The sequence below is a fragment of the Eubalaena glacialis genome, chromosome 18, assembly GCF_028564815.1.
Source record: "Eubalaena glacialis isolate mEubGla1 chromosome 18, mEubGla1.1.hap2.+ XY, whole genome shotgun sequence".
NCBI classification, from domain to species: domain Eukaryota; kingdom Metazoa; phylum Chordata; class Mammalia; order Artiodactyla; family Balaenidae; genus Eubalaena; species Eubalaena glacialis.
Window position 1 is genome coordinate 59,654,192 of NC_083733.1, and position 262,414 is coordinate 59,916,605.

At 54.5% G+C, this 262,414-nt stretch overlaps 14 protein-coding genes and 1 non-coding gene across 24 annotated transcripts; 11 read left to right on the plus strand and 4 right to left on the minus strand.

The window, feature by feature from the left end:
- The first annotated feature begins 350 nt into the window (after positions 1-350).
- Positions 351-28,275, plus strand: NECTIN2 (nectin cell adhesion molecule 2). Of its 2 annotated transcripts, XM_061172609.1 has the most exons (9): positions 351-656; positions 11,877-12,272; positions 15,386-15,682; positions 16,948-17,065; positions 17,702-17,850; positions 24,255-24,408; positions 26,299-26,362; positions 26,509-26,595; positions 27,257-28,275. In XM_061172609.1, the coding sequence occupies exons 1-9, from the start codon at positions 566-568 to the stop codon at positions 27,518-27,520; spliced, it is 1,620 nt and encodes a 539-aa protein (XP_061028592.1). In that variant the 5' UTR covers positions 351-565; the 3' UTR covers positions 27,521-28,275. The 2 variants fall into 2 exon arrangements, with proteins under 2 accessions (XP_061028592.1, XP_061028593.1); XM_061172610.1 differs by lacking the exons at positions 24,255-24,408; positions 26,299-26,362; positions 26,509-26,595; positions 27,257-28,275 and adding an exon at positions 21,526-22,207.
- A 1,868-nt stretch (positions 28,276-30,143) lies between these two features.
- TOMM40 (translocase of outer mitochondrial membrane 40) lies at positions 30,144-41,911 on the plus strand. Its single transcript, XM_061172583.1, has 9 exons — positions 30,144-30,591; positions 31,310-31,377; positions 31,848-31,940; positions 32,815-32,916; positions 33,539-33,644; positions 39,051-39,173; positions 39,324-39,400; positions 39,522-39,624; positions 41,244-41,911. Exons 1-9 carry the CDS (start codon positions 30,318-30,320, stop codon positions 41,381-41,383), a joined length of 1,086 nt encoding a protein of 361 aa, XP_061028566.1. The 5' UTR covers positions 30,144-30,317; the 3' UTR covers positions 41,384-41,911.
- A 1,893-nt stretch (positions 41,912-43,804) lies between these two features.
- On the plus strand, positions 43,805-46,598 carry APOE (apolipoprotein E). Its single transcript, XM_061172875.1, has 4 exons — positions 43,805-43,911; positions 44,713-44,778; positions 45,260-45,449; positions 45,744-46,598. The coding sequence occupies exons 2-4, from the start codon at positions 44,736-44,738 to the stop codon at positions 46,459-46,461; spliced, it is 951 nt and encodes a 316-aa protein (XP_061028858.1). The 5' UTR covers positions 43,805-43,911; positions 44,713-44,735; the 3' UTR covers positions 46,462-46,598.
- An 11,928-nt stretch (positions 46,599-58,526) lies between these two features.
- Positions 58,527-60,377, plus strand: APOC4 (apolipoprotein C4). Its single transcript, XM_061172479.1, has 3 exons — positions 58,527-58,764; positions 59,838-59,979; positions 60,212-60,377. Exons 1-3 carry the CDS (start codon positions 58,527-58,529, stop codon positions 60,375-60,377), a joined length of 546 nt encoding a protein of 181 aa, XP_061028462.1.
- A 1,085-nt stretch (positions 60,378-61,462) lies between these two features.
- On the plus strand, positions 61,463-62,380 carry APOC2 (apolipoprotein C2). Its single transcript, XM_061173727.1, has 3 exons — positions 61,463-61,525; positions 61,698-61,857; positions 62,176-62,380. Exons 1-3 carry the CDS (start codon positions 61,471-61,473, stop codon positions 62,264-62,266), a joined length of 306 nt encoding a protein of 101 aa, XP_061029710.1. The 5' UTR covers positions 61,463-61,470; the 3' UTR covers positions 62,267-62,380.
- Positions 62,381-66,786: 4,406 nt separating this feature from the next.
- CLPTM1 (CLPTM1 regulator of GABA type A receptor forward trafficking) lies at positions 66,787-95,309 on the plus strand. Its single transcript, XM_061173246.1, has 14 exons — positions 66,787-66,877; positions 72,348-72,460; positions 79,436-79,559; positions 80,435-80,593; positions 82,980-83,097; positions 87,392-87,477; positions 88,295-88,415; positions 89,006-89,250; positions 90,369-90,462; positions 92,629-92,819; positions 93,087-93,182; positions 93,489-93,624; positions 94,289-94,456; positions 94,663-95,309. The coding sequence occupies exons 1-14, from the start codon at positions 66,806-66,808 to the stop codon at positions 94,920-94,922; spliced, it is 1,983 nt and encodes a 660-aa protein (XP_061029229.1). The 5' UTR covers positions 66,787-66,805; the 3' UTR covers positions 94,923-95,309.
- Positions 95,310-100,034: 4,725 nt separating this feature from the next.
- Positions 100,035-128,937, plus strand: RELB (RELB proto-oncogene, NF-kB subunit). The gene is made up of 11 exons (XM_061172480.1): positions 100,035-100,341; positions 101,345-101,392; positions 106,327-106,673; positions 114,966-115,123; positions 116,469-116,560; positions 116,742-116,873; positions 118,429-118,533; positions 123,690-123,905; positions 124,722-124,790; positions 124,929-125,006; positions 128,123-128,937. The coding sequence occupies exons 1-11, from the start codon at positions 100,035-100,037 to the stop codon at positions 128,506-128,508; spliced, it is 1,938 nt and encodes a 645-aa protein (XP_061028463.1). The 3' UTR covers positions 128,509-128,937.
- A 199-nt stretch (positions 128,938-129,136) lies between these two features.
- CLASRP (CLK4 associating serine/arginine rich protein) lies at positions 129,137-151,783 on the plus strand. Of its 4 annotated transcripts, none has more exons than XM_061172603.1 (21): positions 129,137-129,409; positions 130,202-130,329; positions 137,396-137,493; positions 138,064-138,165; positions 138,394-138,473; positions 140,651-140,735; positions 141,909-142,057; positions 142,859-142,955; positions 143,956-144,034; positions 144,119-144,192; positions 145,773-145,814; positions 146,728-146,943; positions 147,059-147,346; positions 148,766-149,029; positions 149,350-149,509; positions 149,688-149,748; positions 149,992-150,050; positions 150,151-150,197; positions 150,847-150,929; positions 151,300-151,324; positions 151,629-151,783. In XM_061172603.1, exons 2-21 carry the CDS (start codon positions 130,231-130,233, stop codon positions 151,669-151,671), a joined length of 2,151 nt encoding a protein of 716 aa, XP_061028586.1. In that variant the 5' UTR covers positions 129,137-129,409; positions 130,202-130,230; the 3' UTR covers positions 151,672-151,783. The 4 variants fall into 4 exon arrangements, with proteins under 4 accessions (XP_061028586.1, XP_061028588.1, XP_061028587.1 ...); XM_061172605.1 differs by having other exon boundaries at positions 149,350-149,389; XM_061172604.1 differs by lacking the exon at positions 145,773-145,814.
- A 516-nt stretch (positions 151,784-152,299) lies between these two features.
- On the minus strand, positions 152,300-156,106 carry ZNF296 (zinc finger protein 296). The gene is made up of 3 exons (XM_061173175.1): positions 155,752-156,106; positions 155,357-155,506; positions 152,300-153,363 (listed from the first exon to the last, which is right to left on the minus strand). The coding sequence occupies exons 1-3, from the start codon at positions 156,047-156,049 to the stop codon at positions 152,387-152,389; spliced, it is 1,425 nt and encodes a 474-aa protein (XP_061029158.1). The 5' UTR covers positions 156,050-156,106; the 3' UTR covers positions 152,300-152,386.
- Positions 156,048-166,707, plus strand: GEMIN7 (gem nuclear organelle associated protein 7). Of its 3 annotated transcripts, none has more exons than XM_061173177.1 (2): positions 156,048-156,118; positions 165,955-166,707. In XM_061173177.1, the coding sequence occupies exon 2, from the start codon at positions 165,963-165,965 to the stop codon at positions 166,347-166,349; it is 387 nt and encodes a 128-aa protein (XP_061029160.1). In that variant the 5' UTR covers positions 156,048-156,118; positions 165,955-165,962; the 3' UTR covers positions 166,350-166,707. The 3 variants fall into 3 exon arrangements, with proteins under 3 accessions (XP_061029160.1, XP_061029161.1, XP_061029159.1); XM_061173178.1 differs by lacking the exon at positions 156,048-156,118 and adding an exon at positions 158,331-158,361; XM_061173176.1 differs by lacking the exon at positions 156,048-156,118 and adding an exon at positions 163,060-163,345.
- Positions 166,708-168,560: 1,853 nt separating this feature from the next.
- Positions 168,561-207,171, plus strand: PPP1R37 (protein phosphatase 1 regulatory subunit 37). Of its 3 annotated transcripts, none has more exons than XM_061173253.1 (13): positions 168,561-168,958; positions 199,829-199,926; positions 200,740-200,785; positions 201,027-201,127; positions 201,811-201,930; positions 202,395-202,545; positions 202,637-202,792; positions 203,976-204,088; positions 204,751-204,892; positions 204,991-205,157; positions 205,276-206,011; positions 206,348-206,438; positions 206,532-207,171. In XM_061173253.1, the coding sequence occupies exons 1-12, from the start codon at positions 168,757-168,759 to the stop codon at positions 206,428-206,430; spliced, it is 2,115 nt and encodes a 704-aa protein (XP_061029236.1). In that variant the 5' UTR covers positions 168,561-168,756; the 3' UTR covers positions 206,431-206,438; positions 206,532-207,171. The 3 variants fall into 3 exon arrangements, with proteins under 3 accessions (XP_061029236.1, XP_061029235.1, XP_061029234.1); XM_061173252.1 differs by having other exon boundaries at positions 206,348-206,434; XM_061173251.1 differs by having other exon boundaries at positions 206,348-207,171.
- Positions 207,172-210,934: 3,763 nt separating this feature from the next.
- NKPD1 (NTPase KAP family P-loop domain containing 1) lies at positions 210,935-217,244 on the minus strand. Its single transcript, XM_061172391.1, is given in 5 exon segments — positions 210,935-211,278; positions 211,280-211,374; positions 211,377-213,056; positions 214,318-214,449; positions 217,110-217,244. Coding segments are annotated over 5 exon segments (2,043 nt in total). The 5' UTR covers positions 217,210-217,244; the 3' UTR covers positions 210,935-211,242.
- Positions 217,245-220,170: 2,926 nt separating this feature from the next.
- On the minus strand, positions 220,171-230,222 carry TRAPPC6A (trafficking protein particle complex subunit 6A). Its single transcript, XM_061173603.1, has 6 exons — positions 230,089-230,222; positions 222,872-222,939; positions 222,573-222,690; positions 221,886-221,969; positions 221,642-221,735; positions 220,171-220,844 (listed from the first exon to the last, which is right to left on the minus strand). The coding sequence occupies exons 1-6, from the start codon at positions 230,218-230,220 to the stop codon at positions 220,813-220,815; spliced, it is 528 nt and encodes a 175-aa protein (XP_061029586.1). The 5' UTR covers positions 230,221-230,222; the 3' UTR covers positions 220,171-220,812.
- A 394-nt stretch (positions 230,223-230,616) lies between these two features.
- Positions 230,617-233,398, plus strand: BLOC1S3 (biogenesis of lysosomal organelles complex 1 subunit 3). 2 transcript variants are annotated; one of them, XM_061173056.1, is made up of 2 exons: positions 230,617-230,777; positions 231,255-233,398. In XM_061173056.1, exon 2 carries the CDS (start codon positions 231,263-231,265, stop codon positions 231,863-231,865), a length of 603 nt encoding a protein of 200 aa, XP_061029039.1. In that variant the 5' UTR covers positions 230,617-230,777; positions 231,255-231,262; the 3' UTR covers positions 231,866-233,398. The 2 variants fall into 2 exon arrangements, with proteins under 2 accessions (XP_061029039.1, XP_061029040.1); XM_061173057.1 differs by having other exon boundaries at positions 230,617-230,716.
- Positions 233,399-255,432: 22,034 nt separating this feature from the next.
- Positions 255,433-255,534, minus strand: LOC133079253 (U6 spliceosomal RNA). The gene has a single exon (XR_009698132.1). It is a non-coding gene; the product is annotated as a U6 spliceosomal RNA (small nuclear RNA).
- Between the last annotated feature and the right edge of the window lie 6,880 nt (positions 255,535-262,414).

Here is a 262,414-nt window from a genome sequence, read left to right on the forward strand (position 1 = left end):
TTCGGAAGCCCCTAAGCGTGCCCCGTTAGACAGGGGGCGGGGCGCGAGGGCAACCTCTGGTGTAAAGCGGCTCGGCTAGAACACTAAGGGGCGGGGTTTGAACGCTAAGAGAAGGCAAAGATAGAATTCTGGGACAGGGGGGCGGTGATCAAAGAATCCTGGGAGGGGCGGACAGAGAATCCTGGGGAGTAGCGGGTGTAGGTAGAATCCTAGGACAGGGAGGGAGAGGAATGCTGGGGGGCGGGGCGGGCGTGGAATCCCAGGAGGGGGCGGGGTCAGACCAGCATGAGGGGGCGTGGCCCGAGCCTAAGAGCCGCTCGGTGCCCGGGGGAAGAAGGGGGTGGGTCCTGTGACGTCAGCGAGTCCGAAGCCAGAAAGAAGCTGGGGGCCGGGGGGCGCTGAGCCGGGAGAACCGGACCGCGAGAGCAGAGCCGGGAGAGCAGAGCGCGGCGGGAACCAGCCGGGAGCCGAAGCCACTCAGGCACCTGCGCGTCTGCCCAGCCGATTGGCGCACGCAGAGTGGCCCGCAGGCCCCCACCCGGGCCCAGTCCCTCCCGGGCCCCCCATGGCCCGGGACGCAGCCCTCCCGCCGTCGAAATTGTCGCCGCCGAAGCTGCCGCTACTGCCATTGCTGCTGCTACTGCTCCGGGAAACCGGTGAGAGACCGCAGGCGCCTCCCCGCCGCGCGCGAACCCATCCCCTTCCCTACCCCCAGCAGGAGGGTCGCGATGATGAGGCGAGACCACCCCCCTTTCCTTCTCCCAGAGTTGGGAGTCTGAGGCCCGGGGAGAATTGAGGGCAGGGAGCCAGATGCCGAGGTCCTCGAGAGGGGCGGGGAGCTCGGACTTTGGGTCCCTTAGAGGGCCAAGAGTGATAATTCGGGCGACCTGGGGAAGGGCCTGCGAGCTCCAACCCCGAGCCCGAGAGGGCTAAAGGCTCTGACTCCCGGGCCCCAGAAAAATTAGGGGCTCTATCTCTTGGGTCCCAGGAAGAATGAAGGCTAAGGGCTCTGTCTACCGGGGTCCTGGTAGAATTGGGGGCAGGAAGGGCTCAAACTTGTGGGTTCCAGATTGTGAGCAGGGGGCTCTGTCTCCTGGGTCCCAGACAGAATTGGGGGGAGGGGAGGGCAAAAGGCCCTGTCTCCTGGGCTCCAGATTTAATTGTGGGCATTGGAATGTCTCCTGAGAGTCAGACATAAATGTGGGCAGAAACCCTGACTCTTGGGTTATAGATATTATTAAGGGCCGGAGGCCCTGTCTGGAAGCTGGAGGCTCGGTCGGCTGTGTCCCAGGTAGACTAAGGAGGCCGAGTCCCGCCGGCTGGGACACTTCCCTTTCCTTGCGAGCCGTCGGCGGGGCATCCCTGGGGAAGTTTTCCGGGTTTCACTTTCGCCGAGCCAGGGCAAGGCGGGGGCGGGCGCTCTCCTGGCTCCCAGTCCCGGACTCCCGGTTTCGGGACCTTATCTTTCCTCTAGTCGCGCCTTTGTCCTAGGAGCCGCAGCGGGAGGTGGACGCGAAGAGACGCCGCCCTAATCCGCTGTCTCTCCCTCTGCTCGGCCCACTCCCCACCTCCCGTTCCCCCCACCTCCCCTAGGGGAGGGGTGCAGCCCCGGGAGAGGGAGGAGATGGGAGGAAACAGGTGAAGGAGGCTCTGGCCCCGCCCCTTTGCAGGTGACCCGGCTGTTTATTCTCAGCTAGAAACTCAGGATACTGGAGTTTCCCAAAGGTTTGCCAGAAACTACGGAGGGAGCTTGCGGGACCCCTGGTCTTTTTTTCCCAGCATGTGTCTGAATTGTCTCCCAGCTTTGACCCAGAACTGTGTACTGACTCTTCCATCGCCTGCCTCTCCCTCTGTGTCAGAGATAGGGAGATAAAGTCAGAACCTGCCACCTCTGTGAGAATGCTCAGAATCCACCCGACCTTGTGCCAGACATTGACTTGATGCATGATCTCATGGAAGGCTCTTGATCACCCTGGGAGACAGGTCCAGTTCCTGTTCCCATTTTGCAGATGAGGAAACAGAGGCTTAGAAAGGGCAAGCCACTTTCCCAGGGTCCACAGCCAGTCTGCAGACTTCAGAGCCTTTCTTGGCTCTGCCCCACCTGGTGGGCTCCAGGAAGTGCCTCTGAGCCTCCATTTCCTCCTTTGGAAAACTGAGATAATTCCTTCCCTGCGGGGCCATTGGAGGGATTTAGAGGTCCCACTGGTCCCCGGGGGGAAGCTCTTAGCACCTGAGGAGGAGGTCTTCCCCTTTCCTGACCCTCCATCCTTGTGCCTTTGCTCTCTGCTCTCCTCTCTGCATCTCTCCTTCCCACCCTCCCTCCCTTTCTCCCTCCCTCTCTTTCTCTCTCTCCCTCCCCTCCTTCCCTCACTTTCTCTCCCCGCTTCCTCTCTGCATTTCTCACCCTCTCCCTCTGCTCCTCTGGCTCTCTAATCTCTCTCCAAGCTCTTTCTCTCCTCCTTTCTTGCCCTCTCTCTCTCCTTTCCATCCATCTCTGTTTCCCTGTCCCTGGCTCCTCCGCCTTACCCCTCCTTGGCCTCCACGGAATGAGGGTGCACCACCTGGGCTTCCTGCTGTGGCTCCCCTCCCCAGTCCTCCCAGCTTTCACTGCTCATCCATGTCAGCCAGGCAGCCCCACGGTATAGCAGAGGGGGATGGGAGGAGAGGGGCCTGCCGGCCTGCTGTCTCTTCTTGTTAGGGAAGGGGGACTGGACAGGGGAGAAGTAAGGGTGGGTCTGCTCACATCCTAGGGGGAGGAGAGGGGAGAGAGGGATACAAGGAGAGGCTGGAGATACAGGGATGGGGACAGAAGCCAATAGAGGCAGGGCATCAGAAACAAATTTAGGGATGGGGTCAGAGACACATACAGGAATGGAACCGAGAGATGGGGGAATGAAATACAGCCACAGGGATGGGGCAGTGTGGGAGGGGGAGCGGGGGGGAAGGAGCTGGAAGGACATCTGGATAAAGGCAGGAACAGCATAAAGAGAGAGACAGAGGTTTGGTGACAGGCAGGGGGCCCAAAAGACCCCAGCCAGTCAGTGACGGCGATGCCATGACCCAGGGAGGTCGGGGCACAGGCGAGCCTCAAGGCCAGCAGTGTGTGGGGGCCACGGGGAGTGGTGGACACGGGAGGGACAGGGAGTTGGGCACTCTGGCCAGCTCCCCCGCTTCTGCCAGGGATGCTGTTACATTTTTAATGTCCCGTTGATGCTGAGAAATGGAGCAGGAGGGGGAGGAGAAGAGGGGACCCAGTAAGATGGCCCAGCAAAGAGAAAGTATGTCAGAGGTGTGGAGAGACATGCAGAGATGGGGAGACCCAGGAGGCAGAGAGAGCTGAGGGTCAGAGACACCGAGAAATGGCGGCCCTGAGAGATGGAGACCAGAAACCTGGAGAGATTAGGGACCCCAGGAATCGGTGCAGGGAGCCAGATTCCAGAGACTAGGAGACCCAGACCCAGAAAGACCCAGACCTCAGATGTTGGAGATACAGAAGAAAAAGAATATGAGAACAGCTAGGATTTTTTTGGCCTGGTGAAAATGATCTGAAATTGATTGTGGTAATGGAGGCACAAATCTATGAATTTACTAAAAGCCATTGAGCTGGACACTTTATTTTTATTTATTTATTTATTCATTTTTGGCTGCGTTGGGTCTTCGTTGCTGCATGCGGGCTTTCTCTAGTTGTGGTGAGCAGGGGCTACTCTTTGTTGAGGTGCACAGGCTTCTCATTGCGGTGGCTTCTCTTGTTGCAGAGCACGGGCTCTAGGCATGCGGGCTTCGGTAGTTGTGGCACTCGGGCTCAGTAGTTGTGGCTTGCAAGCTCTAGAGCGCAGCCTCAGTAGTTGTGGTGCCCGGGTTTAGTTGCTCCGCGGCACGTGGGATCTTCCCGGACCAGGGCTCGAACCCGTGTCCCCAGCATTGGCAGGCGGATTCTTAACCACTGCGCCACCAGGGAAGTCCCAAGCTGGTCACTTTAAATGGGGGAATCGTATGGTATGGGAATTGTATCCCAATAAAGCAGTTAGAGAGAAAGACAGACAGACAGACACAGAGAGCAGAGACCAGGGACTCCTGGGAGACACAGGGGGGGCAGACTCGGAACCCTAAGAATCAGAGACAGAGACACAAGAGATCAAAGGGACAGGACCTGCAGGAGGAGGAGGCCAGAGTCTCAGAGACAGAAATGTTTTGGTGTAAACTCTACACTGGGCAGATCGGTGGGAGTGGGGTTCTGTCTGAGGGGCTTGACCAGGAAGAGATTCACCCCCAGAAGTATCAGACCCCACAGGGGAAACCTTCAGGGGGGTCAAGCCCCTGCAGAAAGGCAGGGAAATCTCAGACCAGGGAGGGAAGGGGTCCCCCGAGCTGAGTGATGACCACGATCAGAGAGGTGGGCTGGGGGAGGGAGGTGCCGACATGCGGGCCCAGGCAGACAGTCCCATATCCTGGCTACCGCAGCTGCTCACCCCCTCCTCAGACCGGCTCCTGGATGTCGGCTGTGAGGGTGGGCACTGTGATTAATGCAGTTAATTAATTGACAAGGTAGCTGAGGCAGCAGCTGAGGCCAGCGCTCCAAGCACGCTGGCCTTCAAGGGCCTGCTGGAGTCTGCTGCACCCCGTGGTGAGAGGGCAGGTCATGATGCGTTATTGGTCTGGAGGGCGTGAGCCAAGCCTGGAGGAGCCAGCCAGGCAGGGACCCAGGAGTCCGGGCCCCCAGCCCCTTCCTCTCTGCCTTGATTACCCTTCCCCAGATCTCAGGGTCTCAGGCTATAAGTCTCTGCACCCCCCCCCCAGATGTTTCCCCTGGGCTCACACAATGCCCTGGGCAGCCCCGACTGCCACCACAGGAAGCCTGCATCCCAGGGCCCAGGCAGAGGAAGCGTGTCTGGGGACCCAGCTGACACCTCATGAAGCTGTCACCAGCCTGGCTGGCCAAGGGAAGCTGAGGGAGGGCAGTGTTCCCATGGCCACACTCTCCCTCGCTGTGGTGCTGGTCACGTCCTGGCCAAGGTCAAGGCACAATCACCTGCCCAGCAGCGTGCTGGACACTAGGGTCCGAACTCCAGGCCAGCCTTCCTCCTGGCATCATTTCTTCTGCCTCTGCCTGAAACGCAAAACATCTGGGCATTAGCCCACACTAACCCCGTCCCCCTCACCCCCACAGCCAGTCAGCCTCCGTGTCCCAACCGTTCCAACTTCTGAATGTGCTTCCAATCTGGTTCATCCTCCATCCCCACGACCCTGACCCCTGAAGCCCGACCCACTCCATTCTGAGGGATTTTTCTAAAGCACAAACCTAACCCTGTCCCTCCCCTTCCTATAGCTCTCTGTGGCTCCCCAGTGCCCCCAAGAAAAAGCCCAAACTCTAACTCAGCCTCAGCCTGTATGATCTAGTGCACTGCTGATTCCCCGTCTTCACCTTTATCGAGCTCTTACAGTGTGCCAGGCACTGTTCTAGGCTCTGGGGATACAGCAGTGACCAAGACAGACGAAGATCCCTGCCCCCGGCACTGATGTTCTAGTGGGGAAGAGACATCAGCTGCTATGAGGAAATCGAAGCAGGGTCAATGGAGTTTCTGTTCTCATCATTAAGGTGGTCAGGGAACGCCCCAGAGCAAAGATCCGAAGGGAGGGAGGGAAGGGGAAGTGTTCCAGGATGAGAGAATAGCAAGTGCAAAGGCCCGGAGGTGGGACTTGCCTGGCATGTCTGAGGAACAGTGAGGAGGATGGTGTGGCTGGAGCAGGGTGAGCCAAGGGGAGAGGGTGAGAGATGAGGTCAGAAAGAGGATGGGCACAGGTCACGCAGGGCCTTGTGGGCCGCTGTAAAGACTTGAGCTTTTTTCTGAGTGAGGAGAGAGCCACAGCAGGGACCTGATCTGCTGTAGCTTCTCTGGCTGCGTGTGGGAACAGACTTCAGGGGCAACGGCAACCCTCCCTGGGGGGATGACCCAGGGGAGAGATGCCACTGGCTTAGACCAGGATACAGGCAATGCAGGGATCAGACCTGGTCCGCTTTGAAGATATATTTTGAAGATGGAGTTGACAGGATTTCCTGATGGATTGCATGGGTGGCGTGGAGGGGGGCGGTGGTGAGAGAAAGAGAGGAGTCAGGGATGACTCCAAAGCTTCCATCCTGAACCTTTTACTGAGGTGGAAATACCTAATAAATGGGGGCCATTAACCCCACAAGGGCTGAACCATCCTATTCATTCATTCAGAATGAGACACTTAGAATGGGGATTGTAGAGCCATGGGATTTTTTTTTTTTTTTTTTTTTTTTTGGCTGCGCTGGGTCTTTGTTGCAGCATGCAGGATCTTAGTCTTGGGGCATGCATGCAGGATCTAGTTCCCCAACCAGGGATCGAACCCCAGCCCCCTGCATTGGCGCTGAGTCTTACCCACTGGACCACCAGGGAAGTCCAAGCCATGGGATTTTAGAACCTCATTCATTCTGCAAATATTGAGCATCTACTAGGAGCCGGTCTCTGTTGCAGATGCTGAGGGTGAGCAAAACCAGGCAAAGAATTCCTGCTCCCAGAGAGCCAAGAAGGTCATGAAAATCTGCTGTGTGAGATGGGGAGAAAGTGAGGTGCAGGGTGAGGGAATGAGGGCCAGCTAGTTGGAGAGAGGAGGGCTGTGTGGCCATCGGGGACAGAGTATTGGTGATGAAAGAACTTGCTGAGAACTTTGCCCCACAAGAAGCTAAAAGTGGGTTTTTTAAATTTAATTTTTATTTATTTATTTATTTTTGGCTGCGCCACGTGGCTTGCCAACCAGGGACTGAACCTGCGCCCTCCGCAGTGAAAGCACAGAGTCCTAGCCACTGGACCGCCAGGGAATTCCTAAAAGTGGGGGTTTTTTTTAATCCTCTGAAGCAGCCAGGGCCACTCTAGATGCAGGAGGGCAGCCTCCCTCAGAAGAGAGGATTGAACCCAGATCACAGCAGTAAAAGCGCCGAGTCCTAACCACTGGACTGCCAGAGAACTCCCCAGAAGAGGAGAGGTATCTTGCAGCCACAATGACTTCCTTAGGACAGGAAATCTGAGTCCCAGAAGGGACCCAGCGACCCAAAGAGGGATGTGGGGCTCTGTGGGCTGTAGCTTGGCTTCCCTTGGAAAGGGTCTCCTCCTCCAGGAAGCTCTCCTGCCCCTCCCCTCGGCTGGGTCAGGCCCCTGCTCTAGGTCCAGCCCCACCCCTTCAGTCTTTCCAATGAAGTGCTTGGTGATCACTATCTGTACAATATCTGTCTCGCCTCCTGAATGTCAGCTCCTAGAGGACAAGCACGTGATTTGTCCCGACACATCTGTGGTACCTGCCCCCAGAACAGAGCTTGATATTTATTCAACAGGTTTTTTTTTTTTTAACAGTATTGATTGAGCACCTACTATAACCAGGCCCTGGTGTAGGCTCGGGGGATACAGTAGGAAACAAGACAGGCAAATCCCTGTCCTCAGGGGCTGACCCTCTAGCACCCAGGGCCTGCGGGTTGAGTCACTGTTTTTTGCCCACTGGTTGGCATAGTCTGGGAAAGAATAACTGGCGGGAAGGTTCCTACCATTCATGCCCTTGAAGTTCTAAATCTTCGCTTTAGCCAAGTCCTTCTCCAAGTGAAGAACCCTCAATGGCTCCCACTTACCTCAAGAAGAAAACTTAAGCCCTTGGCCCTGCCCTACTTTGCTTCTGCAGCTCACACTGGCCTGGGTTTTTCCCTGACGGAGTGCCCTTCCCTCCTCACCCAGCTAGAAAGGGGCATAGCCTTTGGGGACCCTTGTCCCATACTCAGTGCCTTTGGGGGCCATGTGGGTAATGGTTCCTGGCACCTTGAGGGAAGGGGGCGGCCCTTCCTCAGCTCCACCTAACTGTTGCCCCCAGAGCCTCATATCCTGATTTTTGTCTGGATTCGACCTTTAATCTCCAGACCCTTCTGTGCTGCTTGTTCGCTTCTGGAACGATGTTATGTGGGCCAAAAGTAACTATGTGGGAGAGCTGGATTTGGCCTGCAGCGGATGGCTGGCTGCCTCTGCTTGACTCCCCTGCCCTGCCGGCCCTGTGAGGAGCTTACAGGAGAAAATCATTTTAATGGAATTGTCACAAGGGACCCCGCAGGGCTGCTTAAACATCCCCATTTCACAGATGGAGGAAATTAGGCTCGAAACAAGGTCCCCACCTGGAAAGGGACAGAGTCAGCAGGAAGCCCCCAGCCGGCTGCTCCGGGGGCCCACACATGACACTCTGCAATTCGGTCCCGCCGCAGAGGAGGAGCCCATCTTCCAAGGTGGCACCCTTGGGTTTGAGTTGCAAGATATATGTGGGGCTTCCACGAGATGATGTCTGCGTACCACAATGGCCTTCACTGGTGACTTGTTTTGAGAAGTGCCTGGGACGGGTCCTGCCCAAGGGGCTGCCTTCTGCTGGGGACCCTCTCACTAGGGTCCCCTGTTAATTTTCCCTGGATTCCTGTGTGAGGCCAGCGGCGGCACATGCTCCTTCCCTCACATCTCGGTCGGAGACAGCTGGGCATGGGCCTTGCCTTGAGGCTGGGTGTCGAGGGCTACTTGTAATTACACTTACCTGGCTATGTTTATTTACCAAGCACTGATCTTGTGTTTCCGGGGGCCCTGTGTGCCAAGTACTCTACAAACCTCCTTTAATCCTTAAACGGCAATCCCTAGGAGATGGACACCATTATTACCCCCCTTTTACAGCCGAGGAAACTGAGGCACAGAGAGGTTAAATGACTTGCCCAACGTCACACAGCCAGTAAGTTACCGAGCCAGGATTCAAACCCAGGCACTCAGTCACCATGCTGTACTGCCTTACACAGCAGAGAAACATTCATCTTTATTCTGGTTTTTATTTTTTTAATTTTTTTATTATTATTTTAAAATTTTATTTATTTTTGGCTGCGTTGGGTCTTCGTTGCTGCGCCGGGCTTTCTCTAGTTGCGGTGAGCGGGGGCTACTCTTCGTGTGGTGCGCAGGCTTCTCATTGCGTCGGCTTGTCTTGTTGCGGAGCACGGGCTCCAGGTGCACGGGCTTCAGTAGTTGTGGCTCGCGGGCTCCAGAGCGCAGGCTCAGCAGTTGTGGCTCACGGGCTTAGTTGCTCCGCGGCACGTGGGATCTTCCCGGACCAGGGCTCGAACCCGTGTCTCCTGCATTGGCAGGCGGATTCCCAACCACTGCGCCACGAAGGAAGCCCCCGATTTTTAAAATTTATTTATTTATTTATTTATTTTGGTCACACCGCGCGGCATGCGGGATCTTAGTTCCCTGACCAGGAATCGAACCCGTACCCCCTGCAGTGGAGGCACAGAGTCTTAACCTCTGGACTACCAGGGAAGTCCCCTTTATTCCAGTTTTTATTAACAATCAGAAAACAAAAGATAAGCTGAGAAATAAAAGCCATACGTTCAGACAAAAACTGGTACGCAAATGCTCACAGCAGCTTTATTCATAATTGCCAAAAGGTGAAAAAACTCAAATGTCCATCAACTGATGAACGGATAAACACAATGTGGTCAATCCATACAATGGAATATTACTGAGCCATAAAAAGGAACAAGGCACTGACCCATGTTACAGCGTGGGTACACCTTGAAGACATTATGCCAAGTGAAAGAAACCAGACACAAAAAGCCACATGTTGTATGATTTGATTTATGCGAAATGTCCAGAAGAGGAGAATCTATAGAGACAGAAAATAGGCTAGTGATTGCTAGGGGGTGGGAGGAGGGGAAATGGGAGTGACTGTTTAATGGGTACAGGGATTTCTTCGGGGGATTATAAAAATGTCCTAAAGTGGATTATGGCGATGGTTGCACAACTCTTGTGAATATATGAAAAGCCATTGAATCGTACTTTATTTATTTATTAGTCTAACTTTTTAAAAAATATACAGAAGATATAGACATTTATTTATTTACATACTTACTTATTTTGGTTGCGCCAGGTCTTAGCTGCGGCATGCGGACTTCTTAGTTGCAGCATGCGAACTCTTAGTTGCGGCATGCATGCGGGATCTAGTTCCCTGACCAGGGATCAAACCCAGGCCCCCTGCATTAGGAGCACGGAGTCTTACCCACTGGACCACCAGGGAAGTCCCTGAATTGTACATTTTTAATGGGTGAGTGGGAATTATATTTCAGCAAGGCTATTTTAAAAAAAATAGGCACAGCAACTACTGAGCCCGCGTGCTGCAACTACTGAAGCCTGCGCGCCTAGAGCCCGTGCTCTGCAACAAGAGAAGCCACAGCAATGAGAAGCCCGCGCACAGCAGTGAAGACCCAATGCAGCCAAAAAATAAATAAAAATTTTTAAAAAAAAAGGCACAGAGGGCTGTAGGTTTTATAGAAAGGTGAGAGAAAGTATTATTACTGTGTAGGAAAAAAAATGAAAACTATCCTCACACTTTGAATTTTTTTACAATTTCTTTTGGGATAGATTTAGGTTTTTGTTATTTTTGGAGGATTCTTTTTTCCCTCCAAACATTTGATAATGAAAAATTTCAAACATACACGTGTAAGCTGGAAGAATGGCCCAGCAGCCTCCCTCATCCTCTGCCCCTAGACTTGACAAAGGGTCACATTTTGCCACGTTTGCTTCGTCACTTTATCGTTTTTGTTGTTGTTGTTTTTGATGAACCATTTGAGAGTACATCGCAGATATGACATTTCCACCCCTTATCATCTCCTTCTTCTTCCTCTTCTTCTTCTCCTTCTCCTTCTCCTCCTTCTTCTCCGCGCAGCTTGTGGGATCTTAGTTCCCCGACTAGGGACTGAACCCAGGCCCTCGGCAGTGAGATCGCAGAGTCCTAACCACTAGACCGCCAGGGAAGTCCCATCCGCCATTTATCTTCTTTTTTTTTTTTTTAAATAAATTTATTTATTATTTTTGGCTGCATTGGGTCTTCATTGCTGCACGCAGGCTTTCGTTGAGTCAAGTGGGGGATACTCTTCGTTGTGGTGCGTGGCCTTCTCATTGCGGTGGCTTCTCTTGTTGTGGAGCATGGGCTCTAGGCACGCGGGTTTCAGTAGTTGTGGCACGCGGGCTCAGTAGTTGTGGCACACGGGCTCTAGAACGCAGGCTCAGTAGTTGTGGCTCACAGGCTTAGTTGCTCCGCGGCACGTGGGATCTTCCCAGACCAGGGCTCGAACCCATGTCGCCTGCATTGGCAGGCGGATTCTTAACCACTGTGCCACCAGGGAAGCCCCGCCATTTATCTTCTAAGAAAAAGGAATACTACATAAAATAGAAAACCAGGAAAGACCTATTGTATAGCACAGGGAACTATACTCAATATTTTGTAAAACCTATAAAGGAAAAGAATCTGAAAAAGAATATACAATACACATATATGTATTGAGATATATATATAAACTGAATCACTGTGCTGTACACCTGAAACTAACACATTGTAAATCAACTATACTTCAATAAAATAAAAATAAAATAGGGAATTCCCTGGCGGTCCAGTGGTTAGGACTCCAGGCTTTCACTGCCATGGCCTGGGTTCAATCCCTGGTGGGGGAAATAAGATCCCGCAAGCTATGCGGCATGGCATAAAATAAAATAAAATTTTTTAAAAATGTTTTTAATTTTAAAGGAATACTGCATAACCACAATTTAATCATCACACCTAAGATCATGAATGGTAATTCCATAATCATATGTCATCTAGCCTGGACACAAATGTCCCTAGTTTTCCTCAAACTGTCTTTCTGGCTGGCCTTTTGGGAATTGGGATTTCATAAAGATTCCTGCATTGCATTGCGGGTCTGCATTTCAGGGGGGGCTGCCTCTCAGTGATGGCCCGGCCTGGCCCGGAGGTGTCTGGGTCCTTCACTGACCCGACCTCTCCCTCTCCTCTCTCCGCAGGAGCCCAGGATGTGCGAGTTCGGGCCGCAGCCGAGGTGTGGGGCCACCTGGGGGCCACCGTAGAGTTGCCGTGCCACCTGCTGCCCCCAGCGCCTGAAATCCGAGTGTCACAGGTGACGTGGCTGCGCCTGGACGCGCCTGAGGGTAATCAGAACGTGGCCATCTTCCACCCCCTGTATGGTCCCAGCTTCCCCAGCCCGAAGCCTGGCAAGGAGCGGCTGTCCTTCGTCAATGCCGGGCAGAGCACCGGGGCCGGGCAAGGCACAGAGCTGGAGGTGCGGGACGCCACGCTGGCCCTCCGGGGGCTGACGGTGGAGGACGAGGGCAACTACACCTGCGAGTTTGCCACCTTCCCCCGGGGCACCAGTCGGGGAGTGACCTGGCTCAGAGTCATAGGTGAGCAGGGGTGGGGGCAGGGCTGCAACGAAGTGGGAGGGTGGGGGGTGCAATGCGCGAGAGCCCCTCACCGGCCTGTTTCTCCTCTTTAGCTGTGATATCGACCTTGTCCGTGATCTTCAGCCAACGGGCAGCTATTCATTAAGCACCTACTGTTTGCCACACGCTGTTCTGCAAGTTGGAGAGACAGCCGGCAACAAGCATTCAGCAAATTGAGTACCTACTCTGTGCCAGGCACTATGCTAGGCTCTAGGGATAAAGCAGTGAGGAAGACAGCACTCCCTGCCCTCCTGGAGCTTAGACTCCAAACAAAGGAGTAGGTAACATAAATAAGGAAAATAAGAGTGAGTCAGGTGGTTATAGGTGCTTCAGAAGTTGGAGGGGAGCAGGTTACAATTGTAAGCGAGGGTGGTCTGGTGCTAACCCAAACTAGGAGGTGAGGGAGCCCTGCAGGTCTAGGGAAGAGAGTTTCAGGCAGTGGGAATAGCAAGTGCAAAGACCCTGAGGCAGGGCACACCTGGAATGTCTGAGGAAGAGCAAGGAAGTCAGTGTGGCTGGAGATGCATGAATGGAGGAAAGTAGAAGGAGGCGAGGTCGAGGAGGTGATGGGGGAGCACAGATCACAGCCTCATGGACCACGTGAAGATTTTGGCTTTCGCCTTGAGAGAACAAGAGCTACAGGAAGTTCTGAACAGAAGAGGGATGTGATCTGGCTTGGGTTTTCACAGGCTCCTTCTGGCTATGTGGTGGGTGAGGGTGGAGGCTGGGAGACCACAAAGGAGGTGACGGCATAAGTCCAGGTGGGAGGTGATGGCAACTAGACCAAGATGGAGGCAGTGGGGGTGATGGGAAGAGATTGGATTCTGGAAATATTTTAGAGGTAAAGCCAGAGAATAATCAATTTGGCAAACAAAGGAAACACCAGGATGTTGCAATACTCAGAGTGAGGGCCCCAGTGGACTCATTTAGATAGAATGGTCAGCAAAATCCTCTTCGTCGAGTCCCAAAGTGTAAGCAGGAGCCACCCTCGGGGACACGTCCACGGGCAGAGGAATGAATGCCCAAGCAGAGGGAACAGCCTATGCATACGCTGGGACATGAGAGCCAGCTTGGCATGTTCTAGAAAGGAGGCTGGTGGGGCTGGTGGCAAGGGCTTGAGTGACCCTCAACAAAGCAAGAAAACCGACAGGGTCATGACGATTGCATGGGCCTCATAGACAGAGGCCAGGTGGCTCGACTTCATCTGAATTTTTTTTTTTTTTTTTTGCTACGCCGCTCAGCTTCCAGGATCTTAGTTCCCCGACCAGGGATTGAACCCATACCTTCGGCAGTGAAAGCTTGGAGTCCTAACCACTGGACCACCAGGGAATCCCCTTTATCTGAAATATTATTTGGAGCCATCAGAGGGTTTCAAACCATAAGAGACCCTGACCAGGCTCTTGAAATTGCTTAAAAAAGATGACTGGCTGCTGTGTGTGGGCCCATCAGAGGGGTAGACAAAGGTAGAGGGAAGCAAGGAGACCAGGTGAGAGGAGGCACTGGCTTGGAAGGAGGAAGAAGCAGGAGGGGAGGGGAGTGGAATAAAGAGAGAAGTGGAATAAAGTGAAATAATCACACTTTTAAGAGATAGAAGGTGCTTGTCTGTGAATTAAGGGAGGAGGAGGATCAAGAACTCTCAGCCTTCTGGTCCATCAGGAAGGTGACCCACACAACCACTTGGCGAAATGGGGAAGACTTAGGGAAGGCGTCTTTTTGAAGATGCTATTTCTTGCTAAATCTTGGCAATCCCCTGGGATCCCATCTTCCCCCGGCAACTCCACAGAAGCCACGTCACTCTGGACACTTTATCTTCCCCACTCTCAGCCCCAGAGAGTTGGGGAAGTGTACCCTGTACTGTCCCTCAGAACACACTTCCCTTCCCAAGGAGCCCCAAAACCACAGTTGTTTTGCATAAAGCACAGCTGTTCTCCCCACTCATCCTTCACAAAGGTCTCTCTTCTGCAATCATTTGTTCTATTCAAGAGATGCGTAGAGAGCACCTACCGTGCACCAGGTGCCCACAAAAGTGCAGAACAGAACAGTGAAGCCTCCGCTTTCTTGGGGAGTCAGATGTCAGGGAAGTTTCCTTGAGGAAGTGAGGCTGGGATCTGGAGGAGGAGGAAGGTAAGACAAGGAGAAGGGATGCCAGAGCACTCCAGGCAGTGCAAGTCGCTAAGACCCTGCAGTGGGTGGGAGTGGGGATGGGGTGGGTGTGCCTGGAGCTGTCATAGGACTGATGGGAGGATGATCAGGGAGGATGTGGGGAGGCCCGTCAGAGACTTTGGTGGTCAGGAGAGAATGCAGGAAGGATAGGAAAGGAGAGGAAGGCAGTGCCACATTGAGAAGCTCAGGAGATATCCAGGTGGAGAGATCCAGGAGGCAGCTAGAGACGCCTCCTGGATCTCTCCACCTGGTGGAGAACTCAGGTGTGAGAACTCAGGTGTCTGGTTATGGGCACACATTAGTAACTGTGGGTTGTCATTATTATTCCTCGTGGAGGTTTACCCTGCCTAATATTTTTCCATGTTTTCCAGGAGGATGAGTGAAAAGGGCAAAAAATTTCCAGCTTTGGGAAGCTCCATTGCCTTTATCCCACTTCTGGCACCACAATCTAATGGTGATTAAAGGGAAAGAAGTTGGAGGGCTTTTCAGCTGGACCTTTGAACCTCATTATTCTGCTTTGGCTTTTCTTTTAAAATCTCGGCCTCTTCCAGACTTGTGGACATTGTCTGTTTTTCTAGCAGAGCAGAACAGAAAATATAATGGCTAATATTTAGATAGCACAGTGAGTGTCAAGTACCGTCCAAAGTGCTTTACATATCAATTTTTTTAATCTGTACAACAATCCTATGTGGTGGGTACTATGATTATCCCCACTTTACAAAAGAGGAAACTGAGGTACAGAGTTGGGAAATGACTTGCCCAAAGCCATGCAGCTGCAAAGCAGCAAAGCAGCAAAGCTGAGAATTGAACCCAGGCAGTTGGGGCTTAACTGCTCAGCTCCACTGCTGAGGTGTTTGTTGAATGACTCTAGGTGTGGAGTGACCCACACTGCCCTCTGTTCCTTTCCCCAGCCCAGCCCCAGAACCATGCCGAAACACAAGAAGTCACACTCAGTCTGGATCCTGTACCCATGGCCCGCTGTGTCTCCACGGGTGGCCGGCCACCTGCCCGAGTCTCCTGGCTCTCACCCTTGGTTGGGGAGGCCAGAGAGAGCCAGGAGTCAGGACCCCTGCCTGGTACAGTCACCGTCACCAGCCGCTTCACCTTGGTACCCTTGGGCCAAGCAGATGGTGTCAAGGTCACCTGCAAAGTGGAGCACGAGAGCTTTGAGGAGCCAGTTCTGCTGCCTGTGACCCTCTCTGTGCGCTGTGAGTGCATCAGGATGTGACCACACCCCCAATACTGTCTACACCGGCTTCTCTAGGGCACCGTATACACTATCCCTGAGTGTTGTCTACATTGGCATTCTGGGTCAAATTCTGCACTGCCTTCCTGCCCATTGTCTACACTGGCTCCCCGGGACAACATCTGCACACTGCCCCCTCATTGTCTATACTGGCTTCCCTAGGCTCTCACCTTGCTGCCACAATCAATGGTAAATCAGAATGGGTTTGCAAGGGTCGGTATTATACATTTCTTCCCAATTCCACATCCAGTGAAGTCTTACCGGTAGCTTCAATCAGCCATATGGAGTATTTACACCAAGGAAATTGGCAAACACCTCAAATCAGGGCTATTCTATTTTTTTTTCCCCTCCCTTTTCAGAGAGCCAGTTTACCAGCACACAACTGCACCCAGCAATCTTTTCTGGCTCTCGTGGACCCCAGTTGACACTGCTCCCTCACTGTCTATATCCACTACTCTGTCTACACTACCCAACCCAATATTGTCTACATACACACCCCCATTCACACTGTCTAAATTGGCTCCCTGGACACTGTCTATACTGACTCTCCTGGGGCCTCTACACCTACTTCTGCCCCCCAGTGTAATCACATTGGCCCCTCTGGACCCTATCAACATAATATGTGTTTTGTTGTTGTTGTTGTTTTTTGGCCACTCTGTGGATTAAACCCGGGGCCACGGCAGTGAAAGAGCCGAGTCCTAACCACTGGACCGCCAAGGAATTCCCCGCTGTACGCTGTCAGTATCAACCCCTTCTGATATGTTCTGTGCTAGCTCTTCCCCAAACTGCTTACACCAACACTGCCTAATATTACCCAGAGAGGCTCCCGCTGGCACTCTTCCCACCTGCCAAACAGTTACTTTAGCAGCTTTTCCAGCCACTGTCCGATCATACCCCATACCCCAACTCAGCATTTTCTATACTAGTTCCCCAGACAATGCCTTCAGTTAAACTAACTCCCTTATCTACTCTGGGCATGTCAGAAATGACACACATTATCTCGAGTGGCTCCCTCGGGCGCTGCCGCAACGAACAGTAACTTCCGCAGAATGACCCTCAGCCGCGTCCCTGGACAGTGTCTGTACAGCCCGGATTGATTTGCCCCACGCATTTGCCATGGGTCCGCCTCCTGCCAGCCCATTTTTTTAGGATTCTTATCTATCTGCTCACCTATCACCCCTTTTGGGATTCTCCCTGTCACTGAGCCAGTCCCCCCATTTCCTCCAGACCCCCCTGAGGTCTCCATATCCGGCTATGATGACAACTGGTATGTCGGCCGTAGTGAGGCCTCCCTGAACTGTGACGTCCGCAGCAAACCAGAGCCCACAGGCTACGACTGGAGCACGTGAGTCCTGTTTGGACCCAGACTCCTGGGTCTGAGGGAGGAGGGGCCGGGGACCTGGATCCTGGGTCTGAGGGGGGAGGGGCCGGGGACCTGGATCCTGGGTCTGAGGGGGGAGGGGCGGGGGCCTGGATCCTGGGTCTGAGGTGGGAGGGGCTGGGGGCCTGGATCCTGGGTCTGAGGGGGGAGGGGCCGGGGGTCTGGATCCTGGGTCTGAGGGGGGAAGGGCCGGGTGTCTGGATCCTGGGGCTGAGGGAGGAGGGGCCGGGGGTCTGGATCCTGGGTCTGAGGTGGGAGGGGCCGGGGGTCTGGATCCTGGGTCTGAAGGGGGAAGGGCCGGGTGTCTGGATCCTGGGTCTGAGGGGGGAGGGGCCAGGTGTCTGGATCCTGGGTCTGAGGGAGGAGGGGCCGGGGGCCTGGATCCTGGGGCTGAGGGAGGAGGGGCAGGGGCCCGACTACTGTGTCGTGAGAGGAGCACCAGCGGCCCGAAACCGTGAGTCCTCCAGAAGGAGGGAGCTCGCAGTTTGGGGTGTTAAGGAGTAAGTTTCAGGTCCGTAGAGCCTGGCTCCTGAGTGCTGTCAGACCTGTACTCCCCATGGACCATGCTGTCCTTCTCATGTGACCCCCCAAACACCCCAGGACTTCAGGCGTCTTCCCAGCCTCAGCAGTAGCCCAGGGCCCCAAGCTGATCGTCCACTCGGTGGACCGGCTCTTCAACACCACCTTCATCTGCACCGTCACCAACGCCGTGGGCACGGGCCACGCCGAGCAGGTGGTCCTAGTTCGAGGTAAGCGGGTCTTGGGGATGGTGTGTACGACTGGGTCTGCTCCCCAAGTGTTCCTCCCTTCTGGGTTCTGGGGCTGCACTGGAGGAGGCTGCGCCGCCGACCTGGGGAGAATTCAGACCCGCCTCAATGATGGGAGGGGGCCGGTGTGGCTTGCCCCCAGGTGGGATCTGATTGGGGTGACAGGGTAGGTGCTGACAGAGGAGGTAGGACGTTGAGACCTGTGCTGGGGTCTTCCTAGAAAGCAGAGGCCTGGGAAGGGTCTTCAGGGAGAGATCCAGGGACATTGGCCTGGCCTCCAGCCAGTGGGACACGCCCACAGAATTGCACAACAAACAGTCACGTGAGGGCAGCTAGACAAACACTTTGAAACAATGGACTTCTTACAGTGAGGGCTGGTCAGTATGAGCCAGAAACCAGTTTGAGTGTGTTGGGATGTTTGTGTTTCTAGAGGTGGTATTTTGGGTTTGTTTTGCTTTGCTTTGTTTTTTGGTTTTTTATGGCCTACCACTCGGCTTGCGGGATCTTAGTTCCCCGACCAGGGATCGAACCCATGGCAATGAAAGTGTGGAGTCCTAACCACTGGACTGCCAGGGAATTCCCTGGAGGTGGTATTTTGGAAATGGTGGCTGATGTGTCTGTGGGTCAAAAGTTCTCTGAGTCTCCACAATGGGAACTCAAAAACACAGATAGGACCCAAGACACGTAGCTGGAGAGGAAAAAAATAAAGCCAAGAATAAAGCCCAGGTTCGGGCTGATGGAAGTGGGGTCGCAATCACAACTGTAGCCCGGGAGGCTTAGAGGGAGGCAGGGGGCCTCAGAGGGTGGGAGGAGAGCCCCCTCAGAAACACAACCAAAGACAAACTCATAGGCATCGGTGTGAAGACAGACACACCCACACCTGGAGACAGACGGAAGCAGGCCCCCTTACTGAGATGATCATAACACACACACACACCTGGAAAGACACCCAAATGAAAACGGATCCCTCTTGAGGAATTCAGACACTCACCGGGGAGATATGATGTAGCTACTCAGAAACAGTGTCACAGACCACACACCCAGAGAGACTGTTGGCCCGCCTTCAGCGCACCTGACACGCTCAGGTGCACAAACACACACACCTGGAAGCAGACACCATCACGCAGACATGCTAGAAGCAAGAAGAACCGCGGGCAGCAACAATTCCACGCGCGGAAATATCCTCGCTCACACACAGATGCTGAGAAGGTAACTCGAAGACGTTCTCAAGTGCACACCCTCGGAAACTCCAAGAACCCCATTGTGGAGATTCTCTTTCAACAAACCGTCATCTGACAAGTATTTGCTGAGGTTTCCTCTTGGCCAGGCATTCTCCTCAATGTGGGGAATACAATGGTGACCCAGTCTCAGTCCCTGCCCTCAAAGGAACAGCCGGAGGAGGGTCAGCTCCACCCACCCAGCGAGGTGCCCAACTGGAAATACACCCCCTGAACCTCTATCCCAGATACTCACCGGAGAAACTGGTCTCCCCACCCGCACTGGGTCAGTAGGCACCTCTGTGGGGTGGAGCCTGCAGAACACAGGCGGGATCACACTTGAGGGCCATCAGAGGAAGACAGAGCCACGAAAGCATGGACACCCCCCCGAAACACCCAGAAACCGCAGGGATATCCACCACTGGAAACCCCAAAGCGAATACACTGGGTTCAGAGTTCAGCCTTGGGTGATATTCACCAAGTGAAACACACATACTCAGAGCCCCATCAGGAACCTGGGCGGTTGGGGGCTGCGGGTAATGCACACAGAATCACACCCCCAGAGACTCTCCCAGCGGTAACTACAGACCCGCAGACAGTCAAAAGCTTCATTGCAAAGACATGCACCTACAGATGGACGCCAACAAACTTGGGGACACCCTTTGAGCACCCTAGAAATCATCATGGGCAGTGAGTGTGCCAACAGGTGGCCTTGCCCAGAGAGGAGATTCACTCACAGCTCTTGGCAGGGTCACGTCAGAGGGTCTCAGAGACACCTCACGTCCCCATGCACACACAGACCCGCACACACTCTCAACGCTCGGTTTGGGGTTTACGCCAGCAAAAACATAAGAACACAGGCAAGGCCACAGGCTAGACATTGCTTCAGAGAATTTCTAACCCACAGACAGGAACACGTTCACCCACCATCTCCAAATTATCATCTCCAGTAACACAGACACACGTTCCGACACGCGCGAAAACTGGTCTCCAGACTTCACTGAAAGAAATCTTTCCCATCTCCAGGGTACAGGTATAGGAATATATTCCCCCTAAAAAGTGTCACAAAATACTACTTACCCTTCATACTTGAGGTAAACTTTTTCTGTTCTATTTTGTTTTACTGCTGCTTGTGAGTCACCAGACTGATCTGACAGCCCGCTAGGTCGTGACCCCCCGTTTTTGGAAAACATCCAGAAACAGATGCTTGGGTCCCAGCCCCTCTGGTGTGCAGAGGCGCAGGGAGGGGAGGGTCAGGAGTAAGTGGACCCTCCCCATCCCCCCCCCCGCCCCAGTCTCTCCCAGTCACACCCTGCATGCAGGGGTGGGGGAAGTGGGGGGGGTCTGATAAGATGCCAGTTGCATCCATGTCTATCCCTGTTGTGGGGCCCGGACGCCCCCTCCCTCATCCTCACTCCTCCCCGCTTAGTGCTCCCTGGCTTCCTTCTCCGCCCAACCCCACCCCCCATCCTCCCCCAGACCCCTCCCCTCCCGCAAGCTCAGCCCCTGCTGGGAGAGGAAACCGGGACTGTGGGCTTCAGGAGCCCCATTTGCCACAATGGGGACACGTGCTCCCAGCCGCTCCCACTCCCGGGGGAGGAATTACCAGGAGGCCCCTCGCCCTTCTCAATCCCCTTTCTCTCAAGTGCAAAGAGCTTTGGAATCAGACAGTCTCATGCTCAAATCTAGGCTGCCTCTTCCTGGCTGGATCAGCCCCAAGATTCTGTGACGCTGACCTCAGAGCTTCTGGGAGGGGGTCTCAAACTCAGATGCCTACAGGGTCCTGGCGAGTGACCGGGGTGGCCAGGTGTGGAACTCTGTCCCCTTCGGAGTCACCAGACTGACTCACCCACAGCCCATCACCAGGTGGAGGAGATGAAAGTTTAGTGTTGCCAGATCTGTTTTTGTTTTTTTTTTTTAATTTTTTGGCCGCGCCTTATGGCATGCAGGATCTTAGTTCCCCCACCAGGGATTGAAGCCATGCCCCCTACAGTGGAAGCGCGGTGTCTTAACCACTGGACCGCCAGGGAAGTCCCTGGGATCTGATTTTTTTTTCCCCCTAAAAGAAATCTGGAATTTGTAGTGAAGTGGCCTAGTGCTATAAATGTTAGCTAGCAAGTTTAATTTTGGTTTTTTGTTGGTTGGTTGGTTGGTTTTCTATTTTGTTAGCAAGTTTAATCTGGGGGAAACGCTGTGCAGGTGTAAGGAGATCCATCTGGGGGCCACCCATTGGCAACCCCTCCACATACAAAGCGCCCAGCCTGTAGCGAAGAGGGAATGGGCTCTCCCTTCCCTCCGCCTTCTTCTGCCCAAGTTGAGTCACCTCCCTAGTTCCCGTCACTGCCCTGCTGTGTCCTAGGTCCCCCCCTCCCCACTCCCAGATGTATCCTCTTGACCTCGTGTCTCCCTTTCTCTCTCACCCCTTCTTCTCTCTCCTCAGACACCCCCCGGGCCTCGCCCCGAGACGTGGGTCCAGTGGTATGGGGGGCTGGTGGGGGGATACTGCTGGTGCTGCTGCTTCTGGCTGGGGGGTCCTTGGCCTTCATCCTGCTGAGGGTGAGGAGAAGGAGGAAGAGTCCAGGAGGAGGAGGAGACGGCAGCGGAGGAGGGTCCTACGATCCGAAAACTCAGGTGTTTGGGAATGGGGGTCCCGTCTTCTGGACTCCAACTGCCCCTGGTCCCCTGCGGCCAGAGGGCAAAGACGAGGAGGACGAGGAGGAAGAGGAGGACAAGGCAGAGAAAGGCCTCATGTTGCCTCCGCCCCCGGCACTCGAGGACGACATGGAGTCCCAGCTGGACGGCTCCCTCATCTCCCGGCGGGCAGTTTATGTGTGACCCCAAGACAGGCAGACAGCCAAGGGTCCCAGACTGGTTGAACTTGTTTGTCCTGACGACACTGGAGTTCAAAGCTACCTCCCACTTCCTTTCCTGGGATGTGGAGGGAGGTGGAATGTCACACACTGGACTTCTGTCTCCATGGCTGCATAGGGCAGGGGAGCCCCCCGCCCCGGGGAGCTCGGGAGTGGGGACCCACAGCACCCTCCCTCCCAGAGACTCGATTTGGGCTCCAGCCTGCTCTGGCCCCATGACACTCAGGAGTTAATAAACACCTTGGAGGAAAACATTGGGGGTGTCTTGTAATACGTCGGACCCCCTCCTTGGGGGGTGGGACAGGGACTGCCTGGTCCCAGGGGGGTGGGCCCTGGAGACTGGGAGCCTGGTGGAGGCTAGACTTGGTGAGGCTGGGGTTGGGGGCCGGCGGGGGTGGGCTCTGGTCACTTGGGTCCTTGAAGGACACATTGGATGCCCGAAACACCTAAGGCCAGTGGGACTAGGAACTGGACTTAGAGGCTGGTGCTTGGACTCGGGAGTTCCAGGACAGAGGCTGCCTTCCTGGGTGGAGTGGCCAGACTGGCGGGAGAACCGAGTTCCCGGGGAGAGCGGGGCTGGGATCCTGGACTTGTGGGCCCTTGAAGGTGGGGAGGTGCTGTGATCTGATCCTCTGAGGGCAGCTCAGACCCGACCTCCCAGAGCTGGCTGAGGATACTGGGAGGGAGGACTGCCCCTTCATTCTCGGGGCCCTAAGGGGATGGGGCAGGTGGGGTTGCTGAGAAACCAGGAAAGTCCCACCTCTGGAAGACACGGCCGTGGCCTTTCGTACCTCCTTTGTGTTCCCTTGTCCCCAGGCTGTGCCCAAGGGGATTTTCAGTGATTCAGAGGGAGGGGCTGCAGCTCTGTATCCTTCTCACCCCCCCCCACCATTAGAAAATCTCCCAAACCCGGGCTGGGGACTGCAGTGGAGGCATGGAGGGGGGCTTGGTGAGCCCGTTTCTTCCACCTGCATTGCCTTCTACTCACGGTGTGGGGACACCGCGGTGACTCGGGCAGAGCTTGCCCTGCCCTCCCGGATGTGCAGTCAACAACGGGAATAGCAGCAATTTTAGGGTGAGCGTGTGTAGACCGAGCAGCAGTTACTCTGATGTTCCCCCACGCTCTGAAGCCCTCCAGAGGATGCCAGGCTGTGTAACAGGAAGTTGTGGAAATCGGATAGTCCAGGGATCCAGGCAGCATTCCCACCGGCAGCTTTCTCTCTGCATCTGTGTAGTGGGGTTGATGGAAGGGGGAAGCCTGTGGATGGGGCTTTGGCACACATGTTATTTCCCCTAGTTGTTTATTGTCTGTACCACCCTGTCGAGGGCCCCCCCGCCCCCGCCTCCTCACACAATGGGAGGGTAGTGCCAGGAGGGCAGGGGCGGGAAATTGGCTGATCTGGCAGACAGTAGGTCCCTGAGTGTCCCTGCTGGGCCCCTCCTTACATGTCTAGAAAAACGCCAACTGTGTGCCAGACCCCACCCCTTGGAGCGTGCAGTGTGGAAATTGGCAAGTAAACAGGTAATTGCTCCAAAAATGATTCAGGAAGTGGGAAGTGTTACAAAGGAGAGGCCCAGGGGGTCATGGGCTTCTCTCCACCCCTTTTCCTGTTAGGTTAGAGGAGCTATGATCCTCTGCCTAGGATGACTGCATTCTATGTAATGAATGAGGGGGTCTGATCCCAAATCCAGAATCACACCCCGCCCCCCAATTTTTTGCCTTACCACTCCATTCCTCATCACCTCTCTTCCCTTAGCCCCACACTCGCATCATCATTCTGCTCTGGCCACATGGCCTCCTTGCTGTCTTTAAAAACAACTTGAGGCTTCCTCCCCAGGACCTTTGCGCTGGCTGTTCGCTCTGCCTGGAGTGCTCTCATATTCTCATGGTTCACCCCCTACGGCTCCTTCAGGTCTTTGCTCAAATGTCACCTCACAGTAAGGCTCTCTCTGACTGCCCTTGAGGGCCCCTGCTCTGTCACTTATCACTTACCCTACTATACACTATTATCCTCTATCACTTACTATCACCTGGCATATTAGCTATTGTGTATATTTCTCTACTGGTGTCCTCCCTGCCCAACAAAACATTAGTCCAATGTGACTGGGACTTTTGTATGTTTTGTTCACCACTCTATCACACAACAAATGATCGGTAAGGATTAAGTGAATAAAAAGAATGTCCTCTGCCCTTGGGAAAAGAGGTAGGCAGGTGGGTGGTGACTTGGGAGGTGGGGCTGGGAATAAGGCACTGTAGCTTCCTCCTGGAGACTCCCTCACGCTGTCCCTCTTCTTGCAGAGACACCCAACACAGCAGGCGCAGGGGCCACAGGTGGCATCATTGGGGGCATCATCGCTGCCATCATTGCGACTGCTGTGGCCGCCACAGGCATCCTCATCTGCCGACAGCAGCGGAAGGAGCAGAGGCTGCAGGGGGCAGAGGAGGAGGAGGAGTGAGTGATGGACCCTAAGAAGTGGATGAGGGAGGGGTCCCAGAACTGGGCACACAGAGTTGGGGAGGAGGCTGGGAGAAAGTCATCAGCAATGGCTGAGTGACCCAAAATGACCATGACTTAAATGGGGTGGAGAGGAGAGTTTATTTCTGTCTCCTAGAAATCATGGCTATGACAGTTCTGCTCTGTGACGTCATCAGAGCCCAGGCTCCTGCTATCTTTTTGCTCCACCTTCCCTAGCGTGTGACCTTCATTCACATTCCAAGATGGCTCCCCCCTCTTTTATTGTTGTCTATGTACATGACAACCAGACATGGCCATCCTGGCCTCAATGACCCCATTCCTGTCAGTGCGAAAGGGAAATGGAAATAGAGGGCAGTCGGCAGCCCTGTAAGGGAACCCATCACTTCCTCTCATTTCCCATTTCCCAGTGGCCTAGTCACATGGCTGCCTCAGCTGCAAAGGAAGCTGGGAAACATAGTCTTTATTCTGGTGGCCACGTACCCAGCCAAAATCTCTATTACTATGAGAAAAGAGGAGCCTAGATATTGGGGGAAACTAGCCCCACTTCTCTGTGTAGAACACTTATGTGCCAGGCTTGACAAGATGTATGTTACAAGTGTGATCTCAATGAAGCCTCATATCCATCCATTCATTCATTCGTTCAATAGGTATTCAGAAAGTACCCACTTGGGGCAAGACCCTGAAAGCTAGGAACACATGATGAGACAAACACTTAAAAGATGTCCAAAGAAATAAAATAAATTTAAAAAATAAATAAAAGACGTCCACACACATAAACATATCATATCATGGAAACCTAAATTTTCAGATGGAGCTAAGGGTACCCATTTTCTCGAAGAGGAAACAGGTTCAGAGAGCTGAAATCACTTGCTGAAATTCATCCAGCAAGAAAGCATTTTGGGGGCAAAATGGTTCTGAAATAATATGACCCAGTGTGTGTGAGAGGGAACACTTGTTAAAAATGCACCTTCCTGGGCTTACACCAAACCTATTGAATCAGAACTTTTACAAGAAGGGCTTGACATCTGTATTTATAACAAACTCCCTAAGATGCACAAGAAAGTTTGTGAACCACTGTCTTAATCACCTAGTCAATGCAAACCAACAACTTGCTGTTGATCTCTTCTAAGCCCATGAGACCCAGTGGTGTCTGAGATGGCCCTGGCCCTGGCCTCCCAGGGTTCACAGTCTCAAGGAGACAGACCTGTTCCCAGACAGTGACAGTCCAGCATGGCCAGGGATGGGCTAGGGAAGCTGAGGGAGCTGGGAGAGGTTAGAGGGGGCACCTGACTCAGCCTGAAAGATCAGGGAGGGCTTCCTGGAGGCAGGGACATCTGAGCTGGGGATTGAAGGCATAGTAAGCCTCCATCATTATTATATATATAGGATGCTCTGGTCTGAGGGTGTGTAGAATGAGGGAATTTAACATAGTTTGGGGGGCAGGAAAGCATTTCATTCATTTTTTTCATTCCCTCTTCTAACAAATATTTCCTGATATTCCTTATAGTGTGTTCTGGGAACACCATGTTGACAACACAGATCTCATTTTTTTTCCCTCACATTGCTCACAGTGGGGTACAGTCATTGAATGAGATCAGAAATAATATTGCAAATACAAACTCAGTAAGTGCCCTGTGAGGGATGTATAGGTAGATATGATCATATAACAGGAGTTCCGGATCCTCCTGGAGAGTCAGGAGGGCTTCCTGGAAGAAGAGAAATTCATGGGATGAGTAGGAGTCAGCTGGGTAAGGGGAGGTGGGTGATGGAAAGAGAGATCAGACAGAGAAAAGAACTGTGCAGTGGCCCTGGGGTAGAGGGCTTCTCAGGGCTTAGCCTTCACCTGACCTACCTCCTACCCCACAGCCTAGAGGGGCCTCCCTCATACAAGCCGCCGACTCCAAAGGCAAAGCTGGAGGAGCCGGAGATGGTGAGCACTTCCCCTGGAGCCCAGGCTGCCCCCACATCCCCACACCACTTTTGCCACTGAGGCCGGGGCTGGGAGGGGGGACTGGTGGGGAGAGGCTGTCTGGGAGGGGGGGTGGTCCTGACCTGTCCCTCTCTGTCGCATCGCAGCCCTCCCAGCTCTTCACCCTGGGGGCCTCGGAGCACAGCCCACTCAAGACCCCCTACTTTGATGCTAGTGTCTCGTGCGCCGAGCAGGTAGGAGCTCGGGAGAGGACAAGGGTGGGTTTGGGATCTGAGTTTAAGGGCCTCCTTACATAAGAGGTCAAGGACTAAAGGTTACAACTCAAGTTCAGAGCTGTATCTCTGGTCAGACCTTAGAGCTCTGAGATACATTTAGGATTCAGTGGGGGAGGTCATGGTTGTAAAAGTCCAAGGACATGGGGTGAGAGTTTAAAGTCACCCCATCAAAGAAGACAGTTGAGTATCTCCATTTGCCAGACACTGTACCTGGAGCTGGGACAAGACAGACAGTCACTCCCCTCAGTGGCCTCCTGGAGATCAGAGGTTGGATGTTGAGTTTGAGACAAGTCAGTTTTCAAGGGGCTATTTAGAGCTTAAGCTTAGGTCAAGATTGAAGTCAAAGGCTCATGGGGAAAGACTTGGGGTCAGTGATCAAAAGAAAAGGAGAGGCTCAGGATTAACAGGGTAGAGTCCATGCTCTGGGCTTTGAGTTAGGGACCAGCTGTATGATTGTCCCAGTTCAATATCAACCCAGGTGACAAGGGGTGACATAGGGTGAGGTCAGGTCTGGTTGGCATGGGGAGATGGTGGTCAGGATTTGAGGGTCAAGGAGCAGAGTGGGATTCTGTGTCATGTTCAAGAGGTGACCTTGGGTTCATTCCCTCCCCATCCCCAGGAAATGCCTCGATACCATGAGCTTCCCACCTTGGAAGAACGGTCAGGGCCCCTGCTCCTGGGGGCCACGAACCTGGGGTCCCCCATGCTGGTGCCTCCAGGGCCGCCTGCTCTGGAGAGGGTTTCCCTGGATCTAGAGGACGATGAGGAGGAGGAAGACTATCTGGACAAGATCAACCCCATCTACGATTCCCTGTCCTACTCCAGCCCCTCTGAGTCCTACCAGGGCAAAGGCTTTGTCATGTCCCGGGCCATGTATGTGTAAGCCGCCATGGTCCTGGCCTCTCACCTCTCATTTTTTGATCCCTCAACTTTCTGCCAGGGATCTAGGGCCCCCTGATCTCTCGCTTGGCCACTGTCAGTTAACACACATGCATCTCATCTGTGACTTCTATCTTGGTGGCTCCACTGTGACGTCTTATCCATGATCTCTGACTCAGAGAAATGGGCCATGACAATGGAAAACTGATAATCTTATCTTAGGAGGGGCTGGAGAAGGTAGGTTTCTGCACAACCTCTTACCCAAGGGGTCCTCAGACTGTGACCTTAGATTATACCTCTCATGTCCCACCATCTCCAGACTCCCCCCAAATCCCAAAGAAGACCCCAGACCTCTGATTGGACCTCAGGCCGTCACTCCTAACAGCTCTGCTTGGGTGGGTGTTGGGGGCATCCTGTTGCTCAGACCTGAGCCCTCCAGGTGGCAGAGCCCCACTCGCCCAGTCCCCACCCTGTCCCCCAGTGGTGGGAGGGAGGGGATTCCCCAGCCCAAAGCAGAACTTCCCCATCTCCTCCCTCCTGCAGGCAGGAGTCTCAGGGTACAGACCCTTCCCTGAGCTCCCACTACCCCAATTCCTGTGTACAGAGAATTATGCCCCAGCTCAGGGCTACATGGGGTGAGCTTCATGCAGAGTGGGCCTTGCTGACCCCAGCCTTCGGAGAATTTGCTGTTACTTTGAAGACTACTGAGTCCTTTTACTCCTGCCCAGTGGGGTTGGACCCACCTGCCTGGGTGGGGGGTGGGGAGTAGATCACCTGGGTCAGGGGTAGGGGATGTGATATTGTTTTGTAATACAGCATTTCCTACAAAATGAGTTTGTAGTTTGACCAGGTCTCAACTCGTGTTTACTGTGGGCTGTGAAGGGGATAGGGGTGGAACATAATGGGTAATGAATAGGGGGGTCCAGGGCTTGAGGGAATCAGTAGACTAGAAGTCAAGATGGGTTACAGACATTAAGAAAAGGGCCAAAGATGCGAAAAAGATAATTGAGGGGATAATGAGCAAAAATGCATAGCCAAAAACATAGTGATGGGTAATGGAAGGAGTGGGGAGGAGTCCAGGGCATTGTGATTAACGAAAAGGAATCTGCAAAAGCAGTCTAATGGGTAATGGACCGAAATAAACGGAACAAAGTAGAAATAGCAGTAATTAAGTGTGAGGGGGTCGGGCGTAATGAATAAATGGCAATAAGAATAGGCCAAAGGCAAAATTATGAATAATGCTGTAATAGGAGCTCAGGGCGTGATGGGTAATAGGTCTGAAAGAATGAGCCAGGGGCAGAGGGATGAATAATGGAGAAATAGGGGCCGCAGGCATGATGGGCAATGGACCCAAAACCTTATGGTCAATTAAGAATTAGCTAAAAGGGCTTCCCTGGTGGCGCAGTGGTTGAGAATCTGCCTGCCAATGCAGGGGACACGGGTTCGAACCCTGGTCTGGGAAGATCCCACATGCCGCGGAGCAACTAAGCCCGTGAGCCACAATTACTGAGCCTGCGTGTCTGGAGCCTGTGCTCCGCAACAAGAGAGGCCGCGACAGTGAGAGGCCCGCGCACCGCGATGAAGAGTGGCCCCTGCTCGCCGCAACTGGAGAAAGCCCTCGCACAGAAACGAAGACCCAACACAGCCATAAATAAATAAATAAATAAATAAAATTTAAAAAGAAATTGGAAATTGTATTTAAAAAAAAGAATTAGCTAAAAGAATTAGGGAAATGAACGGGCATAAATGGGCTAAAGGTAGTACAGGCAACCAAGGTGTAATGAATGGAGCAGAAGGCATGCTGGGTAATGGGACAGGAATGAATGGGCCAAAGATGGAAGACACAGTGACTGGGGCAAGGGTTGGGGGGAGAGATCCAGAAGGCATGATGGGTAACGAAAGGGGTGGGTCTACGGCAACCGTCCAGTTAAATGGGTAAGGGGCATTGTGGGTAACAAGAAGCAGGACAGCGTTCCCATAACGGGTTAGAATTCTCCCGTGGCACTGTGGGAAGGGCTAGCACTTCCGGCTTTCGGTGTGCGACTCCGGACTAGGGGGCCGCCCCTTTGCCGCGGTGCCTGGTGGGACACGAGGCCTGACCTTGCTGCCTAGCAGCCTCTGCCGCGCAACCCACCTTTATCCGTGTCCCTTGACCCTGGCACATTAGCCAATGAACACACAACGTTGATTACGTCACCAGGGTCCGACCCCTGTACATGCTGGAGCCAATCAGGATGCTTCAAGGGCAAAGGCCGACCAATTATCATGGCAACTTCGCCGCGGGGCGGAGTCGAAAGAGGGGCGCCTTCTGGAATGGGGCGGAGGCGATACGCCAATGGGCGTTGCAAAGTGCGCAGCACAGACCAATGGCGGGCGAGCACCGGAACCCGCGGCATCTAGAGCCAATCGGTGTGGGCTCCCCAAGCCAATGGGAAGGGCGGGGAGGTATGCTTTGACCTGTCTGCGAGTGGGAACCAACAGAAAAGGACGTTCCAAAGAGGTGGGTGGGACTTTCATCCATGACTCCAATAGTAAGGCCAGACCCTGAAGCTGGTGGGCGGACCCCAGGGCCCGGTAAACCAATGGGCTAGGCGGGGCGGGGCGATGGTGGTGGCGGCGGCGGCGGCGGCGGCAGCGGGTTCGGTTGCGCGTGGCGCACGGGGTGGGAGCGGAGCACACCGGGAGGAGGCGCTGCCGCGCGTGAAAACGGGGCTCCGAGCAGAGGGGTGTTCGCTGGCGACTGGGCCTGGAGCCTGCGGGCCTTGACCTCTGCCCTCTGACCTTTCCCTTTGCAGGCGACCATGGGGAACGTGTTGGCCGCTAGCTCGCCGCCTGCAGGGCCGCCGCCGCCGCCTGCGCCTCCCCTCGTGGGACTGCCACCGCCTCCGCCTTCTCCTCCGGGCTTCACGCTGCCGCCGATCGGGGGCGGCCTGGGTGCTGGAGCTGGCGTAGGTCGAGGTTCCGAACGGACCCCGGGGACTGCGGCCGCCAGCGCTGGAGGGACCGGGGATGATAGGGCCTGCGGCTGCCTGCCCAACCCGGGCACGTTCGAGGAGTGCCACCGGAAGTGCAAGGGTGAGGGGCTAGGGGCCCGGCGGGCTTGTGATGGCCCGGATATCGGGGGAAGGAGGAGCACACTGAGGACCTTGGGAATTGGCACGGACCGTTGGAATCATTTAACAGAGCGTTAGGAGTTGACGTTGGGATCGAATGGTGGCACATTGAACTTGGGGCTTAGAACGATGGGATCAAATGGTGGAACCTCAGGATAGAATGCCAGAGCAGTGGAGAAAGCCTTAGGGACCTCAGGAGCCCCAGGAATCAGCCAAGCCAGCCTCTTGTGATTGGGAGGGAAACTGAGGCCCAAGGTCACAGTGTCAGCAAAGGGCCAGTGGAGGTGGAACCCAAAGCTTCTGGATCCTGGCTTGGAGTAATTGTGATAGCAAAAGTGGTGTCAGCAGCTTATTGAGGACCGTCCTGGCATTCAGTATGTGTTAACTCATTAGATCCTTGCAATATTTCTACGTGGTGAGCATCTTCAACTTACAGATGATAAGTTTGACATAGATAAGGTGACTTGCCTAAGGTCACACAGGTAGTAGGTGGTGGCCCTGGAATTTGGATGCAGGCAAAGGCCTTGGTCCTGGGCCCATCCACTAGGCTATTTACTGGTTGGGATCCCTGGAGAAGGGAGAGCGGGGACGGTACGAAAGGAAGGGATGAGAAATGGATGTGTGTGTGTGTGTGTGTGTGTGTGTGTGTTGGAGTGTGACAGCACTTCTCTCTCATTTAGAGCTGTTTCCTATTCAGATGGAAGGTGTCAAGCTCACAGTCAACAAAGGGTTGAGTAATCATTTCCAGGTGAGCCTTCCTGGTCCCATTATCCTCCAGAGGTCATCCCAGCCATCCCCCTGCATCTGCACGTACAACCCTTTTACTCCTCCCTAAAGGTCTGGGCTCCTTGGTACTTGGAAAGACTCAGAGACACAGTGCCTGGCTGATCACACAATGGCGGCCAGTGGTAGGGTTTAGGGACCCAGAATCCAGAGATACACCATCCCCCCTCAGCCAGCATCCAGGCAGGAATGAAGTACCAGGTTTGTAGCCCCAGCCCCAGCCCCAGCACATCCCTTCTCTGAGTCTCTAATCCAGTCAGGCCACACCTCCCAGTCTTTATCCCCTGCCCAGCCTAGAGATGCCCTGATGGGGAAGCCAGATGGGCAAGTGTCTCCCATCCCAGGTAGGATAGGAGCTGCCCTGGGAGGGGCTCGGCTGGGTTCCTTAGGGGGTGGCCCACAGACTCGTCACCACAGCCCTCCCTCTTCTCCCAGGTGAACCACACAGTAGCCCTCAGCACAATCGGGGAGTCCAACTACCACTTCGGGGTCACGTACGTGGGGACAAAGCAGCTGAGTCCAACAGAGGTGAGGTTCCTTTTGCCATTCATTTACTGTATCTTCTAACAGTGTAACCAGTCAGGCGAAGAAGGCCTTGTCAGTAGGAGGCCAGGACTGCTGAGAGTGTTGGGAGGTGGAGACTGTGTCTCCAAGGTGCATCGGAACCTGGGTCATTCCTTCATCCTGACGCCCACGTCTCTGCCCAGCCCTGTGCTGGTTGAGTCTGGGTACACCAAGGTCACCAGACAGTGATGACCCAGAGTGGGCAGGGCTGAGCTGTAGATCTTGCAGGGCTTTGAAGGCCAAGCTAGGCATTTGAACTTTCGCTAGGGGGCGCAGGAGAGCCACAGAAAGATTTAAGTGAGGGAAAGACGTGGTCAGATGAATGCTTTGGAGATAGATAGCATTTCTCAGGCTGTCTGCCAAGGCTAGGTTAGGGGAGTGAAGGCAAAACTGGAGACCCGGAAGGAGGCTTGGGCAGGACACAGAGTTGCGGGACTAAATTAGGTCTTTGATTATATTAATGATTTCCATGCAATAAATTCATTTATTCAACAAATCTTCATTGTAACCCCCATTCTGTGCCCAGCCCTGTGCTGGGTGGTGCTGGGGACATAGCAGTGACTGAAACAGCCATGGTGCTCACAGCCTACTGGAGAAAGGGAACAGCCTGTCCCCAGAGAGTAACAGTCCAGGGAGAGTAGGGCTGAAATGGGGGAACCCAAAGGTTGTGTGAGCCCAGAGGGGAGCCTAACTCAGCCAAGGTGGTCTTGGAGGGCTTCCTGGAGGAGAGAACCTCATTCTGAGGCTTTCTAATCCTAGGCTTCTCACTGAGGCCCATCACGCATATACTTCTATGATGCTAGACCTCTAATCTCTAACCCTGCCCTCTGCCCCACAGGCCTTCCCCGTGCTGGTGGGTGACATGGACAATAGTGGCAGCCTCAATGCTCAGGTCATTCACCAGCTGGGCCCCGGCCTCAGGTCCAAGATGGCCATCCAGGTGAGTGGGGGTCGAGTCGGCTGCTCCCCCAGCCACCTTGAGCACCAGGCTGCCCTTGGCATTGAATCCAAGAACCCAACGCACAGTGAGGCCAAACAGACCAAAGCATCAGAGTTTGCAGCAGAGAAAGGTTTATTGTAAGGACCAAGCAAGGGATACAGGTGGCTTGTGCTCTGAAGACCCAAACTCCCCCATAGTTTTCACGGAAGAGTTTCTAAAGACAAATTTGGGGGGAGGGCTGCAGGACGTGTGACTTTGTTCCGGTTGGTTGATGGTGAGGTAACAGGGTGGAGTGCCAGGAATCTTTTGCTCAGCCTGAAGTTACCATCCTCCACCTGGGTGGGGGGCCTTTTATATCCTTGAGAAAGAGCTAGGATTCCGCCTTATCATGGCACTATTGTTTGACTATTATTTGACTGCTTTTTCTTTGTTTCTGCTTTCCCTCACTTCCCTGATTAGAAAAGCTTTGGATTTGCCCTAGGGGAAGGTCTAGGAGGCTGAAGCCTTTTCCCTACAAACAAGAAAGGGGGTTGGGTATGGGGACTAAAAGGCTTTTTGTACCTGGGAAGGCCCCATGGGGTCCTCCTCGGTTTCACCCTCACGCTTGCCCCTCCCCCCACAGACCCAGCAGTCAAAGTTCGTGAACTGGCAGGTGGACGGGGAGTACCGGGGCTCCGACTTCACCGCGGCCGTCACCCTGGGGAACCCAGACGTCCTGGTGGGTTCAGGTAAGAGGCACGGGGCTTGGAGGGGGGTCAGACCCCAGCCCCAGCTTTGCCAGCAAATCCATTTCTTTCGCTGGCCCTCTTCTACCATCCAAGGAACGGTCACGGGCGGGTGTGACTTCAGAACACAGAGCATCAAGCCCGTAGCATTGTGAGGGAGAAAGCAGGTTCAAGCCCCAGCTCTGCCACTGGCTTAACTGCGATTGTGGGAGCTTCCATCACCCTCGTGGGCTTCAGTTTCCTCATCTGTAAAATTGGGTTGCCTCACAGGGTTGCGGAGTGGGTCATGTGTGGAGAGCTTCGAATGGGGTCAGGCATGTGATGGGTCCCAAGGAAATGAGCTGTTTTTCTTACTACTCGTGGGGCTCTGGGGTTGCTCGGGGGCACAGTGCAGATCCCAAGGCAGGCAGAGTCCGCGTGCAGCTGAGGGGAGGCAAGTAAGTCTGAGATGGAGGTGGAGGAGGAACATTCCTGTTTAGGTTGGCTGGGGGCAGGGACCAGCTGACTAATGTCTGTACTTCTGATCTCCAGTTTGCTTCCCCCTTTTTTATTTTTGTCTCTGAGTGTCTGCTTTTGATTTCTCTATATTCATTTAGTGAGTTTATCTATCACGTACTCTATGTCTTCCGCGTCCAGAGGATACGGTGGTGAACAAAGGAAAATTAGGTCTGTCCTCTGGGAGCTTCCATTCTAGTGACCTAAGTAAAGCAGATGGGTGATGGAGCTGTGTGGGAAAATTACGGCCTCGGGAGGGGTGGGCGGCATCTTGAGAGAAGGCCTCGTTACATAGGTGATAACTGAAAATGAAGACTGAAGGATGTGAGGGAAGGTGCCAAGCAAATATATGGGAAAAGAGCTTTTCAGCCGGAAGGAACAGCAAGTGCAAAGGCCCTGAGGTAGGACCCTTCACTGGAACATCAAGGAGGATTGGGGCTATAATGAATGAGGAAGGAGGGCAAATGGTAGAAGAAATCAGAGGATAACAGGGCCAAATCACTTAAGGCTTTGTAGAACTTTGGCCTTTACTCAGATTGAGTCTGGGGCCACTGGAGAGGGATAGGATCTGACTTAGCTTCTAACAGGACCACTTGTGCTGACATGTGGAGAACAGACTACGAGGGGTTCCAGCCTGGTGGCAGCAGAGGGGGTGAGAAGTAGTCGGGGATCTGGATGTACTTTGAAGGTGGAGCGATGGGATTTGCTGCTGGGCTGGGTGTGGGAGATAAGAGGGAGGTCAGAGATGAGAGGTCAGCCTTTTTTGTCTTGAACAACTAAAAGGGTGGAGGTGGTGAGTCCGGATTCTTGTGTCTGCTGTTGGCTCTGTCAGGAAGAGCAGGCTCTCGGGCAGTGAGTGCTGAGCAAAGGCATGTGAAGGTGGGAAGCCAGGATACCTGTACGCCCAGCACCTGGAACCATGCTGGGAACAGAGTAGGCGCTCAGAAAATACTGAGCAAAGGAGTGAGCGGTGGTCACAGCAGGTCCCGTTTTTCACCTCCTGCCTTTTGTCAGGTCCTAAGCATACTGTGTGTACCCGGTCCTTCATTCAGTCCCTCGAGGCACTAGGGATGGAGCAGTGAGCAAACGGTTCGTGGAATCCTCTCAACAGCCTTGTGGGGTAGCGCTGCCGTCATCCCCGTCTGATTGAGGCCCAGAGAGGGCAAGTACCTTCCCAAGGAGACACAGCAAGGCCGTCTCCAGAGTCCATGCTCCTCTCTAGGGCACAGGGCCCCCTGCCCCCTCAAACACTCACCGGCATCGGCCTTTCGTGTTCCTCAACACTGGCCTCTAGGTCCCTCCTCCCTGGAGCCCAAGGCCATCAGTGACACTCTCGTCTCTTAGTTCCTACAGGTGTCCCTTCCTCCCTTCAGGGACTGATCAAAACTTCTGGTCCCAGGTCAGTGCTGAGCACATGAGTAACTGACCACTGACAGCTGGGCGCTCCACCCCCTCTGAGCCTCAGTTTCCTCATCCGTCTCATGGGCACAATTGCAGGGAGCTCACCTTGCTGAAGGAGTCAGTGGGAGAAGCTGTCAGCCCCAGGTGCGGGGCCAGACATGCCTAGTTAGGGTTCGCTCTGGGTTGGGTCTCCATGCCGCCCCACATGGGCAGGGGGATCAGGGTTCTCACAGATGAGGAAAGCAAGGCCCAGGGTGGAATCAGTCCCCCAGGATCACAGCTAGGAAGCAGAGGAGCTGGAGTTTGAATCACGGCCTAGGCCTCACCGAGGAGCCACTGGTCTTACGTGGTCCCCTCCCGTGGCCTCGTCTCCTTGTCTGGAGCCTCTGCTTCATTCTGAGCACCTAGCATGTGCCCACCTTGGGCGGGGTGTTGCTGGGACACACACACACACACACACACACACACACAGCCCTTCCCTGCCCTCACAGGGCTCTTAGGCCGGCGGGGGAGACGTTTGCCTCTAAACAAATAATCACACAGTGACTGCATTACTGTTGGGGGAAATCCTACACTGGGAAGGTCCAGATTGCCGTGAGAGCTTGTAACAGAGGTCCCATCTCTCCTGGAGTGACAGGGGCAGTGTCTAGACCGAGGCAGGTGAGGAGGAGGGCACCGCTCCCAGAAAAGGGCTCTGCATGGACAAAGCCCCAAGGAGCGCGGTGTGGGGAGGGTGGAAAGCCGTTCTTTTGGGCCGGGGCCAAGAACCACCTTCCCTTCGGTGCTTGCCTCCCCCCCCCCCCCAGCATCTGCCCTGGGTACCTGCCCTTCCTGCCCGAGGTGACTTTCCCCAGGGATCCAGATGTGGCCCCAGCCCTGCAGGTTTCGGGAAACCATGCTCCTTTCCCAGGTCTGCGCTCTGCCCCTTGCCCAAGGCCTCTTCTTTGCTCACAGACCTCTGATTCACTTTCTTTCCTTCTCATGGGGTTTTGAACTCAACAGGTTCTTCATGGCCACTCCAGACATTGCAGAATGGCCCCTGGTTGAGAGCCACTGGCTTTCACAAAGCCCCTGCCTTGGGGAGCTCCCGGGGGAGCTGGGTGTGGACACAAGTGGGAGGAAAAAACAGAGCAGCTTAAGGAGAGAGATGCAGGAAGGGCTGGGATGTTCAAGAAAAAGGCCTGTGTGGAGATAAGCGCTGGGCAGTGAGTTGTGAAGTTCTCGAAGGAAGCCTGTTTCGAAGCTGGGGACGAGCCACATGGGGCCTTGCACCTGTGCCCTGAGGAGCTGGGGTCTCCTTGGCACTGGGGAGCCATAGCGGGTTCTGGAGCGGGGAAGGGGGGAGCAGGGTCAGGTGTGTGCTTTAACAAGATCCCTCTGTCTGCTGCATGCAAAGTTGCTTGGAGAGGGTGAGACTGGGGCAAGAGACCAGGGAGAAGGGCGGGGCTTGGGGAGCAGAGGGCAAGGCAGGCCCGGGAGATGGGGCGTGGGAGAGAAGTTCAGGGGCCTCGAGGCCCTCAGTTCCAATCATGGCCAGAGACTCTTGAGTTGAAGTCCCTGTGTGACCTCTGGATGGTCACTTTTCCCTCTGTGGGCCTGAGGTTCCCCTTTTACTGAAGGAGTGGCTGCTTCTGGCCAGAGGCGTGCTGGTAATGGCTTAACAGCCGGCTCGAGGGGTAGGGGCCAGGAGGTGGATCTGTGTCATCTACTCATGGGGAGAAGCCAGCTCCAGCCCGCCCAGACCACAGCCTCCCCCAAGGCACCTCCAGAGCCCTGGCCAGCAGCCCTCGGCCTCGCTCAGCCCCCCTGGTGGCAACCCTCACCCAGGTGTGCCTGAAGATATGAGCAGCCCGATCCTGTCGTCCCGTCCTGCCCTGCTCCCTCAAGCCGGTCCCCAGTCTGTGCCTCTGCTCTCTGTCTGGGAAGCGTCTTCACGTCTCCGGTTTACACCTCGTGCTCCTGTCACCGAGGCTTCGTCCCACTCCCACCCCCGGCTCTGGGCTTTCCCTGTCCCTACCTCCCCTTCTGCTCTGGTCTCCCTCGTTCTGGCGGGGGGTCCATCTCTAAGCTCATGTCGCCTGTCCTCACCTGCTCTGTCTCGTCAGGTTGGGAATCTTCAGTTCCTCCACCCCTCTCCGTTTCTTCTCTTTTCTTTCTTTCTTTCTTTTTTTTTTTAGTATTTATTTATTTATTTGGCTGCTTTGGGTCTTAGTGGCGGTGCACGGGATCTTTCGTTGCGGCACGCAGGCTTCTCTCTAGTTGCGGCTTGTGGCGCGTGGGCTCCAAAGTGCACGGGCTTAGTTGCCCCGCAGCATGTGGGATGTTAGTTCCCTGACCAAGGATCGAACTGGCGTCCTTTGCATTGGAAGGCGGATTCTTAAGCACTGGACCACCAGGGAAGTCCCCATCTGTCTGTTTCTGATTGTTTCCCTGTCTCTACAGAGGTGTCTCTTGTTTTCTTTTTCTCTGTCACCACTCCCTCTGCATCCCCCACTCACTCTCTCTTCCTCCCTGGCTTTTCCTCTCCACAGAGATCACATCTGTGGCGTCTTCTCTCCTGGGCTTTCAAAGACAGACACGAATGAGTCCTTGGGCTCAAGGAATTCAGCCCAGTGGTGGAGTCATGGGTTAGCAAACACTCAGGCGGCCTCAGTCAGAGCCATCCCTCCTGCCAAGGGGCAGAGGTAGCAGGGCCTGTCCTCCTGATTGCCGGGCGCTGGCTGTGTGCCAGGCACGCCCCATGCACCGCACCTGCGTCCAGCCCTCTACTCCTCCTCACAGCCTCACGGGGTGTCCCGTTCACAGCAAAGCGAGGCCAGTGGCCCACGGTTACTCTACCAGCAAGTGGTAAGGCTGGGATTTGAACCCAGGCTGTCTGGCCCCCCGAGGTGTGCTCTTACCAGCCCTATCCTCCTATTGCTCATGGCGGCATAGTGTCTCAGAGCCTGGGCTCAGGGCCTGGGGAGGCCTGGATTCTGCCCCTGATGCATCTTGTGACCATGCGGAAGTGACTTACCCCCTCAGCCTCTGTGGCTTCCTCTGTAAATGGAGACAAATCAGTGCAGAGTAGATGAGGTCCAAGGGGGCCTGGGAGGCTGACCTCAGAGCCCTGCGAACTGCTTGAGCAAGGAGCCCAAGTTGGGGCCTCCCCACTGGCGCAGTGGTTAAGAATCCGCCTGCCAATGCAGGGGACACGGGTTCGATCCCTGGTCCGGGAAGATCCCACATGCCGCGGAGCAACTAAGCCCGTGTGCCACAACTACTGAGCCTGCACTCTAGAGCCCGTGCATGGAAGCCCATGCACTGCAACGAAGAGTAGCCCCCGCTTGCTGCAACTAGAGAAAGCCCGCGTGCAGCAACAAAGACCCAATGCAGCCAAAAATAAATAAATTAGTTAATTAATTAATTAATTTTTAAAAAGAGCCTGAGTGGGAGGCCCGAGGGAGCGGGAGTCCAGCTGGGTGGAAACTAACCACCGAGCCCAGAAGTAATACCTTCCCATCTCACCTGCAGGAATCCTCGTGGCCCACTACCTCCAGAGCATCACGCCGTGTCTGGCCCTGGGCGGAGAGCTGGTCTACCACCGGCGGCCTGGGGAAGAGGGCACTGTTATGTCACTAGCTGGGAAATACACATGTGAGCCTGGGGACCCTGGACTCCTGGGTCTGAGGGAGGAGGAGCCTGGGGCCCTGGACTCCTGGCTCTGAGGGAGATGGGGGAAAACCTGGGTTCCCAGATGCCGAGCCCTCTTGGTAACCTGCCCCGCCCCACCCTGCTCTCTTACAGTGAACAACTGGTTGGCGACAGTCACGTTGGGTCAGGCGGGCATGCATGCAACATACTACCACAAAGCCAGTGACCAGGTGAGCTGGTCCAGGGACTGGCCGTGCAGGCACACGTGCTGGGTGTGGGGTGCCCGGGGCTGGCATGCCTGAGAGTTGAGCCTGGGAGGCTGACCCGCGTGTGTCGCCCTGGCCCCTCCAGCTGCAGGTGGGTGTGGAGTTCGAGGCCAGCACAAGGATGCAGGACACAAGTGTCTCCTTCGGGTACCAGCTGGATCTGCCCAAGGCCAACCTCCTCTTCAAAGGTACAGGCCTCCATTTCCCTGCGTGGGAAACAGGCAAGAGGTGACTCTGAGTGGGTATACCGGCCAGGGGAGATGGTAGAGGGCAGCGTGCCGGGCCCCCAGATTGCCCAGGAACGCTAGTTGAGAGGGTGGATGGGCGCCTGGGCCCTGAGCTTTGCACCTACCACCCCCCGCCCCACCCCGCCAGTGGCCCTCTCCCAGTCTGCGCACACGGCCCTTGCTTTTTTTCATGAGTGGAAGGCAACTTGGAGCACAGCCGGCCAACCCCACAGTCTCATGTTAGGGAGGCTGCCCAGTCACAGCCAGATCCGGAACCTTCCCCGAGGCCGACCGACTCTAGTCTTAAGTTTCTTCTTGGGCCTCAGTGGCTCTCAGGTTTGGGGTGTGTGGAGACCGCCCTGGAAAGGCCGCTTCAGTGGGCCTGGGTCAGGGGGGCTTCTGAAGGCAGCCAGGAGGGCCAGGGACTGGTTTCGGGGGGGTTTTATTGTTGTTTTTTTTTTTGCTTCTGAAGCCTGCCTTCCCTGCCCACCTCTTGAGCCCTTGCTCTGCAGGCAGCCGGGGTCAGAGGCTGGGTTTGGGCTGCAGCGCTTCAGCTTCTCTGCTCCTGTTCAGTGAGTTCTCAGGCTCCACCATGTGGGCACCGCACCGGGTACTTGCACACCTGTCAGGTCCTGGGGCACAGGCCCTGGAGGAGATTTCAGTCTTTCTTACTTTTTTTTTTTTTAAATATACATACTTTGTGGGGTTTTTTTGTTTTTTTTTTTAAAGTGTAGGCTTATTTATTTATTTATTTTTGGTTGTGTTGGGTCTTCGTTTCTGTGCGAGGGCTTTCTCTAGTTGTGGCAAGCGGGGGCCACTCTTCATCGCGGTGCGCGGGCCTCTCACTACCGCGGCCTCTCTTGTTGCGGAGCACACGCTCCAGACGCGCAGGCTCAGTAGTTGTGGCTCACGGGCCTAGTTGCTCCGCGGCATGTGGGATCTTCCCAGACCAGGGCTTGAACCCATGTCCCCTGCATTGGCAGGCAGATTCCCAACCACTGCGCCACCAGGGAAGCCCTTTCTTACTTTTTTTAAAAAAACTTTTATTGGAGTATAGTTGATTTACAATGTTGTTTCTGCTGTACAGCAAAGTCAATCAGCCATATGTATATACATCTCCACTTTTTTTTCTTTAGATTTTTTTCCCATATAGGCCATTACCGAGTACTGAGTAGAGTTAGAGATTTCAGTCTTTCATTCAGCAGATGCTCAGCACCTGCTCTGTGCCCGGCCTTGTGCTGAGGATGCTGGGGACACAGCAGTGACCAGGCCCCTTCTCCCGCCTCCACCCCGCACCCCCCGGGGCTCACAGTGGGAGGGACAGACCCATCCCCAGAGAGCGGCGACCTGGTGTGGACAGGACTGGGATGAGGGGCCCATGGGGTGGCGGAGGGCTTCCCAGAGGGGAGGGGTCACCGAGCTCAGAGCTGAAGTACTTGGAGGGCGTGAAGAGGTTTCGGGTGGCGGGAACAGCACGGTCAGTGGTCTGGCCGGTGGCGTCTGAGGTGGGCCGGAGGGCAGCTCGCGGGGATGGGGCAAGAAGCCAGCACGAGGCTCTCAGCACGGTTGTTCACCCATAGGTTCCGTGGATAGCAACTGGATCGTGGGCGCCACGCTGGAGAAGAAGCTCCCACCCCTGCCCCTGACGCTGGCCCTCGGGGCCTTCCTGAATCACCGAAAGAACAAGTTCCAGTGCGGCTTTGGCCTCACCATTGGCTGAGCCCCTCCTGGCCCCTGCCTTCCATGCCCTTTCTCCTTCAGATCCCACCTCCCCCTCCCCCTGCCACGGAGGGGAGACCTGAGCCCCCCTCCCCCTCCCTTCCCTCCTCCTCGGGGGTCAGGGGGGCAGCGGAAAGGAGGGGACCCATCACCCCAGCAGCTGGCGGGGGGGGATCCTGGAACCACAGGCGCGTCAGGATTCGGAGTACCAGGGGCGGCGTGCCCGGTGGGCCTGGGGTCCAGGAAGGGATTCTGGAATCTAGGGGCGCACGGGATTCTGAGCATCAGGGGCAGAGGCGGCCAGACAACCTCAGGGAGGTGTTGGGGTGTCCCGGTGCCCCAGAGGGCCCTGGGCCCAGCCCCGAGGGGGCAGCAAGAAGAGGAGCTTCCCCGTCCCCAGTCACTCCACCCCTGCCCGCTTTCCCATCCACCCTTCGGTATAAATCATGTTTATAAGTTATGGAAGAACTGGGACATTTTACAAAAAAAAAAAAAAACCTACAAAAAATATACATGGAAAAAAAAGAAATGGGAGGCGTCCGTTTTCCTCCACGTGTCTGTGGTCCATTTGGCCTGTTCCATTTGGTCTGACCTCCCACAGTGACTCGCAGGGGGCAAGGGAATCAAGCCGAGTCCCTGGCCAGAGCCCAGACCAGAGAGTGGAGGGGCCTGGCCAGGGATCACACAGCCTCCCTGTGACCTTCCCTACAGGGACATCACAGGCCTTCCCTCCCCAGGAGGGCATGGTCTTGTAGTCACTCAGCTTGGCCTGGCCAGCATGGCTGCAGAGGACTTTGTCCCTGTGAACTGAAGCAACGGGTGAGGCTGTCTCTGGGTGCAGGGGTGGGGGCAGCGAGCTGGGACTCGGGGTCTTTCCAGGTTCCAAAAGGGGCAGGAGACGAAGGGGTGTGAGGACTTTCTGATAGGAAGGTCAGGGCTTCCAAGAAGCTTCAGGAAGCATTCAAGCACCTGGATGGAGAGAGTTCAGAATCGGTCACTCCGGCTCCAGGCCCTTGGTTGGGGGCGGTGAGGCGGCTGGAGTCTGACTCAGGGGCGGCGATAGTGGGGTGTGGGCTCGTCACCTGTGTCTCAGGCATCTGAAGCAGGGGAGGTGGTGTCCTGCCCACCTAGGGCTCAGGCAGACCAACACCCCTGACCCCTCGCCAGAAGAGGAGCTGAAACCCCATCTCACACACAGTGGGGAGGGAGGCTGCTGACCTGACCAACGATGACCCGTCGGCTCAGAGACCATCCCACCCGCTCCCTGCCAGTGCCTGCTGAGGCCAAAGCAAACAGGCCGGGGCCTGGCTGGCACTGGGGCTCCCTGGAACCAGGCATCCAGCCTCCCGTGACCCCATGGCGTCCAATGTTCCCACCCCCTCAAAGGACCAGGAGTGAATCCAGCTCCTCCGGTTCGTCCATCCACCTCAATTCTGAATCTCGTCTCAATTCTGCTTCCCATCTGTGTAACAGCTGGGGTTCGTGTAACAGAGGTGCTAAGGAGGGAGGGGACAGTAAGTGCCCACTGTGGCCCATCACAGAAGTTAACTCCAACTCAGGGCCTGCTGTTTGCCAGGAACTGCTCTCAGTACTTCCTACATATAGTAGCCTGTTGCTTCGCCGAACAATGGTGTTGGGTGCAACTGTTTTCCCAGTTTTGTGGACCAAGAAACTGGATGTTCAGAGAGGCTAGGTCATTTGCTCAAGGTCACACAGATGGCAACCGGCAGAGCCTGGATTCAGGCCCAGACAGTTTGGTTCCGGAGTCCACAGTCCTAACCAGGCAACACGAATGCTTCAAGCCCTGCGGAAGGTACAACATGCAAGCGATTCCTGGAATCCACGATGCTTGAGTTGGGGAGAAATGCTGGATTTTCAAGTCACAAATGAGGAAGGGGACTCAGAGAGGCATTCACCTGTGCCCAAGGTCACAGCCCAAGAGGGAACTAGGGTTAAAACCCAGGTTTCACTCTCAAAGCCTGGGCTTTTAGCAGATGCCTTACACTGTCCCCAGAACTCCCATCCCATTTCTGTCTGGGCCTCCAGCTCTGTTCTCCCCCAACCCAGAAATCCCAGACCTCAGCCCCGCTCCTTCCTCTGACCCAGGATTTTGGGCCCCCAGCGCTTTCCTCAAATTCTATTCACCCATCCGCTGGAAAAGAGAGGGACACGGAATGGGCGTCCTGGGCAGCTGCCTGCGCCTTCCCCTTCCATGCCCAGCACCCCGCCCCCAACTCACCCACCCACCAGAATGGAGGAAGGCACCTGAGTTACTGGGTGAGATGTCATCTCTTTTCACGGAGGCTGGGAGTGGGAGCTGCTAGCCTCCAAGCCCCACCTCCCTCCGCCTCCCTGCTGCGTGGGAAGGGGGAGGACAGCCCACCTCGTGACCTGACAGGGGCTGGCCCAGCTTGCCCCAGATCTGGAGGAGTGGGCGGAGCAGGGGGAGCCCTATAACTGGACGAACCTGGGATCCCTGACTCCTACTCAGCCCCGGAGGAAGCGAAGGACCCCGTTCCCCAGGAGCGGGTAAGAAGCAGAGTTGGGGACACAAAGTCCAGCTCAGGGCTTCTGTGGGGGACGGGCTGGGGGTGCAGGGCGGGGAGGAGGAGGTGGCGGTCCTACGCCTGGGCCAGGACAGAAGCAGGAGCAGGGGATGAGGCCAGAGGCAGGGGACTGGACCTAGAAGAAGGGTGGGCAGCAGGGGCATCCCGTCTGGGCTGGAAGGTGGGGTCAGGGGAGCAGCTGGACCTGTAGGAAAACCAGACGAGCCATAGCAAGAGCCCGCCAATTGTCACTGTCGTTTATTGAGCACCTACTGGGTGCCCCCATCATCCTAAGATCTCCGTTAATGGGAGGCGCAGGGGTGGTGGCGACCAGGGGTGGCGGCAGGGTAGCTAGAGCGTCGGTTGAAGGACTTTTAAATGAGGATTAAATTAGCGAATATGTGGAAGATACCGTTTAGATGTGAAGTTGGAGCTTAGAATGTGAAGGTACAATGAGGAATGCGAGGTTGGAACTTAGAAAGTCCAGTTGGGGCTCACAGGGAACTCCGGGGTGGAGGGGAGGGTGGGGTGAGTGGAATTTGAACCCTGGGAGAGAGGGATAGAATTTTTGGCGGAGACCGACCTGAGGATGGGGAGATAGGAGAAGACAATGAGGGAATTAAATAGACAATGAAGGGGCCGGGCCGCTTGGTAACTATTTGTGATTGGATTAGGCTGATGCAGATATGGGGTGCAAGGCTTTGAAGGCCGAGACCTGATGGGGCGGGGCTCTGAGTGGGAGGAGTCCCCACTGCTGTTGAGTGACCATGTCTCCCTCCCCCAGGTTGGCCAATCGCAAGCCAGAAAATGAAGGTTCTGTGGGTCGCCTTGGTGACCACGCTCCTGGCAGGTATGGGGGCGGGGTTTGCTTAGGTTCCTTGCCCCTCCCCCTCCCATCCTCAGCTGTACCCCTTGCCCTCTTCCCGTCCCTGGGTCCCCTCTTTTGCTGGTCTATCTCCCCAGGTCTGAGGTCTCTCTGACATTCATTCGTTCTGAGCAGCTGTTTTATTCGCTCTGAGCCTCAGTTTCCCCATCCTTAAAAATGAGAGTTGTAACAGTTTCTAATCCATTGCTGTCAGGCAGGTAGTGAGCAGTAGTTAAGTGTCAACTGTGATTAGTTTTATTCTCCATCACCCCAGCATGGCGGTGCATGGAACACACAATCAATGCTTGCCAAGTGATTAAAACAAGCTGGGCGTCCCTCCACCCCCTCCCTGCCCACCAGTGCTCTGATGAAGCCAGCCTTTGTGGAGCACCTACTCTGTACCAGGTACTGTGTGCCTGGAGGGGACAGAGGAGGACCCTGACTGCTGTGAACTTGCTCCGTGCAGGATGCCAGGCAGAAGTGGAGCCAGAGCCGGAGCCCGAGGTGCAGCTGGGACAGGAGTGGCCCGGGTGGCAGGGCAGCCAGCCCTGGGAGCAGGCGTTGGGCCGCTTCTGGGATTACCTGCGCTGGGTGCAGACATTGTCTGACCAGGTGCAGGAGGAACTGCTCAGCACCCAGGTCATTCAGGAACTGACGTGAGTGCCCCTGCCCTGGCCCCTGACCCTCGTGGTGGGCAGTGCGTTCTGGACCCTCAGCCTCCAGTGGTCTGGGTTTCTTTCTGTCCCCATCACCAACTCTTGGGGGTCTGGATCTCTCTTCACTTCTTGCTTTCTTTCCCTTTTTAGCTCCTGGCTTTACCTCTCTCTGATTCTGTTTTTCGACCCTTCCTGTCTCTGGCATGTTCCTCTCCATCTCTCGCTCCATCACTCTAGCTCAGGATCCCTATTTCTCTCTCTTCACGCCCATGCTCCCTCCTTCTCGCCCCGCAGGGTGCTGATGGATGAGACCATGAAGGAGGTGAAGGCCTATAGGGAGGAGCTGGAGGAGCAGCTGGGCCCCATCGCCCAGGAGACGCAGGCCCGTGTGTCCAAGGAGCTGCAGGCAGCGCAGGCCCGGCTGGCCTCTGACATGGAGGACGTGCGCAGCCGCCTGGCGCAGTACCGCAGCGAGGTGCAGGCCATGATGGGCCAGACCACTGACGAGCTGCGTGGCCGCCTGGCCTCTCACCTGCGCAAGCTGCGCAAACGGCTGCTCCGCGACGCCGAGGACCTGCAGAAGCGCCTGGCCGTGTACCGCGCAGGGGCGCTCGAGGGCTCAGAGCGCAGCGTGAGCGCCATCCGCGAACGCCTCGGGCCCCTGATGGAGCAGGGCCGAACGCGGGCCGCCACCGTGGGAACCCTGGCCAGCCAGACGCTGAGGGAGCGCGCCGAGGCCTGGCACCAGAAAATGCGCGGGCGGGTGGAGGAGGTGGGCACCCAGGCCCGGGACCACCTGGAGGAGATGCGCGAGCAGCTGGAGGAGGTGCGCGCTAAGGTGGAGGAGCAGGGCAGCCAGATACGCCTGCAGGCGGAGGCCTTCCAGGCCCGCCTCAAGAGCTGGTTCGAGCCCCTGGTGGAAGATATGCAGCGCCAGTGGGCTGGGCTGGTGGAGAAGGTGCAGTTGGCTATGGCCACCAGCTCCACCTCTGCGCCCAGCGAGAATCACTGAGTGCCCGCGCATCCCCCTGGGAGGCCCCACTCCTGCGCCGGCCCCACGTCCCCCCAGCCTACAGGAGGCCCTGTCCCTGCCCCAGCTGTCCTCCTGGTGGGCCCTAGCTTAATAAAGTTTCATCAAGCTTCACGGCAGCTGCTGGGCGTCCGTGTGTGATTTCTCACAGATCAAGCCTCAGTTTCTCGTTCCTTCCCCACGCCGGCCACGCAGCGCTCCGTCCTGCCCCCTCTGCCTGTGTGTGTCTGTTTCTTTGTCTCTTCGAAGTCTGTCTTTGCTTCCTTCTGCCCCTTTCTGAGTCTCCCTTTTTCTTCCATCTCTGCTCACAACTGCTCACTCCCTTCCCTGCCTCTCTTACCATTCTGTCTCTGAGACGTGGTTCTGGAACCAATCCACCGGTGGGTTAAACCCTACGGTTGCCCCTGACTACTGTGGGCAAAAAAGCAACGTCTCTGAGGGATTTCCCTGGCGGTCCGGTGGTTAAGGGGATGCGGGTTCGACCCCTGGTCGGGGAAAAAAGATCCCACATGCCCGCGGGGCAACTGAGCCCCGCGCTCCACAGTGGGGTCTCCCACATGCGGCAACGAAGACCCGCCAAAAATAAAATAAATTAATTAATTAATATTTTAAAAATAAAAAAGCAACCTCTCTGAGCCTCCAGTGGCCCAGCTTCACAATACCTGCTTCATAGCCTTGTGACTCAAAAGACCTAAGATCGCTGTCATTAATTGTGAGCCATTTTCACTTTTTTTTTTTCCACTCTCATTCTCCCTCCTGTCTAATCTAATTCGGCTTTCTTCCCTCTCCTGGGCTTTGTCTCCGTCCTGCTGTCCCTGAGAGGCTTCGTTTTTCTGGCTTCCTTTTTTCCTCCACCTCTATCTTTTATCTCTCCCTCCTCCAGTTTCTCTTGCCCCTGGCCCTGCTTATTTCTTTCTTCCCTTCTTCATCCGGGTTTGTCCTCGCCACCATTTTGTTGCATGTGGACCCTCTGTCTTTCTCCCCTCATTCTTGTTCCTTCTCTCCTCCAGCTGGTTGGTTAGCCTCTGGTCTACCCTGACAAGCCTACTGGGTGCTGGGTTCAGGCTGCCGAGAGAGGCACACTCTGCGAGGGTCTGCAGCAGGCCCCTTGGCGTTTAGGGCTGGACAATCCGGTTGGAAACTGACACACACAGAAGCGTGGCTGGAGCCTGGAGATGCCGGGCGCTCGCCCCTCTCACGTCCTCAGTTCTCCGAGGAGCAGAACAAGGTTCCCATCACAGGGACGGGCCAGGACTTGTATCTCCCAGGCCAACCTCTGCCTGCTCTGGCTCCAACAAACTCTGCACTCCGAGCTTCGCCCAAGCTGCCTCGCTTGCCCTTGTGGAATCAGGCTCCTCCCCGCCACCAGATGATTCACCCTTAGGGCCGAGTAAGGAGGGGAGGTTATCTGTGGGCTCAGAGGCAGGGGGCCTAGTCCCACCCAAGTTTCTGCTGACTCACTGTGTGCCCAGGACCTGGGGCCAAGTCCCCTGAACCTGTTTCCCAGATGTCAGTGAAGGCGGGGGCGTCAGCCATATCGCCCACTTGAAGACCTGAATCTTGAATTCGGTATGAAGCCAGCTAAGCGGAGAGGGTGTCCCGCCTCACTGCAGCAGCCCCTCACCCCGGTTAGTTTTGTGAAAGGAGGCTGGAACGGGGTGCTGTGGGGTGGAGGCTGACCCCAGCAGGGATCCAGAGAGACAGCCTGAAGTCCAGGAAGGGGAGGGAGAAGATGACGGACAAAGAAGGGGAGGACCCTTAGAGCCTCTCACTGAGCCGTTGAATGTTCTTGGCTACCCCTCAGTTGCCCCATCTGTAAACAGAAAATCCTATAGCTGACATGAGGATGAGACTGACAAACTGAAGTTGGCGTTCTGTTCTCGTGGGGTGGGGTGAGGAGGAGAGGGGATGTGTGGGGAGCACTGGGGGCTCACAGAGGAAGCAGATGTCTGGGAAGGCTGCTGAGGGGCCAACAGGGATTGGCAGCATGGAGCTGGCCGGAGGGCTGTTGCAATCCCGCCAGGGTGGTGTCTGTGCTTCCCTTTCACAACCATCCCCCTCACCCCAAGGCTGATACGTGGGTGTGGGGACACGAGGCCAGCCAACCTGGAGTCTGGGGCCAGGCTCACCCTCCCCCAGCGGCTAGGGTTCATTAGCAGTCAAAGGCAGCTGGGATGGGACTTCCCTGGTGGCACAGTGGTTAAGTAATCCGCCTGCCAATGCAGGGAACACGGGTTCGAGCCCTGGTTCGGGAAGATCCCACATGCTGCCGAGCAACTAAGCCCGTGAGCCACAACTACTGAGCCCGCGTGCCACAGCTACTGAAGCCCGCGCGCCTAGAGCCCGTGCTCCACAACAAGAGAAGCCACCGCAATGAGAAGCCCGTGCACCGCAACAAAGAGTAGCCCCCACTCGCCACAGCTAGAGAAAGCCTGTGTGCAGCAACGAAGACCCGATGCAGAAAAAAAAAAAAAGGCAGCTGGGAGGAAGGGGGACGGCAGCCCTGAGGGATTGATGTGGTGGAAGGAAAGGGCGGTGGTGCTTGGTGTGCGGAGTGGCCAGAGAGGGTGCACAAGAGCAGACGGAGCGTTTACAGGGGCCCTGGAGGCTTGGACAGTGGGGAAGCAGAGAGAAGGGAGTTTCTGGTGGAGTGGTTGGAGGGGCGCACATCGGGAGCCTGGCAGCTGAGGTTTTGCACTTTTGACAGGTTGAAAAGACCTCTCAGGCTTCCCTCGTGGCTCAGTGGTTAAGAATCCGCCTGCCAGTGCAGGGGCCACAGGTTCGAGCCCTGGTCCGGGAAGATCCCACATGCTGTGGAGCAACTAAGCCCGTGAGCCACAGCTACTGAGCCTGCGCTCTAGGCCCGCGAGCCACAACTACTGAGCCCACGAGCCACAACTACTGAGCCCGCAGCCACAACTACTGAAGTCCATGAGCCTAGAGCCCATGCTCCACAACAAGAGAAGCCACCGCAGTGAGAAGCCCGCGCACCGCAACGAAGAGTAGACCCCACTCGCTGCAACTAGAGAAAGCCTGCTCACAGCAACGAAGACCCAAGGCGGCCAAAAATAAATAAATAAAATAAATTTTAAAAAAAAGAAGACCTCTGTCCAAAAGGGAGGTTGGGGGCTGTGAAATTAAGACCCCAGAGAGCATCCAGGGAGGTTTGGGAGTCTCCCAGAGGCAGAAAGGTGGGGGAATAGAAGAGCTAGTCTGAGAGTGATGTTGGAGGTGGCATGGGGTGGGCAGGAGTGGGGAGGCAGACTGTGTGACCCCAGATTCCTCTGAGCTGAAGAGGCCTGCTAAGAAGGGGGAGGGGACGGTAGAGGTGGCCTGGGGACACAGTGTGAATTGAGTTAGTGAGTTATTGAGAGTTACCGAGAGACACCCCCTGAGGCTGGGAGAAAGGTATGAAGCAGGCAAGACCCGTAAGGGAAGAGGGCCACAGGGAGAGGGGGAAGGCTTTCCCAACAGTCAGGGAAAGTTGGAGGTGCAGGTGCTGAAGAGCAAGACGCTTTGGGCCTAAGGCTTCAGCCCTGTGTCCCACCTGGTCCCCACCACCACGAGGGAGGGGTGAAGGAGGAGGGGTGGGTGGGCACAGGGAGGCAGGTGGCCAGGTGAGGCTTAGGGTGAGGGAGATTAACTTGACCACCCCCCCTACACCCACCCCCTTGCCCTGCCTCAAAAAGGTCCCGGGCCAGGCCACCCAAGACGGCCTCAGTGCCCAGGAAGGAACATTCGGAGTGCCTCTCTGGCCCCACCCCACCACAAGGCTCATTCTGTCCCTCCTGGTCCTGATGGTGGCTCTCTTTGTGGTTTTGGGAGGTGAAAGAGGGATGGGACACTGAGAGTTTGAGATTTGGAAGAGTGAAGCTATCATGGGCTTGGGGCACAGGCTTAGAGGACCCTTGAGAACTCTGGGGCCCCTTCTGTGCCCTGGTTCCCATATCATCCCCCAATTGCCCCCATCTCTACCCGCCCAGGCGGGTCTCAGCGTTCTCTGAAGGCTAGTCCAGTGTGTGGCAATCTGCCCAGGGGAGCCTTAGCAACCGATGACGTCTTCAGTCTTGCTCCTCCGGGATTGGCTGTCTTGCTTTTACAGCCCTGAAAGGGCGGGGGACCAGTCCAGGGCTGAGAGCAAGGCAATTCTCAGCATCTTGAGCCTGATCTGGTGGTTCTGGTACCCCCCGCCGCATTCTAACACCATGATGCCCAGAAACACATTCAAAGATCTCCTTTCCCATCCCTGGAATCTCATCCTAAAGGGCTTCCATTATGGAAATTTTTGCACTTGCCCCTCTTCTGGGCACTCCCAGCCCCAGCCCAGGCAGCCCCAGGCCTCATCAGATTCCTTTCCATCATCAGAGGAGTAACGTGGTTGAGTCAAGTCGTGAAGACAACGCAGCGAGTTGCGTTGAGATATTCAACGCAACGAAATTGAGATATTCAAAAAAGAAAACAAAAAACAGCAACAACAAATTGAGATTCACATACCATAATTGTCACCCTTTGAAGGTGTACAATTCAATGATTGTTGGTATACTTGCAAAGTTTGCAACCATCACCACTATCTAATTCCAGAACATTTCATCACCCCAAGAGGAAACCCCACACCCTTTAACCCTCACTCCCACCCCCTTCTCCCCAAGGCGGGGCAACCACTAATCTGCCTTCTGTCTCTATAGATTTCCCAATTCTGGACATTACATATGAATGGAATCATATAACATGTGGTCTTGGGGCTTCCCTGGTGGCGCAGTGGTTAAGAATCTGCCTGCCAGTGCAGGGGACACAGGTTCGATCCCTGGTCCGGGAAGATCCCACATGCCGCGGAGCAACTAAGCACGTGTGCCACAACTACTGAAGCCCACACACCTAGAACCCGTGCTCCACAACAAGAGAAGCCACAGCAATGAGAAGCCCACGCACTGCAACGAAGAGTAGCCCCCGCTCACCGCAACTAGAGAAAGCCTGCGTGCAGCAACGAAGACCCAACACAGCAAAAAATTAATTAATTAATTAATTAATTTTTAAAAAATTAGGTGAAACAAGTATGCTAATCAGAAAAAAAACAAAACAAAACAAAACCTAAACTAAATATGGCATTTTCACAAAACCCCACTGAGACAGATACTGTCACTGCTCCTATTTTACAGAGGAAGAAACTGAGGCACAGAAGGCTAAAGTCACTTGTGAGACATCACAAAGCCCAAAGTGATTAGAGACAGGATGTGAACCCAGGTGGGGATCCTGGGGCCACATCCTGACTGATTTCCTCCCCTGCCTAATCACCCTGCCCATCATATGGGCTACAGCTGTGCACACACACCGGGCCCCAGGCCTCACTGGCATTACATCCAGCATATTAAAATGCACCCATGTCCCTTATTATATATAATTCCTATGAGGAGTCACACTGCTGTTGGCTAGTTAGTATGTGGGTATGTTCTGTAGCAATTTCATTTAAAAAATACTAACTTTTGGACTTCCCTGAAGGTTCAGTGGTTAAGGCTGGACCTTCCACCTCAGGGTGCGCAGGTTCCATCCCTGGTCGGGGAACTGTAAGATCCCGCATATCAAGCGGTGCAGCCAAAAAAAAAGTTCAAAATTACTAACTTTTAACTTGGTCATTTTTTTTTTTTCACTTTGGAAGCATTTTTCACTTTCCCAAGCATTTTCCTAAATCCCAAAAAATCCCTCAGGTTAAAGACTCAAAAGACACACAGGGACGGAGAAGATGGACAGGCAGCTCTTGGAGTATGCACTCCACTTTTGAAGAGAAGCTCAAACTCAGGAGCAATGAGATGAAAACAACCAAAAGACCCCAGGCAGCTCCCAGTCACATGGTGGAAGCAGAGGAGCAGACAACACCAGGTGTGTCTGAGGATGTGGACACCTGGGGAGCTGCACACATCCCACAGGAGTGGGGACTGGGTCACTGTTACAGATGCAACCTGGCAGTTTCTGTTGACATTAAGTATTTGTGTGCCCTGTGTCCCAGCGGTCCTGAATCTACTAGGTGCAGGGGCCAGAGAAATATACAGAAAGATGGAGGAACATGTTCATTGCAGTGTTACTTACCCCACCCCCCAATTATGCTCCCCCCATATCCATCTTCTATCTTTCTCCTAGTTCCTTATTCGCCTTTATGTTCAGCATTAATTACCCCCGATATATCGTATGTCTATTCGCTTACTTGTTTACTGTCTGTTTCCCACTGTTAGGAAGTTCCCAGAGGCTGTCTTGGTCCCTGCAGTGCCCCCCCCAAGCACCCAGGACAGTGTCAAGCATACAGTGGGAGCTCAATCGATCCTTCCTGAATCAATGAGTGAACATTTCCGTTCCATGAAACAGCTGACATATAGGGGCTTGATTACCATTCTTTTTTTTTTTTTTTTGTCATGCTGAGACATGCAGGATCTTAGTTCCCTGACTAAGGATCAAACCTGTGCCCCCTGCAGTGGGAGCACAGAGTCTTAACCACTGGACTGCCAGGGAAGTCCCTTGATTACCATTCTTAACCATTCATGAATTCATCCCTTCTGATTTTGCAATTTTCCTTTTCACACTTTATATTTTAGAGCCCATATATTTGTTCTTCTCAGGTTTACAAACATAGCTTCAAGCCACCAGAGAGCAAATAGCCCCGGTCACACCAAGAGAGATCACCCCTGGAGAGTCCCAGACAGGTATATAGAAATGTTCACCCCTGAGGGTGAAGGCAGCATGTATAGACAACTCCCACCCATGGCCATACCATACAGAGCGCAGGGCAGGGGTAGGGACCCCAGCGGGTACCTGGCTCAGCCTAAGGCATCATGGAAGAGGAGACTTGGAGGAGGAGACATTGCACTTGAAACCTGAAAGACAATTCAGAATTCATCCAAGAGAACTGGGGGAAGAGTGTAATAAACAATATTGCTCTTTTTCCGCACGAATGTTCATCATACAAACACATGAATTAAAAACCAAGTACCTAACTGAATCACTTTGCTGTATACCTGAAACTAACAAAACATTGTAAATCAACTATACTTCAATTAAAAAAAATTTTTTTTTAAAAACTGAGTATGAAAATAGACAAATGGAGCCACTTTGAAAAACAGTTTAGCAGTTCCTCAAAAAGTTAAACGGCTATTGTATATCAAGTATACTTCAATTAAAAAAAAAAGAGGGACTTCCCTGGTGGCGCAGTGGTTAAGAATCCGCCTGCCAATGCAGGGCACATGGGTTCGATCCCTGGTCCGGGAAGATCCCACATGCCGCGGAGCAACTAGGCCCGTGCGCCATAACTACTGAGCCTGCGCTCTAGAGCCCGTGCTCTGCAACAAGAGAAGCCACTGCAGTGAGAAGCCCACACACCACAATGAAGAGTAGCCCCCGCTCGCCGCAACTAGAGAAAGCCGGCGTGCAGCAACCGAGACCCAACGCAGCCAAAAATAAATAAATTAATTAATTAATATTAAAAAAAAAAAGAATCACCTTGGGAGTTTTTAAAATTTAAAAAAAAACTGCTGTGTGTTATATGAAAGTTATTATGAGAGTAAATCCTAAGGGTTCTCATCACAAAAAATTTTTTTGTATTTCTTTAATTTTGTATCTATATGAAATGATGGATGTTTAATAAACTTGTGATAATCATTTCATGATGTATGTAAGTCAAATCCTTATGCTGTACACCTAAAACTTATACAGTGCTGTATATCAATTTTAACTCAATAAAATCGGAAGAGAAAAAAAGTTAAACAGAGTTACCACATGACCCAGCAATTGCATTCCTAGGTCTCTATCCAAAAGAACTGCAAACACGTTCACAAAACTTGTACACAACTCTTCATAGCACTATTATTCATAATAGGCAAAAAGTGGAAAATAGCCAAAAAATACCCATCAACTGATGAATGAATAAATAAATCTATACACTGTTTGTATATCCACTGTATATCTGTATAGGTACAGATACAGTGTATACAGTGGAATATTATTCAGCCATAAAAAGGAACAAAACACTGGGAATTCCCTGGTGGTCCAGTGGTTAGGACTCCGAGCTCTCACTGCAGTGGGCCCAGGTTTGATCCCTGGTCTGGGAACTAAAATCCCATAAGCCTCGTGGCGAGGCCAAAAAAAAAAAAAAAAAGAGAGAGAGAAAAAAAAGAAAGGGGGATCAGAGCACTGACACACGCTACAACATGGATGAACCATGAAAACTTAATGCTAAGTGAAAGAAGCCAGTCACAAAAGACCACTTTTTTTTTTAATTTTTATTTATTTTTAATTTTTATTTTTGGCTACATTGGGTCTTCGTTGCTGTGTGCGGGCTTTCTCTGGTTGTGTTGAGCGGGGGCTACTCTTCATTGCGGTGCACGGGCTTCTCATTGCAGTGGCTTCTCTTGTTGTGGGGCACGGGCTCTAAGAGCACGAGCTTCAGTAGTTGTGGCACACGGGCTCAGTAGTTGTGGCGCATGGGCTTAGTTGCTCCGCGGCATGTGGGATCTTCCCGGGCCAGGGCTCAAACTCGTGTCCCCTGCATTGGCAGGTAGATTCTTTTTTTTTTTTTTTTAATAAATTTATTTATTTATTTATTTATTTTTGGCTGTGTTGGGTCTTCGTTTCTGTGCGAGGGCTTTCCCTAGTCGCAGCGAGCGGGGCCCACTCTTCATCGCGGTGCGCGGGCCTCTCACTATTGCGGCCTCTCTTGTTGCGGAGCACAGGCTCCAGACGCGCAGGCTCAGCAGCTGTGGCTCACGGGCCCAGCCGCTCTGCGGCATGTGGGAACCTCCCAGACCAGGGCTCGAACCCGTGTTCCCTGCATTGGCAAGCGGATTCTCAACCACTGCACCACCAGGGAAGCCCCAAGACCACATGTTATATGATTCTATTCATATGTAACGTCCAGAATTGGGTAATCTATAGAGGCAGAAAGCAGATTAGTGGTTGCCCTGCCTTGGGGAGAAGGGGGTGGGAGTGAGGGTTAAAGGGTGTGGGATTTCCTTTCCGGGTGATGAAATGTTCTGGAATTAGATAGTGGTGATGGTTGCAAACTTTGCAAATATACCAACAATCATTGAATTGTACACCTTCAAAGGGTAACAATTATGGTATGTGAACATCTCAATTTGTTGTTGTTCTTTTTTGTTTTCTTTTTTGAATATCTCAATTTAAAAAAAATGAATGGAGATCTTCCAGACAAAGGCAGAAAGAAGAGATAAAGGAGGGGACATAGCAACCTCTCTTCCACCCCCCGACTTCCCTGCCACAACCCAGAGCAGCCAGGGAGGTGAGTGGTGAGGCATGCTGGAAGGGAGGTGGCTGCAGGGATTCAGAGGAGAGGGGATGGGGTCCAGACTGAGGCACGGACCCTGGCGTGGAGAGAGTGATTCGGGAGTCTGGTGGTGGGACTGATGATCTTGTGGACACAGAGGTGCAGGCTCAGAGATGCTACCTGTCCCCAGACACACATGCTGGGGTCTCAGGGCCCACCGCTCCCAACCCCCAGTCCCTCCTTGTGACCTCTCTGCCCCCACCTCCCAACTGCTGTTGTTTTTGAGCTGCCTCTGAGGTCCACCCTGAACGACCTTCAGCCCATTCCTGCCCTGGATAACAGATGGGCAAACACTGCAAGCAGCAAACAGCTCATTGACCTTGGAGCCAGGGCAGAGTCAGAGACCTTTTCCCCCCTCCCCCGGGCCCACCCAACCCTGGCCCTGCTTCAACCTCTTTCTTGCCCTCTAGAATTGGGGTGGGGAGGTGAGGGCAGAGGTCGTTTCTGGCTTAGCTAGTCAGAAACGGCTAGCTAAGTATGAAAGGGCTGGGTTCAGATTCACCACTTGGTGGCTGGGGAGCCCCACCCCCACAGCCTCAGTTTCCTTATCTGTAAAATGGGAATGAAAAAGATGCCCACTTCATAAGGTCTGACGTTAATGCAGTGAGTTAATGCGCTGAAGCCTTGCGGTGGCACCTGATGCGTAGTGAGCGCTCAGGAAGCACAAGCTTAATAAATAGCAGCTGGCGTTGACAGCACGGCTTTGCTGCGGGTCTCTTGTTGCTTGAGGCACTTTAGGTAAACGACTTGCTTTACTCTCCTGTGTAGGAACGTAGTCCATGACTCTGGTTCCTGGACGGAGAAACAGGCCCAGAGACATTAAGCAACATACACCGGGTCACACAGCAGGAAGGAGGGGGAGCCAGACTGTGAACCCAACACCATGCTGCTTCTCCTAACACCATGCAAGGTGGGTGTTTCCTTTTTCTTTTGTTATTATGGTAAAATACATAACATCAAGTTTACCATTTTAACCATTTTTAGGTGTACGGTTCAGCGGCATTGAGTACATTCACAATCTTGTGCAACCATTACCACTGTCCATTTCCAGAATGTTTTCATCATCCCAAACAGAAACTCCAGGAGATTTTATTTTGCTGATTAGTGTCAGTGAGGAACTCCAGGGAACATTCGTTGAGCAACTACTGTGTGCTAGAGCCCACGCTGGGGCCATTGGAACGGACAGCATTCTTCTGGAAGCCTCTGGATTTGTCCTGTACAGTCATCCAGGTTGTGGCCAAAGTGGGGTTGTCAGATTCACCACATAAAAATACGGGACGTGGGACTTCCCTGGTAGTCTAGTGGTTAAGAATCTGCCTTCCAATGCAGAGGATACGGGTTCGATCCCTGGTCGGGGAACTAAGATCCCACATGCTGCAGGGCAACTAAGCCCGCGCGCCGCCATGAAAGATCCCGTGTGCCGCAACTAAGACCCAAGGCAGCCAAAAATAAATAAATAAATATTGAAAAAAATATATAGGATGCCTAGTTAGATTTGAATTTCAGATACACAACAAATAAATAATAGTATAATTCCCAAATATTGCATGGGACATACTTACACTAAAAAAAGATTCATGGGACTTCCCTGGCGGTCCAATGGTTAGGACTCTGTGCTTCCACTGCAGGGGGCACGGGTTCAATCCCTGGTTGGGGAACTAAGATGCCGCATGCCGTGCATGGCGCACCCCCCAATTTTTTAAAATAAATCAATTAATTTAAAAAGATTCATTATTTATCTGAAATTCAAATGTCACAGGGCGTCCTGTATTTTATCTGGCAACCTTAGAGCAAGGAATCCAGCCCATGGTTCCCTGGCTAAACTGTGCACCCTGGCTCATGGCTGGGTCCTCCGGGAGAAAAAGGCTCATTTTCTTCTGTCTGGTGTTTGGCCCAAGCCTGATGTTGACAACCTCTCACTAAGCTCTCCCTCACAGGGCCTCACCCAGCCTTCATGTGGACTCTGTGAGGCAGGCACTTACTACCATCCCCATTTTACAGATGAAAACACTGAGCTCAGAGAAGGGAATGTATTTGCCCTGGTCACGCAGTGAAGGTGTGTCTGGCCCCGTAGTCCAGTGGCCAACGGATCTCAGAGACAAAAGAAATAATAATAAACAGGTCTGATCTGTGAGCACCTATGTTGCCAGACTCCACGTTAAGAATTTCCCTTGGGGACTTCCCTGGTGGCGCAGTGGTTAAGAATCCGCCTGCCAATGCAGGGGACACGGGTTCGATCCCTGGTCCGGGAAGATCCCACATGCTGCGGAGCAACTAAGCCCGTGTGCCGCAACTACTGAGCCTGTGCTCTAGAGCCCACGAGTCACAACTACTGAGCCCGCGTGCTACAACTACTGAAGCCTGTGCACCTAGAGCCCGTGCTCTGCAACAAGAGAAGTGACCACAATGAGAAGCCCGTGCACCACAACGAAGAGTAGCCCCCACTTGCCGCAACTAGAGAAAGCCTGCGCCAGCAACGAAGACCCAACACAGGCAAAAAAAAAAAAAAAAAAAGAAAAGAATTTCCCTTGTTATCACATCATTTAATTAATGTCCTAAAGTATGGATTGTGGGCCCATTTTACGGAGGAGAAAACTGAGGCCCAAAAGAGGGGCTGTCACACGAGGTGGAGCCAGAATTTGAACCCAGTTCAGCACAGGAGGCTAATCTTCCCCTGTCAGTTTAGGGTGGTGGGAGGGTAGGAAGGAGGCCAGCAGGGGCGGGCATGGCCTTGGATCATCACTGTCACCTGGGTCCCTCTCTCTCTGAAGTCCCTGCCAAGGGGCGTGGGGAGGCGGCCAGGGGAGGGCTCTGCTCAGCGCAGCCTCCCCCTCCCCCAGCTCAGAGAGCTGAGCACAGAGGGACAGAGGGACAGAGGCCCCCAGAAATGTTGTTCCCTGGATGCAGGTTCCGGGCCCTGTCCTCCCTCTGCTTCTGCGTCCTGGTCCTGGCCTGCGTCGTAGGTGAGGAGGAGTGGGTGGGCGGGTGTGGGGACCCCGATGCAGCATGGGGTGTGAGTGTGACCGGCTGTGAGGCGTGCAGATATGCATGCATGTCTGGGAGTATGTGTCAGGGGCGGCCGTGTGTGAACAGTGTACACGGGGTTGGTACAGATGACAGTGATCATGAATATGCATTTGTGCGTGTGTCAGCAGACGAGTATGCAGTCATGGTAAACGTGTAAGTCTGTGAACATGCATTTGTATGCTTGTGCGCATATGTGTGTCTTTAGGGGGTATTTATGCAAAAGATTTGACAGTCTGGGCATGTGGAAGGGTGTCTGTGTGTACTGGTGTGTGAGTATGTCTAGGTTCTGCACATGTATTTAAATTGTATATATATATGCAGTGCATCCGATGTGCAGGAAACCGGTCCAAGTGCCTTCTACATGTTAACCTCTAATTCTCACAATAACCCTATAAGCTGGGACCTGTCATTATCCCATTCTACAGAAGGGGAAACTGAGTCTTGAAGAGGTTAACTCATCAACCAAGGGCACACCACAGGTCACATGGGTGCCTCTGTACACGCGTGTACACGTGTACCCGTGTGATGGCTGGTCTCTGTAGGTGAGGCTTTGCCCAGGTGCATGGGTGCTGGACAGACAGGTGTGTGTTATTCCTGGCAGAACCCCTGGCCCACCAGCCCGACACATGGCCTTGCCAACCTCCATCCCCGGGGGCATCCTTCACTGCCTGCGGAGGTTGTTCAGACCGTTTGGGAGTCACAGGAGAACGGAGTGGGTGGCAAGATCAGGTAGTGAGGGAGGCATCAGGAGAGGGGCAGGGGGCAGAGAGGCGGCGTTACAGACTGAAGGAGGAAACCCCAGGCAGACGCAGGGGTGACGGGGCTCCCGGGCACAGAAGGTGAAAGGAGATGACCGCTGGCTGACGTGGGGCGAGGGGTCAGAGGGACATAGAAGGCGATGAGAGGCAAGGGGCCACCAGGAGCCACGATGACGGTGAGCATGGAGGGAAAGGGAGATGGAGTGTTCTGGGGTCCCAGCCGTCCCAAGTTGCCCTTTGATCCCATCTAGCATGTCAGCAAGAAGGGCCTGGGGGAACCTCGAGCCCCCCGCCAGAGTCAGCCAGTAGTTCCTGGAGCCTGGTTCCGGGCAAGGTGAAGGAGTCGATGGAGTCGCTGGTGACCAGGACGAGAGAGAGTTGGCAGTGGTTCTGGTGCGCGTGCGCAGAACGGGGCTGCGGGCCTGAGTCTGAGGGAGGAGGGGCAGGGCCGGAACTCGTGGGTTCCCAGGGAGCAGGACAGGGCGGGGGCAGGGCTGTGACCCCTGGGTCCCAGAGGGGTAGAGGGTAAGAGGTGAGAGCAGGGACTCCTGGGTCAGAGGGAGGACGGGGTCAACGGGGCAGAAGTCTCGGGGGGTAGCTGGGGTCTCCACTGTGATGTCCACAGGGGCCCCAGGGCCTTCCAGGGCTTTGTGAAGACCTACTATGATGACCACCTGAGGGACCTGGGTTCCCACACCCAGGCCTGGCTCCAAAGCTCCAAGGACAGCCTCCTGAACAAGGCCTACAACCTGTGTCCCCAGCTGCTCTGCGGGGACAGCTACTGGCATTAAAGTGTTCACAGCCTCCGCAATAAAGGAGTTCTCCTCTGTGGCCCCGTCCCAGTCCCTCCCGGATGATGCCAGGGATAACCCCCCCCATCCGCCCCCCGGAGGTTAAGGAGTAGAGGAAGTGACAACACCAAGTGACACGTGGCAGGGGAGCGACAGTGGGGGTGGGGGCGGGGGGGGGATATGACCCTGCTCCCCCAGTGCTGAGACCCACCACTGCAGGCTTGTGGGCGGCGCGGAAGACTTCAGGCTTCTCAGTTTGGGGTGGAGGGTGAAGGCTGGAGACCAGGCAGGGTTAACAAGACCCCCCCCAGCGGCCCCTCCTTCAGCCCTCTGCGTTCACCTCCCACGGGATGGAGACCCCAGGCCTCATGCCTGGCGGGCACCCAGAGCCCCCATCACCTCCACAGCTCCCCACCCAGCCTGTCTCTCTCAGCGGTGAATCTTCAGAGTGGAGGCTCCCTGTGGCTTGACCTCAGGGATGTCACTGCCCTCTCTGCCCACACCCCCCACCCCCCACCCCGAGCAGTTCTGTTGGCCAGGACTTTGGCCTAGGCGTTGAGGTCAGGGTGTTGGCTGTGAAGGGGTGGATCGCAAGACCTATAAAGCCTTTCTCTGCCTGTTTGGAGCTGGTGAGGACAGCCTGCCAGAGTCCGGTAAGAGAGGGACATGGCGGGTGGGGGACAGCAGGAGGTGGCCAAGATCGTTAAAGCAGAAACTGCAAGAGTCAAGATATTAGATTCCGGTGATAGAATCATGGAATTTAGAGTATTCCCTGCCAGTCCAGTGGTTAGGACTCGGCGCTTTCACTTCTGCAGCGGGTTTCAATTCCTGGTCGGGGAACTAAGATCCTGCAAGAGCACAGGGCTGCCAAAAAAAAAAAAAAAAATTACGATGTTACAATCAGCAATCGGGAGTAGCATCATAGGATGTTAGGAAGTGAGGCCCAAGTCAAGCCATTAGGGGTTTGACTCAGGTGGGGGGGAGGGGGAGGGGGGTCCCAGGCTGGTATCCCTGAGCGCAGGGGACCCTAGGATTAGACACCTCCCGTGGCCCTGTCCCACACCCTCCTCAGCGTTCCAGGTCTCCTGACACCATGGGCACCCGATACTTCCTGGCTCTGTTTCTCATCTTCCTGGTGTTGGGATTCGGTGAGTGTGGTCAGTAGGAGAGGAGGGGCTATGAGGAGGGGGATGAGCCCCAAGCATCTTCCCAGCCCAATTCTTGTCTGGCCCTGCCCCTGCCCACTCCTCTCCTTCCCCGCCTCATTCCCCCCCCCTGCTGCAGGCCCCTCAGCTCCCCTAACTCACTCTCCTCCTGCAGAGGTCCAGGGCGTCCATGTGCCCCAGGAAGAAGAGACTGCCAGGCCTGCCCTGCTCACCAAGGTGCGGGAATCACTCTTAGGTTATTGGGATATAGCCAAGGAAGCTGCCCAGAAGCTGTACAAGAAGACATACTTGCCCGCCGTGGATGAGAAAATCAGGTATCACCCGCCTCCCACCCCCACCCCAGGAACAGGGACTCCCAGCCCCAAGCCTCTTCTCCCTCAGACTCAGGAGTCCAGGTTCAAACCTGGACCTGGTATCTCAAGGCCCAGGTATCTCAGCTCCCAGCCCCCAGTCCCAGTAGAACCCGGGATTCTGAGATGCCAGTCCTGTCCTACTTAGGGATCCAGGAGTTTGGGTTCTAGCCACGTTTTCCCAGGGGACACATGATTCTGGGCCCCAGCCCCTCCTCCCTCAGACCCAGGAGTCCCAGCCCCCAGCCCCTCCTCCTCAGCCCTTCTGTCCTTTCTCCCCAGGGACATATACAGCAAAAGCACGGCAGCTATGACCACCTATGCAGGGATTGTTACTGACCAGGTCATTTCTCTGCTGAAGGGAGACCATTAACAGCTGGGCCCCCAATCTCGGGGGGAGTCCAGACCCCAGCAACCCCTTGGGTCCCCTGATCTATACCCCACCCCCACTTCCTAGCACCTCTCAGAATCCTGCTCCCAACTCTAGCCTGACTTCTTATCAATAAAAAAAAAAAAAAGCCAAGTTTATTCTTTTGGATGTGGTTGCTTTTCTGAGACCTCAAGGGCCAAGATGGAGGAGCTGATGCTGTCCAGCCAACATTTATTGAGCGTTTATTCTATGTATATCGCCCTCACCTGGTCAATGGGAATAAAGAGGTGAATAATAATAATGAATAATCATAACAACAATAATTGGTGACTGACCTTCACCAAGGTCTGGCTTTCCCTTCTTTTTTTTTTTTGGCCACACTATGTGGCATGCGTGCAGGATCTTAGTTCCCTGACCAGGGATCGAACCCGTGCCCCCTGCAGTGGAAGCACAGAGTCTTAACCACTGGACCAGCAGGGAACTCCCGGCTTTCTCATTTGTAAAATGATAAATGGACATAGCTAATCTGCAGTGGACTCTGGCCATGTCCGGGTCCTGGGCTGACACTTTGAATATGCCATCGCAGTGAGGTGTCCAGTGGCCCTGGGGTAGAGGGGAGAGCGGTGCCCATGAGTCATTGCTGAGTGTGACAAGGCAGTGCCCAGGTTGGCTGGGACCCGAGAGGACAGAACTGTAAACGCTGTGCCAGTTCCTATACGTTTGTCGCACATGTATTTATTGAGACACAACCAGGTGCTGGAGACACAGCAGGGAAAAGACAGACAGTCCTGCCCTCACGTGGCCCCTGCAAAAATGTACTGATTGGGTCCTGACCCAGTTTCACACGTTTTTTGTTTGTTTGTTTGTTTTAATTAATTTACTTTTGCCTGCGTTGGGTCTTCGTTGTGCGCGGGCTTTCTCTAGTTGTGGTGAGCGGGGGCTACTCTTCACTGCGGAGCACAGGCTCTAGGTGTGCAGGCTTCAGTAGTTGTGGCATGCAGGCTCAGTAGTTGTGGCTTGTGGGCTCTAGAGCGCAGGGTCAGCAGCTGTGGCGCACGAGCTTAGCTGCTCCGCAGCATGTGGGATCTTCCTGGACCAGGGCTTGAATCCATGTCCCCTGCATTGGCAGGCGGATTCCCAACCACTGCGCCACCAGGGAAGTCCGTCACATGGTTTTATTGATTACCGTTTTGTGGTATGCTTTTTGGCTGTTCTCTTCTTATTAGCAATAGTAATAACACTTCCTGAGCTCCTACTCAGGGCCAGGAGCTCTGGTCTATCCTGAGCCACAAATAGAGAGGCTGAGGGGGTGGAAGGCAGAGGATGAACAAAAGGACCCATGGAGAAGATAACTTCAGACAGCAACACGGGCAATGAAGAAAAGGAGAGGAAGTGAGGAGTTCAAGGTCTGGGGGCGGCCACCTTGGGTTGGGGCGCGGGGAGAGCCCTCTAGAGGACCCAGTTGGGCTGGTCACAGGGCATGCGTCACAATTCAGTGTGGTAAGGACTACTGTTGATGGAAAGTAGGGGGAGGGGAGTACTCTCTTGGCTCCCAGGTCTGAGCGGATGGAAGAGGGTATCTGGGCAGTGGGGGATTACAGGCCAAAAGCACAGGGTGTAAAATAAGAGCAGAGGCCCTGCAGTCTGAGAGAGGACAGTGCTGGGGCACATGGGTAGAGGGGCTAAGGGCCTGGACTTCTGCATCTGGAGGGAGTAGAGAGTGGTTCTGGGCTGCCAAGTCCTATGGGTGGGGCTATTGGCCTCTGAGGATGCAGGGCCTGTATTCTCCTAATAGACTTGGCATTAACTTCCAGCCAGCCTTTTCAGCACTCTTGGGGCAGTTTTCCCAGGTCCTGGGGCTGGGCAGCTGTGAGTCTAGCAGAAAACAGGGGCCTTGGGGAAGGGTTGTGGGAAATGCCCCCAAGTCCCCAGGGCCTGGGAAGAGCTGAGGCTGCCAAGCCCAATGGGTGATGGGGAGGGGGGAACCCTGGAGGAACAATCCCTGCTCTGTCCACTTGTTTCCCACAGACTCAAGCCAAACCAAACCACTGCCCAGGCCAGTTCTGCTTCCAACCAATCCTGGTGTACCTCCCAGACTCCGCCTTCCTTTCTCAGGCTCCCACCCCAGTCCCACTCCCTTCAGGACCCCAGGAGTCCAGGCCCCCAGACTTCTCCTCCCCCAGAACTCAGGACCCCCAATCCATTCTCCTCAGGACCCAGAAGTTCAGGTCCCCAGCCCCCTTAGAACCTGAAATCCCAGCCTCTGGTTGGTGTTGGGCGTCCCCTAGTGGAGCGCAGTGTGGGTCTGGCCTGTGATTCACTTAACAGTTAGTAGGAATGGAAGAATTTACTTGGTCACTCAGCAGACATGGGGGAGGGCTTTACAAGGGCCCCGTCTGAGGTCACAGTCTAGCTAAGAGCCTCTTGTGTTCCAACAGATCAGGACTCTGCGGTATATGAGAGAGGACATTGGGGGACCTAGAGCTGAGAGCAGAGATGGGGTAACAATGAAACCGGAGATGAGGCTTCAAAGCCCCTCACCTGCCTGGGCTTTCTGTGGTTCTCTATTTATATGTGTACATGTAATTTTGTACTTTTAAAAAAGAAGCCCACAAAAATCTCAATCTGCCCATCTTCTGGGGAACTTCATCAGTATGTTCATTTCATCCCTAGACTTGAAGACTGGGTGTACAATTTCACAGAATCGTTATTACTATCATTGTTGTCTGTAAGAGAAGGGGACCGGGCAAGAAGTTTTTTGTTTTTTTTTTTTTAAATTAATTAATTAATTAATTTGGCTGCGTTGGGTTGCTGTGCGCGGGCTTCTCACTGCGGTGGCTTCTCTTGCTGCAGAGCGCCGGCTCTAGGTGCGCGGGCTTCAGTAGTTGTAGTTTGCGGGTTCTAGAGCACAGGCTCAGTAGTTGCAGCACGCGGGCTTAGTTGCTCTGCAGCACTTGGGATCTTCCTGGACCAGGGCTCGAACCTGTGTCCCCTGCACTGGCAGGCAGATTCTTAACCACTGCGCCACCAGGGAACTCCCAAGAAGTTTTCCAAGGTTTCTTCTTGTCCTTGTGTTGGTTCACAGAGGTAATTCATTCACCTTCCCCACTCAAAAGTTTCATCCTTTCACTCGGCAATCGTGCCCTGGGACAGTGCTGGAGACACACCTATCTCTGTCAGTGATGACAAAAAGTGGGCAGGGAGGGGGTGGGGAGTCCAGGGATCTAGGAGGACTGGGAGGCGGTGCCCCGCCCAGTTTGGGGGCCAGGGAGGAGGGATAATACTATTGAGCTGAGACCGCGAGGAAAGTGGAGGATTATCAATAGACAATAAGATGATAAATAAATAATTAAAATATCTCTATGCAAAGCCTGCTCTCCTTTTCAGATAATATGTAAAGTTCATAATAACAATGCGTGATACTGATCACTTACTAAGCCCCACACTGAGGACCCGGGCCAGGTGCTTTATATTCCTGATTTCACTGGGTCTTCCCAATAACCCGGCGGGGCAAAGGCGGAGAGGAATAGCGGGTACCATAATAATGCCTAGTTTATAAAAGAGGAAGGAAATGAAGCCCAAAAAGATAGGTCACTTGTCCGGGATCATTTAGTCGGTCAGTAGCACAACCAGGGTCTGAACCCAGGTCAGACTTCCATCCAATTCATTGGTGAAGGTTTAAAAGCCGCTGAGTCTTCTGTCCTCTCTGGGCCTCTATAATTCCTTCTCCGGGCCAAGGGTCTCTCAACACGTGTCCAAGCCCGGAGCTGTAGGAAGATAGCTAATGAAAAAGTACGGAGTTCTTAGAGTCCTTGAAGCCGAGTCCATAGCTGCGAGGTTTATTAGAAAGCGGACCGCTAAGGGGACGCGCATGCGCATTAAACTAGGCGGCGCGAAAGCTCACGGAGGGGCTGACAAGGTCCGATTTGGAAGTGTGGTGGTGTAAGAACACTGAAATAGTAACTAAATGCACAGAACTATAACCTAGGGAGACTTGTCGGAGGAAAGGGCTGCGTTAGGAAGAGGGGTCTGAAAGCGAGGCCACCGACCAAAGATCCTGCCCTCCGAGTCTTGGGTTCGGAGGCCAGGAAGGTTCCTTTAACGCAGGAGGGGCGTGGTTCAAGTGGAGCGTCTCGAAGCGTTACGGTGCCCGGGAAAGCTCAAGAAACTTGGAACTTAAAGAATAGGCGGGGCAAAGTGGACAGGATGACCCAGGAGGCTCATATAACTGGAAGAAGCGGGTTATTCGTGGGGAAAAAAAGAACGGAGGCTGTGGGAAGCGTACATGTTGGCCAAGAAAGCCCTGGGAGTTCGGGGCATGCAGTGTGTCTACTAGGTGAAAACAAACGGGCTGACGGAGAGTACGGTGGCCTGCTTGGTCCTTTCTTAGACTGAAGAGGCTCCTGAGAGGCGTGGCTGAGGCGCTCTTGCGGGTTACGGTGGCCGGCAGGTCGGGCAAAGCGTGAAATCTCGCGCGATCGCGCTGGAGCCGTCGGGGACGGGGCGGGGCTGGCGGCGGGGGCGGGGACCCGGAGCGGGAAGATGGCGGCCGCGCAGGAGGCGGACGGGGCCGGCAGCGCCGTAGTGGCGGCCGGGGGAGGCAGCTCCGGTCAGGTACGGAGGCCGAGAGGGGCCTGAGGGGCTCTTCCCCACCCGGGGGGCCTCCCACGGGGCGTGTCCTGCCTCTTTTCACGGAATCCTGTGCATTGGGGGCTCCTTGCCCATAGGGACCTTGAATACCGGGCCCAGGTGGGGCCGGGCAGCCCGGGAGGCTGGACAGTGCGGGGAGCGGGGCCCTGTTGCGCGCCGGGTCCCCTGCATGCTCGCGCCGGGCGGCCACCAGGCTCGTTGCTCGAGCTGAGGACACAGTGGCGCGGAGGGGCGCAGACTTGTACCCAGGCGCCCTGGGTTCTCGACTCCGCGATTCCAGCCTCCAGGACAGTTCCTAGAATGGGCTGACGTTCACGGGGTGCTCTAGGTGTGGGCAATGATTGATTAATTGGGAGTTTTCTAACTCTGGGGAAGTCAGGTAATCATCGTGGATAAGGGCACGCGCTGTGGAGGCTGACAGACCCATTTTATAGTCAGGAATCCAAGGAACAGACAAAGGCGCTTACAGAAGGTCACGCAGGTTAGATCTGGGATCCATTCCCTGTAGAACTTACCAGCCATTGCTGAAGCAAGGTGGTCGGGACTGAGGTGGGTTTATTTTCAGCAGAAACTAGTCCTATGCGGGAATTCGTCCTGGTACTGATGACTTCTGACCCATTGCCACTTGAACTAAACTGAGGCTGCGGAACATACTAGTTCAGGCAGCCACCCTTCAGACGTTTAGGGAGTCTATGGAGTGACAGCGAGGTGCTGTCGACCCACCCACTGGGATGTCACTGACACGTGGGAGGCAGCACAGGGGAGAAGAGTGCAGGTTGGGAGGGGAAAACGAAGCTGAAGCTGACTCTCTGTGACCTTGGAAAGTTCCTTTCCCCCTTCATTTCTCCAGTGGTAAATGGAGGGATTGGACAGGAGGGCCAGCCCTGTGATGGGCCATGAAGATGGCTCCAGCCATGTCCCTTCATCAGTGGAGTGAGAGAGAAGACTGGTGTGTAAACAAAGAATTATAATCCTGGATGACAAGGATGGTGACAAAAAGTCCGTGTCAGAAACTGAGGGAGCCCAGAGGAGGAGCAAATAATATCACCTGGGGAGGACACTAGGGTGAGATTTGTGTGACAGAGCCAGCATCCCTGGTCTGGATCTTTTCAGCGTCTTCAACCAGGGCCTGGCCCCGGGGGCAGCCCTAGGAAATGTTTGTCTCTATCTTTAGGGGCTTCCCAGTCTCGCTGAAAGAAGGTCTTTCCCCCTCTGCGTTTCTGTTGATTATTGGGTGGGGAGTGATCAGGGAGACTAGGGCTCAGGGTGCCCTGATTGCCCTGAGCTTACAGAGGACCCCTCCCCGCCAAGATCTCCTCTTGTCCCACTTCTGCTTAAAATCTTTCAAGACTTATTCCTTTGCTTTCAGGATTAAGTACAAATTCTTTGGTAGATCAAGGCTTTGCATGATCTGCCCTTTTTCCTCAGACTAGGCTAGGATTTCTCAATCTCAGCACTATTGACATTTGGGGTTGGATAATTCTTCATGGTAGGGGGCCGTCCTGTGCATTGTAGGATGTTTAACAGCATCCCTGGCCATGCTAGATATCAGTAGCACACACATCCTTCCCCAGTTGTGACAACTAAAAGTGTCTCCGGATGTTGCTAAATGTCCCCTGGGGGGCAGAATTGTCCCTGCTTGGGTCACTGGACAAGACGAGCATCAGCCACTGTGAAGCTCTTGTATTTCCAGGAGTGCGCCTCGTGCGCTCTCGCCACCTCGTAGCCTTTGCACATGTTTCTCTTTACCTGCCTGATCCTTATTAGTCCTGTACATCTCAGGTGTTCTCTCCCCTAGGAAGCCTCTCGGACCCTCTCAGACTGGGTCAGGGCTCCAACAGTCCCTGGGCTCCTCTGTCCCAGCCCTGCCCACTCTGGGTTGTCACTGTCTGTCTCCTCCAGTGGACTGGGCGCCCCTGGAGGGCAGAGCAGGAACTGTCTTGGTCACCACTGTGTGCCCAGCGCTTCCCAGCTCAGGACCAGGCACAGAGCAAGCCCTCAGCGTTTGTGGAATGAATGGGTCTTGAGGCAGAGGCTGGGCTGAGGTGGAATTCCCATGGTGGATCCAGGCAGTCAGGGAGGATGCCCTGACTTCCTCCCGGCCCCGGCCCAGTCTCGTGGCCTCAGCTGCTTCCTGGGCCCCTTAGTGGGTGTTCCGGGGATTGTGTGTGAGAGTGGGCTCATGGGTGCAAGAGCAGAACTACTTCTTAGTCACTGCTGTGTCCACAGCCACCGCGGCCCTCTCCTGGCTCATGCGCAGACCCTTAGCAGTCTCCTGCTCCAGCCAGCCTGCTCCTCCTTCAGGCAGGGACTCAGACAGCAGGCCCGCAGCTCTGGTAATCACTGCTTCAGCTAACGTGGGCTGAGTCCCCACTACGTGCTAGTGCCCATGCTGATGCTGGGACACGGCTATGAACAAAACAGAGGCCCTGCCCTCTTGGAGCCCATGTATTTGTTGAGGGCTGGGAGTGGGCTGTGCGGTGGGGTTGGGGACAGGGGCAGTGAACAAGATAAATAAGAAAAATATACAGTGACTCGGATGGTGCTAAGTGCCATGGGCAGAGCTAAAGCTGGGGAGGAGCATAGGAAGTGAGGGATGGGTAGGAGGTTGCCATTTAAATACAGTGGTCTGGGAAGGGCTTTCTGAGGAGGTGACATTTGAACAAAGACCTAAAGGAGATGAGGGAGGGAGTCACCCATATGGCGGGGGAAAGCGTTTCAGGTAAAGAGAACAGCCAGTGCAAAGGCCCTGAGGTGGAACAGGTGTGATGAGGGAGCGGCAGGGAGGCTGATGTGGCTGGAACTGGTGACTGAGGGGAGAGGGGTGAGAGCAGATGGGCAGAGAGGATCATGCCAGGCCTCAGAGGCCATGGTGACAACTTTGCCTGTACTCTGAGGGAAGTGGAGCCACAGGAGAGTTACCTTTTTATTGAAGTGTAATTTAGATACCATAACATTCGCCTGTTGTCAGTGTAGAGTTCAGTGGCTTTCAGTACATTTATGCAGTTGTGCAGTACGGTCACCACCCCAGTGTGGTCTGAGAACACTCCTATCCCTGCAAAACGCTCCCTTGTTCCTTTTTGCACTTTCTCTGCCCCCAGCAGTGTCCCTTTTTATTGCTCAGTAGTATTCCATTGTGCAGAACCATCACCGGTCCTTCATCGAAAGACTTTTGGGTTGTTTCTGGCTTTACAAGTAACACTGCTATGAACATTTGCGTATAAGCTTTTGTGTGGACACAGAGTTCTCGTTTCTCGGAGGCAGAGACCTCGGAGAGGGATTGCTGGTTCGGATGGCAGGGGTACTTTTAGCTTTTTAAGAATCTGCGTATTTTTCAAAGCAGCAGCTCCATTTCTCCCACCAGCAGTGTACAGCTCTTTCAGTTTCTCCACATCCTCGCCAGCACTTGTGATTGTCCATCGTTTTGATTACGGGCATCCTGGTGAAGTGGCACCTTTGCATTTGGCTTTCCTTTGCATTTCCCTGGGAGGGTTTCCAGCCAGCTTGTCCACCGTCGCAGGTAAGAGAACAGACCTGGGAGCCAGCCAGACATGGGTTCAAATCCTCGCCCGGCCTCAAGCTTCCTTTTCTTGATCCAGAATCAGCTCAGACCTGCTGCAGACCCTTGCTTGGCCCCCCCAGTGCTCCCAGGAGCGAGGCCAGCCCTGAACAAGGGGGCCCTGTGCCTATTCGACCTCGCCCGCCCCTCGGCCAAACCTTTGCCCACACCTTTTCTCTCCCTTAGACACCCTTCACCCAAATGTCAAAGACAGCTCCTTGGGAGGCCTCCCTAACCACCCCCTCTGCTTGTTTCCCCTGGAACACTTTCCTGTTTACCTTTGTTAATTATCCTGTTTACTGTTCTGCCGGTGCCTTTCCCTCTAGACCCTGAGCTCTGGGAGGGCAGACCCCAGAGCTGTGTGCCCACCACCGATCCTGCTGCCCAGCACTGGGCCTGGCGCACAGTCACCAGGTACTCGGGAATTACTTTTATCGACACACAAAGGAAATCTTCTCTGCCCTAAACGTACTGGTATGATCACACCCTGGCCCTTGGGTCAGAGAGGTGAAGAGCCAGAGAGGGAAGTGACACACCCAAGATCTCACAGCCAGGAACCACGGGACCGGTCCGCAGCCCAGGTCTGTCGGACCCCAGAGCCCCACCTTTTACCACAGTGCTCTTCTGCACTTGGGAGATGAAAGGGAAGAGCTCTTGCTGGTGAAGGGGACAGGAAGTGACAAGTGACGCCTTTAACAAATGCTGGCCTCAGCTTCGTGGCAGCCTCATCTGGCTTTGGGAGCCTCTGTCCCTACTCTCGGGGGCATTTGAAGCCGACAGAAGACGTTGCAGAGGAGCGGGCTTGGGGCAGGAGTCGGGGGACTGGGGAGGCCCAGGAATGGGTAGATTGGTGGCCTGAGTGTTCGGGGCAAGCCCTTCAGGGAGCATTTGTTGATTCCCCGGGTGTTTATTGAGCCCCTGCTCTCTGCCAGCCCTGGGCTGGGCAATGCTCCCACCTAACAGCCATCATGACAGTCCTGGTCCTGTCTCTTAAAAGCTGGAGGGTGAGGGGACAGCTGGCGGGAGGGAAGAGGGCAGGACAGGGGAGCCAGCAGGTGCAAAGAGAGGGGCAGGAAGAATTTCCCCATCTCGGGCACTTCCAACCTGACATCCTGAAATTCTCTGCTTCTGAGCTTCTGTTTCTGAATGAAGATTGTTTCTTTGGGAAGCCCTGCCTGACTCCCTGGCCTGCCCACACTCCTGTCATCGTGCTGCCATCATCCTTCCTGAGTGACCCAGACAAGTGGCTTAGGCTCCCTGAGCCCCCGTTTGCTTGGCTGCCAAATGGCGGTGTTCCTAGTTCTGGCCTCACGGGGTGGTCTGAGCTGTGTGCATCTCACACGCCTCTGTGTGGCTCCTGGTAGTGTGGCTCATGCTCTGAGGGTGTTTTTCTGTGTCTGTCTCACCTGCTAGATCCAGAGTCCCTGGAGGGATGGGCCCTCCACAGGGCTGGCCACAGAGGAGGCGTCAAGAATTGTTTGCCCACGGAAGGACCTTTCAGATAAACCCAAGCCTTGGCAGAATCTGACACCTGCCGCCTAACCCCTTCTACATTGTCCCCAGTAGCCACCTCCTTGCATCCTGGGCTCCAGCCCCAGGGAGCATTGGCCCATCCTCGGAGTCAGACTGTCTCTCTCACCTTCTTGTCTGCACCTGCTGCTTCCCTCATTGCGTCCTCTGCGCCAGCCGACTGGTTATGATCTAGGGCTCAGCTCTGACGTCTCCTCCTCCAGGACCCCTCCCTGACCCCCAGGATGGGCCAGGCGCCCTCTCTGTGCTCAGCCCTTACTGGGCCTTGGCACATGGTGGTGCCTACGACAGCCTTGGCGCCTCAGGATGCATCCTCCCTCCTCACCCTGGCCTCTGTCCCTGCAGGTGACTAGCAATGGCAGCATCGGGAGGGACCCGCCGGCGGAGACCCAGCCCCAGAACCCACCACCCCAGCCAGCACCCAACGCCTGGCAGGTCATCAAAGGCGTGCTGTTCAGGTGAGCAGATGTAGCTTTTTTTTTTTTTTTTTAATTTAGTTTTGGCTGCGTTGGGTCTTCATTGCTGCGCGTGGGCTTTCTCTGGTTGCGGCGAGCGGGGGCTGCCCTTCCTTGCGGTGCGTGGGCTTCTCATTGCGGTGGCTTCTCTTGTTGCGGAGCACGGGCTCTAGGGCGCAGGCTCAGTAGTTGTGGCGCACGGGCTTAGTTGCTCCGCGGCATGTGGGATCTTCCCGGACCAGGGCTCGAACCTGTATCCCCTGCATTGGCAGGCGGATTCTTAAGCACTGAGCCACCAGGGAAGTCCCCAGATGTAGCTTTGGTTTTGTTCATTGAAAAAAGTTCAAGTAAGAACAACATAAAGAGGAAGGGAGGGAATTCTCTGGCAGTCCAGTGGTTAGGACTCCGTGCTTCAACTGCAGGGGGCATGGGTTCGATCCCTAGTCGGGGAACTAAGATGCCGCAAGCCATGTGGCGCAGCCAAACAAACAAATTTTTTAAAAAAAGAGGAAAGGAAAGAATCACTGAGGATTACCATCATTACTGTACTGCTGGAGATCCTTTTTACTTTCTCATAATTCTGGGGGCTGGAAGTCTGAGATTAAGGTGTCAGGATGTCTGGTTTCCTCTGAGGCCTCTCTCCTTGGCTTGTAGCTGGCCGTCTTCCTGTCTTCACATGGTCTTCTGTGTTGTCTGTGTCCTAATCGCCCCTTCCTATATGGGCAGCAGTCAGACTGGATTAGGGCCCACCCTAAATAATGACCTCACTTAGCCTTAGTCACCTCTTTAAAGGCCCTATCTGCACATGCAGTCACTGAGATACTGAGGGTTAGAACTGCAACACATGAATTTGGAGGGGGGCGGGACACAATTCAGCCACAACATCTGCATTACATAAAATTTAGCATTTTAACTATCTTTAAGTGCACCACGCAGTGGCATTAAGTATATTGACATTGTTGTGCAACCATCAGACCATCTATCTCCAGAACTTTTTCATCTTCCCCAAACTGAAACTCTGTACCCATTAAACACTAACTCCTCGATTCTCCCTCCTCCCCCCAGCCCCTGGCCACCACCATTCTGCCTTCCGTTTCTGTGAATTTGACTGCTCTGGGTACCTCCTGTAAGTGAAGTCATACAGGCTGTGCCTTTGAGACTGGCTGGTGGTGATCCTTTTACGCGTGGATGCATATGACCGTTTCCAGGCACCGGGAGCACAGGGCCTGCCTTCTGGAAGCCTGGCCTCTGAGTGAGGCCCTGGGGAGCTGCTGGGAGGGCGCAGGGGGATCTCTCTGGGACTGGGTTTCTTCATCCGTGGAGCCCCTCCTTTCTCTTCACCATGCCACTCCCTCCCCTCCCCCTGCCTCCGTGTCCAATAAGGACTTAGAATTTTCTTATGTATCAGTTTCTTCTTTTCATGCTTAAAGCAGCTAGGAATAAAGATTATTTTTATCTTTCCCTTCATTTTTACATAAGAGGTAGCCTATTTTACACAGTTCTACACCTTGATTTTTTTTCATTAACACTATATGTTAGAAATCTTTCCACATCAGTACATAAGGGAGCTTTCTTCAGATAGACGTTTTTAATACAACCACAGTGCAGGCTAATTTCCGTCCTTAGGACCAGGCGCCACCAAGAATCAGTCCCAGTGCGTGCTGGAAGACCGTCTCCATCTGGAGTTCTTAGATGGGATTCAGGGTTTGTTTTCAGGGGCCTGTGAACTCTCTGAAGCATCAAGCAGATTGTGTGAGAATGGCCTTTTTTGAGAGTAGAGGGTAGAGCCCATGGTTTTCAGCACATCCTCCAGCTGTACCAGTGGTTACCTGGAGTGGGGGCGGGGTGGGAGGGAGAGTTGTCGTATGTCTTTTCATACACTTAAATTTTCCCCGTGAATGTAGAATGCCTACTTGGGGTGGGAGGGAGGATACGAAGTTGAAAAGCATTAGGTGAGGGCCAGCCCTGGTGTCCTAGGGCAGGGCTTCCTGGTCTGGGATGCGGGGGTGGAGGGCCCACGGTGAGCAGATGTTCTTCAGGGAACTGGGGGTCTGGAATCCTACAGAAAGTCCGGTCCAGTTGGCCTCGTCTCCTCTACACACGGAGACCCAGGAGCCCGCAGTGCGTGGGCCCCCTGCAGGCCACACGCTAAGCCGGGGCAGAGCTGCCTGTGGGTGTCCTTGCTCGCACACTCTCCCTTGGCATATTTACTAAAATGGGAGCCTCCCTTGGAAATGGAGGCGTCCCCAGGAATCGCCAGTTCCAGACCTTCCCCAGCCGTGTGCATCAGGAACCTCCTGGGGCGGTGGGAGGCAGCAGATAGCTCAGCTGGGCCATGGCCCCTGAGACCCCGGACCCCAGGGCTCCATGGCTTGTACAGGCAGAGGCAAGTCCCTGTGCCTGATGCTGCCCTTTGGCGTGGTTTGGGGCTCAGCAGGGAGGCACCCACTCACGCTAGAATTCTCTTGTAGTGTTTTTCCATTCTGAAGTTTTTTGTATGCCTTTTTCCTATGAGGAAAATAACAATAATAGCTAACACTTCTAAAACGCTTACTGTATGTACCAGGCTCCATTCTAGATGATGTATTATATCATGTGTGTGTGTGTGTATATCAATGCATTTAATGCTTGTAGACAACCCTACGAGGTAAGAAGTGTTATTATCCCTATTTTTTTTCTTTCATTTATTTATTTTTGGCTGCTTTGGTTCTTTGTTGCTGTGTGTGGCTTTCTCTAGTTGCAGCGAGCGGGAACTACTCTTCGTTGCGGTGCGCGGGCTTCTCATGGCGGTGGTTTCTCTTGTGGAGTGCAGGCTCCAGACGCGCGGGCTTCAGTAGTTGTGACACATGGGCTCAGTAGTTGTAGCTCACGGGCTCTAGAGCGCGGGCTCAGTAGTTATGGCACACGGGATTAGTTGCTCCGCAGCCTGTGGGATCTTCCCAGACTAGGGCTCGAACCCGTGTCCCCTGCATTGGCAGGCGGATCCTTAGCCACTGCGCCACCAGGGAAGCCCTGTTATCCCTATTTTAACTGTTGAGGAAATGGAGGCCTAGAGAGGTTAAGAGTCTTGCCTGAGGTCACCCAGTCGGGAAGTAGGAGAGCTGGGCCTTGGATCCAGATATTGCAACTTAGAGGCTGAGAACTTAACCTCTCTGCCATACAGTTGATCCTTGAACAACATGGGGATGGGGGGGGCCGACCCTGTGTATCCACGTATCACTTAACAGTTGGCCCTCTGTACTAGCGATTCCTCCATATCTGTGGTTCCACATCCACGGATTCAACCATCCATGGATCGTGTAGTACTGTAGTATTTACTGTTGAAGAAGATTCGTATAAGTGGACCCACGCACTTCAAACCTTTGTTGTTCAGGGGTCAACTGTATTGCTTTTCACACCTGCAATCAATAAGTACTTGTCTCATTTAATAATTACAGAGCTGCATGTATCTGAGAGACCCAAATTAACACAAGAGAAGTTTCCCTCTCTCTCATGTACTATTCTGGACCTAGGCAGACCAGGATTCTGCGGTCTTCTGCATCCCAGATTCCTTCCTGCTCTTTGTTCCACCATTGCTAGGTTTTGCCCTTTATCCTCATGGCCTAATATAGGTGCTGAGGATGAGACCATCACGTCCACATTCCAGGAGGAAAGAAGAAATAAAGAAGGGATGCTCTTTCTCTTTAAGACACTTCCCCAAAGTCCAGTAAAGACACTGCTTTTATATTTTATTGACCAGAACTTCACCATGTGTCCACACCTGGCTGTAAGGCTGGATTTTGTAGTCTTTATTCCAGGTAGCCAAGGGGTCCAGTTAAAATTTAGGAGTCTTCTTTCTGAGGGAAAAGGGAAAGATGACTATTGGGAAACAACTAGCAGTCTGCTACAGTTTTATTGTGGGGCTTTTATTTTGTTCATTAAAAAATATTCAAAAAGAAAAGCATAAAGAAGAAAATAAAAAATCACCTGAAGGTAACCATCATTCATCATTACTGTATTGGTGGTGATCCTTTCCCATGTTGATTCATGTGCATGCTGTTTTTATTGTGCAGAATTTTTTTTAAGACGGTATTGTGTTTTGAGGCATTTTGGGTTTTTTTGCTTACCCCTAGGCCTTCCCTATTCCCCCAAACCAAGGGAATCCATTTTAAAGTCTGATGTGTATTTTATACCTTTCTCTACATTTATGTTGACGTAAAGGTGCATTACAAATTGTTGGGGTTTTTTTTTTATTGTGGCAAAATATGTATAACAAAATCTACCATTTTAACCATTTTTAAGTGTATAATTCTGTGGCATTAAGTACATCCACATTAGTGTGCAGCCATCACTGCCATCCATCTCCAGAACTTTTTCATCTTCCTCAACTGAAACTGTCCCCATTCAACAGTAACTCCCACTTCTCTTTCCCCCAGCCGAGGTTTTTGTTTTTGTTTTTGTTTTAACATAGTATATTACACAAAAATGTAATACAGTGTATCCTGTAAATATCTCCACTTCATTTACAACTCAAAGACTGTGTATTATGTCTATTCAATTTTGTAAATTGAGAAAATGACTCTTAATATATTTGTTTTAACTAAGTGTCATTTTGTTTCTATTTTGATTTTTTTCTATCATGTTATTCAGAGTGGATACTTCTGATGCTCTCTCTCAATATACATTTTGAGGGTTTTGTAACATTCTGAAACCTCCAGTCCTTCTGAGCATCTCAAATTTTGGTTTCTTTTTTTTTCTTTTTTTTTTAATTTTTATTGGAAAATGGTTGCTTTACAATGTTGTGTTAGCTTCCACTGCACAACAGAATGAATCAGCTACACACATACAGATATCCCCTCCCTTTTGGACTTCCCTCCCGTTTAGGTTACCACAGTGCCATTGGGTAGATTGGTTTTTGTTTCTGCTGGTTCTCACTCATAGAGTCTTGTTTCCTTGTGCGCCTGGCTTATCTTTGGCTGTGTGTTGATCATCATACTTGGAAAATTGTTTATAGGAATCATTTCAGGCCTAGGATGAACCTGTTTTCCTACAGAGAGGACTTGCTTTGCCTCTGCTGGCTGCCTGGGGCATTGTCATTCGGGGTCTCCTTGTACCAGGTTCAAGGCTCTGGCTGTGCCCACCTGGTGTGCGACTCTGAGGAGGGCTAGGCCACACCTGCTTCCCCTTGTCCTTGGCGGGGAGCCCTGTGGAGTCTTAGCTTCTCATAGAGTAGGTCTCTGGTTACTTTGTGTGGGCCCTGGGCTGGCGTTTTTGTTCACCCATCAAAACACCTAGCAGATGTCCTCAAACACAAAAAAGAAGCTTCCAAAAAAAAAGGAAAAACAACAAGGACTTACTGTATAGCACAGGGAACTATATTCAGTATCTCGTAATAACATATAATGGAAAAGAATCCTAAAAAAAATATATATACACATTATATCATATATTATCAATAATGTATATATATATAAATATGTCTGTATATAACTGAATCACATTGTTGTATACCTGAAACTGAATCTAACACAACATTGTAAATCAACCATACTTCAGTTAAAAAAAGAAGAAGCTTCCAGGGTTCCTTTACTTTTTTTTTTTTTTTTTAATTAATTAATTAATTAATTAATTTTTGGGGCTGCGTTGGGTCTTTGTTGCTGCGTGCGGGCTTTCTCTAGTTGCGGCGGGCAGGGGCTACTCTTCGTTGCGGTGTGCAGGCTTCTCATTGCGGTGGCTTCTCTTGTTGCAGAGCATGGGCTCTAGGCACGCGGGCTTCAGTAGTTGTGGCACGAGGGCTTAGTACTTGTGGCTCGCGGGCTGTAGAGTGCAGGCTCAGTAGTTGTGGCGCACGGGCTTAGTTGCTCCGCGGCATGTGGGATCTTCCCGGACCAGGGCTCGAACCCGTGTCCCCTGCATTAGCAGGTGGATTCTTAACCACTGCGCCACCAGGGAAGCCCTGTAAACATATATGCTTAAAAGCAGTGAAGAATGGACAAGACTGCAGACTTACCTGGCAAAAACTGAAAGGAAGATGGGAACCAAAGAAGTAAAGAAGGACTTCCCTGGTGGCGCAGTGGTTAAGAATCCGCCTGCCAATGCAGGGGACACGGGTTCGAGCCCTGGTCTGGGAAGATCCCACATGCCGCAGGGCAGCTAAGCCCGTGTGCCACAACTACTGAAGCCCGGGTACCTAGAGCCTGTGCTCGGCAACAAGAGAAGCCACTGCAATGAGAAACGTGCGCACCGCAGCGAGGAGTAGCCCCTGCTTGCTGCAACTAGAGAAAGCCCACGCGCAGCAACGAAGACACAACGCAGCCAAAAATAACTAAATTAAATAATTAATTAATTACAAAAAAAATATATGTTTACATATATATATAAACTTGATTAAAAATATATAAGAAAATAGAAGAACATATAGAATATGTTGCTATATCAAGATATATAATTGTAAGTGTAAAACTGGTGTTAGTATATTCTTACTATATTAATTTTTATCAAGCCTTTTCAAGTTGTTTCCAACAGGAAAGTTGGTCTGAATAACCTAGCCCAGTGTTACTAAAAATAGGGACTCACCCATTACTTACTGTTTGCTTCTGCAGTTTTCAGTTGATTTGAAGTTCTGAAATGTTGCTCTCCCTAATGTCTGTGTCTCTAAAATGCTGGGATTCCAGATTCTAGGGTTCTCACACTTTGGGATTCCAGGGGACTGGGACGTTAGGTTTCCTAGTTCTGAGGTTTCGAGGGTCGAAGCCCCTGCAGCCCTGTGACCACCAGACTCCAGGGAGTCAGTGCCAGGCATCTGGGGTCTGTCCCCGGACATGGCCTTTGGGGGCATCTTGTCTTCTCAGCAGCCCTGCACCTGCCTTCTCAGGGACCCTCCCTACTTGATCAGCCCCCGGGTCAGGCCCCAGCAGGTGCTGAGTCAGAAGGTCAAGCAGATCCACGTTGGAAAGAAAAGGCATGGGGACTCACCGCCTGCCCTGCTTGCCTCCTCAGGATCTTCATCATCTGGGCCATCAGCAGCTGGTTCCGCCGAGGGCCGGCCCCTCAGGACCAGGCAGGCCCCGGAGGAGCCCCACGTGTCGCCAGCCGCAACCTGTTCCCCAAAGACACTTTAATGGTAACCACCGGCTGGGAGGCCAGACCCGGGAGAGGAGCGGGTGGGGGAAGGTGTGGGGGAGTGACATGGGCTGTCGGGACAGACACGGTCCCTGGTCACTGTCAGGTCTGTGAACAGGTCCAGGGTTGAGAGACTCCAGGTGCATCTTCAGCCCATGAAATCTGAGTCACTCAAGTGACACTTATAAGGAACAAGTAATTCTTTTGGGTTTGTGGTGGTGTTCTTTCTGGGTAGAAGGACTTTGTTCAGGAGCATCTGCAACAGGTGTTCTAACCTCAGTAATCTCGACCTCTCCCACCTTTGCAGTTCTCTGCAGCTCTGGGATTCCTGATTTCATGGAATTCTGGCCAGCAGGGTGACCACCACTCAGCTATTCTTTATCAGTGGGCCTTCTGGGCTCTGGACAAAGATGGCCACGGGGACTTGGGAAAGGAGGGAGTTCTGAGGCCAGCTCCCCAGTTCCCCCTCGGTTCTCAGTAGCCGGCTGACACTCCTGCACATCTTGACTGTGCTTTATCCATAAGCCTGCGGAGCTCTGACCAAGAAGCCCATGAGAGGCTGAGAGGGAAGATGATTCAGGGAGGTCCGGATCCTTTCTAACCCCAAATTCTAATTGGCAGGCTGGCCATTGTTTAATTGTTTTTTGCTCTTAGACGTCACAGACTCAGACCAGGACAGACGTGGTGGGGGTGTGAGGAAAGAGAAAGGTTATTCTACTAGCTGCTGCTCTTCTCTCCACTAACCACCCCCCCCTGCAAATTGTTCATGTTAGTGTGCTGTTAGTGCCACAGCTCTTCCTCGCTCTTTATCTGTCAGCCTTCAGAGGGTCCTATAAGCAGCCCTGACTAAGCTCCCCCCACTTCCCCTCCCAACAGAACCTGCACGTGTACATCTCAGAGCACGAGCACTTTACAGACTTTAATGCCACATCAGCGCTCTTCTGGGAGCAGCATGACCTTGTGTATGGCGACTGGACTAGTGGCGAGAACTCAGACGGCTGCTACGAGCACTTTGCTGAGCTCGACATTCCACAGGTGGGGACAGCTTCTGGTTTCTGGCCCCAGGGCTGCTCGGCTAGCACTAAGGGCATTTCCTTGAACCAACTCCCCGTTCTGCAATCGGGAGTCCAGGTTCCAAGCCTGGCTCTCCTCTCAGTTCACATGCTTTGTGACCACAGGCAGGTCCCTGAGGTCTCTGGGCCTTGTCTTCCCCACCTCTCCATGTGGATGGAGTTGGAATTGGCCTAGGATCCTCCCAGCTACTTTCAGGGTTGTGTAGATCTGTGGTATAAACCAGTGAAAGATTAGTAATCATCCCTGGGGGTGGCCAGTCAGCCAGCCTGGTTTGAAAATAATAGTTAATGTTGATTAAGTGCTTACTACGTACAGGGCACCAGCCTAGGCTGACTGGTGGAAACCTCCCAGCAACCCTAGGAAGTGGGAACTATTATTTCCATTTGACTGATGAGGAAACTGAGGTACAGAGAGGCCCCGCCTGAGGTCACACAGCCGGTGTGAACTGAACTGAACTCAGGCTGTCTGGCTCCGGACTCTGACAGCCCCAGTTCAAATCCTGCCTCCTCCAGGGAGCTCTCCCTGACACTCAGGCTCAGCCAGCACCCTCTCCGGGCTCCCCAACCCAAGCCGTGCCAGCTCTGGGGGGTTGTCACTACCTGAATATGGATCTGTTTTCCCCACGGGACCACCTTGGTCACGGCTCTGTCCGCAGCTCTGCCCAGCAGAGGACTGGGTGCAGAATCAGTGGCTGTTGAACAATCAGTGAATTTGATGAATCTGTGAATGTTGACATCTCTTTGGGGCTGCTCTCTCCTTCCTTTCTCCCCATCAAGTCTTCTCCTCAGCCTCCTGGGGAGGAAGGAGCATCTCTGCTCTGTCCGGCTCTGTCTGGGTCTGTTTGGGTAGCTGGAAGCAGTGGTGGATGCGTTCTTTCTGAGGCAGACAGGACAGCCCGTGCTGAGAGGTGACTCCCGCTGAGCTTCACGTCCGGCCCCCAGACCCCAACCCCAGATCCGAGGAGGACTGAGGGGCACTAAGCCAGGCAGTGAGAGCTGCTTACAGGGACTTGGTGCTCACCCTCCTTCCCAGCTCTGTGACGGGAGAGTGTCTAAGTTGTACTTGATTTTAATTTGTGGAGGTGACTGAGCCGCGACACAGGCCAATGCCATTGGAAGAAGAATTTACTACTTACATTTCCCGAGAGGAGGGGGCCCACCACACTACGCAGGGCCACATGGGGAAGCACCAGGTTTGGACAGGAGCAGAAGGGGCAAGGGGAGGCCTAGGCCGAAGCCTTTATTGAGGTTTCCGCAGGAAAGGCAGGGCAGGTGGGGAAACACCTTAGGACTGGCCTGCTTGGTTGATGTGCGGGCTCTGGGCTAGAGGGGTGGTCTGTAGTTGTCTGGTACCTGCCCTGAGTGATTCAGTGCGGCCTGGTGTGTGAGAGATAAAGGGAGTGGTTGGGGTATGGACTTGGGTTTGTTGGTTTGCATTTTAAAGGTATGTTCAAAGGCAGGCGAGTTGTCTATTATTTCCAGGAATCAGCTGGCCCTGGGAGGGGCAGTCTCTCCCCTGCCAGATGTGAAAACATCATGAAATATAAAAACATGGTTGACACAGAGGTGGACTTAAAAGGCAGGGCAGTGAGGACACAGCGTGGCCAGGTGAATCCCAGCTCACCACAAAGGTCAGACAGAGAGGCTGCAGTGCGGCCTCGGCCACCCACCCTGCGCCTCAGGCAGGTGGCCACCCCACTTCAGTTTCCTCATCTGGGTGGGTGTGGCAGGGGGTTGAGAATAGTAGGTGAAAGGCCCGGGCAGAGAGGTAGGACACAGACGGTGAGAGGCAGGGCCACGGGAGAGCCCACAGACTGGGTTCAGATCCACTTACTTGCTGCACGTAGCCTCTCTGTGTGAGCCCCAGTCACCGCATCTGGAAAATGGGATAATAACATGACCCAGTGCGCAAGGTTTACATGAGTTATACAGATGTGAACTCACTGGATTGGGCAGTTACCATTTGAAGTGCCAGAGTGGTATCCGGCCTTCATTGTTTTACCGTTTAATGAATTAAGGCTGCTGACGTTTATTGAGCTCCTATTCTGTGCTTGAGTGACCGCACTCAGCGCTCTCAGATAATCCTTACAGCCCTGCCGTGCCCTCAGTGCTGATGATCTGCGTCCTGCAGGTGGGCCCTGAGGCTCAGCGAGGCAAAGCCTGAGGCCACACAGCCATTGTGTGCTAGAGCCTGGTTTTGAATTTGAGCCTAACTCCAGTGTCTGGCCCCTAACCACTGAACTACACTGCCCACCCTGAACACTCAGTAGACGGGGGTGGGGAAGCCGTGGGGGGCGGGCGTCATGAGGGGCTTCACTGTTCCTTGTCCCCGTCGGACCGCCTTGCAGAGCGTCCAGCAGAACGGCTCCATCTATATCCACGTCTACTTCACCAAGAGCGGCTTCCACCCAGACCCCCGGCAGAAGGCGCTGTACCGCCGGCTCGCCACGGTCCACATGTCTCGGAGTAAGTCCCTCTCCATCCTGGGGCCCCCGTGGTGCCGCGGGCCTGGACTCCCAGGTCCACGAGGGCAGGCAGGAACCCTGTGCTCAGGGAGGCTGGGGTTGGTGGCCGGGCTCGAACCCCACGTACCCTCCATGCCTCTGGACACCCGTGGGCAGGCAGGAGAGGAATCGGCTTAGAAAGAGCAGGTGGAGAAAGGGACTTCCGAGAAGAGGAAGGGCGAGGCTGGCGTGTGCACAGTACCGGGCCTGGTAGAGCAGACACTCCAGAATAGTCTGTGAGAGAACGATGGCTAGATTAAATGAGCAGAGGGAGACTGGAGGCCCTTTGCCATTAGTTGCATCCGGTGTGCTCTCCGTGATTGCATCTGTGTCGGCCGCTCCTGGAATGGGTGCTGCACAGTGGCCGCCCTGGGGGCTCCTGCGGGGCCGTGCGAGGCTCCCAGGCTGCGGGTGTGAATGCATCCTGCATGGCTGCGCTGTGAGCCTCCGCCCGCGCACGCGCACCTCTGAGTAGGGCCTCCCTTGACGATGCAAGCTGGTGAGGGCCACGTCACCGGACAGGCCCCGTTCTCACCTCGCTGGCCACCCTCCTGGTGCCCCCCTGAGAATCCTGATCGTGTGAGCAAACCGCAGGACTACCGGTGACCCCAAGAAGCCCTGGGTCAGAACTGTGGCCATTTGGGACTTCTGACACGGCCTCATTTTGAAACTGAGATTCTCTCTGCCCAGGGCATCTTCTTTAAAAAAATTTTTTTTTAATCTCTTGTTATAAGTACATGGTTTAAAATTCAAGTAATTTAACCAGACAGCGACACTCATCTGTCTCCTGCTCTCCCCCTCTTGTGTTCCCCCTGTTTCCACTCCCCACAGGCAACTGCTTTAGCTGTTTCTGCTACTTGATCTCCAAGGCTCCCAATAATAAGATGATAATGCAGTTTCTTGGTTTTTCAGTTTTGACGTTATGTCTTGACTTCCTACTCTGGAAGAGGAAATCTCAACTCAGGAACATAATTTGATTAGATTCATATTGAGCATTCAAATGGTTTTGCGTGTGTGACTCTTCTTCCCATCTGAACCACACAGTGTGTGTAGTTTATTTTTCCTTTCCTGTCCAACATCTCCTTTTCCAGGAGGTTAATAATTGTTGGCATTTTTTTGCCTGCCCTTTGTGTCTTTTGTCCTTGAGTCCACTGTCTCCTGATCGGCAGCTGTGGGACTCTCTCGCTGCACTTCAGTTTCAGCAGATCTAGAGAACAGACAGCCCCCCACACCCCCCTCCCGAAAGCCCCCCGTTCCCTTCATGTGAATTTTGCGTGCCCCACCTCCCTTTGATTCTACTGCGCCTGTGGACTTGGTTAAGATCCCTCTGTCTGTTTTGTGTGGCGCAGCGACAGATGTACTTTAATTTGCATGGGTTAGGTCTTTTCCTACCTCTTTTGGTATAAAAATAACCCAAAGGATGAGAATTTTTTTTGTGACCGTCTACACTGGATGAAACAAAACTCTAGTGACCGTATGTCAGTACCCAAAGCTGATTTGGAAAAGTCCCCCAGGTGTGCTAAGCGCTGTTCTAAGCAAGTATGTCTGCGGACCGTGCTCTGTAGGGCGTTCCGCCCGGCTGCCTGGCTGGCTGGCTTCCGTGGAGCGCATCTGCGAAGATGCGGGCAGAGGCAGGCTGAGGGGGTGTGGCCTGCAGGGGCCATCCCCACGGAGGTGTCCCCGAAAGTCTGGGTTACATGTGCCTGATGCTTCAGCGGTTGCTTTGAATGTGACCCAGGTGGGCGGCTGCTCGCTTGCGTGCCGGTTACACCCATCAGCCACGCTCAATGCCAGCATCTTTTGTGGTTTCGTCTCTGGTGAATGTGATCCGTGTCACTGTGTGGTGAGGTCGTGTTCATGGTCAGTGTGACAGATGTTGGTGTGGTCTGTAAAATAGAATCTGCAGCCTGTGGACCTGAGAAGCCAGCAGGATCCCCCAGGCTTGCCTCACACCTGGGCCCACTTAGGGCAGGGGCTTGAAGGGACACGGAGCTGGACACCGGCCCACTCCAGGGCACAGAGCAAGAGTGTGGGATCAGAAAAGCCCCCTCCTGTCTTCCCCAAAGGGCCAGTGGTCAGCACTCTAGCACGGTACTGTCCCAGAGGGATTCAGTGCCCGCCACAGGAGGCATTGTAAGTTTTCTAAGTGGCCACGTTAAAAAAAAAAAAGACCATAAAATGAATGTTAGTAATTTATTGAGGTCAACGTGTTGTCATTTCAACATGTAATCCGTATAAAAAAATTAACGAGGTATTCTCCACTCTTCTTCGTCCTGCACTAGGTTTCAAATTCCAGTGTGTGTTTTGCACTCACAGCACATTCCAGTTTCAACCAGCCACATTGTCAGTGCTCAGGGTATAGCTTAACTCCAAGAAAAGGGGGCTTCTTCCTCCCTACGGAAGCCATGTCCATCTCATATCATAACCCCATCTAGATGCCACCAAGTTGCAGAATGTTCTCCACCTGAGCCAAAGTCTGTCTCCTCTGGGGCTGGCCGGGCACGGTCCCTCCCTTCCCTGGACAGCCTCTCATGGGTGTGGAAGACAGCGGAGCGTGTCCCCGGGGAATTTATTCTCCAGGATGCCCACCCTTGGGTGTTTACTGCTTTCCCCTGACGTGGGAGCAAGGTCTCAAATGCGTTAATTGTGATAGAAGTGATGAGATGATATTCATGGGAACCATAAGAGCAGCTGGCCCCCGGGCTGAAACCCTGAGTCAATTCCCAGAAGTGGTTTTGAACTTGAGCTCGTCCATAGAATCCAGAAGCCCCTGGTTCTGAGCGGGTGGGAGGGATCTGGGCCCTGTGGCATGTGTCAGTGTGACATGCAGGGGTGCTCTGCTGGCTGGGCTCTGTAGAGCAGAGAGCCACTTCCCAGTGGTCCTGCCCAGAAGAGGCGAGGCTGTAATCCCCATTCTCCGGAGGGGGGACTGAGGCCCAGGGAGGTGATGTAGCTCACCAACGTCCCTCAGTTCATGGGAGACAGAGCCAGGATGTGACCCCAGGGCCCCCGCTCTTGGCCAGCTCCCTCTTTCATTTCCCCATCTCTCCCTAGCACCTGGGGGCAGGATGGAGAAGTCACAGGAGGGATAGGCCATGTGTTGTCCCAGCATAAGGAGGAGCGGAAAAGTTACCCAGACCAGGGTGGAGGCGGGGAGATGGAGCATGAACGAGCGCCAGCCCTGTCCTCCTGGCATCTTGGCAGGGTTTGGGGCAGGGTGGCAGGGAGCCCGTGGCTGACCTGGCCTCTGCAAGAGGAAGTGAGGTCCACTCCTGCCTGGGGATTCACAGCGCCAACGTACTTCTCACATTGGCGGCTCTCGGCCTTCTCCGGCCCTGTCTCGGCCCACCTGTTTATATTTATCAATCCTGCTGTTTGTCACTGTGGGGGGATACGGCAGGGCCCAAAACGGGCCCAGCCTCACCTGGGGTTTGCAGACTGGTTGAGGGGACAGACAGCAAACAAGTAAACCAGTGAGCAGGTGAACCAGTGGGTCGTGATGAACTGTTGTGAAGGAAACAGAAATGGCGAGGAGCACGCCCGGGCAGCCACCTTCAGTGGAGTGGGCAGAAGGGACATTTAACCAGGGGCTGGAAGGGGGAGAAGGAGCCAACCAGGAAGATTCCAGCCATGCTGGATCCCTGCCAGGGAGGCGCAGCAGCACGTCTGCAGGCCCAAGGTCGGCGCATTTGAGGAGGAAGGAGTGGGGTGCGCAAGGATGAGAGGTGGCGAGGGCTGAGGTTGGTGGGGCCGTGGTGAGCACCTCAGGGGCCCTGCCCGGGGCAGCGGGAGCTGTCTAGGATTCTGAGGCAGTGGGATGACTCGATCAGATACTTGGGTCTTAGGGGCAAGAGTGGCCACTGGGAGGCCAGTGAGGAGGTGACTGCGGTCATCCAGGAGGGGGCGCCGTGGCCGACCTGGGGTGGGGCTCTGGAGGTGGGAGGCAGTGCTCGGATCTGAGGCATGTGCCGGAGGGGACATTCACCCGGGATGGGCTGATGGAACAGATGCAGCAAATCCTGGAGGAGGAGACTCCTGGGACAACTTGGTGGATGCCGGTGTCGCTGTAAAGATGGGGAACCTGGGGCTGGGCTGAGATTTGAGAAGGCAGTGCAGGCTTTCTGGTTGTCGTTATTGTCGGTTGGCAGGTGGAAGAGTGGGAGCCGGGAACCGGGTGGGCAGAGGTCTGGGGCCTGGGTCCCGCGAGTGCCAGCAGGTCTCACATCCACCCCCTTTCCCTGCCTCCTCGCCCTCAGTGATCAACAAATACAAGCGCCGGCGGTTTCAGAAAACCAAGAACCTGTTGACAGGAGAGACGGAAGCTGACCCAGAAATGATCAAGGTAAGCACGAGCACAGCCGTCGAGTTCTGGGGGTGCCGTCCGGCCCGTTCCCAGCCCAGCAGCCGGACCACGGGGGTTGTCTTCTGACACCACCACTGAGCCACTGGCAGCCGGGGGCTTTCACCTCTCTGAGCCTCAGTTTCCCTCCCTGGAAACTGGGTTAGAACGTAGAGCTAGCTCTCAGGGAGTGGGGGCGTTGCCGGCGAGGTTACAGCTGACCTCCAGCAGTGGCAGGGCGGGTGCTCTGTGCGCCGTACACGCACCCACCTGGAAGCCTCGCGCCAGCCCTGTTGGGTGGGTCCCGTCACAAGGAGACTTACACGAAGTATCACAGCCAGGAAGTGGCAGGGCTGGGATTCACACCCAAGCAGCCGGACCCCGGAGCCCGGGCTTGGCCCGGCACAGACGAGGTACCCGCTAACGTGGCTCTAGAAGGAATACTCCCGGTTAATCCGGGGACGTTAACCCGTGGTGGCACCAAGAGTCTTCCTCTCTCCACGAGGTGGTTCCGGGCGGGAGGGCGGCCCCTGAGTATGGAGGCTGCACGCGGGTCCCACACTTGTACGGTCACGAGGCTGCACTTTGCAGCCTGGTGCGCCGTCCCGTCCAGATGGGCAGGCTTGGGTTTTCTGCTCCATCAGGTGGCTGGGGGGAGCCAGGGCAGCGGGGTCTAGAGGCTGGCGCGGGGACTGGCCAGGGTGAACCCTCGGCCAGCAGTCGCTGCGGTGGTTGCTCTTCTGTCGCGACTGTCACGGGAGTCCTCAGGAGGAAGCGAGCAGGTGCCTCTGAGACCCACCACCCCCCCATCTCCCCTCAGAGGGCCGAGGATTATGGGCCTGTGGAGGTGATCTCCCACTGGCACCCCAACATCACCATCAACATTGTGGACGACCACACGCCGTGGGTGAAGGGCAGCGTGCCTCCTCCCCTGGACCAGTGTGAGCTCCCGGCTGCCCACTCGGGCTCCTGACCAGGCCATTTTCTTGTCTCCTGGCCCCACCCCCAGCCCGAGATCTCTGACTAGGTCTCCACCCTCCCAAGCTTCCTGCCCCGCCCCTCTAGACACTCCCCTTTCTCTCCCTCCCACACCGCCTGGTGACCCCAGCCCTGACCACCTTGTGCCCAAAATGGTCTCATCCAGCCATGAGCTTTTTGCGGAAAAGGTGCATCTGTTGCCAGCCTTGGAAATTGGGGCAGCATCACTTAGGAACCCAGGTTTCTGACTTCTTTTACAAAAGCCTGACGCGTGGAGAGCCTCGGGGCAGCCACAGTCTGGAGCTGAGCTGCAGCTGTCCCCTTCAGCCAGGGCCTGCCCAGCCCTCCCTAGCCTGCCCTCTCCCTGACTCCTTGGCACAGCCCAGAAAGGTTCCCTGTGCCCCAGTCTCTGTCCCGGGGGCCCCACTGGGTCCCTGCAAACATCCGAATTTGACACCTTTGTCCCCGGAGGCTGAGGGGTCTCCCCACCCCCGTGGGTGCCTGTGGCCTCTGGTCCAGGCTGAGCGGTAACCCCTGCCCCGCGTGCCTGCAGATGTGAAGTTTGATGCCGTGAGCGGTGACTACTACCCCATCATCTACTTCAATGACTACTGGAACCTGCAGAAGGACTACTACCCCATCAACGAGAGTCTGGCCAGCCTACCGCTCCGCGTCTCCTTCTGCCCGCTCTCGCTCTGGCGCTGGCAGCTCTACGCCGCCCAGAGCACCAAGTCGCCCTGGAACTTCCTGGGTGACGAGCTGTACGAGCAGTCAGATGAGGAGCAGGACTCGGTGAAGGTGGGTGGGTGGGGGGAGGGGGGGCGGGAGGGGGGCAGGAGCTTCCCAGCCCCTTCCTGGGCGGCAGGAGGGGAAGGGGAAGTGGGCCAGGCCGCCGGCCTGGGGGCTGCTAGCTGATGCTCCCCTGCCCACAGTTTCACAACCTCCCAGCCACCCTCCCTGCAGTGGGCAGGAAACAGGCACTCGGCCCTCTGGCTCTGGCTGACTCTGGGGGTCCTGCCTCTGAGGCTTCCATGGTCCTCCTTTTTTTTAAAAATTTATTTACTTATTTTTGGCTGCGTTGGGTCTTCATTGCTGCTCACGGGCTTTCTCTAGCGACCGGGGGCTACTCTTCGTTGCGGTGCGTGGGCTTCTCATTGTGGTGGCTTCTCTTGTTGCGGAGCACGGGCTCAGTAGTTGTGGCTCACGGGCTCTAGAGCGCAGGCTCATTAGTTGTGGCGCACGGGCTTAGTTGCTCCTCGGCATGTGGGATCTTCGCGGACCAGGGCTCGAACCCATGTCCCCTGCATTGGCAGGCGGATTCTTAACCACTGCGCCACCAGGGAAGTCCCCATGGTCCTCCTTGTCACGGCTTTTCTGTTTGCAGGGCCCGGCCCTCCGGGTCTGGATCTGCCCCTCCCTGCCTCTTCGGCCCCATGTTCTGCCTCCCTGACTTTGGGCTCTGACTCCATGTGTCTGCTCCCTCTCACTGTGTCCTTGAATATCATTCTTCTCTGCCTGTGTCTGTCTTGTTGAGCCTGGTCTGTGCTTGCCTGGGGCTGTCTTTGGTATTGGGTTTCTGTCCCTGGCTCTGACAGTCCCTTCATCTCTCTCTGTTATTTCTCTCCCTACCCCCATCACTGTCTCCCCATCTCTCCTCTGTCTCCATCTTTCTCCCTCCCTCTCCGTGCATCCCTCGCCCGCCTCTCTGTGCCCATCTGCCCATCTCTGACCTGCTCTCCTCCCGGCCAGCACCGCACCCCGCTGGGAAGCCCCGGGGTCAGGTCTGGGGAGTATCAGCAGGTTCTTCTGGGGCCCAGAGCAAGGAGAGATGGGTCGGCTAATGAAGGCACTGCAGCGGTCAGCCCCCGGCCGGGGCACGGCAGCGCTCACAGCCATCTCCCCCACCCCCACCCCAGGTTGCCCTCCTGGAGACCAACCCCTACCTGCTGGCACTCACCATCATCGTGTCCATTGTCCACAGTGTCTTTGAGTTCCTGGCCTTCAAGAACGGTAAGGGTGGGACCCCGGGCCCTGTGAGAGGCCATGGGGGACTGGGGACAAGGGGGTGTGTGGTGGGAGGATAGGGCCTGCTCCCTCCTTCTTCCTCTCGGGCCCTCCCCCTACCTGGGGCCTGTCAGCCCCACTCTCCAGAGGCCTGGTGAGCAGCCGCCAACTCCCAGCCCAGACACTCCCATCTACCGGGCGTGGCGCTGGGGGGGGGGGGGCGGCGCTGGGCCTGGTGTTGTGGCAAAGGCCAGGCCGGGGCCGCCAGGAAGCAGGGCCGGGGAACTCCAAGGCCGGGAGCAGGGAAGCCCCAGAGCTGCTTCTGCCGCCCTGCCCGGCAGGCCGCCTGTTGGGGAAGACCCCTCGGGTTGAGTGGACAGGGCCCACCTGAGTGGGAAAGTGACAGCCCTGTCCCAGAGGGCCCCAAGGTTCCAAAGGCCAACAGCGGTGATGGCCAGCGTTTGAGGGGGACCGGCCACATGCCAGGCACGGTTGGAGCGCCCTCCAGTGAGCGCATGGAGGCCCTGCAGCCACAGCCCCGTGAGGAAGCGTCGTTACCCCCACGATCATAGCAAGGACCCGGAGGCTTGGGGAGGTTGGTTACTTGCCCACAGTCACACAGCTCCCAAGTGGCAAGGCCAGGATTTAGATCCAGGCATCCTGCTCCAGCTCCCACCTCATACTCCAGGCCCTGCTGGCCACTTCTTCCTTCCCTAGAGAACCCCTGTCTGAAGGAGGCCTGCTGCTCTGCAGCTTCTGGAAGTGGCAGTAGTAATGGGTATTATTATTATCATCATCATTCTTATTAAGAGGACATTACCATGATTGAGTTACCTTCTGGAAAATTATGACATCAAAACCGAACAGTAAGTGGTGCTGGCCCCAGTAGGGAGGAGTCTCTTAGCCGTGGTGCGTGGAGCCCTGGCTGTGCCAGGGTGGGCGCGTGCTTGCAAACGCTTCTGCTGACTGCAGGCCGGGTCCCCTAGGGTCCCTTTTTTCCTAATGTGTAATGAAGGCACAGAGGGGGTGGTTACTTGCTCAGGGTCACAGAGCAAGGGCATGGGCCCTGGGCGAGCCCGGCCTTACACCCCATGCTTGCTGTCTCTCTGGTCTGAGGCAGAACTCGGATCCACCCACCCCCACCAGAACCCTGTCTTCAGACGCATTCTTCCCAGTTAGGATTGGGGGGGTCCTGTGAGTGTCCCCTTCATATCTCCTCAGAGTCTGATGGTCTGACGGGAGAGGTGTAAGCCTGCCAGGTGTGCTGGAGCTCTGGAATCAGTCAGAGCCGGGTGGGTGGCCAGCACCCGGGTCTCGCCCCTGTGTGACCTCGGGCACGGCTTCTCGCCTGGAAGACAGGCATCGTGCTGGGTCGGCCTGCTGTGGCAGCCGGTGTTGGACACACAGTCCGGGCAGAGTCCAGTGGTGCCGTTTTCCTCGTCTGGCCGATGGGAAGACCAGGGCTGGGAGAGGGGCTGAGCTGGGCCCTGCGGGGGGTGGCGGGGGCCCGGGAGAGTAGTGCTGGAAGGAGCTTTGGTTGGCGAGCAGAGCCCATGGCCCCTGTGCATGTCCTGAGCGTGTCTGTGGGCCGGTTCCTTTTTTTTTTTTTTTTGGCCACACCTCGTGGCATACGGGATCTTAGTGCCCTGACCGGGGATTAAACCCACGCCCACTGCAGTGGAAGTGTGGAGTCTTAACCACTGGACCGCCAGGGAATGTGGGCTGGTTCCTTCACAGGTTCGGGGTGGTGGGCTGGAAGAGGTGGTGGGCTGGAAGTGCATGTCCCAGACCATCCCACCCAGCGGAGGCACCACGCACGGCGCCACGGTGGACAGGTCAGGCTGTGTGGCCTTAGGGATGTGGCACTTAGCGATTGGGGAGCACCAGAACATGGCAGCAGTCACCGCCACCATCACTGCCAGTCAAGGGACCGGCCGCACCCTGGGGGGCAGGGTGTGTCCAGTGTGAGACTGCAGAGATCCTGCCTGCCTGGGGCTCCGGCTGGCGCCTGTGGAGCAGACTCTCACCGGAAGGGGCAGTAGTGTGCACCCTTCTCCTGTGGCAGACCCAGCGCCGCCCCGGGGGTCTGAGGAGGACGGGGCTTGAGGGAGCTGCGGGAGGGACTCGGAGGCTCCTCACCCTCCTGGCTTCCTCCCCAACTCCTGTGCACAGATATCCAGTTCTGGAACAGCCGGCAGTCCCTGGAGGGCCTGTCCGTGCGCTCCGTCTTCTTTGGCGTCTTCCAGTCTTTCGTGGTCCTCCTCTATATCCTGGACAACGAGACCAACTTCGTGGTCCAGGTCAGCGTCTTCATCGGGGTCCTCATCGACCTCTGGAAGATCACCAAGGTCATGGATGTCCGGGTAAGGCCAGGCTGCCATGCTGTTTCAGAAGCTGCCAGGGGTTGGGAGCGGGGTCGTGTGGCCCGGCCAGACCCTGGAGCTGGCCCCTAGGGGATTCCCAATGCCTGCCGCACTCCCAAGACCAAGGGGATTTTCGCACCAGGGGATTTTTCGGGTCACACGTGGGGCAGGGGAACTGGGAACAGTGGGGAAGGGCAGGAGCTGGAACTGGCTTGGGGGACAGGAGCCAGCGTGGCAGCTGACTGCAGCCTCCCTCCCTGTCCGCAGCTGGACCGGGAGCGCAAGGTGGCAGGGCTCTTCGCCCGCCCAACCTTCAAAGACAAGTCAACATACGTTGAGTCCTCGACCAAAGTGTATGACGACGTGAGTGTCCCCCACAGTGGGCCCCAGGGAGGGTCTCCAGGTACCCACACGCTCCTGGGGGCCCAGGGCACGGGCTAGGATGTCTGCCTGTCGGCTGACAGGCCCATGCTTCATGGCTTGCGTCATACCCTCTAGTGTCCCCTGCCTGCCACATATACTTCCTGGCCGAGTCCAGAGTTCCCAGGGCCACCTGGAAATTCCCCCGGGCTGGCCTGCCAGACCAGGTGTGGGTGTGTGAGGGCGGGGAGCAGGGGTGCCAGGTGGGGCCCAAGGAGCTGGGTCCCAGCCCCACCCTGTGCCCCACAGATGGCGTTCCGGTACCTGTCTTGGATCCTCTTCCCACTCCTGGGCTGCTATGCCGTCTACAGCCTCCTGTACCTGGAGCACAAAGGCTGGTACTCCTGGGTGCTCAGCATGCTCTATGGCTTCCTGCTGACCTTCGGTGAGCAGGCCCTCACCATACGCGGCCCCCGCAGTCAGGGCAGGCGTCCAGCAGCAGTCCTCAGCCCCATGCTGGGCTGTGCTGGGGCCTCGGCAGTGAGCGAGTCAGCCTGGCCCCGCCCTCCCGACACTTGGGGTCCAGTGCGGGAGACAGACCTGTCTCCAGTCAGGGACACTTCAGGGGGAGCAGGGGTGGCACGTGGACAGCCTCAAAGAGGTGCCCGGTCCGGTCTGGGGGTCAGGGAGGGCTTCCGGGAAGCCTTGGACAGTGCATTTCAGTCCTCGTCCTCAGGCATCGGACAGAGTAAACAAGCAGACAAGTGAGTTACAGCATGTGATGAGTGCCCTGAAGGGGCCAGAGTGAGAGGGCCATGGAGGCTGGTCAGGTGTCCCTGACCTCCATCGTCACCTCTCCGAGGAGATGATATGTAAACTGAGGCCTGAAAGGTGCCAAGGAAGGAGCTGTGCAAAGATCTGGTGTCAGAAGGCAGAGCAAGTCCAAAGGCCCTGAGGTAGGATGTGCCTGGGGTGTTGGAAGCAGCACGGGGGCCAGTGTGGCTGGAACAGAGTGAGTGAAGGGACAGAGGCCAGAAATGCAGTCAAAGAGGTGGAGGGTCAGGACGCCCCTTCCTCTGCTCATGGATGTCCCTTCCTCACCACCGCAGGCTTCATCACCATGACACCCCAGCTCTTCATCAACTACAAGCTCAAGTCTGTGGCCCACCTGCCCTGGCGCATGCTCACCTACAAGGCCCTCAACACCTTCATTGATGACCTGTTCGCCTTCGTCATCAAGATGCCTGTTATGTACCGGATCGGCTGCCTGCGGGACGGTGAGGCCTGGTGGGCAGGTGGGTGGGCTGGCCGGCAGGCTCCCACCAGAGCTGGGCACGGGCAGGGCCCTGGTCTGAGGGAGGCGCGCCGGCCTCGGTGTGGGGGCTCAGCCCACTCTTTGCAGGACCCCCCCGCCCCAAGCCTGACAGTGAGCCGGGTGGGCCCTGCCCCTTCCCCTCATGCTGCCCCCTCACCCCACCCCCAGATGTGGTCTTCTTCATCTACCTCTACCAACGGTGGATCTACCGCGTCGACCCCACGCGGGTGAACGAGTTTGGCATGAGTGGCGAGGCCCCAACAGCAGCAGGGGCCCTCGCGCCGGCCCCCGCCCCCGCCACGACCACCGCCGCCACCAGGGAGGAGGCCTCCACACCCCCGCCCGCCAGGCCCACCCAGGGGGCCAGCTCTGACAGCGAGCTCCAGGAAGCCCCTCCAAAGCCGGCAGAGGACAAAAAAAGGGATTAGCCGCTCCTGGTGACCCCCACCCCCGCCGCCCCGGCCCCCTCGCCTCCCCTCCCGGTCGCCCCTTCCCTGGACAGATCAGGCCGGGGCCCGGTGTGTGGTGTGGGGGCAGGGCGCGTCGTTTGTGGAGGCGCCGTCTGTCTGTCTGTCCCTCTGTGTTTCCAGCCATCTCGCCCCGCCAGCCCAACACCATCGGGAATCATGGTGAAGCCGACATGGCACTGCCGAGGGGGTGGGCCAGGCGGGGCAGGGGCCGGGCCCCTCTGTGGGACACCCACGGCCGTCCATCATCTTGTCCCTCAATCCCCCACCACTCCCTCCTCCCAGACCGCCGCCCTTTAACACAGTCTGGATTTAATAAATTCATATGGGTGTTTAACTTAAACTCAACAGAGCCCCCCATCTTGTGCCTTCCTTCTCCTGCCACCTTGGAGAGCAGGTGGGGGTGGCTCTCCTGAGTCTGGCAGGGAGACCTGCAGGACGCGGGACATGCTAAACTGGGGACAGTGACCTTCTGGGCCAGGCCCCTTTCTCCTCCTTCTCCCCCTCCCAGGAGCCCTCTGAGGGGGCTTCCGTAACCGTCCCCATTTCACAGATGAGGAAGCTGCTCGCCACGACCTCACCACACCAGTGCTCTTAACCACGAGGCCCGCCGAGGCGTGGAGCCCCGCCTGTGCCACTGATTATCTCCTGGCCTCACACAGCCCGGCAGGGCAGGAGCGCCTACCCACCACTGATACAGTCCCATTAGCCTGCCTTGTTCAGCAATCCTGGGACCCTGGCTGCCTGACCTTGCTTCTCTGGGCTTACAAGCTCGTCTCCAGGGCACCCTGCGAGTGAATCCTGGCTCAGAGTGGTGCCCAGCTGTAGCGCCCATAGCTGTTGGGGTGCCATCAGCACCCTCCGGGTTGCCTGTGCCAAGGACCCAGCCAGACTCGCAGTGTGTGGCGCGTGTGCCTTCCCAACAAGCTGGGTACCAGAACTGTTCACCCACTTTATGGATGAGGAGACTGAGGCCCCTGGGTGTCCCTGCACTCTGAGGGGTTGGGACCCCACATTCCCAGGTTTATTTTTTGGGGGGGAGGGGATGTGGTCTCATCAACACTTCTGGGAGAGGAGGCCCGGGGCTGAGAACCAAGCCAGGTTCCCCTGGGCTCCAACACCACAGTGCCCTGCAGAGCCAGGCAGGGAATCCGCGAGGTCCCAGGAGAGTTGTGTGCAGACACCTGTGTATGCATACACACACACACACACACACGCTGCAGGCTCCATCCCTGAGGTAGCCACAGCCACAGACCTGCTCCACTCCCTCCCCTGCTGTGCATCAGTACCTGCTGAGCTCATAGAACCAAGCGGGGTGTGGGCTCTCAGGCCACCTAAACTCACTGGCCTACCCCCTGCGCAAATCCTCATCCCACAGTCTTTGGCAGGGCCTGTCAGCTGTACCCCACAATTGCTTGGCATTCTCACCTCTTCACTTGCACTGAGACCACCCGGTCCAGGCTCCTCCTCATACCCTGGGATCCCAACTCAGCCTCCTCCCTGGTCCCCTGCCCCTCCCATTCACTTTTCATCCAGCACGGGCCATGTGCTGGATCTTAGTTCCTGGACCAGGAACTAAGTGGAAGTTAGTGCTTCCTGCAGTGGAAGCACGGAGTCTGTTTTTTTAAATTTACCATCTTAACCATTTTTTTAAAATTTACTTTTGATTTATTTTTGGCTGAGTTGGGTCTTCGTTGCTGTGCGCGGGCCTTCTCTAGTTGCGGCGAGCTTTGTTGCGGTGTGCGGGCTTCTCAGTGTGGTGGCTTCCCTTGTTGCGGAACATGGGCTCTAGGCGCACAGGCTTCAGTAGCTGTGGTGCACAGGCTTAGTTGCTCCGCGGCATGTGGGATCTTCCTGGACCAGGGATCGAACCCATGTCCCCTGCATTGGCAGGAGGATTCTTAATCACTGACCAACCAGGGAAGTCCCCAGCAGCCAGAACTTTCTGAAGCACAAACCTGACCCTGGCCGTTCTTTGTTCAGAGCCTACCATGGCTCCCCAGTACCCTTGGGAGAAGAGCCCAGGCTGCTAACTGGTGAACGATACCTTGGGGGGAGGGGACTTCTTAACTCCCACAGCCTCATCTCCCTTGCTCTAACTAGCTGTGACCGCTTACCTCCTGGCACCCTTCCCTAAACTGAGACATGCCTCCAGGCATGCAACTCTTCACCTTACCCTATGCATCCTCCAGGTTGTAGCTCCATGGCTCCTCCTCCAGGAAACCCTTCCTGACCACCTCCTCTGGGACACTGCCCCCCACCCACCAGCTCCCTGGGTTCCCACATCCCAGCCCTGCCCGCTGTGGGTCATCACTACCTGGAGACAGGTCTTTCTCCACTGGACTGAGCCCTGTGAGGACAGAGCCAGAGCTGTCTTGGTCACTGCTGTGTCCACAGCACAAGAGGAGTCGCTCTGGGAACGTTTGCTGAGTGCACGTTTGCACAATCCCGACTTTCACAGACACAGGCACACAGCCAGGAGTGTGGACCTTGATGAGGCCTGCATTAAGACATCGGTGGAGAGACTGACATACAGTCAGTCAACAAATGTTCCCTGAGCCCCTCCCCTGGACATTGCTTTGAGCTGGGGGTTCTGTGTACACAGCAGGGATCAAGACAGCCCCAGGCCTGCCCTCCTGGGGTTCAGAACCCCACAGAAATCCTGAACGCTGAGGATTTCTGATGTGTCCTTTCAGCCGTTGACCTAACAAACAGTTGTGAGGCCTGACATTTCAAGGGGCAGAGGGGAATCAGGTAGGCTTCTACTCCTACACATAGGAGCCACTATTCAACACTTATCATGAGCCAAGCTCTAGTCTTAAGTGCTGCATTTGGTTCGCTTCCTTAAATTTAATATTACCCGTCTCCACTACTTCCCCAGCTGTCACTCCACTCCAGCCTCCTTGCTGTTTGTTCCTTCAACATGCCATGCATGTTCCCACCTCAGGGCCTTTGCACTTGCTGTTCCCTGTGACTTGAACACTCTTCCCTAGATATCCACGTGGATCCTTCACTGTCTCAGCAGTCTGCTCAGATGTCACCTTAGACCCTCCCTAAACTTCCTAACCCAAATATTACCCTTCAAACTCAAGCCATGTATCCTGCTTTAATCTTCTGTAGGACTGCTATCACCATCAGACATATATTTGCTTATCTCTTTTCCATCTGTCTCCCCCACTTGGATTTCAGTTCCATGATGGCAGGGGCTTTTGTCTATTGTGTTGTGTGCTGTGTCCCCAGCTTTTGGAGCAGTGCCTGGTACTGTTACCCTGTGTGCAATGACTCTAAGTCAGATGTTCACGACAGCAGATGAGAAAACTGAAACCCAGAGAAATTAAGTAATGTGTCCAAAGTCTCACAAAGTAATGTGACATAAAGTGCTAGAACAGCACCTAGCATATGGAAGAGGTCTATACAAGTGTCAACTATTATTAGTATTTAATCCTCACAACCATCCTACTATTAGACCCATTTTACAGATGAGGAAACAGAGGCTTAGAAAGATGAAGTCAGTTTCCTGAGGTCTCCTAGTAAGTGGCAGACCTAGGATTTGAACTTAGGCAGCCTGATTCTGAACCTTCAAATCATGGCGTTTCTGGCAATGCCCTTGTCATATGCAGACTACAGCCTGCAGGCCAAAACCAGCATTTTCCAGTTTTTCTGTAATTTTTACATGTTTTAAGTGGTTGGAAAAAATCTCAAGAAGGATATTTTGTTTCATATGAAAGTTATACAAAATTCAAATTTCTGTGTCCATAAAATAATGTTTTATTGGAGCACAGTCATGCTCATTGTTTCTGTATGGTCTTTGGCAGCTTTTGTGTTATGGCAGAGTTGAGTTTTGAGACTGTCTGGCCCTCAAAGCCTAAAGCAGAACATATTTGCTATCTGGCCCTTTGCAGAAAAAGTCTGCTCCATATTTTGCATTATAGCAGTAGTTCTCCAACTTGAGCTTGCATCATATCACCTGAAGGGCTGGGCCACAACCTTGAGAACTGCTGTAGACTAGTCTGCCTCCTACGAGCAGGTGCCAGGGCTGGCTTGGTGAGTGCTGTGCCATCGTACCCAGTGCAGGCTCTGGCACACAGCAGGTGCTCAATAAATGTATGTCGACTGAATCAGTGAGTCCATGTAGGCCATGAAGAGTAGAGATGGAACACTCAAAATTCTCACAGGGAGACAAAGGACGTCAAACCTTGGCTCTGTGGTCTGAGAGTGCCCGGCATCCAAGTTGGGACCTAATGTCATCCCGTCTTTCTTAGGAATAGGCCTAGAAATGTGATCTAACCAAATGGCTGCCCCTCTTTGAGCCTCAGTCTCCTCCTCTCTGCAATAATTCCAATTCTAGCACCTTCCTCTGATGCTGGTGCAAGGTGTGAGGTATCTGTGAAGCCCCCAGGTAAGCCCAGGGGTCAGGCACTCAGCTCAATATGTATCCTGGGGGCTACGCTGTTACCATTCCGGGACTAAGTTACTGAGCCTTTGAGCTGAAAGTGCTACGGGCTATTAGGAAACTTGGAGGAGCTGTGGGGAGGAATAAAACATCCATCCATTCATTTAGTAAAAACTTATTGGGCACCTACTGTTTTTCAGGTGCTGTTCTGGGTGCTGGGGATACAGCAAGGAACAAAACAGACAAGTCCTACAGCTGACATCCTGACATCCTAGCTTTAAACTTTTACGTATGATCACTCCCGATTTACTCAGGTTAAGGAACTGAGGTGTAGAGAGACCATGGAGGTTTCGAAAAGATTATCATCATTGGCAGCTACGGAGCCCTTGGTAACCTCCTGATCCCAAAGCTTCCCTTCGAGCCAGAGAAACAACAGGTCAAGTCCGGTTGGCAGACCTGGGGTGGGCAGGCCTCAGTCTTCTTACTTGCTCCATGGGTAGCTTGTGAGTGGCCCCAAGCAGGACTCAGTGGTCTCAACCAGAGCAATGGGCATCGTCGCGGGCCGGGCCCCTCCTGTGTCCCCCGGCCTCCTCTTCCCGGCCGGCCCCGCCCCCGAGGCCACGTGACGCGTGGGGGTTTTCCCGTTTCCCTGGCGTGACGTAACGACAGGGTGCAGGCCAATGAGCGCGCAGGCCGGCGGCGCCGGGGAATTCCGCCGCCCCGCCCCCGCCCGCCGCCCGCCCGGCCCGGCCCGGCGCCCCCCGCAGCCCCGGGCGCCGCGCGTCCAGCCCGGCCTGCGGCCCCAGCCCCTGCGCCGCTCTCCCGACCCGCGATCGTCCGCCGGACCGTGCCACCTGGCCGCTCGGCCTGCCCGCGTGTGTGTGTTTTGGTCTGGGCTGGCCTCCGGGCCGTCAGTCCCCACTGGTTGGGCCATGCCGAGTCGCCGCGTCGCCAGATCGTCCGCTGCGCCGGAGCTGGGGGCCTTGGGTAAGCGGGGCCGGGGTTCAGGAGAGGAGTCTGGGGCGGGACTGGAGGTGCGGGAGGCCTGGGGTCCTGGAGTGGTCTGGGGGTTCCTACAGGAGTCTTAGGGGTTTTGCGGGGAGAGTGTGAGGGTTCCGGGGACACTATATCAAAGGGAAGGAAGGAGGCAGAGGATGGTGACCGGGTCCGGTACAAGGTAAGAGAGAGACGTCCCACTAGAGAGTGAGAAGGGGGCGGGGCCTGACCCTGAGGCAAAGAAGGGGGCGGCGCCCGACTACGAGAGGGGAGGGGCAGAGCCTGACTCGGAGAAGGAGGAGCGGGAGCTGCTCCTGAGGGACTGGGCGTGGCCAGACACAGAGAGGGAGAAAAAGGAGAGGCCTGGCCCACAGAAGGGGGCGGGGCCTGACCATGAGTGCGAGAAGAGGGCGGGACCTAACTCAAAGAAGGAAGCAAGGTCTCACCTACTCAGAGTAAGGGGCGGGGCTTAAGGGAGATAAGGGGGCGGGGCCGTACTCGGAGAGGGAGAAGAGGCGGGTCCGACTCTGGCAGAGAGAAGGGGGAGGGCCTGCTCTGAAAAAAAGAGGGCGGGGTCTGACTCAGAGAAGAAAGAGGAGGTGGGGCTTGCCTCTGGAGAGAAGTGGCAGGGTCTGAGGGAGAAGGGGACGGGCCTGACACTGGAAAAGTGAAGAGGTAGGGTCTGACCCTGAAATAAGGAAGAGGGTGGGGGCTTTCCTAACTGAGGCTGAGAAGAGCTCCTCCAGGCCCTTCTCAGCCTTCTTAAGGGAGAGAAGGAGCAGGGCCTGAGTGTGATGAAGGGTGGGGTGACTGACAGAAACTAGGGAACCTGTCCATGAGTTAAGGAAGGAAGGCCGGACCATGCGGTCAATAAGGGTGAGGGGCATGATCCAAAGGGGCGGGGCCAGGAGAGGAACGGGGTGGGGCTTGGGAGATTGTCTGGTTCTCCCGCCGTATTTCCATCACCTCCTGAGACATGCCTCCCTCCCTGCAGGGGCCGCGGACCTCTCCTCGCTCTCGCTCGCCGTTTCTAGGACCACGGGTGAGCAGCCCTCCACAGTTCCTGCCCATGTGCACGCTCAGGATGGGGCAGGGGGAATCCTGTGGAGGTGGCATTGTGTACGCCTCTGTCTGGGGGTTTTGCGGAGGTCTACCTCAGCTTTCCTCAGCCTGTATCCCTCCCTGCCCGTTGAGATGGGGTCCCCAGATGCCCCTACCTCCCGGGTGATAAGGAGCTGGGCAAGTAAAACTAACCACCTATTCACTCTCTAAGAGAGTCCTCTTTAGAGATTCACTATGGTAGTGCAGAGCGTAATAATTACATACTGGTGCCACCACCCCTTCACTGCAAGTCACTTCCCTTCTCTGGGCCTCAGTTTTTCTCATCTGTAGGAGGGGCATAATATCAATGCCTCAGAGGGACCGAGAGGATTCAATGAGCTGATACAGCTAAACAGTATCAGTATTAAAGCAATAACAGTATTAAAGCAGTGTCTGGCACACAGTTAAGGGTCACCCAGAGAGCTGTTAAAACAGATTTTTGGGCCCCACCTCCAGAGTTTCTGATTCAGTAGCTCCAGGATGGGCTCTAAGAGTTTGCATTTCTAGCAACTTCCCAAGAGATGCTGAGAACCACTAGTCTATAAGGCCCCTCATCCTGTGCCATTCAAAATTCAGTGCTGCCCAAGGAAATGCAGAAGCATGGCCAAAGGATGACATCATCTCTCATAAATGTGCTGGAATTTGGAGGGCAGGGATTGAGTCCTGCCACCAGGAAAACTCAGTGGCCCCAGTGGGCTGGGTCTGAACCTCTCTCTGGAGGTAAAATCTTGGGATGGACCCCAGAAGTGCTGGCGTGGCTGTGGAGGAGGCCCTGCGGGTTCTCTAAGAGGTCTGTGAGTTTGGGAGATAGTGAAAGGTGGGAGATGGCATTGGGAACAGGTACTGCCAAGCACTGGTTCTGGGCAAGAACAAGGTTGAGACTTTTCTGACCCAAGACCTAGATCTTTGGTTTCTTTCAGTTGAGAGTAATTTCTGATGTTATCCATTCAACAGATATTTATTGAGTTCCAATTGCATACCTGGCCCTGTGCTGGGCAGTGCTGAGCACTCAGCAGTGACCAAGACAGCCCTGGCTCTGCCCTCATAGGGTTCCCTACCTAGATGTGGAAGCAGATATGTACACAATGAATTAAATGTAGGATTATAAAATGTGATAAAGGCCCTAAACAAATCTTGGGATCAGTGACACCTAAATAGCATGGTGGGGATGGGAGAACAACTGAGACAGAGTAGGAGGGAAATTTTCCCTCATTTTGATGGGCCGAACACATACTGGGCCCTGGGTATACAGTGGGGATGGGGCAGATGTGTTTCCTACTCTCTGGTGTTCACAGTCTACAGGAGACAGATATGAATCACTCTAATATAAGGTCATGTCAAATCCTAGCCAGTGCCATGAAAATGATAAAACCAAGGCACCTAACTGTGAGTGACTGGAGTGGGGGTTCTGGGGGCTATCTTGGATAAAGTAGTGAGGGAAGACCCATCTAGGAGGTGACATTTGACCAGGGACCTGAAAGTGGAGGACGAGGCATGCAAAGACCTGAAGGAAGAGCATTCTGGTAGAGACTAGCCTGTGCAAAGGCCCTGGGGCATGAAAGACAGCTGCTCAAGCGTGGCCCATCCTGGCTGGCCCTGAATGGTGGCAAGTTTGTGTGGGAGTTTGGGAGGGGGGCAGGTTGTTATTTGAGCTGAGCCCTGAATAAAGAGAAGTCCCTAACATTTCCTGGCTGAAAGAGGATTTTAGATAATAATAATAATGGCTAAGTTTTATGGAGGGCCTGAAGTGGTCGGACCCTGTGCTAAGCAATTTCCCAGTGTGCTTCTAAATCCTCATGTTAATGCCTGAGATATATCAGACCTTTTTATAGAGAAGGAGGCTCAGAGAGGTTAGGCAACTTTCCCAAGACAACACAGCCGGAAGTGACAGCCGGGATTCAAACTAACATCTGTGTGACTCCACACCCCATGCTCTGAAACCATGTCTTCCAACCTCCCCATTTTATAGACAGACAATCTGAGGCCTAGAGAGGGGAAGCAATTTACCCACCTCCATAAAATAATGTCTCCCAACACTTTACCCAACAGCAGCCAGCATTTATGTATCGTCTACTATTATGGCAGTTCTAAGTGCTTCCTGTATATTAAACAGCCCAACCAGACAAGCATTATTATTGTGTCCATTTTATAGATGAAGAAACCAAGGCACAAAAAGAGTTTAAGTAATGGGCTCAGAGCCACATGGCTAGCAAGGAACAGAGCCAGGATTTGAACTGAGGCAGTACAAAGCTTCAGCCACAGCTGCCCGGGCCTCAGTTTCCCCTCGCAGCCTGGGAGCTCCTTGAGGGCTCAGACAAAGTCTAACTCATCTTTGGATCCCCAGGTCATCCAGCACGGATGCCTGAGAAGGTGTTTCCAAGTTGAAGGGACTTGAAGTTGGCCCTGCCAGTGATCTGTAGCGTGTCCCTTCCTCTCTCCCAGCCTCAGTGTCCCCATCTACCAAGTGGGGATGTCTTCCCCACCCTGGTGACTTCACAGATCACATGAGATAAGCGGGGAAGGAAGACTGCTTTCCAAGGAGCAAAGGTCTGGCTGCTGGGAGCCACTCCCCGAGAGTGGAGGAGGAGGACAGGTCTGGCAGCAGGGCAGGTTGGCAACGATTTGGTGGCCAGCGGCCAGCACAGGCAACCCTGGATGGGGCATCTGGCCCCGGTCTGCCCTCCCGTGCTGTGTGACCCCACAGGCTTGCTTGCTCCCTCTGGGCTCCCCTTGTTCTGTCTGTGGAATGATGGGAGGTTGGTTTCCATCCTCCACGGTCCCTTCCAGGGCTGAGCTTTCCTGAGGAGGTGATAAGGGGCTTCCCCAGCATTGCTGTCATTCCCCCCTCAGGAAGTAGGGGCAAATCCCGGATACCGGCTGGGTACTGCTGGGGACTGGCATGGGATGCAGAGGGAGGTGGTTGCCTAGAAGTGAAGGATCAGCCTTCCTGGATCTTCAGACACCAGGAAGTGATCTCCCGGGGTCTAGGGTGGGCTTTAGGGAGGGGTCCACCCCCACATTTTGTTTAGAATCTTGGGCATCCATTTTTTTCCCCTGGTGATGAGACCCTTGGCTTTTCCTTAGATTCTCAACACTGCTTCATAATCCCTGGTCTAAAGGTTTTTTGGGGGAGGCATTTGAGGGTAGCCTGACCCTGGGACCCCAACATTGGGAGCTGAAGGGAGGGTAGGCCAGGAGGGAGAGATGGGGGTTAGGGCTTAACATCCCAGGGAGTCAGAGCCCAGGATTTCCCAGGATGGAGGAAGGGGGAAGGGTTCTGGGAGGGGATGGGGTTGGGGAATCTGTCTTAAAAGATGAAAGTCTTGACCACTTCCTGGACCTCACCTTTCTCTTTCTCTTTCTTCCACAGATGAATTGGGTGAGTATCACAGGGCAGTTCTGGGGGGAGGCTGGGAAGTCCAAGTGCTCACAGAGAGGGATCTTGGCCTTCCTTGTTGGGGAGGAGGTCACAGTGTGACTTCTGGGACTGCTGGGGGATTTTAACAAAGTCATGTGCTCCCAGGGTACTTAGCAGTGCTTGACACTTAGTGAAGATTCAGCATATGCCAGCCGTCTTTAGCATTAGTTACTGTTACTACAACTATTGTTCATTCCTTCAGTGAGTTGTATTGAGCACCTGCTGCATGCCAGGCACTGTTCTAGGCACCGGGGATTCAGCCACGAACCAAAGTCCCTGCTCTCTTGGAACTGATACTCTAGTGGCAGAGACAGGAGGAAAAGGAATAAAGAACAAAATAATGTTAGATTGGGCTAAGGAAATAAACAGGAAGAGGCCTGGGGAAAACACATTAGATTGGGCCTTTCTGAAGAGGTGGGCTGAGACCGGAAGGATGAGAAAGAGCCAGCATGGGTTGAATGGGGGGAAGCGTGGAACAGGCAGATGGAGGAGCCAGTCCAATGCCCCGAAGAGGGCCGGGCTTGGTGGGTGCAAGCAACAGAAAAGAGACCAGAGCATGATGAGAGGGGGCAGCGGGAGGCAAGAAGCCCAGGACAGAGGGGGCCCGTCCACAGAAGGCTCTGTGGCCAAGGTCGGGGGTGTGGGTTTTGTCTTTGTCCTGTTTTCCTGAGGTGAGTGGAGTTTGGGGAGAGTTTTATATGGGGAAGGTGTTGACTTTGAATCTTAGGGAGATGGGAGCCACTGGAGGCTTCTGTTGAGATGGGCACAGGGTCTGACATCAGATCCCTCTGGCTGTGTTTGGCAGATAGACTGGAAGAGGCGAGGTGGGGAACAGGGGCAGTGGTTCAGGTGGAAAGTGATGGAGGGTGGCCCAGGGAGGAAGCAGTGGCGGTGGGGAGAGGTGGTGGGAACGTAAATGTATATTTGAGGTAGAGGCAGGAGAAGTTCATGGATTGGACATAGTAGATGTGGGATCGTGAGCCCTGATAAAGATGTGTATCCTTCCAGCTTGAGCACCGTGGATGGTGGTGCTGCTTTCTGAGATGGGAACGGCTTGGGCAGAGCACCTGTTATTCTTGTTGTTATTAAATGGGGCAAGATGGAGGCAGGGGTACCTGTGACTTGGTTCTACCTTGATCCAGGTGAGAGGTGATGGAGGCATGGGTTCAGGAGCTGTTTCGGAGGCGGGTGCACAGAAGGGTGCAGGAGAAGGAGAAACCAGGCCGACCTCTGGGGTTTCGGGCTTCTAGAACTGGGGGACGCTACGCGTCTGTTTCCAAGAAGGAGGGCAGGGGCTTTTCTGTGTTCGGACCTGACGCCCCTGCCCTTGGCCCACAAGAAATATGTCTTGAAGAAATGAACGGACGGGGAAAAGGCGAGGGCAGCACAAGTCTGGGGGTAAAAAAAGCGTTTTCTTTGACAATCAGCGTCATCCCTAGGTTTTGCTTCTCCCGCAGAGATCATCGACGAGTACATCAAGGAGAATGGCTTCGGCCTGGAGGGGGCGCAGCCGGGCCCGGGCGAGGGGCTGCCGCGCCTGGTGTCTCGCGGGGCGGCCTCCCTGAGCACCGTCACCCTGGGCCCCGCGGCGCCCCCGCCCCCGGCCACGCCGCCGCCCTGGGGCTGCCCCCTGGGCCGGCTGGTGCCCCCGGCTCCGGGCCCCGGGCCGCGGCCGCACCTGGTCATCACCGAGCAGCCCAAGCAGCGCGGCATGCGCTTCCGCTACGAGTGCGAGGGCCGCTCGGCCGGCAGCATCCTCGGGGAGAGCAGCACAGAGGCCAGCAAGACGCTGCCCGCCATCGAGGTGGGCACCAGGGGCGGGGGCGGCACCGGGGGCGGTGGGACTCGCGTGTCCCCCGCCCCGAAGATTCATACGCATGTATTTCTTTATTCATGTATTTTATGGTGGTTATTATTATTGCTGTTGCTATTGTTGGAGCGGATGATACCGCTGTCACTTGGCCTTAAATTTAAAGGGCATTCAGAGAAAGACCTTCTTCCCGGCAATTTGACGGTATTGGTCAAAATTATCATTGGTACCCTCCTGGTTCACCAGTGAGGCCTTAAGAATCAGAGTATCTGGATTCGAATCCAGGTACTGCCTTGGACAGGTTACTCGATCCCTCTGTGCCTCCTCCTCTACAAAATGGGATAATACGGACTTCCCTGGCGGTCCAGTGGTTGGGACTCCACGCTTTCACTGCTGGGGGCCCGGGTTCGATCCCTGGTTGGGGAACTAGGATCCTGCAGGCCCCCTGGCGCGGCCAAAAAAGAAATTAAAAAACTGAAGAATAATAATAACCAAGCACCTGGGGTTGTTGGGAGGAGTAAATGAGTTACTTATTCACGCCAAGTACCTCGAACATGGTGAGTGCTCAATTGAGATAGCTTCTAGTATTACTAGTATAATTATTATTATCATTATTACTCTTAGGCCGGGCCATTCCACTTCTAGGAACTTATCATGTAGATGTGCCTGCATCTGGGTGAAAGAGGGACGTACAAGGTTCTCCCTTGCAGCCTTGTTTGTATAGAGAAGAATTGGAAGTTTCCGTGTTAATCATCAGGGGACTGGTGAAATAATCGATACATCTACCGATTGCAATCCTATGCAGCAGGGACAAATATATCTGTGTAAGTGTGCAGATAAATATAAATACATACAGTTAATACAGAAAACATTTTAAATGAAGCCATCCCTTAGGTACTGATGTGGAAGTATCTATCTCCAAGATATATTAATTCTGTTTAAATTGAGGTGCAGAATTTTGTGGGTATTATACAGTTGACCCTTGAACAACATGGGTTTGAACTGGGTGGGTCCGCTTAAACGGGGATTTTTTTCAACAGTAAATACGATCCCCAGTTGTTGGAATCCCCCCAGGCGGAACCGCAGAAACACGGATACTGAGGACCAGCTATAAGTTATAGGTGGATTTCCCACTGCGGGCAGGGTCGGTGCCTCAGTGCTCCCTCCCCCACTCCCCGCGTTGCTCAAGGTAAACTGTACTACCGTGTGTGTCAAAAAGAGGGGAAAATAAGATTTTCAATTTGTATTTGCTAGTATTTGCATACAGAAACTCTGGAAAGGAAAACAAATACAGGTGAATTCTTTTTTGGAGGCAGTGCTGAATGGATAAGGTACAGACAAGATTTTCAACTATAACCATCTTTATTTTATTTTTATTTTATTTGTGGCTGTGTTGGGTCTTCGTTGCTGCGCGGGCTTTCTCTAGTTGCAGCGAGCGGGGGCTGCTCTTCATTGCAGTGCGTGGGCTTCTCGTTGCGGTGGCTTCTTTTGTTGTGGCGCTTGGGCTTAGGTGCTCCGCGGCATGTGGGATCTTCGCCTACCAGGGCTCGAACCTGTGTCCCCTGCATTGGCAGGCGGATTCTTAACCACTGTGCCACCAGGGAAGCCCTTTAGTTTGTTTTAAAGTTTTGAATCATATGACATGGATCAAAACGTTCAAAAATATGAAGAGTCATGTTAAATTAACATAATTTAAATTAAATTAAAATGAACAAAAGTCCCCCACTCCTGCCTCCAGGTTCCCCCCCCCCCCGCCTCCAGGTTCCCCCCCCACCCAGAGGTAACCATTGTTATCAATATCTCATGGAGCCTTTCAGGAGTATTTTATGATTAATGATTATACAGGCAAATATATATATACGTATATACTATCCCCCTTTTGTACATAAAGGGGAGTGCGCGTGCGCGTGTGTATATAAAATGTGTGGGGTTTTTTGTTTTTTGGGTTTTTTTGGCCGTGCCACGCAACTTGCGGGATCTTATTTCCCCAACCAGGGATCTAACCCAGCCCAGTGGAAACATGGAGTCCTAACCACTGGACCACCAGATTCCCTTCCAGAAGTTATTTGAGTGACACACGTGAAGGAAATAATAGATGAGCCGAGTCGTTCTCTACAGCCCTGCTTGTAATAGCGGGAAACAGGAAACAACCAAAATGTCCACCAATAGGAGACTTGCCCAATATATTATCCTATATCCACATAGCGGGATGAGATGGTAAAGAGAATAAGGCAGCTTCAGTCATGCTGATGTGAGCTCAGCTCCAAGATATATTCTTAAGTTAAAAAAAACACATTTTAGGACTTCCCTGACGGTCCAGTGGTTAAGACTCCACGCTTCCACTGCAGGGGGCACGGGTTCGATTCCTGGTGGGGGAACTAAGATCGTGCAAGCTGTGTGGCGTGGCCAAAAAAAAAAAGTTAAAAAAAAAAAACAACTTCTGGAAGTGGGATTGCCCGTCAAAGATAATTTGACGGCTGTTGCCAAGTTGCCCTGCCCCGGGGGTTGCATGCATGACTGTCTCTCCCAGTGATTTCTGAGAGGCCTGGTTCCTGTGCCTTTCCAATACGGAGACTTCATGTGTTTCTGGATCTTTGCCCAAGTGTCCATGGACCCTGAATTATGTCCTCACCATCCCACCAGCCCTGGATCCCGGGCTCATCTGCTCCCTGACCTCCAGCTTCCTCCCTGGTGACCAGCTCTCAGTCTCCTCCAGATTTCCAAGACCGCCAGAGGGGTGCTGTTAAATTACACATCTGCTCCTCTCCCCTGTTCAGAATCCTCCTTTGGCTCCCTAGCACCCTCAGGAGGAAACCCAAGATCCTCCCTGGGCCTCTAAGACCTTTTATGGTCCGGCTCCTGCTGCCCATTCCCATCCAGCCCTCCTCACTCACCACCATCCAGCCACCAGCCCTTTGCCTGTGCCATTCCTGCTGGCTGCAGTGCTTTCCACCTGCAGCCTGGTCACCTCCTATTCACCCGTGAGGCCTCAGCCCACCTCAGGGACGCCATCCCTGACCCCGGCCCCAGGTCCCAACTCCCTCGTGTGAGATCTGTTTCCCTCTCCTCTTCCTCAGTGGGATTTGTACTCAGAGCTTTACTTGGGGGATTAGCAGAGCAACCCTGTCCTACCCCAACAAGTTTGGATTTTAGGGTCAGAAAGACTTGGGCTTTGGTCCTGGCTCTGCCATTTACCAGCTGTGTGGCTTAGGGCAAGTCCAGTGCTTCCCTTGGCCTCAGTTTCCTCATCTGTAAAATGGGGATGAAGCTCCTGCCCCCCACCACAGGACACTGTGAGGAAACCAGGGAGATGGCCCAGCACTGGTGTGCAGGACCCCTTACTCAGACAGGTGGTTGTAGTTGTTGTTATTGGATTTGGCTCCAGGCGTTGTGGCCAGAAGTAGCGTGTTAGCGGGACATTCTGGTGAAAAGAACAGTTTACTTTGAAACGTATATTCCATCACTGGCTTTTCAGGAATGGGCAAGTGTGGTACGTTGAGGGGCAATTTTGTAGCCCCTCATTTATCTTTAAGCATTTTGTCTGTTTTTCCAATTTGATAAGGGATATTTTTTCAACTTTATGTCTCAACGTTTTTGGAAAAATTTTAAACCTATGCAAAATAGACAAGGATAGCGCAATGAACACCCGTATCCTTTTGCCACATTTGCTTTATGCCTCTCTCTTGGTTTATTTTTTTGGCCATGCCGCGAGGCTTGTGGGATCCTAGTTCCTGGACCAGGGAATGAACCCGGGCCCTCAGCAGTGAAAACACAGAGTCCTAACCACTGGACCGCCAGGGAATTCCCAATGCCTCTCTCTTTATATAGACATTTACGGAGGAAGATTTGAAAGTGAGTCAGAAGTATGACACTTCACCCAAAATGTTTCAGCCTGTATCTCTCAAGAGCCATGACTTTTTTCTACGATGTAGGACCTGTCTAATCACAGTGCTGTTATCACATTCTAGAAACGTAATATTCACGCAAGAATATTATCTAAGATTAAGTCCATAGTCTAATGATCCCAGCTGACCCCAGATATCCTTTATACCTGTTTTTTTTCTTGTCTGCTTGTTTAAAATCCAGTCCGGGATCACGTGCTGCCTTTAGTTGTCAGGTGTTGCTATGGTCTGAATGTTTGTGTCCCCCCGCCTCCAATTCATATATTGAAACCCTAACCCAGAAGGTGATGGGGAAGGTCCCTTCCACCATGTGAGGACACAGTGACACAGTCTGCACCCAAAAGAGGCCCTCACCAGAACCCAATCGTGCTGTCGCCCTGATCTTGGGCTTCCAGCCTCCAGAACTGTCGAGAAATAAATATCTGTTGGGTATACGCCACCCAGTTCTTGGTATTTTGTCACAGCAGCCCACACAGAGGAAGACAGGTGTCTTTGGTATCTTTTGACTTGGGTTCATTCCTCGGTCTGTCTTTGCGTTTCAGGACAGGGACATTTGTGGAGGACAGGAAAGGCGTTTTGTAGAATGTCCCACATTCCGGGTTTATTGGCTGTTTCCAGATTAGATCAGGTTCTTCATTTTGGTGGGAATACCCCAGCGGTGATGCTGTGGCCCTCTAGGAGTCTCACATCATGGCCATGGGGTGGCAGTTTAATATCTGATGCTGAGTCGGAGCCCGTGGTGAAGGTGGTGTATTAGTCAGCTCGGGCTGCCATAACAAAATACCACAGACTGCGTGCCTTGAACCACAGGAATTTATTGTCCCACAGTTCTGGAGGCTGGAAGTCCAAAACCGAGCTATCGGCAGGGCTGGTTTCCTCTGAGGCCTTTCTCCTGGGCTTGCAGGCGGCTGCCTTCTCGCTGTGTCCTCACTTGGTCTTTCCTCTGTGTCAGCACTGGTGTCTCTGTGTGTCCAAATTACCTCTTCTTATAAGGCCATGAGGAGACTGGATTAGGACCCACCCGAAGGCCTCATTAATTTACTCACCTCTTTAAAGGCTCTATCTCCAAATACAGTCACATTCTGAGGTACTGGGAGCTAGGGCTACAACATATGAATTTTGGGGGCGTGCAGTTTAGCCCATAACAGGGAGTGACCACCATTGAAAAGGTATAGCTTTCCCTTTGTAATTAGTACATTACCTGTGGGGTGATACTTTGAGGCTGTGTTTTCCCCAACTTTTTATTTCTAAGTCTTTCCAGGCAGTTATTCTAGCTTTGTGTTGGTTTTGATTTCAGAGAGTTAGAACAGTAAATGTCCAACAATAGGGGGTGACCTGACTCTGAATTTCGATTTAGTATTTTCATCCCCATCTTTTAGAGGAGGAAACTGAGGCTCAGAGAGTGTAAGTTACTTGCTCAAGGGTACACAGCAAATTCATTGTAGTAATTACTGCCATTTACTAAGTGCTCTTGTGTGCCAGGTACTTAGTACCTATTTTACAGATAAGGACGGTAAGACCAGAGAGGTTTATCACGCAGACGGCCAGTGGTAGAGCCTGGTTTGGTACCAGGTCTGACTGACTTCAAGGCCTAATGTCTATCCACAATCTCGCATGACATCTCAAAGATGAAAAGCTTTCGTGACTTCCCTGGCGGTCCAGTGGTTAAGACTCCGAGCTTCCACTGCAGGAGCCGCGGGTTCATTCTTGGTCAGGGAGCTAAGATCCCACATGCCGCATGGTGCAGCCAAAAAAAAAGAGATGAAAAGCTTTCAGCCTTGCAGTCTTCATGACTCCTGAGACTCTGTTGACTCTGAGCTTTTCAGAATCTCCTAATGTTACATCAGGGAGCTGGTTAAACTAATGGTTTTAACCCATCTGACTCAATGAAATTTGTCTTCTCAATATAAGTTGTCTACTCATAATCATCCCTGAAATCCATAATGCCCCAACTTTAGTATGAAGGAGAAATAAAAGGAAAATTATACAGCCTATACAAGCACATTTATTTCAGTATGTAAATGCTTGGGCACAGCCTCAGGGAAATGAAAACAAAGTAGCAGTTGCTTTGGATCTCATTAATACAGCAGCATGAATGCAGCCCGACCCAGCGTGGTGGACTTTGCGACTTAAATGCCACACGTCCAGCGTGGCCATAGGTGACAGGATTTTCCAAAATGGTGAACAATTGGGAATTCCCTGGCGGTCCAGTGGCACAGCAAAAAAAAAGGCCACCAAAGTGGTGAACAATTCTCAGTTCAAATGAAACCAGTCTTCTCTCAATTAACATGGTGATTGCAGTCCTTGAAAATTCAGTGTATTTGAAAGTTATGGGAAAAAATACTGTACATGTAAAACGGAAGGAGGCTCTGGGTTCTGACCACTTAAAACAGGTTTGTCACTGATGTGAATGTTGGCGGGACATTCAGAAGTCTTGCAGGACTTGTGTGGGACTGTCCTGGTATTGCAGGCTGTGTAGCATCTGTGGCCCTGTACTGCCTGCTGTGGGTCCCGATCCCAGTGTCAACCAGAATGGTCCTCAGTATCCCAAACGCCCCCTAGAGGGCAGTACTCCCTCACTGAGACGCACCTGTTCATTGTATTTTATAGGCACCGGCTTTACACATTCGGAGCAGGCTTTTGTGGTTCTTTCATGCCAGTTAGGGCCCTGTGAGTGACCCAGGAAAGCCAAGCGGCCACGTGGGTCTGGGCCCTGTCTCAAGGGGCTAGTTTCTGCCTGCTGCCCCACGTGGCTGCTGAGTAGAAGTCCAGCCCCAGTTGCCATAACTTCCCTTTTAAAAACGAGAATCTGGAAATCTGGAATAACGTGATGTCTCATACTTTTAAAATGTAAGCTCCAGATTTTCCCCAACTTTTTAAAAAAATTATTTTATTGAAGTATACTTGATTTACAATGTTGTGTTAATCTCTGCTGTACAGCAAAGTGATTCAGTTATACATATATATATACATTCTTTTTCATGTTCTTTTCCATTATGGTTTATCACAGGGTACTGAATAGAGTTCTCTGATGTACAGTGGGACCTTGTTGTTTATCCATCCTATATAAGAGATTGCATCTGCTAACCCCAGACTCCCAATCCTTCCCTCCCCCACCCCGCCCCAACTTTTTATTCTGAAAAAAAAAATCCTTTAAATCTTTTTTTTTCTAGGTTTTTTGTTTGTTTGTTTCATTGAGGTATAACTGATATACAAACAATGTATGTATTTAGTGTACACATTTTGATGAGTTTAGATGAAAAAATTTTAATCTCCAGAAAAATTAAAAGAAGAGTGCAATAAGTACCTGTGTACCCTTCACCTATATGTACCAGTTGACATTTTGCCCCATTTGCTATATCTGTCACTCTCTCTCCATACACACAAACACACACATACACGCATGCACAGCGCTCACACACACACACAAATACACATTGTGTTTTTTGCAGACCCATTTGCAGATGAGTTGTAAATATTATGTTATTTCACCTGTACATACTTCAATGGGCATCTCCTAAAAATAAGGTCCTGCATGTCTAGGACACTCATTACCATCCCTAGGAAAATTAATGATATTCTATAATATCATCTAATATACAGTCCATACTTAAATTTCCCAATTGTCCCCCAAATGTGTGTTTTATAATTGTTCCCCCCCCAATCCAGGATCCAATCAAGGATCCTATGTTGCATTTGGTTATCGTATCTCTGTAGCCTCTCTCGTCTTTTTTTATTTTTATTTTTTAAATTTAGTTATATTTGATCAAATCTTAAGTGCATAGCTCTAGGAATTTTGACATATATATATACACTGTGTAACTACCAGCCAGGTCAAAATACATTTTTTGTTCTCTTTTAACCCAAAATATGACACCCATCTCTTTATTGTCTTTCATGACACTAATATGTCTGACCAGATGACCACAATTTGGGCTCTTCTGATGTTTCCTCCTGATTAGATTCCGGTGATGCACTTCTGAAGGGGCTGTCATAGAAGTGACGTGTTCTTCCCAGTACATCCCATCAGGGGATGCCTGTGTTACTTTGGCCCCGTAGTGGTGACGCTGACCTTGATCACGTGGTTAAGGTGGTGTCTACCAGGTCTCTCCACAATTAGTATGTTATCTGTGGGCTGTACTTGGAGACCTTGTGTGCATGCAATTTTTTTAAAGTCGAGTGGCTAAAGAAAGCACATCTGTGGGGCAGCTCTCATGTTATGAGGCCCCCAGGTTGGAAGCCTCCAGTTTAGGATCCCGGAGGGGTCTTCAGCAAACATTCCTCCATCGTCGGGGGACAGGGGAGGGGTGGGGAGCTACCAAAGGAGGCTTGGATGGGTGCAGGTGTCTGCAAAGGGACCCCAAGAGCACCTGTCTTCCTGCAGCTCCGGGATTGTGGAGGGCTGCGGGAGGTGGAGGTGACCGCGTGCCTGGTGTGGAAGGACTGGCCTCACCGCGTTCACCCTCACAGCCTCGTGGGGAAAGACTGCACGGACGGCGTCTGCAGGGTGCGGCTCCGGCCTCATGTCAGCCCCCGTCACAGGTACCTGAGCCCTGACCCCTCACCCTTGGTCACGGAGATTTTGAGGGGCTGAGGATCACCCCGGAAAACCTTAGGAGCAGGGGCAGCTTAGCCAGACTCTCCCACTGCATCTCCTAGATGGGGAAACCGAGACCTGGGGGCCGTGGAGGGTCTTACCTAGGCCTGGAACCCTGCCGCACACGCATTCACACGCATTATATTTATCCCCATTTTGTAGAGGAGGAAACTGAGGCTCAGAGAGGCGAAGGAGCCCAGATAGCCAATGGCAGAGCTGGAATTTGACTGCAGACCTGACTTAGCTGCAAGTCCCATTCTTTCTTTCGCTTTAAAATTTATATGTTTTTAATTTAAAAATTTAAAGGTTCAGAAAGGGTGTGCAATGAAAAATAAATTTCCTTCCATCTTTGGTCCTCTGGCCACCAGTGCCCCTTTCTGGAGGCAGCTAAAGATGTGCTATGCATATATATTTTTTTCCTTCCCTTATGAATGGTAGCAGACATTTGCACCTTGTTTTTATGTTCCAGTACATCTTAGAGATAATTCCTGTCAGTACATTTAGAGCTGTCCTGTCCTTTTTATTGACTGCATAGTATTCCAATGTATGGATGCACACAATTAATTAAGTCCCTATGAATGGGCACCCACAATGGTTCCAATCTCTTGTTGCTCTATTACTAACTGTGCTTCAGTGAACAGCTTCACATATATACTCTTTCTTCTGCAGGATGAATTCCTAAAAATGAAATTGCTGGCCCCAAGTCTGTGCATTTATACTTTTAGTGATTTATAAACTTAGTGAAAATGTCAGCTCCATGAAAGCAGGGATTTTATCTCTTTTGTTCCCTGCTGTATCCCCCAGTGCCTAGCACAGTCCCTGGCACACAGTAGGTGCTCAGGAAATATTGGTAGAATGAATGAATACTGCCATGTTGTCCTCCAATATGTGATTGCTGGGGCAATTTACAGTCCCGCCAGCAATGGGTGAGAGTGCCTGATTCTCCACAATATCACCAGCAGAGGGTATTGTCAGACGTTTTGATCTCTGCTGTTTTGATGAGTTTTTTAAAAAATTGGCATCACCTTGCTGTTTAATTTGCAGTTTTCTTATTATAAATGAGGTCAACAGGTGCTTTCCTGTGGTAAAGATAAGTTCTCTCAAAAATTCTCCACACCCCTGAAGGGTTTGAACCCCAGTCCCCTCCCAGTGCTGGGACCCCTTGCCCTGGGGGGCTTCAGCCTCTGAGACTGTGAGCCCCGAGACAGCATCTACCAGAGCCGTCCTGTGGGTTAGGGCTACACCTGCCCCCTCAGGATTACCTCCCTTCCTCCCTTCCCCCCGACTCAGCTTTAACAACCTAGGCATCCAGTGTGTGAGGAAGAAGGAGATCGAGGCCGCCATTGAGCGGAAGATTCAGCTGGGCATCGACCCCTACAATGGTGAGTCCCCACGCCTAGCCTCAGCATCCCGTCCTCCCAGACCCCTCGCCCCCTCTGCCACCCCTGTCCCCTCGCCTTCTCCACTATCCACCATCGCCACAGCCCCATCCCTTCCCTGTCCCCTGTCCCCCCACCAGGGTCTGCACCCCCCACACTCAGCCTTCCCATATCTCTCCCGCAGCTGGGTCCCTGAAGAACCATCAGGAGGTGGACATGAATGTCGTGAGGATTTGCTTCCAGGCCTCATACAGGGACCAGCAAGGACAGATGCGCCGGATGGACCCTGTGCTCTCTGAGCCCGTCTACGACAAGAGTGAGTCGAGGGTGCTGTTCCATTTGGATTGTCTTTGGCTGCGGGTACCAGAAAGCCCCACATACGATGGCATGAACAAACAGGGAGTTCTTTTTTTTTTCTCAGTTATTAAGGCTGTTCCTATTGATTCAGCTGCTCAGCTATATCTGGGTGCTGGTTCAGCAGCTCTGTGATTCTCTTGGGCTTTCCCTCATGGTCATGAACTGGCTGCCACAGCTCCAGACATCATGTCTGTGTTCAAGGCATGATGGGCAGTGACACCCTGTGTGGTGTGCAGGCTGTACACTGCCCAATTCTAGGGGTCAGCATTTACTAGGTAGCCTCTGGGAATGGGGCTTTCTGGTGTTGCAGAATGCACAACCAGTACAACTATACTAGGCAGCCCTTGAGAAGAGGCAGCATGAGTAATAATCTCTCTCTCTTTCATAGAGAAAATAATATATTCCTCAGAATCACCCTGGTAGACATTTCCTTATGTCTCATTGGCCAGAACTTGGTCCCACGGCCACCCTTAGTTGCAAGGGAATCTGAGAAAGCAAGTATTTAGGTTTTTCATCCTCTATAGAGGGGTACAGGTATGGAAGAGGAGATTGGGAATGGCTGTTAGATTTTAGCCAGCCTACAGTGACTGCCACAAGCATCAAAATGGGCAGGGATATTAATTCAATCAGGACTTTTATGGGTGCAAGAGATAGAATCCCAACTCAAATAAGGAAAAAAAGAAGAATTTGTTCCATTAACTAAAAATATCCAGAGGTAGCACAGTGCTTCAGGTCTGGCTGCATCCAGGTTCTCAATGATGTCATTAGGGATCTCTTTCCATCTCTCAGCCATGCTTCCTTTATGTTAAGAGTCACTCTTGGCAGGGCCCTCCCATGCAGGGGCAAAATAACTGTACGCAGCTCTAGTCTTACATCCTACCAGCATGACACTTCTCCCCTGCTCCCAAAGAGAGATTCTCTTACTCAGTATTTTTGCTCAGAGTCCCAGGGCTGTCTCTCATTGGCCTAGTTTTAGTCATGTCCTCCTCTCTGACTAATCAGCTGCAGCCAGAAGGAGGCGATGCTCTGACTGGCCAGGTCTAGGGCAAATGATCACTGCTGAGCTGGGAGTGGGCTCCACCCTACCCAATCCCCATGACTGAGGTGGGGGGTGGTTCCTTAAAGGAAAACTGGAGGGGCTGTTAACAGAAGAAGGGCCAGGACTGCTAGACTGGCAAAACAACATGTGTCCACTACAAGTTTCAGGCCATTAGCCCTCATCTAAGACTCATCCCTGACTCCTGACCCCACCAACCCTGAGGTCTGAGGGTCTCCCTTTTGGGCAGACACTCACCGGACCTCCGCACAGAGGACTCATGATCGTCCATTAACCCCTTCTGCCTGGGCATCTTCTTTTTCCACCTGGACCACAGGTTCCAGAAGGGTCAGGCACCCTGGCTTCTCCATTTCCCACCTCTCCACACCCCAGGGTGGGCACCCATGGGGTACCTGGTAAGGGTTTGATGACTGAATTCTCGTTTTTTCTGTGTGCCTCTTCCTCTCCTCTTTCCCAGAGTCCACAAACACGTCAGAGCTGCGGATTTGCCGAATCAACAAGGAGAGCGGGCCGTGCACGGGTGGCGAGGAGCTCTACCTGCTGTGCGACAAGGTGCAGAAAGGTGAGGGGCCTGGGGCAGCGAGTGGGCGGAGTGGGGTCTGCCGGCTTGCAGGGGCAGCTGGGGAGCCCGGAGGATGAGAGGGTGAAGAAGAGCCAGTTAACCAGGGGAGCCAAGTAGAAGGGTCCAGAGCTTTGGTTTTGGAGTCAGAGAGAAACAGCCAATTGATTCATTCACTCACTGAGTCACTCACTCACCTGCTCACTCATTCATGAACAAAGAAGGAGGCACAAACAAACAAACAGTGCTGGCCTGCGCTGGGTACCTGGCAGGCCTTGCCATCATGAGCTCCGGGGGACTCTGGTATTAAAATCGTGGAGTTGCATAAATAAATGCTTCATGACAGTTGGATCAGGGCTACGAATGGAGAAAATGGACGATGTTTCCACATGATTCACATCTGTTCAAATGTCAAAACCCTTTTTCAAATAGGGTTTTTGGGTGTTTTTGTTGGTTTTTAAAAAAATTTTTTGGTCCGCGCCCCCTGCATTGGAAGGGCGGAGTCTTAACCATTGGACCAATTAAAAATAGGGTTTTCTGAAAAGTAAAAACAACCCAGGATTGCCTGGGGGGAGAGCTTTCTCTTTTTTCTTTTTTTTAATATTTATTTATTTATTTGGCTGCGCTGGGTCTTAGTTGCGGCATGTGGGATCTTCGTTGCTGCATGTGGGATCTTTTTTTTTTTTTTAATTTCACATTTATTTATTTATTTTTTAAAATTTTATTTATTTTTGGCTGCCTTGGGTCTTCATTGCTGCGCGTGGGCTTTCTCTAGTTGTGACGAGCGGGGGCTACTCTTCATTGTGGTGCCCACGGGCTTCTCATTGCGGTGGCTTCTCTTGTTGTAGAGCACAAGCTCTAGGCACACAGGCTTCCGTAGTTGCAGCACGCGGGCTCAGTAGTTGTGTCTCGCGGGCTCTAGAGCGCAGGCTCAGTAGTTGTGGCGCACGGGCTTAGTTGCTCCGTGGCATGTGGGATCTTCCCAGACCAGGGATCGAACCCCAGGCCACCTGCATCGGGAGCATGGAGTCTTAGCCACTGGACCACCAGGGAAGTCCCTCTCTTTTATTGTATATATCTTTTCTCTGTCCTTTGTATCTTCTATCATGTGACTCTATTATAAATAACATCACCACCAACAGAAGAGCTAACATTTACCTTGCTCTTATTTTTTTTTAATTTTTTTGAAATAAATTTATTTATTTTATTTATTTATTTTTGGCTGCGTTGGGTCTTCGTTGCTGCACGCGGGCTTTCTCTAGTTGCGGCGAGCGGGGGCTACGCTTCGTTGCAGTGCGTGGGCTTCTCATTGTGGAGCACGGGCTCTAGGCGCGCGGGCTTCAGTAGTTGCGGCACGCAGGCTCAGTAGTTGTGTCTCGCGGGCTCTAGAGCGCAGGCTCAGTAGTTGTGGCTCATGGGCTTAGTTGCTCCGCGGCATGTGGGATCTTCCCGGACCAGGGCTCGAACCCGTGTCCCCTGCGTTGGCAGGTGGATCCTCAACCACGGCACCACCAGGGAAGCCTATCTTGCTCTTATTAAGTGCCAAACTCTGTCCTAAGCACTTTGTATGTGTCATTTATTCAATCATCTAATTGCCTAACAGTTCTATGAGGTAGATTCTCTTATTCCCCATTTACAGATGAGGAAACCGAGGCACAGAAAGATTAAGTAACTTGCTCAAGGTCACAGAGGTAGTCAGGTAGAGACAGGATTTGAATCCAGCTGGTCTGTGCTTCTGGGAGGAAAAGTAAAAAATAAAGAAAGGGAGTTGAAAAAAAATCCGGAAGACGGTGCAAAAGTAGTATCTGGAGGTAGATAATGCTGAGGAAGGGGATAGAGAGAGATGGCTGGAGGTGTTGTGGGGCACAGTTTGACTTAGTGGGGCCAGGGAGGACCGCTCTCAGGAGACGACACTGGAGCCACGAAGAATCTGTGTGGCCATGTGAGGAAGAGTGTTCCAGCAGAGGGAACAGCAAGTGCAAAGGCCCTGAGGTAGGAGCAGGCCTAGTTGTTGGAGGAACAGTGAGGCCAATGGGGCAGGAGGGCAGTGAGAGGGGAGGAGGATAGGAGAACATGCTACAGCCTCAGGAATCCCCTGCACAATCCTTTCTCAGGTTGTATGGTTATATAGTTAACGTCTATCTCCACCCCCAACCCTCCCGCCCCTGGGTTGTCTGGGCAGGACCTGGGAGGATCCTGGTGAGCAGCTGTGTCCCCAGAACCACCCAGTCCAAGGCCAAGCACACATGAGGTTCCCAGGGGAAAAAAAAAAAAAAAACAACTCGGGCTTCCCTGGTGGCACAGTGGTTAAGAATCCGCCTGCCAATGCAGGGGACACGGGTTCGAGCCCTGGTCTGGGAAGATCCCACATGCCACGGAGCAACTAAGCCCGTGTGCCACAACTACTGAGCCTGCGCTCTAGAGCCCGTGAGCCACAACTACTGAGCCCCCGTGCTGCAACTAATGAAGCGCACGCGTCTAGAGCCCGTGCTCCGCAACAAGAGAAGCCACCGCAATGAGAAGCCCGCTCACCTCAACGAAGAGTAGCCCCCGCACCGCAGGTAGAGAAAGCCCGCGCGGAGCAACAAAGACCCAACACAGCCAAAAAAAAATAATAATAATAAAATAAATTTTTAAAAAAAAACAAACTTTTTTTTTTTCCTGATTCTCTCTCTCTTTTTTTTTTCTCTGCAAGGTTTACTCTTAAAACAAAACATTTTAACCATTTTAAAGTGTATACTTCATTGACATTTAGTACATTCCCAAGGTTGTGCCACCGCCACTCTCTAGTTCCGGAACATTTTCATCACCCCAGAAAGAAACCCAGTACCCATTAGGCAGTGACTCCCTATTCCCCTCTCTTCCAGCCTCTGACATCCACCAATCTATTTTCTGTCTCTATGGATTTACCTATTTTGGACATTTTATATAATAGAATCATACAATATGTGGCCTTTTATGTCTGGATTCTTTTACTTAGCGTAATGTTATGAAGGTTCATCCATGCTGTAGCAGGTATCAGTGCTTTGTTCCTTTTTATGGCTAATATTCCATATATGGATATATCCCATTTTGTTTATCCATTCATCAGTTAATGGGCATTTGGGTTATTTTCACCTCTTGGTTATTATGAATAGTGTTGTTTTAGACATTTGTGTATAAGTTTTTGTTTGAACACCTGTCTTCAATTCTTTTGGATATGTACCCAGGAGTGGGAGGTTCTTATAAGATTTTGAATGAATGAGCAAATGGTTATTGGGTGGCTCCTCTGTGCTGGGTTCTGTGCTAGGCAGTGCTGGGACACAGCAGTGACAGAGACAGGCCCAGCCTCTGCCCTCACAGTGCTCTCAGTTCAGAGGGAGGTAGGGAAAGAAAGACAAATTACAAATGTGAGTAATGCTGAGAGGGAAGAAGACAAAGTGCTGAGATTGAACAACAGGAAGTCCAGACATGGTCCGGGCATCTGGGAAGGCTTCCCAGAGGAGGTGATATTTGAGCTGAAATCTGAGGAATGCCAAGGAGGCTGTTAGGAGCCTGGGAATTGGGGTCAGGGCAGGGAAACTGTTCCTGCCCTGGGTGAATTATTCGAGGTACATGTGAGTCCTGTTTCATTATTCACTCACTAACTGATCTCGGGCAGGTGACTTCACCACCCTGAGCCTGTTTCCTCATCCCTAAAATGAGCTGGTGTTACGATGAGATGGGATCCCACGTACCTAAAAACTACACTACAGAGAGTTAGCATTTACTGAGGATTTCCTGAGTGCCAGACCTAGAGCTAGTATTTTGCATAATACTAATAAAAACTATCATACTTAACATGGACGGAGCACCTATTATGTTAAGCCCTCTTCTAAGCCCTTTTCTTGGAGTGACTCATTTAATCCTCCTAACAACTCCTGTGAGGTGAGTACTATGACTTTCCCTCTTGAAGGTGAGGAAACTAGGCCCAGAGATATCAGTAACTTCCTCAAGCTGTAGGAGCTTGTGGTGAAGAGCTCTAGCCTGCCTGGATTCCCATCTTGGCTCCACCACTTGCTGACTCTGTGACCTTGGACAAGTGACTTAACCTCCCTGTGCCTTTGCTTTCCCCTCAATAGAATGGACTTCCTAAAGGTAGTTTTTTCATAGGATTGTTATGTGTCTTAGAGGCAAACCATGTCTGTCCAACACATATAAAGCCTCAGTATATGGAGTTAGTGTGATGAGAGGCAATGCAATAAGACAAGAAAAAGAAATAGTAGGCAGAGTAGCATACTGAATCCTGACTATTCTGCTACCAGCTGTATGACCTGGGGTTAGTCTCTTAAACCCTTCAAGCCTCGGTTTCCCCATCTATGAAGTGGGTGTCTAGAAAAGAGTTAACATAGCAGGTCTGAGACTGTTAACCTTTGGAAGCCCAGCTTACAAGGTTGACCCTTGGCTGGCTTTTGGGAACTTTGAGAGGGCTCCTACCATTCCCTGACTGTTAAGAGTGGCTCACTGTATCTAAACTGTACAGACAATATGGTTTGTGTGGATCATTTGCTTTCCTTCTGGGAGTCTGGAATTTTGATATGTGCCAGTTAGAGGGAGCCTACTTGACCAACTCCCAGTAAAAACCCTGGGCAGTAAGTCTCTAATGTGCTTCCTTGGTAGAAGCATTTCATGTGTGTTGCCACTGGGGGCAGCAGTGTGCGGTGTGCATGTTCTGTGTGACTCCCCTGGGGAGAACTCTTGGAAGCTGGCACCTGGTTTCCTCTGGACTTCGCTCCAGGCACCTTTCCTCTTTACTGTGTGTGCATCTATCTTTTTGCTGTAATAAATCATAGCCATGAGTACTACTATATGCTGAGTCCTGTGAGTCCCCTTAGTGAATCACTGAATCTGATGGTGGTCTTGGGGCCCCCTGATAAGGTGGAAATATTAATTCTACCTGCCTTTTGGATTGTTAAAGGATTAGATGAGTGTGAGTGTGTGTGTGTGTGTGTGTGTGTGTGTGTGTCAGTGACTGGCACACGGTAGGTGCTCAACAGAAAGCTAGCTGCCACTATGATTAGTTTTATTATAATTAGTTTTATTCTTAGAAGTATTGGTGTTGATTTTGGGGGAGGCTGAGTGAATTGGGTCTCCAGTGGACCAGTGTCTTGGCTCAGCTGACGCCCGCGCTTTCCTGCCAGAGGATATATCGGTGGTGTTCAGCAGAGCCTCCTGGGAAGGCCGGGCTGACTTCTCCCAGGCCGACGTGCACCGCCAGATTGCCATTGTGTTCAAGACACCACCCTACGAGGACCTGGAGATTGTTGAACCTGTGACAGTGAACGTCTTCCTGCAGCGGCTTACTGATGGGGTCTGCAGTGAGCCTCTGCCCTTCACATACCTGCCTCGGGACCATGGTAACCACGGCCACCCAGGGTGACCCACCGCCCCAGAGACTAGGTCTTTGGTCTTGCTTGGGGTGACCCAAAGGGGAAAGGGGAAGAGGCAGAAGTAGAATGCAGGCTCAGAGTTGCACAGACTGGGGTTCAAATCCTGGTCTGCTGCTTACCGGCTGTGCGATCTTGGCTTCTCCTAGCCTCAGACTCCTCCTGTGCAAAATGGAAATAATAATAGTACCCATTTTATGACATTTTGGGACTATTTAATCATTCCTCCCCTCAGCACGCCTGCTCATGCCTGACCCTCACTGGGTAGTGCTGGGAACATAGCGGTGACTGAGACAGCCCCAGCCCTACCCTTTGAGGCTCATAGTCTTATGGGGAGAAGGGGGACAGATCCATTCCCATACAGTGACAACCAGAGTGGGCAGGGCTGGGATTGGAATTGCTTACAGAACTCGGATTGCCCAGAGTGGGGCACCTGACCCAGCCTTAGGGTTCAGGGAGAGCTTCCTAAAGGAGGGGACGGCTGACCTGAGGATGGGAGGATGACTAAGCAATTCTCCAGGGAAGTGGTACGAGTTGAGGAAGAGTGTTTGAAGCAGCAGGAACAGCAAGTGCAAAGGCCCTGAGGCAGAATTGTGCCTGGGACGTTCCAGTGTAGCTAGAAGTGGATTTGGGTTTTATTCTGATTAAGATGTGGACATCTATTTGCATTGGTTGGGCAAAAACCAGAACAGCACAACAACTTCCCAAATGGTCTCTATAATTAATTCTTAATTAATTCTTATTTTTAACGGATTATTTTGTATGCCTCTGGTATCTCCTTAACAGACAGCTACGGTGTGGACAAGAAGCGGAAACGGGGGCTGCCCGACGTCCTTGGGGAGCTGAATAGCTCTGGTGTGTTCCCTCTGCCCCTTTTCGCATCCCTCTCCAGGTTACTGGGAGGGGATGACTGACCCTACTGCCCTGGCCCACCCCAGGTTGGGGAGGACGGGCTGTTGGGATCCAGGGGTCCTCATCTCTGCCTTCCCTCAGACCCCCATGGCATCGAAAGCAAACGGCGGAGGAAAAAGCCGGCCCTCCTGGATCACTTCCTGCCCGGCCACGGCTCAGGTGGGTCCTGGCTCAGTGCAAGCCCCTGCCCACAAGGTGGGCTGAGGGTGAGCTGCAGCCCTGCTTTTCTGGCCTTTTTAGGCCCCCCAGGAGCTCCTACTAGGGCAGTGCCTCACCACTTAGCCAGCAACACAAAGTGGAAAGAACAGTGGTTCTGGACACAGTCTGGAGGCTCTGATCTCCACTGGGCCATTTACCTGCTGTGTGACCTTCACCAAGTTGCTCTACCTCTCAGAGCCTCAGGGCTCCTCTGAAAAGTCTCACCACATACCTATCTCATTGACCTTTTAAAATTTAATGTATTTATTTTTACAGACACTATATAATGATCACATAACTGCTTTGTGTGTGCTTACTCACTTAATCTGGGTAATCACCCTGGGGGGGATGGGTGCTGTCATCTCCCCCCACGCCCCACCCACATTTTACTGGTGAAAAACTTGAGGCCCAAAGAGGCGATGTCTCTTGCCCAAGGTCACACAGCCAGTCTGAGGTGGAGTGGGGAGCTGCACCTGGGCATAGATTTAGATTAGTGATGACATGTGAAACCAGTAGTAGGGAGTAGACGGTGGATAAATGGGGGTGGTGTCAGAGCCAGCCAGCCTTGAATTCAGCCACCCTCCGGCCTCTTTTACTGCGGCCTTCGTCTCAACTCACATGCCAGCCTCCAGTTCCCATGAATTCTAACCCTGTCTGGCTGCCATCCAAAGCCTCCTCACTCGCTGACCACTAGCTCTAAGAATGCTGTCCCCAACACCCCAGCGACCCCACGGCGCCCAGCTCCCAGCCAGCTGCCAACCAGTCAGAGTCTGCTGAGCCTGGACCACTCCAGCCAGTCCCACCCTGAAGGTTTCAATCATCACCTGTTGTCCCCCCAGCCCACTGTAACCAATGCCCAACAGCTCTGCCCCTAGAAACCCCCAATCCTAGTCCATTTCATCAACCTTTGATTCCCAATCCCCAAAGCCTCTCCTCATCAGCCACCTGTCATTCATCCACTTGTTCTATCGCCCCGATTTCCCAGTGTCTAAAGTTCCCTCTCTCATCCTTGTGGCAAAGCTGCCCTGGCACTAGAGTGTGATGGTTAGGAGCATGGCCTCTGGAATCAGACTGGGTTTGAATTTGAGGACGCAATTTAGCCACTGTATGACCTCTTTGGGCTTCAGTTTACTTAACATGCAGATGGAGACCCTCCCTCTTAGGGTTCTTTCCAGAATTTAGTGAGGTCACATCACACAGTTATTTAGCACAGTGGCTGACATAGAGTTGGTGCCCAGGAGATGTTAGGAACTTGCCAGAAAGCAGGAATGCCACCTGCATTTGTTTAACTGCATTTGATCATGTTTAACTGCATTCATAGCAAAACCCCAAATAACAGGAGCTTCAATAGGATAGAACATTATTTCTCCTCTCACATAAACAGTCCAGAGGTAGGTGGTCCATGGATGGTTTGGTGGCTGCATGATCATCAGAGACCCAAGCTCCTGCCATTTTCAGCTCATAGTTTCCACCTCATGGTCCAAGGTGGCTGTTGCAGCTGCAGCCATCACGCCCACATTTCAGCCAGCAGCATTTAGTCACATCAAGCTACAAGGGAGGCTGGGAAATAGGAGTTCAAGCAGCGCAGTGTCTCTTTCTGAGACAAGTGTAGTCAGCCTTTGCTGGTGAGGTTTGTCTTGTCTCAAAAAGAGAGACTCTCCCACAGTGACACCATTTTACTATACAATTTTGGGACTTGTGACTTCTCCCTTGGGTCTCCCATGGTGTGGATATTTCACTTTTTGGGTTGTCTTTATTTTTGGGGGGGCTTTGGAGCCTCCTCTTCTTCCTCATTCTTGGGGAAAACTCCCTAGCACTACAGGAGCATGGTTTCAACCCTGCTTCTGCAACTCACCTGTGGACTGCAAGTTATTTTGCCTGTTTGCTTATTAAATGAGAATGATCCTATTTTTAGTTTTTTGAGGAGCCTCCAAACTGCTTTCCACAGTGGCTGTACCAATTTACACTCCCACCAACAGTGTAGGAGGGTTCCCTTTTTTCTACATCCTTGCCAACATTTGTTATTCGTGTCTTTTTGATGATAGGCATCCTGACAGGTGTGAGGTGATATCTCATTGTGGTTTTAATTTGCATTTCTCTGATGATTAATGATGTTGAGCATCTTTTCATGTGCCTTTTGGCCAACTGTATGTCTTCTTTGGAAAAATGTCTGTTCAGGTCTTCTGCCCATTTTTTAATCAGGGTGTTTTTGATGTTGAGTTGTATGAACTGTTTATATTTTGGATATTAACCCCTTATCAGTCATATCATTTGCAAATACCATATGACCCAGCAATTCCACTCCAGGTATATATTAAAAAAAAAATGAAAACATTAATTTGAAAAGATACATGCACCCCAATGTTCATAGCAGCATTATTTACATTAGCCAAGAAATGGAAACAACCGAAGTGTCCATCAATAAATAAATGGATAAAGAAGATGTGGTACATATACACAATGAAATACTACTCAGCCATAAAAAAAAAAAAGAAAATTTGCCACTTGCAGCAACATGGATGGACTTGGAGGACATAAGCTTAGTGACAGAGAAAGACAAATACTGTATGATATCACTTACATGTGGAATCTTAAAAAAGAAAAAAGCTAGTGACTATAACAAAAAAGAAAGACTCACAGATACAGAGAACAAACTAGTGGTTACCGTAGGGAGAGGAAAGGGAGGAGGGACAAGATAGGGGCAGGGGATTAAGAGGTACAAACTACTATGTATAAAATAAATAAGCTATAAGGACATATTGTACAGCACAGGGAATATAGCCAATATTTTATAATAACTATAAGTGGAGTATAACCTTAAAAAATCGTGAATTACTATGTTGTACACCTGGAACATATTGTACATCAACTATACCTCAAAAAAATTATTTTAACAACAACAACAAAAAAAGGGAGATAGAGAACGGTGATAGTCCCTACTCAGAGTTTCTTCTTGGCATTATAGGAGGCCACACTGATAAAGCATTTAGCAACAGAGGGGGCATTTGAGTTAGGGCCTGGCCGGAGGTCGACCGTAAAAGCCCACCATACTTTCTTCTTTCTTCTCATCCCTGCAGGCCCGTTCCTCCCGCCATCAGCGCTGTTGCCAGACACAGACTTCTTCCCGGGCACCGTATCCCTCCCAGGCCTGGAGCCCCCCTGCGAGCCGGACCTCCTGGACGACGGCTTTGCCTACGACCCCGCTGCCCCCACGCTTTTCACCATGCTGGACATGCTGCCCCCAGCGCCACCACTCATCAGCGCTGTTGCGGGCAATGGGGGTGCAGGGGCCGCGGTCGGGGAGCCCCCCGGCCCCGAGCCGCTGACGCTGGACTCGTACCAGTCCCCGGGCCCCGGGGACGGAGGCACTGCCAGCCTCGTGGGCAGCAACATGTTCCCCAATCAGTACCGCGAGGCGGGCTTTGGGGGCGGCCTCCTGTCCCCGGGGCCTGAGGCTACGTAGCCCCCGCGGCGCTGGAGGAGAGGCGCTGGGTGGGGAGGGAGGTGGAAGGGGCCGTGCGAACCCAACCAGGATATCCAGCACCCCCATACCCTTGGGCGGCCCTTGGTCAGTCTTCCGACGTTCTCATCCTTCTGAATCGGACATCTTCAGCGCTGGCGAGAAACTCCGTAGCATCGGTTTCCCCTGAGCCCATTTTACAAGTGAGAAAACTGAGTCTGGAGAGGAAAAGGGTCTTGCTTGGCTCTCAAGCGCTAGCTTGTTAAAGCTGCTGCCTCAGCCCTCACAAGCGGGGGCACCTTCTCCAGGCGGATTCTGTTGTGTACATATGGGAGGAGGGTGCAGATCCCCCGCCCTCCGTCCCCAGGCTTGAAGGTGCGGGGTAGGTTGTTTGTTCTGAGTCTTCCCAATAAAGATGAGATTTTGAGCGTTGGGGGTCTCTTCTCTTCTCCGCTTGAGAAACACCCGCGGCTTTGACTCACGTACAAAGTCTCCAGGATCTCCTGACACACCGCTAATCTCCTCCAAGCCCCGCCCCTTCCTCCTCGCCCGAATATAGGGCCCGCCCCTCGCGTTAGCGGAAGCACCCTGCGCCAGGCTCCGCCCCTCCCCCTTCACTCGGCCTCCCACTTCCGCTTCCGGTGCGGGCCGCGCGCGAGCACAGCGGTGGGAGGCGGCGGCGAGCTGCTGAGTGCAGGCTGCTGGCCGTGACCTCCTGGCTTCGGGCGGACGTCAGCCCAGCTTCGTCCTTGCCTCGACCTCTCCGGTCTGTTGTGAGCCTCCGCTCGGCCCCGGCCTCGAGGGCCGACCGCTCCGCACCCCCTCGGCCTGCCGGGCCTCAGGCCGCGCCCTGCCCCCGCCATCGGGCCGAACTCGCCGCCTCGGACCCCGCCGCTTGCCACAGGTCCCTTCCTCTTGTCAAAAAAACTTATCCCGAACCCTCAGGCCCAGACCCGGTGCTCGAGCCCTGTCCAAACCATCGGGCTCTGCCGCTGTCCTCCAGCCTCGTCCCGAAGCTCAACCCACCCCCTCCTGTCTGCCCGTTCCGCTTCCCTCAGTCTCTACCCTACCCCCCCGCCCCCAATTTAGATTCCATCTTTAGACCTCAGCCGCGCTCTGGTCTCTCCTTAACAGCACTCTCCCATGCTCCCCCTCCTCCCCCAAGGGTCGCCGTCTTCCGTCCACGCCCTTCACCTGCCCTCGACCCTTACCTCCAAACCACTACTCTGTTCCCATAAAATCTTTCTCCTCTTCGTCCACTTGCCTTCATCTCCGGACCCCTGCTACCCATACCCACACCCACAGATGCCCCCTGGTGGGAGCCCTTTCAGCTCTTCCCCCTCCCTTGAGCTCCAGCCCCAGCTGCTCAAGGTCTGTCTCCAGACCTTGCTTCCAACACTCGCTCCTTCCATTCCCGAACCTTTCATCCTTGATTCTGGCTCCTTGAACACAGGATACCGCTTTCCCAGGGTTGCTCACTCCAGAATCACCCGAGGGGGCGGTTTCAGAATGCCCAGGGTACTGGATCAGAGTTGTCTGGGATACACCTGAGCATCTGGAGCACAGTTCCACAGCCTCACTTCCCCTCCCTGAAGCTGCTGTTCAGGATCAACTCTATCACCAACTTGTTAGATGACATAGATTCTGCCTATATGGTTTTTAAAGCCCGTCTGACACCCCTCTCCTTATCCCTCAGGTTGAGGCCCCAGGCTTGGCCTCACCACGATGTGGCACGAGGCTCGGAAGCATGAGCGGAAGCTTCGAGGTATGATGGTCGACTACAAAAAGAGGGCAGAGCGGCGGCGGGAGTACTATGAAAAGATCGTGAGTAACGTTTAATCTGGGCTGGGAGCTCTGCTGGAGGGTGGGGCCCTGGTCCTCCTGGTACGATTTGGGCTTGGAAATACGCTAACGCCAGAGCCCAGTTTCCTCAAGAGAATGTCCATTTTTTGAGCGTCATCATTGGTAAAAACTTGAGGTATTCTGTTTATTGTAGTGTACTGTGCTGTTTGGTGTGGACTCAGTACAGAGCTGGGGTTAATAGGAAGGAGGAAAGTCTTTGTAACACTCAGAGCAGTCCAGACATAAGATTGGCCACCTCCGGAATGTTGTCTGTCCTGCTTATTGCTGTATTCGCAGTGCCCAGAAGAGCTCAGCATTCTTGAGGTTTAATTTGGCACCCCGAAGGAGTGCCGTCGTCATTCACTAAGTGAAGTCTGACCATTTCCCTCCCCTGTTAGATGCTTTGATGCATCAGTTGCTTTTGGAGAGAAGAGCGCACTGCATCTTGTGATCTAAAAGGCCCTTGTGGTCTGGCCTCTCAGCTTCATCCTTAGGTAGCTCCATTGGCCTTTTTTCCGTCTCTGCCACCACAGGGGTTGAACCTGTAATGCCTCCTCTCACCTATTTAACTGTTACTTGCTCTTGAGACCCCAGCTTGAAATGGCATTTGCGTACTAGGTTCAGTTCTCCCGTTAGATGGTGTTTATTATAGACGTTTTCATTTACCATTGCATCACTGCCCCAGCCTCCTCCCTGGTCCCCTGGCCTCCAGTCCTGCTGCCTCTAATCCACCCTCCTCAGAGGGGCCAGAGAGGTCTTTCTAAAGCACAAAGCTGACCCTGTCCCTCCCTTGCTCAGAACGTCTCTGTGACTCCCTAGTGCCAGGCTCCTCAACACAGCCTTTAAGACCCTGCATGTTCTGGCTTTTACCACCCCCTCCAGACTCTTGTCACTCTGCTTTCTGCCTTGTTCCTTTGCTCACGCCATCTGGCTTCCTCAATACCTAGGCTACTTTTTCTAACAAAAAAGATGTATAAAGAGTTACCAGTTTACCTCACCAAATTATGTAGCCCTCTCCAGCCACAGGGCCTTTGCATGAGCTTTTCCTATACTTGATTAACTCCTGCTCATCTGTCAGATCTCAACCCTCAGGGAAGTCTTTCCTCATCCTCCATACTCAGCCATCATAGCTCCCTGTCCTTCCCCTTTGTGGAATTTAACACACATATCCAGCTCTGTACGATTGGGGACTAGGTGTATTTGGGTCATGTTTGCATTCCAAGCTGGAGCCCAACGTGGTTTAAAAGAACAGATGAATAAAACATAGCAGTTACCATTTTAATTGGTCCTTCGCAGGCACCAGGCTCTGAAAAAAGCTTTAGATGCATGCTTTCTTTGAATCCCCACAGTCACCCATGAGACAGAGGCTGCTATTACCCTAGGAGAGGAATCTTTGAGAGCGCCTCAGTTGCCTTCTGTCACCCAGGAGGGAACCACTGGGCTGTAGAGAGAGCCCCTCTCCAGTGGTGTCAGAGTAACTATGACATGACCACAAGGGCAGGGGTTGGGTCTGTGTTGCTTATTGTTGAGGCCCCAGCAGTGGGGCACAGTCAGTGCTCAGGAATGAATAGCTGCCATTTATTAAGGGTTCATGGTGTGCCAGACCCCGTGCCTGCTACTTTGGCACATTCTTTCTAGTCCTTTCAGCAGGCCTGAGAGATTGGTATTGATCCCTGTGTTAAAGGTGATGCTGATAATAATGGCTAATGCTGTTGAGCATTTATGTGTTAACCACTGTGCTGAGCACTTGACATGCGTCTCCACTTCATCAAATTGTCACCCCCAGCCTGGGAGGTGGTTTGCTTTTTATTGTTTCCATTTCACAGATGAGCAAACTGAGGCTCAGAGAGTCACGGCGTAGATCATATAGCGAGAGGGCAGAGAGCTGGCGTTCTAACCCAGACTCTCTGACCTTGGACCTCTCTTAGCTCTTCACCTGGGCTTTCTACTGCAGAAATAGAAGTTCAGAAAGGTGCAGCAGCTTGTCCAAGGTGACACAGCCGGGAGGCAAAATACCAAACCATACCAGGTCCTTAAGAGTTTGGAGTCACAGGGCTCTGGGTTCCAATTCCAGCTATTCCACTTACGTACCATGTGACCTGGGCAAGTGACTGTAACCCTGAGCCTGGTTTCCTCTTCTGCATGTGAAATGATGTATCCTGTAAAATCAGGTTTGGCTGTGAATAACGGAGACCTGAAGCATCAATGGCTTAGTCAAGATAGAAGTTTACTTCCTTTTCACATAAAAGCCCAGAGGTGGCCATTTCTGCTCAGAGACCGTTTTGTTGTTCAGCCGTGCGTGGCTTCTCTTCCCAGTGTTGTCTTAAGGTCTAAGAGGGCTGCTCAAGCTCTAGCCATCATGTTTTCATTACATCCAGCGGGGAAGAAGAAGGGAGGGAAAAGAGGCCAGGGGGTTCATGCCGGTTAAGAAAGTCTCTAGATGTTTGCACATGATATGTCCACTCATATCCCCCTGCCAGAAAGTAGCCCCATGGTCACATACAGCTGCCAGGAAGGCTAAGAGGCGTAGACTGTATTCTGGGTGGCCTAGTGCCAGTTATGTTAGGAGTCTGATTACTATCGAAGAAGGGGCGGTGGATGTTGGTTGCCAACTCATGGTCTGCCACAAATGGTGGGGACAAGGGCACCTCTCTCCCAGGCTGTTGGAGTATAGTGAGACTGGGCACAGAGACCACCGAGGGCAGGCCTGCCCAGGGTAACTTGCTCAGTAAATGCCGGCTCTTGTTGGTTCCGAGGTTGTTGTTATCACCAAGTAGAGCTGGAATAGCATCCAGGTTGATGGATGGTGTGGAGGAAAAAAGGCTGGAGTTGGGCCACTTAGAAGGCCTGGGACTCCATGCTCTTGTTCTTGTTAGCTGGGGAGCTCCCTGAGCTTTGTTTTCCCCTTTGGGACAGTGGTGATGACAGGGTGACAGGGAAGAGCTTCAAGAATACAATAGTGTCTGTGGGGTGCTTTGTGGTGCAGGCCTGTACAAGCAACCATTGTCCCCGTACGTGAACGTGATCAGCGTTCAGATCACAGCCACCAAGCTGTGGATGATGGCTGCTTTGAGGAGGGGATGGGGCTGTCACACGGGTCTCTCATCTTGCTCTTGGGCCTGGAGAGGCGGCTGAGGCGAGTGTGGAAGAAGCCGAGGTCAGCTGTGATGGGCCGGGCAGGTGTGTCTAGGCAGCTGGTTTCTCTGCTGATCTGTCCTCGCTGCCTGCTTTCTCTCCCTAGCTGACCCTAGTTCTGTCATTTCTCCTGTCCTTGTCAGCTTTCTTCTGATCAGTGGTTTGGATAAAGAAACAATTCCCTGTTGATGTGAAAGTGGGAAATAAAACAGATCTCAGCTCCGGCATCTCCTTCTCCAGGAGGGCCCAGGCTAAATGACGCATCACCTGGCTCCCCTATCCCAGCGCTGCCCACTCTAGGTCATCACTGTGGGGGATGGGTCTGTCCCCCACACTGGACTGTGAGCCCTGAGGGCCGGGCTGGCGTCTCAGTCACTGCCATGGCCCTAGCACAACGCCTGCACCTAGAGTCGGTGCCTGCTTAACAGTTGAACGAGTGAGGGAAAGACTCCATGAACTCCTCTGACCCCCTCTGATCCTGGAGATGTAATGATCCAATGGTTAAGAATAGATTTTGGGTCTTGAAGAAGTATTTGTACATGTTCGTTGGAGTGTGATTCACCATAGCCAAGATGTGGAAACAACCTAATGTCCATCAGCTGATGAATGGGTAAAGAAGAGTGGTCCCTACGTGCAGTGGAATATTATTCAGCCTTAGAAAGAAATGAAATCTTGTCACATGCTACTGCGTGGAGGCACCTTGAGGACATTATGTCTAGTGGAATCAGCCAATCACAAAAAGACAAACACCGCAAAATTCCACGTGTATGAGGTCTTAGAAGCAATCAAGACCTTAGAAACAGAAAATGGTTGTTGCCAGGAGCTGCGGGAGGGGAAAAGGGGAGTAGTTGTTCATTGGGTATAGAGTTTTGGTTTTGTAAGCTGGAAAAGTTCTAGGGATCCGGTGCAGAGCAAGGTGCATATAATTAACGCTACTGTACCTTTCACTTAAAAAAAAAGGAGTGGATTTTGGAGTCAGCACCATTTAGGCTCAGATCCTAGTTTTGTTTATGGCTGGTGTGATCAAGAGCAAGTGAGCCTCCCCACTCTGAGCTCCAGTTCCCTCATGGGACATGGGGGTAAGAGTAGCACCTTTCTCCCATGATTGAGAAGTTTGAGATGTACATAAAGCACTTAGTTCAGCGCCTGGCTTTTATTTTTATTATTATTATTATTATTTTAATATTTATTTATTTGGCTGCACCGGCTCTTTAGTTGCGGCACACGGGATCTTAGTTGTGGCATGCATGCGGGATCTAGCTCCCCGACCAGGGATCGAACCCGGGCCCCCTGCATTGGGAGCACGGAATCCCAACCGCTGGACCACCAGGGAAGTCCCCAGCTCCTGGCTTTGAGTCCGGTTCCTTGACTTTTTCAGACGCTCCCAACGGAGCCAGTCCATGGACCCTGGTTTTTACTCCCCGCCCAATGCTTTTTTCCTTGTTGTGGTGCTGGCACTGCCAGTGGCTTCACGCTACAGGCCAAAGTCCATCCTGCAAACAGTGTCCCACATGAGTCTTGGCTGTGGGAGCTGGGCATTTGGCCTGGCACAGCCTCAGAACGCGAGGGGCTCTTGGCCTTAGACCTGGCTGGGGCGGTCACGGGGCTGAGGGCGCTGTGTGGCCCGAGGTGAGGGACTGAGGGAGGCAGGTGAGGTGCGGGGTGAGGAGTGGGATTCCAGCAGCGCCACCCCGCTGGACCCCGTGGTCTCGGGTGTACTCCACCCTCAGCGTCTTCAGGCGTGAGAGGAGAGGGAGAACGGCCTGGCGCCTGGCACCTAGTGAGCGCAGGACAGGTAGTAGCCCCGTAGTAGCTGTGGTCACTGGTGAGCGTCCTTCTCAGCGCCTGCTCGCCGGCCGCCTGGGGGTTGGGGCGGGAGGTGGAGGCAGAGCGAGGAAGTGCGGGCTCGCGGGATCTTGATGCTGATGGTTTTCTCCTGCAGGGGCTTGGCCTCCTTCTCTGTCCGTGAGGGTTCGTTCTCTTTCCTTCGGTCAGTGTTCCTGAGCACCTGCTCTGGGCCGGGCCCTGCTCTAGGCGCTGGGGACACAACAGTGAGCAAGACAGATCCTGCGTCGCGGAAGCTGCGGTCTAGTGTGGGAGACAGGTGACCCGTGGTGGGCGGTGCTCTGAAGCAGAGGGTGCGGTTAAGGAGCTAGAGTCAGTCGGGTTGGGGGGTAGCTGTTTAGGCAGAGCTGATAAGGAAGGCGGCTAGAAGGAGACGGGGAATAACGAGGGGCAAAGCGGGGCAAAGCGCGTGAGAGCAGTGAGTGTGCTGTGGCCTGGAGGCCGGCCGCCTGGAGCAGAGGCGGGGGAGAGAAGTCAGAGAGGGCCAGGCCGGGGCGGCGAGGCTCTGAGCAGGCGGACGTGGCCTGATAGGTTTTAGCAGAACCCCTCAGGCTGCCTCGCGGAAAATGGGCTGCAGAGGGCCAGGGTGGTAGCGGGGAGCAGGGAGGAGGCCAGGAGGCCACCGAGTGGTTGGGGAAGGTGGCAGGGCGGGGGGGTGGGGGAGGTGGGATGGGAAGGGGTTGGGCTCTGGGGAGGTGGTGCTGGGAGCGTGGCCGGGGCTTAGTGGGGAGCCCCAGCAGCCCGGCTCGTGGCTCCTGTGGGTTTCTCTGACGTGGCAGGGGCTGCAGCTCAGCCAGGGCCCAGCGCTCGGGAAGCTCAGTGGTGGGAGCTGCTGCGGCTAGATTTTATCCTTTCCTGATGCAGTTCTGGTGACTTGGCATCGTGACACCCACAGGAGGCCTCAGGCCTGAGGCGATAAGTGAGTGTAAGGTGTAACATCAGGTGGTGGGGGGTGCTCAGGGGCCATTCTCCATCTAGGTACCTTTTTTTCTTTAAAACAGCTTTATTGAGTTATAATTCACATACTGTACAATTCAGTGGTTTTCAGTATATTCTATGGGTTGTGCAACCATCTCCACAATGTAATTTTAGAAAATTTTCATAACCCCCAAAAGAAGCCCCATACCCATTAGCAGTCCGTTCCCCGCGCCCCTCAACTTTGGGTAGCCACCAGTCTACATTCTGTCTCTGTGGATTCGCCTGTTTTGCACATTTCACATAAATGGAATCATACAATATGTGGCCTTTTGTGACTGACTTGTTTTACTTAGTGTAGTGTTTTCAGGGCTCATCTATGTGGTAGTGTAGATCAGTACTCCATTTTTACTTCCAAACAATATTCCATTGTCTGGATATGCCATGTTTTGTTTATCTATCTTGCATTGATGGCCATTTGGGTTGTTTCCACTTTTTGGCTATTGTGCATAGTGCTGCTGTGAACTTTTGTGTACAAGTATTTGAGTATCTGTTTTTAGTTTTTTCAGGTATATACCTAGGAGTGGAATTGCTGGGTGTCATATGGCAGTTCTTTGTCTAACTTTTTGAAGAAGCTGATTTCTGCATATTCTTGTCAATATTACTTACTATCATCTGTCCTTTCAACTTTAGCCATCTTAGTGAGTGTGAGGTGGTGTCTTGTAGTTCTGATTGCTATGTCTTTGGTGAAGAGTGACATTGATTGTCTTTTCGTGAGCTTATGCAGTCCTGGTGTCTTAGAGGCTGGTCCTGGCCAAAGTGCTCACACCTGCCTCTGAATGAGTGGCCTTGGGGTGAGGGTGGGGTGAAGAGTTGGGGGTAGTATTTTAGGGAGGTGGGTCTTGGTACTGGCTGTGTGGAAGGTGGGACCAGAGCTCAGAGCCTCTTGCTACCACCTCGAGAGGAAACCCTTCCCCTGTCCCCAGAGGTTAGGTGGCCCCCGTTAGTGCTGCCAGCCTTGTGTAGGTTCTTTTACCTCTGAAGTAGGGCCTGCTTGGCATCAGAGGTGAGCCTGCTGCTAACTTGGTTGTGTGTGAGTGGCAGGGTTTGGGGCTCCATTGGGTGGTGACCTCCATCTTGTCCTTCCCTGCAGAAGAAGGACCCAGCCCAGTTCCTGCAGGTGCATGGTCGAGCTTGCAAGGTGCACCTGGATTCTGCAGTTGCCCTGGCCGCCGAGAGCCCCGTTAACATGTAAGACTGGGTCTGGGGGTAGGATAGTATCTGTGACTGAGGGTTGGGGGTCCAAAGGGACCTGGGGTAGGACACAGACCTTCGGAGTCTCAGGCAGGGAAGCTTTGGCCTGCATGGGAAGGTGAAGGTCACTAGCTAAGGCTGTACGGCAGCAGTTGGGATAAAGGCCCCGTGGTGTAGTGGTTGGAGGAGGACTTAGAGGGGAATGAGTGGGGCCGGGGCCAGAGGCCCAGATACAGCAGAGAGTAGGTTGCCAGAGGGGGTGTTTTGGGGTGACTGGGCTTATAAAGGCAGCCCCTAGGACCTGGTTCGAGTTCTCCACTCTTGCTTGGTTCTGAAAAACAGGGCCCCAGTTTCCCCAGGGCCCTATTCATGTCAGGAGCCTGAATGTAGATTTGGTGGGGGGGTTGGTGGCATAAGGGACTGAGAGGTGGGGGGTGAGGGTGGGGCTGGCATGGGGATCAGAGGGGCTGGGGCCAGACTCCCAAGCGTGAGGTGGCAGGGAGCAGGCACTTTGTGTCCTGGGCAGTGGGGACCCTAGGCTCCTTGCTCCCCTGCTCCCCACTTCAGGATGCCCTGGCAGGGGGACACCAACAACATGATTGACCGCTTCGATGTCCGCGCCCACCTGGACCACATCCCTGACTACACCCCGCCTCTGCTCACCACCATGTAAGCTGCCTCCCCCAGGGGTTGCCAGGCAGGGAGTCCTACCCAGCAGCACCTCTTCTTTCCTGAGCCCTGGCCTGCCTGTCACCGTCCTGGGAAGGAAGGAGGTGTGCACGTGGGGAGGCCCCCCCGCCCGTCATACTGAGCCAGGCCCCTCATCCCCCTTCCTGCTGGCTTGGGATGGGGGTCTACCCTCTCCCTGTGGTCTCAAGACCTTGACCTCCCCCAAAGCTCCCCAGAACAGGAGTCGGACGAGCGGAAATGTAACTACGAGCGCTACCGAGGCCTGGTGCAGAACGACTTTGCTGGCAGTGAGTGACCTGGGGCGGTGGGGGAGTGGGTTTTTTTGGCGGGAGGGGCGGAGGGTGTCCCTGGAGACTGGAAGACCTCAACAAGGTTGGGAAGAAAAGTTATCCCAGTACTTTCTACTAAGGGGCCTTGGGTTTTGGTCCCAGCTCTGTCATGGACCCGCTCTGTTCACATCCCTTTCTCTCTTGGGGCCCTCTGTCTCTGGAATTGGTACAGGAGATGTCTGGTGAACTAGATGGTCCTACCACAGTCACTTCCACATCCCATGCCCTCTAACTCTGTGGTCTTTTTTCCTAAAAAATTGGTGAAAATAGCAAGAATACATTATTTTCCTCTGTGTATTTCCCCCGCCTGCATGGGTCAGAATGTTAGCTCTGGAAAGGAAATTTCTCCCTGTTTTAAATGAATATTTAGACAGAGTTTGACAGTTTGCCAAGTGTTCATATATGTCCAGTGTTCTTTTCCCAAGCCATCACCGTTAACACTTCACAAATGAGAAAACAGGTTTAGAGACTTTTCCCCTCTCTGGGCTTGTGGCGGTTCAGACCCTGACAAACTTAGAGTTTTTCGTCTCAGTTATCTCAGTACATCTGCATAACCTCCCAGCAAGGTAAGGGTGATGCCCCCATTTTACAGATGAGGACATCGAGGCTCAGTGGTTGGGGGGGGGACACCATGTCCAAGGAGTTGGGATTCTCACCCTGCCCTTAAGCACTGCTGCCTCCTGCTGGACAGCTCTGAACTTCAGCTCGCCTCCTGAGAAGGACTTTGAGACCCCCCCCACTCCCAGGCTCTCCCTGTGAAATTAAGGGCCACACACTCGTCCCTTAGCCTGGCCCGGTGTCGGTCTCATCCTGGAGAAGGGTGATAAAGGTGGTTTCTGTCCCTTGGGGTGGTTGTGAGGGTTCGGTGACGAGTGCATAAGGCCCCGCACCGCGCCTGGCAGTCAGCCCTCCCTGTGGGTTCACTGTCCCTGTATTTCTTTGTTTCTAAAATAGGTGTTTTAGCATCTCTAAAATCAGAGATTGTCAAATTTTGGCAATCACTGAGGCCTTAGAATCAGGGGGAATGCGTCATCATTGATGCTGTTGTTGTTTTTGCCTTCCCCCCAGGCTACATAGATTCTTGGTGATGGAGCCAGGGTTTCCCTCAGTTCTGACTCTGTATTCATTCATTCGCTCCCGCAGTTCCTGAGCGCCTGTGGTGTGTCAGGCACTCTTCTGGGAGCAGGGGTCTAGTGGGGGAGCCACGTAATCACGAAAGCAGGTGGTAGTCACAAGCTAAGGCGCCGTCACGACAGATGTGTGCTGTTCTGAGGTGCTTGGCCGAGGCTGGCTCAGGGAAGGGTGGGCAAGATTTCCCCAGTGAGGAGAGGCCGCCGGACTCCGGGCCACGAGGACAGCCCTGTTGGGGAAGGAGGCGGGTGGCCTGGGGGGACAGAGAAGGCTGGCGTGGCTGGGGCTCACGTGAGGCAGGTCAGCGGGGCTTTGTAGACTACCAGCAGAACCGCGGAGGCTGCGGGGAGGGCTGTACTGTGGCACGCCTGGGCTCGCCCGGCCCACCCACCTCGCTTTACAGGTAGAAGAGCTGAGGCCCACCGAGGCAAGGGGACTTGCCCAGGGTCCCACCGGGACTCGGGCACGTCTCACTGCAGGAAGACCCGGGGAGGCTCCAGTACGTTGCTGAGCTCCTCGAGTTGCGTGTTGTGGATGAACGAGAGCCCAGATTAACCGCGCTTAATTCAAACTGGCCCACAGAGCACAGAGTGGAGTGGCCCGTGGGGTCCAGGTGACTGACGTCCAGTGCTCAGGATAGCTTTGTCGTTCTGAGGGGTCCAGCTGAAGACCTTCCTAACAGTGGTAACAGCAGCAGCGCCGGAATACAACGCGCTCGTTCTGCCAGTGGTCCCATTTTACAGAAAAGGAAACCGAGGCACAGAGTGGCTCAGTTCCTTGATCAGGGTTGCATGGCGAGTCAGTGGTGTCACCAGGGCCCTCCTGCAGCTGCTGTGTCCTCACCACACACGGTGTGATTATCTAGGAATCCGTGACTCTGCACCCGGCTGTGCTTGGGTCACACCTGCTCTCCTACCCCCCCCCTCCACTGCGTTCTCGTGTCCCCCCTGAATTCCCAGTGTCCCCAGCCCCCTCTGACCCACGTGCCTCTTGCCTTGCCCCAGTCTCAGAGGAGCAGTGCCTGTACCAGATCTACATTGACGAGTTATACGGAGGCCTCCAGAGACCCAGTGAGGATGAGAAGAAGAAGTGAGTCGGGGTCTGGGGCAGCGTGGGCTTGAGGGAGGCAGGCGGACCGTGAGCCCCACAGGGCACAGCCTCGTCCATCCCGTCCACCTGGGGCTCCCCAGAGCCGGGGCTGCTGGTCGGCACAGGGTAGGCGCTCGATTGATCAATGTTTAGAGGAGGAAGCAGCAGCTGGATGGGAAGGGTTTGCTGACAAACCTCTACACTGCGTTTGCAACCCGTGGGATGGTAGGAGGTGAGTTAGAGCAGGGAGTTAGAGCAGGCCCTGGGCTGGACAGGCCTGGGTTTGCATCCTGCCGGTGAGGACTTCCCTCCGAGCCTTGGCGTGCTCCCCTGTGAGGGGGCTGGCAGCAGTGCCCCCTGCCTGGACTTTCCAGGACTACAGGAGACGGAGCTTGTGAAGTGCTTGTCCTCTGCTGCCGTGCAGTCAGCTTGTGGTCAGCAGCGGCTGATGTCGCTCTGGAGGGGGACCTCTCCAGGCTGTGTCCCTTGAGGAGTGGCCCCCCTTCGCCAGGACAGCCACTGCTCCACTTGTCCCCCAGCGGGCCTGGAGCCCTGCCTCCTTAGCACCTGGTGCTGAGCAGTTCCCCCACTGCGGTCCTCAGCGCTTGCTGCTTCCCTCCACCTGAAGAGTTTTCACGGTGTGGCGGGAGCTTCTTGATGACTCTGATCCTTATCCCTGACCCCCCGTTCAGGACGAGGCTGGCACTGGGACGGCGTCAGGGCATGTTGACTAAATTCAGCAGCAGACATGCACTAGGCCCCTGCGCCGTTCTGGACCAGGCTGGGCCGTGCTGTTATCCAGGATAACTCGGGCCTGCCCTTGCAGGACTCACAGTCTGGGGCGGGGGGAGACAGATCCAGTGTGAGTGGGGCTGGGGAGCTGAGGATGGTGCTCGATCCCGCCTGAGGGAGGACTTCCTGGAGGATGGTGCATTGGAGCTGGAGGAGGAGGGAAGAGCTGGTGGGAGGTGGCCACAGAGGGTTCTAGGCTGAGGGAGAGCGTGAGTGAGGGTCTGCAGGCAAGGGCGCTGAGCTGCCCTGGAACTTGGGAGGGCGGCGTGCGGGCAGCGCGGTGTGCGGGCCCTCGAGGCTTGGCCTGGGCTGCATCCTGCCCATGGTCTCCGCCCCCGCCCCCGCCCCGCACCTCCCTGGCTCATGGCTCCCCTGTCCCAGGCTGGCAGAGAAGAAGGCTTCCATTGGCTACACCTATGAGGACAGCACGGTGGCCGAGGTGGAGAAGGTGGCAGAGAAGCCGGAGGAGGAGGAGTCACCGGCCGAGGAGGAGAGCAACTCGGACGAAGATGAGGTCATCCCCGACATCGGTGGGGTCCCCTCTCTGCCCTCCCCCCCCCACAGTCCCTGGGCGTCGTTTTCGTGTCTCGTCTCTCCCCCTCTGTGGGGTGCCCTGTGCTTACGAGCCCCGCCTCTCCTGCCCCTGCTCCAGGGCACTGCTGTCCTCCCGTCTCACTCATGTCCTCCTGGTCCAGCCTCCCTTTCTGTGACTCTCTCCTTCGTTTCTAGGACTCTGCTTCTGTGATATTGTCCCCACCTAGGTTCTGAGTCTGTCCTTGCTTGTGTCAGCCTCTCTGTCTCTCCCTCCCCTTCTCTTTCTCTCTCTTCTGGAAAACAAGTGTTCCTCCAGTTATAGAGCCTCATCCCCCAAGCTGCCGCCCACCTCCACCTAAATGCCTATCCTCCCTCCACCTCTCATCCCTTTCTCACTCAGCCCACCCGCTGTTTATTCAGACTTATTCAGACATATGTGAAGCGTCCGTCCCACCTTCCACTGAGCCATCAAGCATCTGGCTTCTGAGTGCCTGTGACCTGAACCCCCTGCCTCCCGCCCACCTAGATCTTCAGCCGCCCTCTGTCCGTCCCCCGTTCACTCCCCCGTTTACTTCCTCCACATCACACACCCCTCCCCGCCCCCACCCACCGTTTGTTGTGCTTGCCTCTGGCCAAGCCCTGTGCCAGCCTGGGGATGCCGAGATGAGCTGACTCGTTCCCTCCCTGCAGAGGCCTGCGGTCTGGTGGGCACCCCCGCCCCCAACTCCTGGGGCACTGCCCCTTCTCCCCTTCCTCCCGCTCGGCTTTGGTCCCTGACAGCCTTTCTCTTGGTGTAGACGTGGAGGTGGACGTGGACGAACTGAACCAGGAGCAGGTGGCAGATCTCAACAAACAGGCCACGACCTATGGCATGGCCGATGGCGATTTCGTCAGGTGAGGCTGGCGGGCTGACGCCCCTCCACATCCTGTGGACCTGGCATATGTTGTTACCCCTCTTCCCGAGCAGTTGTGTGCCTGGCCCTGCGCCAGGGCATTACATACAGAGGCTCCTGAGATCGTGGGGTGGGTACTTGTGACCGGCCTTGTCGAAGTGGAGGCTGCCCCCAACTGTGTGACCTGAGGCCATCTGACCTCTGGAAACTCCCGGGGTTCCTGGGCCTGGTGGACAGCGCCCCCCAGTGGAGAGGCTTCGCTCCCTGGATCATTCACTCGCGGTTGCTGGTTGAGCCTCTGCCCTGTGCCACACCTGTGTGGAGCACATAGACCGGTCCCATCTGACAGGGTATTGAGCTGGAGTCTGAGTACTCCCGAGTCTGAACACAGCGTCCTCTGCCCAGAACCCTCCATGACTCCCACCTCACTCAGGAGCAGCCAGCCTCCTCACCACGGCCGCAAAGTCTCACCTGTCTGGTCTTCTACCCGCACACTCCACCCCTGCCCAGCCTCCATGGCCTCTTTACCCCTTCGATGCCTGAGGCCCCACCTGACCTCGGGGCCGCTGAGTGTGCCGTTGGCTCTGTCGGCACCTGCGCAGCTCACTCCCCCAGGTTTCTCATCAGTTGTCACTTTTCTCTGGGTGGCTTCCCCAACCTCCCTGTTGAAGGCTGCAGCAGCCTCTACCAGTTCCCTGGACTTCCTTCCCCCTTCCGAGATTTACTTTCCCATCGAGGCTTTCACCATCTAACATACCGTGTTATGTGACCTTGGTCATTGTGTCTCTTCTCCCCAGAATGGTAGCCCAAGAGGGTGGGGATTTTTGTTTGTTTTCAATAATCCCTAATACCTGAAATAGCACCTGGCATGCAGTGGGTGCTCAGTAATAGTGCTAAATGAATGCGAGACCCCCAGGATGGCTTGGGGTTCCTCACTTCCTGCAGTGACTCTGCCTGTGGCCTGGCCCCTCCTCCATCGTGCCCCTCGTGCCCCTCTGCAGGATGCTCCGGAAAGACAAGGAGGAGGCAGAGGCCATCAAACACGCCAAGGCCCTTGAGGAGGAGAAGGCCATGTACTCGGTGAGGGCTGGGCCGGGGTGGCAGGGCAGGTGTGTGTCTCATGGAAGGCACACCCTCACCAGCTTCGTACCCACCCTGCTCCAGGGCCGTCGCTCCCGGCGCCAGCGGAGGGAGTTCCGGGAGAAGCGGCTAAGGGGCCGCAAGATCAGCCCACCCAGGTAGGATGGGTTCTGCCCCATGCCCCCACCCTGCCAGCACCAGTCTTTCAGGGCTCTGGGGGAGGAGCCGGGGCTCAGGAAGACTTTGGGGGCAAGCTTGCCGCTTGCGGGCAGTTACCTCCTAGTAGGGCAGTGACTAGGGAAGGTTTGGAGTAGGAGTGGCTGTGAGGGGCATGTGGACACCTGCCCTGCCAGCCATTCCCCTCACCCTGCTGGACTCGGGACGCTTGCCATGCTCCCTGGGAGCCAGTGGCGAGGTGGCATGGGGTGGCTGGGAGGGTTGAGAGCAGAGTCAAGGGGCACGGGCCTGGCCCCGGACTCTGACCTGGTGCTGGTGCTTGGCCGCTTCCTCACTGTCAGAGTTTGGGCAGGTGACTTTCTCTCTCGAGCTGCAGTTTCCTTTTTGGAAAAGGGGCACTATCACCTCCCAGGAGAGGGGCTGTGCCAGTGCCCACGGCGAGGTCTCGGGCAGGTTTGGATGCGGCAGTCTGATGCGGAGAGCCCAGCCTGGGGCTCCAAGCAAACCCATGCCTCTTTGACACATCTCTGTTTTTTTTTTTTGTTGTTTGTTTTTTAATTAATTTATTTATTTTTGGCTGTGTTGGGTCTTCGTTTCTGTGTGAGGGCTTTCTCTAGTTGCGGCGAGTGGGGGCCACTCTTCATCGCGGTGCGCGGGCCTCTTACTGTCACGGCCTCTCTTGTTGCGGAGCACAGGCTCCAGACGCGCAGGCTCAGTAGTTGTGGCTCACGGGCCCAGTTGCTCCGCGGCATGTGGGATCTTCCCAGACCAGGGCTCGAACCCGTGTCCCCTGCATTGGCAGGCGGATTCTCAACCACTGTGCCACCAGGGAAGCCCCATCTCCTCTGTTTTATGGGAGTCATTGAGGGTTGCTGTGAAGCTTAAGGGACCTGTTATGGGTTCAGGGTTTGATGTGTGGTCTGGAAAATATTCCTTAAAGAGTTGTAGAGGTGCAGGTCAGTGTGGTGCATAAAAGCTTGGGCTCAGGGCCACGTGGCCTGGGTTGGAATCCTGGCTCTTTCATTTATGAGCTGTGTGGCCCTGGGCAAGTGACTTCACCTCTCTGGGCCTGTTTCCTCAGCTGTGAAGTGTGAATAATCACAGTACCCATGTCAGAGAGTTGTTAGGAAGAGCGATTGAGTTCACTGAGTAAAGCACTTAGTGCCTGGCGCATAGTGTGCCTCTAAGACGTGTTAGCTCTTTTAGTTTTAACTTCATCATCATTAGTAAGCCAGGACCCAGCAGAACCAGGGACTTGGAGTGGGAGGAGGGTCGCTTCTAGTCTAGGGTCCAGAGGCCAGCCAGGTCGGAGGCTGCTGAAGTCCTTGTTGCTCAGGGTCAGGGTGGGTCTGGGACATTGTGGGTCAGGGCTGAGGTTCAGGCTTCGGACAGATGTGAGGTGAGTAGGAGGAGGGATCAGGGCCCATACCCTGGCCGGCAGCCCCCTCATCACTGTGCCCAGCGTGTGGCCTTGGGCGCCCAGGTTGGGGGTTGGCCTTACTTCTGTGCACACTAATCCCAAACCCACCCCATCTGTCCCATCCCATTCTTCTCTTCATAGCTACGCCCGCCGAGACAGCCCTACCTATGACCCCTATAAGCGGTGAGTTCCCAAGGCCCAGCAGTCCTCCTGATGGAGGGCAGGGGTGGTGAGGAGGGGCAGGGGGCCCACCCTGTAGGCTGCCCTGAGATCACAGACTGGAGAATGTGTTCTGGGGGGTCTAAATCATTTTTTGTTTTCTAGAGTGTTAGCCTGCTTTCCTGATTTCTTTTTCCTTTAAATGTGAACCTTAAAATTTTTTCTGATTTAAACGTAACGTGGTCTTGTGTGGAAAATAACCAGACGTGTCAGGAAGGCGGGACTTAGAAGTCAAGTCCCTTTAATCTGAACTCCCAGAAATAAGCAGTGAGAAATAACAGGCACAGAAGGGCCTGGTTGCACACGCGTGTGTCTCCTGGTTGTGGGAGTGGTTGGGACAGAGGCTTTGAGGGTGGACAGACCCCGGTCTGACCCCAGTTCCCTTTGCAGAATGGTGTGGGAGGGACCCCTCGGGGCTCCTGGGAGGATAGATGAGATGAGGCAGGTACACCTTTTGATGAAAAGTCTGGCACAGTAAGTGCGCAATCCGTGGGCGCCATGAGGGATAAGGCATACTTTTTTTTCACAAAAATGGAATTATATCACAGTTAACGCTTTAGAACTTGCTTTCCACCTGACCTGACATCTATGCTGAGGAAATCTTTTCCTGTTCCATTACAGATGTGCTCATCCCTTTTTAATAGTACAGTTTTCTGTTCCTCCTTTTCCTGGTTGTTCTGAGAAGGTTTCCGTGGTCAGGAGTCCGATCCCTGCATAGCTGGTGTCTTTCTGCCCATTGGCTCTGCTCGTTGCGCCGCTGTCTGCTGTTGCTGGGGGTTCCGCTGTTCTCTTTTCTGTTGCTCTGTGGTGGCTTTTGTTAGCTGGTGGACAGGCTCCAGGAGCCTGGCGTTTGAGCCCCCTGCTCCCTGCTCTGTAGGTCGCCCTCGGAATCCAGCTCCGAATCCCGCTCCCGCTCCCGCTCCCCGACCCCAGGCCGCGAGGAGAAGATCACATTCATCACCAGTTTTGGGGGCAGCGATGAGGAGGCAGCCGCAGCCGCAGCTGCAGCAGCTGCGTCAGGGGCCGCCACAGGGAAGCCCCCCGCGCCCCCCCAGCCAGGCGGCCCCGCACCGGGACGCAATGCCAGCGCCCGGTCGGTAACGCTCACGCTGCCCGCCCTACGCCCCGGCCGCCGTGGGGGGGACTCGGGACGGCGGTGGGCCACGGCCCGGGCCGACGCTGACCGGCCCTCCGTGCCCCACCTGCAGCCGCCGCTCCTCCACCTCCTCCTCCTCCTCTTCCGCCTCGAGGACCTCCAGCTCCCGCTCCCGCTCCAGCTCCAGCTCCCGCTCCCGCCGCGGCGGGGGCTACTACCGCTCTGGCCGCCACGCACGCTCCCGCTCCCGGTCCTGGTCGCGCTCCCGCTCCCGCTCTCGGCGCTACTCGAGATCCCGCAGCCGCGGCCGGCGGCACTCAGGTGGGGGCTCCCGAGACGGACACCGCTACTCCCGTTCGCCTGCCCGGCGCAGCGGTTACGGGCCCCGGCGCCGAAGCAGGTGCGTGGGGCTGGGGTGTGGGGACTGGGCTGGGCGGGGGCCCCGTTTCCGTGAGGCCAGGCTCTGGGAGGGGAGGCCGGGGATTGGTGGCGGGGAATGTGCCCACTCCAGGTGTGGTGCCGGGGCTGGAGCACAGCCCCCCTGCTCAGGGACGCAGTGGGGAGGGAGACTGAGCTGCGCTTGTCACGGGAAGTCCCCAGGTGTTTGCAGCTGGCGACCCTTAGGACTGGGGCACTCCGTGGGCAGGGGCCGGAAAGTCAAGGCAGCCCTTTGAGAGAAGGCGGGGCGTGAGGCAAGCGCTGCACATGGGGCAGGAGTAAAGTCACCTAGGGACGGGAGCGTCCCTCCGGTCCTCTTCCCCGAGGGGATCAGGGCTGCCTGTGGAGGGGCCTGGCGGATGAGAGCATGGACTGCGGAGCAGCTGGCTGGGTGTGGATTCTGGCCCTGCTAGTGAACTCTCGGGGCCTGTTTCTGCATCTGTAGAAACAGTGTCCCCTTCATTGAGTCGTGAAGTTGTGACAAGTGAATTCTACATAAGTGTTTAGTACAGGGCCTGGCACTTGGTGCGTGCTTTTATTGCCATCAGCATCATTACCCGTGTTATTGTTGTGTGGATCTCAATGTCAGCTGCCTACAAGGTCTAGCAGGTAAAATAGAGGGGCCGCGTGGGCCCCGGTGAACCGGGAGCACACGTCCCATCTGCTGGGCTCGTTGGCCACTCAGTGGCAGGCGTGCTGTTGCTCAGTCTTCTTGTCTTTCAAGAGAAGTTGGGTTGGATTTTTAAAGGACAGCTCTTGTTTTCTCAATATTGCCAACAAATCTGAATTTTGTAAAAACCCAGGACAGTCCCACCAGAATCAGTGTGTGGCGTTGGTTTGGCTTCTGGGTCGTTCCCTGGAGCCTGACACGGGGCGATGTCAGAAGAAAGACTGGGGCTGGAGGGGGGCCCTGGTCACATCTCTGAGGCCAGCCTGAGGGTCCTGAGCAGATAGGGGATGGGGCTTGCACGTCCCCAGACTGGATCCTGTGGGTCTGTGCTGCAGTCTTGTGGCGGGGGGGGGTCGTCCCCACTGATGGCGAGACCCTGGACCTGGCAAGGTGAGGAGGCGGTGAGCATACAAGGGGGGGCCGCCAGCCAAGTTCTGCCCTCCCAGAGGTCACCTCTCAGGGAAGTGGGTGAATGGGTGTCTAGTGAGAAGTGAAGACCCATCTTAGGGCCGGTGTATCTAGAGGGTGGTCTCTGTTTAGAGACTGAGGGAGGCCAGGGAGGATTTCTGAGGAAACTAGCGGGAGAGGAGTGGAGACACAAGGACCCCAGGGCCTCGGAGGAGGCTCGTAGATTCAGTGCCTGGGTGGGGCGCTGCGCACATGGGGTCCCTGGAGCCTCACGGCCTCTCTCCTGCCTCACCGCACCCCCAGGAGCCGCTCCCGCTCAGGGGACCGGTACAGGCGGGGCGGCCGGGGTCCCCGGCACCACAGCAGTAGCCACAGCCGCAGCAGCTGGTCCCTCAGCCCGTCCCGAAGTCGCAGCCTGACTCGCAGCCGCAGCCCCAGCCAGAGCCGCAGCCCCAGCCAGAGCCGCAGCCGGAGCCAGAGCCGCAGCCGCAGTCATTCGCCGTCGCCCCCAAGGGAGAAGCTGGGCAGGCCGGCAGCGTCCCCCGCTGTGGGCGAGAAGCTGAAAAAGTGAGCGGGGCAGGGCTGGGGGAAGGGGACTGTGAGCTCGGGTGAGCAGGGTGACTCCACTGTGCTCTTTTTGAAGGGAACTTGGTCCTGTCCTGGGAGGTCTGAGGGGGCCACAGCTCTGCCCTTGGGGGCTCTGAGGAGTCATGCCCTTGCCTTGGGTCGGGGGTCAGAGGGGGACATGGCCCTGTCCTGCAGGATCCAGGAGGGACCTGGTTTCTCCCTGCGGGGTGTTAGGGGCCCATGGCCTTGGCTGTCTGCTCTGAGGGCAGTGCTGAGGGCGCGTGGGGTCGAAGGTGGCAGCTGGTTTTTCTTTCTCCCAGGACCGAACCTGCCGCTGGTAAAGAGACAGGAGCTGCCAAAGTCAGTAAGAATTTGGAACTCGCCCGTGTAATTCCCGCCAGCAGCAGTGCCCAAGAGCTGGGCCCGGTGGGCCTGCAGGGGGGCCCGGGTGGGCCGGGAGATCCAGCCCCGGGGATTGAGGTCTGTGCCTCCCTCCCCTCCTCAACTGTCCACTGGGGCTCCCAGACCCTTGTGGCCCATCTCCACAGCCTGCCAGTCCTGCGCACACGCCCCCGCAAGCCCCAGGCTCTTGGATGAGGTGGGTTGTGGAAGCTCCGGGACACCCACCCGGTCTCCTGCCTCTTCTCCCCCTCCCCAGCCCAAGCTGACGCCACAGGAGAAGCTGAAGCTGAGGATGCAGAAGGCACTGAACAGGCAGTGTATGTCCCACCACCTGCCCCTCCAGGGCTCCCCTGCCCCTCTTCCTTCTGGCCTGACCGTGGAGAGGCCCTGCCCTTTGCCAGATAGGAGGCCCTTTGGGGAGGAGTGGGTGTGCACCTGCCCTGCGGCCACCACGTTTAGGGCCTTGGCAGTCTGGTTGGCCTCTCTGAGCTCAGCTTCCACATCTTGGGGGCGGGGGCTTGAGGGCACCCCTCAGCCACTGTGTCTCTCCCTCCCCACAGTCAAGGCGGATAAGAAGGCGGCTCAGGAGAAGATGATCCAGCAGGAGCACGAGCGCCAGGTACAGGTTGGGGTGAGGGCATAGGGCTCACACAGGGCGCTGGCCCGGCCCTGCCCTCACTGCCATCCCATCTCTGCCATCTCTGCCATCTCTGCCGTAGGAGCGGGAAGACGAGCTTCGAGCCATGGCCCGCAAGATCCGTATGAAGTAAGACCCCTTCCCTCCCACCTGCCTCTGGGTTGCCCTGCGTTCCCCACCACCCGCTCCGATCCAGAGCCCTGGCCGATCCCTCTGCGTGGATGAAAATAATCAAAGCCCTCGCCTGGCCTTCATGTTGTCCCCCAGTCTCCTTCCCATCCCCAGCTTACTTCGGCCACTGTGACCTCCTCCCAGCTCCGCCAGCCTCCAGCTTGGGTTACCTTTCCTGCTGTTCCCCAGATACCCACCCACTTCCCTCCCTTGCTGAACTCAGGGGTCCTTCCTGACCATCCTGTGTGGAGTAGCACCCCAAAACACGACATCCTCCAGCCCCACTCTGCTTTTCTTCATAGCACTAATCTGCACCTGGCATCCCAGGGTGCAGTGTCTGTGTCCTTCACCCATTCTTGTTCGTGTCCCCATTCAGAAGTCGGGTCTGGCTGCTGGGTTCCTGCTGCGTGCTTTGCCCCTAGAACACTGGTGCTCGATAAACATTTGCCGAACGGAACGGCTGAATGCAAGCCAGCCGCACGCTGGGAGCCAGGGCCTCCCAGCACCTGCCCTGACAGGGACCCAGCCAGCCATCGAGTTCAGTTCAGTGTTATCGCCGGCCGAATGCCCACCCCTTCCCCTGGTTTACCTCCCCTTCCCCGTGCAGGGAACGGGAACGCCGAGAGAAGGAGAGAGAAGAATGGGAACGCCAGTACAGCCGGCAGAGCCGCTCGCCCTCCCCCCGTTACAGTGAGTGTCCTTGTGGTCGCTTGGTCTGGAGAGCCGGGCTGGAGGCTCTGTGGCATTAAAAAAAGAAGAGATGTCAAACTGGGTTACAAAAAAACCATGGTACATTTTCACATCAGCCTTCTATAAATTAAAACTTTTTAGTCACACACACAACACACGGTGATTGCTTCAGTCACAAGGGACTTACAGGAATTGGAAGAAAAGCTCATTCCCAGCGCATGGGTGTGGGCCAAGGGGCACAGGTAGCGTCCAGCAGCGGACGGGCCGGAAGCGCAGGCGCTGCCTTAGCTGGAGACACTGGAAGCCCAGCCCTGGAGCGCACTCCTGGTCCTGGGCACTTGCTTTGTTTTCACCCGTCCTTTCTTTCCAGGTCGAGAATACAGCTCTTCCCGAAGGTAATAAGCAGGCTGGCCCAGCTCCCTGGGAAATCACAGTTGCCCTTTGGCAGGAGGTCCCAGCCCTGATTGCTCCGTCCCGACCCAGCCCCCTCCAGTCCCCTCCAGTCCCCTCCAGTCCCCTCCAGTCGTAGGGCCTGGCCTCACCCCTTGGGAACATCCCTCTCTGCAGCTGACTTCCACATCACTGAAGCCCCTGTGGTCCCAAGCATGTCGTTGTATGTGTGCACGTGCCTACACAGCAGGGCTCCCTGCTTCCTGCCCAAACCTCATGGGGCCCTCTCTCTCCCCTTTCTCTCTCCAGGCGCTCAAGGTCCAGATCCCGAAGCCCCCATTACCGACATTAGGCAGAAGCGTGGGGGGGGCAGAGGGATGAGGGGGTGGGGCGAGGGCTCAAGCTGTGATGCTGCTGGTTTTATCTCTAATGGAATAAAATCACACATTATTTAATTCTCTTCACCTGGCCTCCGTGTCGTCTGTGTGGTTGGTGCAGGGCTCCCAAACCCCAGTGCCCACCAGCCAAGGCCAGCTGGGGAAGGAGCTTGGTGGGTTCAGCTGTGGCCCAGGTGGAGGTCCCGCCCACGTCTGGGCATTGGACCGGCGGCTCCTTGGTAATCAGAACTCCTGCCACTCTCAGTGAGGGCAGGGGCGCGACGCGGTGGGAAAAGGGCTGAGCATCCAGCGTGGGGAGGATGGGCCAGGACTTTGCCCAGGGACCTGTGCTGACAGGTCCAGGCCTCTCCCCGCTCTTGCCTCGGCCCCTGCCCTGGCCTCGCCCACACCCACATCGGGAACCGGGAGCACAGCTTTCGGTGCCAGTCCTGCTGTGCCCCGGGCACTGGGTGCTGGCCTTTCCCCTCACCCCCTCGTTCCAAACCGGTCTGTCCAGCTGTCCACCCCAAGGAGTGAAGCCTCCCGCCCCACCTCAGACACCCCAAGAAAGCCAGAGTCCAAACGCGTGTGTAACTGTGGGGAGGGAGGATTTACTCGCAGGGGAAGGACAGGGAGGTCACAGAAGTGGTTCACGGCGGTGCGGGGGACCGCAGGGGGCATTCCCGCGGCTCAGGCGTCCCCAACCACGTCGGGGTGCTTCTGCCGCAGGTGCTTGTCCAGGGTGGCCCGCAGGCCGAAGGGCACGCAGCAGTGGGGGCACTTGAAGCGGGGCCCGCCAGGCCCCAGGCCGTGCATGCGGCGGTGGCGGTTGAGTTTGCTGCTCTGGGCGCAGGCGTAGGAGCAGAGCTCGCAGGCGTAGGGCCGCTCGCCCGTGTGCGAGCGCCGGTGCACCGTCAGGTTGCTGCTGTTGGTGAAATGCTTCCCGCAGAACTCGCAGCTGCCCCCGGGCCCGGGCCCCCGGCTCTTGCCCGCTGGCTTCAGCGTCTTCTTGGGTGACGTCTTCTGGTTCTTCTCGGGGTCAGTTCTCTGCTCCTTGGTGTCAGCTCCCCAGCTGTCCACGCCAGGGCCTGCCTGGGCCCCACCGCCAGGAGCCCCAGGTTCCTGGACCCCCGCCGTGGCGGCTGCTCCGGCCCCCTCTCCGCCGCTGCACGGGAGGATGCTGGCCGGGGCGGCGGCATGGGCGGCCGGCTCCGGAGGGGCGGCGGAGGCCTGCTCCTGACTGGCATCGGCCACGCAGGGGCTCTGGGGCCGTAGCTGCCGATGGGTCTTCTTGTGGCGGTTGAGCTTACTGCTCTGGGCGCAGGCATAGGGACACTGGTCACAGGCGTAGGGCCGCTCGCCAGTGTGCGAGCGCATGTGCACCTTCAGGTTGCTGAAGGAGCTGAGGGTCTTCTTGCACACGGGGCAGGTGGGGCTCCGCCGGGCGGGACCCAGCCGGGGGCCCTTGGCCTCGGCTTCTGGCCCCGCCACCGCCGACACGGCAGCAGCCACCTCGGCCAGGCCCAGCAGCGGGGCCTCTGGGGCCTCGGGTTCCGTCTGGTATATGGACAGTCCATGGTCCCACTGGGCGTGGCGCAGCAGTTTCCAGGCTCCCGTGAACTGTCGGCCGCAGCGGAGGCAGCTCAAGGCCTTCAGGTCCTCGCGTTCTGCAGAGAAGAGAAGGGCCAGGGGTTAGTGTGTCAGGCAAGTCAGAGCAGTTGCTGTTCACAGCTGCCGGCTGGACACCTGCTGGGGTAGAGGCTCTATTCCAGGAGCTGAGACGCAGCAGTAAGAGGCAAGACTCCCTGCCCTCAGGAAGCTGGTGTTCAGAGAGGTGGGTGGACAGACAAGAAGCAAGGAAAATCCGTGCAGTGGATGATAAGTACTTGGGGATTTTCTTTGTGTTTGAAAAATCTTCAAGAAAAGGTAAAAAGTAGAGCAGAGTGATGGACGGGGGAGTGTTATTTTATACTGGGGTTAGGAAGGCCTTGCTGAGCAGGTGACCCAATTCAGTGTGCTAGGCACCTGCCACCCGCCACGCTCAGCTCCCTCTCACAACTTTCCTTCAAGACAGGAAATAAGACCTCCATTTTCCAGATGGGAGAACTGAGGCAAAGAGACCTTTCCCCAAGGTCACACAGCTAGGAATGGGTGGAGCTGGGGTTTCAATCCAGAAACCCAGGGAGTGGGAGATAGAGGTTTTCAAGAAAAACGATTGGTTTAATAATCAGAACAGCTCTTGATAACTGAGTGGGTTTCTGTGCCAGGGCCCAGGCTCCTGGGTCCCATGCATGATCCCCTTTTCCTGCCTTACAGAAGAGGGGGCCAAGGTCTAAATGGGGAGAAGGCTTAGCAGCCACCTAGAGAGGTAGGGGTGTGGACAGTGTGCTAGGTTCCCCTCCCTCTGCATGGAACCCAGATTGAGAGTCCTCCAAATCAAGATACTCCAGGCACTGTCAGTAAGGTACTTCCAGATCTATTTGCCTTTATGTCTTGGATGCGGGTGGCTTTCCTGATGCAACACCAGGGTCAAGAGCATAGGTGGGGTTGGAGAGGGTCAGCCTGGCCTGACTTCCAGCTGGCTCTCCTGCTCCCTAGCTGTGTGACCTTGGGCAAGAAATACCCCTCTCTGAGCCTCAGTTTCCTCATTTGCTAGAATATGGGGATCCTAGGGGTCTTCTCCCTTTTAGACTTGCTGTGAGCTCAGAAGCAGCTGAGAGCTGTGGTCCATCAAGCCCTCAGTAAACATTAGCTGAGGTGTCCACAACTCTCCCAAGTCCAAGCACCTAAGAGTGTATTGTTCTAATGATCCCATCACAGCCCCTCCTTTGCCCACCAGGCTCTAACTCTACAGCTGAGCCAATCATAATTCCTCCTCCCCCCCTCCCACCACAGGACCCTCTCCCTGGCCCAGCCCCGAACATAATTCCATTTCTCACAAATCCCAGGAGCACATGGCCCAGAGACTGGAAATCTAGAGCTGTGGATGAGCCCCACAATCAACGCTGACCAAAAGCTCAGCTCGCCATGAGTCTGGTACCAAGTCAAGAGTTTTAATTCCTACCCAAGGGGAGGAACCCAGGTATCCAGACACCCAGGACCTGGCTCAAAACAGGGCCTTCCCAGCATGCAAGGCTGGGAGATTCCATCAGGGAGGGAAAACCGAAGCCCCTTCCCTGGCTCTGAGCAAATGCCCAGCACCTCAGTCAGAAGTGATAAAGAGGTGGAGGGGGTGACAACACCCCCCGGTCCAGCTGGCCTCAGCTCCCCTCCCCCAGGCCGCTGCCCTCCCCAGAGGTGCCCCCTGCTGCCACACTGGTCCAGCCACCTGGCCAGTTATTTCTGGCCAAGGGGAAGGAGAAGTGAAACCAGATTGGGGGTGTGTGTATGGCAAATCCCCAGACCAATCTTCTGGGGCTGGCCACACCCTGTGGGTGGCCCTGCTTCCCTGCCCAGCCCCCATCCTCACCCACCCCCCTCACCACCACTAGTCTCAGCCCTAGGACAGGGCAGGCTCTGGCCACGCCTAGGCTGCACCCGGTGGGGAGCCAGAAAGGGGAAGTAGTGCTCACTGCCCCGCCTGTCCAGGTCAGCCCCTTCTCCCACAGGAAGCTGGGCCCTTGAACTTGAGACCAGGGACTGCATTCCGGCTTTACTCACCTGAGCCGTGGCCGGGGCTGGGGCCTCTGAAGAGCTGACAGCCCAGCTTCTTGTGGTCCATGAAAGCAGTGATGGCCTCCAGCGGGAAGGTCTGCAGGCAGCGGCCGCAGGTCAACAGATCTGGGTGTTTGTCGGTCCACGGCTGGCGGTCTGCAGGGAGGAAGCGGGTGGTGAGCGTGGGGTGGGGCCAGGATGGGGCCTGGGGGTTCCGAGGGAGAGGGAAAACCCGAAGGTCAAAAGGGGGGGCTGGAGGCCAGGACCCGGCGAAGAAAATAAGGCAGGGGCGGTAGTGCGGGGGTGGGGGGGGCGGGGGTCGGTGCCCCGAGAAGGAGGTCCCACCCGAGAGAGAGAGACGGGAGGGAGGCGGGCCCGGGGCAGGGGCAGGGGGCGCTCACCGTGAAGGTTCGGGGTCAACGGCGTCCACGGCGCCCACTGGTTGCGCAGGCCCAGGGCGTGGAAGAGGCCGCCAGCGGGCACGGGGCCGGGGGAGTGGCGGGGTTCGCCTTCGAACCGCCCCGGCGCGGGCATTTCCTTCGGGTTGAAGGGCCCTAGCCGCCGGGCCTGTAGGGGCCGCGGGTCCGGCTCGGGCTTCACATCGATGAAGAGGTCCGGCATCTCCATCTCGTCGTCTGAGTTGGCGGCGGGAGCAGGCTCTCTTCGGCGAGGCATGCAGCCGGCCTTGCGGCGGGACATGGGTCACGGGCAGGCGGACTGGCGGGCGGAGGACTCGCGAGCCGTGCGCGCTCACACCGAGGCGCCCAGGTGAGTGACTGCGGCGACCCGCGGAGAACTCTCACACGTGCTGGCCCGGCCCGTGGCTCCGCCCACCGAGGCGGGGCCTGACGCGAGAGGACTGCCCCACCCTCAGCCAAACTTAATCCGGACCGTGCCCCCTGCGTTTCTCTAAGTGATCAAATCTTAACCATAACGAGTTCACACAACCACGCATAGAAACAGCTATTCCTGATCCCGTTTTCGGGCTGGTGGAAACTGAGGCACAAGGTGCCCACACACACCCCCAAGAGAGAAAATGGTAGGGGCCACGTTTCTACCTAGGCGCCTGAATAGTAATCTGGTCTGTTCCATTAAACGCATTACAACAAAAGTTCCCTGGGCAAACATTGATTGAGCGCCTACTATGCACCAGCTTCTGGACCAAGTACTGGGGATGCAGCAGGGTACAAAACACAATAACCCTGGCCTCATGCAGTTTATTCGTTCAGGGAGCCAGGACTCTCAACAAGATAACTATGTAAAATACAGAGTGCCTTCCGTGACACCTGTCATGGAGAAAAAAAAAAAAAAATCCAGGAAGGGTTATAAAGGGACAGGATTACTGGGGTGACCGGTGGGCCTCAGTTTTCTCCCCATGCCGGGCCTGTGTATTCGAGGAGTTCTGTAGTGATTAAGTTCTGTATTGATTGAGTTCTGTGAGAAAACGAGGTCAGCTCCAAGGGCGTCTTTTGACCACTTTAAAGTCTTTGGCTTTTCTGAGATGGAAGCCCTGGGAAGGTTTTGAGCAGAGGAGGGTCGTGATCATATACATTGACTCTGCTCTTAGACCTGGGATCGTCTTTAAAACCAAATAGCCAACTGTCTTGCCTCCCTCGGATGGGGCCTCCTCAAACTTCCCTCCTCAAAGCTGCTCTCTCTGATCACTATTTGAAGTGGCATCAACACCCTGCCCCACCCTTCAACCCTGCAAGTTTTCTTTTCTTCCTGGCACCAACCACACAAGATCTAGAACTGTTTGTTTACTGTCCTCTCACCCCTTCCCCCAACGCAAGCCCCCTGAGGTCAGGGCCAGGGTCAGTCCGCCCCTGCCGTGTCCCCAAGCCCAGCACTGAGGGAATTTCACATGCTAATCTCCGCTGCAGGCCTGAGGGTTCCTCATATTGTTATTCAGGTCTCAGCTCAATTGTCCTCCAGAGAGCAGAGGACCTCCCTGACCACAGGATCTAAAGGAGCCCCACCCTGCTGAAGGCCTTACAATTTACACTCCATGACCTCCATCTGTCCCCAGTTCCCTCCTGGGCCTCAGGTTTCCCATCTGTTACCTAAGGTGGCTTCTTCTTCAGTGCCACCTCCCCTGACCACCCAACCTCCCCCAACCCTGCCACCCATTATCCCATTGCCCTTATTTTATTCCTTTTACATCCTTGTCAAGCCCTGAAGGATCTTGTCGATGTATTTGTTCATGTAATAACCTGTGGTGTCCCTCTCAGCCTCCCTAGATGTAGGTTCTGAGATGGCAGGAGCCAAGTCCGTCTTGTTCACAAATAGAGCCCCTAATCATTCATAGTTCAGTTAACAAATTGTGTATTGAGCTCCTGCTATGTGCATTCTTTCAATAGATATTTGCAGAGGGTCTGCGTACCAGGCACTGGGTCTTGGGGGTCCGCTGGGAAGCCAAGGCCCACAGGGCCCTGCCTTACTGAAACCGTGTGGAAGAAGTGAATTCTGAGCCCAGAGCAGCGCGTTTCCACCTCAGGCCATACATGTTGCCTTTCAGGACCTCAGTTTCCCCCTGTGTAAGATGCGGCTGCGGGGAGGGCTGCAGGACCAAATGACCGCCTCTGGTCTCTCCCAGCTGCTGCTCTCCAAGGCTTTTGCCTGGTGTGTGGCTGCTGAGAGCATGATCAAGTAGGGAAGGTGGGGTTCGGACTGGAGGTGCGGGGTAGGAGTGTGCACGTGTAGGGGGATGCGGGTGCCAAGTCCAATCTGCGCTTAACTCAGACGGGAGGCGCCTCAATTTCTTCTTCTGTAAAATGGGCATCCTGGACGTCCCCACCTCGCAGACTGGTGGATCAGCTCTAAGCGCTGGGCCAAGCCGCTGGCGGGGTGGCGCCCGGGTCTGTGCTGGCTTCCGAGCCCGCGAGCCCGCCCGAGACCACGTGGGGCGGTGGCGGCGCGGGCGGAACCCAGGCTCGGCGGCTCGCGGCCCGCCCGGGCCTCTGCAGCTAGGGCGCCGGCGGAAGTGGGGGCTCCAGCCGCTGCGGACCTCGGTGAGTGCGGGATTGTTGCTGGTGGGTCGCGAGCACTTTCCCGTTCCCCGGAACCGGCCCGGGACGCCCACCCGCGTGCAAGACCGGGAGTGGCGGCAAGAGTCAAGTCCGCGCCTGCAACGCCGGCTGCTGGGACGTTCTGGTCCCCGAACGCCTGCACCCGGGACTCTGGTTCCGAACGCAGCAGCGCACACATTCCCGCGCCCGGGGTGGGGGTGGGGGCGGAATGCACCCCCTCGGGAAAACAATAACGACGACGATATTATAACAGTAATAACGGCTGCGGTCTTGAGACTCCCGCCTTTCCTGGAGTAGAATCGCTCGCCTAATCTGAGCCGGGAGGTGGGAAGAACGTCCAGCCCGGGGCGGAGTGGGGAGTGGACGCCTGAGGGCCGGGAGGACCTACTTAGTGTAAGAAAAGGAGAGCGATGCGTGGCCAGGGCGGAATTGAAAGGAAACTGACCGGCCCAGTGGGCGGAGGTTTGGGGGGTGGGATTCTGCGTTTGGGGTCCCGATCCTCTCGGGGGAGGGTGTGGCCCATTTAACTAATTTGCATCCAGACGGGGCCCACCCATGAGGTGGGTGTAGGCTGGTCAGTATCTCGGTTAAGCTGGTAACTCCGCTGGTTCTCTACCTGGCAACTGAAGGGTTAGTTTGTCCACTGAACGCATCGTTCCCATTTTCTAGAAAGTGAGCACTGAGGCCCCAGGAACGGAAGTCTGTGAATCTCCTGGCCCTGCCATTGACCAAAGCGATGGGCGCTTTAGTTTTTCTAGTGGGAAAGGGGTTTGGACATTTTTTCTTGAAACCTGGGCAGGAAATCCTTGGCTTGGAGACTGACAGGATAAAGGACTCTCAGGCTTGGTCACCAGGGAGAATGGATAATGCCTGCTTTTGCTGTGTTGGGCACACCCTATGCGACCTTTCTCAAACCTGTTTCTTATCAGGTCACACCTTGACTCCCAAACCTCCAACGGCTCCCCTATGCTGGCTGAAAAAACTGCCCTTTTGCATAGGGCAGGGGTGATGGCCCTGACTCTGTTATCAGACCAGCCGGGGTTGGCTCCCTTTTCCTGCCAATCACAAGCTTGCACCCAGTCAATGATTTGGCATCGTCCAGCTTCAGTTTCCTCTTCGGGAAAATGGGGCTTGTGCAGGTATGACCAAATCTTTTTTTTTTTTCCTCCCTAATGGAGAAAACATGACTAACATGTTTAATTAGTCATGTAATTAAACATGTTTAATTTTGTTTTATCCAGGGATTGAACATAACTCTTTGGCCACTTGCATAATTCCCATCAGTCCTTCATTAAGTACTAGCCCTAGAGAGGAAGGAGAGTGTTTCTCCTGAAATACTTAAGTGTTAACCTACGTTGGGAGAAAGCCCTGGGAGCTGATGACCCTTGACTAAACTGGGAACGCAGTGGTCAGATACATTAGAAAATGTATATATCCCTTAATCTCATTCGCAGCCATAGTGGTGAGATAATGAAAATGTAGCAATCCCATTAATTCCATTCACTGTGGTCTTGCCCATCAGGCACAAACAAGGGAGTCTTCCTCGGCTTTGCTCAGTCCATTAGCAAATAGTGAGGGCTCTCAACCCTCAAAAGATAGCCTAATCCAATCACTTCTCCCCACCCCCCCACCCTGTCCCAGACGCCTGTCATCTTCCACACCGCCCACTGCAGTGGCTTCCTCACCAGGCTGTCTGCTTCTCCCTTTGCCCCTCCCAGTCCATTCTTTCTTGCAGCAGGCAGAGGGATCCCGTGATTACCGGAAGTCAGACCCTGCCCCTCCTCTGCTCAGAACCAGCCCCTGGAGAGACCCAAGTCCTCAAGCCCCTACACATTCTGCCCTTGCCCCAGCCTCCTGCATACTGGCCTCCTTGCTGTGCCTCAGTCTCCCTTCCATGGGCTTTGCATTTGCTGCTCCCTCGAACTGGAATGCTTTCCCCCCAGATCTCCACATGGCTCAATTCCTCATTTCTTTCTGGTCTTTTTTTTTTTTTTTTTTTAATCATTTTGCAATTTTTTTTTATTTTTATATTTTTTTATTTTTTCGCTGTGTTGGGTCTTTGTTTCTGTGCAAGGGCTTTCTCTTCGTTGTGGCAAGTGGGGGCCACTCTTCATCACGGTGCGCGGGCCTCTCACTATGGCGGCCTCTTTTGTTGCGGAGCACAGGCTCCAGACGCGCAGACTCGGCAGCTGTGGCTCACGGGCCCAGTTGCTCCGCGGCATGTGGGATCTTCCCAGACCAGGGCTCGAACCCGTGTCCCCTGCATTGGCAGGCAGATTCTCAACCACTGCACCACCAGGGAAGCCCTTCTTTCTGGTCTTTGCTCCAAAGTAACCTTATCAGAGAGATCTTTCCTGAGCCCCTTCCTGGAAACCACCTCTTACCCCCCCCAGGCAGGGCCAGGTGTCTGCTCTGGCCTCCTGAGGCCCCCGGGCTCCTTCATTCCAGCCCTGCCCACTCTGGGTCATCATTGTCTGGAGACCTAGTGTGTGTCATCCACTGGACTGTGAGCCCAGGAGGGCAGGGCTGGGCTCTTTCACTCCCAGCTGTGTCTCTAGCACCACCCAGCATGGGCCAGGCACCAAGCAGGCACTCAGATAACAGGGGGAGTGAATCCTTCCACAAATGTTCACTGAGTCCCCCCCTGGTTGCCAGGCCCTAATTGGGGCTGGGGATGGAGTTGTGAAGTAATCAGATATGTCCCTTCTCTCGAAGGCTTATGTTCTGTGGCAGAACAGACAGCACATAGGCAAACAAGTAAATGCATATTGTCAGGAGGTGATAGTGCTGTGGAAAAAAAAGATATTGCAGGGTGAAAGGGCTATTCTTTTCCTCCCCGTAAAGATGATGTTTGAGCAGCGAGCTGAATGAAGTAAGGGAGGAAGGTGAGTCATGTATCTGGAAATATATATATGTCTCCCAAATGGAAGAGGGTTCCAGGCAGTAAGAACAGCATGTGCAAAGGCCCTGAGGCAGGAATGTGCTTGGCATTTTCAGGGACTGACAACGGTGACCAAAGGGTAGAAGGGTGGGAGATGAGGTCAGAGAGGTGATAGGGCCTTGTAGCCATCGTGAGGACTTTTGCTTTTGCGCTGGGTGGGGTAGGAGCCATGGGAGGGCTCTGAGCAGAGGAGGGGTGTGATCAGACTTAGTTCTAACAGGAAGATCCCTCTGACAGCCGTGTGGGGAACAGACTGGGGTGAAGGTGGAGGCCAGGAGCCCAGTGGGAAGGCTACTGAAATAGTCCAGGTGGGAGGTGATGGTGGCTAGACCAAGGAAGGGGCAGAGTAGGGGTGGTGAGAAGTTCCCGGATTCTGGATGCATTTTTGAGGGTGGAGCTGACAAACTTGACTGAAGGATTGGATGTGGGTGGGAGAGAAAGCAAAGAGTCCAGGATACTGCGGATGTCCTTTGCCTGTGTGATCAGCAACCTCCCCCTGAAAGATCTTCCTGACAGCCCTAGGAGGTCTTTTTTTAATGTTTCATTTCATGGACGAGGAACCGGAGCAGGTAGGCTGCTCCTAGAGTTGCAGTGATCTGCCCAGACCCCTTGCAGTGAATCTGGGAGGGCTGGGACCCACCCGCTCTCCCCCAGACCACACCCTCAGCCCCTATGCCAGGTGGTGAGCTGTGGCCTGCCGCAGGTTCTCATATGGCTCGAGAGCTAAGAGTGGGTTTTGCATTTTTAAGTGGTTGGAAAACTGAAAAAATCTTTTGTGGCACATGAAAGTATATAAAATTCAATATCAGTGTCCCAATAAGTAAGGTTTTATTGGAGCACCGCCATGTTTCCACGTGTTTCTGTGTTGTCTGGCCACTTTCCTGCTACTCTGGCAGAGTTGAGTAGTTGTGACAGAGACAGAGACAGGCCCTTGAAGCCTAAAATATTTACCATTGGGCCCTTTACAAAGGAGATTTGCTGACCTTTGCTATATGTTCTGCTAATAAGATTTGGGCCAGCAGCGGGGGTGTCCTATCAGGAGGACTTGGCAGGTAGTTACACAGGGGCTGGGAAAGATCCGGGTCAGGGACAGAAAGAGGTTTGGAGAGTGCGTGACAGTAAGGCTAGGAGAGGGAGTTCAGAGTCCTGAGGGAGGATCTGACATTTTTTAAGGGACATGGAAGCATTCCGATATGTCCCTTCCTTTTTAAAACTAGAATTTCAAAATTCTTTTGAAAAGATTATACTGATTCAAAACGGATCCAAATTCAAACAGAATTTAAAAGGTAAAAAAAGGTAGACAGCTAAAAGTCTCCACCCCGGGCCTTCCATGGGCTGAATGACCCACGTGTGTTTGCAGTTTTTTTGTTTGTTTGTTTGGTTTTAGGCCGTGCCACGAGGCTTGCGGGATCTTTGTTCCCCAACCAGGGATCGAACCCAGGCCTCCAGCAGTGGAAGCGCCGAGTCCTAACCACTGGACTGCCAGGGAGGTCCCTGTTTGCAGTTTTCACGGAGACCGTCAAGCTGTCCCTCTTTGAGTGTCCGTGAGGCTGTGAATATGTTCATGTGTTCAGTAGTCATTGTTACCCACCCTCCATCTGTTTGTCTGCATCAGTGGTTCTGAACCAGAGATGATTTTTTTTTTTTTTTTGTCCCCCAGGGGACATTTGGCAATATATGGAGATCTTTTTTTTTTAAAAATGGCTTTATTGGGTTGTAATTCTCCTACCAAAGTATTCACCAGTGGAGACATTTTTGGTTGTCGCAGCTTGGGGTAAGGGTGGGGGACGCTCCTGCATCTAGCGTGTAGAGGCCAGGGATGCTGCCAAAACCCTACACCTATGCACAGGACAGCACCTTACAACGCGACAAAGAATGGTCCAGGCCCAACTGTCAATAGTGCCAAAGTTGAGAAGCCCTGGTCCATTGCTCTGCAGGATCCTTTCTTGCAAGGAGCTGACAGTTGAGCTCCAGAGACAGGAAGAGCCTCACAAGAAAAAGGACAATCCCAATCACCCCTGTACGGTGAGTGGCCCTGGAATGGGACGCTGGGTGCCTGATACGTGTCAGTCACTTCAGTTAATCACTTTAGAGAAGAGGAGACTGAGCCACAGGGAGGGGAGGGGTGCAGCTGCCTGAAACTTAGGTCCTTCTCTCTCTCTCCTCCTGCTCACAAAGCCAGCATCTCCCTGCATGCAATCAACAGCAGTGCAGTGGCGGGGGAGGGTGAATTAAGAGTTTGGGATTAAAATATCACACTACTATATGTAAAACAGATAACCAACAAGGACCTATTGTATAGCACAGGGAACTATACTCAATATTCTGTAATAACCTATAAGAGAAAAGAATCTGAAAAAGAATATATATATATACACATATTTATGTATAACTGAATCGGTTTGCTGTACACCTGAAACTAACACAACATTGTAAACCAACTATATTTCAATAAAAACAAACCCCCAAAAAACAAACAAAACCCAAACCAGCAACAACAAAAAAACCCAAAAAAACCCCCAAACACCTCAGTGCAGTGGCATGTAATATGTTCCAGGCCAGTGCTTAACTTGCACGTTTGTTAGGTCATTTAGTCCCCGTGACAACCCTGTTAGGTTGGTCCTCTTATCACCCCCATTTTACAGATGGGGAAACTGAGGCACAGACCGTTTAAGCAACTTACGCTAGGTCACACAGCAATACTGATACTAATACAGTCGGTATTCAACTGTAACTAACTTTTATGGAGAACCTAGTACCTAATAGGCCCTGTCCTGCATGAGCCTGTTGAATCCTGATAACGAGGCGAGGTGGCCGGCCGTTGGTGCCATTCCTCCACACAATGGAAGAGGAAACCGTCTCTTGCTTGAGGTCACCCAGCTAAGCAGGCCTGGGAGCTCACTCTCCACTCCATTCATTCCAGCAGAAACAGTATTTAAGGAGCCTGGTCCCTGTGCCACTTAGTGTTCAGGAGCTGGGGGCACAGCAGTGCGAAGAAAGCAAGGTCACTGCCTGTGGGGAGGCAGCCATCTCGCAGGGAGAAAGACCGCAAGCAGAAAAATAAATGGACAACGTCATGTGCAGGAGTGGTGTGTGCGACAAAGAATGAGGAAGCCTGTTTGGATGGAGGGGGCTGAGGGGTAGATCTTGAAGGCAGGGTGGTCAGGGAAGGGGAGAGGAGGTACAGGCAGAGGGAACCGCAAGTACCAGGGCCCACCAAGGGGCCGCGCCAAGCGTGCCTGAGGCCCAGCGTGGAGGCCAGTGTGGCCGGGTGGAGAGGGTAAGCGCCGCGCTCGGCGAGGGTGCTGGCGGGATCCGGAGCACTCAGGGCCTTGAGGGCTGTGGTGAGGACTTTGGCTTTGACTCTGAGCAAGACAGAAGCCAGGGGAGGGCTCCGAGCAGAGGAGGGATGTGATCTGACTCAGGTGTTAACAGGGTCCCTCTGGCCGTGTGTGCGGACAAACTGGCAGGGGGTGAAGGTGGAATTGGGAGTCCCGTGAGGAGTTGACTTCAGTAGTCCAGGCAGGAAGTGACGGTGGCTGGACCGAGATGTTGGCAGTGGACAGAGTGAGAACTATTAGCTTGTGAATACATATACACATATTTTTTAAATTAAAAAAATATATTTTCCACCTGAGTTTGTTTTTTTTTTTTTTTTTTTTTGGCTGCCTCAATTCCCCGACCAGGGATTGAACCCCAGCCACTGTAGTGAAAGTGCCAGATCCTAACCACTAGACCACCAGGGAACTTACACCCCCCCACCCCCCCGCCCAAGTATTTCTTTCTTTGTCTTTTATGATCTTGATATTTTCGAAGAACAGGATAATTTTTTTTTTTTTTTTTTGTAGAATGTCCCTCAATTTGACTTGCCTCATGATTAGATTCAGGTCATCCGTTTTTGGCAGGAATACCACAGAAGTGGTGCCCTGTCCTCAGTGTATCACATCAGGATGCACGTGGTGTTTGTTTGTCCTATTACTGCACATGTTGGCTTTCATGCCTAAGTTAGGGTGGTGTCCACCAGGTTTCTCCACCATAAAGTTACTCTTTAGTCTTTACAAGGAATATCTTATGAGGAGGTACTTTAAGACTTTGTAGATATCCGGGACCTTCTCAAACGTTCACTGACAAGTTTTAGCATCCATTGACAATTTTAGCTGCCGTTGTACGATGCGGATTTTTCCCTCTCCTCCTTTATGTATTTCTTCATTTATCTATTTACAGTAAGTATGGACTCATGGATTTGGCCCTTTCACGCTGACTCCTGTGTGACTGGGAATTTGTTTGGAAGATCGCATTTCATGACGGATTGGACGGGCTGTGTGTGAGAGAGGAGAGGAGGCCAGGACTTGTTCTTTCAGCAAATATATTTATTGCCAGGGACTGGGGATAAAGCTGTGATAAAAGCAGTGCAAAGGCCCTGCTCTCGTGGACCTCCTGAATGGTGGTGCCAGTTCCTGGGAAGAGGGGGACTGGCTGAGGGATGGCACAGATTTTAGGAGGGGGACTCAGGAATTTGGTTTTGGTCAGGTTAAGTGGAGGTGGGGTAGACAGGCCTCTGCGCCCAGGCCTCCCTCTTCCTGTAGCCCCACACTCCCCATAATGTCTCCCTGCTCTTCTTCTTCACCCAACAGCCAGGATAATGCAGACTCCACTGACCATTCCTGTGCCCGTGCTCCGGCTCCCCCGGGGCCCTGATGGCTTGAGCCGAGGCTTTGCCCCCGACGGACGCAGAGCCCCCCTGAAACCGGAGGTTCCTGAAATCCCGGAGTCTCAAGAATCTCGGGAATCCCAGGAACAGCGGGCCCGAGCCGCCCTTCGGGAGCGCTACCTCCGCAGCCTGCTGGCCATGGTGGGGCGCCAGGTGAGCTTCACGTTGCACGAGGGTGTGCATGTGACCGCCCACTTCGGAGCCACTGACCTGGACGTGGCCAACTTCTACGTGTCGCAGCTGCAGACTCCGATAGGCGTGCAGGCTGAGGCGCTGCTCCGGTGTAGTGACATTATCTCATACACCTTCAAACCATAAAGATGTTATCGTGTTCATCTTTCTGCCTTGGGCGTAGCCACAGTCTCCCAGGCCTCCATATGCTCCTGAGCTTGGACCTGTGGGCCCCAGAGAGTTCGGAACACCCTTGGAATTTTGAGCCAAGCTTCAAGCAACTCTGGCTTCTTGGGACAGTAAAATTCTGCGGCCCCAGGAGTTCTAGATCCTGTTGAAAGGAAGGCTCTACCTCACAGAACTCTAAACTGTACAGATACACGGGCCTCATGCCCGTTCCTGAAGATTCCGGGTGGAGAGAGGGAATAAAGGAAGGCAAATTGTCTAGTGGGAAATTGTCTGTTGAAGAGGCTGCAAAGTTCAGCCACCCTGGAAATACTCCCCTCCTGCCAAAGTACCAATTATCCCAGGAAATTTTGCCTCCTTTTTTTTTTTTTTAAATGTACCCTATAGGGATTGAGCCAGATTTAGGGAGTAGAAGGGTGGCTATCCACGGGCTGAATCCCGTGGAGCTGGGCCAGGAAGGGGAGGACACGTCAAGGGAGTGGGAGGAACTCCGATAAAGGTGTGGTGATTGGACCTCCCGCTAGTCTCTGGGAACGCTGGAGCGACCTGGATGCTAGACTTGGGAGATTTGTACTTTATTTCTTTTTCGGGTGGTCTAGGATGTCCATAGCGAGTTGCGCGGCTCGCATTGGGTCACATGGTCACGCGCAAGGGCTCCTCCTATTGCCTGTCCTCTGGGTGGGCAGATTCGCTTCCCCGCCCATACGGGGACTGGTTGGGACCTGTCTAACCCTGTGTGGCGGCACCACTGGGAAAAGGCAGAGGATTAAGGGTTAGGGTGAAACTTTGCCCTTTCTCCATTTCACCCCAGCTGTGTAGCGTGGCCGTCCGTATCACTCGCTTTACTTAGCCCCATTAGTAGTAGTCTTTCAGCAGATTTGTATTTATTTGGCCGCCGCGGGCGGCATGCGGGATCTTAGATTCCGGACTCTTGCCCCCTGCAGTGGAAGCGCAGAGTCCTAACCACTGGATCGCCAGGGAATTCCCTCAGCAGATTTACTTTTTTTTTTTTTTTAGATTTACTTTTAAAAAGTAATTTCTGCCCCCTTTGTAGTCCCATCTATTTAAGAAGGTAAGTGAAGATTCCATTAAATATAGATGAGATTTGCTTTGTTCTTCCTCAGTCGTCAAAGTGCGGTGGCCAATGAAGTTGAGTGAAGCATGTGGAGAGCCTCAGCTCCCATATGTCCATTCACAGAGCTACCTTTGGCGACTCCTGGGCCTAGCTTTCGAGTTGCCTAAGCAACGACGTCGCCTGCTCCTCCCCATGTGTCCTTTTTTGGTTTTAGCTCCTCCTTCCTCGAGTTGCTTGTTGGGCTGGGATAGCGTGGAGAAAGTGCGGATGCGAATACTAAGCGACTGAATCGAGCCCTTATGGGGGCGTGGCTTGAGTTCGTGCTAGTTCGTTACTGGCTCCGTGATCTACCTGGTCCATCGCCCAGTATTTTGGTGGGTAGATTGGTCCCTTGCTTTTGGCATTTCTTCCTTCGTTCAGTTTTTAAAAAAACTTAAATCAGGGCTATAATATTCCTTATGGGCTCCTATTTCAATTTTTAAATTTAAATTGTATTTTATACAACGCTATCCAAATACAGAGGGTTATTGATGAAGCCGCAGTCTGCAAATGGAAGGCTAGAGACTAACCAGCAAGTGGGGACTGGCTTCGTCTGCAGGCGGATGATCCCTCTGTCCGCATCCATCACCTGTACTCATATATTCAACACAGCTTCTGTCGCCTTCCCTTTCAAGTTCTCCATCTCTTTACTTCTCTCCTTACCAGTTGGCCTAGCCCCACCAAGCAGATATCTTTACTTCTATCAACTCCATACCCTTCTCCGTGCCTGAGCTCGTGACGAATGTGTGAGAGCATAAACATTAGTTATCTAGATTAAAGCGGGGAGGCGGGGTGGGGGTGGGGGTGGGGGCTCAGGTTCGCGCTTGCGCGCTGCTCTGGGAGACGGCGTCCACCTCGCCCCGCCCCTCATATTCTGCAGTTCCGGCTCTGCAGATTCACTGCTCACGTTTCTTTTCCCTGTGGCTCTTTCTGCCTTTTGTTTCCTCCCTTTAACAACGCACGAGACAACTCTACCTGCAAATAACTTAAATTGATTTTCTGCTTTTCTGGGTACTCGGCGGTCTCACCGGCCCTTAACGAAAGTGCGGCTGCGAATGAGCAGGCGCACACGGGGCTCGGGGGAGGCGCGCTCGAGCTCCCGGCGGCGACGACTACGACGACCAGGAGAGCGGACGGAGGCGGCGCCTGAAGCAGTGGCTGAGCCCATGACCCGGGACGGCGGGAGGGCCCGGAGAGACAAGTCCGGGGCCCGGGGCATGTCCCCAGGGCCCCCGTGAGGAGGCGGCGGCGGCGATGGAGGTCCCGCCGCAGGAGGCGCCGCCCGGGCCGGGCGCGGACGGCGAAGCCGAGGAGGCCCCCGCCGAGGCCCCGTCTCCCAGTCCCGCATCGCCCCCGGCCGACGGGCGCCTCAAGGCTGCGGCCAAGCGCGTCACGTTCCCCTCCGACGAAGATATTGTGTCCGGAGCTGTGGAACCCAAAGACCCCTGGAGACACGGTAGCTACGGCTGGAGCGTGGAGGAGGGCTGGTGGGGGACCTGGGAGTCAGTGCAGAGCCCAGCACAGAGGTGGAGCTCAATAAGTTGCACCTAATGATGATTTAAGGAGACAGTCGTCAGTTTAGAGGTGGAGAGTGTTAGAGCGGAGGTGGCCGTTGGGTTGGGAAGGTGAAAAGTAGCTGGTTTATGCTACTCCCCCCTCATTCCCCCCTCCCAAGGGACGCTGAAGGTGATCTTTTTAGGAATTGAAACGGTGAGCAATCAAAGAAAGTTTGGTGGCTTGGGAGATTAGGAGGGCGGTAGCCTTTGAGTTTATAGTTTCCCCAGAGAAGGATAGAGCAGTCAGGGGAGGAAGAGTGGGTCAACATTGGCGCTGGAAGGGCAGTTGGAGGAGTTTGATGGGCCCATGGGGACAGAAAGGTTAACTTGCTGGTCTGCAAGCCTCGGGGCAAGGGATGGTCATGTGGTTCACTTCCTTGGGTGAAAGAAGGAAGAGGAATAAACCTGGACTATGCCTCTAGACCAGTCAGTAGATCCTGGGGTTGGGAAAAGGGAGTCAAAGTAAACAAACTTGCCAGAAAAGTAGCAGAGTTGGTGGTCAGTTTGGGGGTGGGTAAGGTAGAGGAGATATTCAGTCTTGGCATTAAGAAGAAGAAAAGTCACTGCGTGCCTCCTTTTCCTCTCCCCCCCCCCCAAAAAAAAAAGGGAAGCAGAGCATTGTCAGTCATTCAGGAGCAGAGAAACTTTGGAGCCTGGCTCTAGGAGGGTTTTTTTTAATTTTTAATTCCCCCGAGGAAGCATCGGGGAATTGGAGTTGCCAGTCAGTTGAAGGTGAGAGCATTGAAGAAGTTTGGTGGCTTGAGGTGTGGGGAGAGAGAGCAGGTCCATGGGCTGTATGTCCTCTGGAGAAGGTCGGCTCAGTGTTGAAACTGAAACGGCAGTTGGAAGAGTGTGTCTTATCCGTAGAGCTGGGAAGGTGGAAAGTTGCTTCAGGGGTGGATTGGCAGGGTTGAGTCCTGGCCAGGTCTGGCAGTCTTGCTGGGATGGAGCCTGCGAAGAGAGGGATCAGCCTGGCCCCGGCTCTACAGACGTTGGTCTGTTGGCCCTGGGGAGAGAGGAGGAACTGTTGCTAGTCTGTGGGCAGTGGAGGATTTGGTGGCTTTGATGTGAGAGTGGGAGACGTGGGAACTGGAAGCTGAACACACGGGGAACCACCATAAATGCCATCTTGGCCATTTATTGTTAAAGAGATGGTGGTTAATTTAAAATTCTTGGCCTTGGGAGCCAGCCCAGTCCCTGGGCTCTTGGCCCCGGGCGTAGGCGGGCACTTTTGGGTTGGAGGGCTTGGGGGACTGGGGCTGAGGAAGGGAAGAGTTGGAATGGGCCTCGGCTACAGCGTGATATCCAGTCCAGGGAGCTCAGCAGGACGCGGGAAGGACCTGGAGAGGCAGAGCAGGGTGGTGATGAGCCGGTGCTCCAGTTCAGTCCTGACTCCCGTTTACCCAGAGCATGACCTCAGGCTGGGTACCTAACGCCTCAGAGCCTCAGTTCCCCGTCTGTAAGTGGGTGAGAATACTCACGTCACAGGGTTTCAGAGGGGACAGAATAAGATTGTGTGTGGAAAGTGATTGGCCAGGATGAACCTTCATAAAGTTGCAGTCGTTGGTCATTTTAGGGGAGATGTTAGGTGCCACCGGTCATTTTAGGGGCCAGCCTAGAGGAGTTGGTTCACGGAGCTGGGGCCTGGATGTCTCCGCTCACAGGCTTCCAGGAGAGGGCCAGAATGGTAGTCCGCTTGTGGGCTTGGGGCAAGGCGAGGGGAAGATGTTCCGTCTGTGGGCTTTAGCGTAGTTGGAGATTCTGGCGCGTGGAGGGGGTGCGAGTGGGGGAAAGTTTCTGGTCTGCAGGTTCCCAGAAGGGGAACAGCTGTGTGTTACCAGCTGTTGGGCTTTGGGGAAGCCATTTTTCCTCTCTGAGCCTCCTGTTTCTTTCTCTGCAAATGGAGGTGCTAATTTCTACTGTGGAGTAGTTGTGAGGATTAAATAAGATAGTCCTTGTAAGTTCCTGCCACATAAATAGCAGCTGCTGTTATCCAGGCAGATTCAGTCCGGTTCTGTTTTTGTTGTTGTTGTTTTTTTTCCTCTTGTGGGCAGTTGTGGAGATGCAGTGAAGGAGTTTCTGGGGGGGGGGCCCCCAGGGGGGCGGGAAGAATGTCGAGAAAGAGGGTCAGTTGGCGTCTGGCTGGGAGGGGTTGAGAGGATGGTCGCTGACTGGTCTGCCCCCGGTAAGGGGTGGAGGTGGTGATAGCTCACGGGCTGGGGGAGTCTCCCATTCCTGGAAGTTTAGGGAGGGACAGCAAGGACTGCTGTGGACTCACACTCTGGAGGAGTCGGTGGGTCTGAGGTGGAGAGGTGATGACATGGAGAAATGGATCGATTTTTTTCATCCGTCTGGGCCGGGGAGAGGGGTTGCAATTGACCTGACAGGGAAGGAGTTGGGTGAGCTTGGGCCCCAGGCAGAGGAGGGGGCGTTGGTGGAGTTGGTGAGTTTGGATGATGGGATTTGGCGGGCCTGGCAGTGCTGAGGGGCTGGTGGCTCACCTCCGTGCCTGAGGAGGACGGTGCAGGGGTTGGCTGGCCTGGGACTGAGGGAGGTGGAGGCTCGCCCCCCAGGCTGTGGAAGGTCAGGCCAAGGGACTGCCTCGTTGAGAGAGCCAAGGATCTTGGCTGGGGGCTTCAGGGAGGAGCCGGCCAGACTTGGAGGAGGGGCAGGAGATTCGTTGGAGTTGGTCTGTAAACTGTGGGAAAGCACAGGGGGTGTCATTTGAGCTGTGGCCCTAGTGGGAAGGGTGAGGAAGGAGTCATTCTGGGGCCTGCTGTGGTGACACGACCCCAAGGCCAAGGGTGAGGGAGGAGCTGGCGGATCTGAATTGGAAGAGAGGTCCTTCAGAAGCTGTTCTCCATCGCAGAGTTGGAGAAGTTGCCTGGGCCAGGAGGTGCAGGAGCTGGGAGCTGGGAGCTGGGAGCAAGCAGCCACTAGAGGAATTGGGGCCCCAGCACAGGGCGCCCGTTCAGCAGAGCCTTGCCCTGGGAGGAGAGCTCAGCTGGGCCCTGACACAGCCTCTGACTGGGGTGGAGGAGGGCTGGGACTGAGACTTGTTGGTGGCCCAGCTGGGTGGGAGCCTCTGGGGGTGTCTGCCTAAGGCGAGAGCCCCGTCAGGCCCTGTCAGAGGTCATGTGTTGGGGGGTTCCTGGAGACCAGACATCTGAAGGAGGGAGATGGTGCAGGAAGGTCTCAGGCCTACAGAGGCTCAACCCGGCCCAGCACTCAGAAGGGCCTTCCCTGGCTCCCATGTCACATGGTGTCCCCGCCTGCCCCCAGTGCCAGGGGCCTGCTTATTTTCTCATTGCACTAAAGGCCATCTGCTGTTACCATACGTGTTTATTTCGTTTTGGTGGTCTCTTTCCCCCGCTGGAATGGAGGAATAGACACTGTCTGTCCTCGTTTCTACTCAGCCCCTCAAAAGACACAACAGTTATCATGGTTGAATGAGCGCCAGGGGCATGTGTGCAACCGTTTTGGAAGGGGTGAGGCCAGGCCATACTTGGGGTCCATCTAGCCAGGGTGCGCTTCCAGGCCAGCCCTGGCCGCAGCATGCTGTGGCTCCAGCAAGGCACTTATTCTTGCTGAGCTTGTTTGTTTCCTCATCTGTGAAATTGTGATCCCTGCCCTGCTGACCACCCAGGATATCTGAATGGAGGGCGTGGACCTGGTGGGGCAGGGTCTCTGCGGCAAGCCGGTTGCGAGTGGACGGGAGGTGAAGCTGGGGAGGAGGCTGCCTCAGTACTGCCAGGCTGGGCACGGGTGCGCTCCACTCTCCCTAGGGGGGTGGAAGCGGATGCCAGCGGAGGAGGGGCTGGCCTGGTGCACGCCCCCGCCCCCCAGTCCCATGGCGGCAGGCCCTGTGTTCCCAGCTCCTCTGAGGACCAGGGCCGGTTGTGTACCAGGAACTCTTCAGACCAAACTGCAAGAATGACCTGAGGCTCAGCTGTCTCCCCAGTCCCAGCTGAACGCCGTGTGGGGAGGAGACATGGGGTTTGCAAGGCAGGCATCGGAGAGCACATGACACTGGCCGTGGTCTGGGAGGCTGTCTCCCCCTCCCTCCAGCCCTGCCCATGACTCATTCCCCACTCCCTGACCTCCAGCCTGCGGAGTCTGTCCTGGAGTGGGGGTAGGGGAGTTGTGCCCACCAGGAAGCTCCTCATGTGAAGTGGAGGTGTCTGCAAGGTGCAGGGGGCTGGAACGTGCCCACCTCTAGCCACCCAAGCTTCGAGGCTGGGGGGGGCGAGGGGGGAGGGGTGGTGGGGACGGTGGCCATGATTTTTTTTTTTTTTTTTAACATCTTTATTGGAGCATAATTGCTTTACAGTGGTGTGTTAGTTTCTGCTTTATAACAAAGTGAACCAGCTATACGTACACAGGCCATGATGTTCTTAAATGACGATCAGAGAGGATGGAAATAAATGCCTTACTGTTTGGTCTCATTGAAACCCGTGCTGCAAATTTAGTCCTTGAAACTGGTTGGACTGGTGAGAAGGTACCTGTCATTGGTGGGAAGAGGCTCTCTTACTAGTTAATGGCTCGTTTTAGCCTAAGTGGTGGGTGGTCTTGCTGGGGAGTAGGGAGTGGGGTCGTGGGGGGTGGCTTTGATGCTTTCGCCCAGATTTCCATGTGGGCCCAACCTCACCTCCTACTGCCGGTGTTGGCACGTAGACTCTGCCGTGTGACTTTGGGCAATTGTTCTCTGTCTGTGATTCTTCTGTCTGTAAAATACAGCAGACATTAGTACCTCCTCAGGGTGGTGAGGATTAAGCGAGAAAACAGCGTCCACAGCAAGCACTCGGTGGGTGTTCCCCTCGTTATTCCTTCGTTGCCAGCCTTCCGCCCCCGCCCTCAGTGCGGTGCTGTCTCCCCCAGCGTTTCCCTCGTCAGAACCCTGCTGTCTGTCCCTCAGAGGCCTATTCCTCCGAGACGAGTGCCCCGACATCCCTAACAGGGTGATCCTGTCCGTTCCAAGCTGGGTGACTCTGGACAAGTTGCCCAGTCTCTCTGAGCTGAAACTCAATCAGCCTGTCTCAGCCCTCCCCCAGCCTGAGAGGCAGCAAGGGCACCAAGAGTCGAGACTCAAAGCATAAGCTGCAGCCTCTCAGACGCTGGCCATGACTGTCGACAAGTTACGGCTGCCCCCTGAGCCTTGGTCCCCTCTGTAGAATGGCCCGGCTCCCCGGCCCTCTGCCCCGTGGGGACCCGACTGTGTGGACGGGCCTGTGTGGGGAGCGCCTGCTCCGCCAGGCCGGGCCCTCTGCGCCCTGGGGCTCAGGTGGGCCGCCCTCCGTCCTTCCACCCCCTGCACTTTATTTGTGTTCTCATCGTGTTTCCCTCTTCAAGGGCGAAGACCACGAGAGTCACCTCTGTGACCTCTGTCTGGCGCCCAGGAGGGCTCGGGGCACCAGACGGGGCGATGGGTGGCAGGAGAGTGAGGCTTTCCGTCAGATCTCATGTGCCACCGTGGCATTTGGGAGAAAGCTTCTGGGAGGACTTGATTGGCCTGTGCCCGGACGGGGCTCTCCCTCAGCGCCCCGAGGGGAGCTCTCGGGCCCCACGGGGTCCCCTCACCGCGGGCGCTCGGCACACGGTCATCCGGGGGGTCGTCGGCGGTGTGAGCGCATGTTTCTGGGAGCCAGGCGTCTCCTGTCTCTCACAGGCGTTTGGCTGCAAAAGTATTAAGAAGCGTGGAGCCAGACGCCCTGGGCTGGACTGGCCGTGACTGCGGCAGCTTCTGGGAATGGAGGCCAGGAATCTGTGTTTCTAGAAAGCTCCCCAGACGGCCAGGTTTGGCTGTCCTTCTGCTGAGGGCCCCTGATTCAGCTCAGCCACTCAGCACTCAGTCCCAGGGCTGCCTTCCAGACCTCAGTTCGGGGGTTGGCCGGGGTTGGCCTCATAGACTTGTTTTAGAGCGAATTGAAGTGCCGGACTTGGGGGAACTGCAGAAATGTGGTTTGGGCGGGCAGCCTGCTGCGGTCGAGCATGGAGGGGCCCAGGCCGAAGTCCCTGCTCTGCGGGTGACCCTAGCAGTCACTGCTCACTGCTCTCACGTGCCCACTGCTGGGCTGAGTGTGTATCTCTGTTACATCTCCCAGCCGCCCGGGAGGTAGGTGCTATTCCTTCCAGTTCGTAGGTGAGGAAATAGAAGCACAGAGAGGCGAGGTCACTTGCCTGAGGTCGCCACAAAGCCAGGCAGCGGGGAGCTGGGATTCAAACCCAGGCAGTCTGGCTGTGGGGCCTGCGCTCTTGGTCCCTGTGTCCCGGCTGTGTGAGCTTCGGCAAGTTGCTGCATCCAGTTCTGCATGCTGTGTAGCTTCTTCATCTTGAACCCATAACCCTTTGTAAGACGGAGATGACGATTCCGGCCTCGCCGGGTAGTGGAGGGATGAGAAGCAGACTGAGTGAAGGGCCCAGCTGGCTGGCACTCAGGAGGGGCTCGCCGTGGTTCTTGGACAGCTCCGGAGTCCTGGGAGGTTCGCGCAGCTTCTCTGTCCTCAGCATCGGGTCCTTATTCTGACCCTTGGCCCACGTTCCTCCTGTGCTACACAGTGTCGGCACATGGTAGGTACATCCCGGCCGAATGCGTGAGCAGCCTCTCATTTAGCGAATGCCAGTGTTAGGGGTCCAGGAGGAAGACAGGCCCGGCCCCGCCTCCATGGAGGTCACAGCTGAGTGAGGGAGACACACAGTAAACAGTTCTAATCAAACTGGGGTGCCCAGGACCCTGACGGGGAAGAGCTGAGGGCTGACGGGCAGGGCAAAGGTGGCTTCTTGGAGGAAGGGCCATCTCAGGCCTAAAGAAATCACTGGAGTTAGCCCGCTGAGGAGCATCGTACGTACGTGCGAAGGGCTGGAGGCAGAGGGAGCCAGCGAGGAGCATCTGGGAGGAGAAAACAGCCGATCTTACTGGAGTCGGAAGTCTGGAGGTGGCGGCAGGAGGGTCGGAGGTGAGACTGGAGAAGGCTGGGGGGGACCACCCAGGTGGGGCCTTGTAGGCTGTTAGCCTGAGGGTGGCGGGGAGCCAGCAGAAGGGGCATGCCTACTGTTTTCATCAGGACCTTCTGGGAGTGTGGCGTGAGGAGGGTGAGACCGAGGCTGGGGACCAGGGAGGTAGCCATGGGCCACGAGCCTGTAGACTCTTGGCTCCATGTGGCCCTGCACTGGCCAGTAGCTGACTTTTTTTTTTTAATAGATTTATTTAATTAATTAATTAATTTATTTATTTTTGGCTGCGTTGGGTCTTCGTTGCTGCGCGCGGGCTTTCTCTAGTTGCGGTGCACGGGGCTACTCTTAGTTGTGGTGCGCGGGCTTCTCATTGCGGTGGTTTCTCTTGTTGCGGAGCACGGGCTCTAGGCGTGCGGGCTTCAGTAGTTGCGGCACACGGGCTCAGTAGTTGTGTCTCGCGGGCTCTAGAGCGCAGGCTCAGTAGTTGTGGTGCATGGGCTTAGTTGCTCCGCAGCATGTGGGGTCTTCCCGGACCGGGGCTTGAACCTGTGACCCCTGCATTGGCAGGCGGATTCTTAACCACTGCGCCACCAGGGAAACCCCTAGTAGCTGACATTTGACTTCTTGATTTATTCACCAGATTTATCTGAACCTCCCCCTCCCCCAGAAGGTTTTGCCATTGCAGTGTTCTCCCTAACACTTCCAAGGTGACAGTTTCCCCCATCCGTTCTCTCCTTGGGTCTCTGAGCTCCAGCACCCCCCCCCCCCACACCCGTTAGTTCCTGCTGCCCTTGGGTGACGTGGTGGGCAGTGGGGCCGCTGTGCACTTGGGTGCTCGCACTACCTCCCCCTTGTGACCTCAGCAACTGGCTTCACCTGTAAAATCCCCTTAGGTCCCACACTTCCCGGATCCAGAAAGCTCTAAAATCTGACCCAGGCCCTGCTGGGGGTCTTACATAATATTTCAATAGTAGGTATCCTATCACCTTTCTGAAAGCCAGGAAATTCTGAATTCTAGAATATGTGGTCCTAGAGTTTCCGGTAGGAGACCATGGAGCCCCAGTGGACCTCATTCCCGTATCAGTGAAACGGTAGTAACAGGAGAGGCAGCCTAGGGCTCGGGCTTTGGAGCGTGCCGGTGCCAGTCCGGCTCTGCCCTGAGGTGGTCGCCCAGCTTCTCTGCCTCAGTATCCCCATTTGTATGGGGATTGAGGATTAGATTATTCGGAACTTGGGAAGCGACTGGACCAGTAACCAGCTACTGCCGGCACTCAGTAAGGGCTTGTTAGAGTTGAATGGGGTCGTGTCCCTCTTGAGCCTGCCCGGGCTCCCTCCTCTCTGAGAGCAGGCTGACCGTCCCGTGACCCTGGGCTGGATGGGATAGGCGAGCACTCTGCCTGGTGTGACTGCAGCTGCAGGAATTCAGGCATGTCCCAAAACCTCCCTGTGTCACAATTTGCTCATTCGTGAAGCTATTTTGGCAGACGAGGAGTCTATTTCAGAGGTTTCTGGCTCTCTGTGAGGAGCCAGGCCCGGGGCCTTCGCAGCCAGGAGCACACTCCAACTCCAGCAGATCTGGTGAGAATGCCCTGGGTCCTGGACGTCACCGCTTCCCGGCTGCCACCATCATCGCCCACCCTGGCCCCGGTGCTGCTCGTGTTAGGGCAGCTCCCTCTGCGGGGGGCTTTCCAGGCTAGAGCTGCAACAGGAGGCTGGGGTCTGGCGTTTTCAGTTGGTATGGGAGAGATGGAGGGGGACCCGTGTTCCAGGAAGGGGGTTCCGAGGCCAGGTGGCCACAGGAATGATCGACAGCCATCATGCTTTGGTTGTTTCCCCCCCTGTTGGGAAGGCAGTTCCACGAAGGCAGAGCCCATCTTGGTTTGGCTACCCTCTGGGTCCCCAGAACTTCTCGTGGTGCCTGGCGCTCCGCAGGCCCTCATGTCGATGGATTGGTGGGGGATGGAGGTACACAGTGGGCACTCTGTAAAGTTATTCTCACCCCCTGCCTTACTTTCTGCAACTGCTGTGGAGCCGTTGCCTCAAGGTGGGGGTGGCAGCTTGGAAGTGTCTGCTGGCAGCCGTTCGGCTCATGTCACTTGCCTGACACCCTCTCCCTTTCCAGCGGAAGCCTGGGGTGGGAGCCCTGTGGTCTGATTCTGCGGAGGCCTTGTTGGATCCCAGCTGGGATGTCCTCCCTGGTCGGGTGGGCGGGCCCCTCTTGGAACCCATTGGGGTCGGACTCGTGAGCCACCTTCACGCCCACCCCTCCGTCTCTCCACAGCCTTAGTCTCCTGCCAGCTGCTGTCAGCAGTGTAGTGGGAGAGCCGCTCGTGTTCTGGGCAGCCCTCCCCTTTGTGCAAAGCAAAGCACCTTCCCAGCTGAACTCACTGGGTTCCTCAGAGCAACAGGGCTGGTGGGAGGGAGGAAGGGTGGGACTGCCGGAAGATGAAAGCAAACGCCAGGGAAGTGACCCTGCGGAGGGTCATGCTTTGGGATGGCGATGATGATGATGGTGATCTAAGCTCTTCACAGCAGGCAGAAGGGAAAGCTGAGGCTCACGGGTGCCAAGGCCACACAGATAGTAAGGGGAGGAGCCGTGTTTGAACCAGAAGGCACGGGGGGGGGGGGGGGCTCATCCTCTGTTCCCGAAAAGCCTCCACGGGCTCCTTCGTCACCACAGGGTAGAGGCCACGCCCCTGAGCCTGGTGGGAGCCCTTCCCCAGCTGGTGTCTGTCCTCCTCGGTCCCGATTCCCGGTGCTCAGCCTTCCTGCGCTGGCGCACAGGTCGTCCCCACACAGAGTGCTGCTCTGCTCTTCCAGGTTCCCATGACACCTCCTCACGCTGTGGTTATTTGTTTGGGTCCATCTCCCCCCACTGGACCTAGCAGCGCCGTGAGGGACGACATCTTGTCCGTCTGGCTCCCTGGAGGAGGCAAACCACTGAACACACCCAGGTGCCACAAGGACGCTGAGCAAAGTGGGTCTGCCAGCGAGTGCCCCAGGCCAGCGCCTCGGGGCCCAAAGGAGAGCAGGGGCCAAGGAGGATGCTCGTTGGATCACTTGTTCATGCTTCCATCCATCCATTCATTCATTCATTCCTTGCCTGCACCTCGCTCTGCTGTGAGCCAGGTGGAGGAGTCCTGACTGCTCTCCCTGCCCTCTCGTGCCCCTCCTCCGTTCCTGAAAAAGCGGACCTTGTTACTCCCCAGCTTCCAGTCACACTTACGGCCCACTTCCCCCCCACTGCCTTTCACACCCCATGCAGAATCCCTAAAACAGCTTAGGAGGCCGGTCCCCACCACCGTCGCTGACCACGACTGGGCTCTCCCTTCCCCATGTCCTCTCTGGGTTCAAGTGCGGTGGCTTCTTTTCAGTTCCTACATGCGAGGAGCTCTCCACATCCTGTCCTTGCTGTCACAGCTCTAGCTTGTCCTTCAGGTACCAGCAAACCCTTCTTTCCCGGCCCACTAAATAGGTTCCCGCCATGAGGTGTCAACGATCTGTTTATCTGCAGGCCTGCGGATATTCTCTCTTGCCCACTTGACGGTAAGCATCATGAGGGCAGGGGTGGGTTTGGTTTGGTGCCACTGTATCCCCTGGTGCCCACAGCATGTGGCACTGAGCCTGGCTCTGAGCAGGAGCTTGTATGGTAGGTGGAGAAGGAAGCGCAGTGGGATGCTGGGCCTCAGGTACTAGGTGGGCCCCGCCCTCACGTAGCCCAGGGCCAGAAAAGGAAGTATGAAGAGAGGAGGAGGGCACCGAGTGCCCCTGCCAGATCTGCCAGACCCCCAAGCTGGCCAGCCCAGTGGAGTGCGGGAGTGCAGGTCTGGGGTTGCAGACCCAGTTTTGCTGTGGACTTGCTGTGGGTTGTAGGCCAAGGCACTGCCCTTTCTGTGCAGCAAGGTGGTGTGTGAGGTCTCTTCCCGCTGTGTGTGTTTCCCTGTCTCTGTCCATAGGTCACCCCCACCGTTTAGGGAAGTGAGTGCCAGGACCTCCTCCTCATCATGGGGGTGTAGGGCAAGAGAGCCCAGGTTTTGGTAACTTGGTGTGCCTTTCTACCTTTGTGGCAGGTGATCTGATTCCCTGCCCCACCAGCAACAAGGTGTGTCACAGGAGGAGGTGGAGGATGTCAGTGGTGTCCAGCCTCCAGCCACCCAGCTCAGGCCTCCATCCTCTCTCCTTTTCCTCCATCTTCCTCCTTGTCCTGTGATCCCCTTCGTTCCTTGGGGTCTTTGCTTCCTGACCCAGCTCTCCCTACTTTGATCACAGTGACCAGAAAGTGCTGCATTCCTCGGGGGGGGTAGGGCTCGGGGGGTCTTCTTCCTGCTGGGCCTGGGCTCAGCCCTCAGGATCTGCAGTGCTGAGCTTCCCTAGGCTTCCCTGCCCTATCTCTCTCTTCCCACTGGACTTTGAGCCCCAGGAGGGCAGGGCTGGGCTGTCTTGGTCACTGCTGTGTCCCTAGCGCAGCTCCAGGCGCAGAGCAGGTGCTTAGTGAGTGTCGTTCCATTAGGATAGAGTTGGGGCGTGGGTACTGGCAGAGCCCAGAGACAGAGCCCTCTGTGGAGCCCTGCTTAGAGCTCCCACGCCTGACAGCAGCCTGACCCTGTGTGGTCCTGGGGGAAGACCTCCCAGGCCGGTGAGCTCAGTGGGTGAGGCAGGGCCATCTGGCTTACTGTGCCGCCACCAGCTGTTGGGTCGAGACGCCTGTGCTCACTGACCACCCAGCTGTGAGAATCCCGGGCTGGCACAGGCCCCTTCCCTGTTCCCAGCATCCAGGTTATCAGGTGTGGAGGGATAACCTCCGTGTTTTGTAAGTGAGGCAGCAGGCTGGAGAGGGATGGCCTGGCATTCAGGATGGCTTCTGCCGCTCTCGGCCACCTCTGTAGCTTCGAGGGGCAGAGTTACACGTCCTAGGGGTGGGCAAGTGAAGAGACCTGCCTTGTTGCGAACCTGGGTTCCCCGCCCCGGCTTGCTGTGTGACGTTATTAGCAGTAGCAGGGGTTTGGGCTCGGGGGAAATGGAGATGCCGTCTCCAGCCCACTGTGCAGCTGAGCAGGCTTGTGCTGCGTGTGGCTCAGTTTTCTCCTTGCCGCCTTCCTGGAGCTGGTGAGGGCAGCTGGGGGAGAAGGGCATGCAGTCACCCTGCAAGCTCGTACTACTTGGATTCTTTTCTGACTTTAAAAGTAAGGTATGTTCACTGTAAAAAAAAAAAAAAGAGAGAGAGATGGAAAGTCTAAAGAAGAAAATGAGAATCACTTCTTAATCTTACCATCTGGAATTTTTAAAAAAGCTCTATTGAGATGTAATTCACGTACATTTCACCAGTGTAAAGAGAACAGTTCAGTTTTTCACAGAATTGTACATCTGTCATCACAGTCAATTTTAGAACATTTTCATTGCCCCCCGAAGAAACCCTGTACCCCTCAGCCGGCCACGCCAGCGCCCCTCCCCCACCCCCTCCGGCCACTGCTGATCCGCTTTCTGTCTCGTTAGCTTCTGGACATTTGCTATAAACGCAGTCATGCAGTACGTGGCCTTTTGTGTCTGTCTTCTTTCACTGAGCATAGTGTTTACAGAGTTCACCACGTTGTGCGTGCGTCTGTAGTTCATTCCTTCTTACTGCTGCAGAATGTTCTGTTGTGTGGCTATACCGCTCTCTTCATCCGTCGATGTCCATTTGGGTTGTTTCCACTTTCTGGCTGTCATGAATGATGCTGCTGTGGATATTCACGTTCAGGTTTTTGCGTGGCTGCACACTTTCATGTTTCTAGGAGCGAAATTGCTCGGGCATCCGGTGACTCTAACCACTTGAGCAACTGCCAGACCGTTTTCCCAAGCACCTGCCCCGCTGGTCCTTCCCCTCCATTGAATGAGGGTTCCGCTCCCTCCACGCCACGTCCTTGCTGTTACCGTCTGTCCTTTTGATTCCAGCCACCCCAGAGGGTGTGAAGTGGTGTCTCATTGTGGTTTTGATCTGCATTTCCCTGACAGCCGATGATGCTGAGCATCTTTTCACGCGCTTCTTGGGCACTTGTATATCTCCTTGAGAGAAATGTCTGTTCAGATCCTTTGCCCGTTTTAAAATTGGATCATTTGTCTTCTGGTTGAGCTGTAAGAGTTCTATATATATTCTAGATGCAAGACTCTTATCGGAAACGACATGCACCACATGTGCGTGAATGTCGTCAGCGTGAAATGCCAGAGCACTTCCTTCCCATCTCTTTTCTTTGGCTCCATACACTGCCACAGACGCATAAAAATAAAACTGGGCGGAGCCTGCGTATACGGTTGAATGTCCTGCATTTTTGCTTCATTTTTCCATTTTTTACAAAGCATGATTAAAGTCCATCGTCATCGTCAGGCCGTTGTCATTTGTTCCAGCCATTTCCGCGTTGCTGAGCATTTAGGTCCTTTCCAGTTTTCAGCTGCATGAATAATGCAGTGACGTTCAGCCTTGTCCATAAATCTTTCTGTTCCTCACGGGTAGCTTTCTCGGAAGAAATTCTTAGAAGGTGGTTTTAGCAGGTCAGAGGGTAGGAACCTTTGAAGTCTCACATACTGTCTGTGCCCACACAGGACTGGAAACCTTGAGGGACTTGGTTGTATCTCTTGATTTTTTTTTTTTTGAAAGAATGAATAAATGAATAATACTTGCATTTGGGTGTCTTGATGCCAAGATGGCATTTTGTTTTAATGAGCATTCCTTTTTAAAAAATAATTAATTAATTAATTAATTAGTTTTTGGCTGCGTTGGGTCTTCGTTGCTGTGTGCAGGCTTTCTCTAGTTGCGGCGAGCGGGGGCTACTCTTCGTTGCGGTGCGCAGGCTTCTCATCGTGGTGGCTTCTCTTGTTGCGGAGCACGGGCTCTAGGTGCAACGGCTTCAGTAGTTGTGGTGCACGGGCTTAGTTGCTCTGCGGCATGTGGGATCTTCCCAGACCAGGGCTCGAACCCGTGTCCCCGGCATTGGCAGGCGGATTTTAACCACTGCGCCACCAGGGAAGCCCTTAATGAGCATTCCTTAACTAGTAGTTAACCTGTTTATTGTTACCACGTTAGTTACATACTTCCCGGAGTTGCTTCTTCATGCCCTGTGCCCATTTTTGTTTGGGGACTTTTTGTAAGCACTCTGTGTCTATTTCAGATATTGAGTGTTTGGAATTTCATTATGCAGATATATTTTTCCTCATTTATCACTTGCCTTGCTGGAAAGGTGGAGGCGGGGGAACCTCCTTAAAAAGAATCACTTTCCCCTTTGCTCTTTCGCTGGCTCTCCACAACAGAGAGCGCAGAGGAGGGGGAAGCAGCCCGGGCCCTGGGGGCAGTGCAGTGTCGGGGGAGGGCGTGTTAGTGGCGGCCAGGCCCAGGCGAAGGGACAGCAGGTTCCGGAGAGGTTCTCCTGTAAACACAACTGCAGCCACTGTTTGCTGAGCACCGGGCCAAGCAACCTGGTGAAGCTGGTGGGGCCCCTCATTTTGTGACTTGGTACCATCAGTCACTTGCTGAGGTCACGCTCCTTCGCGGAAGGTGGCAGAAACCAGGGCAGCCCGAGCCCTGGGCACATCCAGTCTGCCTCCGCTGCAGTCTTAACGAGTCCCCGGGAACCTATACCCCAGCTCCTCCAGCATGCACGTGCCAGGGCTCTGCGCTGGCTCTTGCCTCTGCCTGGGAGACTCTCCGCGACTTTCGTGTGGTTGCTGTCTGTCTGCTTGCATCTGCTGACTGTCTTATGCCTGCCTCCTCCAGCGTAAGCCACTTGGAGGGGACGTTCAAGCGCTGTGGTCACTGCCGCAGCCCTGGCATCTAGAACAGTGCCCGGCACAGAATAGGCACTCGAAAAATATTGGAAGGAATGAATGGGTTTCTGACTCTTACTAGTCTTTTAGGTCTCAGCCTAAATGTTCCTCTCTCTTACAGGTCTTGCCCAATTACTCCCTCCAATCTAAATGATCATCACCTCTGTTCTATAAGAGTGTTTTCTTTCTTATAATTTGTCATTTTTATCTGTGTGATTATTTGCCATCCTAGTAATTACTCCCCAAGGGCGGGGATCCAGATCTGTTTTGCTCTCTGTTGTCTGCCCAGCCCAGATCATTTGGTAAAGAATGAATGATACGTCCTTTAGTTCCCAAACAGACCTCGCGAGGGTAAGTGGTGTTACTCACCTTTCGTAGAGGAGGAAAGTCAGGTTGGGCAATGAGAAGTTCCAGGCACCCAGTGTCCATCCCTGGAGCCTTTGCTGGACCAGTAAACAGCTCACAGTTACTTGATTTTAAAATTCCAAACTAAAACTCCCCAGTGCCTCCGAGTCCAGCTGGCCATCTGGTGCTCCTGCCCGGAAGCCTGGGGCGGGCAGCCTGAAATAGCCGGCCTGGTTCTGGCAGGGCTGGTTGTCTGCTGACGGGCACTGGCTTTCTCAGAGGTCCCCTTCCCCGAGCTTGGCCTGTCGAGCTTGGTACCTAGGACTTCAGTGGGTGGCAGTGATGGGAAGCAGGGGGCCACTGAGTGTCTTGCAGACCCTTTTCAAGCACCTCGATGCCCCCAGCCCCATGCTGAGTCCCTTGCCCATTTGCCTTATTTGACCCTGACAGCGACCTTCCGTTCCCCAGAGGCGCCTCAGTTCTCTTTCCTCTGAGCCTTTGCATGTGCTGTTCCCTCCGCTGCAACACTCTTCTCCCTCCTTCTGCTTTTTTTTTTTGGCCATGCCAGGTAGCTTGCGAGATCTTAGTTCCCCAACCAGGGATCGAACCCATGCTCCCTGCACTGGAAGCACGGCGTCCTAACCATTGGACCGCCAGGGAAGTCCCTCCCTCTCTCTGCTTTTAAAATTATTGTTATTAAATTCTTTTCTTGGCATATGAACTACATATGTAACATACGCGTAAGTTCAAGTGTAGTGTAATGAACACCTATGAGCCTCCCAATTTATGGCTGAGAGCATTGCCATTAACTTACCTCTATATCTCGGTGGGTGGGTGGAGCACAGAGCCCTGTGACTACTACGATGCATATTGTGAATGTCATGCCTCTTTTTTTTTTTTTTTTTAAGTTTTATCACCTTTGCATGTATGCTGAAAAATATGGTGTTTGGTTTAGCTTGTTTTTGAGTGTTATAAAAATGGCATTGTGTCGTGAGTGGACTCCTGGGGCTTGCCTTTCCTCTCAAAGTTAGTGTCCCAGTTCCATCCGTGTAGATGCTCTAGAGTTTTCCATTGTGTGACTGTGTCTTAGATTGCCTGTTGTGCCGTTGGTGGACCTTTGGGCTGTTTCTGACTTTCAGTATTACAAACTGGTACAGCTGTGAACTTTCGTGTACACATCACCTGGGGTGTGAGCAAGAATTTCTCCAGGGTGCAGACCTTGGAGTGGAATTGCTGGTTGTAGCTGGAGCTGTGCAGCGTTACGTGATCGTGCCCAACCCTCTCAGTTGGATATTCCCTCCTTTACCTGGCTAACTCCTACTCATCCTCCCTGGGTCTCCTTCCCCCCTTTCCTTCCTTCAGCACCTGCCTTGTACCAGGTGCAGCTATGTTCCGGGGTGCAATGGTGAATGAGACTCACAGACCCTGTGCTCACATGGCCAGCGTTGCTAGGTAGCCCCTCCTCCAGGAAGCCCTCCCTGACCGCCGGACCAGGTTAGGTGCTCTTCTGGGCTCTCCTACCCTAGCCCTGCCCCCTTGGGGTCATCACTGTCTGGGAATGGGTCTGTCTCCCCCACTGGACCTGGGAGCCCCGTGTAGACAGGGATCAGAGCTGTTTTGGATACCGTTTTCACAGTATCACCGCCTGGGGTGGGGCACAGAGCAGCTGTTCAGTGAAGGATCTGTTTAGTTACTGCTGAGACACTGACCCTTGAGGCAGGTGGGATTAAGAGAGAGAAATGGAGTCCAGTATCCAGTACTTGTTGGAGTTAGACTCGGACCCCAGGCCCATCTGGCCCAAAGTCCAGCACCTCCGCAGATGGCTGAGCACACAAGATGCCTGGACCCGTGCTTGGCCCCGTGGCAGAAGGAGGGACCGTGGCCTCTGCCCTCGGCAGCTGAGAGACGAGCCACTGCCCAGCTGCTCCCTCCTCGGACAGTGGGTAGGGCTGGGCAGCAGTGCCTCGCTGAGGAGCGGGAGGCCTGCCCAGCCCTCTGGGAGTTAGAGTTGCTGTGGGGGTTCTTTTGAAGAGGGCAGGACTGGGAGGTGTGCGAAGCCTCACAAAAGGTGGACGAGGCAGGAGTGGAGGAGTCCCGGAGGAGCAGTCGGGGCTGCGAGGGGCCGTCTCGGGCCTGTAGGTCAGTAACAGCAGGGATGGTAGCGGCCGCTCTTCTCAGAGCGCCTGCTGTGTACCGGGCGCCGCGCTGAGTGCTCTCTGTGCGCCAGCTGGTCCTGTCCGCACCCCGTCCCACGGGGTGGGTGGAATTGTCGCCCCATTTCACAGATGAGGGGGGACCGTGAGTCGCAGAGGGTGGAGTCCAGCTCACCCGGCTCGTCCCCCAGGAGGCTGCCGCCTTCAACCCCGTGCGGCGCAGTGGCAGCGAGCGGGCCTGCCTGCAGCGCTGGGCAGAGAGCTTTCCCTCCCGCGTGCCTGATTCTTCACGGCCCGCTGGAAGACGGGGAGCAGCGTCCCCCGCTGCAGGCGGGATGACTAAGGAGCAGAACTGTGTGGCCTCCGGCACCACATCTGAGAGGCCCGGCCTGCTCCCTGGAGGCCTCTGTTCTGCTGCTCTCATTGGTCCTCATTTGTCCCCAGGGCTTCACTTCTGCGCCCTTGGGTGCCCAGCCCTGGGTAAATATTTGTCTTCGGGCAAGCAGGAGCGGTGCGACCAGTGTTTCCGAGCCAGGAGGCCGGGCACAGGTGGAGGCAGCTGGTTTGCAGCCAGATGCTTGGGGAACCTCCGGGTGGAGCCGAGCCCTTTGTTTGCCCTGTTCTCGTCCTGCGTCCACTCTCGGCGGTGCTGCCGAGGTGTCCGGCTGTGGGCCACAGCTGATGGCGACTACGGGTTAACTGCGCACCAGCCTTATGCCAGACGCTTCACACGAGTGATCTCAGTGGCTGCTTCTAGAAGCCTGTGTGTGTGTGTGTGTGTGTGTCTGTTTCATTGGCTCCATTTTCCAGAAGAGGAGACTCGACCATAAAGGGATTAGGGCCTTCTCCTGCAGCGGTTAGGATCTGTTTTAAGTTGTCAGGGCCAGAATCATCCACTTGGGGCCACGTGAGGTAAACGAGAGTGTTCATTGGAAGGGCACAGGGGCCTCTGCCAGTTCCCGGGGCCGCGGGGAGGGGGTGGGTGCCTGAAAGCCGACGGGAACCAGAACTGGTTCCAGCTCTTTGGGCCACAGGCACTGCTGACGTGTTCCTCTTTCTATCTGCTCACTAGCCAAACAAGCCCGGCCATCCTGGTGGTCAGGACAGGACTGCTCACTCCAAGTCCCTGGCCCAGGAGGTGCATGCAGGCTTAGCAAAGATCCCATATCCTTCCTGTCAAATGGGGCCTGAGAGGGCCAGGCTCACCCTCGTGGGGGCTTGGGGACAGCTCTCAGAGAAGGGGGCCTGGGCTCCGCAGACGCCCCGAGCAGGCACCGCCGAACGCACAGTCTGCCTCCAGAGGCCGCGCTGTTCTGTGTTGAGAAGGCAGGTTCGTGCCACGAGGCAGAAAGCCACCAGTGTCCTCAGATGTACACGTCTCTTTGGGAAGCCCCTTCTAGCTGGAGGCTCATGGAGGCCGCAGAGGACCTCCCGACACACACACACACACACACACACCCCCCAGCCCCCCACCCCCCAGGCGAAAGCCCTCAGTCAGAGGGACAGTCTTGGACACTTGTGTTGGGTGGGTGTCGGTAGGCTCCACCCACCCAGGGTTGGACGTGTTTCCTTGGTGGTTCAGGTGTCAGCCAGCATTGAGCTCTGTGCCTGGACCTGTGCTGGGGATGCAGCACGGCCAAGGGAAACGTGGCCCCTCCTCATGGGCTCGCGGTCCAGAAGGGGAGTCGAGAGAGACAAATCAGCCAAGCTGCCAGCACAGACCCACACAAGGGGGTGGGAGGACACGAGCCCAGGGCCGGGATAGAGAAGAACGTGGCGGGGCCAGTGGGCCAGTATGTGGCTTAGGTAAGAACATCAAACACCTCGGACTGTCCCACCCCCTCCCCGAACCTGATGAGTTGGACTCCAAAGCCAGGCCTGCCTTTGCGCTCGTCTCTGTCCGGGCTGTTTGTCCTTGGCAAGTCCTCCACCTCCCTGGGCCTTGGTTTCCTCTTCTGGAAAGGGTGGGTGAGGGATATCGTACCCCAAACAGTGGCTGTGGACAGAAAGGTGGTCGGGTTTGGTTAAGAGCGAAGACTGTAGAGCCAGACTGCTTAGGCCTGAATCCCAACTCCCCCCTCACTGGCTCTGTGACCTTGGGCAGGCTTCTTAACTTCTCCTGCTTCAGGTGTATTTTTCACATGGGGAGTAAATCCTACCTCATTGGGTTGTTAAAAGCAGTAAGCAGGGACTTCCCTGGTGGTTCAGTGGTTATGAATCTGCCTGCCAGTGCAGGGAACACGGGTTCGAGCCCTGGTCCGGGAAGATCCCACATGCCGCGGAGCAACTAAGCCCGTGCGCCACAACTACTGAGCCTGCGCTCTAGAGCCCGCGTGCCACAACTACTGAGCCCGCGTGCCACAACTACTGAAGCCCGCGTGCCTAGAGCCTGTGCTCCGCAGCGAGAGAAGCCACCGCAGTGAGAAGCCGGCGCACCGCAACGAAGAGCAGCCCCCGCTCGCCGCAACTAGAGAAAGTCCGGTGCAGCAACGAAGACCCAACACAGCCACACACACAAAAAATTAAAATTAAATAAATTTAAAAAAAAAGCAGTAAGTGAAATAATACACTAGCAAAGTGCTATGTGTTTGCAATTGTTAGTAGTAATACTTTAGAACTAAAAGTTGCCTGTCACACAGCTGGCACTTGGGTCCTTAGTGCGCCCTGTGCGACTGGGGACCCAGGGATTAAGACCTTGACTTCCCCCCTCACCCTCGAGCACTGTTGGCTTTATCAAGTGCCTACTGAGTGTGAGGTTCCCTGGTGGGCCCAGGTAAGTCATATGTGACTTGGAAGGCTGCGGGCACCTTCTGACTGCGTGTGTTTCGGTAACAGGATCTTCAGCTGGGCCAGGTAGCTTGGAAGGTCCGGATGGAGGTGTGAGGGTGCAGCCCGGTGGAGTAGGCAGGTCCTCCCTCTTCCCGGCTGGGGGCCCGGCTCCTGGCTGCTTGTGTAAGCCCAGCCCGACCCCTGCAGCTGGCCGTCCTGCAGCACATGGTGGTGGCACTGACTCCCCAAGTCATGATGCCTCCCTCCCAGGAGGGGGCAGGGAAGACCACTCTTGTCACCCAGGAAGCTGTGGGCATCACGGCCCCTTAGCAGGCCCGGGGAGGGACCCGGGGCCTGAGAGGAAAGGACTGGCCATCCCAGCCTCTCCGGAGGGGCCTCCTGTCCAGGGCACAGTGTGCTTTCCTGCCTCTGTCACGTGCTTCTCTGGGGAGAAGGGAAGGGACGCTTTGTTCGGTTCACAGAGCAAGTCATCTCATTCATTCACTGCAGTGATGTCCCTAGACTCAGGGAGCCCTTGGTCTAGGACAGAGAGTGAGCAAGCAAACAGGTACAGATTGGGGTGTGTCCCATGAGGACTCAGAGGGAGGTAGTGGAGAATAATGGGTGTGGGGGAATGCTGCTTTAGAAGGGGGCCAGAGAAGGCTTCTCGGAGGAGGTGACCTCTGAGCTGAGACCCGAATAACAGGTTAGGGAGAGCTGGGGGAGGGGGAGCTCTCTGAGCCACGGGAATGGCAGTCGCGGACCTAGAGGCAGGAGCAAACAAGGTTAGGGCTGGGGGGGCGGTGACCGGGGAGGATGGGGTGAGCCCATTGCAGGGCTGAGTCAGGGGGCCTCATCCCGGGGCAGGAATTGGCCGTTTCAGTCCCAGTGCAGGGACAGACAGTGGAGACAAAAAGTGCCAGAGCCCAGCCTGTTCCTTGCCATGGTCCCCATAAGCTCATTACGTGCCCGCCTGTCTGAAGGGCAGGGACTGCGAGGTGGTGGGTTCCCCTTTCCTAGGGGATCTGCCTGGAGTGTCCCTGCGCATCCTCACCAGGTTTCCTGGGCGTGTGGTTCTGAAGGTGCAAACGCGAACACACCACCTGGGGATCACCTCAGCCCCCCTCGGCTCTGGCAGAGACAGGCAGAGGGGCCGCCCAAGCAAAGGCCCAGCCTCGTAGACCAGGCTGGCCGGAGTGAGGTGGGTGGCAGCCCCCTTCCCTTCCAGAGGAGCTAGTCCTAGAGCGGCCCCTGGCGTTGGTGGGGCTCCGGGACAGATCGAGCTTGACATCACCATTGGCAACATCGTCTCTGCTGGGTGGGCACGCGCTGCTGGGAAAGTTACTGCTTCCACCCTCGACGTGCGCTCCCTCGGACCCTCTGAGTTGCTGCAAGGCTGGTGGGGGTGGGGGAAGCCTCAGTGATTCGTCATTCGGAAGAATAACTCATGAACGGTGTCCCTTCACTTTTCCTGAGGAGTCACAGGCAGAGGTTTTTCCGAACAGGCTGAGCTGCTAGAAATCCCCACTGGTAGAAATCCTGCTGGCTGCTCCCCTCCCCTCCGTCTGGGCCCCGTCACTGCCCTCATTCTGTGTCCAGGCCTCCTGGCACCCAGCCGCTGTCCCCCAGAGCACCCTAAGGGAACAGGTGGTGTACTGATCTCGGCCGGGTCCTGGGGGAGCCCCCCGCCTGGCAGGGGACAGGTCCTCTAGGGGCAGTGGGCTCGGAAGCCAAGCCTGAGGGGTTGTAACTGCTGTGGACGGGGCATCCGAGGACGCCTCTTCCTGGCGGGTGAGTAGCCGTGGAGCTGACTTTGGCCAACTCTGAAGGCCGTAGTGGCCCAGCAGTGAAAGAGGAGGGCCCGTGGAGTGTGGGGCCTGCATGGTCACTCACGTGTCGCCACCTCTTGGAACCTCCTTTTCTTTGTCTTAGGTTGGAGGACTGTGAGGCTTCAGCTCGGGCACGTGAAGGGGCTGCTCGAGGTGACAGCATAGTAAATGTCACTGTCAGTGGGCTCCCTGCGGAGCTCAGGGATGCCGCCATCACCAGGCTTGCGCTGGAGCCCTTGGTCCCCCTCCCTCCCCCTCACTGTGTGCCTCAAATTCCCCCGACAGCCCTCCATCTAGCTGTCCTGTCCCTCACAGTGCGGCTCTAGGCCCGGGTTTGCGTTCTTGCCTTCCTCCAGGCCATATTCCCTGAGTACCTGCTGGGCCAGGCCCTAGGGAGCCACCCAGGGTGACCACCACCAACGCCAGGCCCGGCTTTGTAATTAAGGTTGTTGTGAAAGGCTGGCCTTGGCCTAACCCAAGCTTCCAGCCCCAGGCGTGAACCACCAGACTTTCCTCCCATCCCAAATGCTGCCTCTGCCCCGTGTGGGCCACCAGCTCTGAGCGGCTGCTCCCCCCAACCGCCCTTCAACTTTATTACGGAGATTTCCAGACATATGCAACAGTAGGCGTATAATGACCCAGATGAACCCACTTCCCAGCTTCAGTAATGACCAGTACGTGACCGACCTTTATCCTCCGTGCTGCCCCACCCCCATTATTTTGCAGCAGATATCCTAGATATCGATCATCTCACCTGTACATTTTTCTGAGTTGCTTCGGAAGCTGTGGGGACACTCCGCCCCAAGCCAGCTACCTCTGTCCTCTGCTGTCCTCTCCCCCCGGGCCAGGATGAGACCATGCTCTCTTGTGGCCCTCTGCACACGGTGGGTGGCTGTATGTGGCGCTCGGGGACGAGCACAGCCTCCTCCTGCTGAGGGAGGCTCCCACCCCAGGACGTGGCGTTGGGGGCTGCCGGGAAGCCCGGTGAAGCGACTGGGAGCCTTCCTGCTCTGATTCCCGAGTGGCTTCGCTCGCTGCTCCGTCTCTGCGTTAGTCTGCGCGCTAACAGTGGGCACTGGTTTTTATTTTCTTCCTTTATTTCATAAAAGGTGGCGTTCCCCAGCAGTGTTCTGCACTGTGCTTTTCTTCTTTTAATTTTTAATTTTATTTTTGTCTGTGTCGGGTCTTAGTTGCGGCACGTGGGCTCTTTGTTGTGGTGCGCGGACTTATCTAGTTGTGGCGTGTGGGCTCAGTAGTTGTGGCGCGCGGGGTTAGTTGCCCCGTGGCATGTGGGATCTTAGTTCCCCGACCAGGGATTGAACCGGTGTCCCCTGCATTGCAAGACAGGTTCTTAACCACTGGACCACCAGTGAAGTCCCTGCACTGTGCTTTTTCACTTGATGTGTCTTGGATGTTGTTCCCTATTGGCTCAGAGAGAGCGGCCTCATTCTTTGTGGCCGCAGAGAGTTCCCGTGCGCGGGTGGACCGGGGTGTATTGACTGCTCCCCTACTGACAGGTACTGGTGTCCGTTCAGGTCTCTGTTTGCAAACAGTGCTGCCGTGAGTAACCTTATAGGTATATAAGTTTGCACCTTTGCTCCGTCTGCCTTCAAGGACTAGGACACTGGCCAGACGTGAGCGCCTCCGTCTGTCTGTCACTCCTTCGCCCTATCTTGGTGCCCTCTCTGTGCCTGGCCCTGTTCCGGGCAATGTTGGGGATATGCATGGACCCCAGCCCTGGGGCTCCCAGTCCAGTGCGGGGAGACAGACTGGCCCCTTAGACAGTGACAGTTCAGTGTGGGCAGGGCTGAGATGGGGGAGCCCAGAGGAGGGAGCCTGGCCAGCTGGGGGGTCACGGAGGGCTCCCTAGAGAAGGGGACCCTGGAGCTGAGGGCTGAAAGGAGAGTGTAATGCATAAGAGGAGGGAGAGAATGAGGTGTGATGAAGCACTGGGCCTGCACTGGGAGGAAAGGGAAGAGTTTGGGGTGAGGCTAGAGCACAGTGCCCGGTGGCGGGGGGAGGGTCCCGTTCATGGACAAGGCTTAAAAGGGGCCTCTGAGGCCTGGCTGCCTCCTGCCGGCCTTGTCCTAGCTCGGTCCAGAGCACTCACGGCGCCCTCCGAGGGCCTCCCTGGATCGTCTGCATACCCCTCTCCCCAGATGAGAAGCCCTGACGGGCAGGGCACCCGGTCAGAGCCCTCCCTGTCCTCCTAGCGCCAGCACAGAGCTTGGCATGCAGTCGGCCTCGGGCGATATTTACTGATGAATAGCAAGATGGTATCTAAGTTGGCATTCTGGATTAGAAGCCTAACTCCAAGGGGCTGAAGCGGAAAGGGGGAATTTATTGGCTTATGGATCTGAGGAGCCTTGAATAGTTTGACCAGGCCTCGCTGGATCCAGGGTCTCAGACCACGTCGTCGGGACTCTGTCTCTCTTCATCTCTGAGGTCACCTTTCCTGTGAGTCGGCTTTGTTCCTGGGAGGTTCTCTCCTCTTGGTGGATGCCAGGGTGGCTGCCACCAGCTTCAGAAATGGGAGGCAACCTCAGCGACCCCTGCGGGAAGAGAGCTCTTATTTCCTGATAGTTCCAGCACAGGCCCTGGGATGGGCTATGGCTGGTCCTACACGGGTCAGCCTCCTGTCCTCGACCAGTCACTGTGACAGGGACTTTGGGAGGACAGTGGGGAGTGGAGGTAGCATGGACGTCCCCCTTGGGGTCCTGGGATGGCGTCATGAGGGAGGTGGTGGGACCAGTGCCCGTCTACCCAGGGAAGCAGGAGGGGAAGCGGGCCGCTTGGTGCTTTCACAGGCCAAGGCAGCCTCACCGTGACAGGGGCCACTGGGGGACTGCTGGGGGTGTAGGCTTTAGCTCCCAGCTTCCATGTGCCCTTTCGGCACTGGCCTGGTCCCCTCTGAAGGTGTGAGCCCAAGCGGCCTGGGTAGCGGAGGATGGTGTTCCACAGACGTCGAGTCGTGGGAGCACAAGAGGCTGGGGGTCCTGCAGGAAAGAGCCTCGAGAGCCGGGGTCCTGGGGCCCGCATGGGCCTGGTCACCCGCTTGCCACGGGACTCTCAGTTTCCACTCTGTCAGGTGGGGTGACGGTGATGGTGCCCTTCCCTCTTGGGGTAGGAAGGGCGTGACGGGTAGCCTCCCAGGGTAGGCTCTGCTGATGCAGTGGCCAGGCCCTGGGGAGCGAAGGCCACTTGCGGTTAGCTAATGGAGGGGGTTAGAACCCAGGCCTGGCTCTGGGCCGCCCAGTAGCTTCGGCCTCGCTGGTCACCTCTGGTGTGCCCAGTCCTGGCAGCCTCCCTGTTAGGGGACCCAGTGGGCTCCCCCCTCCCCAATCCTGGTCTCCTACAGATTCAATCCTCCCTAGACCTCACGTGGTTCCTGACGCTGCTCTGCACCAGCCCCGGTGGCCCCTGTCTCACGCTGAGAGCAAAGTCCTTCCTGAGGCCGTGTCCCCGTCGCCTCCCGCCTCCGCCTCCTGCGTGCTGGCCTCCTGGTGCCCGGGATCCTGCCAAGCCTGTTCCCACCCTGTCACACCTCCCCTCCCAGGGCCCACTGCCCACCGCTGTATTTGTATCTGTCTCATGCGTGTCTCCGACTAGCTGTTGAAGCCCCAGCAGTGACAGTTGGCCCCCTACCCCCTTGTCCCCAGTCCGTCCCCACCCCCCACTGTTGCTTCCTGGTTTTTGACTCCCACTTGGATGAGTACCAGCTCCAGGCTGGCAGGGGTGGCCTGAGTCATTGCCCCCTGGTGCCCAGCCTGTCCTTGCATCTTGTGGGTGCCCTTGCACCTGTGTGCAAAGGAGAGCCAGACTTTTCTCCCTGTCACCTGATGCCTGGCCTTGGGTTTCTTTCTGTCTGTCCCTTTGTGAGGGCAGGTGGGAGGGGGAGCAGTCTCTGCTTGCCCCACAGCCTCTTCCTGGGAGACTGGCGCCCGCTGCACACAGCAGCGTCCCTCCCCAGGGCTCAAACCTTCGTCTTGGCCCCGGCCCCTGCCTCCCGCTCAGGCCTGCCAAGGTAATGTGAGAATGAAGCTGTGTTCCAGTTACAGAGCAAGACAGGTCTGGGTGTGCGTCCAGTGCTGCCGCTGCTGGCTCCGTGACCTTGGACAGACGGCTTGCCCTCTCTGAGCTTGCTTCCCCTTATTACGAAATGGAGATATAACTGCCAGTTTCATAGGATCGCGCAGCTGGCTGAATGAAACTGTGCGTAGAAAGTGCTCAGAGTGGTGTCTTAACACGGAGTAAGTGCCCGATACCTGGAAGTGGTGACCACGGCCACCACCATCGTCATCGTTTTCTCCCGCTCTGTCTCCTGTTGAGTCAGGCCCCGCACTGGGCAGCTACTTGGCGGGTGCCCTCACGTCCCTTATCTCCTGAGACCCTACAGATGTCCCTTTCAGAGAGGGAAAGAGGTTGTTGAGAATGTTTATCACAGCCTCACCAGGACAAGGATTGGAACGCAGGTCCTCTTATTCAAAGCCGTGACCTCTGCACATCCCATCCCTGGCACACGGGTCTGGGTGCCCCTCACGTCACCGCCCCTCCTCTCTGACAGCCGCTTAAACCAGCCCCTGCGTAAGTCGGACCTTCGGAGCCGTGGCCTTGGGAGCTGAGGGAACACACACTCACGTACGTGTCCCCCTCGCACACCCACGTGTCCTCCTGGTCTCGCCAACCATTCCGTCTCTGGACGGGTGCTTTGGCAAGTCTGTCCTGGGTCCGTGCCTTCCAGTGGGGGACACAGCACGACAGTGATGGCCGGCCTTTGGTGAACACTCACGGGCATGTGCTAAGCCCTGGTCTGAGGGATGGACTTGTGCTAACACACTTACCCTGGGAGGACTCACACTCAGCCCCGTTTTCGGGGTGAGGTGATTGAGGTACAGAGGTCAAATCGCTTTGCTCGGAGTCACGGAGTTTAAGTTGGGAGCCAGGATTCGGCCCCAGGCGCTCTGGCTCCGGAGCCCGTGCTCTCAGCCATGCTGCGAGATGCCCCATCTCCGGTGGGCAGCGTGCGATGCTGCCCGGAGAGGGCCTTCCCGAGGTCGAGCTCGCAGAGTACGGGAGGGAGGAGCCAGGATCCAAGCCCCCTGACTTCGGGCTGGAGCGGGGCCCTCACCACTTTGCAACCCCGCCCTCCGGAACCTGGCCCCAGAGCTCCGACTCGGGCCTCTCAGCCCGGCCCACCCCTAGTGTCCAGCCAGCACACCGCATGAGCGGCCCTCCTCCTCCCCAGCTCACCGCCCGCCCGCTGAGTCCTCGGGGTAGACCGGGCACACATGCATGTCTGTGGGTGCCGAGCTGCAGCCTGGAGGCCCGGGCCCCATGCTTCGGAGCCGCTGCGGCCTGGGAGAGCGGCCCATTGACTCGCCGCAGCCTGTGTGGTTCGGTTAAGGCTGGACAAGTCGAGGGCGGATGACCCGAGGTAGAGGTCTTCATGATTTCGTCACAACATCACAAATGAACAAGTGTGTGGCGGCCGGGGCTGAGCCAGCCGGCCTGGGCCAGCCCTGCCAGCTTATAAAGTGCTTGGGTGGTGCCTGGCGCAGCGGAAGTGCTGTCTCAATGCTCCATGTTATTTCTCCGAACCACCTGTACTGCCGTTTCCTTACTATTTTTTTTTTAATTGGTTCGTTTAAAAAATTTGAATATGTTTCATCTCATTCATTTTCAAGTGATAGTGTATGCAAATTGCTGGTTTTGATGTGATAGTTCTTTTTTCTTAGTATATGAATGAAACACACATACGTAATGATTACTACGAGGTTATTCCCGACCCACCTGACACTCGCGTGTGCCCACTGGTGACGGGCCAGGCCTGGGGACGTGCTCATGATGCTGTTGGGGAAATCGAGACAGGGTTGGGGTGCCTGCAGGCTGCCGAGCCCACGCCACAGTGCACTGACTGAACCCCCGCTTCTGTTTCTTTAGTGTCTTTCCCCAGTGCTGTCCCCAGCTTGAACATGTGTCTCAGCATCAGAGGAAAGTGACAAGATGCACTTGTCATTCTTGTCTCCAGTTGCTCTGGGCCTTGGACCCCCATGTCTCTGAGTATGTCTATCTTTCCTACCCCCTGCTCTCAGCTTCCCCTGCTGTACATGAGTGGGCAGATGCTGCCTCCCCGAGCCCTGGCTGTGACCTTGTGTGAGGCTGTGCCTGCATCCAAACCCCATGGGCGCCTGGCTGAAGGGGTGGCTGGATGGTACCTGTGGCTGGTGTGGAGATGGCAAGGTCAGAGACCCTGGGCCTTGAACTCAGCAGGAGGCTCATCAGAACAAAGACCGACCCACTGAGCAGGATCCCAGGGGACTTCAGGAGCTGAAAGTCCTAGGCGGTCAGGGAGGGCTTCCTGGAGGAAGGGATGTCAGAGCTGAACACCTAAAGGACCAACTGCAGTTTGAGAGATTGCTTAGGGCTCTTATTCCCTGTAGACTGTCTAGGACAGCGGTCCCCAACCATTTTGGCACCAGGGGCTGGTTTCATGGAAGACAGTTTTTCCACGAACCGGAGGTGGAGCGGGTGGGGGTTATGGTTCAGGCGGTAATGCGGGTGATGGGGAGCGGCAGATGAAGCTTCACTCGCTCGCCCGCCACTCACCTCCTGCTATGCGGCCCGGTTCCTAAACAGGCTGCGGAACGGTACCGTTCCGTGGCCCGGGAGTTGGGGACCCCTGGTTTAGGACACCGAGAACTGCTAGTGACGACCCCATGTGTACCCAGTCCCTACTTCATCCCCATCTGACATGAGCAGGCCAACCCCACCTTGGCCTGGGGGCCTTTATTGAAGGGAGCGTGTCTGGGGAGCAGTTTTTGCCCTTTGGCCATCTGATAAAACCTGTGTACCCTTTCTTGGAGTGATGATTTTTAAAGGCAAAAAGTAGGATTACAAAGGATACCAGTTAAAATACAGTTTATTAAATATTTAAAAAATCGTGATCTAGTAATTACGCTCTTCCTCGTTGACACATGAAATAACAGGATATAGCAGCAGCTCGAATGACGACCAAAGTAGTGATGAGCATTCAGAATCTGCAATAACTGTTACGTGATGTGAAAACATCTGCCATTTCTATTGAGGACAGAGTCTTAGGGTCTGCTAAACAGTATTTCTTTTTTCTCTCTTTTTTGTGCTATGTTACTAAGAAGGAAATGCTGAATTTCAGTTCAGTTAGTGCAAATAAAAAGGCAGTTTTTCCCCACTCAAGTTCATGGACCCCCTGGGGGTCAGTGGCCCCTGCTTGGCTGGACTCCCTGAGGCAGCTGCAGGCCAGCTCCTGTTCCCCCTCCGCCCCCCCACCCCCACCCCCTGCCCCCAAGAGCTGGGAGCCACCAGGCACGTGATTGCACGTCAGAGAGCTCCCTTGCTAGGCCTGCAGGGGGGCAGCTGACACTGGGGAAGGCTGCTGATCACCTATAGCTTCACCCAGGCTCCACCCCGCCTGCTTCCACCCAAGGAGGAAGAGAGGGGCAGAGGACCGGGCCTGACCTCTGGGAAGCCTGGGACCTCTGTCAGCTTCTTTCTTCCAGCAACCCCACCCAACACAGTGGAGAGAGTTCTGGAGCAAATATTTGACTCTGCCTTTTACCAGCTGCCTGACCCCAGGGAGGCAGCTTTCCTTCCCTGGACCTTGGTTTCCTCCCCGAGAAGACAGGGTGCTGCTTGATGAGGTCGGGGCATACGGCCGCCGGCCAGAGCAGTGGCCGGAGGGAGCATCCTCTCAGAGATGCTTGCCCAGAAGCTCAGCAGGGGCTCTCGCTGGCCCATCCGCTGCCCGCCCTGCCACTCCCGTGCCCTCTCCATTCTGCTGGCCCTGAGAGCTTTCTACTCCCAGGCCTGACCCTGTCCCTCCCCTGCTCAGAGCCTTTTCTTCCTGCTCTCCTGGTTGCCCCAGCACAAAATCCAAGCTCTGATAGCCAAAAACTGAAAAGAATACAAATATCTTTTCACCTGGCGAATGGATAAACAAAATGCATACATCCAACAGTTACTACATAGCACTACAAAGGGACCGAAACTCAAAATTGTTATGTTCCAGAAAGAAGCTGGCCACCAAAGGTCACATGCTGTTTACCACCATTTTTGTGAAATGTCCAGAAAAGGCAAATCTGTGCAGACAAAGGCCAGCCTTACCTTCCACGTGGTGACAGGCCCTGAGCTTCCCAAGGACAGGGCTGTGCAGTTGTTGGGTTTGGGCTGCATCCCCGTGTTCATTTTGGGAGCCACTGCCTGTAACCATGGGGCACCAGGGCCGTGTCAGGGACTCTGACCGCTGCCGTATCCCTGGGACAGGAAGCCCCATCCTGAGTACCGTCCAGGAATATTTCGCTGTTGAGGGAGCGGGGAGTTTGAGAAGCCACGTGGCATCTCAGTTAAGAGCTGAGTTCCGGCTCCACCACTTAGCAGCTATGTGGCCTTGGGCAAGGTGCTTCGCTTTTCTGAGCTCCACTTCCTTATAAGGTCGAAGTGTGGATTCATTCTCTCGTTAAAAAAAAACACCACAAATCAAAACACCTGCTCTGGGCCTGGCCCTCTGCTGGATGGTGTTGGGGACACAGTGGTGACCAAGACAGCCCCAGCCCTGCCCTTCTGGGACTCGCAGTCTAGAGGGGGAGACAGCAGCTGACGAGTAGAAACATGGCGTGATAGTAGTTGTGTAATGTTTACGTGAAGGTGTTGGGGAGCCTTGGGGAGGTGGGGAGGGTGGCGCTGACTTGGTTTGGGGGCGTCCGGGGACACCTCCCCAGAGCAGCAGTCACAGCGAGGCACCTCAACAGCAAGACTGAGGTCGGTGGGTTGTTGGAAGGAAGGTTTATCATGGAGGTTGAGGGGGAAGGGGGGATGGCACAGGCCAGTGGGCGGGAGTGGGGGAAAGAGGGCCAGGGTGTGGAAAGTCACAGGCCCGGGTCCTCTCTGCCTGCAGCCCAGAATGTGACCGTGGATGAGGTCCTTGGTGCCTACAAGCAGGCCTGCCAGAAGCTAAACTGCAGGCAGATCCCCAAGCTCCTCAGGCAGCTCCAGGTATGCCGCGTGCTGGGGGCGTGTGGGGTACTGGGGGGCAGTCCCTGGGGTGAAGCTGCCCTCACCCCGCCCCCCAGCACCCTCCAGGCCTGTGGTGTCCGCCCCGAGCAAGAGAGGGTGTACAGAGCACTCCCCCTCCCCAGCCTGGCCGGCCAGCCAGGGGACTGTAAATATGTCTCTGGAAATCCTCTTTTCAACTGTAAAAGTAATCGGGCTCTTCCTGAATATTTAAGCAGTACAGAATTATGTGAAGTAGGAAATTATTTGTCAAGAATCTTTCACTCCCCAAAGCAATTCTCTTCCCCAGGGGAAAAGCCACGTATACAAAATTTAAAAGTCTGAATGACAAAAGTAATATATATTCTCTGACTTTAAAAAAAGTTAAAATACTACAGATATAAAAAGCAAAACCTGTTTCTCACTTCTTGCCCAAATCCCATTCCCCAGGAGTCCCCGCTGGTGACAGCTTGGGGTTTTCGTCCCCTGGACTTTCTGTGCTTTTATAAATAGAGAACAAGTCACTATCTAGAGGTACACAGACGCAAGGGCAGGTTCCGTTTTTATATGACTAGGGTGTTACTGTACGTCTGGCCTGCTTGCCCCAGCCGTCTCTCTCAGGTGCCTTTCCTGCCACCTGTCCAGCCTGGTCGTGCTGGTCAAGCACTGCCTCAGTGCCTTCCCTCTGGATGGGTCATTCCAGAATGTTCCAAGGTTGCTTGTTTCAGAGCCCCGGCTGCCCCACTCTCAGGGAGGTCCAGCCTGGCGCCTGCAGGTGTCCTCCTGCCTTAACCACCGTCCACTCTGCTTTCCCAGGAGTTCACGGACCTCGGGCACCGTATTGACTGTCTGGACCTGAAAGGTGTGTGTCTGGATGGGGCCGGGGGGCCCTTGGGTAGCGGGCAGGGAGGTGTGGGCGCCCTTCCTGAGGTGAGGCAGGTGCTGCGAGCCGTGGGGAGGTGCGGGAGGAGGGGCAGAGGACCTTTCCTCCCCCGCTTGGCCCGGAGCCCGTGTTTCCACCCAGCCCCTCACCCCACACGCAAGTGTACACGCACAAGGGGACTCGTAGATGTGCACGCACACGGCGCTCCATATCGTCCCAGGTGAGAAGCTCGACTACAAGACCTGCGAGGCCCTGGAAGAGGTCTTCAAGAGGCTGCAGTTCAAGGTCTTGGATCTGGAGCAGACGAGCCTGGACGAAGATGTGAGCAGCCTGCCACTGCCCATAGCCACTCCCTGAGCTCCCTGCCTCTTAGAGGTTTGGGGGGAGGGCATGGCAGGGGGAGGGAACCCCCTTGGACCAAGGCTGGGCGGGGCCTCTTGAGGGACAAGACTGGGGAGATGTCCCCTGTGGCCAGAGTGAGCGGGGGATGTTGGACTGTGTGTGAGGCCCAGAGAAGGGTCTCACAGACCCACCCCAAAGGCAGGGAGAGACTTGGGGAGCCAAGCCGGAGGGGAGGTGTATGACCACCAGGAAGGAGCCTTTCCAGGAACGCGTGCCCCCCACCCCTCCCCGCCCGCTGAGAATCACAGTGCCTGCAGGGGAGTTTAAGAAACATTCTGAAGGCAGCCTCCCTGTTTATGCCCAGGTGTCCTCACCTCCCCAGGTCCGGAGGCCACCAGGAGCCCGGGGGAGGGCTCCTGGAAACCTGAGGCCCAGGGACGGCAGAGGCCTGTCCTGGTCACGCAGCACATCACTTAGACCGCTCTGGGGGGCGAGTAAGAGGAAGCAGACCGGCTGCAGCAGGACAGGGGAAGGGTTGGTTGCCGGAACCCAGAGGTGCCAGAGCAGCATCAGGGCTCTCCCGTCCCCAGTCGCTCAGCCCCTACCTCCTGGCTTCCCCGGGGAGCTGCACCCTGAGGCTGAGCCCCGCTGTCTCTGCCCAGGGTGCCTCAGCCCTCTTCGACATGGTCGAGTACTATGAGTCGGCCACCCACCTCAACATCTCCTTCAACAAGCACATCGGCACCCGGGGCTGGCAGGCCGCTGCCCACATGATGCGCAAGGTGGGTGTCCCCTACCCATTCCCTCTCCAGGGCCCCCAACCTGTAGGGCCTGGGTCCACGAGCCGTCAGAGGGTGCTGGGCCCCAGCTTCCAGGCCAGTGAGAAAGCAGTGCCAAGAGGCACCCTGCTCCAGGCCCACCCCGGCGCCTTCTCTCCCTTCTGGCATTTCCCCTCCTCCTCCACTTGCCTGTAACGTGTCCCTTGGAGGCGGCTGTGGTCACCATTCCCGTTTCACTCACATACGGGGCGTCTCTGCCACACAGGAGTCAGCGAGCTCAGCTGTCACCAGCACTGCCTCGCCCACCCCCGCGGCCCCGGGCTGGGCCTTCCCTCACCAGCCAGTGTCCCCAGCCATAAAACCAGCTGGCCCTGCTGCCCACGGGGATACTGGGACGTGGGGCGGGAGGTCCCCCGGAGCGGGGAGGGCCGGGGCCAGCCTGAACCCGCCCCGCACCTGCCACGCAGACAAGCTGCCTGCAGTACCTGGACGCCCGCAACACGCCCCTGCTGGACCACGCGGCGCCCTTCGTGGCGCGCGCCCTGCGCATCCGCAGCAGCCTGGCGGTGCTACACCTGGAGAATGCCAGCCTGTCAGGGCGGCCCCTCATGCTGCTCGGTGAGCCCCAGGGCGGTGTGCTGGTGGGCTCGGGCTGTTGGCCGGGTCCCCTGGGCCTGGCCAGTCACAGCACCCTCCCCTTTTCCCCCAGCCACGGCCCTGAAGATGAACATGACTCTGCGGGAGCTGTACCTGGCCGACAACAAGCTCAACGGCCTGCAGGACTCGGCCCAGCTGGGCAACCTGCTCAAGTTCAACTGCTCCCTGCAGATCCTGGACCTGCGTAACAACCACGTACTGGACTCAGGTGTGTGCGAGGCCCGCGCGCCCCCACCCAACTCCAGTTGCCCAGCACCCACTGTGTGCCCAGCCGGGTGCTCGTGGTGCTAGAGGCACAGTAGTGGCCGAGGCAGTCCCGGCCCTGCCCTCGTGGTGACGCCTCAGACTGGGCTGGGCTGTGGGAGCCCAGGGCAGGTGTCTGACCCAGTCTGGGGATCAGGGAGGAGTCCTGGAGGAGGGAACAGCTCAGCTCTGCCTTCAGGATGAGGTGGGGTATTGAGCAGATAATTGAAATAATTCAATCTGGGGAAAGTGCCCTGGAGGAAACAAGGATGTTGGGATAAAGGGTCAACCGAAAGCTGTTTAAGGTGTGCAGGAAGGGGCCTCTGGGCAGTAATGAGGAGGCTGGGGTGCAACCAGCCATTTTATAAAAGCGTAGGCAGAGAATCCAGGCAGAGGGAATAGCAAGTGTGAAGGCCCTGAGGTGGGAAAGAGCTTAGATATTAGATATCTGGGGGGAAGAGCCCTGGTGAGCCAGGAAGTGAGTGAGAAGCGAAGAGGGAGTAGTCAGCAAGGCCTTGTCAGCGGGAGGAATTTGATTTCATCCCTGTTCACCGTCGAGCAGCGTCCCCTGGCCTCAGTGTGAAGACAGGGTTGCGGGAGGGGATGCCGAGTGGGACAGTGGGGCCAGTGCCCTCCTCCGGGGCAGCTGGGCCCGGACACCACGTGTACTGAGCGCCTCCCACGCTCGGGGCCTGTCGGCTCTGGGTTCACAGCCGTGAGTGCGGCAGGGGTCTCTGCCCTCAGGAGAGACAAAGCCCAGATACGTTAATGGAATGCTGAGTCTGTCGGATGGTGAAATGTGCTCTGGAGAAAAATAAAGCAGTGATGGCGGGCTGAGCTGTCTGCTGAGGTTCGGCTGGCCGGGATTGTCCCATGAGAGGGGGAGATTTGAGCAGAGATCTGAAACAGACGGCGGAGGCCTTCATCAGGGTGTCCAGAGGAGGAACGTTCCCGGCCCAGGGGTCGGGGAGCCGTGTGTGCCAGGCCCAAGGCAGGGGGGCAGTAGCAGGAGGTGTCAGGGCCAGAGCCTGTGGGGCCAGGCAGGCTGGGGCAGGGGCTTCTGAGCGCTTGGCGGGGTGTCTCCCGGGCCAGTGTCCCCCGGGGAGATCCCCCGACCACAGACAGGACTTGCCCACGGGCCTCCCCAGGTCTGGCCTACATCTGCGAGGGCCTCAAGGAGCAGAGGAAGGGGCTGGCGACGCTGGTGCTGTGGAACAACCAGCTCACACACACGGGCATGGCCTTTCTGGGCATGACGCTGGTGAGTCGGCTGGAGAGGGGCGGGGGGCAGCGCGGTCCGGTCCGGCACCTCTCCCACCCCCGGCTCTCATCACCTTCCGGCTGTCGCGGCTCCCAGTGTCGCTCACCCTGCCAGTTCAGGAACCTGCTCTCTTCCTCCAGCCCTGTTTGGTCTTTGCTTCAGCTTCTGCACCCTCTTTCCCTTGAGGAAAGTAGCCCTTCTTTCATTGTCTCTCTGCATCCAGCACCATAGCCCAGTACAACGCTTTGTACGAGGTGAAAATGTTTTGCATAGAAAGTTAGCATTTCTGGAAGCCATCAGTAAGTCTTAAATCTTTTCATTATGTGGTATTTAAAGCCAGCCCACAGGGTACAAAGACTCAGAGCCAGGTTAAGAATTATCCACGGTCAGGCCTGTGCCCAGAGTCCTCGGGATGCTGGCGAGGGCGGAGGCTGAGCCCGGGGCTGTGGGGACAGGGGCCTGGCTGGACGCTCGGAGGGCTGAGGAGTGGACAGGGCAGCTGGCTCTTGGGAGACTTCTGAGTACAGGGGGGATTCGGCCCGAAGCAGGAACGTGCCGGCGTTCGGACTGGGGGGCGCTGCCAAGGAGAGGGCGTGTGCGTTTGCCTCGTTCCTGACTGGCCTCCTGGGCCTTTCCTGGCTCTCGTGCGCCGCTCCCTCCAGCCGCACACACACAGCCTGGAGACGCTGAACCTGGGCCACAACCCCATCGGGAACGAGGGCGTGCGGAACCTCAAGAACGGCCTCATCGGCAACCGCAGCGTGCTGCGCCTCGGCCTGGCCTCCACCAAGCTCACGTGCGAGGGTAGGGCGCGGGGCCGGGCGCGGGAGGCGGGGCGGCCAGGCCGGGGGGCGGCCAGCCGGGTGTGGGCCCGTGGCCAGCCCCTGCGGTCCCCCTCCCAGGCGCGGTGGCGGTGGCGGAGTTCATCGCCGAGAGCCCCCGCCTCCTGAGACTGGACCTTCGGGAGAACGAGATCAAGACGGGCGGGCTCATGGCACTGTCGTTGGCCCTCAAGGTGAACCACTCTCTGCTGCGCCTGGACCTTGACCGCGAGCCCAAGAAGGAGGCGGTGAGTGCGCTCTTCCCTGCGGGCAGGTGGGGGGGGGGTGCTGGCTGGCCCGGGGCGGCCCCAGGACCCGCCGGGGGCGGGCCACCCAGAGCCCGAGCCAGGCCCGCTCTGCCCGCAGGTGAAGAGCTTCATCGAGACGCAGAAGGCGCTGCTTGCTGAGATCCAAAACGGCTGCAAGCGCAACTTCGTGCTGGCGCGGGAGCGGGAGGAGAAGGAGCAGCGCCTGCAGCTGTCGGCCTCCATGCCCGAGATCACCGTCACCGAGCCCCAGCCAGACGACCACGGGCCCGGGGAGGGGCCCGCCAGCGGGGCGCAGGAGAACGGGGCCCCCGGCCCTGGCGCCGGGCCGGACTCAGACTCAGACTCCGAGGGGGACGAGGGGGAGGAGGAGGATGGGGAGAGGGCTGAGGCCCCCTGCCCCGCCCTGGTGCCCCCCACGGACTCCCTGGGCCCTGGGGACAGGAGCCCCCCAGGCTGCCCCTCCTCCCCCACTGAGCAGCGCATTTCCGTGTCCAGCCCCGGCCGCGGCCACAAAGTGTTTGTGGTGACCCGGGTGGAGAGTCCACCCGAGAGGGCAGAGCCTCCCGTGCCACCCGCCTCTCCTTCCCCACCTGCCCCTCCTTGTCCTCCATCCCCACCTGCCTTATCCTTCCTGCCCACCTCACCTGCCCGGACGCCAGCTGAGGCCGTCAACACTCGGGACCCAGGGTCATCTGAGCCTCAGCCACAGCCAGAGCTGCCCCAGTCAGGGCCACCGCTGCCCAACGGCCTGAAGCCCGAGTTCGCTCTCGCACTGCCCCCGGAGCCGCCCCCAGGGCCCGAGGCCAAGGTGGGCAGCTGTGGCCTGGAACACGGTGAGAGGACCTCTGGGGCCAGGTGACTGGGGCCCCTGTGTGCTGCGTGTGACCCCGGCCAAGCACCTGCTGGTTGGTGTGCCTCAGTTTCCCCCTCTTTAAAATGGCCCTTGAAGGGGCAGGGACAAGTGGGACTTGACCCTCAGTCCCCGCCTTACTTCCCTGGGATCCCTGGGCGCTCCTTGGGGGCGGGGCACGCAAGATCTGTTGACTCTTGAGTCTGATGGTCTCATCGGTACCTGGGCCTGTGCTACCCTGCGGGTCTAGCTCAGGCAGGGCTGGTACCCCCCGACCCACCCGCCTGACTGGAGGCCGCCCACCCTTCTTCCCGCGCAGAGCTGAGCTGCCCCAAGAACGAGAAGGAGCTCGAGGAGCTGCTCCTGGAAGCCAGTCAGGAATCTGGGCAGGAGACACTGTGACACTGTAGGTGCGGTGAGGGCCTGGGGCCCAGGGAGCTGGGGAGCCGGCGATGGAGCTCCTGGCTCTGACAGGTGCCCCCCTGCGATCTCTTCTCCCTAAGTTCCCTTCTTCCGGTCCGTCTTTGAAGAGCTGAGGCCAGAGCCCTGAGAATCTGCTCACCCTCACCCCCAGCCTTCCTGAGGCCTGGGACCCCAGGGGGTGGGGGGCCTTCCTGGGGACCCCTGCCCCCCACAGCAACACTACACGGGGTGCAGGAGCTACAGGGAGTGGCCCTCCCCGCCCTGACTTAAGCACTTCTATTTATGTGTCGACACTCGAAGACTGGGCTGGGGGTGGATGGGAGGAGGACGGGGCGGAGGAGTTGATCCCGGCCCTGTGGCCGGGCACCTTTCCCCAGGGCTCCATTTGGCCAGGCTTGCCCCCTCGAGGGCAGGAGTCCTAGGTGGTGGCGGGATGGTCCCCTGGTGGCCCCAGGCACAGGACCAGGCAGGAGGCATGGCTTGGGAGGGGCGGTGAGTGATGGTGGTGGTTGGAATTTGTAGAGCAGCCCCAGGCAGGGTGAGGGCCTGGGCTGGGGTGGGTGGGGGAGATCAGAGGATCAGAGCTTTCTTTTTCTTAAGTGCAATAAATCTATCAGGGAGCTGGGGTGGGGAGCAGCCAGGGCTTGGAGACCCTGCTGTCCGGGCCACTCGAGGCGGCGCCCTGAGAGGCACTACAGCCCAGGGTGGGAGAGGCACGGGTGTGGGGTGAGGGCGGGCGGGGGGTGGGCGGGGGGGGGGAGGGCTGCTCCTGTCGGTGCAAGTCTGCTCACACCTTTTCTAATAAACCAGAGCTGGGTTCCCCACTGGCCTGCTCTCTGCTTGTGCTGATCCTGGGCTCCCCCTGCGGGGGTTCTGGCACAGAGACGGGGAGGGCAGGGCCCAGGCGGGTCCTGGCTGCGGAACATCTGCTGGGGCGTGTGTGGATGGGCCCCAGAGGAGGGGCGGGACAGGCAGGCCCCTTATTGGCGCGCGCGCCCACGCTCCTGTGTCTGCCACAGCTGGCCATCTCGTGTATGATCCCACTTCCCCTTCCCTCTCTTCAGAGGAAGCAGCCCCCAAATACCTTCCAGCTTCAGGTCCAGCTTCTCAGGGTGGTGGACCTGGCACGCAGGTCCAGAGGTCGTTCCTCTGCCCGGTCGCCTGTGGCCCAAGGAGAACAGACACGAGCCCGGTCGCCTGCAGGCGCCGAGGTGCGGCCAGAGGGCTCTTGGGCATTTCTGGGAAATCTGAGTTTCACCCTTCAGAAGAGGCGAGAACCACTTACGGGGAAGGCCTTTGTGCCCACTCCTCTCCTGCATGGGCGGCCGGCCCGGGGTGGGTAGAGGCGCGGTGGAAAGGTTATGAGAGTCCCAGCGCTGCTGATTGGGAGCCCGCTTGGTTCCAGCACACACCCGGGAGTCTTCTGCCGCAGCTGCCTGGGTGTCTGGGATGAACGCCTTTCCTGTTTAGGCCACTGTCTGTTTGCCCTTCAGTCACCGACAGCTCCGGTGTCCTGAGCGCTCCTTAAGGCAGCCACATTTGGGGCTCCCTCTCATCTGGGCTAGGGGCTTGGGGGAGCCATGCACGTCAGCCAGTGGCACCCGCCCCGCTGGCAGCCCGGGAGACACCCGCGTAGTGTCATCCTCTGGCTGGCGCAGCTGTGCCCGGGTGTGAGGTGGGTGTGGAATGAGCCCCTCCGGGGTGCCCTGCCTCCTGCCCAAGTCTCCTTGGGGAGACTGGGGAGTGCGAGGTTTGCTTCAAGATGCTGAGAAACCGCAGTCCTTTGCCAGGTTGGGGTCTGTCACTACAGTCCCCTACAAATCTCAGTAGGCCTTTGGTCGCATTTAGCCATTGCTCAGGAATCGACCCCGGTGGGGGCTTTTGGCCCTTACAGCGGTGTTGGGTGCTCGCCCATCCCCTTTGCTCTCTGCCTCCACCTGCAGGCCAGGTGATCAACAGATGGCTGAAGGGGGGGGGCGGGGAGGGTGCCTCCCCATCCTGTGGTGCCTGGGAGGGGCTGGGGTCCTGTTCCCAGCCTTGTCCCCGCCCTTCAGTTTAGCTTGTGGTGAGGAATTGGGCCTTTTCAACTGTTCCTTCAGGGTTGAATTGTGCCCACCTCCCCCCCACCCCCCAAAGATATGTGAAGTCCTAATCCCCAGTACCGCAGAATGGGACTCTCTTTGGAAATAGTGTCTTTATCGAGGTAATCCAGTTAAAAATGAGGTTGTAGAGTGGGCCCCAATCCAATATGAAAAGGGGAAATTTGGAGACAGTGACAGAACAGACATGCTCAAAGGAAAGATGTGAGGACACAGAAGACCTTGTGAGGATGGCGGGCTTATGATGCAACCCCAAGCCAAGGACGCCAAAGACGCCAGCAAAGCACCAGCAGCTGGAAGAGGCAAGAAAGGGTTCCCTTATAGGTTTCCGCGGGCGTGTGGCCCTGACAACTCCTTGATTTTGGACTTCTGACTTCCAGACCTGTGAGAAAATAAATTTCTGTTGTTCCAAGCTACCCAGTTTGTGGAACTTTGTTACAGCAGCCCCAGGAGACTAATAGAGCAATTCTGCAATGCTCAGATTTTCTGACTTTTTAGGGGTCTTGGATCATGGAGTTAGATCCCTTTGGCCGAGTATTTTCTTTCCTTTGCCTTCAGCCATCCAAGTATCGCCCAAGCTAGACTCTGTACCACATCTTAGATCTCGATGCCCTAACATGGGAGATGTGTGTTTTCCTGCATGTGGGTGTTCGGGGTGACAGGCAGTTTCTCTCCACGAAGTGACTCCTGAAGCCAGGCCCCCACGCCCTCTGGTGGCTCTGCCATCCCTTAGGGCCTCAGGAGACCCTGCATCCAGCAGGCAGGTGGGGGAGGAGAGTGGAGAAGGCAAACCTGCCTCTTAACTCGTTGCTGCGATGGGAAAGGGACACACGTCACTTGCACTCCCTTCTAGGTCCAAGTCCCCAGCAAAAGCCCCACACTGTAGAGGCCCATGAATGCCGGGGAACAGGGAGCCATCTTGGCCACACCCAGCCCCTCTGACATACTGTTTTGGTTTTGTTTTTTTGTTTCTTTGTCTCCCAAAGCTCTAGTTTTGGCAGGCACACGGTCAGAATCTAAGATAAATTGGGCACCAGTTTGACCACTGCTCGGCATCATGTAACGGGGAGCAGCTTCCTCCTGGGGCCCGGGGGTGTCCTCAGTCCTGCTCCTGACCTCCAGCCAAATCTAAGGGTTAGTCCTGCCTCCCCAGCAGCCCACACTGCTGGGGCCAGTTTGCTTCCAGCCTGGACTCTGGGTGGTAAGAAACAGAAGCCCAAGTCAAGTTGGCTGAGGGAGCTGCGGGAAGGGATGTACGTTGTCTCCAGTAGCACGTCTACAGAGACGTCTGTCTAACAGCGTCATGAGGACCCGTGCATCTCTCTCTGTGGTGGCTTCATTCTTGGGCAGGCCCTCCCTCTGCTGTTGGAAAACATCTCTCAGCACGTCCAGGGTGGTGCCACTAGCTCAGCCATGCCAGGACGGCCAGTGCTTCAGGCCTGGAAGCTCCTGTAAGTCACAGGCTGGTACTCTGCCCCATGTCCACTTTGAAGCGGTAATTGGCCAGGGATGTTGGAGTGCTGTGGCCAGCCTTGGAGCTAAGGCGTGTGAGGTCAGTACCCCACTAGGCTGCAGGGCCTGAGGTTGGGCGTCTTTGCAGAGCTCTTGGGACTGACTGTCCCCTTGGCTCTCAGGGCCCTGGCTCAGAAGTCACACCCCCTCCCCCACTGGGCTGGGCCAGGCACACCACAGGCCTGAGTGTGTGGCTGTCTGACTAGCGAGGACTGAGAAGCTGCCCTGAGGAGTGGCGCCCCCGTCCTAGGTCTCTGTCCGCCCAGTGGAAAGGAAGGCGGTGAGCCACGGTGGTGGTGGGGTCCGCCCTAGTCCACCCCGGCCTACGTGTGCCCCATCTGTGCTCCTCAACTTCCCTGTCCTCATCGAGGGGCTCCTTGGGTGGCCCTGGAGTGACCCGTAAGGCAGGTACCCCCTGGACAATTACTCGTCTGGTGGAGGCGGCGCTGCCGGCCCCAGCTGACCGGGGTGCTGTCGAGGCCTAATTAACCCATTATGCCAGGGAAGGAGCCACCCCAAGAGTGGAGCAGCCTGCTGAGGTCACTGGGGACACCACCCTCGGAAATGCCAGCTCCTGCCCCGCCCACAGAGGGGCAAGCTCGGGTGTGGGGACAAGGACCTGGATCCCCTGAGGCCTGGGTGCGCTCCACTGAGTCAGCTGGGCGCATCCCTCTGTCCTTCATCTCCCCTGCCTCCGCAGCCTCGCCCACTGCCCCCGCAGCCGCTCCTGCCTCTGGGATGCCAGGGAGCAGGCTGCCAGCTGAGGCTGCCCGACTCCCTGGGGATGAAGTGGACTTGGCAGAACAGGGCAGGCCTGGTGGCCAGTCCTCGCTGAGCTGGGGAGACTGGGGCACGAAGACCAATCTGGGGTTTTCACATCTTCATTTATTGCACTTGAACCCCGAGTTTCTCATGGGTCCTTCTGCCTGGGCTCTCAGATGCTGTCACTGATACACTGCCCCACTCCTGGTAGCTACTGCCAACAGCTCTCTCTGGCTCACAGATTCACCTGGGGAATGTGGCCACCACAGGCCTCATTCCGGACACTGGACCCTGGGCCTTGGCCCCAGTTAGGCCCGCTATGCTCTCATCTGGGCAGAAGGAAGTGTTGCCCTCTGCTGCGCCCAAGGTCTTCCATTCAAGGCCCACCTGGGCTAGACCGACCCCAAGTGAAGGGCACTCAGGCCATGGGTCTGGACTCGCCCCCGTCCGGGGGGTTGGTGGGCTTCGCAGGCATGCGCAGGAGCTTGGCCTGCCCAGGCCGCCCCGGGGGCGTGGTTGGCTCCGCTGGCGGTGTGCGGGGCTTTGCGGCAGGGGACTTGGGCGGGCGGGGCGGCTTGAGCGTGCTGACGGCCCGGATGAGGCCCATGCGGTGGCGGATGGAGTGGTCCAGGTTGACGGTGCAGCGCAGGAGGCTCTGCGCCTCGGCCACGGTGAAGGCGAAGTCAGCGTCCAGGAAGCGCTGGAAAAGCTCGGGGTCGCCGTCCAGGTCGAGCACCTTCTGCAGCGTCTCGGTCATGGTGTGCAGCTCGAGGCTGTGGTCGCAGAACGCGTCCCAGAGGCGCGCGCAGGTTTCGGGCGCGCCCCCGGCCTGCTGCCGGTCCTCTAGGCACTGCAGGACCCAGCTGAGACGGCACGGCCACTGGTTGGCGAGCACGACCCAAGCCACGGCCTGGCGCGGCGAGAGGCCCCCGAAGCCCCCCTGCTGCTGTTGCAGCAGGCGCACGGTGATGGGCACGGTGTTGACGATGCGCCGCATGGACACCACGTTGTCGGGCACGTACTCGAAGAGGCAGTCGCCCTCGTCGTGCAGGCAGAAGAGCGCCTCCTGGATGCTGCGCGCCGCCTGGACTTCCAGGAGGCTTTGCGCGCTCTCGGCCCGGGCCTGCTCCTCCATCTCCAGGAGCGGCTCGACGTCCCCGCCCCCCTCCCCCGCCGCGCTCCCGCCCACCGCCCCCGCCCCCGCCCCGCCCCCGTCCCGCGACCTCACGCTGCGCGTCATCTCGCGATAGAGCAGGTCGTCGCGGCTTCGCACCGCATCGTGCAGGAACTGCAGCTTGCTGCGGCGGCCCATGATGGGCACGGAGAAGGGTAGCGTGACGGTGCGGTTGAGGAAGAGGTAACCGTTGTCGGCCGTGCCCTTCATGGAGCAGGCGCTCTCGAGGCACGAGGCCAGGATGCTGGGGTCCACCACCAGGATGAAGATGAAGGGCGCGTGGCTGTCGGACAGCAGCGTGTTGATGGCGTTTAGCACGCCCACCACGCGCTCCGGGTAGCACGTGTCCAGCCCTGTGATCTCGAGCACGACGCGCAGCCGGCGCCGCTGGTAGATCTCCAGGAAGCACAGGAAGTCGGTGAGCAGCTCCACCTCCTTCTTCACCTCGCACATGAAGCCCAGATGGCTGCCGAACTTCTCGCGCAACACCAGCCGCTCAATTCTCTTGCGCTGGCTCACGAACAGGTGCTTGCCCACCGAGTACATGCCCATGAGCAGCCCGGAGCTCGAAAGCGTGGTGGCCACGCCGCCGAATGCCCGGAACAGGTTGCTGTGGCTCAGCGCGTGGGAGCCCATCGACACGTAGAGCAGGCTCATGCCCAGGCTGAGCGCCGCCAGCAGCGCCAGCAGTGTCAGGCACAGTTGGCGCCGGCAGTGCCACTCGCGCTGGCGGCAGCCCGGCCTCGTGGCCGCCTTCTTGCCCAGCACCGAGTACAAGCTGAAGGGCAGTGCGCCGTATTGTTGGCGGATGCCCTCGCACAGCGTGGTCACCAGGCCGGCCCACAGCTTGTCAGTGCCCGCGTACTGCCAGGCGCTGAAGCGGATGAAGAGGAACTTGACGTTCTTGCGCCGCAGATGCACCTCGGTGATGATGGGCTGCAGGAACACCAGGTACCACAGCAGCTTCGAGAAGCCCCAGCCCTGCACGGGCCGCGGCTGCCACTGCACGTGCTGCAGCTCCTTGGCCTCGCACTGGGTCGCCTCCTGCTGCATCAGCACTGCCGGGACCGAGGGCGCAGGGGAAGGTGTGAGCGTCTAGACCCGGCTCAGGCTAGGATAGGGCCTGGATGTTAGACGGGGAGCCAGGGCCCGTCCCCAAGTGCTGGGCAGGTGCAGAAGTGCGGAAGGAGAGGCCTGGAGCCAGGCTTGAACAGGAAAGGGTCTGAGGGGGAATTGGGGGGTCAGGGGAGGGCAGAAGTAGAGCCCCTAGAGGAGAGAGGACCGGTGGGGGCAGGGAGGGCTCTAAGAAATGAAAGAATGCATGCCAGGTGCTGAGGAAGAGAAATGCTGGGCAGCAAGTGTACACCCTTGGTCCAGTTTTCCTGGCTTACTGCCTCTCCTCCAGCTCTCAGCTCAGCTATCACTTCTTCCAGGAAGCCTTCCCTGATCCCCAAGCTGGGTCAGGTGACCCTGGGCTCCCCTGCTGCAGTCCTGCCCACTCTGGGTCATCCCTGTCTGGGGACAGGTCTGTCTCGCGCGCAGGGCCCTGGTGGTTTTGGCCACCCTGTGTCCCTTGGGTGCTGAGGAAGTGCTGAGGGGAATGTCTGGAGGATGGATCATGAGAGATTGGGGGCACGATCTGCCTGCTGTGAGGGTAGTGAGTGAGCCAGTGGGAATGAGTCGGAGTCTCTCAGCACAGAATAGAAGCTCTGTTTCCTTTTACCTTAGAGCCGAATCTTTTCTCCTTCCAGGACCCTGTTTGTTGCTCTGTGACAACACAGGAGCAGGACGTGGGCTTGTTTGATAGGTGCTCACCAGGGCTGGGCACACGGAGGTGAGTCACCTCCGGCTTCTCTGGCCATGATTGGGGCTGGGGTCTGAGCTCCAGCAGCGTTTGAACCAGGCTAAGTTTCAGCTCATGTTTTCAATTAACATTATCTGTCAGGGGTCTTGTGGGCGCCAGGCCCTCGGCCAGGGCTGAGGAGAAGAGATAGGTCCGAGGAGCACAGAGGCCTGGAGGGACTTGGCAGGAGCCAAGCGAGGAACCTGGGCTTTCTCCCTAGGGTGCTGGGGAGCCATGGAAGGCTTTTGAGCAGGGGAAGGACAGGGCTAGATGTGTATTTTAGAAAGACTTCTTGCAGTGGATTTGGCGGGGGAGGGGGGCAAAGGCATAGGGAGGGACCTGGTTAATGCTGATTTCTGGGCATCTGGCAGACTGGCCTCAGGGGTGAGCAGGTCTTAGGGAAGCCTGGGGCTGGGCAGGGACCAAAGGTTCCGTTTCCCTTAATCCCTCCTTCCCCAGCACACGCAGATCCTCACCCATGATCTTGTCCAGCATCATGTGCAAGCGGCAGCCAAAGGGGGCATAGAAACCCACGGTCACAGGGACAGGCACGTGGCAGAGAGTCTTGGCCAGGCAGCTGCAGTAGACGTCATCCTCTGTCAGGATATCTGGGGCCCGGGGGTGGGGAGGGGGTAGAGGTGGGGAAACTGAGTCAATGACGCTGGCCAGGCACCACCCTGCTCCCCGTCTACCCTCCGTAGTGCTCGCCCTCAGCCCCTCCCGGCACCGGCACCCCGCTCCCTGACTCCCAGCCATGACTCAGGTCAAACCCTCCGACAGAGGGTTTCTGTGGCCGCAGGCAGCCCCCTCCTTCAGGACCAGATGTGCCCTTCTGGGTCCCCGCTCAGCTGTGCTCTACTTTCAGACCAGACCTGGAAACTGCCACCTCCCTGGTCAGGTTGCCGGCACCTCTCGCCTGGACTCCTGCTTCCCACCCTACCTCCTACAGTCAAATCTCAGGTCACATCCCGAGTCAGCTCTGGGCCCTCGTGGCTCCCACCTCCCCAGGGGGAGAAGGCTGAGCCCTCACCGCGTCCACGAGGCCACCTTCCACCCTCTCGGACCCCGTCTGACCCTCCTCCTCACCTCCCCTGATCTAGCCACATGTACCTCCTTGTTGTCCCTTGAACAGGCCACCTCAGAGTCTGCATTTGCTGCTGCTGCTGCTATTTACTCGAGAGAACTGCCCCATCTTTGCTTAAATGCAGACTTGATGGGGCCTCGCCTGATGACCTTGTTTAATTTGCAAACCCCATTTCCTCTCCCTGCTTTATTCTTCCCCCAACATGGTTATCACCCGGTGACACACTTTTGAACTTTCCTATTTATCTTGTTTCCTGTACCCGCCTCCCCCCACCGCCTATGGAACGTGAGCTCCATGAGGGCAGAGATCTCTGTCTGCCCTGCTTCCTGTGACACCCCCAGAACAGAGCCTGGCACCCCCTGTAGGCGACCAGTACCTGGTCACAGAGTGAATGAACGAATGAATGAATGAGTGGGTGGGTGGGTGGATCCCTCCCATGGCTGCGTTGCTCTCTCCATCCCTCAGGCCACCCCCTACCTCTTGCTGCAGCTGCACTCCCCAACACCAGAGCAACCTGGTGCTCATCCCCCGCTGCCCCAAGTCAGGAGGGCTGGGAAGAGAGGAAGCAGAGCAAGGGTGTCAAAAGCTGGGGCCCAGGCCCCTGGCCAGCCCGGGATGGAGGCACCATGGACAGGCCTGGCCTGGAAGCCTTGGATCCCAACAGGTGAAGGAGCAGCGGCTGCCCGGAGGCCCAGTGTCAGGGACGAGCGCCCTCCCAGACAGGAACCAGAGTGAGGGTTGAGGAGGGCAGGCCCCAGGCCTAGGTGGGAGGCGAAGTGGCAGGGACAGAGCCCCGGGAAGGGAAGGCTGGGTGAGCTCCGGACCTGTAGGAGGTGAAGGAGCTACGGGTTACGGGGGCAGGCAGGGGCCAGGTGTCCGTGGGCCTCCTGGGCTCCAGGAGGGTGCTGGCTGCAGAGGGCAGGGCTGGGCCGCTGCTGGCTGTGGTGCGTGCCGCGGCGGGTGAGGGGGTGCGTGCGGGGGCCGGCTGGGGGTTGCTGGCCAGTTGCATGGGGGCGGTAGTGGTTGCAGGCGGCCCCTTCTGGGTGCCGTGAGCGGGGCAGAGCCGCTGCCACGGGGGGCTGGGAAGTGCGGGCTGGGACCACCGCTGCAGAACGGGGGGCTGGAGGCCCCGGCGACAGCCATCGCCACCCCATGGTGGCCTGGCATGCCTGGGGGGTGGCCGACAGGGCCTGTAGGCTTGAGGTGCCGCTGGGTCATGGTACCACTGGTGACAGCATCCCGGAAGGGAGGAAGTGGGGGGTGACTGGGCCTGGGTCCCTGACCCCTGAGGGGCACTGGCAGGAACCAGGTCAGGTCTTCAGGCGGAGGCTGGGGCTCGTCACTCAGCTGAGGCCCAGGAGAAGTCAGAGAGAAGACGAGGAGGAGCTGTGGGCCGAGGAGGGGCCGTGCTCTGCGCTCTCCCACGGCTGGGGCGGGGGGGTGGGGGGTGGGAAGAGGTGCAGGGGCCTGGGCTTTAGCCAGGTGAGGGGCTAGAGGGGGGATGATGCCCCAGAGTTTCTGCTACCCCAAGTTCCTCGGTCCCTGGGGTGTCCCCCAGTGGGGGGGCAGAGAGGACTCCACTGGGAGCTGGCCCGGCTGGTCCACAGGAGGCCAGAGTGATGAGAGGTGACTGTGGAGGGGGAACAGGGTGGGGACTGGGAAGGGGGGTGGGCCTCACAGCTGGGCTCAGACCAGGCCGGTGGGAAGGGGGCTGCCCTGGGAGGCCCCAGGGAGGCTGAATCAGCCCTGATGGGAGTAACCGCCCCCTCCTCGCCCTGAGCAGCTGCACCTGCGGTCACTGCGGGCGGCTGGACCCCCGCCTCGTTCATACGCACTCAGTGGGGGCTGGGGGCTTGCCCTCCGACCCCTCCCGCCCACCGCACTGCTCCCCCCAGGTTGTGGGGCAGTCCCCACAGGCCTGGCGATTTGGGGAGGGAATTCTGTCCACGCTGGGGGGAGGGGCAGGCCAGGTGGGCCCCCCCTGCTGGCATCCCCAGCCCAGGCTCCCACCTCCGGCCTCCCAGGGCCTACGGTCCCCACGGCCCCCTGTGCAGATGCCTCCATGGTGAGTGCCGGTGGCTCTTCCCTCCGGGGGCCTGAGGTTCTTCTGCTTGGCCATCCGCTCAGCAGCCCCCCACTCACAGGTCTCTCTTGTGACCAGGACCGCCCAGACTTAACCCCTACCTTTTTGGTGCCCCAATTCCCTGTCCAAGAAGTAGTGCTTGGCGGGGTTCCGGGGGGGCAGGGCACCCTTGGCGAAGTGGATGGTGTACTGCTCGTTCATGGCGGCCGGGGTGCCTGCTGGGGGTGGGGGGGGAGGAGGAGAGGCCGGGCTCAGTACCCAGCCCCCTCGGGCGCCAGCAGCAAGTACCCACCCGCGGGACGGCCCCGAGACCTGCGATAGATGAGACCTCATCCCTGATGTTGGGGTCCTGGGCTACCCAGGTGGCATGGGGGTGCTCTTCAGAGTAACAGGGAGAGGTCAGGATGGGGGGACGGGACAGCCACGCGCGGGAGGATGAGAACGCTTGGGGGGTGTTGGGGGGTAATTTGGGGTGGGTGAGATTTCCAAGGCCTGGGTGTTCGGGAGCTGCTGGGAGTCTCCAAGAGGCTGGGAGAGTGCGGGTGCTGAGCCGACGTGGGCTGGGAGCCAGGGGATGGCTGAGTAAGATTAGGGGGGAGCTAGGTACTGGGGGGTGTGCTGTGGGCGGTGGAGGCTGGCACCCTTTGAAGGGACTTGAAACCAGTGCGGTGAGAGGCGGGGAGCAGTGAGCCACCGAGCCCGCGAGCGGCTGAAATGTCAGGGCTGGGACATTTGGGACCTGATGAGGGGTTGAGGGAGGGAGACTCTAGGGGAGCAGATGAAGTCGGCGTGGTCCAGTCTGGGGAGAGGCTGAGCAAACTGGGGATGAGGTGGGGGGCCCAAAGCGGAAACGAGGGAAGGAGGCTGTTTAGAGGCAGGCACGGGAGAACCCGAGGGGCAGAGGCAACGGGGGTGAGAGCTGGAGTTGGTGAGGGTTGGGGGCCCGGCGCGTGGCCCCTGCCCACCTCATCCCCCCGGCCTGGGGTCCCCCGTACCTGATGGCAGCCTCGCAGCCCCAGCTCCCTGCTCCACCGCCGCCGCCAGCCGAGCTGCTGTGCCAGCCCCACTGTCTGGCAGCGTCAGCGCAGGCCCGACTGGTGAGAGGCCCGGGAGCTGGGAGCCAGGAGCCCAGTGGCGCGACCGGTTTGCCCACCTTGTCCCCGCCCCTTCCCAGCAAGCCTACCCAGTCCCTGTCTGGTGCGCTCAGCTCTCAAGGACTGGGGGCTGCCGCCGCGCCCCCTCCCCGCCCCCCCGCCCCGCGGTACCCCAGTAAGGGATGGAGATGGCAGGCCACGCTGCTGCCCGGGGCGGGACCCGCCAGAGGGTCTGCTGGTCTGGGCACTTATGCTGTGGGAGGGAAGGAAGCTGGGACACGGATTGGGAGTCCAGGCCCAGAGAAGATGCAGTCCCAGGTTCAGGTGCCAGCTCCTCCAGGGCCCAGCTGTGTGAGCTTGGGCAGGTGACTTCACCTCTCTGAGCCTCGGCTTCCTCATTGCTGAGCGGGCCGGCGTCCGTGCCTGCCTCTCGCAGTTGTCAGGAGGAGTCCCCTGAGCCCGGAGCCTGGGGCTCAGCAACAATGGCGCCACCTGGCCCATTTGCCAGCTGCTCCAGATGCTTCACATAAAATGACGACGACACGCGTGTTCCAGGCTCACCAGGAGCCGCGCTCAGCGTACATGCTTTTCTTTTTTTGGCTCCAACACGCGGATTGCGGGATCTTAGTTCCCCAACCAGGGATTAAACCCAGCCCCGGCAGCGAACGGGCAGAGTCCTAACCACTGGGCTGCCAGGGAAGTCCCAACATGCTTTTTTATCTACAGTAACCTCTTTCCTCCTTGCCACGCTCCAGTGGGGTGGGGGTGATGCCCCCTTTACAGATGAGGAAACAGAGGCCCGGACTGATGGAGTCCCTTGCCCCGGGTCTTGGAGGCAGAGCCAGGCTTTGCAGGCAGTGGTTTGTGCTGGGTAGGTGGAGGCGCCTTGCAGACGTTCTTCGAGAGGTGAGAGCGGGGTTGGGGGTGGGGATGGCTGGGCAGGAGGTGCCTTAGGCACAGCGTGTGTGGGGGGCCCCTCTGCTCTCCAGGGTCCTGTCTCCCTGTGCCTGCTGCTGGCGTGATGGGTCGAACAGAGGTTCCCCCGGGAGATGGGGGAGGCAACCACAGAGCAGTGCCCAGTGACCAGACACTGCCCCCTGTAGCCCAGCTATGCCCCTTCCCTCCCCTGGGCTACTTCTCTCCCCTCACCAGGCTTTCAAGCAACTTCCTCCTCCCTGTCCTCTGCCAATTTAGGACTCTGTCCCCCTCCCAGCACCCCTGCCCCATCAGGGAGGCCAGGCTGGTGTGTCTGAGTGGGGGCGTGGTGAGTCTAGGGGGGAACCTCCAGGACAGCCCTGAGCTTCTTGAGCGCAGGGCTGGGCCGATCCCCCGCTCCCCCCGCCTGTCCGCGCGCACACAGTTTAGCTGAATGACGGCGATTCATTTGCGGAACATCTGCAGGCTCTGTGCTGGACGGTGCCAGCACCCAGCTGAGGGACCCAGAGGGACCCAAGGGGAAGCGCGGTGGGACATAAACAAGTAAACGCAGCGGCAGGGCAGGACAAGGCTGTCTAGGAGCCCCCCCAGGGCTGCAGGCGTCGGGCGAGTGAGCAACTGCTCCGAGGGATGTGGTGGGCAGCCGCGGCTGGCGGCTGCTGGACAGCGGAGAGGGAGCAGGAGTTTGGGGAGTGGGCCAGGCAGGGAATGGCATGTGCAAAGGCACGGAGGCAGGCCAGGGACCGTGGTGCTCAGCTGTGTGTGCTGGGGAGGGGCTGGATGGGGTGTCTGCAGAGGAGCCCCACCCACTGAGAGGAGACCCTTCCTCCTCCCATTTGGGTCTGTCGCAGCCTCGGTGTACAGCTCTGAGGTGGAGGTACTTACCCACATCAGGCAGCAAGTGGCAGAGCCTGGCAGAGTCCAGATGGGTGATGCCCCCGGATGCTATGAATGTAAACATTGGAGGTGGCGGCAGGGGGTGGGGTGCAGGCATGGAGGCCGAGCTGCCCAGGGACTGGTCAGCCGGGCCATTGTTCTTTTCTTGGTATGACTCGCATCCTCCAGGCACATGAACTGTGTATTCCTCTGTGTGTGTGTGTGTTTTGGGGGAGCCGAGGGTGTCTGGCCCACCTCACCTGAATCCATCCTTGGCCCTGGCAGCCCCAGCCCAACCCACCCCTGCCAGTACCCTGGGGGCCCTTGGCCCTGCTCCTAGGGAGAGGTCCATTCTGTGGGCCCGGCTGGGAAGACAGCAGCCCCAGACTTGATGCTGGCAAGGGTGCCAGCGCCAGGGGCCACCCTCCCCTGCCAGGTGTGCAGGGCAGGAGGCGGCACGCTCCAGGGCTGAGGCTGGGGAGGAGGGGGCCCAGGAGAGGAGGAAATGCGGGATGGGGAGCCACACAGGGTAGCCTGCTTCCCCCGCAGGACCTGTGACACAAACAGTCCCTTTGCAGATGACCCTGCCCCCAGCACTCTGCGTGACCCCCACCTTCCACTTGGAATCTGGTCCCACGTACAGAACCTTTATTGAGCACCTGCCGTGCGGAGGGACGTGTCCGATGCGGGCTCCCTCCACACCAGCCCCGACTGGGGCGGGGCCCACCTTGCCCCTGGGACACCCCCACCTCCCTATGACACCCATTTGTTGAGCGCTTGTGAGGCCCTGAAGCGGTGGGACCCCGTCTCCCCAGCACCAGCCACCAGCACGGGCAGCAGCTGGGTCCTCGGGATGGGGTGGCGTGAGGCTCGGCTGGGGGTGGGGCCTGGGGCTCCCTCAGGATCTCTGGATCACCACCTGGAACTTACCTGGAAGAGAAGGGCTGGCTTTAGCCTGAGGCTGGGACCGGAGAGGAGAGGCAGCACCCCAGTAGCTCAGAGATGTTCATCCCTGCCCTGCGCCAACAGCCTGGGTGGCCTCAGCTGGGCCTCAAGTTTCCTCACCGGTCTAGGGTGGTGATGCTTCCTGCCCACCTGGCCTGCATCCCAGGGCTGTGTGGGTGACTGGGGGCATGAAGGCCAAGCATGTCAGTTGCTGGGGAGGGGGCTGGCACGGGCTTCTGGGGCATGTATTGCTCAGATTCTGCCTACTCGGGTCCCAGGTCCCTGGTGATGAGTGGGCCTGGGCACTGGCAGAGGGGAAGACACCTGGAGGGAAGGGGACTAGAGTGTTGGCTGCAGGCTGCCCCCAGGTAAGGGTGGGGCCTCGGCCTGTCTGATGGAGGGCACTGTGGGTGCCTCCCACAGGGCCTGGCTGCCTGTGGAGCCCCTCAGCACAGCACCAACCCGGGTGGCCTCCATTATGTCCACCTGGGTTCCCGCGCCGGGAAGAGTGTTCGAAACCACTAGACCAGGTCGTCGTCAAGGGTTGTCTCCTCCAGGCTGGCATGCCCCAGGGGAAGCAGGCTGCGGGGGACATCCAGGGGCAGGGGCATGGATGCGCTGCCCCAGCTGTGTGGCCTGGGCCTGTGACTTAAACACTCTGGGCCCAAGACTCCCCATCTGTGAAATGGGGCTGGGGTGGCCCGGCCCCACCTCCTCGGCCCCCTGGGAGCAGGGGGACCCCTGCCTCACTTGGGGGACGGGAGCCCCCCACCCCAACTCACAGGCGGGCAGGGCTGCCACGGAGGCGGTGACCAGGCTCTTGATGCCCAGGGTGCTGAGGGTGCCACGTAGGAGGCCGCAGGTGAAGGCCAGGAACTGGGGGCGGGGGACACAGGTCACTGTGGGCAGAGGGGGGAGGCCAACACCCAGGACCAGGGGGGCCACGCTGGGACCCTCCCTCTCCCGGGGTCCTGGGCTCGGGGAGAGGCCTGCCTGGGGCTGGAGTCCCAGCACCACCCCCCATACCTTGGGCGCTTCCTCCAGGTACTGCAGGCCCGAGGCCATCCGGATGAGAAGGGGAAAGCTGTTGTCCTGCAGGACGTAGGTTCCCTGCGGACAGAGGAGGGGCCCACGGGGGCTGGGGTGGCGCCTGTACCTTTGTTGAGGGGGAGGGGAAGCAAGGACCCAGGGCCCAGCCCCACTGGGCTGAGGTCTGGAAGGACCCTTCCCTCAAAACCGCGGTGGCCGGTCACGGGCCCGTCCTTCAGAGCTGCACGAGGACCCACGGGCCTTCCGCCCCGGGCCTGGTGTCCTGCCCCGCTGGGTGCGTGACCTTCCAGGGTGGTGGTGAGAAGCTGCAGCCCAGGCCCGTGGAGCGGCCCGCGCGGCCCCAGCACAGCACAGGCTCCTAATGGGAACTAGGACCGGGTCCGGACAAGCAGCATCAGGCCGAGGCGAGGTGCCGCCCGCCGCGAGGGACCTTCTGCCGGCTCCGGGGCCCAGCCGGCGAGGCCTGCGGGGAGGCTGGAAGCAGCTGCCACGCCCCACGGCAGCCTCCTGGCTTCCCCTGGAGGATGGCACAGAGGCCCCGAGGGGGCCCGTGCCTGCCTCCCAGCTTGGGCAGGTCCCCACAGCCGGGCTGGGCGTGCCGCAGCCGCCCTGCGCGGGGATTGCCTTCCGCGGCTCTTTCGGGCGCCGGGCGTGGGCGCGCACCTGGTGATTGGTGCGCAGGCTGTCCATCTGCTTCTGGAACACGGCCGCCCACACATCTTTGCATAGGAACTTGAGGACGTCCAGCTCCTCCCTGAAGGCTAGCGTCTCCCGGGGCAGCCTGGGGTGGGGGGCCAGCGGCAGACACTGTGGAGCCAGGCCGGGCCGGGGGCGGGGGTGGGGCAGCCCCGGGATGAGGAAGAGGGAGGAGACCAGGCTGGGTTCCTGTGTGGAGCAAGGTACCCTCCGCGCCCGGCTGTGCCCAGGAAGGGACCCCACCTCAGCTCTTGCCCACCTCTCACCTCTCGCCCAGGGCCTGGCCCACGCGGAAGCCCATGCCCTCCAGGACCGACAGGCTCACTTTCTGTCCCTAGAAGGCCAGGGAAGAGAGGCGCAGGGGCCCTGGGTCACCTGAGGGAGCCGGGAGCCGCTGGGTGTGGCCGCTGCGAGGGGACTTGCCCGTCCCTGTCCGTCCCTGCCCGTGCAGGGCGAGGAGGCCCAGAGGGGAGGGCCTTGCTACACAGGCTGGCAGGCCAGGCCGGCTTTGTCCTTCCACCCCCTCACGCGCCTCCAGAAGCCCCATCAGCCCTCAGGACCTGCTCCCCTTCATTCCAGGAAAAACAGGTTTTTCCCAGGCTCAGCTTCACTCTGCTGGTCAAGTCTTTCCTGATAACACCCATCACTTCCTATATGCGCTTTCAGTGTCTGTCCTTACAACACCCTGTGGAGTAGCACTCCCGTTACCCCCGAAACTCAAGGTGACCTGCCCTGGGGCTCATGTGGCGAGTAAGGGGGCCACAAGGCATGGGCCCTGGCCCCTGGCCAGCAGGGGGGCTGAAAAGTCAACTGTGATCATTTGGCCTTAACGTATTAGCCGAGAATCCTGGGAGGGACGCACAGGGGCACAGGGGAGGGAAATGTTCCCTCGGGTGCCCAGTGAAGGCAGTGGTGGCAACGCGGCCTTCTGGAGGGCAGGCCAGGGTCCCGTGGTGGAGGGGCTGAGGCACGGGGACGGGGGTGGCAGGAGGGCTGCACCTCGTGTCTGTCCACGTGCCCAGGAGTGCGGACGGCGTGGCTGGAGGAGAGCTGACCTGTGTGTGCGTTTGATCTGTGTGACCTGGAGAGAGCTGAGCACGTGAGGGAGGCTGGCCCAGACTGGGGGCGTCAGAAATACCAGAACGGCCTGTGGTGACCAACACGGGGCCGGGCACACCGGAGGAGGTGCGTTAGAAACAGATGCTGAATGAACAAAGTGAGGAACTGGGACTCGAGCACACACTGTGCCGGGCGCCCTGTATAGAACCCCTTGTTTAGTTTTAACAACCCCATAAGGTAGGTTGTATTTCATACCTGGAGACCAGGCACAGAGGGGTTAGGTCACACCTCCCAGAGGCACCCTTAGCCACGGGGCTGTCCTTCGGACCTGAGCAGGTCTGACTCCTGCAGGTAGGTGGCAGATGGGTGGGCGGCCAGGGCAACACCCCCAGCTGTCCCTGCCCCAGGGAAGTGGCAAGGGCTGAGGCCCGCTGGGGGGATGCGCCAGGCGTAGGGAGGTCAGAGCAGAGGTGGCCTGTGTGCTGGCCCTCTGCTCTGCTGGGCTACATGATAGGCAGGCCCCGTCCTGCCATTCTGTGCTCTTCCTGCGGGAACCGGGCCGGGGGAAGGACACAGCTTCCTGCTGGTGGCACTGGCACGTGCTCTCTGGTTTCTTCCAGCACAGCAGGGCCAGCCTTGCGGGGAGGGCTTGAAGACTCATGATGTGCAGGATCTGAGCTTGGGGCATGAGAGGCAGAGAGGGGGACGTGTGCCTGGTGGCTGGTTCCGGGGTCCGGGGCCAGATCAGCCCGTGACCCTTACCAGCTGCCCCGTGCCTCAGTTTCCTCACGTGTAAAATGAGGACCTTCCCAAGGTCCTCATGAGGATTAAGGGAGTGGGTAAGTGCAAGCCAAGTGCTCTGAGTCAGGCTCAGGAAGCGTTACTATCATTGTCATTTGCGGCCTCTGCATCTGTCAGCCTGCATGACGACGAGCTGATGGGGAAAGGGAAGGAAAGCCCCACGAAGGAGGGTCTCTGTTCTGTGGGCTGACGGATCTCAGCACCTGGATCACTGCCCCGCCCTCGATAAGCCTTCTCTGCCACGCCTGCGTCACCTCCCTCCTAGAGGTGAGCTCCCCGAGGGGGCCTGGCTGGGCTCCGCTCTAAGTGCATCTGTGTCCCGAGGACTCCCCGAGGGACAGGGAAGACCCCAGGACTCCCTTGTTCATCCCACAGACATTTCCTGACTGGCCTCCAGGAGCTCGCCTGGCAAGCCTAGTGGGGATGACGGGCACCCAGGGGATGACAAGCTGGTGAGAGGGCGGAGGGGGGCCCGACCTCACAGGGGTGGTGTGACCCGCAGCTCGCTCTACAGCAGCTGTTGCTATTGGCTCCATGGTCCCCAGCCCTTGAAAGGGGCCAGTTAAATATCTGCTGCACTGCAGAGACTGGGGGTGGTGGGGAGGGGGGAATAATGCGAGCAGGGAGGAGGAGAGGCAGGGGGGAGGGAAGGGCGGAGGATGAGCGGGTGACTCGGGAGAGAGGGTGGAGGAGGGCGGCAGAACCCCACCTGCTCTCTGGCAGCCGCCTCCCAGGACTCAGCGGGTGTTCAAGCCCCAATCCCTACAAAAGCTCTCCAGGCACTAGGGGTTCATCATTCCTGAGGAGGGAGGGCAAGGCGGGACACTCCCATCCCATTGGAAGCTTCTGGAGCCCAGCCCAGAGCCAGTGCATTTCTGGGCTCCCCACGCCTGCCTCAGCCGGGTTGACACAACAGCCCACGGAGAGGAACCAAGATAATGGGAGAAACAGGGGGGACCCCTCGGAGGAGGCTTATCGGTGTGGGCACGAGGGGCATCCATAAAGCAGCACGGGCACTTGGAGGAAGGGACAATCGGACAAGGGAACGTTCTTAGAAATGAAATGGTAGCCCAAAGAAACGTTTGTTCACAAGGGAGCTGAAAAAGAGACAAATCTGGAAGGAAGGTAAAACCTCACAGATTGTTAAGAAAAAAGGAAACCACGAGGTAGGAAAAAAAATGAGAGAAAAGTTGACATGCGGAAAGAGATCTGGCAAGTCTAGGATTCCTCTGACTGCGAGAGATGGAACAATGTGGGAGAAGAAATAATGAAAGGAGCGTAAGAGGAACATGTGCTCTGCTAAAGGCAGATTCAAGCGTCCAGACCGAAATGGGCCACAGAGCTCCGAGTAGGATGAATGGAAAACAAGTAAACCAAACTGCCTCCCCCCGGTCCTGTCCTGGACTGAAACTCGATGGAGCTGGGTGGGGGGCTGCGTGCCTGGCCTGCCTTGCCCCTTAGTTATTAGTTATTTGTGAGGTTCAAGCCCCACCCGCGGAGCCACTCTGTGCTGGCCCAGGGCAGGGCATCCCAGGAAGGAGCGGCGCTGGTTCCTGCCTTAAGAAAAGCACAGGGAGGACTTCCCTGGTGGCACAGTGGTTAAGAATCCGCCTGCCAATACAGGGGACACGGGTTTGAACCCTGGTCCGGGAAGATCCCACATGCCGCGGAGCAGCTAAGCCCGTGAGCCACAACTACTGAGCTTGCGCTCTGGAGCCCGCGAGCCACAACTGCTGAGCCCACGTGCCACAACTACTGAAGACCGCGCGCCTAGAGCCCGTGCTCCGCAACAAGCCACCGCAATGAGAAACCCGCGCACCGTAACAAAGAGTAGCCCCCGCTCGCCGCAACTAGAGAAAGCCCGTGTGCAGCAACGAAGACCCATTGCAGCCAAAAATAAATAAATTTGTATATATTAAAAGCACAGGGAGAAGGGATGACTTCCTGCTTCCCCAAGGTGAATGGCCCCAGAAGACCCAAAAGAACTATGCTGAGTGACCAGGTGAGTGACAGGGTGAGAGCACACCTCCCACCCTGTTGCCCTGTCCTCATGCACCCAGGTGGTGCCCAGACAACCCCGAATTCCACCTTCTCCCCTGACACTCTCCGAGCTCACCCAGCCCCCCTCCACCTGCCCTCCGTCTACCCCTCACCTCTGCTCGGGCTCCTGCAGCAGCGCCCTTCCCCACCCAGTCTCCATCCAGTCTCATCCACGTGGCCAGGGAGGACTTCCGGAAAAGTAAATCTGAGCCTGGCACACCTCAGTTTAAACCTTCTATGGCCCCCACCGCCCTCAGGACAGAGCCCCAGTTCCCGCATGGAGACCCCACTGCTGGCTCTGTGGCCTCGGATGCACTGTGCCCCCTCCAGGGCTCTGCCCCCTGCTATCACTGTTCCAGGAATTGGCTGGTTTTCCAGACTCTTGCCTGAGGACGAGGACTGTATCTGATGGCTGCTACGCCTACCACAGGCCCTCCTGAGAGAAGGGGCTGGCCTGGGCACTCACTGGGCCTCGGTGGACCAGGGCCTGCCCAGCAGGGCCGTTCCCAGGCCAGAGGCCAGTGGATGACAGCTCATTACACACACAGAGGGGTTCACTCCTTTGCCCACAGGCTCCCCTTATCTTCAAAGCTCCTGAGGTGGACAAACCACAGCCTCTTCCTCCGACTCCTGGAACTTTTCCTGCTTTGATAACAAAGGCCTTTCGACCTCCCAGTTCCTCTGGCCAGTCTTCCATTCAACCCGTAACCGTCCAGGAGAATCCATTCAACAGCCACAAATAACCAGGCAGGACGTGGAGATCAAAAAGCCCTAAACAATGACTGTGGCTCCTGGGCGCCTGTGCTGTGGGGACAGAGATGAACCAGCCACCATCGCTTTCCTCAAGGGGCTCTGGGGCAGGTGGGCGGGGCAGGCCTAATGCCACAGACAAGCTCTGGCACGGATGCCCGAGTCCTGATTTTGCCTTTGATCCTGGCTCTGCAGCGTCAGGGAAGCCCTCCCTCTCTGGTGACTCAGTCCCTCCCCTGTAAAATGGGATGATGCCGTCAACCTCAGAGTGCTGTTCTGAGGACTAAATCAGATAAAATCCTGTGCTGGAGACACGATAAGTACCCAAGAAACAGAAGGCCTGCGTGTCGTTCAGACAGGACACTTGCTGGACCAAAGAGGAGCAGAGAGGGGAGGGGCCGGGAGCGAAAGAGAAAAGACTGCGCGAAACAGGGCAGCTGCCCACGATGTGCTAAGAAACGGGGCTCCCCAGCTTGAAAGAATGTGGGGAGACGGCAGTCCTTCCCCTGGCTGCACACCGGAACCACCCAGAAGCTCTGAGGCCTGACGCCCAGGCCACTTCCTGGCCCAGCTCCACCGGAATCTCTGGTGTGGGACCCCAGCATCAGAACTGCAGAGGCAGCTGGGCAGAGAGCCAGGCCCAAGGGTCACAGGCGCGTTCATGCTGTAAAAGCCCTGTGCTGAGCAAAGCTGAGTAACCGCGTGTCCCCCCCACTTGCTTGGCCACAGGAACCCATTAAAATCCTCCCAGAGTGTCAGAGAAGACACTGAGAAAGACAGCCGAGAGTTTATAGCACAGGCTTTGGAAATGGGAGGCCTAGTTACATTCCTGACTCTGCCACTTGACAGTGAAGACTCCATCTATAAAAGCCTCTGTTTCCTCATCTACAAAGTGGGGAGGATCATGCTGACCTTTGTGGGTTGTTAGGTGGATCAAAGGAAATCAGGAATGTGAAGCCCACCAGGGCACATGATGGGTGCTATTATTGGCCACGATACTAAGTGAATGCCAGTCCCCGCCCACACCCTCCATGGCACAGGGGCTGCACTCACTTCAACAAATCCATGCTGAGGACCTACTATGGGGTGATCAACACAGACCCGGTCCCCACCCACACCACACAGCAGGCAGCCTGGCAAAGGAGAGGCTGTGAATCAAAGGATCATATGGATACATAATTCAGATACATACTTATCGTGATACAAGGATACCCCACTTCCACTGGGGCCTCAGGGAGGTCTTCCCCGAGGAAGGGACATTTGAGCCAAGATCTGAAGGATTAATAGGTGTCAAGGCAGTGACGATGTGACAGGTGAAATGAGCTGGAAGATGAGGGAGGAGGCTGGTACAGGGCAGAGAGGAGGGAAGCCAGACTAAAGCAGGGAGGGGCCAGATGGGAACCATATTTAGACAGCACAACAGGAGGGGCCTGGCTGATGGCTGGAGGTGAGGGAGTAAAGGCAGATGTCAGGGACTCCCGGGTTTCTGGTTTGAAAGCCAGGATGGATGGGGTGCTGAGACACTGCAGCCCCCTCCCCAAAACACAGGCCAATGCACACTCCCTCTCCAATGCGCTAACGTTCTCATAGCATTTTCCCAGAGTACAATATATACTCATTTATCTGATTTGTCCGTCTACCCCACTATGACGTAAGCTCCAGGAGGGCAAGGGTTTTGGCATGGTTCGCTGAATAATCCCCAGAGCCTACAGCAGGGCTTGGCACCTTGCAGGTTTTAGTGACAGTCTGTTGAATGAATGAACTTGAAAAAAGTATGTTGAGATGATAACAAGCAACACCCTTGTCCTCCTGAATTGGGAAGAAAACACAGACCAATAAAAATGTCTTGCATATTGATGATGATGATCATAGAAAGAATAATAATGAAAAAAGTGACAAAAAAAAAAAAAAGAGCACAGCCCCACTTATTAAGCACCTACTCTCTCCGTCACCCTTTCTTCTTGGTAACAGACTTTAAAACAAGAGCTCCGTGTTTTGAGGGCTGATTAGGTGCTAGACATCGTACTAAGTGCTTTAAAGTCTGAGCATTTATTTTTCATAAGGGCCAACTTCCAAGATGCCAAGCACGCTCCTTCCGCAGGGCTTCACAGAAGGCTTCCCCCTCCCTGGAATGCTCTTCCCCCCACTTATCCCCGGGGCTTGCTTCCTCCCTTCTCTTCCTCAGAAAGGCTTTCCCCCACCATCCACCACTCTACCTCTCTTCTTTCCCCGACCCTCCTGAAGTTGTCTTTATAAAACTTCTCACTAGCTGGTGGCACATTCTATTTTTATTTATTGTTTGTTTTGACTCCCCTACTAAAACGTAAGCTTCACGAGGACAGGGAAACAGTGCCCTGAATACAGTAGGCGCTCAGTAAGTTTGTTGAATGAATCAATGTCTCGCTCGGAGTCTTAGGTGCTGTTATGATCTCATTTTACAAGGGAGGAAACTGAGGCACACAGAGATCGGATCACTGGCTCTCACACCCTGTATGAGTGGTGCAGGCGGGATTCAACCCAGGCTCAATATATAACTTCTCAATATATACCCAGTAATCGTAATTACTGTAATTGCTACCCGCTTACTCTGTGCCAGGCTTTGAGCTAAGAGCCTGACCCCGAACTGTCTCGCTCAGTTCTAGCTGCGACCCTCGAGGCCGGCCCTGCTGCGACCCCGCTTTGCAGAGGCGGAAGCTGGCGCCTGAGGTCGCCCAGCGAGGCAGGGGCGGGGGTTCGACCCGGGCCGCTGCCGCGCCCTCTGCTCCTCCCGGGGCCTCGACCCGGCCTTCCCACCGCGGCCCGTGCCTCCTTCCCCCCGGGGCCCGGCGCTCACCCCGGGACCGGGGTCCGGATCTTGAGCCCACAGCTCCGCTACCATTTCCGTGTGCAGAAACTCGAACAGTACCGCGTCAGCCATGCGCCGACCTCCCGTGCCTAACAACCGTCCAGCGCCTCGTGTTCTCATTGGTCCGGCTGGGCAAGCCCCGCCTCCTGCACCTGAGCGCGAGCCCGCCCACTCTCGCTTCCATTGGTGTTTCGGGCTAGCCCCGCCTTCCTTTTCTGGGCGCTCGTGGTGCGCGCCTGAACCTGGGAGACTAGGGGGAGGGCCTGCTTGGTCTATATCGGTAGCACGTGACAAGCATCTCCGCCCTTCCCTCTGCTTCTTCCCCGTTTCCGGGTCCTCGAGCATTTCCATTGGCCGAGTCGCTTGTTACACGTGACTTCTCGTCCTTTAGAGTCCCCGTTTGTCTGCACGCCTCGCAGCTCAACCCGGAAGCGCCAGCCCAACAGCTTTCCTATTGGCCGTGCTCATATTCTCGTGGCTCTTCACACACACCCCCTCAAAGCTGGTCCTGAGGGCTTGCTTCCTGGTTGGTAGGCGAGCGGCCCAGGTGATTGGCCGCCAACACCCGCCCAACCTGCTCCCCTGTTGGTTGGGGCTGCCGCCTTCTCCTCTCTCGGTAAAGATTCCGCATTTCGGCTAGGTAGCGGATCCCGTCGGCTGGGCGCTCCGGTGACTCGGTACGGTCTGCGGTGATAGCGCTCCCTACCCCGCCCTTAGTGCACCCTTCCCAGAGTCCAGTTGAGCTGTTACCCTTTCTGTGACCCAGGCACTGGTACCTGAACGGCTCAGGAGCCCGTGTGCTTCCGAATCTGACACAGGCTTGGAGGACGGTGTGGGGTGTGGCCTCTGCTAGGAAGCAAAATCGGAAAGAGCTTAGTTTGGGACTCCGGGTACTCGTGCCTCAGCCTTGATCGAGCTGGTGGTCCTCAGTTTTCCCATCAGTACACTGAGGAGGCTGGGGTCCAGTAGCCCCCATCATCATCATCATCAGGGATGATGATGCAGAAAAGGAAACTGAGGCCCAGGCAGGGGAAGCAGATGGCCCCAAATTGCTAAGGTAGTCAGTGGAGGGGCTGAGAATCCAGAACTTGCGCCTTTTAACCACGGCAGGGCGCCCGCCTCTCATAGCATCCCTTCGCGCGTCTTCTCCCTAGCTCGCGCCATGGCGTCCCAGAGTCGTCGGCGGAGGCCGCTGCGGAGGCCTGAGACGGTGGTGCCGGGGGAGGCGGCTGAGACGGACTCGGAGCTCTCTGCGTCCTCGTCGGAGGAGGAGGAGCTGTACCTGGGCCCGTCGGGCCCGACGCGCGGCCGCCCCACGGGACTGCGGGTGGCTGGGGAGGCCGCGGAGACCGACTCGGACTCGGAGCCGGAGCCGAAGGCCGCGCCGAGGGATCTGCCTCCGCTCGTGGTGCAGCGGGAGACTGCCGGGGAAGCCTGGGGAGAGGAGGAGGCCCCGGCGCCCGCCCCCGCGCGTTCGCTGCTGCAGCTCCGGCTGGCTGAGAGCCAGGCGCGGCTGGACCACGACGTAGCGGCCGCGGTGAGCGGCGTGTACCGCCGCGCGGGCCGTGATGTGGCCGCCCTGGCCGGTAGGCTGGCGGCTGCCCAGGCGGCGGGATTGGCAGCGGCCCACAGCGTGCGCCTGGCGCGGGGGGACCTCTGCGCGCTGGCCGAGCGCCTGGACATCGTGGCCGGCTGCCGCCTGCTGCCCGACATCCGTGGCGTGCCAGGCACCGAGCCCGAACAAGACCCGGGACCGCGAGCCTAGCCGTGACCCACTCTCCCGCCTGACTGAGCCCTGGGGGTAGGCCTTGCGGCCTCTGGGACCTGGCTCTGTGCCCTGTTTAGCCACCCACCCATCTTGCTGTCACCCTCAGGGATAACCCCGCCCCCTGGATAATGCTCTGTGTGTGTGTTGGGGGGGAGGATGGGGGGTTAATGCTGTGCAGCCCTGCCAGGCCCTAGCATCTGGTTCCTCCCCCTGGTCCTGGCCCTTGCTTCCTGGTTCAGAGCTTGTGTGTGTCTGAAGCTTGGCTCAAACTCCTGGGTAACTAGCTACTCCTTAACCTGTCTCCATCTTAGCGGTTCACAGAGCCTCACCTTTCCTGTCTGCCTGCCTTCCTCAGTTTGTTTTCTGTTCACAGGGGCTGGTCCTGCTTCTGGCGCAGATTCCCTGATGTCTCTGGTCCTAGTCCCACTTCTGGAATTTTGCCCTCTAATCTGGACCCTTTTTCTGCTCCCCAGGCTTGGCTCTGATTCCATCTCCTCCTTCTAGGCCTTGCTCTTCCACCTCCTGCCTCCTTCTCCTTGGGCTTAGCTCCACCCCCTTGGCCTGATCTTGTTTCCTGGGTCCAGCTGTACCCTTAGGTTTGGTTCTGCTTCTTTTTGCTTCTCCCATCCTGTTTAAACTACCTACTTAATTATGGGCTCCAGGGCCCCCCTATGGTTTTCTTCATCAGGCCCAAGATGAGACCCCCTCCTGACCCGAGGAGGTCCCCCTCCCAGCTCCCCAGGCCTGAGGTGGCATCTCCTCCAGGCCCAAGTTGGTGTGTCCTTCCCACCTTCCAGGCCAAGATCACGCCTTCTGCCCAAGTTCCAGGTACAGGATGGGCCTCCTCCTGACTCTCCAGGCTGAGAGTGCCCCCAGCAGGCACTTAGGGCCCAATACAGACTTGCCCTGGAACTTTGGGCACAATATGACACCACTTTGCCGATAAGGACCACATGTATTTTGTTTGGTTACCATGTTGTTCCCTGGATGCTAAAAGGGCTTGGCTGTCTGGCTTGTCTCAGGGCCTGGGCTTAGCTCCTTCTTTCTGCGCCTCACCTGGTCCCTCTTCTCCCAGCCCCAGTCCCTCAGTCCCATTCACATTTATTCCCCTCCCCCGCTCTTACCCCAACCTGAGCTGAGATCTGGGCCCCCAGGATGGAGAAGTGGGGAAGAACGCTCTATGGCAGACTCACTAAAACTCAAGACATTTATTGATATGGTCAGTTCCTTTTATCTCCCCATCTAAGCTGGGGGCGGGTAGGTTGGTGATTTTGCTGAGAATGTGGGTCCCAAGAAAGGGATCCTTCACGCCTGGCCTATTGAAGGTGAGCCTGTGGCCGGGCAATCAGGGCTCCTAGTTTTTTGCCCTGGTTCTGCACTTATTTGTATTTTGTTAATTCACCACACGTTTATTGAGCTCCTGTTCTTTGCCTGTCCTGAGCTGGGCACTGGGGGTGCCCCACAGGCTGGGCCCTTGCAGAGCTCACAGTCCAATGGGGGAGACAGCCATTAAAATATTCTCACAAATAAGTGCATAGTTTTAATAATTGTAATTTATACTTCAACTATAATTTTTCTGGCATTGTGATTAGTGCCGTAAAGAAATATAGGAGCTTTGTGAGGGTGTAACTGAGGTCTGTCTGACCTTGTTTGGGGGGAGGTCAGATGGCTTCCCTGAGGAAGTGATGAGTGAGTTTGAGCCAAGCCCTGAAGGTGTAAAAAAGGTGAAACAGGTCGGGTAGAAAAGAGTTGCAATCAGCAAGAATAGCATATGCAAAGGCCCTGAGTCAGAAGGGGGCAGGGCCTATTTAATAACAGAAGAGGGTGATCTCTTCTATTCTCCACCTAGAGTAGAGAGAGCAGGGGAGATGGGGGTGGTGAGGGTGGTGAGTGCTGTGCTAGCAGGGGCCAGACGAAGCTGAGCTTTTAAACTAGGTAAAGATTCTTGGTCTTTATTGAACAGCCAGTAAACAGAGAATGATGCCATCTGATGAATGTGTTTTGTGAAGGAGACTCTGAGACTGGTGCTTCTGCAGTGTGGTTGCCTCTGATAAATACCCAGAAATACTGGTTTAAAAAATCAAACTTCCTTTTAAAGGTACAGCTGAGCTCAGAGAGAACATGAGAAATCTCCTGGGCCCAAGTTAATTTCTGCTGCACAGCAAAGGGATTTAGTTCTAGTCACGTGTATATATATATACACATATATATATATGTATATATATGTAGTCTCTTTCATATTCTTCTCCATTATGGTTTGTCACAGGCTATTGAATATAGTTCCCTGTGCTATCCAGTAGGACCTTGTTGCTTATACATTCTGTATATAATAGTTTGCATCTGCTAATCCCAAACTCCCAATCCTTCCTTCCCCTCCTCCTTGGCAACCACAAGTCTGTTCTCTATGTCTGTGAGTCTATTTCTGTTTTGTAAATAAGTTCATTTGTGTCGTATTTTAGATTCCACATATAAGTGATATCATATGATTTTGTCTTTCTCTGAGTTACTTCACTTAGTATGATAGTGTCTAGGTCCATCCATGTTGCTGCACGTGGCATTACTTCATTCTTTTTTATGGCTGAGTAATATTCCATTGTGTATGTATACCACATTTTCTTTATCCATTCTTCTGTTGATGGATATTTAGGTTGCTTCCATGTCTTGGCTATTGTAAATAGTGCTGCTATGAACATAGGGGTGCATGTATCTTTTCGAATTATAGTTTTGTCTGAATATATGCCCAGGAGTGGTATTGCTGGATCATATAAAGCCTTGGATTTTAACAGCTGCTGGACCTTGGGCCAAGCTCTTATTAGAGAAGCAGAGGCCCTGACATAAAACTTAGTCCCTTGAAGGGCTATATCTTGAATGAAAGAATGTGGTAGAAAAAAATCTGATTGATACCATTGAGGCATACCTAGGAAACTTGTCCATTTTGGCTTAGGCTCTGGGTGGAGGGAATTTTTCCTCAGGGAATTCATAACCACAGGCTTTTCTTCAGGCCTGATTGGGGTTTGGGTATACCCTTACGGAGCAGTTCAGGAAACCCCAAGCACAGAAATAAACTGAAAGTAGGCTCTGGCCAAAGCCAGGGAAAACACCCTCAACCAGCCTCATGCAGAATTACAGCAGACTAATATAGACCAAACCTAAGTTCATAGTTGAAAACTGCAAAGTGGGACTTCCCTGGTGGTGCAGTGGTTAAGAATCCGCCTGCCAATGCAAGGGACACTGGTTTGAGCCCTGGTCCGGGAAGATCCCACATGCTGCGGAGCAACTAACCCGTGCGCCACAACTACTGAGCCTGCTCTCTAGAGCCTGCGAGCCACAGCTACTGAGCCCATGCGCCGCAACTACTGAAGCCTGTGCGCTCTAGGGCCCGCGTGCCGCAACTACTAAGCCCGCATGTTGCAACTACTGAAGCCCACGTGCCTAGAGCCCGGGCCCAGCAACAAGAGAAGCCACTGTAATGAGAAGCCCGTGCACTGCAATGAAATGTAGCCCCCGCTCGCCACAACTAGAGAAAGCCCACATGCGGCAACAAAGACCCAACACAGTCAAAATAAAATAATTAATTTAAAAAAAAAGAAAACTGCGAAACATACCAGATGATAAAGTGATGAACCAGTATGGGCTGCTGGTTCCCTTCCCCAAATTTAACCTTGGAGAAACTGGAAAAAAGAAAGAAATCCGGATCCGAGGAATAACAAAATGTTGAGAAGTCCTCAGGGACAAAGAGGTGATCTGACACAGTATTCTGCTTCTTATTTCTTTGTAACAAATGACCAAAAATTTAGTGGCTTGCAACAGTTGTTTTATTATGCCCACAGATTCTGTGGATCAGGAATTCCAGCAAGGCTCAGCTGGAAGATTCTTTGGTTCCTTGTGGTAATGACTGAGGTCACTCAGGTATTCACCTGGCAAGTGGGTTGGCACAGAGGGTCCCAGTGACTTCACTCAGGTGGCTGACTACAATGACTCAGAGATTAGGATTGCTGACTGGAGTGTCTATATGTGGCCTTGAGCTTCCTTCTAACATGGCAGCCCCAAAGTAATCAGATTCCTTACATGGTAGCTCAGCACTCCAAATATATTTCAGTAGACAAAGTAGAAGCCCTTGGGTGTCATGCATGATCACTTCTGCTGTGTTCTATCAGTTATTAGCAAGTCACTAAGTCCAGCCAAGATTCAAAGGAGGGGGTGGAGGGGAAGGAGACATAGACCTTTGATGAACGAGAGTATCCGAATTTGTGGATCTATTTTGAAACCACTACAGTTAGATGGGGCAGTGGGTTGTGGAAGAGTCGTTGACTTTTTTGGTCCCTCTCTTTCAGTGTTGCCTTGGGTAAATGATTGCCTGAGACATAAGACCATCAGCCACTCAGACCCTCTGGGGAGGGTGAGGTCACATCAGGGGTGCTCCAGATTCCTAGTTTATTTAACGGGTTATAACATATTACTCTCATTATTTTGATGCTCGAATTGTGTCCAGTTTGGCCAGCAGGACCCCTTTCGAGCTGGCTTCTGTGTCCTATTGACATTTCTTCACCATTCTTGGAATACTTTCTTGCTCTCAGGCGTAAAATGATCTAGGCACATCTTGTTTTTTTCTCTGCCTCAGCCTTGAAACCATCCATCTCTGCAAGGGTCCCTGGTTCCTTTTTAGGTGGAAATGGTGTTTAGAAGCCAAGATGTGGGTGCTGGGTGTGCTCATGGCTGATGAGGTGTTGCTACTCCCAGGCCCTCTCAAGGCACAGTCCTAGAAGGAAAACACAAGGCAAAAAACAAAATAACTATCTAATCCCTATACCATACACACATTTTAAAATAGACTTTATTTTTAGAGTAGTTCACAGCAAAAGTGAGTAGAAAGTACGGAGAAGTCCCATATGCCCCCAACCCTAACCCTCACAGCCTCCCCCGCTATCAATATCCCACACATCTATTGCACGTTTGTTACCATCGATAAACCTACATCAGCATCATTACCACCCAAAGTCTGTAGATTATATTAGAGTTCACTCTTGTACATTCTTTAGGTTTGGACAAATGTATAAATGACATGTATCTACCAGTAGAGTGTCTATACAGAATAGTTTCCCCGCCCTAAAAATCCTCTGCACTCTGCCTATTCATCCCTCCCTTCCCCCAACCCCTGGCAGCCAATGATTTTTTTAATGTCTCTACAATTTTGCCTTTTCCAGAATATCATATAGTTGGAATCATACAGTATGTAGCCTTTTCAGGTTGGCTTCTTTCGCTTAGCAATATGCATTTACGTTTCCTCCATATCTTTTCACGGCTTAATAGCTCATATCTTTTTAGCACTGAATAATAACCCATTGTCTGGATGTACCGCAGTTTATTTATCCATTCACCTGCTGAAGGACATCTTGGCTGCCTCCAAGTTTTGGCCATTACGAATTTAAAGCTGCTCTGAACATTTGCGTGCAGGTTTTTGTGCCGATATACGTTTTCAGCTCCTTTGGTTAAATACCAAGAAGCATGACTGTTGGCACACACTTTTTATCTTTCTTTCTATTCCAATCCAACATCGCTGGTTTGTTCTAGTTTCCTCTAAGAGGGACTTTTAGAGGGCAAAATCCTACAGATTTTGAAAGAACGGAAGAAGATGCAACAGCAAGAATGCTTGGAAAGATGAAAAGCACCCAGATGAGTGAAAAGATCTTAGCAGTCCTGAAAAAAATAACCTAGAAGAGAACAACAGCTGAGAACCAACTTTAAGCATCAAATTTCCCTCAAATTGTAGGAGTTGTTTGAAACAGCTACAGTGTAAGTGGGAAGGCAAAAATAAGACGAGTTGATTGATAGTCTGTTTAAGAAGCAGCCAGATCCCTGTTAGCCTCTCCTAACTGCAGATGAGGCAACCACACCTCCTGTGTTCTGGAAAAAGCCTGGGGATTCATCCTGGGCGGGGGCCAGCTGGAAGGGAAATAAGGGGATATTTGGCCTGGAGTGGGGTATGGGGGAGATCAGTCCGTTCTGAAAACAGGCAGACTGAGAGAATGAATGTACACTCTTTCTCTACCTGACGTAAAACAGAAAAACTAAGATATAGACATGTAAGCTGCCTATTAGAGTTGGCCGATGCCCTGCCTTGAGCTGGGCCAATTTACACACCTCCCCCCACCAAACTCCCTGTGGAAGTGCCCGCTTCCTTCCAATGGCAAATAGCGTCAGCAACGGATTTTATCTTTGCCAATCTGATAGGTGAAAAATGGTACTCAGGGTAGTTTTAAATGGCAGGAAATGAAATTAAAACCATAGTGAGACAGGCATTTTCACGCCTATCAGATTGGCAACATTTTAAAAGTCTAACAATACCGATTGTTGGTGTGGAGGTGAAACAACAGAACATTCACACCCTGTGGGTGAGAACGGACATTGACATGACCGCCTGGGGAGACAGCTTAACCGATAGCTGCTGATGTACCCACTGCACACCCCAGTGCATGCTCTTTGTTGATAGAAACACTGGTAACTAAGTGCCCATTAACAGGAGAATGAAGATATAAGTTTTGGTATATTGATAGAGTGGAAAGCTATACAGCAATGAAACTGAATTAACTAAAGATATAAGTATAAACATGGATGAATCCCCCCAACATAACATCAGCAGACCACAGCAAGCTGCAGAAGAATACATTCAGGATGTTATCCTTCATCTAAAGTTAAAAAATAAGCAAATGACTGGTATGGATTGCTGGGTTTGTAAGCACCTGCCCTATAAGTTTAAAAGAATGTGGGAGCAATAAAAGATGCCCCAATTGCGATATTGGTTGCTTCTGGTGGGCAAGGAGAAGGCTGTTATCCAGGAGGAATAATTAGCAGGTTTCACCTAAATTGATGACATTTTGCCCTTGAACTGGATGGTGAAGACAGGGGTGTTCAGTGTTCCTTGTAACATTAGCACGTTGTAAATATTTCATAAGGCAAATGAGAAATGAGGGTAGGTGTCCCAGGCAGAGGGAACAGCAGGGATGAAGGTCCTGAGGCAGGAGGCTGGGATGTTAAGAGCAAAGAGCCGGGTGCACAGGGAGTGAAATGTGACGAAACAGTCAGCAGGGGCCAGACCAGGCTGGGGCCCCCTTAAGAACTGTGTTCCTCTCTCCTGAGAACAACAGGGAATCATGGAAAGAATTTAAGCATGTAAGTTACACGATCAGATTTGCACTTTGAAATGACTGTATCAGCTACTGGATGAAAAGCAGAGGGAAGCAAGAGTGGGAGTGGTAAGCCCAGTCAGGAGTGGTGACAAATTGAAATTATAATAGAGTGACCCCAGTTCAGGTGTTCAAAAACGGAGTCAAGCGGCCGTTGAGCATCTGGTCTCAGACACCTCTCTGCACCACTGAGAACTTGAACTTTCTTTGAACTGTGCCAGATCCGAGGACACCACCGGCTGTAGTCAGAACAATACCTGCCAGCTGCAGCCTTTTCCTCTCAAGTTCTCTCCTTGTAACTATGCAACCATTTCGGACCCCAACCAATCCTTACTTAACAAGCACCCTTACTGCTTGCCAGCTCCAATTATAATTCTTGAGAAACAACTCACGTAACTAACTGTAACTTTGCAAGTTTGCTTTTATAAGCCTCCCCTATTTTGTAATCCGGGGAAAACAATTCAATTGCTTCTTGAATCTGTGTCTCCTGGGCTGCAGTCCAAACAAACCCCCAATAAACATCTTTTTATTTCAATCAGGTCTTTGTTTCTGAAATTTTGACTAACAGAAGGTTCATGTAAGGATCCAGGTGAGGCACAATGGTGGCTTAGATCACCTTCCAAACCTGCAAGTACAAGGGATCTGGAGACAAGTGGTTGGAGTCAAGAACTGTCTAGGAGGTGAAATCAACAGACCTGCTTAAGGGTGATGGAGGGGAGGAGGAGGTCAAGGATGACTCCTAGCTTTCTGGCTTGAGCCCCTGAATGGATGGAGGTATAGAAAATATGGTTTCCTATTGTCACCGTATCAAATTACCACAAATTTAGTGGCTTAAAACAACATAGAAGGCTTCCCTGGTGGCGCAGTGGTTGGGAGTCTGCCTGCCAATGCAGGGGACACGGGTTTGAGCCCTGGTCCAGGAAGATCCCACACGCCGCGGAGCAACTAAACCCGTGTGCCACAACTACTGAGCCTGTGCTCTAGGGCCCGCGAGCCACAACTACTGAGCCCGAGCCACAACTACTGAAGCCCACGCACCTAGAGCCCGTGCTGTGCAACAAGAGAAGCCACCGCAATGGGAAGCCCGCGCACCACAACGAAGAGTAGCCCCTGCTCGCCGCAACTAGAGAAAGACCGTGCGCAGCAACGAAGACCCAACGCAGCCAAAAATTTAAAAAATAAAAAATTTTAAAAAGCTTTAAAACAAAAAACAACATAGATTTGGGGACTTCCCTGGTGGTCCAGTGGGTAAGACTCTGTGCTCCCAAAGCAGGGGCCAAGGTTCGATCCCTGGTCCAGGAACTAGATCCCACGCGCATGCCACAACTAAGACCCGACGCAGCCAAAATAAATAAATAAATAAAATTTTAACAACCCGATGTAGATTTATTATCTTACAGTCCTGGAGGTTAGAAGTACTAAAATCAGCATATCAAGAGGACTTCATTCCTCCTGGAGCTCTAAGGGAGAATCCATCCCCTTGCCTTTTCCAGCTTCAGGGGGCTGCCTGCTTTCCTTGGCTCATGGCCACTTCCTCCACCTTCAAAGAACCACAGCATCTTCAGATCTCTCTCTTTCTCTCTGCTGAGGTTGTCACATTGCCCTCTCTCTTCAGTCAAATCTCCCTTTGCGTCCCTCTTATAAGGATACTTGTGATTATATTTTGAGCCCATCTGGATAATCAGGATAATCCCCACCTCAAGATCCTTAATTTAATCACAGCTTCAAAAGTCCCTTTTGCCATGGAAGGTAACTCTCACAGGTTCCAGGGCTCAAGACCTGGAGATCACTGGAGGGCATTATTCAGCCTACCATACCCCCCTGAACCAAGGAGCTCAGTCAAGGGCACAAGCCATGCTGGGGGGTGAGTGCCCAGTCCTTGTCAGAAAGCCTCAGGGCATCTGAACTGGCCCCAGATCTCTGCTTGCTCTTGCTCTGGCTAAGTCCTTCCCCTGTTCTAGCCCGAGGGAAAAATGAGGGCTGGCTGAGCTAATTCACTTCCTGCTTCATGAGGTGGTGGAGCTCAGTGGTGAAAAGTGTGACCTCTAGAGCCAGCCTGCCTGGATTCATGTCTGAGCTTTGCCACCTCTGAGCTGTGTGACTTTGGAAAAATTGCTTAATTTCCCTGTGCATTTCCTTATTAGTATTATGACTTGTGTCTTCTCAAAATTCATGTATTGAAACCCTAATCCCCAGTACCTCAGAACGTAACCGTATTTGGAGATAGAGCTTTTAAAGAGGTGATTAGGTTAAATGAGGCCATTAGGGTGGGTCCTAATCCAATGCAGCTGATGTCCACTAAGAAGAGGAAATTTGGACACAGAACAAGGAGAAACACCAGGCACATGCAGAGGAGAGACCATGTGAGGTCACCTCGAGAAGGTGGCTGTCTGCAAGCCAGGAAGAGAGGCCTCAGAGGAAACCAAACCTGCTGACACCTTGATCTTGGACTTCCAGCCTCTGGAATTGTGAGAAAACAAATTTCTCATGCCTAAGCAACCCAGTTGGTAGAATTTTGTTATGGCAGCCCTAGAAAACTAATACATCTATTAAGTCAGGATAAGACCATTATCCATCTCCTAGGGTTGTTATAAATGTGTCAGGTCCTGAGCTTACAGATAGGGCTGTCATTTATTGTGTTCAACGTGCTAGATGTTGGGAAAGCAGCAGTGAATAAGGAAGACTGTTTGGATCGTCTATTGCTACACGACATAGCACCCTGAAACTTAGTGGCTTAATACAACAGCACTCACTTATGAGCTGTCCTGGGTTTACTGGGCTCAGCTGGGTGGTTCTGTTCCATGTGGTGACAGCTGGGGCTGCAGTCATCTGGATGCTTAACTAGACTTTATTTATTTATTTTATTTATTTAATTAATTAATTAATTAATTTTATTTTTGGCTGTGTTGGGTCTTTGTTGCTGAGCGTGTGTTTTCTCTAGTTGCGGCGAGCGGGGGCTACTCTTCGTTGTGGTGCCTGGGCTTCTCACTGCGGTGGCTTCTCTTGTTGTGGAGCACGGGCTCTAGGTGCACAGGCTTCAGTAGTTGTGGCACGCGGGCTCAGTAGTTGTGGCTCACAGGCTCTAGAACGCAGGCTCAGTAGTTGTGGTGCACGGGCTTAGTTGCTCTGCGGCATGTGGGATCTTCCTGGACCAGGGCTCGAACCCGTGTCCCATGCATTGGCAGGCAGATTCTTAACCACTGTGCCATCAAGGAAGTCCCTTAACTAGCCTTTAAATGCCCAAAACGGCTCACTCACATGGCTCTTGGCTGGAAGTTCAGCTGGGGCCCACCTCAGTCTCCTCCTTGGGGCTCCTCCAGGTGGCACCTGGGTTTCAGGTTTCCAAGTGTATGGAAAGCAGATGATGTAGATAGTTTAAGGCCAGCCTAGGAAATTACAGTCATTTCCATCTCGTGCTAGTGGTCAAATCACGGCCAAGGACAGATTCTAATGGGAAGGCCTCCACAGGGGCTGAGTCCCGGGGAAGGGTTCATTGACGGCTTTCTGTGGAAAGTGGCTGCCACACCAATAAAGATCGTTGCCTCACATCACATTCTAGCTCAGGGCTGTTTGATTGAAAGTTGGGCTGGGAGTTCCCTGGTGGTCTAGTGGTTAGGATTTGGTGCTTTCGCTGCTAAAAAAAAAAAAAAAAAAAAGTCAGGCTGCCAGGGATGCTCCTGCTATCCCGTGGAAGCAGGCAGGGTTCCGGGAGCTTTTCTCAAGTGCCCCACAACTTAATAGTTTCCTCTCCCACTCCTCATTCTAGAAGTTGCCTTTATAGGTGAAGGAAATTAGCGCTTATTTCATGAGGCAGTCTTTAAACTTTTCTTCGGGAAATTAGTATGGGAAAATTGCAAAAATTGTACTGAGATACCCATATAACCCTTTACCCAGCTTCCCCTAATATTAGCATCTCACATAACTAGAGTCCAATTATCAAAAGCAGGAAACTAACATTGGTACAAAGCCAGTAACTCAATGACAGACCTTATTTGAATTTTAGCAGTTTTCCCTTTAATGTCCTTTTTTCTGTTCCAGAAACCAATCCAGGATCCAACATTGCATTTAGTGGTTCTTCCTCCTGAGTGTCCCCCAATCACTCCTTATCTTCCATGGCCTTGGCACTTTTTTTTTTTTTGATGTGGACCATTTTTAAAGTCTTGATTGAATTTGTTACAATATTGCTTCTGCTTTATGTTTTGGTTTTTTTGGCCACGAGGCATGTGGGATCTTAGCTCCCCAACCAGGGATCGAACCCACACCCCCTGCATTGGAAGGCAAAGTCTTAACCACTGGACCACCAGGGAAGTCCCAACCTTGGCACTTTTAAAGGATATCGATCAGTTATTTTGTAGAACATCCCTCAGTTTGGGTTTGTCTGAGGTTCCTTCATGATTATATTGACAACGTGCATTTTTGTCAAGAATAACCCAAAAGTGATGTTTTGCTCCTTGGTGTGTTATATTGAGGGTGCATGATGTAGCTATGTCTTATTATAGGTGATATTAATCTTTTTTAAAAAATTATTATTATTATTATTTTTTATGGCTGTGTTGGGTCTTCGTTTCTGTGCGAGGGCTTTCTCTAGTTGTGTCCAGCGGGGGCCACTCTTCATCGCGGTGCACGGGCCTCTCACTGTCGCGGCCTCTCTTGTTGTGGAGCACAGGCTCCAGACGCGCAGGCTCAGTAATTGTGGCTCACGGGCCCAGTTGCTCCGCGGCATGTGGGATCTTCCCAGACCAGGGCTCGAACCCGTGTCCCCTGCATTGGCAGGCAGATTCTTAACCACTGCGCCACCAGGGAAGGCTGGTGATATTAATCTTGATTACTTGGTTAAGGTGGTGTCTGCTGGGTTTCTTCAGTTTGAGATTACTATTTTTCCATTGTAATTGACAAATGTCTTGGGGGAGATACTTTGAGACTATGCAAATATCCTGTTTCTCCTCAAACTTTTGCTCACTAATTTTAGCATCCATCAGTAGATCTTGCCTGCAACAATTTTGATCAGGCAGTCTTTTAAATCTCTTTTTTTTTTTTGTGGCATAAATTATGTGTGTGTTGGGGAGGTTGGGGAATCTGACACTACTGTAGCGGAGGAGGGACTTCCTTCTACCCTCTTAGGTTCAGTGGCTGGGTCTGTGAACTAAACTGACAACAGGCAGATTAACAAGAGAAAAGTCATACAGATTTATTAATTTTCAATTTTATGTGCACAGGGGTATCATACAAAAAAAAAAGTGAGTACCCCCCCAAAACAGTGAAATCTGAGCGTTTACATACCATCTTAATAGGGGAAAGGGAGGGGAAGAGACGTCACATATGGGAGAGAAAGTGATTTTTACAGAAGATAAATGGGCCCTTAGGAGAACAGATGAGAGAAGTGAGAGTTTGTGTCAATGTTTGTCTAGATTTGGTGCCAACTCCTAGTCTCCTCTCCTGGGATAAGAGTCAATCTTCCCTGGTTGATGAAATTCCCAGAGAGGCAATTTATGACAACTCCATTTTTTTTGAAGAGGATCTAATTTTAGACAGGTACAGGAAGTTCAGAGAAAGCCTCTGCATTTGTTGATTCTCAAATGTCTTCACCTCAAAACAGTCCTTATGCAAATATGGCATATTTTGATCTCCTAAATTTCCCCCATCTGAAGCTTTGTCCGAAGATTCACATATTAAAAGTTGAGTGGTTGGCTGTGGAGAGAAGATTCAGGTTAGCAGTTGAGTGGCAAGAGATCTGCAAAGTGAGATACAAACGTAGATTAGAATGAGAATAAGCAAACAGCAGAGAAGAAATCTAGGAATGCTTCCCCACATCCCAGTAAACCAGCCTCCCAATCTGGGGAATAGGTCAGTCCGATAAAATGGCTGAGACTCATTTAATTGATGGAGAGTGTTTATCTTCTTTCTTTCTTTCTTTTTTATTTTTTGGCCACGCAGTGCAACATGCGGGATCTTAGTTTCCCGACCAGAGATCAAACCCGCGCCCCCTGCAGTGGAAGTGCGGAGTCTTAACCACTGGACTGCCAGGGAAGTCCCCTATCTTTTCTTTTTTAAAAAAAATTTTATTATTATTATTATTATTATTATGATTGGCTGTGTCAGGTCTTTAGTTGTGGCACGTGGAATCTTCATTGCTGCATGTGGGATCTTTTGCGGCACGGGGGCTTCTCTCTAGTTGTGGCGTGTGGGTTTTCTCTCTCTAGTTGTGGCGCGCGGGCTCTGTAGTTTGCGGCACTTGGGGCTCTCTAGTTGAGGTGCGCCGGCTCAGTAGTTGTGGCACGCGGGCTTAGATGCCCCGCAGCATGTGGGATCTTAGTTCCCCCACCAGGGATCAAACCCCTGCCCCCTGCAATGGAAGCGCGGAGTCTTAACCATTGGGCCGCCAGGGAAGTCCCTTATCTTCTCTTTTAAAAGGCGTAAACTAGACACTGTTTGTCCTGTCGGATTCACATAAAGGCAGCATTTTCTGCCAATGATTTCACAAGCTCCTCCTTGCTTGCAGTCAGTGTACCCAGGGTGGGACAATTTGGGGATACAACAGAGGCTAAACTATTACCTTCTGATTGGAGCACTTGCAATGTCTGCATATGCTATGGAACTCCTGTTCTATGACCACGGAAGATTTAGGATCGCCTTTTCCAACTCGTAAGTCCCCAAAGTTGGAAATAAGACTCTCACCACTGAAACTATCCCGGCCATACACAGGTGGATTTTCTATGTCTCGTCGTCTTTATGAACGAAGGAGCACACATCTGTAATTTGCTGGCATTTAAGGTGGACAGCCTGGTGACGGAGGGAACCCGGTATCCGAGTCACACTGTCCTGACCATTTAGTTAGGAAGATACCTTATCACCACAGGAGAGAAAAAGGTCGGTGTGGTTCACCAACAGGGTCAGAGTAAAACCTACAGTTCCCTAGGATCGGGGAGGTTCACAACCTTTGTCCTTTGGTCATATCACCACCTGGACACCTCCATTCTCCACGTGCTTCTGTCCACTTGCAAGAGTGTTACCAGACCAGGTTCATCTGCCCAACACACAGCAAGCCAAACACGGAGGTGCCGAGGTTTGCAGCACAGAAGGGGTTATTCTCCTCCCAAGGCAGCCAAGCGAGCAGATGGGGAGAGCAGATCTCAAATCCGCCTCCCCAAAGGCGAGGGGCTCGGGATATTTATGGGCCAAAGAAGCAGGGCGGTCTTAGGCAGGGGAAAGGTGATGGGAGGGAGGGAGAAGGTGAGGTAATCGGTGTTCTGCGCAGGCGTATCTAAGTTACGTTCTTCTTCATGGGATGCAAGAGCAAATTCGGGGGAATTTGGGGCTGTGATGTCAGAAGGTCACCCATCCAACAAGCAAGTCTGTTCTATGCAGACTCCCATCAGCCATGTTGGTTGCATCCAGCTTCAGCCAGTTTTGTTGTATTACAAGAAGAGGGGTTTATAACAAGCTATTCCCTTAGCTACTGTTCTGTTAGACAAGCTCTAGACTTTCTGTTAGTCACCAGTTTCTGTTATGGGTTTTTAAACCCTATGCTTCATGGTTTTAAGAGCAGGACAGGTTGCAAAATATCCGATCTGGGAGGCCAGTGGTCCAGCTTTGGCAGCTGTAAGGCTTGGCTTTGTCACCTGACCAAGTTAGTCCAGATTTGGGGTTTCCCCATAGATAACTGGTGGTGTCAGGCAGCCTGATCATGGGAACAGCTGGGCTCCTCCAGGTCGTTCATGGGTGGCCTGTGAACCAGCGGAAACTTTTGGTGATCTCACAGTTTTTGTCACTAGAGTTAGTGCTAGAAACACTTATGCCCTCTGTGAGTGGTTTGAGGACGTTGCCTCTAGAATCAAACCACAGGGTTTGGTTGCCATATTACCCTGATAGGACACCTCTGGTCCAGCATCATGCCTGTTTACACAGCAAAGGGACAAGTTCCTTTCCAATGATTTAAAAAATTTTTTTAATTTATTTTTGGTTGCATTGGGTTTTCATTGCTGCACGCAGGCTTTTCTCTAGTTGCAGCGAGCGGGGGCTATTCTTTGTTGTGGTGTGTGGGCTTCTCATTGCGGTGGCTTCTCTTGTTGCAGAGCATGGGCTCTAGGCACGTGGGCTTCAGTAGTTGTGGCTCGCGGGCTCTAGAGCACAGGCTCAGTAGTTGCGGCACATGGACTTAGTTGCTCCACGGCATGTGGGATCTTCCCAGACCAGGGATCGAACCCGCGTCCCCTGCATTGGCAGGTGAATTCTCAACCACCACACCACCAGGGAAGTCCCTTTTCCAATGTTTTTACCCGAGCAAGAGATAGACCTTGAGCTGCCATAGAGGGATTTCCGAGCCCAATGAACTCACCAGAGAGGGAGATGGAGGTGGGGTTTTTTGGGGTCATGGATACCATATCCTTTCGTTCATCCATCTTCCATAGTTAGTTCATCAGGTGCTCATATTGGCAGAATGAAAACTGGGTCAGGTTCCTTTTCTCGACTAGATTTTTTTTTTTTTTTTTGGCCACGCTGCGCGGCATGCGGAATCTTAGTTCCCTGACCAGGATCCAACCCATGCTCCCTGCAGTGGAAGCACAAAGTCTTAACCACTGGACCACCAGAAAAGTCCCTCTTGACTAGATTATGACATAACCAGCAATCAGATTGATTCATTAACATGGCCATGATTTGGAAGATGGGTGCACGGGGCTGCTAGTTTGTCCTTGACCTATGGAAAAAGCAGTCGGAGTGGATAGGAGTAAGATACAGTTTGAAAGAGAGCCCATGATGCATGAACAGAGACAGGATAGGACCGATCGAGTCAAGCCACTTCCCATCAGCCTTTCAATAAATGGGAGAAAAGGAGAAACTTTCGTTTAAAAAAGTCAAAGGAGGGCTTCCCTCGTGGCGCAGTGGTTGAGAATCTGCCTGCCAATGCAGGGGACACGGGTTCGAGCCCTGGTCTGGGAAGATCCCACATGCCGCGGAGCAACTAGGCCCGTGAGCCACAACTACTGAGCCTGCGCGACTGGAGCCTGTGCTCCGCAATGGGAGAGGCCGCGACAGTGAGAGGCCCGCGCACCGCGATGAAGAGTGGCCCCCGCTGGACACAACTAGAGAAAGCCCTCGCACAGAAACGAAGACCCAACACAGCCAAAAAATAAAAAATAAAATAAATAAATAAAAAAGTCAAAGGAGTTTTGTTTTGTTTTCCTGCTGTCCTGGGAGGGGGGGTTCAAAGGAAGAGGAAAGAAAAACCAAAACAGTGAAGATGAAGCTCTTGATCTGTGATCTTGGCAAGTAGCTGTCTCCTTCTCGGCATCGTCAGCTGCAGGAGCCGGGGAATTGGCTCCGGAAATTTTTCGCTGGAGGTCATCATCTGTAGGGATGGGCTTGCGAGTGTCCTGCGAGTGCTGACCTGGGTCTAGTTTGGCATGTTTCCTGTGAATCCAGCAGGATCTCTCTTTCATTGTGATGGCAGTGCAGGTGGTCAGCAATACTCGCGAGATCCTTCCCAGTGAGGTGATAGTAGTGCTTTCTTCTAAAACCTTGACATACACTGGATCTCCTGGTCAGAAGGAGGACAAGGCATGTTGATCGGTGGCGGCCTGTCAACAACATGCTCCAAGTACACAGGTAGACCTCTTTTATTGCACTTTGCTCTACTGCACTTCACAGATGCTGCATTTTTACAAACCGAAGGTTTGTGGCAACCCTGCGTGGAGCAAGTCTGTTGGCGCCATTTTTCCAACAGCATTTGCTTGCTTCGTGTCTCTGGGTCAATAATTCTTGCAATATTTCAAACCTTTTCATTAATGCTCTATTTGCTATGATGATCTGTGCTCAGTGATCCTTGATGTCACTGTTGTAATTGTTTTTGGGGTGCCAGGAGCAGCACCCGTATATATGATGGCGAACTTAATTGATATTGTGTGTGTTCTGACTGCTCCACCGACCGGCCCTTCCTCTGTCTCTCTCCCTCTCCTCGGGCCTCCCTGTTCCCTGAGACACAACAATATCGAAATTAGGCCAATTAATAACCCTACAGGAACCTCTAAGTGTTCAAACGAAAGGAAGAGTCACGTGTCTCTCACTTAAAATCAGAAGCTAGAGGGGACTTCCCTGGCGGTCCAGTGGTTAGAACTCTGCGCTTCCACTGCAGCGGGCAGGGGTTCAATCCCTGGTCGGGGACCTAAGATCCCACAAGCCATGTGATGAGGCCAAAAAAAAAAAAAAAACTAGAAAGGATTAAGCTTAATGAAGGCATGTTGAAAGCCAAGAGAGGCCGAAAGCTTGGCTTCTCTTGCCGAACAGTTTAGCCAAGTTGTGATTGCAAAGGAAAAGTTCTTGAAGGAAATGAAAAGTCCTACTCCAGTGAACACGCGAATGATAAGAAAGCCAAACAGCCTTATTGCTGATACAGAGAAAGTGTGAGTGGTCTGGAGAAAAGATCAAACCAGCCACAACATTCGCTTCAGCCAAAGCCTCCTCCAGAGCAAGGCCCTGACTCTCTCGAATTCTGTGAAGGCTGAGACAGGTGAGGAAGCTGCAGAAGAAAAGTCTGACTCTAACCGAGGTTGGTTCATGAGGTTTAAGGAAAGAAGACATCTTCGTAACATAAAAGTGCAAAGTGAAGCAGCAAGTGCTGATGGACAAGCTGCAGCAAGTTACCCAGAAGATCTAGCTAAGTAATGAATGAAGGAGGCTACACTAAACAAGAAATTTTCCATGTACATACAGTTCCTAAAGCTATAGCTGCCATAGATAGTGATTCCTCTGATACATCTGGGCAAAGTACATTTTTTAATATATATTTTTATTTATTTTTGGCTGCGTTGGGTCTTTGTCACTGCATGCAGGCTTTCTCTAGTTGCGGCGAGCAGGGGCTACTCTTCATTGTGGTGCATGGGCTTCTCATTGCGGTGGCTTCTCTTGTTGCAGAGCACGGGCTCTAGGCATGCGAGCTTCAGTAGTTGTGGCACGCGGGCTCAGTAGTTGAGGCACGCGGGCCCTAGAGCGCAGGCTCAGTAGTTGTGGTGCATGGGCTTAGTTGCTCCACAGCATGTGGGATCTTTCCGGACCAGGGATTGAACCCATGTCCCCTGCATTGGCAGGCGGATTCTTAACCACTGTGCTACCAGGGAAGTCCCAGCAAAGTAAATTTTGAAACCTTCTGGAAAGGACTCACCTTTCTAGATGCCATTGAGAAGATTTGTGATTCATGGGAAGAGGTCAAAATACCAACATTAATAAGAGTTTGGATGAAGCTGATTCTAACCCTCATGGATGACTTTGAGGAGTTCAAGACTTTGGTGGAGGAAGTAACCACAGATAGGGTGGAAATAGCAAGAGAACTAGAATTAGAAGTGGAGTCTGAAGATGTGATTGAATTGCTGCAGTCTCATGGAAAAACTTTAATGAATGAGGAGTTGTTTCTTTTCTTCTTTTTTTTTTTTTTGGCTGCATTTGGTCTTTGTTGCTGTGCGCAGGCTTTCTCTAGTTGCGGCGAGCGGGGGCTACTCTTCGTTGTGGTGCGTGGGCTTCCCATTGTGGTGGCTTCTCTTGTTGCACAGCACAGGCTCTAGGCACGCGGGCTTCAGTAGTTGTGGCTCGCGGGCTCAGTAGTTGTGGCTCACGGGCTCTAGAACGCAGGCTTAGTAGTTGTGGCACATGGGCTTAGTTGCTCCGCGGCATGTGAGATCTTCCTGGACCAGGGTTCGAACCCGTGTCCCCTGCATTGGCAGGCAGATTCTTAACCACTGCGCCACCAGGGAAGTCCAGGAGTCGTTTCTAATGGGTGAGCAAAGAAAGTGGTTTTTTGAGTTGGCATCTATTCCTGGTGAAGATTGTTGAAACGACAACAAAGGATTTATAATATGACATAAACGTAGTTGATAAAGCAGCAGTAGGGTTTGAGAGGATTGACTCCAATTTTGAAAGTTCTTCTGCGGGTAAATGCTCTCAAACAACACTGCAGGCTATAGAGAAATTGTGAAAGAAAGAGTCAATCGATGTGGCAAACTTCATTGTTGTCTTATTTTAAGAAATTGCCACAGCTCCCCGAACCTTCAGCGCCCACCACCCTGATCAGTCAGCAGCCACCAGCAGTGAGGCAGGACCCTCCAGCAGCAACAAGGGTATGACTTGTTGAAGGCTCAGATGATGGTTAGTATGTTTTTAGCAAGAAAGTATTTTTAAATTCAGGTAGGCACATTATTTTTTTAGACATCATGCTATTGCACACTTAATAGACTATAGTGTGAACATAACTTTTATATGCACTGGGAAACCAAAACATTCTTGTGACTCGCTTTATTGCAGTATTCACTTTATCACGGTGATCTGGAACCGAACTCGAAATATCTCCGAGGTCTGCCTGTACCAGTTAGTTCTTGTACACAGTGACTCATAGCGTCAAATTGCTTACTCAAGTCCCCATGATGTTCACTCCGTGGAGGAATGGACGTTTTAGAAATGCCAGTAGAAAAACAAACAAAGAAACAAACAAGAGAAATGCCAGTAGGCATAGGGTGCCCCAAAACTATTTCAAAAGGAGTTAACCATGTCTCCTATTGTATTTGGTGTATTTTGTATTTTTATAAGGGCCAGGGGTAATGCTTCTAGTTAATTTCTTGCCAGATTATTTTCCTGAAGTCCTTTTTAGGTCAAGATTTTTATGTTCCACTTGCCCTGATGATTGAGGATGTTACAAGGATGTTACATTTTAAGGAGCATCCCAGAGTTTGTGAAAGCAAGCAGCTTGTTTCTGCTGTAAATTTATTTATGTATTTATGTATTTATTTCCGCCGTTCCTTGGTCTGAGTCCAGCCACAGAGGAATACCAAACTGAGGGATAATCTCAGTTATTCACTTCTTTTCCACCGTCATAGCATCAGCACATCTAGTTGGATAACCTCCAGCCCCTCCAGTAAACATGCAATCAGCAAACAGCGGAAATAGCCTGAAGCCGGAGGTCAATGTATGGAACCCGTGTGGGACAGTGCAAGGGTCAGTGTGGACCTTGGAGGATTTCCTGAGATAAGCTGTTCTCCAGAGACCTGCTGAGAGTCCCAAACAGCACATCAGGAAATACTTTGGTTAGAAATTTTATGGATGCTGGGGCAGAACCCATTGTCCTTTAGTTGCTTTGCTGCCGCCCATCTGCACTCAGGTCCCACCTAACGGGAGATAAGGCAGCCAGAAGGTCAAATTATAGCTCAATAAAAAAAAAAAAAGAGAGGGAGGGGGCCACTGGAAGTCCATTTGGCCCAATGTATAATCCGCTAGTGAATGCTTGGTTCATTTTTTTAAAAATTTAGGTGTAATTGACTTTTTTTGGGGGCTGCATCTTGGCCTGTGGGATCTTAGTTCCCCAACCAGGGATCGAACCCGGGCCCCCTGCAGGGGAAGCGTGGAGTCTTAACCACTGGACCGCCAGGGAAGTCCCGACATACAACATTATATTAGTTTCGGGTACACAACATAGTGATTCGATATTTGTATATATTGTGAAATGATCACAATAAGTCTAGTTAACATTCGTCACCATACATAGTTAAAAAAACAATTTTTTTTCCTCATGATAAAGAGTTGTAAGATCTACTCTCTCAGCCATTTTCAAATATGCGATGCAGTATTATGAACTACAGTCACCATGCCCTACGTTACATCCTCAGGACATACTGTTTGGCACCCTTTTGTAGCCATTTGTCTTTTTCAGTTTGTGGGGCATTTACCTGACTAACTGGTAATGTCGGTCAGGGATAAAAGCAGGTTTAGAGATTGGGTGGAGAAGGGGTGCGGTGGGTAGGGCGTTTAGCAGACTTACGGCCTCTGTCCTTCCCTGGAGACGGAGTGTCAGTCTCCACGGTGTGGGCTCCACGGAGAACAGCAGTGATTTTAGCAGGGAGGTCAATTAGACCGTAATAGGGCAGCAATGATATCCCTGTTGGCAGTCGGGGTACCAGCAGAAGTTAATAAGAATCCGTGGGATTTCCACATGCGCCAGCAGTGCAGCAGACTGCAAAAGCATATCTGAAGTCGGTGTATGTACTGCCTGTTTGCAAGCTCTAGGAAGAGCTATGAGCTGGGCTGCTTGGGCTGATTTTATAGTGGGCAAAGCATATACCTCCAGTATTTCATGTGGGGAAATTTGGGCACGACTGGTGATTAGGTATCCCCGGGAATTTCATCTACAGGAGCCATTGCAAAATAGAAGTCCGGGTTGTCTGAGGGGGTGTCTAAGAGGTGCTCTCATGGCTTTGAGACCATTTCTCTAGTTGCAGGGCAATCGGGTGGATAGCGTGGGGCTCTCCATCACCAGGGAGGGACAGTAGCGCAAACGGGTTTAAAGCGTTACAGCGACGGAAGATGATGGTGGGGTGGGTTCCCAGGGCCACTGTGTAGAGAGGGGCCGTGTCACAGGAACAGCAGGGGGAGCAGAGGGGACCGGGGAGCCCCGTGTGAGGGTGGGCTCAGGGGGCCGTGCCTGATGCCACAGGGTCTAACTGACCTGGGAAATATGCTACAGGACTTATCTGAGAAGCCAAAAGTTGTCCTAAAATACCTACAGCAATTCCACCATCTTCGTGGCAATAGAGGTGAAAAGCTTTGTCAGAATGAGGTCAGCCAAGAGCTGGGGGTGTGGACAATGATGATTTTAAAGTTTCAGGGGACGGATGCTCATTGCAGCATTGTTTACAATAGCCAAGATATGGAAGCAACCTAAATGTCCATCAACAGAGGAATGGATAAAGAAGATGTGGTATATATATATATACATATGCAATGGAATATTACTCAGCCATAAAAAAGAACGAAATAATGCCATTTGCAGCAACATGGATGGACCTAGAGATTGTCACACTGAGTGAAGTAAGTCAGAGGAAGACAAATATATGATATCACTTATATGTGGAATCTAAAAAAATAATACAAATGATCTTATATACAAAAGAGAGATAGACCCACAGACATAGAAAACAAACTTATGGTTACCAAAGGGAAAGGGGGGGAGGGATAAATTAGGAGTTTGGAAATTAGCATAAACACACTAGTATATATAAAATAGCCAACAAAGACCTATGGTATTGCACAGGGATTTTGTAATAACCTGTAAGGGAAAAGAATCTGAAAAAGAATAGATATATAGGGCTTCCCTGGTGGTGCAGTGGTTGAGAATCTGCCTGCCAATGCAGGGGACACGGGTTCGAGCCCTGGTCTGGGAAGATCCCACATGCCGCGGAGCAACTAGGCCCGTGAGCCACAATTACTGAGCCTGCGCGTCTGGAGCCTGTGCTCCGCAACAAGAGAGGCCGCGACAGTGAGAGGCCCGCGCACCGCGATCAAGAGTGGCCCCCGCTTGCCGCAACTAGAGAAAGCCCTCGCACAGAAACGAAGACCCAACACAGCCATAAAATAAATAAATAAATAAATTTAAAAATCTAAAAAAACCCAAAAAACAAAAACAAAACATAACTTAAAAAAAAAAAGAATAGATATATAAGTATACATATAACTGAATTACTCTTCTGTACATTTGAAACTAAGACAACATTGTAAATCAGCTATGCTTCAGTTACAAAAAAACAGTTTCAGAGGAGGTTCATGCTTCCCAGGACCAGGACATGGGCTCCAAGTAGCATCTGGAAGGAGGGCAAATAAAACTTGAACAAGGGCAGCAAAAATAGGAATCCGTTGGCGGCAGTAGCCAGGTGCCTCAGGGATTTACACGGCTGCTTTTTTGATTTGGGGAGAGGGATGGACAGAAGTGATTTAAGGCGTTTTGGGGTGAGTTTTTTGAGTCCCCTGCAATAACTCCTGTCCTGAGTAGGTGGCAGTGGTTAGCACCCACTGCAACGGAGATCTGAAAGCTTTCTGCTCTTGTCTAGTGAGTGCCCTAAGGAGAACGAGAGCGTCTGTTTATCACCCTGCTCGTCTAGTTACAGAGTAAGAGACCACCCATGTATTGAGCAAGGGTGGGGCCTGGGGTAAAGGCTACAAAGCGAAGTCAACTGTAAGGACTTGGGAAGATAATAGAGGAAGACACGCAACATCCCTGAGGTACATGAGTCCGTGTTAATCGTCTCCCTCTAAACGTAATTGCAGAGAGAAATTGTGAGTGAGGAATCAACAGCGGGGGAAAGAAAGCTGAGCAGAGGTCAATCACTGTAAACCAGGCTGCGTCAGCGGGGGTTGATGTGAGGATAGCGGCTGGATTAGGGACTCTGGGGTGGAGAGGGGTGGCAAGAGTTTACGGATTTACCCCCTTGTACAAATACTAAAATAAATAAAATTTTTTAAACATCTTTATTGGAGTATAATTGCTTTACAATGCTGTGTTAGTTTCTGCTTTATAATAAAGTGAAAAAATATGGAACACTTCACAAATTTGTGTGTCACAAATTGTGTGTCACAAATTTGTGTGTCACAAATTGTGTGTCACAAATTTGTGCAGGGGCCATGCTAATCTCTGTATCGTTCCAATTTTAGTATATGTGCTGCCGAAGTGAGCACATAAATAAATTTTTTAAAAAAGAAATCCAATTCCAGATCCTCTTTTTAAAAAATATTCATTTATTTATTTAGTCTGCGCTGGGTTTTAGTTGCAGCACACTGGATCTTTAGTTACGGCATGCAGGCTTCTTAGTTGTGGCATGCATGCAGGATCTAGTTCCCCAATCAGGGATCAAACCCGGGCCCCTTGCATTGGGAGCACGGAGTCTTACCCACTGGACCACCAGAGAAGTCCCCCGATCCTCTACCTTAAGTTAAATGTTGGGTGCTGGGGTGTGACTGAGGATAGACTGACCTTGTCCTTGATGGGGAATTGCCCCCAGAAGGGGGAGAACGGACCCTCTGAGGGCTCGGTGTTCTAGGATGATTGCTTTTTTTTTTTGGCTGTGTTGGTTCTTCGTTGCTGTGTGCGGGCTTTCTCTAGTTGCGGCAAGCGGGGGCTACTCTTTGTCGTGGTGTGCGGGCTTCTCATTGCGGTGGCTTCTCTTGTTGTGGAGCACGGGCTCTAGGCGTGCGGGCTTCAGTAGTTGTGGCTTGCGGGCTTTAGAGCACAGGCTCAGTAGTTGTGGCCCATGGGCTTAGCTGCTCTGCGGCATGTGGGATCTTCCCAGACCAGGGCTCGAACCCGTGTCCCCCGCATTGGCAGGCAGATTCTTAACCACTGCGCCACCAGGGAAGTCCCCTGGATGATTGCTTTTTAAGCTTTCCTTTATCTGAAGTTCAGGACAACTGTTTTCCCAATGCCTGGCTTTTTACATAATGTGCAGTTGTCTTGGGACAAAGGCAAGGACTGTTGATTTTAATTGCTTTTTTCTCCTGCTTTCCTGCAGGCTATTTTATTATATTATTTATTTATTTATTTATTTAACATCTTTACTGGAATATATTTGCTTTACAATGGTGTGTTAGTTTCTGCTTTATAACAAAGTGAATCAGTTATACATATACATATGTTCCCTTATCTCTTCCCTCTTGCGTCTCCCTCCCTCCCACCCCCCCATCCCACCCCTCTAGGTGGTCACAAAGCACCGAGCTGATCTCCCTGTCTGCAGGCTATTTTAAAAGAATTGAGAAGCAGTCTCTGTAATAACATTGAGAGATTGTCCATCCCAACTGCACGATTTTGGATTTGCCTCTTTATATCAGGGAGAAGATTTCCAGCTAAAGCAGAAATCAAAAGATTTCTGTGTTCTGGGGCTTTTGGGTTTGATGCAGTGTGTCTTTGAAAAGTCTGCGTAACACCTTCCACAGAGATCTGGGGATGTTTGTCTTCTTTCTGAGCGCACAATTCAACCTGGAACCAGTTCACATTTGAAGGAAAGGCCTTCAGCATCATTCCTATCAGCCTCTACCTCCATCATTTCCTGGTCATTTGCAGGAGGGCCTGGGAAGGATTGGCCACCAGTTTCCCCAGTGTGGGGAGTTTTCTCCAGGAGGTCTTGGCGTATAACTATAGTATAATCACGGGTGGAAAGAACACCCCTTACAAGCTGCCCCTATGAGCAGGGTTATAAATGGCCACTAATCTTTCTAGCTCCTCTTGACATTTGGCAGGATCTTCTGAAAGTGGGAGTAAAAGGGCTTTGTAGTTTAAAAGATCTGCTGGTGTCCAGGGCATGTGAACTCTTTGTGTTGGGGGTCCAGGATACATTCACCAAGCCCTGTGCCTGGGAAAGCCTGAAGCTGATGGGTTTTGATTACAGAGCCCTGGGAAGTACTCCTAATTGCCAGAGATGGCAAGACAGGTCCTGAAGCCTCTGCCAGGTTTTCTTCCTCAACATCAGTATTTACATAAATAACCTATATCCCCCAGGCCTGGAGGATCCTGCCAGAGTGCTTTCTGGAATTCTTGCAGGGAAAGGGAACTTAATGCTCGCAGCTGGGTGTTTGAGAGATTTTCTGGGGAGGTTGGAGGAGTTTTAGGAATTTGCTGAGGAGGGGAGATTAGATTTGGGGAGGGGGATTTGGGGCAGGGACCCAGAGATCCAAAGATCTTCTGGAGGGTCAGGGACAGGGAGTTGGTTGTAAAGGGGCATATAGGAGGGTGGAAAAGGGGAATTTATGGGGGCTGTGGATTTTCATTTTTGTTCTAAGTCTGATTTCTCTTTTTTACTCTTGTTAAAGGAGTCCCTAAGGTTAGCCAGAATGCTCTTTTGCGTCCTTCTATCAGTTTGATCTTGGTAACAACAGGACACTTATTTAGGATGAGAGGTCTCTAAAATCTTTTTTTTTTTTTTGGCTGCTTCGGGTCTTAGTTGCAGCACGTGGGCTCTTTGTTGCGCGCGGGCTTCTCTCTAGTTGTGGCCTGCGGGTTTTCTCTTCTCTAGTTGTGGCGCATGGGCTCCAGGGCATGTGGGCTCTGTAGTTTGCAGCACGCTGGCTCTCTCACTGAGGCGTGCAGGCTCAGTAGTTGTGGTACCCGGCCTTAGTTGCCCTGGGGCATGCAGGATCTTAGTTCCCCGACCAGGGATCGAACCCACGTCCCCTGCATTGGAAGGCGGATTCTTTACCACTGGACCACCAGGGAAGTCCCCTCTAAAATCTTTTAAAAATGTAAATGTTTTTCCAAATCAAAGGATCCCTTATCTCACCATTGATGGGTAGGATCTTCAAAGGTGTATCCATTCTAATAGTGACTCAATCCAATAAGCCTTTTTATGGCAAGACCCAGAGGTAATTTTCCTGGCTTAGAATAAATGTTCACCGTGGATCCAAGAGGCATCACCCAAATTGGTTGCAGAAGACATAGCTCCCATGATCCAAAAGCCCACTCCCAAAGATAGACCTTAAGGAGGCAAAGATCCTTATTGCCACAGGTGGTAAAAAATATTTATGAAAACTCATATCTCCAGTCTCCCACAGAAATGAGACACTTCCAGTCACAGACCTGGTAATCTGTGATTACAAGCAGTCAAGACTGGGATGGGATTTTCCCAGCACCGACAAGGCAACAAGGTTAGAGCAACACAGCCCCTGATGGACTTGGACTCCTAATTAAAATGAACTCCCCTGAGAGCTGGCACCATCAGAGAAAGAAAGTGCTGCTTGTCACTTCGCATCTGGGGTTCCTACACCCTGCTGGCCAGCCACTTGATGCAAGCCGTGCCCCCCAGCTGGGCAAACCAGAGAGAGTGTTCTCACTGGTTACAAAGCCAAGCTCTCAGGACACCAGAGGAGATGAAAGGAGAGTTTCATCTGGTTTGTTTTTTTTATGGGTGACCCACAGCAAAGTTTGTCTAGATAGATGCCAGTCTGGGAACTGTAAACTCACCAAGCTGTGAGGCCAGCTTAAACCCCAGGCTTGTAGAGCCTTTGCCTTTCTTCTACCTTATGATTCTCCTAATGACAATCAACACAAGAGACAACCATCATCAAAAAGTCTACAAATAATAAATGATGGAGAGGATGTGGAGAAAAGGGATCCCTCCTATACTGTTGGTGGGAATGTAAATTGGTGTAGCCACTATGGAGAACAGTATGGCGGTTCCTCAAAAAAAACATAGAGCTACTATATGATCCAGCAGTCCCACTCCTGGGCATATATCCAGAGAAAACTCTAATTTGAAAAGACACGTGCACCCCAGTGTTCATAGCAGCACTATTTACAATAGCCAAGACATGGAAGCAACCTAAGTGTCCATCGACAGATGAATGGATAAAGAAGATGTGGTACATATATACAGTGGAATATTACTCAGCCATAAAAAAAAGAAAGAATGCCATTTGCAGCAACATGGATGGACCTAGAGATTATCATACTAAGCGAAGTACATCAGAAAGAGAAAGACAAATACCATGTGATATCACCTATATGTGGAATCTAAAAAACTGATACAAATGAACTTATTTACAAAACAGAAACAGACTTATAGACATAAAAAACAGACTTATGGTTACCAAAGGGGAAATGGTGGGGGAGGGATAAATTAGGAGTTTGGGATTAACAGATACAAATTACTATATATAAAATAGATAAACAACAAGGACCTACTTTTAGCACAAGGAACTACATTCAATATCTTGTAATAACCTCTAACAAAAAAGAATCTGAAAAATATATATATATATATACACACACACACATACAGGCAAAGGAACACAATGACCATCTCTGGAAGGAAAATGATGAATTAAAACCCAGAGTACTCAAGAAAAAAACACACAAGAATCACTATACACCCCCAAAACTAGTTCATACTAATGTTTTCTCCAGCTAAGGTAAGTTTAGAAGGGAGAAATACTGTAGAGTCTTGTACTGCTGGGTTTGATCAGACCCCACGCAGAGAAAAGAAGTCTTACCTTTTGCTGCCTCCAGAGTGGGCAGAACGTTCCAGCCAATGAGATCTCATCCCCGTTGCCGGAAACCATACGGGACGGAAGACTTTCTTTCTGCTCTCCTGGGTCTCCAATGGCTGGGTCTGCGAACTAAACTGATGACAGGCGGATTAACAGGAGAAAAGGCAGACAAACTTATTAATGTTTAAGAATTGAAGTATAGTTGGTTTATAGTGTTTCAGGTATACAGCAAAGTGATTCAGTTGATATATATGTATGTATTCTTTTTCAGATTCTTTTCCATTATGGTTTATTACAAGATATTGAATATAGTTCCCTGTGTTATATATAATAGTAGGTCCTTGTTGTTTATCTATTTTATATATAATAGTGTGTGTTAATCCCAAATTCCCAAATTATCCCTCCCCAAATATATTAATTTTTAATTTCACGTGCATGGTTGTATCAGAAAAGAAGAGTACCCCTCAAAAGCAGTGAGAGTTGAAAGCTTATATACCATCTTCACAGGGAAAGGGAGGGGGAGAGAGGCCACTTACGGGAGAGCAAATGATTTTTATGGAAGATAAATGGGCCTTAAGGAGAACAGATAAGCAATTTGATAGTTTGTGACAATATCTGTCTGGGTTGTGGTGTCGACTTCTGGTCTACTCTCCTAGGGAAGCAATTTCTGACAAGTGAGTTCTTTTTATTTTTTTTTAAGGATCGTTTTTTAGGTAGATAAGGGGAGTTCAGAGAAAGCCTCTCCTACGTTTATTGATTCTCAAATGTCTTCGGCTCAAAATAGTCTTTATGCCAGCACCCACTCTCCAAGCACTGTGCTTTTTCTCCCCTAAAGCAGAGGAATCACTATTTACCCAGATAAACAAAAGTTGAAGGAGTTCATTACCACTAGACCTGCCCTGCAAGAAACATTAAAGGGGGTCCTTCAGGTTGAAATGAAAATAAGTTAAACAATAACTCAAAGCCATATGAAGATACAAAGTCCTCCCATAAAGGTAATACCCTGGCAAATATAAAAGCCAGTATTATTTTAATCTTGAATTGTAACTCCACTTTTTTTTTAATTAATTTTTTTTTTTTTTTTGTCTGTGCCACTCGGCTTGCAGGATCTTAGTTCCCTGACCAGGGATTGAACCCGGGCTCTGGCAGTGAAAGCGCTGAGCCCTAACCACTGGACCACCAGGGAATTCCCCACTTTTTATTTTCTATAGAATTTAAAAGACAAATGCATATATTAATTACTTAATTACTTATAGATTATAAATTATTAATGTAATGCAATAACAGTAACAGAAAGAAGAAAAAAACACATGATTATCTCAATTGAGGCAGAAAAAGCATTTGACAAAATTCAAAATTTTTCATCATGAAAATATCCAACAAACTAGGAATAGAAGGAAATTACCTTAACATAATCAGGCCTTTTATGAAAAGCCCACAGTTGACATCATACTCAATGGTGAAAGACCAAAAGCTTCTCCTCTAAGATCAGGAATAAGACAAAAATGCCAGCTTTACCACTTCTATTTAACGAAGTACTGGAAGTCCTAGACAGAACAATTAGGCAAGAAAGTGTAGTGGAAGGTATCCAAATTGGAAAAGAAGAAGAAAAATTAACTGGGTTTGCAGACAACATGATCTTATACGTAGAAAACCCTAAAGATTCCACAAAAAACTTGTTAAAACAATAAACGAATTCATAAAGTTGCAGATTCAAAACAGACACACACAAATCAGTTGTTTTCTATACACTAAGAATGAACAAACCAAAAAAGAAATTAAGAAAACATTCCATCTACAATAGCATCAAAAATAATTTAAAAATAGGAATAAACTTAACCAAGGAGGCAGAAAAACTTGTACACTGAAAACCATAAAACATCACTGAAAGAAATTAAAGAAGACACAAATAAATAAATAGAAAGACATCCTGTTTTCATGGATTGGAAGTCTTAATATATTGTTAAGATATCAATCAGTATTACCCAAAGTGATCTACAGATTCAATGCAATCTCTATCAAAATCCCAACAGAGTTTTTTTGCAGAAAAATACATCCTAAAATTCATATGGAATCTTTTTAAGTCTTTTGTCATTTACAGACAGTTCTGGGTGTACTCTGATGCTTTTGCAAATATGTTCCTATAAAAGGGTTTCATCTTCAAGAAATTCATGGAAAAGACTCTGACAAGTACAGGTTTCTGGTAACTGACTGTACTGCTGAACTGAATGAATAAGCATTTTCAGAACTCTAATGAAAAACTGATGAACTCATAAAAGTGCTAACAAAAGATCAAGATGAAAAAAAAATTAATTACATGGGACTGAGTGAACTGATGAGGATGAGTATAATTTTTGTGACTTTCTGTCTGAATTAAAAAAAAAAAATCCCACAAGGACTCAGAGGCAAAGAATATACAAATCAATTTTCACTGCAAAGTAAAGGAGCTGTTACAGTGGAGGATTACTGGACTGAATGTCAATATTATGACATAGTATGAGTGTGTTTCATGTTTGGTAATTGCAATCATTGTTGCTTTTGTTGTGGTCATCCATGTACAATGCTTGGTGTCAGTCTATCTCTT

Bases quoted from the DNA above. Each gene is read 5' to 3' on its own strand.
- NECTIN2 (XM_061172609.1), top strand. From the start codon at position 566: ATGGCCCGGGACGCAGCCCTCCCGCCGTCGAAATTGTCGCCGCCGAAG. The intron at 24,409-26,298 runs GTGAGTGATGGA...CCTACCCCACAG, and splicing joins GGGGCAGAGGAGGAGGAGGA to CCTAGAGGGGCCTCCCTCAT. The intron at 26,596-27,256 runs GTAGGAGCTCGG...CCCCATCCCCAG, and splicing joins GTGTCTCGTGCGCCGAGCAG to GAAATGCCTCGATACCATGA.
- TOMM40 (XM_061172583.1), top strand. From the start codon at position 30,318: ATGGGGAACGTGTTGGCCGCTAGCTCGCCGCCTGCAGGGCCGCCGCCG. The intron at 31,941-32,814 runs GTGAGGTTCCTT...TCTGCCCCACAG, and splicing joins AGCAGCTGAGTCCAACAGAG to GCCTTCCCCGTGCTGGTGGG. The intron at 39,625-41,243 runs GTACAGGCCTCC...GTTCACCCATAG, and splicing joins GGCCAACCTCCTCTTCAAAG to GTTCCGTGGATAGCAACTGG.
- APOE (XM_061172875.1), top strand. From the start codon at position 44,736: ATGAAGGTTCTGTGGGTCGCCTTGGTGACCACGCTCCTGGCAG. The intron at 44,779-45,259 runs GTATGGGGGCGG...TGCTCCGTGCAG, and splicing joins GGTGACCACGCTCCTGGCAG to GATGCCAGGCAGAAGTGGAG. The intron at 45,450-45,743 runs GTGAGTGCCCCT...CTCGCCCCGCAG, and splicing joins CAGGTCATTCAGGAACTGAC to GGTGCTGATGGATGAGACCA.
- APOC4 (XM_061172479.1), top strand. From the start codon at position 58,527: ATGGCCTTGGATCATCACTGTCACCTGGGTCCCTCTCTCTCTGAAGTC. The intron at 58,765-59,837 runs GTGAGGAGGAGT...GATCCCATCTAG, and splicing joins GGTCCTGGCCTGCGTCGTAG to CATGTCAGCAAGAAGGGCCT. The intron at 59,980-60,211 runs GTGCGCGTGCGC...TGATGTCCACAG, and splicing joins GAGAGTTGGCAGTGGTTCTG to GGGCCCCAGGGCCTTCCAGG.
- APOC2 (XM_061173727.1), top strand. From the start codon at position 61,471: ATGGGCACCCGATACTTCCTGGCTCTGTTTCTCATCTTCCTGGTGTTG. The intron at 61,526-61,697 runs GTGAGTGTGGTC...CTCCTCCTGCAG, and splicing joins CTTCCTGGTGTTGGGATTCG to AGGTCCAGGGCGTCCATGTG. The intron at 61,858-62,175 runs GTATCACCCGCC...CTTTCTCCCCAG, and splicing joins GCCGTGGATGAGAAAATCAG to GGACATATACAGCAAAAGCA.
- CLPTM1 (XM_061173246.1), top strand. From the start codon at position 66,806: ATGGCGGCCGCGCAGGAGGCGGACGGGGCCGGCAGCGCCGTAGTGGCG. The intron at 80,594-82,979 runs GTGGGGACAGCT...ACCGCCTTGCAG, and splicing joins CTGAGCTCGACATTCCACAG to AGCGTCCAGCAGAACGGCTC. The intron at 88,416-89,005 runs GTGAGCTCCCGG...GCGTGCCTGCAG, and splicing joins GCCTCCTCCCCTGGACCAGT to ATGTGAAGTTTGATGCCGTG.
- RELB (XM_061172480.1), top strand. From the start codon at position 100,035: ATGAGCGCGCAGGCCGGCGGCGCCGGGGAATTCCGCCGCCCCGCCCCC. The intron at 100,342-101,344 runs GTAAGCGGGGCC...CCCTCCCTGCAG, and splicing joins GCCGGAGCTGGGGGCCTTGG to GGGCCGCGGACCTCTCCTCG. The intron at 106,674-114,965 runs GTGGGCACCAGG...GTCTTCCTGCAG, and splicing joins AGACGCTGCCCGCCATCGAG to CTCCGGGATTGTGGAGGGCT.
- CLASRP (XM_061172603.1), top strand. From the start codon at position 130,231: ATGTGGCACGAGGCTCGGAAGCATGAGCGGAAGCTTCGAGGTATGATG. The intron at 144,193-145,772 runs GTAGGATGGGTT...TTCTCTTCATAG, and splicing joins CGCAAGATCAGCCCACCCAG to CTACGCCCGCCGAGACAGCC. The intron at 149,749-149,991 runs GTATGTCCCACC...CCCTCCCCACAG, and splicing joins GAAGGCACTGAACAGGCAGT to TCAAGGCGGATAAGAAGGCG.
- ZNF296 (XM_061173175.1), bottom strand. From the start codon at position 156,049: ATGTCCCGCCGCAAGGCCGGCTGCATGCCTCGCCGAAGAGAGCCTGCT. The intron at 155,507-155,751 runs GTGAGCGCCCCC...TCCTCCCTGCAG, and splicing joins GTTGACCCCGAACCTTCACG to ACCGCCAGCCGTGGACCGAC. The intron at 153,364-155,356 runs GTGAGTAAAGCC...TCTTCTCTGCAG, and splicing joins CAGCCCCGGCCACGGCTCAG to AACGCGAGGACCTGAAGGCC.
- GEMIN7 (XM_061173177.1), top strand. From the start codon at position 165,963: ATGCAGACTCCACTGACCATTCCTGTGCCCGTGCTCCGGCTCCCCCGG.
- PPP1R37 (XM_061173251.1), top strand. From the start codon at position 168,757: ATGGAGGTCCCGCCGCAGGAGGCGCCGCCCGGGCCGGGCGCGGACGGC. The intron at 200,786-201,026 runs GTGTGTGTCTGG...ATATCGTCCCAG, and splicing joins TGACTGTCTGGACCTGAAAG to GTGAGAAGCTCGACTACAAG. The intron at 204,089-204,750 runs GTGAGTCGGCTG...CGCTCCCTCCAG, and splicing joins CCTTTCTGGGCATGACGCTG to CCGCACACACACAGCCTGGA.
- TRAPPC6A (XM_061173603.1), bottom strand. From the start codon at position 230,220: ATGAGAACACGAGGCGCTGGACGGTTGTTAGGCACGGGAGGTCGGCGC. The intron at 221,736-221,885 runs GTATGGGGGGTG...CCCCGCCCCCAG, and splicing joins ACCTGGAGGAAGCGCCCAAG to TTCCTGGCCTTCACCTGCGG. The intron at 220,845-221,641 runs GTGAGTTGGGGT...CTTCTCTTCCAG, and splicing joins CGTGGCAGCCCTGCCCGCCT to GTAAGTTCCAGGTGGTGATC.
- BLOC1S3 (XM_061173056.1), top strand. From the start codon at position 231,263: ATGGCGTCCCAGAGTCGTCGGCGGAGGCCGCTGCGGAGGCCTGAGACG.